This window comes from Mesocricetus auratus, unplaced genomic scaffold (assembly GCF_017639785.1).
Source record: "Mesocricetus auratus isolate SY011 unplaced genomic scaffold, BCM_Maur_2.0 Super-Scaffold_100015, whole genome shotgun sequence".
In the NCBI taxonomy this organism is placed as follows: domain Eukaryota; kingdom Metazoa; phylum Chordata; class Mammalia; order Rodentia; family Cricetidae; genus Mesocricetus; species Mesocricetus auratus.
In genome coordinates, this window is record NW_024429198.1 from 45,956,395 (window position 1) to 46,244,752 (window position 288,358).

The window sequence follows — 288,358 nt, forward strand, 5'->3', positions numbered from 1 at the left end:
GATCACCAAGCATGGCAGCAAATGCTTTTACCCACTCAGCCATCTCACCTGCTCTGTTTCCTTAATGATGCATATGCAAATGCCTTTGGCCTGTGTGGAAGTCAGAGGGAGATGCCCATTATTCAGCATTCCCACTCTCTGTTAGTCTCTCGAGACAGGGTCTCTCACGGAACCTGGAGCTCACCATTCTTCAGCATGGTCCCTCCCCACCCCATCCCAGGACTGACTGCAATTGCAGGCTCACACAGTAGTGCCCGGCTTTTCTAATGGGTGCTGGGGATCTGAGCACAACATTACACGCGCATCTCAAGTACCTTTACCTGTGGGCTGTCTCCCCAGCCCCCTCTTACATTTCCCTCACAAGTTTTTCATACAAATCAGACATTGTGAAAATAAAAGTAATTGTGATAGCAACACTAATAGTTATAATAATAACTAAAGATTTTACTTTCCAATGGACTTTTGGGAGAATTTATTAGCATGGCTTATGATTATGAAAAAAATGTTGCTATGTTCTTCTTCTTAAGAGATTTCTCCACTGAATTTTCCATTTGATTTGAAGTTGATCTAATCTTTAAAAACACTCTTCTTGTGTTCTGTGGTGGTCTTAGGCATTTATTATTTAGTCACAGAATTTTTAGGGCTTGAGGTGGTAGGATGTACACATCCAAAGGAGTTTTAGATCCTGATACAGGCAACTCATTTTATAGGTGAATAAATATATACCAGTGTTAGCCTTGAATAGAGTGCCTAAGGTAACTCATGAAGAGGAAGGTTTATATTAGTTCACACTTCAAGTTCCAGTCCTTGATTGGTTGCCCTGTTGCTTGGAACTGGTGCAAGGCAGGGCTCCATGCTAGAGCACATAATAGGAGCACTGCTCACATGGTGACAGCCAGGAATCGGTGAGTGAGGTTCCAGTATTCCCTTCAAGGGCAGATCCCATCTCCTAACTTCCTCCCAGAAAGCCCTGTCTCCTAAAGGCTGCATCAACTAATCTCATCCTGAAGTACATGGGACACTGAGGGCAATGATCCAAGTCAAAGCACTATTTATGATTACATCAAAGCAGAAACTCGCACAGAAAAGTCTGTGTCACCCCCTGTGCTCTTAGGACTAGGCCTGGAAGCTGCTTGAATCTGAGCATTTGTTTTAGCCACCTGGTAAAGCATTGATTCCCCATTCCCCAGCTACAGAGCACTCCACCCCCACTTGCAATCTATAGAGTTCCTGGTGGCAAGCTGGATCCATTTCACACCATTCTTCTACCCATCTTCTAAGTGTGGCACTGCCATTCTCATCTCACCAGTTCTCATGTCCTTTGTTTTTACATGCATGTAGGACACTGATGTGTACTGTGCCAGATGACAAAGAACAGATCTACATGCATGTAGGACACTGATGTGTACTGCGCCAGATGACAAAGAAGGACAGACCTTCCCCTAGGAGCTCCTCTCGCAGTGGATAAGGCCTCTGGGTGATGGTTAGAGTAGGGTGTGCCAGGAGTGAAGCAAGGCCATGCGTTTGCCTTGACTGCCATCCCTGTGACCATATGTTGATGGGAGATGCCATTCTGTAAATCTGTCTCTTATTGGTTGTTGAATAAAGCACTGTTGGCCAATAGGGAAGAAGGTAGGTGGGACTAGGTGTCAAGGAGGATTCTGAGAAAGAGAGGCAGAGTCAGACACAATGTAGCCGCCATAGGAATAAGAGGTCTGGACCTTTTTCTCCAGTAAGAGAAATACTTAGATTAACAATTATGGGTTAAATACTTAACCCATAGTTAGCCAGTAAGAAACTAAGCAAATGGCCAACAGCTTCATAATTATTATAGTGTCCTGTGTGTGATTTGGGGGACTGCAACGCGGCAGGGGCCAGGCAACTGGCAAGGAAAAAACTACATTCTACAGACTGTCTTCATTTTTAATTTCAGTTTATCTTATTCAGACAGACTTGGGCCTGTGCTCAGTGGGCAAGCATGCTGCCAAGACTGATGACCTGAGTGTGACCCCTGGAAGCATATGGTAGAAGAGGGTCAACTCCTCAAGTTCCCCTCTGACCACCACACACACACACACACACTGTGGCACATGCATTCTCTCTTCACGTGCACACTAAATCAATCAAAAATGTACTTTAAAAATAAATATCTTAGGCCTAGAACTCCTTTTTAAAATTAATGACATTCATACCACATTCTGAGGAGTACTCAGAGATGATTCATATCAGAAAGACACACACATTGCTGAATTGCTACATGAGATGTGCTACCTGTGTGACACCATGTGTCAGGAGACCTGCTCTTAAAAAGACAAGCTTTTGTACTGCAATTAGAGGTGCACACAGAAGTTACTTAGGCTGAGCCTGGTTTCCTAGGCAGGACAAAGGCACCATGGTATTTCTAATTTGGGGGCATTCTTAGTTTACTAAGACTCACCCATATCTGGTGCTGTATACAGTGACGGTTTTTGTAGGTCATGCTAAGGAATGCTGGTGTTAACTAGGTTGAGTTATTAGACACTCTAGTTATCATGCATAGAACACATATCTCAAATTCCCTTGATGCTAGACATTTTTACATCCCAGCATGTTGATTACAAGGAACAGAATCTAATGTCCTTTCTGTCCTAAGATTTCTCAGCAGTCATGCCGTGGTCACCCAGTAGATCTGGTCTTTGGTAGGTCTCAGTGATAATGGCAGGGCATTTCCCAGCAACCTTGCAACCTGCCAGAAAGCAACACATTTTGCTTATTCAGTGGCCTCAGAAGGAAAAAGAAAAGTAGAGCACTTGACTAAGGTTGAAATTCAGAGCTGTAATTTTCAGAGCCATTACAATGATGATGGAGGAAGGAGATGCAGGAAGGTTTTAACCAATTTTGAAAGAAATATCAGATAAGACAGCTGATGTGTTTTGAATTCTATGCTTGCATGTGAAGTTCGGATAAGACCATACTTGTGTTTAAGTGTTGCTGGAGAACACTGGTGCTTTATGACGCCTTTGAAGGTCTCGCTCCTCTTCCCCCTTTCCATTTCCGTCTCTCCCTCTGCCCTGTTCTAGTCTATTCCTAACAATCCCTTAATGCTAATTCTCTCAACTAGCATTGGAAGCATCTTCTCTTTCAGAAACATACTAGTATGTTGGTTCAAGACTAAGTCTTTATGTAACCTCCTTTTGCTCTCAGTAGCCTTCAAAATTTCATCCCCAAGTGAGTCAGGATTTGAGGGGATGCCCTGGGAACCATGGCATCATAGGACCCTTAGCCTCTTTCTGGGACCCTACTCCATCTTCTTCCAGGCCGTTTAGGGGTTCGGGTGTAGATACAGTCTGGTGACTGGTATTTGACAACATACAAATGATACCTTTTCACTGCAACCCCACAGAGGGACACACATGTCCCTTAAAGATCAGAAGACAGGGACTATGTCCACAGAGTTGGAGGTCTTAGCCACCTTAGGGTCCCTCCAGGAGCCCTCATCCTCTTAGCTGTCAGGAATGGAGGCTGATGTGGAGTCCACCAACAGGGTCCTCATTATTTCTTTGCAATAGAACTTCCTGAAGGCAGCAGAAGTCAAACCAGCGAGGGAAGGGACTGGCAGCTGTCCTTTGACTGTTGGTGGCAGCACAGGCTACCTTTTGAGTCACGTGCCTGTTCCCCAGGGTGCCTCCTCAGCATTACTGGTACAAACTCCAAATGCAAAACCACTTTTATTTGCTTTATGAACCTCGCAGCCAGAAAGATCCCTTGAGCCATTTAACCATGCTCCCTAGTAAAGCCTTTCTCAGTGAGTTCTGTAGTAACATTCCCCTAACTCCTAAGCCCCTGTCGGTCACAGCGGTACTGTGAACACCGACTCTTTGGTTCCCTGCTATAACTATTCTTCTCTTCTCCTTACACCCCCATGGCAATGTGTCACCCTGGTCCTCACCTCACACAAGACTGGATGTGTCCTCAGGGGAAGGACCACCAATGGTACACCCCTTGTTCTCCTTTGTACCCCAAGCAAAGCCACATGACCCATAATCAATACGGACAGACTTTTCCTTTAAATCCCCCTGCTCCATACTGCCAGACTCCTAGTTTGATCCCCCAGCACCAAAAATGGCAATTACCCAGTAGCTGGCTAACTGCTGTGTGGCCAGGGGACTAGCCTGTGGTCTAGAAGTGTCATCTGCCTTCTGCAGAAGTAGAGGTTGGGAGAAGGCATTTCTTCTGTCTCCAGAGACCCCTGGCTCAGTGATTGCCAAGGAGGTTATCTACTTGCTGGCTGTGCACTGCGGGTGTGGCAGCCAGTGTCCTTTCCCAGGCCTGCAGAGCAGTCACTGCACAAGTTGGTAGAAAGGCCTGAGTGATAGTCAGGCCGTAGGTAACTCTGTAGGGGTCAGAGGCTGCTGGAGAGCCGGCTTTTTGCCTCGGGGTCTCTTCTGAGGCGTGTCTGGACTTTCAGTGTGTGGCTAGACTCCCAGATGGGGTGTCAGCCGTCACTCATGGCTCAGCCCTTTGAAGCTGTAGCACCACAGGTAAATATGCTGCTCTGTACCACATCTTGGGGCAGGGCCCAAGTGGAAGCCGCCCTGGAGTGTGCCTCTGGGCTTTTTATCTTTCTTTATTCTGCTTGTCTTTCTTTCCCTCTTTCTCTGTGGCTAGGCGGTTGGCCCCTGGTGTCCTTCCCTCCTCCTTTTCTCCCTCCCCTTCCTCCTAGTCTTTCTTCTTTTTCTTCTCCTCACCCTTCTCCTTTCCTCCTCTCCTCTGTTTCTCCTCCCTCCTCTCACCTAGATTTCTCCCATTTATTCTCTCTGCGTGGCAGCCCTGCCTATACCTCTCCTGCCTAGCTATTTCCTGTTAAGCTTTTTATTAGAGCAATCAGTCATTTACACAGGCAAAACAACACATCTTTACAGAGTTAAACAAATGCAACATAAGAGAATGCAACACATCTTTGCATCATTAAACAAACGTTCCACAGCATAAACAAATGTAACTCATTTTAAGCTAGAATTCCATAACAGCAACTTTCACATGGGGGTCACAATTCCTGGACATTCTCACATCTCATGTTTCACTGACCTGATTGGTAAGGTCCCCATGGAGGAATCCAGAAAGAGTCATTTTGAGAAAGGTCACGGAGGAACAACAGTAGGCATCTTCTCAGGTCTGCACAGTCATGTTCTGGGCACCTGCTGTCTGTCCTCTACCATGAATCTGCATGGGCAAAGACCTAACCTGTTTGCACATTGAGATGATTTAATATGAAAAATCCCAGAGAGGCTGGGGCAGATGAGGTGCTCAGCAGACCCCAAAGCCTGTGAACAGTTAACTGTGCTAAGCCCAGCACCACACACCTGTTTGCTCTTCGTGGAAGACAAACTTGGCTTCAGGGATTGCAACCTTGGGGAGGGCTATGGGAAGGAAGGGGGTACCCTGCAATGCGGGACACACACAGCTGGGAACCTAGCTGAAGAGGCTGAAATGGGAGTCTACACAACAAAGAACAGAAACACGTGGCCTGCTGTGAATCACTTACAGGGCCAGTGCTGGACCTCTGAGGGTCTGAAGGAACAAGACTAGCCCAGGGTCTGAAGCAGAATCCAGAGTCTCTTCTTCATCTTCATTTTAACAACCTCAGCCTTCCATCTGATGTGTTCTTAGGAGAGGAAGATGGGGAACCTTATCCAGCAGACTTTAATGTCTTCTTTAGAGTCAAGGCCCCAAGTGGAGCCTGGGGTTCTGGAGTCGAAAATTTATTGTAAACATTAGGATCACCCAAACCCCCTAAGTTAGTAGGAAGTGTGAATGAGAATTTTTTTCTGTCTTTACTCCCTAGGGGCTTGGGATTTGCCCAACTGGTCACTGTCATAGGTGAATGGGTGCCCAGCTTCTAAAATAAAGGCCTCTCAAAGCCTAGAGAGTGAGCTTCATGCTTGCACTCCTTCCAGATTCCTGTGGAAACCAAAGCAGGTGTGTAACTTTGGTAGTCCTAAGAACTAACCCTACATTTGCCTGGAGATGTTTATAATAAAACATGTGGACACTGATTCTTGCTGATTCAAACTTTTTTTTCTTCAAAACACTAATGTAATAATAAAAACCTCAAAAAATAAAAAGCAAAGAATCTCAGCAGCTGCAACTCTAAGTCATGGTGGCTCCTGCACCTTTGATACTGATGCAAAGTGCGCACTGAGAAGCCAACCTGACTGGTTTCCCGGGGTGCTTCCCACACCACCTCCCTGCCCCTCTACCCTCGTGAGGAGTGAATGGCCTGGGAAGGGTGGGCTCGTCTTTCTGCCAAAACAGCAGATGCCAAGGTTTGCTTTCAGACAAATTAAGGCAAAGCAATGCCTGGCATTAGGTGAGGCAAACACCCTCCAGACAGGCCCAACAGGATGCGGCATTTGTAATTCACCCAAGAAACAGGCAAGAGTATGAGGTTGGCAGTGCCACAGAACCCCAGATCTTTCCTTCCCAGGTTCTTATCTAAGATGGTTCTGCTCCCTAGATGCTGGTGCAGTGAGAGAAGTCCTCATTTCTTGGGGTGCTATGGTGAGCTTTCTCATAACTTCACTCATACTGGGCCTGGTCTTTGGGACATTTGCCAATGTGACCACCCCATCATCCCTTTCTGTCTCTTTCTCCAACACTAAGCCCCTCACGCCAATACCACATACATTCAAACATAAATCATTCTTGAATAGTCAGTGGGAGTTTCCTAAATGTATTTAAGATGGAAAACTTTTTCAAGAAAGGAGAGACAGAGAAGAAAGAGAAAGAGCAAATGGGCTGTTCTCATTTCTGAGAGGCAAACAGAGAATGCTGTCTCCCAGTGCTGCCTGGCTCTCAAGACCACCTGGCAATGCTTGGACAAGAATGGGGAGAGGTGTCCTGTGGTGGCACTTCTGACCATGCCAGTTGCCAGTTCTGGGAGAACAGAAGAATTCTGACTCAGTACACACCGGAGTCATGGTGAGTATCAGAATCCACTGTAAACACATGACCATTGTTGAAACAAAGTCTTTGCTACGTAGTCTAGCTTGGTCTTGAACTTGTGGTTCTCTGCCTCAGCCTGCCAAGTACTGGCATTGCAGGTGTGCACAACTATGCCCAGAAAGATCATTTCTCTACCTTAACTTTGAGTACCATGAGTGCCCCCCACGTTTTTGTATAGAATATAAACTTATGTACCCCAAACAAACAAAAGAACACTAGCCATAGTGCCACATGAATTAGCCCCTGAACTAGGGAAGCTGAGGCAGGAGACAGTGAGTTTGAGTTTAGCTCCATAGTACCCACAATTGCCTAGAGATGACTAAGAGTCAGAAGGGAAGTGTGTGCAGGTTTGCAAATAGGTTTTTTTTTTTGAGATGGGTCTTGCTATATTACTTACGTTGGTCTTGAACTCCTGAACTCAAGCAATTTCCCTGCCTTAGCTGCCCAAATAGTTGGGTCTATAGATATGCATTACTGCTCCCAGTTGGCAAGCCAGTCTGTGTGAGGGTCTTGAGAACCCTTTGATTTTGATCCCTATTGGGTGGGAGCATCTTGGCACCCTTATGTATGGAGGAGTGACTGTGCTCTCAATCTGGCATATTGTTTCAGAAGTTAAATTTGACATTTAAAGTCTCCAATCTTCCCCTTTATAGTTTATGTGATTGTGTTTGGTTTCTGGGATCCTACTGCACACAAGTTCACACTGTCTCTGTTTTCTTTTTTCCTATAAATTTTTGTAGCTGGTGAAAATAATGTTCCATTATAATATTTTCATACATATACATCACTTTCCCCACAGCCCTCCCCTGACCCTCCTCTCTTCCACTGGTTCTTTTCCTCCTGGCAAGTGGTTCTCCTTGTGCATGTAAGATAACAATACGATGTTTTGTTTACCCTTCATTTCCTTCTCTTATTGCCTGTACCTCCTCCATTAAAAGGCTCCAACTTCCACATAGTCCCTCTTTTACTTTTATGTAATATATACATTCATGCATATTTTCTTAAATCTTCCCAATCTCTACAGACTTACAAGGCAAATGGTCTTTTTGTAGTCAAAATTCAATTAAACTTAAAGCTGGTTTTGGAGTTGGAGTGTGGCTCTCTTCTTGTCTAAACCTAAGCATGCTTTTTAAAGAAAAATCTAAAATCTCTGTCTCATGTCAGAAGAACCACCTGATATGGGATGGAAGAAAAACACAAATTAGGGTCTATTCTACTTCCATTAATCTCATAATCATTTGGTTTTATTTTGACTCTTTAAAACTTTCATATATATATACATATATATATATATATACCTTTTGTCACAATATTAATAGTCATATAGAGTACTAACTGATTCTAGAAATAGGCTTCACCTAGCTTCCTGTACATGATTTTGGGCTTGAGTCTGAAGCAGGTAGCTAGGAGTTAAGTTTGTGTACCCCTGATGTATTTAATAGATTATTGTCCTTTAACCTCTCCAAGATCTGCTCATATGACATTTAAAATGTCCATTATCTTAATTTCCTCAGGGTCCCCTAAAGATGTCATTCCCCCTCCCAAGCAGAAAGTAGTATTAAGAATACAACATCACATTCCCAAGAGGTGGATTGGTTGGTTTAGGTCAGTAGATGGGTTATGGATGTTTATCACCATTTAAGGCAGTTGGTTATAAGGTGTTACTGGTAATGGTCAGGGAGGAAACTAAGCAAAAGAGATTAGACTCTAGGGTCTTATTCTGGAAATAAAAAAGCAGGATATAGGAGTGATAGGACAAAAGCGTAGACTATTGAATCTACCTTTAAAAAAGTAAATATGAGTCTCAAACAGTTTATATTGGTATGGATTTTTTGTATAGTGATACAAATTTAAGGTCATTTTGCTATTCTGTACATATGTTTGTATTTCTTGCTTATGGTATTGTACTTATTCAGCTCATTTAAAGGAGTGAAGTAAAGTTCTAGTCCTTGAAAGCTATTTATAATAAAGAAATACAAGGTAATAGTTAGTCGTTTATAACAATCAACCTTCTAGTCCTGTTGGGCATATTTTCAAGGTCAATCAGAGACATAGCTTAAATAGGTAGGTGGTCTTCAAACATTTCAGACCTACAGCATATGGCATTTTAATGTTTTAATATCACATATCTTTTCATGACGGTGAAACATGTCTGCTCCTGACAGCAGCAGTATACTTCGTAAAAGGATGATGGGCATTGAAGAACAGTATATTGTACAAACTGGACAAGCAGGACTATCACTGCCTGGGTTGCCAGCCTGCAGACAGCACAGAGTTCCAGAGCCCTCTGCTCCCCCTTCTCATGAGGGAATCCTTCATTGTTATTGCACCCAAGACCTAAGAAGGAGACAGCAAAGTATTATAGTCCTGATTGTCCTCCCCTGCAATGGCCGATTGGAAATCATTCCACATGGCCCCCTGAGAACGTTAAAAAAAGATACCTCGATATCGTTGCACTGTATATAGTGTTGCATTAATTATACAAGAAACTTAAGAAAAAGCTGTCATTTGGCTCAGTGTTTGAGAGTAGTCTGTCATAGTGGGGAAGACACAGCGGCGAAGCATTTGGAAGCTGGTGGCACCGCGTCCACAGTTGGGGGGCAAAGAGTAATGGGTGCTGGTGCTCAGCTCTCTTCCTCCTATTGGTTCAGTCCAAGACCCTAGTCCACCGGATGACACTGTCCACATTTACCAAGTGTCCTTCCCCTGGGTTAACACCAGCAGACATGCTTGGAGATTTGTCTCTTACCTGACTCTACATCCTGTCAAGTTCACGATTGATATAAACCATACATGTTTGATGCATTAAAGAAACTATGTATGTAGATGAAGTTTTTATAAATGAATAAGCAGCTTTAGAGGAATTGAATAATTTTTCAGGATCATAACCCACAAAGCAAAGTGGGCTTTCCATACATTCCGTAGGGCAAGGCATCCCTAAGCTCTTGATGCATCTATATTAATTAGTGAAAATTAATGAATGGTCACAATCCGTTCTGGAATCGTCTGGTTCTTTCAGAATGACGAGAAGAAGGACACTGACGATGAGGGGGCACATATCTGGGATAAGCATAAGGCGAGGCATGGAGCGCTGCGGTGGACACTGGTGATGCCAAGGATGAAGGGGGGCAGAGAGGAGGGTGTGGTACATAGGCCCCTCCCTTCACAGTAAGACTGAGGAGAAGGCGGGCGTAGGGCTGGCATTCATGGTGTTGGGCAGATTTCATCCCTGCGTTTCCAGGGAAACTCACTTTTAATGAAGGTCTCCTAAAGTGGGGTAGCTAAGAGAATGTCTTTGGTGATGCCAAACCTCGTTATAACATAGTGGCAACTATAACTTTCAAACCACAAATCTTTGGGTTGGGATTTAGAAATTATTCAATTTCCCTAAAACCGCTTATTGGTTTATAAAAACTTTATATGTATATGTATGTTTTAACGTGTCAGAGAGTATGCCTAGCAATTGCATGGTCCTGGGTTCCATCCCCAGCACTGGGTTAAAAAGAAGAAAATCAAGTCATTAATCTCATCCCTTGGGACAAGGCTTTGAAAAACGCCACAGGACAGTGGTAAACGTTAGAGACTGAGGAGGTGGAAGACATCCAGTGCCTCCCACGGGACTGGTGTGATGAGGAGTAGGAGGGTGTGCAGCTGCACAGTTCTAGAAGGAGGTAGAGAGGAGGCAGGGGACGCACACCTGTGCATGACACTCGCTTGTCACCTTGCTGCTTCAGGCCATGTGTCCTGCTGTTGACTCTGGCAGCTCTGTGGCGTTAGTCTAATGGCCTTTGGGCTCCACGGGCCTGGGAGCTGTGCTCCCCCCTCTGCTTCACAGCCCCTGGATCTGTGGTTTAAGGGGGCTTCTTCTCCACTCTCTCAGAAGCCCCCAGGCAAAACACAAAGAAGTTGATGTGGGACCTTACCCTTTCTGGAGGCTCACAGAACGCACCAGCAGTAGAAACTGAGTCTGCTTCTTAGCCGATTACTGTCAGAACCAGGCTAGTCCTTCAGGCCCATATTGTCTCTGAAACAGTCAGGCTTAAGGGATGATAAACTCCTGTCTCTAGAGGGCTCCTCTTGTTGTTGTTGTTATTATTATTGTTGTATTATTTTGGAAGCTCACTAGAGAACAGCTGACATATCTGAAGAGAGAGGACTCTCCCTTCCAGACTGCTCAGGACCAGGGTGTCCCAGACATGCATATCTAAAATCTTGGTCTTTTTCTCCACTCATTCCTCTCTGTACAGTTGGGAGGTCTATTGTGATGTGTTGCTGGACATACCCCTGCCGTTTGACAGTAACATGAGGTCTAGTGGTGGCCAACCTGAAGCAGCCTGTTGAGCAGCTTCTGTCACTGTGCTCCTGAGTGCAGGGTGGATGACAGGTACACTCTGGAGACTCCAACGACACAGATACATGGCAATGTGTTCATAGGCAAACTGGATCTACTGGCAGGCATCTCCCAAAAGGGTTAGTGTGGGGGCAGGGGTGAGAAAGTAAATTGGCTTTTCTCATGCAACATTGTTAATTTCTTGTCTGATGTTATTTACCTCTTTAAAAAAAAAGGGGGGGAGACAGGGTCCTATGTAGTTCATAGTGACTTTGAACTTAACAGCATTTGAAGATGGCCCAGAATTCTCAATTCTCCTGCCTCAACCTTCTAAGTGCTGGGTTACACACATAAGCATGACATCTAGCTCTTGGTTTTAGTTGTAGAACAAGGTAGAAGTCTTAAGTTAGCCGTCTTAAGTTAGCCAACATTAGCTGTATTCTCGTGTGTGCTGGACATGAGGCTATAAGGGTTTTTTTTCTTAAAGTCTATGTGTGTGTGTTGCATACACGTGTGTGCGGGTGCATATGTGCATGAACATTGAGACCTGAGATTGATACCTGAAGTCTTCCTTGACTGTGTTCCAGTTTGTATATTGGGACAGGGTGTCTCTACTGAGCCCAGAGCCCACTGATACAGGTAAGTCTGGCCAGCTTGCTACAGGGGTCCTGTCCCCATGTTCTAAGCATTGGAGTTGTAGTTGGGCCACCATGCCACCCAGCGTTCAGCTGGCTTCTGACAACCTGAACTCTGGACCTCATGCATGCGTTGTAAGCTCTATCTACTTAGCCATCTCCCCATTATCCGGACACGAGCTTTAGAGATAGAATTTTCTTATTTTTTTTCCATTTCCCATACATGGCACAGCTTTGACTCATGGCAAGGGAGTGCTATTCCTATGTTACAGTGAGCAAGTCGAGGGTGAGTGAGGCTAAATCACACTTTCTGTGAGGCCTAGTAGGATCCCGGGCCTGCATGTTGGGCCATCGACCTTGCCCAAACGCTACTCTCTCCTAGGTAATTTAGGGAGTGAATCTCTCCATCAAGTTTTAAATAAAATTGGGTTACTTTGCTATAAAATATGCAGAAATCAGATTCTAAACTTCGGCTGCTACCACACTGCCTTAAAGGCGGCTTGGCCCCCATGGGGAGCTGTAGGTCTTGGCCCCCATGGGGAGCTGTGGGTCTTGGCCCCCATGGGGAGCTGTAGGTCTTGGCCCCCATGGGGAGCTGTGGGTCTTGGCCCCCATGGGGAGCTGTAGGTCTTGGCCCCTATGGGGAGCTGTAGGCTCTTTTCCCACAGCAGGAGGGCTGGCTCTGTGAGCCGGGGGTGGTGCTCATTGTCTGGGGCATGAACTCCGGAGAAATGGCCTGTGGAGCTTGTGTCTGTCAGCTGACTGATTTGTAGATGGAATGGCATGTAACATGCAGTAGAAATTTGACAATACCCCATTGATGCTTTTAAAATATATGTATTTAGTCTTATAATATATTTGAAGAAAAAGTAAAATAGTGGTCATATAACAATACAAGTAAGTGTAAGGTCTGTGCTAGTCTAGAAAGTAGTGATTGGTTGGACTAGATTATTCCCCTGCTACTCCCAAAGGTGGCTTCTTCAGCACTCAGTCATGCTGTGACTCAAGTCCCAGGGCGGGACCCTCGTGTTGCCTACCCTGTCAGGGCTAGACTTTTTGAACCAGGCCTTATAATTTGCTCTGGGGCCCGTGGATCATGTGGGTTATCCTTCGCTTCCAAGGCACACTGCAGTCCAGGGAGCCCATGTAGGCATGCTGTGAGGGTCAGCTGTCCTCACCCCATGTGACACACATGGCAAGAGTCATCCACATGTACAGGACCTAGGGAGAACTCCACACAGAGGCATGCTGTCTGTCCAGCTAAGCAGGAGGCTTACTCTTTCTTCTCACATGCCCTCCTTAAGCAAATTCTTGTCCTAGCCCAGAGCAGTCACCAAATACCAGGCTCTTGTGCCTGGGTGTACTTGCGTGTGTTCATAGGAACCAATAGGCTTCAAGCATTATATTTCAGCCCTGCCTCCTTCCTTCTTTCCTCTTGGTAGGGGAGCTTCTGTTGCTGTTAAAAGAGTTCATCTCTGATTATTATTTCAGCTCTAGCATACATACTCTTGCATAGAGGGTTTCTTTTGGTCGAACAACTGAGGCTGACTGGTTGTCTCAATCTCAGGACTGGCCTTGGACTGTGACTGTCCCTAGGCACTTTGGGTGGTCTGGTCCCAGTGCCAACTTCTTCAGCATCAGCGAGCATATGGGTGAGGGTCTATAATAGTCTTTTGTTTTAATTGCTTTCTATCAGGAAATAAAATGGATATAGTTCATATAGTCAACGTGTACCATGTCATAATCACATTCATTCATATTCAGCACATGCATGATCACATGTGTGCACACACATATATTTTTTTTAGTTGAGGAAGGGCAAATTAGTAAAGATAGCCTGAGCTCCCGGATGTCAGTGTGGCCCGTATGTGTAATATTACCTGTGGTATGAGGTGCCTCACAACTTCTGCCTCAGACTCACTAGCGCAGAGCTAAGCTCACCAGTGTTGAAGGCTTGGTAAGATGAGGTGGGAAAACGGTCCTCTGACTCCCACCCCACAGCAGCCCTCTGGAGACACTGCCTGTGCGGTGCAAACTCCTCACAGCGTGCGGCCGCAATGGGGTCTGCTACAGCAGACTGGGTCAGCGCTGGCTGTTGTCTTTCAGGTCTAGCACCCCTAGGAGATAATCCTTATGACCAGGTCTGTGAAGAAACATCTAGATTAGGAGGCATGGCCCTAAATGTACACTGCACCATTCAGGGACTTAGGTCCCGGACCGCAAAAAAACTAGATGTTAGCTTGGTGAGAGCATCCTCCTTCCTCGCTGCCTAACTGTTGACGGCGATGTGACCAGTCACCTCACGCTCCCCGAGCCGTGACAGGCTGTACCCTACAGCTCCGAGCCCCACGAAACCCTTCCCTTCCTTAAGTTGTTTTTGTCACATCTACAAGGAAACCAGCTGACGAGGTCCTCGTCCTTGAGCCACACGGGCCCGTGGGTGAGGCGCCATGCAAGCAAGCGTTTCTCCGCCACGGAACCAAAGATCTCCCAAGAACCTTTGCCGGAGTATGTGCAAGCCTCACGCTTCTTCTTCGCACATTTTTTAAAGGAAATTTCTTTCTAACCCCAGGGTTATTGAAATGAGAAGAAGGAGCTTGGTGGAGAAGGTTCTTCGTGCCTCATGGGTGAATCCCTTGGCTCTCCTGCACCCCACGGTGGCAGATGCCTTGGGGTGGATATCCACGAGTAAGGCAGAAAACTCGCCTGAGGTCCAGTGAGCAGAGCCAGCAGTGCGCTGGACACAGCACGGCAGCCTTGTGCCCCAAGGGGGCCTGGATGAGCCCCAAGCCGTGGCTGGAGGCCCAGGGTCCGCACATCGAGCCGTGGGTGGCTACACAGGACAGTCCATGTACTAGGACGACTGGGCAGACTCCCCATTGCCACCGCTACAGGTTTCCGAGGGAGGCACCCGTGCAGCCACTGACAAAGCAAACAGAAACTTAGATACGCTAAGCTAACCGCTCAGTGCATGGTCCTCAAGATGCCTGGGGCCGGAATACCTCCCTGAGAGACAGCCTATATCTGTACTCGAACTGGCCTGCAAGCGTTCTCTCTTGTCCTTGGTCCAGCTCGTTTTCATGCTCCATGAAGGGGGAAAGTGACGGGTGCTGGGATCTCTGTCTGGGATGTACTCATGGCACACTGCCAGGCAGTGTCTAAAGTAGGATGCCAGAGAGAAGGCAGACGGGCCCTGACATTCACTGACCATTCTCTTTGTGATGCTGACTGGTCGCTTGTGTCCCTTAGAATAACCAAGGTCAAGCCGTGTTGTCAAGGAGACAGCTGTAAGGAACCCAGCGTAGGTGGAAGCCTTGTACTCCACGCAAGGTTTTTTTTTTTCTTCTTTCTTTTTTAGCACAAAGCAGCCCAGAGCCTCATCTGGCCTCTAGAAAGGCCTAAGGAGAAAAGAGATGCAGAAGCCCTCTGTGGGTGGCAAGCACCCTGTGTCACGTTAGTAACTTGCCTCTCAACCTGCTTCCACCTCCGTTCTCAAGTCTGGGTTTTGTTGTCCTGTTTCGGGGCAGGGATGATTCATGAGAAAGCAAGTTCAGGGCTTGCGTTTCATCAAGAGACGGCATAGGAAGGTAGATGTCTAACCTCTCCTATCCCCCACTCCCTCCTCCCTTTCTCCCTCTTTCTCTCTCTGTCTCTGTTTTATCCTCTCTTGCCTTTCTCTTCTTCCAGAAAATACTCACTGAGCTGGCACTGCCCACACCGTGGCACTCCAAGGCACTGCTGCAGGTTGCGGTGAATGACAGATTAGGGAGCAGCCTGGAGGAAGAACAGACGTTCCCAGCACATCTGACCGTCTCCATCACATCCCCGTCTATGCGTATATTATTTCCTCCCACTGTACTCCAGAGAGATGTGCCAACATTGCACCTCAGCAAATAAGCAGGAAGCAGCCCCTCCCCGAGGCTGGGAGGATGGTGTGAGGTAAGCGAGAAACAGGCCCGCTTGGTTAGCCGCCTGCTAACACATAGGAATCTGAGACCCTGACGTGATACTATTTTCTCACTAAGGACAGACTCGGGGTGTGTAAGGAGTGAGGGAAGATGGTGAAAAGAGAAAGTCACGAATAGATTTTTCTAGAAGTGCTCTCTGAGCTTATCACGTTGGGCTCCGGGGTCTCCTAAGGTTGGAGCCAGAATGGGGGTATAAGGTCATTGAGACCCTTTCACTCACACAGCGGCCCTGGGGAGGGAAGGATGAATTGCTGTCCTGCAGGACTTAGCAAGAAGCTGCCAGATGCAAGGAGGATGGGATGCCTTTGAATAAATCTTTTGTGATTTAAAAATGGGTCTAGCCAGGCAGTGGTGGCGCACGCCTTTAATCCCAGCACTCGGGAGGCAGAGGCAGGCGGATCTCTGTGAGTTTGAGGCCGGGCTGGACCGACAGCCTCTGAAACAATACAGAGAAACCCTGTCTCGTAAAAACCAAAAATAAATAAATAAATAAAAATGGGTCTAATCTCCTGCCTGCTTCTCATAGCAGAACGATTTGTTTTAATGTCGAAATTATCCCTGCAAGACCACATATGTGTGATTCCATCTGTTTGAAATGTTCAGAAGAGACAAATCTACAGAGGCAGAAAGCAGATTACTGGTTGCTGAGGCAGGGAGGGCCGGAAGGCACGGGGAGGTGGTGATGAGGGGGTGCTCATGGTTCTTTCGAGGAGGACAGCTCTGATCTAGAACCCACGGCGGTGTGGTGGTGATGACCACGTCACGGGGAGAGCGCTCAAAACCATTCGATGGCCTGTTTTAAATGAGTGGATCATATGGGGTGGGAAGTAGAACTCATGAAACTGTTTAGAAAAATGAAAAACTGTTCCCAATCTCCTAACTCCCAAGTAAACTTAGCATCTGTGAGGATGAGTCATTTGCCGTTTGTCACCACTTTGGGAGCTGGGCTTCAATGTGCTCATTGAAGCAGCAGGGCTCGTCACCAACTCGGTCAATTCAGAGTTTTATAAAAGCCCCAGGAAGTGGTGTGACGTGGTCACTCAAGCTAGGAGAAACAGCTGGGTTTCTCAGCTCTGGTCCAGGACCACAGGACGGAGCTCTGGATGTGGCTGGTACTGGTCTCTCACTTGCCCTGGTCTTTCTTAAACTAGACTAACACGCCACCGCAGCCACACCCGTTCCCGGCAGGTGCCCGTTTGCCCTTCTTCTGGGGCTTTCTCCAGCATTCCACATTCTAGGTGTCCCCAGGTTCTACCTGCACACCCTCATCTTGCTATCCATGCGTAGGACTGGTGTCTGTGGCAGAAGCAGATTGCCCCACCCTTCCCTCACAGGGCCTCCCTCAAGCTAAAGGCCAGCTGTGCTGAGAAGCTGTGGGAATGAGATCTGCCGTCTGCTTCATCACGGAAAAACCTGTGGTATCTGGATGGAATCTCAGCCAGGATGCTTTCATCCCGGCCTGCCTGGTGTTGGGCAAGCTGTGAAAGTGAATGGCTAGGAGCAGATATGAGGATGTGTCATGTAGTAGCCTGCCAGCCCATGCCAGGAGCAGCATAGATGTGTACAGAGAATGGTAGCTCCCAGTCAGGCTAGGTCTTCTCAGTGTCCCCCCAGGCACAGAGGGTCTCTGGGTAGCCCCTTCAAGTGGGTCTATTCAGTTTTAACATCCCACTTTGCCTGTGGTCGTCACTAAGTAACTAAAGTTAAGGAATTTGGATGCCGACTGTCTTCAGTTTTCAATGGAAACCCAGGGTTAAGGATTTTCAGTTTATCTGCCAAGGGCTCTTAGCCAACCAATGAAAGAGCAGGTCTGCTCTCCACTTCTGGACCAGCCTATTTCTACCACGTACTGAGCTCTGTGGCCCATGAAGAGTGTTCTAGAAGGTTGCCTGTGGCCTATGATGACAGTATGAACATGGAGTGTCTTCTATTGAATCTTAGGGATAACGTCATTTTAAATCCACATTTAGGGTAGAATGTGGATGAAAAGTTGTGAGATCACAGCCTTGCTCACACAAAAGAGTTTCTTGATCACTGGTTCTCTTGAATCCTGCCCTTCTTAGAACCTGGAGGGATGATGTATCATAGAGGGCGAGGTCAGATACTTTGTTGGAGAGGGTGGTGTTTTGCCACCACCCATCTAGAAGGTGAGCACCAGCCCAAGAAGACTGTCAGAGCACTCTTCCTTATGAAGCCCAGAAGGAAGCCTGGGTGGTTTGGGCTCCAGAATTCTAGGACAGAGGGAATTCTACTTCCTGTGTTAAATGAGATTGCCTGATTCAAGGATAGGAGGCTTACTATCTTCTGTTAGGCTCATAGGCCTTAAGATTATCTATTTCAGCATTTTATGCACATATAAAATACACAGAAAGTCAACATATCAATGTGGATGGGGGAAACTTCATAAGGCCCAGTGCCTGATGGAGAGCTATGGCCAATTGATGGCTACTAAGAGAGGTAGAATCAGCTCTCCTCCCCAAGGATGAGCCCATGATAGGCTGTCCAATCCCAAGTGGTCAGCCCTCAACACGTGCACATTTGAGAAATACTAGGTGGGCTAGTAGGGTATGTGTGTGTGTGTGTTTATGTTTAAAATAATTAAAAGGCAAAGAGGTCATGAACTTGAGAGGACACAAGAGGAGTTGGAGCGGGGAAAAAGAGAAGGATAGAAACAATATAAACACAGTATTCATGTATGAAATTCTCAAGAAATAAAAATTTAAACGTAAAATTCTACACTATCCCTCATGGGAAGAAGAAGGGGGAGTGGCCAGCTGAAGGCAGAGGAAGCAGGACATGCAGATGAGGTAAAAGTCATGAGGCACACGACAGGGTATAGATTAATGGAAATGGGTTAATTAAGTTATAGGAGCTAGTTAGAAACAAGCCTAAGCTAAGGCCAAGCTTTTGTAATTAATAAGAAGTCTCCATACCATTATTTAGCTGGCTGAAGGGACAGAGAAAGATTTGTTACATATGGCACTCAACACAGGGCTCCAATATCTGAACATAGGGCCTGAGAGAGCTAAGAAAAGTTCTGGAGAAGGAGCTGATGTGACTTCCTGGTCCTACAGGTGGGCTGGTGCTTGGCAGCACAGAGGGGTGCAGCTGTCAGCTGTTGCCTGTGGGCAGGAGAGAGCCACCCGTGCCATGCGCTAAGCCGAGTAGCATGGCCGCTGACATGGCAGATCATGAGTCTTACGGCAGGTGCTTAATAAAGCCAGGTCCAGACACAGCCAACCTCTAAGAAGGTACAGTAGGTTTAAAAATGTGCTCAGATGCTGAAGAAAAAAAGACAATTTGTATAAACAGCCATAAAAACTAAATAGTTTAATAAAGTCTTTAAAGAGAGGCAAAAGTAATATAAAAATAAGCCACGTAAAGATGAAAAATACATGGGGTGTCTGGACCTTGTATGGTTGCTTTGCTGACTTTAAAATTTTTACATGCCAGTGTTAAAAAAAAACAATAGTTGCTGAGAGATACTGGATTATAGAAACTGCTAAATTAAACCAACCTATAAATTTTAAGAATGTCTTAACTTCAAAATAGGAGTCAGAAAGTATGTATGTTGGGGAGAGGTTATGCCTTTGTTTCCAGAGAAAACAAAAAGTTATGGTTCTCTTCAAAACTAATACAGATAATAAAGGTCAGATTTTATTGGGGGAGACCTGATCTTGACTACAGAAAGACTACAGGACAGGTGACATATATGCTGATCCCTCTACTACGGGAACAGCTCTGAGACTGATAAATCTTGTTGGCTACAGAGACCTTATGACTTATTATTACATGCCATCCTTTCATAGGGCATGGATGGAGGTTTGGTTATCCAGTCCAAAGAAATTTATAAAGTTAGCAGATGCCTTTTATCTGTTCGAACATAAAATAAAAATGATCTTTAGCTGACTTGTGCACACCGCACATTCCATACTTGTGCTGATGCAGATGTGTGTGTTACCTTTAAAAGTTTGTGTTTTCTGAACAAAAGATGCAGACACCAATGAAGACAAGTAGCCTAAGATCCAGCGTCTCAGTGCCTCTGTTGCAGTTTCCTCAAGATTCTGCACCCAGAACAACTTCAAAGTTGTATTTACCTTAACTGACTATTACCAGAAGACAACTCCAAAAGCCTGGGAACAATAGGGTATCACCATGAGCCTCAAAGGGACCAAGGACTCAAGGCTTGGGAGAGTCGCTCCAGGGTACGAGTGGAGAGGGAAGTAGGCTAGGCTGCTTGGGTAAAGCTCATGTAGTCCTTGTCCCGCTGTACTCCCCTTAGCCTACAACCTTAGGATAAAATTACACATTTCTGATTATGGGTCTGGTTAAAAACCAATACAAAGGGGGGGATAAAATCATTTTTCTTATGGCAATACCCATTTTCATTAATTTTTCATTAGCGCTGGCTTTGTTTTGCTATCCATCACTGGCAAGGTTACGAGGTGCATCCAGCATTGAGCGTGCTCATTGATCTGCTCTGTTTTTCTGCATCTGCTCGCACGGGTCTCCCCTCATCTGGAGCACCCTGAAACCAGGAACAGAGACTTCCTCTTTGGATCTATCAGTGCCTCAACACATTCAACAAATAGAAGATGATTAATTAATCTTTATTACATAAACAACAATGACAAACCTTGAAGTCCTCAAAATCACTCATCTGCTCTGTATATTGAGGATGAGAACCCTCATTAGTATAGGAAGGGGTGCAAAATGGCCATGTATCAGAGGAGCGCCCAGCACTAGTTGACTCTCCTGCTCGTGTAAAGACACATGCATTCCTCTGTGTTCATGGATTCTGTAGTCATGTTTTTTCCATTCATGGGCTCAGCTAATTACAGATCAAATATATTTGAAAAATAAATGTACTTTTCTTGTTGAGAAACTTAATGCAGGAAGGGTTCATTGTGGCACAGGGTTTTAGACAATAAGGCATAGTAGCAAGAGTGTGTAGCCAGTCACACTATACCCGTAGTCAGGAAGAGAGAGATAAATGATAGCCATCATCAGGCTCTCCTGCTCCTTTCACACTTTATTCGCTCTGGACACCAGGCCCACACTCAGGGTGGATCTTTTTTCCCTCAGCTGAACTTCTCTAGGAATGTTCTCACAGACACACGAGGTGTGTCTCCCAAGTGATTGCAAATCCAGTCAATATGGTAACTATCAATATGGAAACATCATGCAAGCTCCCTTATGATCCCAGAACTAAAATTTTTTACTATAAGAATACGAGACGGCATAGCTAGACATGGGTATTCTCAAATGGTCAAGGTAAAGCAGCATGGTCATCCTAGCATGCTAAGGCCATGTCTTCCACAAATACATGACTGGAAATTTTCGAAGTAGTAAGTATTTCCAATACTTTTTGACATACAACATATAGAAAATGATAACTATATTTAATAGCTCATGCTAAGGCCTGACATTTTTATAAAGTGAAACGTTGAGAGGGAAGAATGGACTCAACCCGTTTCCCTGCACTGCTTCCTCTGGCTACAGCTCTGGCTCCTTCCTCCCAAGTCACTAAAATCAATTGCAGTTTCTGCCTTGCCTTGATCTTGGCCTCTGATCCACTTCTGAACCCAGTGGGGTCTGGATCTAAGCAGTTCACGGTGTCTTCTTTACATTGACCATAGCCTTGAAACTGCCACATCTGATGAGTTTGTTTCAGTCCTCTCTCAATCTGACTATCTTTTTGTGTGTACCTGTTTGTCTAGGTACACATGTGTGAGTGGGTGCATATGCACATGTGAACATCAGAGGTCAAATTTGGCTATCTGTAATCTGTACTTTTTTTGAGACTGAACCAGGGCCTTACTGATTAGGCTAGACTGGCTGGTAAATGAACCCCAGGGATTCTGCACGCCTCTACCTTCCCAGTGCTGGGATTGCAAGAGTGCACTATCCCAAACAAATTTTTTAATTAGTCCTAGGGATTGAACTCTGATCATCACATTTATATCCCAAGTGCTTTCCTAACTCAACCATCTCCCTACCCCATCTCCTATGTGTTGGACATTGTCGTTCTATACTTGAAATTCTCTGCACCTGAAACCACCCTGTGGACAGACATTTCTGTCGCATCAGGGCCCGTAGCTGTCTAGTCCCAAATAAACACTCAGAGGCTTATATTAATTACTAACTGTTTGTCCGATGGCTCAGGCTTCTTATTGGCTAGCTCTCTCAATTATTAACCCATTTCTTTTTTTTATTTTATTTTATTTTTATTTATTTATTTATTTTTCAGTTTAAATTTAGATAAGAAACAAGGTTGCTTCACAAGTCAGTTCCAGGTCCCTCTCCCTTTCCCTCCCCTCCTCCCATGTCCTCCCCCCAACCCCCCCATTATCCCCTCATTTCCCCAGGGAGGGTGAGGCCCTCCATGGGGGTGTCCATAGTCTGTCATTTAATATAGGGCAGGGCCTAGACCCTTCCCCAAGAGTTCAGGGTGAGAGTGCACCTCACATTGTTGGATGGGAGTCCAAAGTCCGTGTGTATACTCGGGATGGGTACTGATCTACTGCCTAAGGCTCAATAGATTACCTAGGCCTCCTCACTGACACTCACATTCAGGGGGTCTTGATCAGTCCCATGCTGGATTCCCATGCTGATGCCTGGGATTCAAGAGTTAACCTTTGTCAGGTCAGCTGTTTCTGGGGGTTAAAGCAGCCCAGTCTTAATCCCTTTGATCATCAGTCCTCCCTCTCTGTTACTGGCTTTCTTGAGTTCAGCTCAGTACTTAACCGAGGGAGTCTGCCTCTTCTTCGATCAGCCACTAAATGAAGTTTCTGTTTCCCAGACCCTCTGGCCATAGGATTGTAGGCTGGCACTCCCCAGATCTATGTCTAAAATCCATATATGAGAGTACATGCCATGTTTCTCTTTTTGTGACTGGGTTACCTCACTCAGGATGGTTTCTTTTAGTGTCATCCATTTGCCTGTGAATCTCAGGATTCCATTGTTTTTTTCTGCTGAATAGTACTCCATTGTGTAAATGTACCACATTTTCTCTATCCACTCTTCGGTTGAGGGACATCTAGGTTGCTTCCAAGTTCTGGCTATTACAAATAATGCTGCTATGAATATAGTGGAACAGACATCTTTGTTGTATGAATGGGCATCTTTTGGATATATGCCTAAGAGTGGAGTTGCTGGGTCTTGTGGTAGGTTTATTCCCATTTTTCTGAGGAATCTCCATACTGATTTCCAAAGTGGCTGAACCAGTTGGCACTCCCACCAGCAATGGAGGAGTGTCCCCCTTTCACCACATCCTCTCCAGCATAAATTGTCCTTGGTGTTTTTTATTTTAGCCATTCTGACAGGAGTGAGATGGTATCTCAGAGTTGTTTTGATTTGCATTTCCCGGATGGCTAAGGATGTTGAGCACTTTCTCAAGTGCCTCTCAGCCATTTTAGACTCCTCTATTGAAAACTCTCTATTTAGTTCTGCAGCCCACTTTTTAATTGGGTCCTTTGATGTTTTGGAGACTTGCTTCTTGAGTTCTTTGTAAATTTTGGAGATCAACCCTCTGTCAAATGTGGGGTTAGTGAGTATTTTTTCCCATTCTGTGGGCTGCCTTTTTGTCTTGCTGACTGTGTCCTTTGCCTTACAGAAGCTTCTCAGTTTCAGGAGGTCCCATTTATTAATTGTTGATCTCACTGTCTGTGCTACTGGTGTTATGTTCAGGAAGCTGTCTCCTGTACCAATTCGTTCAAGGGTACCACCCACTTTCTCTTCTAAGAGGTTCAGTGTGGCTGGATTTATGTTGAGGTCTTTGATCCATTTGGACTTAAGTTTTGTGTATGGCGATAAACATGGATCGATCCACATTCTTCTACATGCCAGCCTCCAGTTATGCCAGCACCATTTGTTGAAGATGCTTTCTTTATTCCATTGTATATTTTTAGCTTCTTTGTCAAAGATCAGATGTTCCTACGTGTGTGGGTTAATATCCAGGTTTTCAATTCGATTCCATTGGTCTACCTGTCTATTTTTGTGCCAATACCAAGCTGTTTTCAGGACTATAGCTCTATAATAGAGCTTGAGGTCAGGGATGGTGATGCCTCCGGACGTTGTCTTGTTGAACAGGGTTGTTTTGGCTATCCTGGGTCTTTTGTTTTTCCATACAAAATTGATTATTGTTCTTTCAAGGTCTGTGAAGAATTGTGCTGGGATTTTGATTGGGATTGCATTGAATCTGTAGATTGCTTTTGGCAGGATTGCCATTTTTACTACATTGATCCTACCTATCCAAGAGCATGGGAGATCTTTCCATTTTCTGAGGGCTTCTTTAATTTCTTTCTTTAAAGATTCAAAGTTCTTGCGATACAGCTCTTTCACTTGTTTGGTTAGCGTTACCCCAAGGTATTTTATGTTGTTTGTGGCAATTGTAAAGGGTGATGTTTCTCTGATTTCTTTTTCAGCCCTCTTATCATCTGTATATAGTAGGGCTACTGATTTTCTTGAGTTGATCTTGTAGCCTGCCACTTTGCTGAAGGTATTAATAAGCTGTAAGAGTTCCCTGGTAGAGTTCTTTGGGTCATTGATGTAAACTATCATATCATCTGCAAACAGTGAACGTTTGACCTCTTCCTTCCCAATTTGTATCCCCTTGATCCCCCTTTGTTGTCGTATGGCTATAGCTAGAACTTCAAGTACCATGTTGAAAAGGTATGGAGAGAGTGAACAGCCTTGTTTTGTTCCTGATTTTAGAGGAATTGCATTGAGTTTCTGTCCATTTAGTTTGATGTTGGCTGTTGGTTTACTGTATATAGCTTTTATTATGTTTAAGTATGTCCCTGTTATCCCAGATCTCTCCAAGACCTTTATCATGAAGGGGTGTTGGATTTTGTCAAAGGCTTTTTCAGCATCTAGTGAGATGATCATGTGATTTTTGTTTTTCAGCTTGTTTATATGGTGGATTACGTTGATGGATTTTTGTATGTTGAACCATCCCTGCATCCCTGGGATGAAACCTACTTGATTGTGGTGAATGATTGTTTTGTTGTGTTCTTGGATCCGATTTGCCAGTATTGAGTATTTTTGCATCAATGTTCATGAGGGATACTGGTCTGAAGTTCTCTTTCTTAGTTGTATCTTTGTGTGGCTTGGGGATCAAGGTTATTGAAGCCTCATAGAAAGAGTTTGGCAAAGACCCTTCTGCTTCTATTGTGTGGAATACTTTGAGAAGAATTGGTATAAGCTGTTTTTTGAATTTCTGGTAGAATTCTGCACTGAGGCCATCTGGACCTGGACTTTTTTTGGTTGGGAGACTTTTGATGACTGCTTCTATTTCCATAGGGGTTATAGGTGTATTTAAATTGCTTGTCTGTTCTTGATTTAGTTTTGGCAAGTGATAGCTATCCAGGAAGTCATCCATTTCCTTTAAATTTTCGAATTTTGTGGAGTACAGGTTTTCAAAGTATGACCTAATGATTCTCTGGATTTCCTCAGAGTCTGTTGTTATGTCCCCCTTTTCATTTCTGATTTTGTTAATTTGCATGTTCACTCTCTGCTGTTCAGTATGTTTGGACAAAGGTTTGTCTGTCTTGTTGATTTTCTCAAAGAACCAACTCTTCGTTGCATTGAGTCTTTGTATTGTTTTCCTGGTTTCTACTTTATTGATTTCAGCCCTCAATTTGATTATTTCCTGGCGTCTACTCCTCCTGGGGCAGTTTGCTTTTTTGTGTTCTAGAGCTTTCAGCTGTGCTGTTAATTCTCTAGTGTAACTATTCTCCAGTTTCTTCATGTGGGCACTTAGTGCTATGAACTTCCCCCTATTAACCCATTTCTATTAATGTGTGTATCTTCACCTGGCCTTATCTTTCTGGAGAATGCCTGGGCATTGTACCTTCCTGGTAACTACATGGCATCTCCTTGAGACCCACTTTCTGACTTCCTCTACCCAGAATTCTCCTAGTATGGTAGCCCCACCTATACTTCCTGCCTGACTACATCCTACCTGTCCATTGGCCAAAAGAGCTTTGTTTATCCACCAATAAGAGAAACCTCTATTCACAGCATACAGAAGGACATCCCGCATCACCACCCCTGTTCCACACTGCTTTCCTCCCTAGTCTCTTTCTCAGATGCTCCTTCAGGGTCTCCATTTTTGGAGCTGGCAGCCTCCCCAGGCACAAACCACTCTTCTTCTGTACACCCATTACTTGTCAGTCACCCCTCCAAATTCTTGTAATTAACTACCACTCCCACACTCAGTGCCCAGATCCGACTCCCTAAATTTCTTCACATTTCATTGTCCACAGCCTCGTGTGCTATTCAGGCCACACCCAGCTGAGGGTTTTCTTTACCTGCCTGCAAGTGCCAGCTACTCCTTACATTCATTTCCTTTTTCCGACAAGCGGTCCCAGCCACATGAAAGCCCACAGCAGTAACTGTGGACGCCTTCTTTCTCTGTCACCACCCACATCAATTGCTCATCAACGTCTGCTCTTCCTACCTTGGAAATATCCCATGCATTCACCCATCTCCCTCCCAATTGCTTCCATTTATCATCTCTCTGTACGACAGTTCAAATAATCTCATTTACCTCTTCTTCCGTCTGTCTGCCTCATTTCCTTCCCCATTCTATCACAGAAATAGTGTTCCTTAAAAACAATTCTGCTTACATCACACTTCTACTTTCGAATGTCCAGGTTCCTTGTTGCCAGTTTCTGGTTTCCACGCTGGGCCTGCTGGCTCTCAGGGTTAAATGGGCGTAGCTTTCTAGGATGTACCACAGGATGTTAAGTTAGTGGGTAGGGTCTAGAAATCGACATTCAAAAGAGCTCCCCTCAGTTGGGCATGGTGACATAAACGTGCAACCCACACTTGGGAGGGTGAGGCAGGAGGGTCATGAGTTCAAGGCCAGTCTGGGCTCTCTTTCTAACTTCTCTCCATAGGTTTTCTGCTCCTGCCCCTCAAGGAACTTGCTGCTGGTGTATTCAACACCATGCTTGTTCAAGAATGAGCTTTTGTCTCTAAACCCTTTGTTTCCCTGTTATCTTTTTTTGTCTTCTTGATTGGATTATTCTAAGATTCAACTTTAGCCCCAGCTAGGCCTTCTCCCGCCTCTCCTCTGTGTCCCCAGAGCTGTCTGAACATGCTGCTGCTGAGGCATTGCTACTGTTTTTGTATGTTCTGTTGAGGGACTTTTCTTGGGGAGTTGTGAACGTCATCTCTTCACTCCAGGACTCCAGACAGGGTGCTGAAGATAGACGAAAGATGTGATTCCCCCAAATCTAGCATATGCCGGTAAATCTGATAGAGTCGCTTACAGGAGCATGGGTGAGGGTTATTTATGGAAACTTGCTGACTCAGGCAGCTGAATCACCAGGAAGCTCACCTGCATCACTAGAGTCCTCCACACTGCTTACAGGCAGCTCCACCAAAAGCCCCTCCCAGGCATTGTTTACTGTGTGGATGAGCTAGGGGTGGCCCTTGTGAACCCTGTAACTTTCTATTGAGTTTGGAATTCTGGACTAGGTGTCTATAAGTTGCTGTATAAAGAAAGTAGATGTTGCAGACCTGGATAAGAAGCCCTTTCCTTCCGGACAGACTTGCTAAGCAGAATGGCATGGGCATCTTAGTTTTTTTGTTTGTATGTGTTTTTGTTTTTGTTGAGGTGACCAAATATTTGATGAGAAACACCTTACAGGGAAGGCATTATGATGAGAGCAGTTGGCAGTTGTGGAAACAGTAATGCAATCTGATGCTTGCATCTCATAGAAGTGGTACGCTGAGAGAAAGGATTCTGGTACTCAGCTTGTATTCTCTTTTTTTTCCTGTATTCAGTCTGGGACTACCACCCATTGGCTGCTGCAGCCCATGTTCATGGAAAGTATTCCCATGTCACAGACATGTACAAAGGTATGCCTCACTCATGCCCTAGGGGTTTCTTCATTCAGTTGGGTCAGCAAAGTTAATCATCACAACATCTGGCAATGGAAACATAGTAAGGATATTGGATTCGTCTTAATTTTTGAGGGCCGGTGTTGTAGTCAGGTCCTGGTCACAATAGGTGCTCAGTAACTTAAATCAGTGAATGGGTGCATGGTTGTTGTACGGAGTGACAGCTAATTCCCAAGTCATAGGTTCTTGGAACACAGTGTACTCAGACTGATTAGCAGACAGAGATTTCACGATCCTCCACAATTAAGTCAATGACTAGGGTGAATCTGGACAGACCAAGGCCATGGAGTCCCCAGGGACTTAAATCTTGAAGGAGCTGATAGCCTCCTGGAATACAAATGTGAGCTTCCAAAGCACCCACTGGGCATCAAAGACAAATACTAGCCGTGTGAAATTTCACTGGGAACCTCAGCAAGATCCTTATTTTCTTACACACGGTCATGTTCTCAAGCTAGTCAAGGCATTGAAGTCAAGGCCAAGATGACGTCTGCTCCTTGGAGTGCACCAAGCGAGGCATAGTATCCACACTGAAGTAATTTTTTAAAAAAGCAAACGATTTGTATATCATAAGGATAAATGAGCACCCAGAGCAGTGGCAATCCCCAGGGGCAGAGTGAGGACTTCCTGGCTGGCCTATATGCTGCGCTTTCTTGTTTGTTTCCCAGAGCACCTGGAGCTTCGGAGAGCAAAGAGGTGTGAAAATCGACAATCAGTAATTGTTGCAACCATCTAGAAGCAGATCAGGAAGATGCTGTGGTCTCCTTAACTAAGTACAGCATAGTTGTGAGTGCTCTGCCAGTGTGGCTAAGCTTACCAGGAGCAAAGCCAAGACTGAAACCCTGCCGTTCTGGTTCTGAACAGATGGATCCTTGGGCTATGCACCGTCTTCTCATTAAAGGAGAGGCTGGAAGAAGGACTCCTTGCCTGGGAAGGGAAGGAGCCATCTTTATAGACACATGGCTCTGGGTGTCGGTGGTTTTGAGGATGCCAAGATGTTAATTTACAGCACACCATGGAAGGTGTTATGTCAGGAGAGGCTTCAAGGCTGTGACAACCAGAGCATGAGGCTGTGGGCTTATGCCTCAGCTGGTCAGTAGGTGGGGAGGTAGGAATGCTGGTGTTAAGCTTGCTTTTTCCCGGGAAGACCACCAAGGGTGTATCTTCCCCCGGATAATTTCCCCTGGAAACAATGCTGTCTGTGTCTATGTAAATGATGAGACATTGCAAGCAGCTCTCTGAAACTGACCTTATACTCAGCCACAAAGCAACGCAAAACAGATTAAAAACAATTGAATTACCCCTCTGTGTCTTATTAGACCACCATGGATTAAAGTTGGATATAAACAACAGCAAAAACAATAGAAAGCCTACAAACTCATGGAACTGAACAACTTTCTACTGAGTTACCACTAGGTCAAGAAAGAAAGAAAGTAAAGACTTCCTAGAATTCAATGAAAATTAATGCGAAACATACGCAAACTTAGGGGACACAATAAAAGTGGTACTAAGAGGAAAATTCATAGCACTAAATAAATGCCTTCATAAGAATTTGGAGAAATCTCATGCTAGGGATGTAATAGCACACTTGAAAGCTCTAGAACAAAAAGAAGTAGACACACCTAAGAGGAGCAGATGGCAGGAAATAATCAAACTGAGGGCTGAAATAAATTAGGAACAAAGAGAACAATACAAAGAATCAATGAAACAAAGAGCTGGCTCTTTGAGAAAAATCAACAAAATACCTAAACCCTTACTCAAACTAACTAAAAGGAAGGGAGAGATTATCCAAGTCAACAAAATCATAAGCAAGAAGGGGTAAATAACAATAGATTCTGAGGAAATCCAGAGAATCATTAGGTCATACTTCAAAAACCTGTGCTGCACACAATTGGAAAATCTAAAAGAAACGGACAATTTTCTTGATAGATACCACATGCCAAATTTAAATCAAGATCAGATAAACAATTTAAATAGACTGATAATCCCTAAAGAAACAGAAGCAGTCATTAAAAGTATCCCCCCCAAAAACCTAGGGCCAGATGTTTTTAATGCAGAATTCTACCAGACTTTCAAAGAAGAGCTGATACCAATATTCTTCAAATTATTGCACAAAATAGAAACAGAAGAAACACTGACAAATTCTTTCTATGAGACCATAGTCACTCTGGTACCCAAACCACATAAAGTTTCAACAAAGAAAGAGAATTACAGACCAGTTTCACTCATGAAGAACATTCATGCAAAAATACTCAGAAAAATACTGGCTAACTGAATCCAAGAACACATCAAAAAAAATCATCCACTATGACCAAGTGGGCTTCATCCCAGAGATGCAGAGATGGTTCAAAATACAAAAATCTGTCACTGTAATCCGTCATATAAACACATTGAACAATAAGGAACACATGATCATCTTGTTAGATGCTGAAAAAGCCTTCGGCAAAATCCAACACCCTTCATGATAAAAGCCTTGGAGCGATCAGGGATACAAGGAACATCCCTAAACATAATAAAAGCAATATGCAGCAAGGCAATCAAATTAAGTGGAGAGAAAGTCAAAGCAATTCCACTAAAATCAGGACCAAGACAAGGTTGCCCAATGTCTCCATGCCTACTTATTCAATATAGTACTTGAAATTCTAACTAGATCAATGAGACAACTAAAGGAGATCAAGGGGATACAAATTGGAAAGGAAGGAGTCAAAGTATCATTTGTAGATGATATAATTGTAGTTGGTTGTTTGGCTCTTTTGGTCTTCGGGCGCCTGCCACCCAGCTCTCAAATAAATTATACATGGAGTCTTAATTTTTCTAATGAATGCCTGATCTTAGCTTTACTTGTTTCTAGTCAGCTTTTCTTAACTTCAATTATCCCATCTACCTTTTTATCTCTGGATTTTACCTTTCCTTTTTTATGTATATCTTTCTTTCTTTCTTTCTTTTTTTTACTGCTTTAACATTTTATTTTATTTTTTAGTATAAGAGATTTTTTTCTTCCTTTTTAAAAATTTAAGTTAGAAACAAGCTTGTTTCACATGTCAATCCCAGCTCCCTCTCCTTCTCCTCCTCTCCATCCCTCCCCACCAGGCCCCCCTGTTTCCCATCCATCTCCACTCCGATCCCCAGGGAGGGTGAAGCCCTCCATGGTGGATCTCCAGAATCTGTCATTTCATCCAGGGCAGGGTCTAGGCCTTCCCACAAGAGTCCAGGCTAAGAGAGCATCCCTCATTGTAGGATGGGCACTCAAAGTCTATTTGTACGCCAGGGATAAATACTACCCAAGGCCCCATAAATTACCTAGGCCTCCTCACTGACACCCACATTCAGGGGGTCTGGGTCAGTCCCATGCTTTCCACACAGCCATCAATCTGGAGTCCAAGAGCTCCCCCTCGTTCAGGAAAACTGTTTCTGTGGGTTAAACCAGCCCAGTCTTAACTCGTTTGCCCATCAGTTCTCCCTTTCTGTCACTGGATTCCAAGAGTTCAGTTCAGTGTTGTCTGTGGGTATCTGCCTCTGCTTCCATGAGTCACTGGATGAAGGTTCTGTTTCCCAGACTCTCTGGCAGTGGGATTGTATGCTGGCACTCCCCTGATTCATGTCTAAATTGGCTGGGATCCACCGTGTGCAGTCCTCAGGTCTCTGGTGGTTTTGCTCAGGGCACTGGAAGTTAGGCTTGCCTGTCCTGTGGGTGGAGACTCCTGTATATCTTTCTTTACTTCTTACTCTGTGGTTTGCTATGTAGCTGGCCCCCGATGTCCTCCTCTTCTTTTTTTCTTGCTCCCTAATCTTCTCTTCCTAGATTTCTCCTTCTGTTTATTACCTTTGCCTGCCAGTCCTGCCTATCCTTGCTCCTGCCTAGCTATTGACTGTTCAGCTCTTTATTAGACCATCAGGTGTTTTAGACAAGCAAAGTAACACAGCTTCACAGAGTTAAACAAATGCGGCATAAAGATGCAACATATCTTTGCATTGTTAAACAACTATTCCACAGCATAAATGTAACACATCTTAAATTAATATCCTACAACATATGATAGCATACATAAGTGATCCCAAAAACTCTACCAGGGAACTCCTACAGCTGATAAACACTTTTAGTCAAGTTGCTGGATACAAGATTAACTAAAAAAAAAAGCAACGACAGTAACAACAAAACAGTAGCCCTCTTATATACAAATGATAAATGGGCTGAGAAAGAAATCACAGAATCAACACCCTTTAAAATAGCCTCAAATAATATAAAATATCTTGGGATAACTAACCAAACAAGTGAAGACCTGCATTACAAGAACTTCAAGTCTTTGAAGAAAGAAATTGAAGAAGATATCAGAGGTAAAAAAAAAAAAAAGACAATCCTACCAAAAGCAATCTATAGATTCAATTCAATCCCCATGAAAATTCCAGAAAAATTCTTCACATAACTCAAAAGAATAATATTCAGCTTCATATGGAAAAACAAAAAACCCAGGATATCCAAAACAACCTTGTACAATAAAGGAACTTCTGGAGGCATCACTATTCCTGACTTCAATATCTACTACAGAATTACAGTAATGAAAACAGCTTGTCATTGGCATAAAAACAGACAGGTGGGCCAATGGAATCCAATCTAAGACCCTGACATAAACTGGCATACCTATGACCACATGATTTTTTACAAAGAAGCTAAACTAACCACATTGAACCTCATGGAAGAGAAAGTGGGAAGCAGCCTTGAACACATTAGCACAGGAGACCACTTTGTAAATAAAGCACCAGTAACACAGACACTGAGAGCAACAATGAATAAATGGGACCTCCTGAAACTAAGAGACTTCTGTAAAGCAAAAGACATGGTCAACAAGACAGCCTATAGAATGGGAAAAGATCTGACATAAGACTGATCTCTAAAATATGCAAAGAACTCAAGAAACTAGACATCAAAAGACCAGGCAATCTAATAAAAAATGGGAGTACAGATCTAAACAGAGAACTCTCCACAGAGGAGTCTCAAATGGCCGAAAGACATTGAAGGAAATGCTTCACATCCTTAGTCATCAGAGAAAATGCAAATCAAAACAACTCTGAAATGTAGTGGCATCTTGCTCTGCCAGTGGATTTGGGGCTGAAGCTATGCCCCTAGGATGCAGTCACCACCCCAAGTCTACTGGTGGAACAAGATGCCACAACCCTGTGATACCATATTACACCTGTCAGAATGGCCAAGATCAAAAACACTGATGACAGCTTATGCTGTAGAGAATGTGGGTAAGAGGAATACTCCTCCATTGCTGGTGGGAGTGCAAACTTGTATAATCACTTTGGAAATAAGTATGGTGGTTTCTAAGAAAATGAGAATCTCTCTACCTCAAGACCCAGAAATACCTGAAGGATGCATACTCACACTCAAGGACATTTGCTCAACTATGTTCAATGTAGCATTATTCATAATAGTCAGAACCTGGAAGCAACCTAGATGCCCCCTGACCAAAGAATGGATAGAGAAAATGTGGTACATTTACACAATGGGGTACTACTCAGCAGTTAAAAAAAATGACATCTTGAATTTTTCAGGCAAATGGAACTAGAAAAAAAAAAACATCTTGAGTGAGGTAACCCAGGCCTAGAAAAAGAAATATAATATTTACTCACTTATAAGTAGATATTAGACATAAATCAAAGGATAACCAACCTACAGTCAACAACCCTAGAGAACCTGGGTAACAAAGAAGACCCTAAGGGAAACATACATGGATTTGCCTAGAAAGGAAAGAGAGCGTGGGGGGCAGGGTAGAGGGTGGAAGGGGTGGGGGAGGAGGGAAGAGGAGTGAGAAAAATGTGCATAGCTCCATTAAAAACAAGAAAAAAAAAAAAGACTATGAACAACCAAGCCAGGCTTAGTTGCTCATGACTCTAATCCTAGCACTCAGGAGGCAGAGAGGATCTCTGTGAGGTTGAGGCCAGCCTGGTCTACATAAGTGAGTTTCAGGATAGTCAGGACTACACAGAGAAATCCTGTCTTCAAACAAAAACAAACAAACAAACAAAAAGAGTATGAACAGCTCTCTATGTACTGGAGAGAGAAACGTGACTCCCACATCTACACAGTCCTAGAAATAATTCCCCAACAAAACCTTTGTAGGCCTTTCTTCTCAACTCAGCCCTCACTTCTTACATATCCATGCTCGCTGAACATCTTGTTTCTGCTCCTGACAATTGGGAGAAATCAAGGATTTTCTGTCCACAAGTAGGCAGCCTGATGCTGTGCCAGTCAAGAGCTGGGAACACACAGATAATGAGAAGGTTAACATTTGATGGAGTACACACCGATGTCCATTGGTATCACAGATGGGGAGAAGCAAGGGCAGCTGACAACAGTCCAGGGTTTGGACTCTATCAAAGAGAATTGTGAAGTAAAGACAAAAACAAGCAAACAAACCAAAACATATTTCTTTAACACCTGTTAGGTACTGACAGTCAGCCAGGTTTCTCCTACTGAAGATCTTAAAAGTGGCTGTTAAATTAGTAAGTATATAATACAAACAGATTGCTTTGGAGCAGATGAGAAGGGTCATTTTTCTAAAAGGAGGTGGAGATCTGGTGATAGGCGGATGAAGGATGGGTGGCAGGCGATTAAACAAATGAGAGGATAACTGTATTCCAGAACACTTAAGCACATGTGGGAGCATTGTGTGAAACACAAGTGTTTCTGCGGTCACCAGTGGTCAGAGAGGAGGGTGAGGGTCTGTAGAGTTAGTTAGGTTGGGTGTCATACTAAGGACGTGAGATGATTCTGAAAGCAAGGAAGAAACAACTTGACGTTTAAGGGGCTGGGCTGAAATGCAGGGCGAGACTTGGGAGGGCAGACTCTCACCCGCTAAGTGAATGGAGAATGTGCAGAAGGGCCTGTGGAGGAAAGTGGTATGGGTGTGACATGTCATTGAAAGTGGAAGGACAGAGAGAAGAAGACTAAGGTGTTTAGCAGCTGTTCCCTCCAGGAGCTGGTGCCTTGGTTAGGGCTACCATTGCTGTGAAGTGACACCATAACCAAGACAGCTTGTGACAGAAAGCATTTAATCAGGGGCTTGCTTACAGTTTCAGAGGATGACTCCATGACCGTCCTGGTGGGGAGCCTGGAAGCAGACAGGCATGGTGCTGGAACAGTAGTTTAGAGCTGGTATCTTATTCACAAGGCGGAGGCAGAGAGAGGTGTAACAGAAAAGCATGGGCTTTAAAAAAACCTTTTTATTTATTCTTTGTGTCTTTCATATTGCGCATCTCATTCCCATTCATTTCCCATCCCTGTGTATCCGCCCTCTGCCCTGCCAGCCCTCCCCTCCAAATAAAATTTAAGATGAAAGAGAAAACAGAAAAGAAAAATCTTGTCATGGAAGCTGTAGTGTGACACAATGAGTCATACAGAAACCCCTTCTGTGTGCTGTGAATATATGTTTTTCTTATTGGTTGGTAAATAAACACTGATTGGCCACTAGCCAGGCAGGAAGTGTAGGTGGGGCGACCAGAGTAGGAGAATTATGGGAAGAGGACACAGAGAAGGAGTGGGAAGAGAGACAGCATAGAGCTGCTGAAGGAGAAACATTCTAGAGCATTGTGGGTAAGCCACAGACTGATGGCAATACATGGTTTAATAGACATGGGTTAATAATCAAGAGAGGGCTAGCCAGTAAGAAGCCTGAGCCATCAGCCAAACAGTTTATAATTACTACAGGCCTCTGTGTGTTTATTTGGGACTAAGGTGCTGCGGGACCAGGTGGGACAGAAACTCTATCCACACACCCCTTTGTCCGTCTATCTTTCCTTGCAAAGAGTCATTGGTCTGGTTTGAGGCCTCTGGTTTCTGCTACACTATTCATCACTTGGCTGACTGTGTAGAAGCAAACTGAGGAACGGGTTGTAGAGACTGATTTATTGCAATCTGGACGGGGCAGACAGCTACCGGGAGGATTCAGGGTGTGTGCGTTCATGTGGGTGTGCATGTGTGTGTATTTGTGCACACATGTGTATGTGTGCACATGTGGGCGTGCATGTGCGAGTGTGTGTATATGTGCACATGTGGGCGTGCATGTGTGAGTGTGTGTATGTTCAGGTTTTCCCCCTCCACCTAGAACTATGAGAAAAATCACCCTGATTTTGGAATCTTAATGGCAGTAGAACAAGTTTAGCAGGTCAGCACTCTGTTATGGAAACACGAATACTCTGTGTAAAGTAAGAGCCGTAACTGAATTGTTTCCATGCATATGCAACTCACTTAGAATTTCCAATTCTCTGTATGTTTATACTAAAGAGGCCAAACATTTGAAGGTATGACTTACAAAGCTATGTCGTGTGTGTGTGTGTGTGTGTGTGTGTGTGTGTGTGTTGTGTATGATGGACATCACTATGTACACCAAGCTGTCCTCAAATTTACAGAGATCTGCCAGTCTCTGCCTTAAGAGTTCTGGAATTAAAGGTGTGTGCCACCATGCCAATCCAGAACACTATCTTAAATTTTGAAACATTTTAAAATAAAAAACAACAATAGGTAAAAAATAATAAAAAATTACATTTTGGTGTTCTTGATTCACGGCCTCCTACCACCCTCTCTTACCAGCTACTCATCCTGCTGACTAATCATGGCTCCTGCTGTGTCAGCCAAGTTTCAGAGCTTTGAAGAGGCTTTAAGTCCTCTTCACACTCGATGGAGTCAACTGTCCCTACTTGTCTTTCTTCTCGTCCAGCTAATTCAATTCTTCCATGACAAGGATTTGATCTTTGGCTTCTAGGACCTGCTTTCCCTGTTGAGTTCCCGAGTTTACAATGGAATGCAGTTTGGGTTTTCCTCTAGCCCTTTCAGTCCTATTAGTCAGCGGTATGATTTAGTGCCCGCACTCTCTGTTCTTTACCCTGACAAGTGGATTGGGAATCATGACAAACGGCTCTGTAAGTCACACTCAGGGTTATGGGGAGCGAGGAAGCTGAGACAGACGGAAGGTTTGAGCACCCTGACTCGTGTGTGCATGAAAGCAGAGCAGAGGAGTCTGCGGTGAAAGCGGAGCGTTGCAGATTTGCATGCCTGCCAACCCTGAAAGTTTGATACCGTGTTAAGTTTCAAAGAAACCCCAAAGACATGGCGCTAGGTGGATCCCTGCTTGCCTGTTGTCATGGGGTAGAGACATCTGGGAGTCTTTTCTGTGCTGGTTTCGAAGCAGGTGGAATAATCCTGTAGCAAGGCTATTATTGCTCACGAGCAGTCTGTTGTCTTCCTAGTTTGTAAAGGATGAAGGCTTTTGGGTTAAATTTTGGTTGAGCACTTCCCCAGATCATGCCTCCCTATCAAAACCCCCTTGGAAACACTCAGTGCAATATGGCCTTCAAAGTATGAAAGAGACCAGCTGACTTGAATGGCCCCCGCCACCCTGTGCTGCCGACTTGGTCACCATGCTGTGGTGCTGCTGGTTGATGGTGTGGCATTGAGAGTTAGGGCCTGGTGGGAAGAAGCTGGGTCAGCAGAGGAATACACTTGAGTGGGATGTTGGGACATTTTTTCCCCCTGGTTTTGGTCTTTGACAAAACTCCCTCTATGATGTCTAAAGCATCCGGGCCAAGTGTTATGGACTGCCATCTCTCAGCTGGGAACAAAGTTAGTCATTTCCCTCACTGAGCAGACTGTTTCAGGTATTTTGTTACAGGCAGGGAAAGCTAGAGCTCTGAGTATTGTCTAAAGAACATCAATGGCGTCAGAAAAAGTCACACCACAGAGTCACCCAGAAGTTCCTCACAGATTCCCCATGCTCTAAAGGGGCCCAGTGCTGCTCCCCAGTTCCCCCCATGCTTGCCTGATCTCTGTGCTTGGTGGCTAAGAGAACCTCTGTCTGCTTTGAGGCTAGGATTCAGGAACCCATGGGCTGTGGTGCTGGGTGCTGTGGTGCTGGGTGCTGGGTGCTGGGTACTGTGGTGCTGGGTGCTGGGTGCTGGGTGCTGTGGTGCTGGGTGCTGGGTGCTGTGGTGCTGTGGTGCTGGGTGCTGGGTACTGTGGTGCTGGGTGCTGTGGTGCTGGGTGCTGGGTGCTGTAGTGCTGGGTGCTGTGGTGCTGGGTACTGTAGTGCTTTGGTGCTGGGTGCTGGGTACTGTGGTACTGGGTACTGGGTACTGTAGTGCTGGGTGCTATGGTGCTGGGTACTGGGTGCTGTGGTGCTGGGTGCTGTGGTGCTGGGTGCTGTGGTGCTGTGGTGCTGGGTGCTGGGTCCTGGGTGCTGGGTGCTGTGGTGCTGGGTACTGTAGTGCTGGGTGCTGGGTGCTGGGTACTGTGGTACTGGGTACTGGGTGCTGTGATGCTGGGTCCTGGGTGCTGAGTGCTGTGGTGCTGGGTGCTGGGTTCTGTGGTGCTGGGTGCTGGGTACTGTAGTGCTGGGTGCTGGGTACTGTAGTGCTGGGTGCTATGGTGCTGGGTGCTGGGTGCTGTGGTGCTGGGTGCTGTGGTGCTGGGTGCTGGGTGCTATGGTACTGGGTGCTGGGTGCTGTGGTGCTGGGTGCTGTGGTGCTGGGTGCCGTGGTGCTGGGTGCTGGGTGCTGTGGTTCTGGGTAATGGGTACTGTGGTGCTGGGTGCTGGGTACTGTAGTGCTGGGTGCTGGGTGCTGGGTACTGTAGTGCTGGGTGCTGGGTGCTGGGTGCTGTGGTGCTGGGTCCTGGGTGCTGGGTGCTGTGGTACTGGGTGCTGTGGTTCTGGGTAATGGGTGCTGTGGTGCTGTGGTTCTGTGGTGCTGGGTGCTGGGTGCTGTGGTGCTGGGTGCTGGGTGCTGTGGTGCTGGGTGCTGTGGTGCTGGGTGCTGTGGTGCTGGGTGCTGGGTGCTGGGTGCTGGGTGCTGTGGTGCTGGGTGCTGGGTGCTGGGTGCTGTGGTGCTGTGGTGCTGGGTGCTGTGGTGCTGGGTGCCGTGGTGCTGGGTGCTGGGTGCTGTGGTGCTGGGTGCCGTGGTGCTGGGTGCTGGGTGCTGTGGTGCTGGGTGCCGTGGTGCTGGGTGCTGGGTGCTGGGTGCTGGGTGCTGGGTACTGTGGTGCTGTGGTGCTGGGTGCTGTGGTGCTGGGTGCTGGGTACTGTGGTGCTGGGTGCTGGGTACTGTGGTGCTGTGATTCTGGGTGCTGTGGTGCTGGGTGCTGGGTTCTGTGGTGCTGGGTGCTGGGTGCTGGGTACTGTGGTGCTGGGTGCTGGGTGCTGTGATGCTGGGTGCTGTGGTGCTGGGTGCTATGGTACTGGGTGCTGGGTGCTGGGTCCTGGGTGCTGTGGTGCTGTGGTGCTGGGTGCTGTGGTGCTGGATGCTGGGTGCTGTGGTGCTGTGGTGCTGGGTGCTGGGTGCTGGGTACTGTAGTGCTGGGTGCTGTGGTGCTGGGTACTGGGTGCTGGGTGCTGGGTGCTGTGGTTCTGGGTGCTGTGGTGCTGGGTACTGTGTGCTGGGTACTGTGGTTCTGGGTGCTGTGGTGCTGGGTACTGGGTGCTGGGTACTGTAGTGCTGGGTGCTGTGGTTCTGGGTGCTGGATGCTGTGGTTCTGGGTGCTGTGGTGCTGGGTGCTATGGTACTGGGTCCTGGGTGCTGTGGTGCTGGGTGCTATGGTACTGGGTCCTGGGTGCTGTGGTACTGTGGTGCTGGGTGCTGGGTGCTGTGGTGCTGTGGTGCTGGGTGCTGTGGTTCTGGGTGCTGTGGTGCTGTGGTGCTGGGTGCTGTGTTTCTGGGGAATGGGTGCTGTGGTGCTGTGGTGCTGGGTGCTGTGGTTCTGGGTAATGGGTGCTGGGGTGCTGGGTGCTGTGGTGCTGGGTAACGGGTGCTGGTCTGGAACCTAGAACTCTGTGTCTTAGACACGTCACACTGGGGACACTCATCTACCTCTTGTAAACCAAAGAAGATAGCTGCTCGACAGAGTCCACGCAGTCCTTTCCAGGTTTTCATCACAGCTCACACTTATTGGTCACGGATGTAATTCTTATGTGGACACTTTTGTCCAGTGTCATCATGCAGTGACAGACAACAGAGTTGCCAGAAAAATCACCTTTGCACAAGGTGGGAAACCAAAGGTGAGTCTAAGGCGTTACTCAAAAGATGCGCATGAATGAGTGTGTGTGTGTTCGTGTGTGTGTGTGTGTGTGTACATGTGTGTGTGTGTGTCTGGAGAAAAATCACCTTTGCATAAGGTGGGAAACCAAAGGTAAGTCTAAGGTGTTACTCAAAAGATGTGCATGAGTGTGTGTGTGTGTGTTCGTGTGTGTGTGTGTACATGTGTGTGTGTGTGTGTCTGAGTGAGAGACAGAGACAGAAAGAGACAATGCTTAAGCTTTGTTCCAAATCTCTTGTGAATGCTGGCAATTTTTTTACACACCGATGTTCTCCCATGTGAAATTGAAATAATAAAGCTAAAGTTCATGGGATTCCTGGGAGGACTAAAGGATCACAGATGTGTGGATCCCTTAGACAGGCCTTTTGTGGCGCACAGCATCTAATGGGGTGGCAGATTATTACTGCTGTCAGTAACAGGCCAGGTTCAAATCTTTATGGCATGATACAAAGTTAGCATCAATTTTTCAGCTTTTTATGAAACTTATGCCCTTAGACAAGTTAGTTCTTATGTTATCCCTACACAGTTCCACTCAAATGGAATTTTTATGGACTGTCTAAAATTGTTTTATTATCTCATAATTCTAAGTTACAAACTGGTAGTCTGCAGATGCTTTGCTTGGCCTGTATATGTGTATATATATATATATATATATATATACATATACATATATATATATATATATATTTTTGGTTTTTACGAGATAGGGTTTCTCTGTATTGTTTTGGAGGCTATTGGTCCAGCCCGGCCGGCCTCGAACTCACAGAGATCCGCCTGCCTCTGCCTCCCGAGTGCTGGGATTAAAGGTGTGCGCCACCACCGCCCGGCTACTTGGCCTGTATATTTTAAAGGAGAGTTTGTACCTATATTTGCTTATCTAGATATTTTACGCAAAAAATTGATTTTAAAAATAGGTTTTAAAAATGTTTTGGGTGACTGTGGACACCACCATGGAGGGCCTTACCCTCCTTGGGGAAATGAGGGGATATTGGGGGGGGGTTTGGTGGGAGGGCAAGGGAGGAGGTGGAGGGAAACGGAGAGGGACCTGGAATTGACATGTGAAGCAACCTTGTTTCTAATTTAAATTTAAAAATAAAAAAATATATAAATGTTTGGGGTGATTTTATTTTTTTTTTATTTTATAAGTTATGGGTGTTTTGCCTGCAGGTATGCCTGTGTCCCATGTGTGTGCAGTTCCCATGGAGGGCAGGGGAGGGTGTCGGGTCCTTTGGAACGGGAGTTACAAACTGTTGTGAGCCATCATGTGGGTGCTGGAAACCAAGCCTGGGTCCTGTGCAATAGCGGCCAGTGCTCTTAACTGCTGAGTGGTCTCTCCAGCCCTGAATTCTAGGTTATGCAGAAAAGAATTCTGAAGCGCACCCCTGTTGTGTCGCTGCAGCTTCCTGGAGTTGGGGAAGTTCTGACTCTGGATGGAGGGTGTATGCTGCAGGTCTCTGCCTCTGGCAAATAGTTGATGTGGTTTGCCTGGTTCTGCAGGCACCAGAGTGTTGCCCAGACGTTCAAGGTAATGGTTTCTTTCTCATATATCTTAGTAATTCCCAGCTCTTGGCTTGTTTTGTAGATTGTAGATGTAGGGATGGAGAGGCAGCCACATAATTGTCCCATCAACAGATTTCCTAGCCAGTTAGGCCTGCAAAGGCCCTAGAGGAATATCTGTAGCGCCACCTTCAGGGACTCTCCAGCAGGTGTGTTTGGAACTCAAGTTCATCTCCCCCTCTCTCAGTGGATTCAACTTACCTTTTCTAGCATGTGTGTCTGTCTCCAGTGCAGTCAAGCTGTACTCCACACAGTGTTTTATGCCAAGTTCAGAGGCAGCTTTCCTCTATGCCCATGGCAAACCCTGCTAGCACACACTTCCTGAATACCACCTCCCTGAGAATGTTTTCTCTGATTTTCCCCTGATAATTTGGCACTCTTCTAGCCCATGGTTCGTAAATAAGAAAATATGCACATCTCAGCGTGCTTTGGACTACAGTTAGATATGTAGATAGCCCCATTCTGCCACTGGATGTGTGAAGCCTGCTCACCACACCCCAGAAACCATGTCATAGTCATCAAAGTCTAACCCAAACCAAGGCACCAGTGTATTATATGGAATTCCTGAAGTATTCTGTCTCTAGCAATACATTTCCAATCTATGGAGAAGATGTATTGATAACCTACTTCAGGGGCTGGAGAGATGGGGGAGTGATTAAGGGTGCTTTCTACTTTTGCAAAAAAAAAAAAAAGTAGAGTTTGGTTTCCAGCACCCGTGTTATGTGGTTTACAACTGCCTAACTCCAGCTCTAAAGGATCTGAAACTCCACCTCCACACATGCACACACACACACACACACACACACACACACACACACACAGAGTAAATCTGAGAGACTCTATTTTAAGATCAGAGAGTTGAGTCAACAGATAAAGCCACTTGCCACCAAGCCTGACCACCCAGGTCCTATTTAGTCCCCAGGACCCTCATGGTATAAGGCAAGAACCGGCTGCCACAATTTATTCCTCAACCTCCACACAGCGTGGCACAGGTGTGCATTCAACAACAACAACATCCAAATAATTAAATGTAATGCCTTTTTAAAAGAATCTGTTTGTACTTCTTTGCTGTTATAACTTGAAACTTATTTTCCCTGAGTAGCATGGTTTTGTTTCTGCCCTCCTGTAAAAGCTTAAGGGAACATTAACATCCACTATGCTCTTTCCTTGATTTCTCAGAGTCTCGGTGACTTGAGAAACAATGTAACACCTGTGTGCTCATGCAGATGAGATGAAGGACTGGAATTAAAAGGCTCGGGTACACAGCCCCTGCCCCGTGCCTGGCTCTTATTCCTATGTGGAAAGTCACCCACGATTTGGAAACTGGTTTAGGCTTGCTCTATTTTTTTCCAAAGTTTTTCTGTTGTTGTTGTGGTTTTTTTTTTTTTATGAGACAGGGTTTCTCTGTATTGTTTTGGAGGCTGTCCGATCAGCCTGGCCTCGAATTCACAGAGATCCGCCTGCCTCTGCCTCCCGAGTGCTGGGATTAAAGGCGTGTGCCACCACCGCCCGGCCCAAAGTATTTCTTAAGAAAGAGCAGGTCAGAGAGTGTGGTTTGTCTGCCCCAGGCTAAACAACAAATGTATTTTTCTTAAAAAAAAAAAAAAGGTTACTTCAAGAATCAAAGGCCATTCAAAGAAGTACACATTTAAGATTTTATAACCAACAAGGTAAAAATTAATTGAGAAAAATACTGCCAATGAATGGCAAAACCATCAGACATGTATGAGGAGGAAAAGGAGATTCGTAGTCTTATATTATCACCCTATGGATTAATTAACAATTATAAGGAGAAAAATCAAATTTTACATTTCATGGAAGTCACTTTATGCAAGAGGCAAAAAGCTGGCCAGCCATGCTGGCCTGCCTTGATTCCTAGTACTCGAAATAGTGAGTTCCAGGCCAGCAAGGGCTACACAGTGAGGCCTTGTCTTAAACTATAACAGGAACAATGACAACAAAATTGTCATCATTAACATGGAGCAAGGCAACTCTTATGAAGTGAGGCAGTATGAACATGGCATCAGTGTTCCCGCAGACACAGAAAATCACCTCATGTGACTCTACCAACAAGGGACCAGTTAGGCAAATCCAAACCTTTGCTATAAAACAAGCAAGCTGGACTCTTTAGATGAGTTCTCCTCTCCAAGAAAAACATCTTGGAAGGACTCTAAAGAGATACATTAATAACTATCATATGCAATCCTTGATCAGCTTCACAGAGGGAAAGCACAGCTGTCTCAGGTTGCTATAAGCACAGCTGGCCACATCTGCATATGAACCATATATGGGATAGTGAACAATTAGTGAGAAGTTGAAGCTTTGGCCCACTTATGTTTCGACTGACCCAGTGTTTCTGAAGTACTTTAGTGTCTGAACGTGGAGGTTACAAAAGGAATCTTGGTTCCACTGAGCTGACCAAAATAGTCGCAGTCAGGGCACACAATTCTGTGAGCTATGCATACTTTTTCTTGGGGACAGTTCTAACTGCACAAAGGGGATGCTGGGTAACTATCAACTCTTGTGTTCATGTGTGTTCATGCGTGTGCCCTGTGTGTGAAGGCGGAGTGTGCCTTTTATTTAGAGTTGCTCCTTAGCCTGGAACTTCTCTGAGTAGACCAGACGAGCTGGCCAGCAAGCTCCAGGACTGCCTGTCTCCTCTTCCCATCCACCACTGAGGGGACCACAAGTGCACACTGTCCCAAGCCAGGCTTTTTGCATGGCTTCTGGGGCTCAGACACGCCGTCGTGTTTGCAAGGCACACTTCACTGACTGAGACACTTCCCTAGCACTAAATGTCAACTTAGTTGTCACGGGTGGAATCCTAGAGCGAGGTCCCTGTTTTAGTGATCTGGGGATATCTTGTCTAATGAAAACAGGCTGCTAGGAAAAAACCATGGTGGAATTCTCCTTCTAGTAGCACAGGGATGACATAGCAGCTCGCAGGAGCAGCCCTGGCTGTGTGCATTGGATTCTGCGGTTTATTAGCCTCATATAAGGGGGCAGGCACTATGGAAGGATGCGGAGGCCTGGTTGGCAGTCACTAAAGAAACTAAATGTTCAGGCTGCCTCTGCTTCAGAGAGGGGCAGCAGACATTAACGGCTTACTTTTCGTTCCAGTAGCGATGATATTTTCATTATTGGTGTCCTCAGGCACAGACTTTTTAATTTAAAACAGGAAGGTAAGTTCAGGATGGAAATAGCCCTTCACCACAGGGGCACCGCTGCACCAAAATCACATTATACCTTACCTGCCAATCTTAGCAGCACGCCCCGTGGTTTGGGGTGTCTGGAAGGAGGATATAAGAAAGGTATTGGGGAAGAGACCAGAGTCATCAGTGCCCAGAAAAAGCTGAGGGCACCTAGTTCTAAACTATGAGGGACACCCCAGTTTCTGTACCTTTGTGACTGGTAAGAAAGTGGTTGTTTTGCACCAACATTTCCCGTATTAGTTGTAAAGTTGTAACAGCCCTCTTCGAAGATCTTTTGCTGATACTCTGGTGGATTTACGTTGGCCACAAGTTTGTTGTCACTGTTCTCGTCAGGTGTGTTTTATGAACTTCTCCTCGGTCTGAACTGGTTATGTCTGTTCAGAAAACAACACAGCCACTGCACAGGTTGGGTGTGGCCTCGTATAGGACTGCACTTTCCATTGCTTGCTTCTCAGACAGAGCACTTGCAGTGGCACTTTGCCCGAGGGGTCTTAGCCACAGGGAGGCTAACAGCTGTGTGATTGGCAGCCACGTGGGTAAGCCGCTGTGGACATCATAGCCCTGCTGTCCCCCCCCCCCCCGCCCATGGCATCATGGGGCCGGAGCAGATCAGTCAAGGACAGTGTACACTTCAGGATCTCAGAGTCACAAGCAAGAACATAATATTCATCTGGTTCCCTCTGCAGCAAGATAACCCAAGTGTGACTGAAAAGTCTGTAGGACTAAAGACTACAGTCCAGGCATAGTGGTACAAATCTATAATCCCAGAATTTGAGGTGAAGGCAGAAGGGTGAGAAGTCAGGACCTTGATGGGTGACACAGGGATTCTGAGCCCTGCATGGGATAGCTGTGACTTGGGGAAGACCAGGACTGAGTGCTGTAGAGAGGAGGGCTGTAGGGAGGAGGGCTGTAGGGAGGGAGGGCTGTAGAGAGGGAGGGCTGTAGGGAGGGAGGATTGTAGGGAGGGAGGGCTGTAGAGAGGAGGGCTGTAGGGAGGAGGGCTGTAGGGAGGGAGGGAGGGCTGTAGGGAGGGAGGGCTGTAGGGAGGAGACACAGAGATTGGCCTGGGAAATATCACTTTTAGAATTCCTGCTTAGCTTGAAGGAGACCCTGGTTCCCATCCTCCTCCTCATCAGGAAGAAACAAGAGATTTCCCTTATTCAACAAGGAAGCACTGGCTGAGCTGGAGAACTGTGGGAACCCATCCACATCCGTATCTTTTCTGGCTTTACCTTTAAAGCTGGCTCCAGCTGTTAAGAACTCTTTCTGATAGCCAGAAAACAAAGCAAAAGGAAAACTCTCATTTTAATTCATCCTTATCCCAACACGTGTGTTCTACACAGAACTCATTTTTTAAACAGAGTTTATTGTATTTAATACATTATAAAATCTGAAAAAAACTGTAGGAAAGCAGCAGACTGAAACGGGAGATCTCTAGCAAGAAATAGCTCTGGCCCCTCTGCCAAACCATCAACGATCAGTGTAAAAACAAAGGGACAAAAAACTGCCACTCCCCAACAAACTACAGTTCAATCATCCTGGCTACGTGCCGCAGACGCAGTGTGCTCTTGAGTGATCCTCTGAATTCCCTCCTGGTCCCTACCTGATGAAACATGAAACCTCCACTTGCAAAGAAACACCAGTGGGGTGTTTTGTTTGTCTAAAAAAATTAAAGAAAAGGAAGAGATAAAGGAAAAAGAAACAATGGATGACTGTTGGCAATTGACAGTTTAAGGGGACTCTGTCCTCCCTGCTCATGGCTTATTTACTGGACAGAGACCCCAGAGGCCCAGGACACTCGTGGCTGGCCATTGCAGCACCCACCGTAGCTCTCTCTCTTTGCATTTCCTACCTTTTGACATATATATATATATATTTATATATATTTTTTTACATCTTGAGGATATCATGATTCCAATTGTTCCCATGTGAATACAGGTGTGATTTCTAGTGGATATAAATGTCTTTTATTCAATTTTAGCTTCAGAGCTTGGTTTACTGTCCCAGCTGCACACAAATGTTCCTTTTCGCATTTTCTTATTGGTTGAGTATGTTTTCTTTTTGCATAAGAAATATGTCTGTTCAGTCCAGTGGCTCCTGTTTTATCCGGATGACCGAGGGTACGCGGGGTGTCCGCCTCAGTTCCCGTCGGAGGACATATTCACTGAACTGGGACGAGTCCACCCCTCCCCCACAGGAACCCACAATTTCAAATCCTCTTTGCTGCAACCGCTCGAGGACCTGTGAAGAAAACAAGATAGGCATTTACTTAGGGGCAAGGCAAGTTCATTGGCCACATATACGCACCAAAGATGTGTTCCAAAGCTCCATTCACGGTACATTCAGGAATGAAGGCGACAGTTTTCATTTCTAGTATTCCCCAGATTAAGCTATTTCCAGCAGGGTCCGTCGCTCACTTGTAGAGTGTTTGGCCAGCATGAACAAAGCCTGACTTAGACCCCTAGTACCACAAACAAGAAGGTACGGTAGATGTCTGCTGTAGCCTAAATTAATTGAAATTAGTTATTCAGTGCCGAAGTCAGATGCTAGCCAGATCCTTGCATGTGCTATACTTCATCACAGGATGCCACCCCTGTGACCCCAAGACAGGGAGGAAGGCATCTAACTGAGCACTGTCTCTTTGGCAATCCCACAGGCAGTTCACTGGACAGAATCAAATCCTGCCGTCTCTAAAGGCAAGGGGCACTATAAACCAAAACTTTAGACACAAGCTTGCTTCAACTTCTTTTTTTTGAGTGGAGTGAAATGCTGCCAACTAACTCTCGAAATGTCAGTGATGTATGGTGGGCCATGTGTTTGTGACATTCACCACTGGGAAGGCAGAGGCAGGAGGAAGGCAGGAGGATCAAGTGTGTGGGACCAGCCTGGGCTACACATTTGCGAGTCTGGCTGAAAATAAGCAAGCAGACCCCTAAATATAACTCAGCAAGGCAATCCTAATTATAATGAATTGATTAATTAATTCATTAAATATAGTGCTGGGGACTGAACCCAAGATCTTGTGCATGCTAGGCATGAGCTCCATGACTGACCTACATGTCCTCTGGCCTCTTAATTATCGTTTCTTATCTCCAACTTTTATACAGAATATAGAAGCAAAATAATGCACGAGAGGAGACTGGAAAAACAAGAGTATGTGTTCCAGAAATACAAAGACAGAACAGTTGCAAGCCCTCTCCACAGGCAGCACTTGGTTGGTACAGGTGAATTCACTGTGCACATCCTTGCCCATCAGCCTAGTGACAGGGTGATGGGACCCTCCCCTAAGTTCTGCTGAATACAACGGGGGAGCCAGAACTGCCAGCAGAATTCTCTAGCAGAGGAGGGAATGGAACCTGTCAGTGAACATTGCCCCAGTGTGCCTTAAAAGGATCTTCGCCCATTAGGAGAGGACTTAAGAGCTTGAGAACCATCGGACAGCAACAAACCTTATTCTGATGCTTATTTCCCCCAGGGGTCTTACGGACACAGGTTGTCTTTCTCCCCAGAGGTTAGCATACACAGAATGTGAGTGGTGTGCGGTAAGACCCAGTGCTGGCTTGCATACAGCCAAGTGAATGTTCCAATGCTGTGTGAACAGCTTAGAAAGTCATTGAGTCATTGGTTTTTTCTACTTTTTGTGTGTTTGTTTATTTATGTATTATCTGCCTCCTCTCTCTCTCTTTGTGTGTGTGTGTGTGTGTGTGAGTGTGTCACCTCTTTTGTACCACATGGGTCTCAGCAACGGAACTCAAGTCACCAGTCTTGAAAGCAAGTACCTCTACCAGGTGAGCTAATGCACAGGCTGGTTAAACACCAAGTCCATAAGAGCAAAGTTCCTTGGGTTTAGAAACCTTTTAGGAGCATGTAAGTGGCAGGGTAGATCTGCATGTACCTGATGCCCTGTCCCTAAGTCTCTGTGAACTGACAGACAGGTGTCTGCCTTTTGGTGGCGGGTGGAGTGGGAAGCAAGAATGGGTTGGGGCCATGGGAGTGGTGAAGGTGACACACGTGGGGTTTCCACAGCTGATCTGTCAATGCATCAGGCATACGGAAGACAGAAGGTGCTTACTGGCCAGGGGAGGGACTGACACCGTCTCAGTCTGGCTTTGGATGCTGTGGTTGGTTCTATGGGCACCTGGCAGGCTGTGTGGGAGGACAAAGGCCTCGAGGCTTCACAAGCATTTGGCGTGTGTGTGTGTGTGTGTGTGTGTGTGTGTGTGTGTGTGTGTGTAGCCCTGTATGACCACCTCACACCACCAGGCGGTGCCATCCACACAGGTGAGAATGCAGCTATTGCCTGCCCTCTGGAACCCTAGTGAGACTGGGTGCCTTTCTCTGGATGCTGGCAGGTCTTATTTTTCCGAGTTTCCTGCTATTCTGCCCAGGGACACCTGCTTTGTAAAATTATAAACACCGTGTAACAATTTCCCTGAGGCAGCAGGATCCTGTGAGCATTTCTAGCTTTTAAACTCTTGGAGAGCACTTGGTGGTGCTGGGGGTGGAACACAGATACACCATGCATTTGCTAGGTAGGCGCTTTGCCACTGAGCTAGTCCCAGCCCAGTGTTGACTAAACAGTGAACAATGTCATGAGCCAGTTCCAACTCTCTCTAGTGGGGACATTTTCGGCTGACTGCCTCTAACAGAGTCCAATCGCAGGGCTCTGGGGGGAGACTCACGTGTGTCTCTGTCTTCTCACAGCAAGGCAGAGTTGCTGACAGAGGATAGTGACCCCCTGACCACAGCCCAGGAGAGAGCAGATTAGATGCTCACCACACTGAGTTTAGAAACAGCACTTATCAGCATCTAATTCCACCCAATGCTTTTTCTTCTCCCAAAGATGGCTCCACCTCAGAGCATAACAGTTCCATTCTACTTCCCTCAGAAACCTGTCAGGCTTCTTATAACCCCTAGCCACAGTCAGAAACGCTTGTGAGACCAGAAGTTAAGACACCCAGAGATCATCGCTTTGTAACTCACCTCCTTTCTCTATTACCATCTACTGTTTGGAATTTTCTTTTAAGACAGGGACTCGTGTAGACAAAGCTGGCCTTGGGCTTGTTAATCAGCTGAAGAAGGCCTTGAATTTCTTTATTTCAATTTATTTATATGTATATGTGTGTCTGCTTGTCAATATGCACATTGTTTGTGTATAGTTGCCCAAGGAGGACAGGAGGATCACCAGAACGGGAGTTGCAGGTTGTGAGCCAACCAATGTGGGGTGCTGGGTACTGAACCTAGGTGGTCTTAACTGCTGGGTCATCTCTTAGCCCTGACCTTGAGTTTCTGATCCTCTTGCCTATACCTGCCAAGTGCTAGAATTAGAGGGATGCACCACAACTCCTGGTTACTAAGAACAGACCAGTGCCCAATGCATGCTAGGTAAGCCTTCTACCGACTGATCTACATCCTTGGACCCTGGAGTATTTATTTTAGAACACAAGTTACAGCAGTTTCCTCTTCTGTTCAAAATCTCCACTGACTCTCCACCCATCTCACTGACTTTCTATTTGTCTCACACAAACAAATGAACCTAACACCAAACACAACAACACTTCTCCCCGCAAACCCTACTAACACAGAAAATCCCAAGTGCCGACAGCACTCTCTGAGGCTCACTCCCTCTGATCCCTTTTCAAGTGACATTCCTGATAGCACTCAACATGCCTAGGGCACTCCCACTGTGGGCCCTTTACAACCTGATCATCCTACCTGGAAGACCACTAGGGGTTCGGCATGAAGTGCACCCCACAGGGCTTGGGCATAGAAAGCCTGTTCTCCAGCTGGTACACTAACCTGATTCCTTGATTCACTGATGGTGTCCCAGTGAATGGGCTGTTATGGTGGCCAGGAAAAAAAAGAGGGCAGCAAAGAGGAAGATGTACCCCTCAAAAGTACCTTCAAGTGAGCGACTTTCTCCAACCAGGCCCCACCTCCTTAATAGCCAAAATAAATTACTCTGAAGTTGTTTCTCTTAGGTAATGGTTACAGTGACAAACACTAACACAAACACTGTGCCTGCGATGTCCTCTTACTACTATTTGGGCAGTATTTATGTTGGTTTATGTCTGCCCCCACCCCACTTCTGAGACAAAAACTCCACAAACAGAGTTGTTGTCTTGCTTTCTTCTGTATCACCTGTATTCATGATAGTTTCACTCAGTATTGAGCACATAATAGGTGCTCAATAAAGACGTGGATTTATGGGACGGATGCTGTGGAGACTGAAAAACCACCTACCCAATATAAGTACTGCACATGATAATCCCTCAGCTCCCTGGAAGAAAGGCACTATGGAAGAAAGGTTAAATGAGAGCTTTGAGAATGACATTGATGCCATACAGAATATGATGACATACCTGGACTGAGTTGAGGTGACAGTAGCCATTTAGTGGGAACCTGATGACATGTGTTGAGTCGTGATTCCAGCCTGCATTGACGGAGTTGCACATGACATCGCCAATCTCTGGAAATACTTCTTCTATTAAGGACTTGTCCCCACTAAGTGTGATCCTTTCTCCCAGGTCAGGAGCCACACGCACCACGAGGCACTCACAGGGCCGTGAAAAGCGGCCAGTTTCTCTGTCCTGTTTCCATCGCTCCATCTCCAACAACATTGGCTGAAGTTGAAAATATTTTGCTTCTTCATATAACAAAGTATAGTCCTGGGGGGAATAAAAAGGCATTTTACAGCGGGAGAAACATACATAGGGTGATGAAAACAGTTGTGCTTTCTGTTGCTTAGGATCTTGCTAGGTAGCCCAGGTTGCCCTTGAACTCATGATCCTCCACCCGCCACCACCCCACAAGTGTTGGAACTACAGATGTGTGTAATACTTGTGCACTGTAGTTGTGCACTCACAGCAGCTGTGGCTGTCTGCAGATTCTAGCAAGGAGGGAGAAGGGTTCACAAGCCCCCCTACCCCCCAGCTGAGGAGCTGTTGACAACTGATGGCCGCAAGGAGAGGGAGAGTGTTTTCTTTAAGGGAGTGGTCCTGGGTGGATTGACCATGCTCCAGTGGGTGGTCAGCTGGGCAGAATGTGAGGCTCCACATTCATGAGCAGATGGACAGTATAGACTGGACTTAATGGGTCGTTACAGAAAAGAGGACATCAAATTGGAGTCGGTGTAGACTTGTGAGGAGTTGGGGGAAGGAGTGGGAATCAAAATACAATCTTGCATGCACGTATGAAATTACCAAATAACTAATTTTAAATGTTAATGTTAAAAAAGAAATTGATGATCTCTGTGAGTTCGAGACCAGCCTGGTCTACAAGAGCTAGTTCCAGGACAGCCTCCAAAGCCACAGAGAAACCCTGTCTTGAAAACCAAAACCAAAACCAAACAAACAAAACACAAAGAAATTGATGTTTATTCACTTGGGTTGTATTTCAATAACCAAATCTAAATACAAACATTTCAGTTACAACACATTGGTAAAGACTCATTCACTCACTCATCATTCACTGTGCTGGCTAGATTTATGTCAGCTTATCACAAACTATATCATCTGAGAAGAGGGAAGCCCAAATGAGAGAATGCCTCCACAAGATTGGGCTGTGGGCCTGCCTGTAGAGCATTTTCTGAATTAGTGACCAATGGGGGAGGGTCCAGGCCACTGTGGGTGGTGCTATCCCTGGGCTTGTGCACCTGTGTTTATAAGAAAGCAGGCTGAGCAAGCCATGGAGAGCAAGTTGGTAAGCAGCACCCGCCATGGCCTCTGCATCAGCTCCTGCCTCCAGGTCCCTGCCCTGCTTGGGTTCCTGTCCTGACTTCCTTTGATGATCAACGATATGGAAGTGTAAGTCAAATGAACCATTTCCTCCTCACGTTGCTTTGGTCCTGGTGTTTCATTATAGCAATAGAAACCCTAACCAAGGCATTCATTCATTTTATTAATGATATAGGGGATTAAGAGTTAGCAGATGGGCCTGTTTAAGAGCTTTTCGTGAATGAAGTCCTCAAATCGCCTACAACATCAGGCACCATCCTTATTCCCATCACACAAATGAAAAACTGAAACATGAAAGGATTCACTTTCTTCTTTTAGTTCCAAAATGCACCTGGGCATTTCAAGCTGGATGGTGATGTAGTAATCTAAAATTAATCTGCACTCATGGAACATGCATGAAGTTGGGCTCAGCTGCAGATACTCGTGGGCCCCTGGTCCTTGCCACCTTCAGAACCCGTCGTGGGAAGCTGTAGAAAGAAGGCGGCACAGCCTGGGGACAGCCTTGAGTGGGTGTCCACAGGACGTGCATGCAGCTTTGACTTAAACTTGGGCGTTGGCATGTGATGGTTTAGGCGAGGCTGGTAGAGATCTGGAAGGTTCTTCCCCCGCCCCTGCCACCTGTCAGAGTTGTCTCAAAGCAGAGATGTCAACAACACACAACCCTGACTCCTGTGAACCGGATGAGAAAGGGTGACTCGGCCATTTCTGAAACACTTAGACGTGGGTTCTTTTCCTCAGGTCATGTACCCGAGGCCTGAATGAAAGCCCCGGATCTATGGGATAGGCACTGAAGTACACACAGGAGCCACTGAAAGAGAAGACAAAGGGAACGGGGCAAGGACTGGATGGAGAGGCAGCATGGGAAGCAATGTAGACAAGCAGGTCAATATTATGTCTCAGCGTAGCTATGGTCACAATCATCCCTGGGTGTGAGATAAGGGGATACTTGCCCAGACATGTCCACTGAGAATGCTTTAACCAGATGACAAAGTCATTGCTGCCTTCCTTCCATGAGCCCAAGATGACAGCTGGTGCTGGCTATACACACGAGAGTCAGCTCTGTAAATACATGGCCTTGTGCTTCTAAGAGCAATGAACAGCCCAGAAGCAGAGGATAGGCCAGAACTATATCTACAATTCTCTCTCTCTCTCTCTCTCTCTCTCTCTCTCTCTCTCTCTCTCTCTCTCTCTCTCTCTCTGTCTCTGTCTCTGTCTGTCTGTCTGTCTGTCTGTCTCTCTCTCTGTGTCTGTCTCTCTCTCTGTCTCTCTCTCTGTCTCTCTCTCTCTCTCTCTCCCTCCTCTCCTCTCCCAAAGAAGCAGTAACCATGGCAGTAGCTTCACTCATGTCTTCCTGAGCGACCAGGAGAATGGTACAATGGTATCGGAGGGGCTCTCATTGCACATCGAGAAATAAGGACAAGGTGTAAGATGCTGTCAGGGACACTCATCTCGAAGAATCTGATACATTTTTACTCTGCCTTTCACTTCCCAGTAAAGGGAGCTCTGTCAACCCTTCTGCTGCTGTTTCTATCTGCATGGCCTCCTGACTCCAGGGCACCATTTGGTTTTTAAGAAATTGAGAATTAGCTGAGATGCATCCACTCTCAAGATAGGGCAAAATCAAGCTGGATATGTTTACATACGTATAAATCACAGAATTTTTGAGCTGGAGGCAGGAGGATCAGGAGTTCAAAGCCAGTCTAGGCTATATGTTTCAAGACATAAGAGCAAAGGAACAGGGTGGGTGTGGGGTGCACACCTTTAATCCCAGCACTCGGGAGGCAAAGACAGGAGGATATGTGTGAGTTCAAGGCCAGTCTGGTCTACAAAGTGAGTTCCAGAACAGTCAAGGCTACAACAGAGAAATCCAACCAACCAGCCACCAAAAAGAGCAAAAGAACAATAATAACAAAACCTAGGGACCCCATGCCAAGCCTTAAGGACAGGAGACAGGAGACTTGGGTTTCTATGCTGCTGCCCAGGTCTCCACTCCAGACTTTGTTATTTTTAAATTATAGTGACTGCAAGATACTGACCTGGAATACTTATTAAGATGAGCATTCTCAAAGAGATTTAGAAACAGAGCGGAGGCCTTGGGAGGAACAGAGTGGTTGTGTAAGTGTGGGTACCCAAGGAAATAAGCCAGGCGGCATTGCCATTCCAGCTCTGGGCATGTGGAAACAAGTGGATCCCCGAGGCTCACTGGCCATCCAGCCCAGTGTCAGCACATTTCAGGAAGTAAGATCCCTGTCTCAACGACAAGTAAAGCGGATGAAGTCCTGAGGAACAGCACCTGAGGATGACCTCCGGCCTCCAAGTGGGTATACATGTATTCCTGTGCATGTACACACTCATGTACACGCCCCCAAAACAAAACCCAGAATCCACAATAGTAGATACTTTGGAGGTTGACAAGCTAGGATTGAAAGTTCTAGGCCAGCCCAGGCAACTTAAGTAGATCCTGCCTTTAAACAACAGGAAAACAGCTGGGCGGTGGTGGCGCACGCCTTTAATCCCAGCCCTCGGAAGGCAGAGGCAGGCAGATCTCTGTGAGTTCGAGGCCAGCCTGGTCTACAGAGCGAGTTCCAGGATAGCCTCCAAAGCCACAGAGAAACCCTGTCTCGAAAACAACAACAACAACAAAACAAAAAACAAAAACAAAACAGGAAAACCTAAAGAAAACTCAGGGATGTAACTAAGTAGCATAATACCTAACATAACATGAGTAAGGCTCAAACCCTAGCATTGCAACACATGCACACACACACACACACACACACACACCCCAAAAAGACCATAACTGAGGGTTGTACAATTAGAGGGGAATGCCGCTTATTTGCCCACATGGTATTTTACTAACCAGCATGAGTTCTATTAATGTACATAGGCTTCCTAAAGCCACCAGGCCTTCCAACCAAGTAAAGATGCCGAGAACGGCCTGTTTGCCCAACTTGACCCCAGGGAGAAATCTGTCCCACACCACTGAACAGTCATTGGGACTCTGGCTGAATCCTTCCAGCCACTGGAAGTTGGCTCTAATAAGTCACAGTACTTATAGGTTTTGGCAGCTTTGATTGTTATAAATGGTGGCAATAGAAAGACCTGAACTTTCCAATGCTACCAACCTGTTTGTTCTAATTCTCTCTGGAGTTATGGTGATCAAAAAAAATGTTTTAGTTTAAGAAGTAATGGGCTGGGCAGTGGCGGCAAATGCCTTTAATCCCAGCACTTGGGAAGCAGAAACAGGCAGATCTCTGTGAGTTCAAGTCCATCCTGGTCTACAAAGAGAGTTCCAAGACAGCCAGGACAGTTACACAGAAAAACCCTGTCTTGGAAAACAAAAACAAAAACAAAAAACCCTACCCCCCAATAATAAACACAATAATAGATAGATAGATACAGGTAGGTGGGAAAAAAAGGTAATGGGTTTCACTGTGACACTTCCACGAAGATGTCTCACTATGCTGGGCTTCTGCTTGTCCCTGCATCACCTTCTCCCCACTCCTGCCCCTTCTTGCTGGTCCCCTTCCTCCCTGACAAACAGGGTGGCCCCTCGGCTTCCATTTCCCTCACAGTCCCTCCATTCCATTCAGACCTCCTTCCTCTCCCAAAGTCCCTCTCTTATTTATCTCCCTCTCCCCGTCTCTGTCTCTGTCTCTGTCTCTCTCTCTCACACACACACACCCCTAGATCCTGTATACAAAAATAAATGTGACGCTAGTGCTTAATTTGATTAACACGCCCCCTAGTTTTATTCTTTCTCCTTACATGACTTTGGGCCTCTCTACCGCTGAATAAAATTCCACTGTGTGTGTACACTACACTTTCTTCTTAAAACTTTTATTTATCATTGTATGTGTGTCATGTACGTGTACGGGCCAATGTGTGCTGTGTTGTGTGTGTGGGGATCAGAGGACAATTGTGTACAGTCAGTGGGTTTGAGACTGGGGTTTTATCAGCTCTGCGATGGGCATCTGAGACTGGGGTTTTATCAGCTCTGCGATGGGCATCTGGGACTGGGGTTTTATCAGCTCTGCGATGGGCATCGGGCTGGCTGTGTGTCTTGGCAATGGTGACGTATTAAGCACGGATGAGCAAGCACCTGTGTCGAGCTGACTTCGGTTCCTTTGGCTGCTTGCGCAAGTCCATTACACGTAGTTTTGCTTTTGTTTTGGGCTCCTGCACAGTGATCTCCATAGTGGTTACACCGGCGAGTCTTCCCACCAGCAGTGTATAAGGGCTCCCCTCTCCCCACATTCTCACCAATACTTGTTGTCATTGGTTTCCTTTGCTGACGCTGGAAAGCAAATCTTAACTGTACTTCCTGACAGCTCAGGGTGTTGAACATGATTTCAAAAGAATTTCTTTTATCTTGTAGCTTGTAAATATCCTTGAGATTTGACTGCAAGACCCGAAACTCTAGCATTGCTAGACAAAACACTTTTAATATGCATAGAAAGGACTTTCTGAACTGACCAATAGGATTGCACGAAGCCAAAGTTCTATGCAGCCCAGAGGGCAGCGGGGCAGCCATGGAGTGGGAGCAAACCTCTACCAGCTACATCTGACAGGGGATTAATACCTAGGATAAGTAAAAACCTGCAAAAATTAAACACCCCAAAACAGAGTAGACAGTTCTCAAAGGTAGAGAAACAAATGGCCAGAAAAGTAGAGAAAGAGTCCCACACCCTTAGTGGTCAGAGCTGTTGTGATTTTACCTTTTGCTGCTGGCCTGCCTGCCCTTGGGACATTGCAGCCTGGCATCATACATGCTGAAGCTAACCTCCCAGGTGTCCTTCATTTGCTGTGGCTCTGGGGGCCTCATCGGCCACTTGGACTTGGCATTGTTGATATGCTCCCTGACACCCCAACAGCACACATCACTGAGGTGCACAGACAGCCTCTGCTCAGCTGTCGCTGCTAAGGACACCGATCGCTGACGGCCAGGATGGAAGAGGTAAAGGGGGGAGCCTTTGTCCCCGCTTCCCAGCTTGCATGGCGTGAAGTGGCCCATGCGTTCTCCACCACCTAGGATGTAGCTTTCCAAATCCATGAGCCAAAACAAACCGTTCCTTAACAAAAATAACAAACATTGTGATATCGGCAATTCTCATAGTCCTGGTCAAAGGCTACGCTGGAGTCTACAATGGCTTTTTAAGGATGAGTCCTTCCACGGCTCCGGCAGAAACCTACTCCCCCCACCCCACCCCTGCTTCCCAGTTTCCAGAGGTTGTCCACAGTCTGGTGGACTCAGCTTCTTCCCTCCCGCTGCCTTCTTGCCATATCTTTTCCCGACTCTGACCTTCCTGCCTCCTCTTGTACTTTTAAGAACCCTGGTGACACAGCATACCCAGGTAATATGGGGTCATCTCCCCAACTCGAGTGACTAGTTTGATCAAATTTTAAGCCCTTTACCATGTAGGGAGTTAGGGCTTGGCTGTCAATGCTGCTGCTCTGCCTGCCCTCCAGGGCAAAGGTCATCCTCTCTTGGCACCCCATCTCTGTTTCTAGAGGAATCTCTGAGCCTCCTTCACAAGGGCTGCTTTGGTCTAGATCCTCGTTTGAAGTCCGGGAGTGTTCTGAGAGCTTCCATAATTCCCCACTCTAACTTTGTGCTGTGGGGTTTGAACTTTTTCTAACTGAAGACATTGATTCCTTCATCCAACACCCTGTGCCACTCTGAGCTGGGCGGTCTGTTCCTATGTGGATCATGGCGCAAAGTAACAAGTCATCAGGGCTGGACACAAGGCTTTGTGGGGTTCAGGCTGTAAATCGAGACTGGACTTCACTGCTCAGCGGTTATGAAGCCGTCTTATAGCTGTGGCACTTGGTAGGGGTCTTGCTGGAATGCTACAGTTTAAAGTGGGGTTTTCTAGAATGGGGTCACATCTCCACCCTGCCCCAGGCTTCCCCTCCACTGTTTAGACATCAGCCTCAGTCTGAAAACTGAGGGGAACAAATTATATTACAGCCTTGTCCCACCCTAAAGTGCTTCATCTCCAGCAAGCCCTAACATGATGGAGATCTCATAACTCAAAAACGATACAGCTGATGGTGTTTGGCAAGATGTGGCCTTGGGTTCAACACCCAGCACTGTAAATAATCAGTAAATACATATATAAGTAAAAACAAAAGGCAATGAGGCTGGAGGACTAGGTTAGAGTCCCTCTTTGTTCTCTGAGCCCTTTCCTTTTTTTTTTTTAGTCTCTAAATACACAAATTACATATTTTATAAATGACTCTGAAGCCTGGCCATGGATGGACAGCGCATCTCCTGGTCTAATGCTTGAATTCATCGTTATCATCACCTTTTCTGGGAACGTTAGAGAAACAATGGCTGTTTGGAGACTCTGGCCTTTCGTGGTAACTTCTGTTGCCCATGAAGGTTTAGACGGCGCCCACCCTTCACTTTGAGGCCTAGTGTGGTATCCTATGGGCCTCCCATTGGACTGCGCCAAGCCAGTTGTATCTTTTCTCCCTGTTAACTATCCTGGCTGTGCTGTCCTTTGTTCCACTCCTCTGTCTGGCTCCCAGGGATGGCGAGCTGCCTGTGTTGCACAGAGATTAAGAGTACCCCCGGAGAAGCACTGAGCCAGTTAGACGGCTCATCGGGCCAGCACGACTCTCGGCATTGTCCGGCCTGATCATTGCGCGGGGCCCTCTCACTAATTTTCTCACTAATTCCACCATGTTCTGCACTTCTGTTTACTCTGGCATCCATTTTCTTGGCAGGCTCCTTATTGTTTGTCTCCTGTACTTCCTAGGACACAGCTCTGGTTTTGGCTCACCCGAGAACTCTCCTTCAACGTGGAATCAGACCTGTTGGCTTTTTCTTTAGAAACTTTGGTCCCACCCTTTAGCAGGCTCGTTTACTTCTATGATTTCAGCTTCCTGCTTTGAGAGTTTTGCATGGCTCTTTTGGGGTTGCCTGGTTCTGGGCTCACCCTCCACTGTTGCCTCTAAATCTTTGGAATCTTCCTTCTGCCCTCTTCTGATCTGACAGTGTCAGTGTCCTTTATCTGTACGGATTCTAAATGACTTCTCTCTCTCCATCTCAAGGCACTTGGGAGAAACAGGCTGTGCAGCAGCAGGCTGGGCTCCAGCCCCTCTGGGGAAGATGGGCTCCCAGCATCTGCTTTTCCTCACCTATGAGTGAGGAGCTTTAGGTACAGCAAGTAGAGAACAGTGAAGGCTGACACAGCTCTGACTGCTCAGCTCTGACTGCTCAGCTCTGACTGTTAAAGGGACCCCGTTTTTTTACAGACTTACCATGTTTCAGTGATTTTTAGCTTCTGAGAATATGCATTAATTTTTGAAATTTATAATAAGTTTTTGATAGAAAGAGGGAGACCCTACTTTACAGGTGATCTTCCCTAAGACCTGAGGACAAGCAAATGGGAGAACAAGTAAATGTGGATGGACTCCAAAATGCAAATAAATCAGGTTCTAAAAATGTATTACTTGGACTGGAGAGATGGCTCAGTGGTTAAGAGCATCTGCTGCTCTTCTAGAAGACTCGTTTAGTTCCTAGCACCCCTGTGGGTGGCTTACAACTGCCTGTAACTCCAGGAGATCCAACGCCCTCTTCTGGCCTCTCTAGGTACCTGTACATACACTGTGTGCTCATGTGCACATGCTTACACACACACACACACACACACACACACACACATGCTAACACACACACATACAGAGAAATAAAAATATTAGAAAAAATTTTTGTTTATTACACACGTTTTGGGGTAGGGGTAAATACGCAGTACATTAGTTTCTTATTGCTGCTGTAAGAGGTGACTGCAAACTTGGTGACCTAAATCAACATTCTCTCGGCATGGGAGGTCAGAAGTCAGAAATGGATGTCACTGGGCTGAAGCCAACAGGTCATCAGCAGGACTTCTCTCCTGCAGATGCTAGGGGGCAGCTGTTTCCTGGTGGCCAGTGATCGTAGATTTCGTTCAGTCACAATCCACCTTTGAGCCCTTGTCCCCTCTTACAAGAGCCCTAGGGCCCACCTAGTTCTCCGGGAAAATGTCTTCTAACCCCTGGAACTGAACCTCCTCGGCAGAGTCCTCACACAGGAAGCACGCTCACTGGACCTGTGCCTCTGGACTCGGCTTTCCACAGAGTTTCTATCTCTTCAGAAGCCTTCAAAGGCTTACGTGTCTCCTGACACATCCTCCTGCTTGCAGGGCGACTGTACCACTCACTCATTCACTTTAAAGCCATATCTGTACCAAACACCACACAGGGTATCTCCTACTGGGAATGCAGTCAGCACTCAGGACAGTGGGGTTGTGTTCCTGGGACCCTGGGGGAAATGCTGGCCCCAACAGCAGGGATGTCATAGATGGTGCCATTCTTCGTTTTAAAACAGTGCCCAGCCATCAGAAGTGACAGACCTGTGTCACCTTCATTTAGTTTTAAGGACTTTTTCCCTACCAGGGGTGGGGCATACACCATTGCTTTGCAGTGTTTGGACCTCAAAAGCTAATCATTATCCTCACTCTGCAATTCTTTCTTAGGCTGGCATTCTCGTGTTTTCTTCCTCTTCCTCTTCCTCTTCCTCCTCTTCCTCCTCCTCCTCTTCTTCTTCTTCTTGTGTGTGTGTGTGTGTGTGTGTGCACATGCATGCGCTCACATGCATGCACACAACAGACACCAACCACATCCGTAATTCCTCAGTTGCTCTACACCTTGTCTTTAAAGGCTCTCTCATTAACCTAAGCCAGGTAGGCTAGGCTGGCATGCCAGTGAGCCCTGGGATCTGTATGTCTCCCCTTCTGCAGTGCTGATATTGCGAGTGTGTGCTCAGCTTCCTCGTGTGGGTTCTGGGATGGAGCTCAGATCTTGGTGCCTATACTACCAACACTTTAGCATCTTATGGGGTCATCTCTCCAGGGGAGGGCTTGCTTTCTCTGTTCTCAGAGCCTGAGTAGTTGGCCCACCTGTTCCTGTTCCCCTGCTCTGACCCATGACCTCTTACAAGAAGACCTTCCCCTCACCAGTGGAAAGGGCCTCCCAGCCTCTCCTGATGACTCGGGTTTGGGGGGCAACGGTACCCAGCTTCGCATTTATCTTTGATGGGTGGTAAAGGAAGTGGGTGCAGCAATGTGTCTCTCCTGTGCTTTGCTGCTGTCTCCTCCCCGGCACACCCTGCAGAGAAAGGCCCGTCCAACACAGCTAACAGTGATGCCGGGTGACAGCCCCGAAGGCAGAGACACTGGAGCAGCAGTCCGGCTTGCAAGCCACATGAACGCTGCACTGCAGGAGTCAGGCCTGATTGAGGATTTGGTGAAGGGAGGGGCTCCATGGACTGTCCAGGAAGGACTGAGGCTGCCTGCCCCCCTTCCTTTTCCTCCTAGGTTGCTGCAACTAGTTTCCCGTCTCTTAAGGCAGCATCCTCTGAGGAAAGAAGCGGGCATGGGCAAAATGCAAGCTGGCAGCCGCTGAGTGGACGGGCACAGGCACCCTGAGTGGGAGTGAGGTCCCTCAGCCCCGAGAAGGTTCTAACAGCTGAAATAAGGAGAAGCTAGGCTTGTGTTCCAGAGTCGGCTAAAGAGTCTCTCAATGGAACCAGACTGGAGGACAGACTCCGGTCACCGCTGGATAAATCCGGGTTAGTGACAGCAATTTAGGAGTCAGACAATTCTAACAGCCGTGATTCTCAGAACTGACCTACTGTTTCTGCCCATGAAAGAAAGCTTCCATAATTCCATGAGATAAACTAGCAAAAGTCTCTACTGCACCCCATAAACACTCTTTGTCCACAAGCTAGACTGCTGGTTCTCAGCTGGGCTGACTATAATGCTGGAGGGCATTTAGAAAAGCTTAGAGACGTTCTTTGTTGCTGTAACTGAGGGTGGGGTACTGCTGGCTCTTGGTGGGGAGAGGCCAGGAAACCTGATCAAAGTCCTACATTGTACAGGACAGCCGAACCCTAGAGAATCACTTGGCCACAAATGTTGGCTATGCAGAGGTTGAAAAGTCGGCTTCACAGAGCTCATTTCTGCCACAGCCCAAGGGCATGTGCCCAGTATCTGGCGAAGTTCAACCCTAGCATCATAGGCTGACCACAAGCTCCCTCATGTGCTATACCATGAAGCACACAACCTCACAGGGCTTGTGTTCTTGACAAGTTGCTGAACCTACACGGCCTTCAGATATGACTTCCAGGTCAAATGAATCGGAAGACAGAATGGGCTAAACTGTAGGAATGGCAAACAGGCATGGCTAGATGACAAGCCATTCTGAGGGACGGCTGGCCCAGCCTCACTGCTAAGTGAGTAGGAACGTCACTGTACAGTTCAGAGAGTGATGAGCTGTAAATTCTCACTCAGTATGTCATCAGGCAGCACCCCAGAAAACCTCAGAAAAACTACTTGTACTGGGATCAACCAAGTAAGCTTCAGTGTTGTTACGATATTACATGAAATAAGATTTAGTACAAAGGGATGGCAGAAAATTGTTAAAATAAGTACAGAAAAAGAACCAGAAGACCGTGCAAGGTCTGTCATAGTTCCCTTCAGTTGTCCATGTGACATATGTGCAAAGAGGGGGAGTCACATGAGGAATTGCCTCCACCAGAAGACAGGTCTTTGGGCTGGGGGAGTTTTCTTAATTGCTTAATTGACGCAAGAGGGCCCACCCTACTCTGGGCAGTGCTATCCCTGGGTGGACGGTCCTGGGGATGTATAAACTGAGCAAGATACAGGAAGAAAACCTGTAAGCAGCACTCCTCCGTGGTCTCTGCTTTAGTCCCTACATCCAGGTTCCTGTCTTGGCTTGCCTTCACGATGGACCATAACTTTGAGCTAAGCAAACCCTTTTCTCTCCGACTTGCCTTTGGGTATGGTGTTTATCACAGCAACAGAGAAGCAAACCAGGGCCGATTTTAACACTGGCAAACTGAGCGGTGGGAATACAGTGCATGGATGTTTTGTATCTTCAGTTTTTCTACAGTAGATGCATACTTCTATAATATTAAAAAGTATTGAATACAGTATAGATCAATAAACTAGGCCTGCCTGGTAGTGGAGTTGTGAAAATCTAGCAAGGGTGGCTATTCATAAAGAGAAATCACAGGAGGGCTGTTATCAGTAAAAGTAACAAGCTGGAGAGACAGAATCGTACAGGTCCTTAAGAATAAGAGCAAAGCACCAGACTTCTGGGGTACTGGGAATTACAAACCCACATTTGTGCTCGGATGCGGGAACTGAAGTAGCAATAAGCAAATCATTATGCTTGAGGATGGGATCATGAGAGGAAGGGCAGTTAAATCCACAGAAAACCACTCAGAGACGCTCTGCAATAACCTATACTGATATCTCCCTTTCTGTGGAAGCCAGGACACAAGCTTCTGAAATATGTCTTTATCAGAATCACTAAGTGGGCTTTTAGCACAGACGGACACATTTGTGGAACTGGGTGTTAATGGGCGCAGGATGCTAACAGTGTAGGATTTCACACCCTTGTTTACCCAGCCTTAAATGGCTGGAGCCAGAAGGAAGCAGGCAGTTATCATTGTCCCTAGCAAACCTGTAAAGCAATTCGTCCCGCTGCCAGGGTCAGAAGGAAATTCTGGCATCCTGACAGCTCACATGGGCATGTGTGGTTCCCAGGAACTGAGCCGCTCTTTGTGGTTTAATTCTATCAAGGGCCACAGAGCTGAATGGCCATCTCAGCTCCCATCCTTTGAGCTGCTGCTCACCCTCAGCCCCAAACACTGTCATGTAGAGCCTATCTCCCAGCAACTCCAAACGATGCATTTTAAGACCCCCAGATATGTGAGTTGCTTTTGACAAGTTTTTTTTGGTCCCCCTCCAAGATTGGACTATGATCAACTAAAGGATGTGTTCTATATTTAGAGCTGGTGATCAGAAGATATTTGGGGTTCAGGAATCCTTAGGGGATACCCCAAAGGCATGGTAAAGCAAATGGCCCCGTCCTACATGACTGGGTGAGTCTCTAGGACATGGCCTCTAGAACTGGTTATATCAGCATGTAATCTGAAAATTCTTAGAGACAGAACAGCTTCTCCCATGGAAGTCAGTGACTAAGGGTTAAGCCAAAGTATGTGTTTAAAATACCGAGCTCCTTTCTTGAAATATGCTGCCATTAAAAATAAATGGCTATATTTATTTTCTAACAGTAATTCCCAATTTACCATTTTTCAGTTCCCCGGAGTCACATCCCTGCTAGAAATGAGAGTTATAAATGGTGATGTTATATAGATGTAAGCTTTCTGTTTGCAGGTTAGTCCTGTGTGGTTGTAAGAGATGTGTGTGTGTACTGACACTCAGCATCTGCCCTCCCGTGACTTCTGTAGCTAAATAACCCAAGTATCATGGTCACAGCACACAATAGCCTTCAGGAAACATGTATCTCTGTCTGCAAGAATATTGCCATGCAGCAAGTTATCAGGCCAGTACAGCATATTTAGCGCCAGACTCAGAAGGCTACATGGCTGGAGTTTATTATTTTATTTACTGCTTGTGTGGGAGTGTGCACACGTGGATGTACATGTGTAGGGCACATATGGAAGTCTGAGGGCAGCGCTAGTTGTCTTCTATCAGTCTCTACATTATTATTATTATTAGTCTTTGAGACAGGGTCTTTAAGCGAACCCGGAAGTACTCACCATTGTAGCTAGACCTCTGAGTTCCCACCATTCACCTCTCTTTGTGCCCCTCTGGGCCTGGCTTTTATGTGGAAACTGAGGATTTGAACTCAGGTCCTCATGCTTGCATATCAAGCCCTTAACCCACTGAGTCACCTCCCCACCCCTATGACCAGGTTTTAGGTAAACTGCTGTAAGTCAGCAGACCTCAAATTAACAAGGGGCTCAGGCGCCTCTCCATCATCCTCTTTTATCTGGATTTGAAACACTGTTCAAGGATTAGTCAAATGGACTAGAGTACAGAGGAGGTACATCGGGTGTGTGTGTGTGGGGGGGTTGTTTGATGTGAAAAACTATGCCCCTTTCAAAAGAAACTAAGGAGAGTAATGGCTGCTGTTGGGATGTGCAAGTCCCCTGCACGTCTTAATGAATGTGAGGATGAGTTCTGGGCCTGCTGCTCCTGGGCCAGCAGTAAGTGCTGAGGGTCTCTCAAGGGTGCACACCTCACTTACATGCCAGGCTCTGAAGACTTGGCTAATCCATCACAGCTCTGCAGGGTAAGTGATCTGCGTCTGTGTGTCGAGAGGATGCCATTTCAAATCTTCACAGCATACATGGTATTTTACATATTATTACTTGCTAGTGTTGCTAAATGGTTTTTGCCCCATATATCAACGGATGTAGATGAACCATACTCTTTAAAATTATCCCATTATATGGATATTCTATATTATTTCCTACCATTTGCTGATTTTGAACTCGTTAAGTTTTCCTATTATAAACATGACTATAAGCACATACATGCTGTTCTGGAACTCACTCTGTAGATCAGGCTGGCCTCCAACTCACAGAGGTCCGCCTGCCTCTGCCTCCTGAGTGCCGGGATTAAAGGCGTGTACTACAATCGCCTTGCTGCATGTTTGAAATTTTTATAGCTATTGCTGAATTGTCTGCCAAGAAGTTTTAGCCATTTTCCCTCCCAAGTACATTCCCCCAACATTGTGTCTATCAATCTTTAAAATTTTAGTTAAACTATATAAAAAGGATTAAATAATTTTATTTTTGTACCTTTGATACTAGAGAGAGATTGAATATCACTTTAAATATTTACTGACAAATCTTTTTCTTCCTTTGGGAAAATTTTGTTCATAGCTAAAATTTCCCCTAGATTGTTTATATGCTTTTATAGATTTGGAGGAAGTTTTTTATGATGGATATTAATCTTTTGTTGCAAATATTTTTCCTACAAAGACATCTTCTTTTGAGTATGATCTTTCTTGTTTCACAAGGATCTTTTTAAAAATTCCTCTGTGTATAAAAGTCTTAAAGATATCCTTTGTGCCTCAAAATAGAAATTCCTTTTTTAAATATGCTCTGTACATTTCTCATTATGTTTATTGCCACCTGGACATTACAATTTCTGTTGTGCGTTTTTCTGTTAGATTCTATGACTGATTCTTGCTATTCCGTGGGCAGTGGTTCTGAATTTAGATGTTTTAATTAGTTCTCTATTAGTTCTAATGGTATTCAGCACTAGCAGTTTTAAAGATCTCCTATTTAGAGAAACATTACCAGCCATAAAAATTCTATTTTCATGTATTCTAATACTACCACTTTCTATATGTCTCCCGTTCAAGTTCCATTGCCTACCAGGATTCCCTCATTCTGCTTGATGCCAATACTTACTACTCTGTTTAAAAGTAATAGTTCTAAAAGTATATTACTAATATTAACTTTAGATTCCTGGGAGACAATTTCTTTCTTTGAGTTAAGAGATTCCTTTCACTATCTAGAATGCTAAGACATAGCAGAAATTAAACTTGAATTTAACCAACTTTTTTTTTCAATTTCCTAAAATGAAATATAATTGAATTAAGTAAGAATCCAACAATTCCTGATCCTATAAAACTTAAATGCCCGTATACTCTGCTTCACAGAGACAGAATAGCCATGTTAAGGGGGTTGGGGATGCCATTTGAGTTGGTGTGCGTGGCAAGGGTGTAGGACTAGAAATAGTGTTTCGGAGCACATCAAAACAAATCACAAATTTACTGTTCACGTGGATTCCCTCACCTTGAAATCATCAGGAATGAGGAGTTTTGATGTTCGTAGAAAATTCAAGATATATCTGAACATCTGTCCATCTCTGTCAATGAAATAGTGCTGTTTGAGACTGTCCAAAACAATGGGTTCTGTACCATCAAACAGTCTTCCGATTCTGTGATGAAAAAAAAAAAAAGAGGGAACAGTGAAGACAATTAGATCAATTGTTCGGCCACTAAGACTCACAGCTTCAGGTCTGTGTCACTGTCAACGGCAGTGCTTCTGCAGATGGCTGACTGTGGAAGTCCTTACTTGGTAAATGTCTTAGGATGAGGAACTCGGGATCGTCTCAGGTTTGTTCAAACACGTGCCTGTGTCCCCTGTCTGTCACCTGTAAAGGAAATGCTCCTAACATGCCATGGTGGCAAAGGGCTGTCACTGTGACAGGAGGTTTTCCTGCCTTCCTCCCCCACCCCAGAGTTACTTGTCCTCTGCTACTTACAAAGTGTTACTTACTTCTCTCATGTGTCTTTTAAACCTATCCTACCGAAGAAAAGGGTGTTTTGTTTCTAAGAAACGTGTCATGAACCCTAGGCTTCTAAAACGACAGCAATAGAGAGTGCTAACACCTACACTAAGAGCAAGTGAGGGCTGGCTGGTTACCCTGAAGCATACCAGGAAACAGTGTTTCCTTTACCAGAGGCTCCTCTGGCTTTGCATTAATAATATGGGTGGGTGCATTGCCCCATCTTTTAAATACAGCTTATTTTTTAAACTGGTCTCATAACTTGCCCATCTTGGAATGTTATTTATTGCTCTAAAGATTACTTTGAAATAACGCTCTAATAATGTGTTGAGATGTGACCAAGGTCACAGAAAATCAAGCATTCTACCTTAAACATGATAAACCGTGTTTTCCTCTCCTCTGAAATCAGTTGTGTGAATTTTCACTTCCATACAGATCTTTTAAAGGTAAGTCTAAAATGCATACCCTACCCAAAGGGGGATCAAAGAAAGTCACGGTGGGGTTGCATTTCTCAAACTCGCTAAGTTTGTTTGTTGAACTTTCCATGAACTAAGTGTTGATTATTTAGGGTGCAGATTATAATCACGCTGGGATTCTTTCGCCGTGTGTTACTTTCACCGACACATCAATCAAACAGACTGTGTCACTTACAGGCGGTCTTTCCAGGGCAGCCTGCTGCAGGGTGGGAAGGAATGAGACTTGTTTGCTTCTTACCGAAACACTTTACTCTTCACCTAATAACATGACAAACACGTGGCTGACAGGGAAAGAAAGGAGGCTGGATTAATTAAGCACTTTCCAGACCGCTTTCACTGTCCTCATCACTTTCTACATGTAACAAATCCATTATCCTCGCCTTAATGATGAAGAAATCGGCTTGAAAATATGAGGAACCAGCCCGACTAGTTAAGCAGCAATTGGCTGCTGAGAGGAAAGGGGCCTCCTTACCCTCATGGCAATGTAAAGAATTGCCACTGTGCAATGAGGGCTTTTGGGTTTAGACTTGTTTGTATCTCTGTCTGTTAAACAAGAACTGTATTATGATTAATTTAGGGGCCTGAAATAAACCGGCATCAATGGTCTCATCACTTTATTACACAGAGATGAAAAGTATTTTATTTTAATACTCACACCCGAGCCTACACCTGGCAGTGCACGGGTACGGGGCGAACCACTAGTATACGCGTGCCTAGTGGGCACCTAAGGAACTGCTTGCCCCTGTATGAGCGGAGTGGCAGGGCAGTGTGGCCTGGCCAGGAACTAGCTGTAATCCCGACGCACGCCTTTCTTGTATCTCCATTTCTTTTTTATACAATTGTCTCATTTGCTTTCTAAAATAAGCTTTTTTCCGCTCACGGTTGATGAGCAAAAACCCCGTAAGTAATACAGGGCTCAAACGGTATGCAGGAACTGAAATATTCCAAGGGAGCCAGCGTACATTTCTATTAATTTATTAAGCTCGGTATAAGACATCATTGGCTTTTGAACTCTCCAAATCTGGAGATTTTTACGGTGTGAAAGCCAAAACAGTAAATGTGGCATGTATTCAACAAAAGGTATCCCAGGAACATGAGAAATTACAAAGAGAAGGAGAGAGGGGGGACTCCAGTCAGCCAGTGCAAGCTTGAAAGGCAGCTGGGCCTTAGGCAAGGCGTGGGCAGTGAGAGAGGGTCTCCAGGGAGAAACAGGAGGGACTGACCACCTGGGCAGAAGAGGAAACTCAGCCAGGGCTGCCAGGCCAAGGAGGAGACTCTGAAGCACTGAGATGCTCATCCTTAATGAAACCCCAGCAACGGTCAAGTCACCTGATGCTGGCCTTGGAACCTTTATCCAGACCTATGGCCATGCTGTATGGGGGGCACTGGGCAACCAGAGCCAGAAGGGTATAGGATCACCACGGGAGGGACCAGGTACAGCAGGGGTAACCCCACAGAATAGGAACTAGCAAAGGCGAGGCTGTCAGGCATGGTCCCAGAGTCCAGGGGCAAAGAAAGCCATGAGCTCTTAGGTGGAGAGAGGTCATGGGAAAGTCTGGGCTGCTTAGGGCAGAAAGGGCTGTGGAGAGAGGGTCAGGACTGTAGAGAGAATGTGAGAGGGCTCTGAAGGGCTCTGGGGCATCAGATTCACATTCCTGACCAAGGTGAAGGCCCTCAGGAGAGGCAGGAAGTTCCCTGTCTGAGCGGCAAATGTGAGAAGGGATTGCAATGCTCCACTTTCTGTCAGCATTAAAATGATGAGCCTGGTGAAAACCGGTAGGGGAGGGAAGGGGGGGAGGGGAGGGGAGGGGAGGGAAGGGAAGGGGCAGCCAGCAACTGAGATGGTGTCTCCTGGTGGGCTTTGATTGAGATGGCGTAGATTGCACTGTGAAAAAGTGTTGTTTGGCTAAGCAAATAAAGGGAGAGATCAACAGGCTGTATTTCTCGTGGACACATGAATGGGGTTACAAATCACACAGCAGCGGTGTGTAAACGCTGCTGCCTGGAAACTATGTGGACTGATTACAGTGTGCAGACCTTACAGAACATTCCTGGTTTCCAACTGACCAAAACCAAGCTGGCTCCAGATGATGTATGGCTGAGGCTTTCTTTCTCTCCCCACCCCCTACCCTGCCCGCCTTTTTGTTTTGTTTTGTTATTTTTTGAGACAGGGTTTCTCTGTATGACAGCCCTAGCTCTCCTGGAACTCGCTCTGTAGACCTGGCTGGCCTTGAATTTACAGAGATCCATCTGCCTCTGCCTCCTGAGTGCTGGGATTAAAGGCGTGAGACACCACTGCCCGGCCTTTTTCTCCCTTTTAAAAATATATCTTCCCCGAACCCAATGGTAATGCTGAGAAAGACTTCCATTGTGTTTTAAAGGCAAATAACTATCCTAACTAATACTCTACATCTTCCTTAAAAACAAATTTATTCTGGATAATTTCACTCTCGCACCAAAACTGACAGAATAATAAAATGAATCTCTTACGTGAACCACTGTTACCCCGGTTTCAAAATCTGTGAATTCTTAACTACTCTTGTTTAATGTGCACCTTCACGACTCGCTGGTCATTCCTGGGAGCTTTGAAGTAAAATCTCAAACATCACATCACTTTAGCTGAACATTTCCTTAATTGCTAGCACTATAAAGGCCACTAAAATCGGAAGTAAATAACATTGAGTATTATTCTTCCCTGGAGCTCTCACACATGAACATTGTGGCTTATTGCTCAGGGCGGAACCTGCTGTGCAGACCAGAGTCCTTTCTCTGGGTGAAAAGTTGGTCTGCTTTCCTGCTACAATGCGATTCCCCCTTTACTGGCATAGTTGTGGGTGACACAGTGCATATGAACATGAAAGGGCTAAAATCTGATTTACCTGACTCTGCATGAATCCGTCCTTAAAACTGTTTTCTTCTGTATTCATTCATATCTGAGTCGGTTTCTCAACAATCTCCCTTTCCTCCATGCTTGTGTAATCATTTAGCTATTCATTGAGTGTCCACTGAGCCTGACGGATGCCAGGAACGGGTGTGGGTGTGTAAAAGAGACACAGTCCTTGCTTTTGTGGAATTTTAGAGTCTATGTGGCCAACTCAGGCCAACCGCAGCACGGCCGAGTGAATCATTATCGCGGGGTGGAGAGCAGAGACAAGCACGGGGTCCACCTAGCTCATTAGACTCAACTGCGGCTGTCAGGGAAGAAAGAATGGCTCACTGGAGTGAAGAGGAGGAGTTCAGTTGAGTACAGGGCAAGACGGTCAGGTAGGAGAGGGCACAGGACACGCAGAGAGAGGGTGAGCTGGGAAAGCCTTCCCACGTGACCGCCATGTTGCGTCAGGCTGACAGAAAAGAGGGTTGAGGCAGCAGGAGGTGTAGTGTGAGTACAGTCAAGCCCAGCTGGTCCATCAGGCAATGGAACGGAGATGTGTTCTGAGGGTGATGGGAACTGAGCGCACATTGTTCTCTTGGGAGTCTTAAGAGAAAGAGCAAATTCAGAAACGAGACGGAAGAGAGACACCATATCTGAAGCCGCATCTCCTCACCCAAACCCTGTCTCCTGTGCTCCCTTTCCCTTACCATGTGCATGGTGATGTGGTTCTTGGCCCTGACTGATGATGCAAATCCATGGGGAGCCTTGGAAAAACACTCCTCTCAGTGTCCCCAGCTACTCTGAGGCAGATGGGAATAAGGCATAAATGGCTGTAGTTTTAAAACATCTTCCAAGTTTGTGTGTTCATTTGCTTGTGAGACAGGATCTCATTATGTAGCTCAGGCTGGCCTTGAACTCACAGAGATCTGCCTGCCTCCATCTCGACTCCCAAAGTGCTGGGAAACAGGTGTGTGCTTCCATCTCCTGAATGTAGGATTACAGGCGTGCACACCACAGCTGGTCTCACCTAGCTGAGAATTAGTACAAAGGAGGAGGGGCAAAGAGACTAGAGTGCAGTCACATCCGCCTGCAGTGTCCCCTTCGTCATCTGGGTCACCTTGAACTGTAACAGCACTCACTCAGACAGCCAAGCACACTTTTAAAAATGAGAGACGTGACACGGTTTAGCCTCTCCTTTTACAAAGGCAGCAATAATGATAAGTATACCCTCCCAGAGACACAGTTGGCTAGACAGAGTTTCTCTAAATCCCCTGTGTTGGCCGGCAGAGACAGGGACATTCTGGCTCCAGAAGGCAACCATTGTAAGGCTAGTTACTAGGAGTGGGTCCCTTGCTCAGTGACCTGGATGTCATAAGAGCCACACTGTGGTCCACCTTACAATGATCCCCACAGTGGCCTTGGCTTCTCATATTGCAGGTAAGGAAAGGAAGTCACTTGGCCAAAGGGACCATATTTAAGTGATGGAGCACAGATGGTCTGTCTTAAAAGCTTTTCTTGATCACTAGATAGACTGCCTCTTCATTTATGGCTTTAAAAAAAATCAAGCAGCCTCTTTTAGGAAATGTACAATTGTTACAGTTTGACAAAGCTTGATAATCCAAGATAATTTGTTATCTGGTAATTGTTGTGTAGGGGAAATAACTGGCTTGATAGCTGGGAAAGAAAAAAGCCTAGGATCTGGGGCTTCTAGCCAAGGTCCGTGAAAGAAATGGTGCGCAATGAAGCCGCCACAACCCAAGTCATAGCAAACCAAAACGAAACACACCCAGACTTCTGAGGTTACTGTCAATACAGCTGGTGGGCGTGAGGGAGGGCGTGTGCGTAGGGATGTGAACTGAGGATCTGCAGAGCAGTGAACTCTGGGGAGAGGAGCCCACAATCGACTCATGACCCCACCCACTCTGTCACTGCTATCCCTGGAGACACCGCGTGCTCACACTGAATCTGGAATACTCCTATGGGATTTATGGCCTCACAGCTGTGGAAACTCAAGCGGGGGAGGTTCCCTTGCCTTCTCGGCCACCTTCTGTCTCCTGCTCTTCACACCCTATGCTTCCCACAATGCCTGGTAGACACGTGGTCACATCCTGTTTCCAACCGTGGCATTGGACACTTGCTCTGTTTCCGTAGGGACAAATGGAATAACCTTCCCAGTTCTCCTAACCCCAACTGCCATAGTAACCAGAGGGAGTGATTATCTGCAGTTTCTGTAAGACGGACTTGAGCAGGGAAGATGAGAAAAAACCCGAGGACTGAAAGCTAAGACCGACCTAGAAGCAAAGGGGGAGAAAATGGGAGAAGAAACACCGGTGGGGCCTCTGTACCCACACAGGAACTTTTTGCCAATAAATGCCCCCACCTTTCTGCTCTAAGGTAAACATGGCTTGGACTTGGGAGATTTTTCTTTTCATCCTGGCTACCAAATTCAAAGGCAACTACCAAATGATCTCTTTAGCATTGGGAAATATTTTTAAGTTATAAGTTGTACTTATTAGTTGAAAATTGGGAAAGTGTAGAGGATAGAAATTCAGCTGAACAGAAAATCTGTCATGAGTCTACCACTTAATGGGACATTAAAAAGAAATCCCAGTTTGGATATGAAAAATGCCCCCCAACACACACACAGACCCCACCAAAGGTTGCCTGTTGGTCCCACAGGGGATGTGCCATTCAGAAGTAGCTGGATGTATGGGGTGCTAACTTCATCGGCATATTAGCAAGTTCACAGCCAAATGGGCTGTTAGAAGTGGGACCTGTTGGAGGAAACGGGTCACCGGGGGTGTGGCTTCGAACTGGTGCATTCTCCCCGGGCCTTTCCTTTTCCTTCTCTGACTCCTGGGTACCATGAGGGGACCAGCTTTGGTTCATCGTGTGACCCTCACTATGATTCTGTGTCTCTCCTCAGTCTAAAAGCAATGGAGTCAGCTACTGTAAGCACGTCTTTCATCCTGAGATGCTGTGCCGGGCACTCCTTGTCAGGAAAGAGAAGCTGGGGACACAAACTACATGAGCTTTACATATTTTTATGTCTTCTGTTTTGGCTTCCCCACCAAATTTCTTCCCTACTATTTGAAATCTAAGTTGGCTGGCAAACAGGGTAGAGGAATGGGTAAGGATACTCGTGTGTCCTTGCAGTTATGTGTGTTATAGGTATAGGGAGAACTGTCACCTCAGAACATCAGGGAGACACACACACATGGGCAGACATGACTTCTTCCTCTCTTTTCTGCTGAGATCATAGAGGAAGGACAGAGGGAGTAAATGAAGAGAAGCGATACATTAATAATTAAATTTAAAACATAGCATTAGACTGATTGAAGTACTCCATGATACCTTCTCTGTCATCATAGACTGTATTTCCTGAGACCGTGAACAGAAATAAGGAAGGAGAGAAAAAAAACCTGAATGATCATAACATCTAATTTTAAACACATGAGATGTAGTTTATGGCCATCCAGGGTTCTATAACAATTCTTTAATGTTTTCAGTCTAGGGAAATTTCATGTTTCATGACTGCAGATAACAACTGATTTAGATCTTGTTAGAAAAATGGATAGAAGTAATTCACAGGAAGAAAGAAAATAATCTCCGAAGTAAGAACCAAAGCAAATTGTATGTGCTTAGGGGAGACGGTGCCTCCAGCACCTGCTCCCTGGGGCAGCATCGTTGTCTGTGATATATGGAGCTGGAGACAGAAGAGGAGAAAGAGAGATGTGTTTCGAACGCAAACCAGAGTGTGTGCAGCGCCAACGCAGGAGCTCAGTTTGGGGAATCGGTTCTGCTACTGAAGGCTCACGGTAGGCCAAGGCCCCTGAGACACGATGACAGGAACCGTCTAATGCTTTTATCATTGTTGTTATGGTGTGTTCACACATACACACATGTGCCTAAGTGTCCTCATTTGCAAAGTGGGGGTAATAGTACAAAGCCAATGCCGGGAGTCTTCCTCCTTGCTCTCCACCTTACTTTTTGAGACAGGGTCTCTCTCACCTTTATTTCCCAGTGCTAGGACGACAGTGTGTGCCACCACCTGGCTTTGTATGCGGGTCAGGGTCTAAATTCAGGTCCTCATGTTTGCACAACAGGGACTTTATCCACTAAGCCATCTCCCCAGCCCTCCAGCTTGAGTTTTCACTAGAGAAATGCGTCCCATAAGACAGTGGATTCTCACAAGGAACACATGGACACTCAATCAAACATTCACTGTTCTCTTCGGGGCCCACGGCATCAAGTCTACCCAGCTTTGAGGCTCCCGACTTGGCAGGCGAGGACACTGCAGCAGGCTGATAAATAATGATGCCCGGGCTCCCCCGGGCAGCCGGACGACAGGACCTGGCAAAGACTTGCTCCTTTATGGCCCCTGGGTTGTTTCACCTCCCAATAAAGCACTGTGCCCTCCCGCCACAGACTCCGTAACTACGGGCAGATGCTTTTCTGGAGAAAGTGCTGTGCCCCCAATCTGAATTCTTCAAGTCTAAAGAAACAGGCTGAACGGGACAAAAAGAATTAAGATCACCTGTGTGTACTCCCGGTTCAAGACAAGGGTCTGTTTTACATGGTTTTAGAATGGATGGCCATTTTTCTGAGCTGAGCCCAGGACGGAATCATCATGCCTTTTCCTGGAGCCCAGCTAGGTATTTCCAGTGAACACAGGCTCTTTAGGGTTTTGTCTTGCTTTCCGTGTGAGCAGGCGAGCATGAACATGTGCACACGAGCCTGCCTCCGCAGCCACCCCTTCCTCCTCCAACAGTCAGTTCTATATTTAGAGGTATTTTTGACACACTCCTTAGGCTTTTCTCTTTTTTAAAAGAACTCTAGAATATGTTTTCCATTTTCCAGTAATAATCACTATTCAGAAGGGGAAATGCTATAATAGCTAACATTTATTGAGAGTGTGTTCAACACTCTGCTGGAAATTTTACAGATTATCTGCTTGAATTCTCACTGCAGTAATACTAAGTACAAAAATGCCTAGCACAGGGAACACTTTGATTGTAGTAGTGAAGAAACCGATCGTAGTGCCATAAAGTAGCCTGCTGAGGATGCAGAGCTAGTGGGGTTTGCTTTCCTAAGAGTGAGGGCCAGCCTATCTTTGAACTGTCCCGAGCCCCTCCACTGCCTAAGCCATTCAAGCACACAATAAAATCTCAAGTCAGGGATGCAGATCTGTGACTGAGTCCTTATTCAGTGAATGCAAGGGCCAGGGTTCGATTCCCATCACTGAAAAACACCCAAAAGACAAGAGCAGAGGCTTAGAGTAGTATCCCAAGTTTTCCCACAGTCCCAGAGCCCAGCTCCTTGACCTTCCCTCCTGCCACATTGTGGTTGTGGTCCTTCCTTCCTTCCTTCCCTCCTTCCTTCCCCTCTTCCCCCCTCCCTCCCTCCCTCCCTTCCTGTCTTCCTTTCTTAGATTCTTCCTCTCTTTCCCTTTCTTCCTCTGCTCTTTCTTCCGGTGTCAAATCCCCAGATCCAGCATGTACTGCTGCATGCTAGCCAAGCACTCTCCCTCCAAACCTCATCCCTAGGCCTTCACATTTCTTGTAACAGGAAACTCTTGAGTATGTTCTGGGTGAATCTGAGTTGTGCTTGAGTTCCACACTTATTCCTGGTCTCCTACATCATGAAAAACCTGATTGTCAGGTGACAGAACGTGATACATGTCTTCCCATATGTCTAGCAAATCCCCAGGTCTCTGCCCTGGGACTGCTGCTCACAGATGGCCCCGGGCTCCTCTCTCCTCATGCTCTGTGACCATCAGTGAGGATGCTCATGCTCTGTGACCATCAGTGAGGATGCTCATGCTCTGTGACCATCAGTGAGGATGCTCATGCTCTGTGACCATCAGTGAGGATGCTCATGCTCTGTGACCATCAGTGAGGATGCTCATGCTCTGTGACCATCAGTGAGGATGTTCATGCTCTGTGACCATCTGTGAAGATGTTCATGCTCTGTGACCATCAGTGAGGATGCGCTGGGCAGCGGAGTGTGTCCACACTTCCTTTGTTGTTTCCCTATTCCAGATTGCTGGAAATCACTGACAATATGCCGCAGTCATGGCTTCACATAAACGCGCATCGTATTGATCATACAAGAGGACGATGGCCAAGCCGGCACTGCTATTTTCAACTTCACAGTTTTCCCCACTTGTGATCATGCCAGCAAAACAGTGGCTCATAATGAAAGTATTTAAATCTTTTGCTTAGTATGTTTAAGTGAAAAACTAAAAGCTTAACAGAGTTTAATGAAAAGAACATGAAATTACCAAGAGACCAGGCCAATGCTTTTCTAACTTCTTCCGGAAGATGAACAGAATAACTGAATCCACCCTGACTCGTTTGTACCGCTTTCTTACTCCCCAAGTTCAGTGACACCAATGCACACACCTACCATATGCATGAATACCACACATGTACACAAATGCATACACATGCCTACATGTCACACGCACGCACAAACATACACAACACACATATATACAAATTTATACACATACCATATGCATAAATACTTCACACATACAAAAATGCACGCACATTCACGTGCATGCCACACACATATGCAAAAGTACACACCATATGCATAAATACTATACATATATAAATGCATGTATACAGACATACATACATGCCATATACAAATACACACATATATGTATACACAAATGTACACTTTACATGCATACATGCCACATACACACACAATTGCTCACATATGTATGCATACATGTATATATGTCACACACATACACTATTGCTCACATATAAATGAATACATGCCACACATATACAAATTCACTCATATAGAAAAATGCACACACACACACATACACACACTCACACACACAGGTACACTGTCTTGGTTAGGGCTAGTACTGCTGGGATGAAACACCAAAGCCAAAGCAACTTAGGGAGGAAAAGATTTATTTGGCTTATACTTCATCACCAGAGGAAGTCAGGACAGGAACTCAAGCAGGGCAGGAGCTAGGAGGCAGGAGCTAATGCAGAGGGCATAGAGGAATGCTGCTTACTGGCTTGCTCCCCATGGCTTGCTCAGTCAGGTTCTCTACAGAACCCAGAACCACCAGCCCAAGAATGGCATCACACACAATGGACTGAGTCCTCTCATAACAATTACTGAGTAAGAATATGCTTGCAGCTGGGTCTTTTGGAGGCATTTTCTCAATCGAGGTTCCCTAGCTTGTATCAAATGGACATAGTGGACATAAAGCTAGCCAGTACACACACACACACACACACACACACACACACACACATGCACGCACGCACCTTCATTACTACCATCATTCAAGAATTTATGCAAAAACAGTCTCGTTCAAATACTGAGAACATCCAAAGGTGGTTGAATGAATGGAATCCATCCTGTGTCTGTATGGCTTCAAAGTGATGGAGTGTAAAAACACATCCAGAAACCAGGCTTTCCAAGCCACCCCTCAGGATGGTGAGTTGTGCCTCCTTAAGAGAAGATAGAAAAGCTGCAAACTGAAATTCATTCCACAGCGTCAGTAGCACACAGGCATGTTAAAGGGCACACTGAACATCCTTGTCACCCAGCAGCCTTCTCAGGATGTCTAGTTGCTTCTCTGGATCACTGTGGGCTGCGTGTGTTTGGCTATACGCTCTCTGAAGCCTAGTATTTCTAAATTATGCCATGCATGTAACGTGGTGACATCCGGCTTGTACAAATAAGGTCTGTCTGAAGATCAGAGGATAGAGCTTGCTACTAGCTAACCATAGGGGTCTGAAGGTCTGTATGGACAGACAGGAAGTGAGAGGGCTGGATGGAGAGAAGATATAAGCAGGAAGAGACAGGAACTCACTCTCTTGTCTGCTGAGAAGCTAAGGAGGTAAGGGTGACTTTGGCTTGCTCCTTCTCTCTGCTCTCTCAGCATTTTCCTCTATATCTGACTCCAGGTCTTTATTATTTAGACCAATTAAGGATTCCTTTTCACAATGTACTTAGTCACCAACACAAAGTGTCACGTGAGCAACATGATCTGTAGAGCAAGGCAGGGTGCCTCATTCCTGTAGACTCATAGCTGTGAGGCTGGCCTTAGATACACTGCAAGTTCTACTGGTGTTGGCTACTGAGACCCTGTGTTAAGTGTCCACCTCACAAAAAAGTTCAGATCTGTTCATGATTTAAAGACAACTCTCCGTGTTGTGCACTTGGGGCACTCCCAAGAAGGCTGCTGACAGCTCTCTGCCCTTAGCAGCTGTGGGGCCAACAGTTCTTGCTCTGGGGGTGTCTGTGTCAGGCAACCACTTCCCTCCCTGCTGGACTTATGCTCGGCTTACATGGTTCAAGAACGCCCCTAGAGGACCATGCCAGTCTTCAGCACACTGAACAACAGATACGTCTCTAGACATTTCTCCCAAAGCTCTCCAGCAAAAAAAGCAGCACCAGGTCCCAACCTGCAGATCAGCTAAAGAAGTAAAGGTTTGCAGCCAGGAACAAGAGATTGTCATTATTTCGTCATTACTCCATTCCTGCTTTGGGTGGGCATAAGCAGAAGTGGACGGCGTTAGTCCATTGACATGACAGCATTCCCTGACTTGTTCTTCCTCCTCCCTAGGCAGAAGTCCTGAGGAGGAAGGGAGTGATTGCCAAGTTGGGAATCTTGGAGGCAGATAGTCCAGCCAGCACACCACGCTCTTGGAGAGAGAAGCCCTTGCTCTTCTGTCGAGTTTTCTGACCATCCCAGATACCTCATTCAAACAAAGTTTCATGAGATAGCTTGGATGTTATGGCCTTTAGTCCAATAATCTAGTGCATCTAACAATTCTCTTTCTGAATTCTCCCTCATGCCAGTTCATCCCTTACATGGTGCATTACCAAGATGCTGTGGTTTTGGTGAGGCCTCTTCCTTAAAGCACTTAGGATTATAGATTCAGGGGCCAGTCCTACGTAGTTCTTTAGATAGAACTAGATGAAAGGAAGGAGGGTCATCTAGGCAGATAACTCAGTTGGTAGAGTACTTGCCTAGCATCTCCAAGGGCTCAGGTTCAATCCCAGCCCCAAGCTGGGTGTGTGGTGCACACCTGTAATCCCAGCACTCAGGTAGAGGTGGGGAGACTGGGGAGGGATGTATCCTAGGCTACACAGTCTGGTTTGCCTGAGGCCCTGAAGAGAGAGGGGCTGGAGGAGCTTTTTTTTTTTTTCTTTTTCTATGGACTGAGCTGTTTTGGGGCCAGAGGAGTTTTCTTTTTCAGGTAATCTCAGAAGTCCTTCTAGGATAATTTTTTAAGATTAATTTTTAGATGGGGGGATGTCAAGCTTAATGGGGCTGGGGGTGGACCCTAGAACTCACTAAGTTCCAATCAAAGAAAGAAGATGGAGGGAGGTCAAGTTCACCTTTCTGTGATAAAGCTTGGCAGCCTCTAGACTTTGCCATTGTTAAAAAGTCATGGTTCCTCATGAGGCACTCAACTGAGCCTCTCAACGTAAAGAATCAAAGGATAAAGTGCAACGTCATTTCTAAGCCACCTGACATTATTAGCCAATGAGGTCATTGTTCAGAACCAGTGTCAATTCCAGGAACACGGTGTTGTTTTTGTTTTGTTTCAGTGTACACGTGCACACATTCCTGGATGGGTATGAGTGTGCACATGGAAGTCAGAAGACAGCCTTGGGTGTTAGTATTCCAGTCCACCTTGCCTGAGATGGGGTCTCCTTTTGTTATCTTCTGCCATGCACGCCAGACTAGCTGACTGGACAGCCTCCTGCATTCTCCAGTCTCTGCTCTGCATCTCCCAGGAGAAGCACTGAGATTAAAATACAAACCACCACACCTGATTTCTAGATGTGGCTTCTGGGGATGCGAATTCAGGTCTTCATGCTTGCACAGAGAACATTTTACCGATAGATCCCTCTCCCCAGTCCCTGATTATAGTCAACAACTCACAGATACGATTTTGGGTATGCACCTTGGGATGAAGATCCATGGAAAACATGTAGTGTGGAGGTTTGAATGTAATTGGCCCCCACAATCTCATAGGGAGTGGCACTATTAGGAGGTGTGGCTTTGTTGGGGTGGGTGTGGCCTTGTTGGAGGAAGTATGTTAACTGTGGGGGTGGGCTTTGAGGTTTCCTATGCTCAGGATACTTCCTGTTGCCTGAAAGATATAGGGCTCTTGGCTGTTCCTCCAGCAACTTGTCAGCCATGCTGCCCGCCGTGATAATGGACTGAACCTCTGAACTGAAAGCCAGCCCCAATTAAATGTTCTCCTCTATAAGAGTTGCCATGGTCATGGTGTCTCTTCACAGCAATAGAAACCCTAGCGGAGACACCTTGTACAAGCATGCCTGACTTCCCATTCTTTCAGAGCCCCCACCAGGGGCATAGAGGGCAGTATGCGCCCTGTAACTGTTGGCACAAAGTGCTGCCACTTTGCAAGCATCTTGCACTTAATCTCTCAAAAGCAGAGAACTGATAATTCAACCAAGGCAATGCATTCTAAATTCTTAATGGAATGTTTTCTAACAGGTGACATACATGTCAACAGACAACGATATGGTCAATGTAATGGGTGGGGTGTGTCTTTTTCACTAGTCTATCTTCAGCCTGGATATACCTGGTCTTGTCTTTTGCTTCAGTCCTTTATAAAAATTTCACTGTATACACCAATTGTGCATGGTTCAATATTACACGAGAATGCTGCCCACAAGGATATGCTGTGTGTTGAACGCAGTCTCCCACCCTGCCTTCCCCACACACCCTCCTGTGAGTACCCTCTGCTCCTCTAGACAGTTTGCCTTCCCTTACCCATCATATACACATACAAGATTTCATGTGCATAAGTCCAGAAAACACAATGATAGAAAACATATATTGTTCTGCAAGTGGACACTATTTACATCTTGCAGAGAACACCGACACACTCCGTGGGTCCCTGAGGTGCCTTTTGATGTGACTTTCTGCTACTACCTAGGGGAGATTTCCATTAGAAACTAATCTGATTAATTAGTTAGGATATTTTTTTTCACGAGACTACGTTCACTGTGCTGCAAGGCTGGTATGAATTCCTGGGCTGTCTCAGCCTCAAGAGAAGCTGGGACTCCAGGTGCCTACTCCATGGCTGGCTAAGAAACTCATTTTTAAATGAAGCTTAAGTTATGCTTGGATGTAAATAAATGCTTCTGTTAAGAAATATTTTTTTCTGCATGAATGTGAGACAAACTCGCCATGAAGGCAGATGACAGAGGTCCTGGTGACATGAATATGCTTGCTCTCCAACAGAGATTCCCCTCTGTGATGTTGACTGTGGTAGCCTGGGAGGGTGACATCAGAACTACCAGAAGACATGAAACTAAGACTTTCATTCAAGGTTTTCCCATATGACAAAGGGTTTTTGGAAATCAATATAAATAATAATGTATGTATGTGATAATGTGTGTGAGGAAGTGAAATATGTATGTTCAGGTCATAGCATGCATGAAGAGGCCAGAGGTCAGCTTAAAACAGTATCATATACTATCCTATATGCCATCCTAGAACCTTCATCCAGGGATTGATGGAATCAGAGACAGACACCCACAGCTAAACACTGAACTGAACTCCTGGAACCTAGTGACAGAGATGGAGGAGAGATGAGCAAAAGGGTCAAGACCATGATGGTGAAACCCACAAAGACAGCTGAATGGATAAGGGGGAGCTCTTGAATCCCAGACTGATGGCTGAGAGGCCAACAGGAGACTGATCCTGACTCCATGAATGTAGTGCCAAGGAGGAGGCCATAGAAATCACTGGGGCCTTGTGTAGTAGATCAGTGTTCACCATGGTTTATGAATGAGCTTTGGGAGCCCATTCCAAATAGAGGGATGCTCTCTCAGCCTGCACACATGGGGAAGGGCCTACCTAAGTCCTGCCCAGGATGAAATGACAGACTTTAGAGATCCCCCCACAAGGAGGGCCTCACCCTCCCTGGGGAATGATGTGGAGATGGGGTGGGGGTTGGGGGACTGGTAGAGGGATAAGGGAGGAGGGCTGGGAGAGGGAGCTGGGACTGACATGTGAAATATTCATGTTTCTAATTTAAATAAAAACATATATTGAGAAAAAAGAAAAAATAGTATAAGGAAATATATACCCCATTTCTCTCCTCCAATTCCCCCCATGCTCCCAACATAACCCCTCTCCAACTTTACCATATATATTATATAATAGGTATAGACTATGCATATGTAAAATATATAGAATATGTATATAAGTGTGCCTTACATATACACATATATGTATATACACATATGCACACATATTTAACACGCCAAGTCCAGTTAATGCTGACCATATACGCATGGGTATTGAACCACCCACTGGAGCATGGTAATCCTATCAGTAGCCACGTCCTCAGAAAGGAGTGCTTCTCCCTCAGGAGCTATCAGCTGCCCCAGCTAGAGAGGACACCTTTTGGGAGTCAGGTCTCTCCTTCATTGAGAAGAGACACTGAATTCAGGTCATCACACTGGGCATTGAAATCAGGTCATCATAGTTGTGTAGTTCTTATCCACTGATCTATGTCGCTGGTCCGAAATGCTTTCATTTGGACTTTAAAACAAACAAACAAACAAAAAACCCACAAGCCTTCCTCAAATCCACATGTGTGGCTGGTAGAAATGACCGGGTTTGTACAAACCCCAGTCAAAGCAATGTCCAAAATCTGTGGGCTGAGCTGCATGAAGGAAGCTCCTTTAGTGGCATTGCTCTCAAGAACACAGTGAGATGGAACACACTTTTCACATAGTAACCTTGTAAGCAACTGCCCAAGTGAAGTAATTTTTCATACAGATGACTAGATCAAGCATTTGTTATAAGTTTTCTTCTTGTCCGATGAGAAGAAACATGTAAATACTGAAAACAGTAAAAATAACCTTGGCATTCTCAGTGACACGACAAACAAAAACTGAAAACTGTGTTTTGTCCCGACCTGTATGAATCATGGCATAATCAATAAGAAAAGCCTGGCTTTACTAGACTGTATGTGGTCATACCAGAGTATGCTCAGAACAACCTATGGGCACTTGTACCTGTCACTGTACATCATGTGCCCAAACTTTGAGATACACGGGGATTCTGGGGCCATTTATTATGACTGGAGAGTTTGGGTGCTCAGGAGATGGCTCAGCTACTAGACCTACAAACAGGAGAACCTAGGTTTCAGCTCCAGAGTCCACGTCAAAGGTTGGCACTGTGACACACGTCTGCAGTCCAGCCCCGGGATCTGAAGAGACACGGATATAAGGGGCTTGCTGGCTGCTGCTCAGCCAGTTGAGCCACCGTAGTGAGTTCCGGCTTCAGTGAGAGACCCTGTCTCAAAGAATCTGAGGCTAGACAGGTCATGGGCCCTCTGGGAAGACCTACTACAATTACTCTGCTAGATTATAGAGCAACAAAATGACTCCTAATGGCATTTCTATACCCACAGATCAGGGTACCGCTTTACCTTACCAGAGATGTCTCTTCTAGCAGTAAATGGTAGTCAACACAGAAGCCCACATGGTCCATGTACAGAGAGGAAGCTAACTTTAGAATGCTGAGCCCTACCTGGGATGTCTACATCATGGCTGTCCTGGAAAGGCTCAGGCATCTGTATGGAAGAGGGGATAGAGGACTGTAAGAGCCAGGGGTGGTGGGTGACTGACGCCGCTGGCAGATGGAGAGACTGTGGCAGGACAGGGGAGAGCTGCGCAAGCTCCGCCCAGAAGGAGAAGGGGAAGTGCGCATGAAGTCCTGCCCCTGACCAAGCCACATTTCACTGCTGCTGGATAAGGGAAAGTCAGTTCGGTGAAGTAAGTTAATGCACTCCCCATGCTCCAGAGTGGGCACCAGACCCAGGAGTAACCAGCCAGCAAAAACTGGACTCCATGGTTTTTTGCTTCGTTTCTTGAGAGACAAAACATGAAGTTGGATAGGTAGTGGGTTGGAGGAGGGCCTGAGGATTTGGGGGAGGAGAAAGAATATGATCAAATACATGCTATGAAATTATAAATAGAAACAGTATTTAAGAATGTAGAAAACAATAAAAGAAGACATCCAGCGGACACACACACACACACAGACCTACACATACTGACTTACACACACACACACACACACACACACACACAAACACACACTAAGTTGAGGATTTTCTATTCCCTGAGAACTACACACTAAATGAGTAGCAGCGCATACCCAGGAATCTGTATTCCCTGAGATGGAGGATTAGGGAGAAGGTATCAATTAGAGAAAGTCAGGGGTCACTCTTCTATTACTCTGGTTCCTTGCAAACTTGATAAATAAACAAAAAACAAAACAAAAACACCAAAACAAGCAAACAAAAAATCCCTCCTTTCCAGTCAGTGCCTTGAAGGAAGACAGCTGTCAGTCCCCTCTGAAGCTCTTTGGGCCCAAGGACCCCGGGTGGAATGTAGGGAGGAAGAGCTTCATAGCTGACAGGAAGATGTCCAACAGGAAGTTGGGTTCTTGACAACTTAGGTCATAATTGACATACACAACATGATCACGTTCTGCCTGGAACCATTTTTCTCTGTTATCCCCAAGTGACTGTAACGCCAGGGTGCCAGCAGGTGCCTTCTCCTGGGTCTAACATGGGAGAATGAGGAGAACCTAAAGCATTATTTGGTCCCACAAAGCTTCTACACACATCTATATCAACAGCTCTTAACTCACCACTCCAGTCAAAACCCAACGTAGCTTCACATGCAAAAAGCTGGTCAGCGCTGGTCACAAATGGCATTGTGGGTGACTGATCAAGCAGTGAGGGCAGCTGCCCCACACCCAGGGCCTGCAGTGCAGACATCCTGTGGGTTCCTGACCACTGGGACAAAGGGACAATGTAGAGATTCCCCAAGCATCCCCTGCCAGATGCCTCTCAGGACACAGGGGACAAAGAGACCAGGTAAGAAAGATTCGGTATGCCACAGTACCACAATTCCGCTTCCAAGTGTAAATTAAAATGCAAACTGTACTTTTGGCTTAATTTTATTTTAAGATAACTAAAGATGTTTCTTGTGGGGAGAAATAACTATGTGAAAAATTATCTTTAGATTTAATACATGGGGCAAGCTAATTCTCCAGAGGGCCTATTTATCTTGTGCAGTACTCTTTTCTTAAGACAGAGTCTCGTATAGCCCAGGCTAGCTCAAAGGCATAGTGTAATAGATGTAGCCACAAACTCCTAATCCTCCCTCCTCCACCTCCCAAGTGCTGAGATTAAGGTGTGCTCCACCATGCCCAGCTATTACCTTTCTTAGCAGTAATGAACTACCTAGTGAGACATTACTTATGACTGCGGTTTTTCCTCTGCCGCCTCTGTCTGGTAAGCTATAGAGCCCACTGTAAGAGAATGAGGACTTTTGTAGGCCACTGTATGCTCTGGTGGAAGGGAAAATAATTCCTCAGTGAACATCAGAGCGTGCGGGGGAGAAGTATAGACACTGCAGTGGTCTTTTCTCTAAAATATACCTTACGGTAAGACTCTCCAAGGCCAAGCTTGTGGCCGAGGAATCCATCACTGTACAGTACATGTTACTAAAGGATACACCCCCAGCACTAGACAGAGCAGCAGGTCCCTTGTTTACCCACAGGGATGTTCACCTGCATCCCAGGGGAGCAACTGTGGAAAAGCAAGACTGTAAAATGAAGAGAGATAACAGAGAAGGAAGAGCCCTCCCCGTTATCACTGGGAAACGCCACGCTTTCCATTTCGGCGACCTTGCCTCTACCAAAGTCTAAGGCTCTACCAGCCGTCACTCCTTAAGCACTGGGTGCTTGTCCCTTCACAGAAAGAGCAGTGCCATCTCCCTCCCTTGCTGCTGACACTCCATGGCTGACTTACCCTGTGACACTTTAACACAGACATGGAATTATCAAAACTCAGGGCATAACAAAACGGCTTAGTCACTGGTGCTCAGTAACTTTATGCCTTTTGGTTTTGTTTGTCTGTTTGCTTTTGAGATAGACTCTCTCTATGTAGCCCAGGGCCAGCCTCCTCTGGGATTCTCCTGTTTCTTCCTCCTGAGACCTGAGATTAGAGATAGACACCACTGAGCCTGGCACCATGCAGCAACCCTGAAGAAAAAGTCAGTGAACCATCTGGAAATAAGATACATTCATTTTAGCAGCACTTATTTCTTGGGCTTCTATGATAACATAGTGGGATCCATGTCTAGCAGTGACATCATTAAAACTGGAAGCATGAAGTCAGGAAAGGTGACACCAATAGAGTCCCCAGACCTAACACAAGTGTCCAGAAAGGTCCTAGGCTAGTATACAAGTACACAGAAATGCAAACGTGGGATTTTATTGTCTTCAGAACATGGGCTTCACTGATCCTTTTACTTTAGGGTTTTAAAAAGGGTTTATTGTGGGCTGGAGAGGTGGCTCAGAGGTTAAGAGCACTGGTTGCTCTTCCAGAGGACCTGGGTTCAATTCCCAGCACCCACATGGCAGCTCACAACTGTCTGTAATTCCAGTTCTGGAGGATCTGACATCTTCATAGAGACATTCATGCAGGCAAAACACTAATGCACACAAAAATAAATAAACTTAAAAAAGTGTTTATGGTATTTAAAATTGTGTGTGTGTGTGTGCATATGTGAGTTCAGGTGCTGGAGGGATAGAGAAGAGGGTGTTGGATCCTCTGGTTATGAACCACCCAACGTGGGCATGGGCGCTGGGAACCAAACTCAGGTCCTCTGGAAGAGCTGCTCTTAACCACTGAGCGATCTGTCCAGCTCCGTATTTATGTCGTTTTGTTCTGTGACAGGCCACACACATATGTAAGTAACGTAGAGTGGCCTGGAACTCACAGTCCTGGCCTCCCTAGCCATCTCACACGACGCTCCTCTGCCTTCCCTCTCGGGGCAGCTCTACTGAGGAGATCCCGTAATGTCTGCCATGTGTGAGGGAAGCACGCCAGATGGCATGTCTGCTGGTGAGGCATACATGCTTGGCTTCCCCATCCTGAGCTCTGAAGGCGTGGCCACGGGTGTCAATTCCATGGCTCCAAAGGGAGTCTCTTGAGTTCTGCAGTTACCTGCATATCCCTGTATGCTGACGAACTTCACAGCTATTTTGGAGACATCCATTTAGCATAATCTGCTTATGTGGGAGTAAACTCATGTATGGAGTTTAAAATATACACAAAAGTTCCATCGAGCTGTCAGCTCAGGGAACTGAAACCTGAGAGCTCCCTGGCTGACAGTGAGCTCTTTCCATTGAGACCCTCGCTTTATTACCACCCCACAGGTCCTTTTGATTAGTGTTATCGGCCCCTGTGTCCCTTTGGTAGCTCAGCTGGTAGAGCGGAGGACTGCAGCAATGTCGGTCCACTTCCCCGAGTGAAGGAGTTCAAATCTGAATAAACTTCAACATAGCGCTACTAAAATTGCCTTTTCTAGAAGGGGCAGTGATGGATGCGAAAGACCCAACTTTGAACTCAGAGAAGCCTTTCTTAAAATGATTACAGAGTGCGTGCTCATCATACGCACATGCCAAGAGCAGATCTTCAGGGTAACCTGGAATTTGGCGAAGAGCTCAATAAACAAATTATTGCAATATTTAGGTCTTTCATTATCAATGGTGTTAATAAAGTGTCATCAATGTTTTTGAGCCAGTCATAATCAGGTCTGCCATTCAAATCTTCACAGGCCAGAGAATGAGTACAGCATCTACAACTCAGTCCCCTCAGATGCTCGCACAATAGATCAAGTGAGCAGATCTGCATACATCCATCCATTGTCTTCCCTTTTCTTTCAAAGTGGTGCTGGGTTTCATCAGGCATGTTGGCCAAGTGTCCAACCACTAAGCCACATTCTCAGAGCCCCGCTCCACCCTCTTAAAAAGCCTTTTTTGAGACACAGTCTTGTAAGTTTCCCGAGCTGGGTTTGAACTCACTTCCTCCTGCCCCTATTTCCTGAGCAGTTTAGATTACAGGTCTGTAACGCCAGGTCCAGTTGAAGATGTCTGATGGCGGACTTTTTTCTTTGCTGTGGTTTCTGGTAAAGCTTTATTTGTAAAAACCGGCAGCAGATCCTCATTTTCTGTCCTCTGACTGCCGATCTATACATGCCCATGGTTGTCCCTTAACCCACACAGGCTTGGTTTGGCGTTTCTCACAGTGCCTCCTCTAGTAGGCCCGCTTAGCCTTCAACTCAGTAGACTTCTACTTCAGCCTCCCAGGTGCTAAGACACAGTGTGCACTGCTGTCCTTGCTCTGTTTGGGGTTTTTATTTGTTTTGTTTTGTTTTTTCCAGACACAATTTCTCTGTGTAGCTTTGGAGCCTGTCCTGGGACTTGCTTTGGAGACCAGGCTGGCCTTGAACTCAGAGATCTGCTTGCTTTTGCCTCCCAAGCATGTGTTGTTTGTTTGTGGGGTTTGCTTCCCCTTTAAACTTGGTTGATGTAAAGAAGTTATGGATCCACACCAGGTGGACCTGTGGACTGCTACCCTAAGCTGTAATCTCAGCTGGAGATTTACAGCATTTCCCACTCCTTTCCTGGTCAGTGCTTAGGCTCAAACTCAGATGCTTGCACACTGCGGTACCACCAAACTACACACCCACCGCACGCTGTACACCTCCCGTCCTACACCCCATGCCCTACACCTCCCATCCTATACCTCACACCCTATACCTCTCGTCCTACACCTCACGCACTACACCCCACGCCCTACACCCTACACCCTACACTTCACACCCTACACCTCCCATCCTATACCTCATGCCCTACACCCCACGCCCTACACCCCACGCCCTATACCCCACACCCTACACCTCCCGTCCTACACCCCACACCCTATACTCTACACCCCACACCCTATACTTCACACCCTATACCTCCCGTCCTACACCCCATGCCCTATACCCTACACCCCACACCCTACACCTCCCGTCCTACACCCCATACCCTATACTATACACCCCACACCCCACACCCTACACCCCATACCCTATACCCCACACCCTATACCCCACACCCTACACCTCACACCCTACACCCCATACCCTATACCCTACACCCCACACCCTACACCTCACGCCCTACACCCTACACCTCACACCCTACACCTCCCGTCCTATACCCCACACCCTATACCCTACACCCCACACCCTACACCTCACGCCCTACACCCTACACCCCACACCCTACACCCTACACCCCACACCCTACACCCCACGCCCTATACCCCACACCCTACACCTCACACCCTACACCTCCCGTCCTACACCCCACACCCTACACCTCACACCCTACACCTCACACCCTACACCCCACACCCTACACCTCACACCCTACACCTCCCGTCCTACACCCCACACCCTACACCTCCCATCCTACACCCCACACCCTACACCCCACACCCTACACCCCACACCCCACACCCTACACCTGCTGATGAGAACAAATTCAAGTTTTGATGTATGCAAGTGTCAGGATGGGGAAAGGACAGGCTAATTCTTTTCATAAAAACATATATTCCTAGTTTGGCGCTGCCATAAGGAAAAGAAGACACATAAGCAACTTTACGTTCTCCAGCAGCCACATGGTAAAAGTGACAATGTCTGAGACACATTTCTACTTAACTCAAAATATTACCATTCCTACATGGAAAGGGAGCACTATAAAAATCATTGAGATATTTTAGACTTTTTTTTTTTGGTTCTATGCTTCAAACTTCAGTGTGTGATACATATCAAGGAGATTTTATTTTGGCCTGTCTGCTCGTTCAGTGACTAACCCTGCATGTGGTAGCTGGGTGCTATATGAGACCAAACAGCCAGAGAGAGTGATGGGCTCTGATGGACGTTTCAGGCTATGAACAATGACAGTCAGAAACATGGACCCGAGGAAAACTCATCGAAAGACAGACAAGAAAGTCTCCAAACCAGACATTAATTGAGGACTGTCCCTAGAATATGCAGCACCAACAGGAGGGGATCGGAAAATTATGTGAGACAGCAACAGAAAGAAAAGAGTGATAACCTTTTATCTTCCACCACTGCCCAAAGTCCAAGCAAATTCAGATCTCTACAAAGGGCTGAACCTCAGAGAGCATTACACTATGGAAAAGACCCATGCAGCTGCACCGAGCAACCAGACCAAAACCAGATGCCTAAGGCATAAGCCAGTGGTCCAAACACCCACAGCCCAAATGGTCCAAAGTTCAGAACCTTGATGTGGGCATTTTTGGAGTGTGTGTACGTGTGTGTTTCATGCGTGTTTGTGGGGCTTGGAGGGATGCATGAATGTATGGAGGCCAAAAGTCAACCATGGGTGTCATCCCTTAGGAGCAATCCATCATGTTTTGGAGACAGGTTTCCTCACTGGCCCAGAGCTTGCATAATTAGTTTGTTGTCCAGTGAGACCCAAGGATCCACCCATCTCTGCTTCCCTAGTATTGGTGTTCCAATACATTCTATCACTCTGGTAAAATATCCTGACCAAAAGAGGAAGAAAGGGTTTAATTTGTATTTCTAGGTCACAATCCAGCACTGAGGGAAGTCAAGACAGGAACTTAATGGCTCAGTGGTTAAGAGCACTGGCTTCTCTTCCATAGGATCTGGGTTCAATTCCTAGCACCCATATGGCAGCTCACAACTGTCTGTAGCTCCAGTTCCAGGGTATCCAAGGCAGAAACTTAAGCATGAACCTTTAATAGATACCATAGAAGAATGCTGTCTGCCAATTGGCTTGCTTGAACGCTCATGCTTAGCATGCTTTCTCATACAACTCAGGACACCTGCCTAGGGAATGGTGCTACCTACAGTGGACTGGACTTTACTGTATGCATTAGCAACTAAGGCAGTAACTCCACAGGCATGCCAATCTGATCCTCAACTGAAGTTTCTTCTTGCCAGGTGACTAGGCTACGTCAAGTTCACAATAAACAATAAACAGGATATCTGGAATCATAGGGGCATACCAGCTTTTTTATGTGAGTTCTGGGGACTGACCCATGCTTTTATGGCAAGCACCTTACCCATTTAGCTATCTTCCCAGTCCCCAGGAATTTTGAGTAACAACATAACACCCTACACGGAAAATTCCAGGTCATCAAACTTTGTTATTATTAAAGAGAATTATTAACAATATGATACAGAATGATCCTCAGGATAGTGTGTGTGTGTGTTTGTGTGTATGCACATGTACACACGTGCGTGCGTACATGTATGTGTGTATGTATGAACATAAATGAATTTCATGTTCAGAGTTGGGTCCCCTTTCCCAGATAGCTCATTATATACACATAAATATTCTAAAATTTGAAAACATGCCAAAGCAGAAATACTTCTGTTCCCATGAAGTTCAGAAGGGAGTCCCTCAAGCTGCATTAACTTCCCCCTACGTCAGAAGTTTAGAAGCAAACGAAAACGGCCACCAGACTAGACCACTAACTTGCCCTACATTTAAGGACAGAATTTGGACCTTTGTATATATATTTTGTACTTGACCCTAGATTTAGCCCCTCATCTGAAGGGCCAACAGCAATTTTCTATAGTTGATGTTAGTATCAACAGAAGGTTGGAAGGAATACAAATAGGTACTCCTTAAAAAGAATAATATTTATAGAGCCATAGTCTTGAAACTACAGCCATTGTGACCATGTGGTTTTGAATTGCCTTCTTAGTATTTTTGAGTCACACCTGCCCTAACAGATAAGAGACAGGATCATAAAATGCAAAGCTTGGTGAATACAATATAAACCTATATATTTTTTAATAATTTCATTGTTGTTGTGGAATGTAAATCTGGAAATCAAGAGAAAAAGCTTTTCTATCCTTTTCAGCCCGATTTTCAAATCCTTTATAAGGTACTATGTAGTCAAGAGAGATCTGAAAAATTAAAACACTGGTCTTCATAACATTTTTATAATTGTGATTTTTATTCAATCTTGTCTATTTAGGTTATAAACACTACTCTTTCTGTGTGTCTCTCTGTGTGTCTGCCTGTCTGCCTGTCTCTCTCTCTCTGTGGCTATATGCACGGGTGTGTGCTCATGCACACCTCTGGCACATGTGGAGGCCAGAGGACAACCCTCTGGATTCTCTCCTTCCACCTTGACATGGATTTGAAGGGAGGCCTTTAGGCCTGCCCCATTTCTATTTTGCAATAGGGTCTCACTCTATAGTCCTGGCTGGCCTTGAACTCACTGTTTAGCATCAGCTTGTCTTGAATTTATGATCCTTCTCCCTAGGGTTCCTAAATGCATATACCATGGCATTCTGAAAGTGACATCTGGACATGTACTCCATGTCCCAACTTGTGGAAGCCATACAACCATGGCCTTGAGTAGCCTCAGCAGGTCCTATCCTACCCTTGGCATTGGCGAGGCCACACTGTTCTTCTGATCAAAGGAAAACAGCCAAGAGCACCACATGCAGGCATTTCTGAGAGTAACATCCCCACGTTTGCATTACCTTGACTCGGGGTATTTGGTGAGGGTGGCCAGGCTGCTGGTGTACATGTGGCCACCCACATCAATGTGGACGGGTGCATTGGACTTGGTGAGCTGAGCTGGAGTTGGAATGCCTTGGTTGTTCAGTGGCGATGCAGGGGATCTAGTGATCAGGGGTCTTGACATATTGGGCCGACTGTCCTACAGAGAGAGAAGCACATTTAGATATGGTTTCTGCTGTTAATGCAAACAGAAAACACAGATCATAAGAAATGAGCGAGTGAGCACCAGTGATAACCACTTGGTAATACAATCTGGAAATCAGCAGGTTCTCTCACTTTTGTTTTAATGATTATCAGCAAAGTAAGCCCTGCAACACGGAGAAAGAAAACTTCATGTGCCCAGGATCCCATTCTGATGACTCCGAGGGCTTATTATACAAATGAATTTTCACATTATGCAAATAACAAGTGGCTTGTGGAGAAATTCCATTCGTTTTCAAATGAAAAGATAATAAATGCCTAAAACAATACACACCCAAATAAAGCATGTGTGGTTTATTTTTCTCTTTGAAAACTTCCTCATTGTTATGCACAAGGAACTAAAGCAGTTCTTAGCCATGTGTATTCTAGAAGACAGTTTCCTAAAGTTCTATTTTTTGAATCACAAAAGAGTGTTGCACAGTTCTAGCCATCAGCTGTTCAAAGAGACACCATGGGTTTATCAATCAATAGATTTTTTTTAAAAAATCAAAAACCAATTACTTGCTTCCTAGTTCTCTCCCTGCGAGTCTGTGGCTCTGGGATGCTTCAAAACCAACGGAACCCTCCAGCGGTAAATACGTGCTTGCGGATCACAGACAAGATCCTCTGCTGTGTCCTGACTTCTGAAGAGAACACGTTTCCAAGGTGAAGAAGATGAGGCAGATACTGCTGTCACCATTTGTGGTCACAGCAGCCAACGGCGTCAGGTGAGCTAGCAGACTAGGGTGAGGGCAGCAGCAGGAGTGTGTTCAAGGGACCACACTCCTAAGAACGGAAAGGATGCCAGCTGTCCCAGGATACGGCATAAATGCTCAAACACAGTGGGTGATTCCGAACTACAGGCAAGCCACATCAAGTTTCTGGCTCTCCACAATGGTCAGCTGTTTGATGACTCAACTAATGATCAATTGAGGAATAAACCGAAAGAGCATTATGAAATACTGAATACAGAAAACACACACACACACACACACACACACACACACACACACTCCATTCTCAGATTTGTTATTTAGTCAAAGACTGTTTCCAAACACACTCGCCATGTATGCCAAAAACGGTGGGTTACATGAAAAATGTCTCTGAAGTTGCTTAGTCTTGTACATAAAGTGCGAGTGATAACATAAATTTGCAAAGCATCATGGGTCTCTTGATCCTGGAACAGCTTGAGGAGTTACCTGGAGCTCAACTGTTAGACCACTTAGGGTTAAGCCCAAGTCCAGGCTGGGCAAGCTTTCCCAGACAGTCACTAGAACAGTGAGGTGACGGGGCCTTGCACCAAATGTTTACCATCTGTGTGGCGCTCTTCTGCATGGCACATGAAACAGAGCCCAGAAACTGTCACTTGAAAAGAGTTCATTTTTCAGTTCCTAAATTGGGTGGCAAATCCGTGGGTATTCACTAGCGTGTTCTTTACTGTATTTTTCAATAATGCAAAAGAGAAATTAAGAACACAAAAGGGTACTTGGAACACATAAAGAAAAGGAACTGAAAGGGTTATTGGGGGGGTGGTAGGGGTAGGGGATAGGATTGCTCAAAGCCACAGATGGTAGAGCATAGCACGGTTAAGTGGTATGGTAGCATTTTCAATTCTGGATGACAGAAAACATACCTTACCCCTAAAAAGTGACTAAGGGCTGAGGAGATGGTACAGTAAACAAAATGCTATCTGTGTAAGTATGAGGGATGGAGTTAGAATTTATATACACCCTGGCCCATGAGTCTATAAATCTGTGTTCCTACTGCCCAAGGAGTAGTAGAGGCAGGAGACTGCCTGGGAGCTTTTGAGTCACTATCCTGGTGCAATCAACAAAGGGATCGTCCTAGTTGTGTGTGGGGGGGGGGGGGTTGGGGTTATTTGGCTCACATTTCCACACTGTAGGCCATCACTGAAGGAAGTCAGGGTGGGAACTCACGCAGGGCAGGAAGCTGGAGGCAAGAGCTGATGCAGAGGCCATGCTTACTGGCTTGCTCCCCAAGGCCTTCTCTGCCTGCTTTCTTATAGAACCCGGGACCAGCAGCCCAGTGGTGCCCACCCACAATGTTCAGAACACCCTCCCCAAATCAATCACTAAGAAAATGCTCTACAGGCTTGCCTGCAGCCCAGTCTTATAGAGGCATTTTCTCAGTCGAGGTTTCCTCCTCTCAGATGACTATAGATTGTATCAAGTTGACATAAAATTAGCCAGCACAACTGACCCTTGTCAACTTGACACACAAAACATCACAATTAAGCCACAACCTTTCCTTTCCCGTTCATCCCCAAGATCATGCATTAATAATGACATCACAATGTAAACCTTCGCATTTTAGAAGGCTGAATTTTTAAAGATGTTTGAATTTGTATGACTTGTGGGACTTTTTAAGTTTGAAAATGGTTTACATTGTGATGTCATTATTAATGTATGATCTTGGGGATCAACAGGAAAGGATAGGTTGTGGCTTAACTGATGACTATAGCCTGTGCCAAGCTTACACAAAACTGTCCAGCACAGGACCAATTCCCTAGGTTGCCCTCTCATCCACATGTATGCTGGGACTTGTGTGTGCATACATTCACAGACTCACACACCCACACATGCATGTGTCATACACATCACACCCACAAACCTCACAAAGCCCTAAGAAACCACTTTTTAGCAAATACCTATCGGGCCTGAGCTGCTGCAAGGGCCACGTCTGGGCCTGTGATCCTGCTGCAGCTGGGGTCTATGCTGATGTCCATGGCCTGTGTTACCTCAGGGGGCCATTGGAACCAGGCAGGAGGGAATGAGAGGGCCATGCTGAGTCATTTCCGCCCCGGTCATGTCCCCCCCCCACTGGCACTGAGAGGGCTGGAACCCACACTCCAGAGAGATGGTTCCACCCCTCACCACACTGAGGAACTGACATTGATGGCATGAGCTTAGGGGAGCTGGCTCCACCCACTCACCTGAGGTGGGGGCCCCAGTAGCCGGGACTGACCATCTTAGCTACCACCCAGGCCCACAACTAGGCCTGGGGTTGGCTCACCCTAATATCTACCCCATCTACGGCCTGCTGGAGATCAGGAAGACACTGGTCCCGTGGAGCGATACCCGCAGGATCTCCATGACTTGGGGCAGCCATCGGGTCTCTGAGAGGAGGTGCGGTGAGGATCCTGTGATGGTGGGTACCAGAAAGCAGAGGCTTTGAACCAGTGGCTCATGCAATGAACATGTGAAGTATAGTAAGTCTCACTGGACAAGTGGTGCAGTGTGTGACACACTGTGGCTCCCAGTGCCACCAGGATGACCGAGAAGTGATGGCGAGGAGGGAAAGATTACAGAGATTTTTTTGTTTGATTGCTTGTTTTGTTTTTTAAAATTTTCTTTTGTTGGGGTCCTGAAGGGGCGAGGGGAGGATATGGGGGGACTGGGAGGTGAGCAGAATTAGGGTGCATGGTGTGAAGTTCACAAAGAATCAATAAAGAAATTATGTTTAAAAAAAAAGGAAAAGAAATCCTACTATGTGGCCTCCGGGATTGTTTCCTGGCTCTATTCACACACACACACACACACACACACACACACACACACACACACACACACACACACTCACACACTCACGCATGCACGCACGCACGCACCCCTGTTGCAATTCAGCCCACCACAGCAGTGCAGTCTGTAATAGCTTTTCAATTGGACACATTCTATACCCTGCCTGAGGGTGCTCACAGGAAATGAACAGATTTGCAGGGTTAATACTGCAGTTAGACTGTGACCTCATTCAGCACAGCTCCAACACGGCCAGGTCTACATGGAAAGAGCAAAAATCCAAAGCATAACTGATTGGTTAAGGGTTCCAGATCTCTACCATTTACATCATAAGTCATACATGGATGGCTACTGCTGAATTTAAAATGAAGCCAGAATTTCTTCAGCTAGACATGGGGAGGGGACAGGGCTTAGCTCTTAAGGGTAAAGGTTAGAATTGAACTCTTGAACCTTCTGGAGTTTTCTCCTAGACTCTGCCCCATCCTAGTACATCCTCCAGTACATACCCCACAGAGAAGATCTTGTAAATTTTGTTTCTTTTTGTATCTGTGTGCATGCACATGTGTAAGGGTACACATAACACGTGCAGAAGCCAGAGGTGCCATTCCTAGGACATCTCCCACTTTGATTTTTGAGACAAGATTTCTCACACCTAGGGGACTTGCCAGGTAGGCTGTGCTGTCGAGGCACTGAGCCCTGGGACTTCCCCTGCCTCAGCTCCTCCAGGGCTGGATTTATGAATCTGTGCTACCACCACAGCGGGCTTTTTTCTCATGTGTAATCTGGGGACTGAAACTCAGGTCCTCAGGCTTGCAAGCTAAGTACTGGAGTCACCTCCCCAGCCCCCAATAAGATCCAGGACAGAGGTGGCCAGTGACAGAGTGGACGATTACTTTTCCTCATGCATACACTGGGTACTTAGGCAGAACTACTGTTACCTGCCATGTGACAGCTGTCTCCCTCAAAGCCTAAAGATGAAGCCAGGGTCCAGGGTATAAACTGAGGCCTGGAATCTGCCACCCTGAGCCTCTTTTGTCTCTGGATGGCATGTTGCTTGGGTAAACGAATGTTTGTGTGGGTTGGAATTTCTGTCACCTGTTCTGGTAGAACACCTCCCTTTGAGGCAGGTTGGCCTTGGGAGACTTGGCCTGTCATGCTAAGAACAGCTTCTGGCACGGATACAGCAGGGTTCGCTAGCGCCTTCCTGACATGGATGCAGCAGGGTTCGCTAGCGCCTTCCTGACATGGATGCAGCAGGGTTCGCTAGCGCCTTCTTGACATGGATGCAGCAGGGTTCGCTAGCGCCTTCTTGACATGGATGAAGCAGGGTTCGCTAGCGCCTTCTTCGGTGCTGTTTTCCAGCTGTTTCTGTGCGATCATTCACCTGCCAGCACCGTGGTCTGCACATATCTGTCGGCGTTACTTCTGCAGACAGGAAAACCACAAACTCGAACCAGGACGAGTACAGAGGACTTGGATGCATAGCTGAAGAATTGGCTCGGGGCACGGAAGCGTGTTCTGAAAGCTGCTCACACGGGAAACGGTGTCCAATAGCAGCTCTCTTGGAACTGCCTCCGCCCCCAGATAAGAAGCTGTGCCCTGGCTCTACACTATGTACTTCTGTCCTCCTGTGGCCTACGGCCCTTTCCTTCCTTGGTATTAATTAACATCACCCAAGTACCAGGAATGGTACCAGGCGCTGGGCACACAGTGAAGGAGAAAGGCTAGCCCCAGGTGTGGGTACCCGGGAGATCAGCAAATGGTTGTGATTAGGGGACGAGAAGGCCAGGTGACATGGCAGCTTCATAGAGGATCACTTAACACTAGTGGAGCTTGGGAGAGACGATGGAAGGTCCAGGAGACAGTCTAAGCCCCTGGCATGGGTTTGGGAGGGACACTGTACGTTGAGACCCAGACTGACAAGCAGGAGAGCAAGAGTGTTCCAAAGAGCTCACTAAGGTCCCAAAGGGGAAAGGTGCACCCTAGAAGTTAAAGTTTCAGCACAGCAGAGGTTTCAACCATTCACTTGTTACAGCCCTCAAGAAACATCCTTACGCCTGTAAATGAGGAAGAAGAGGCAATGAACTAATGTTTGCTACAGTGGGAATGTTGCTCACTGAGCTGCCTGGTGGCCACAGCCGGCATCTGAAGTGTATCCAGTGCCATGGATGCTTATTTACTGGTTTTTGCAGAGACTGGATCTCATGTAGCCCAGGCTAGCCTTAAATTCACAATAAAGCCACATCTGGCCTTGAACTCCCGATCTTCCAGTTCCCGAGTGCTGGGATTGCAGGTGTGTATCACCATGCCCAGCTCCCAAGCTTTTAATTATCATGAATCTGAATCCATTTGAATCTTAACCTAAATCACCCTTGTGGACTGGCTATCATCTTGGACAACAGAATAAAGTATGCTTGACTTTTTCCTGTTTTGGGAAGGCAGCTCATATCTAATGTTATCGTCCTTGGGATAGGGAAGCAAGGGTAGTTTGTGGCTTGTTGTTGCTGTTTGTTGTGTTTTGGCTTGGCATTTGCTTGGCTGGCTTTTGCTTTTGAGACAAGGAGCTAATGTGTAGCTCAGCATGGAACTCAAGGTCCTCCATCCCAGGAGTAGGGGCCCTACCATACACTCACTCCCCTCATTCTTTCGAGCAGCGTTTCTGCCGTCTACATTGGCATTATGACAAAAAGAAGAATGAAAAGAAAATCCACATTATGAGGGAAGAATGGGGCCGAGATCGGACAGATGGTCATCGGACACACAAGAGCACATGCTGTGTGTCTGTCCACGGGAAGTGGCAGGCAGGACACATCTGTAATGACAGAGGTCAGAATACTGTCCATTCTCTGGGGATGGAGGGGCAAGCCTCCGGAGAGCTGGAGAGAAGTCTGTCCTCACTGGGTGTTGCACAGGCACACCTGAGGCCTATGCATACTCAAGATGTCTCTCTCTCTCTTCTAAACGCTAGGTAAAAGTAAAAGTAATCTGTAAAGAAACACACTCTTGTCAAATCACTCTCTTGATCAAATACTTAAATTTCAGTGAAATACTGCCTAAAAACAAAACAAACAAACAAACAAAAACGACCATCAAGGGCTGGAGATACGGCCCAGGGGTAGAGCACTAGTCTACCATGTGAGAGGCCCTGGGGTCCATTCCTAACAGTGGGGGCAGGGTGGGTGGGGAGTGGTAAAAAGGTGCTTATTATTTCCTTTCACAGAACTTGCTAAATCTAACTGAACTACTCTGGCACGAAGCAGCCCTCTGGGACTTTGATTTCTAATTCCTCCCTTGCCCATATCTGGCCGGCGCAGATTTCCCAGGCATGTCAATCGGTTTATCTCTACATTAACGTCTCCCAGCTGCTTCTGTTTGCTGCCTCTCTGTACCTTGATCATCCATCTCACCTACCCAGCAATGGTTTGGGGAAGAAGAACCCCTCAAGGGATTTCACTTCAGGCATCTTCCCACAGAAGCTAATGAAAATTTGTCTCTTCAGCCTAACCTGGCTGTGTGCGGTTCAAACAGGAGCCCTGGGGCACCGCCTCAAATAAAGGAACTGAAGTTTACACCCAAAGTTTTAATGACTTTATCTGTTACGAATGCATGGCCCTGTCTTATGTCACTCTTACTTTCAAGTTGGACTCAGGTCTTTCACTGGGGAAAGAAACCGGCTTCCTAGTGACACCTCCAGAGAGGCACGTGCAGGGGAAAGTTCTTGCATTATTTTATATTTTAATTTATAGTGTACAATATAGTAGGAAAGGAGTGTGGTACAGATTACAATCATTCCTTAGTTTCAACTAAGATGAACCAGTCTGTCTCTTTCTCTCCCTCCCTCCCTCCCTCTTACACACACACACACACACACACACACACACACACACACACACACACACACACACACATTGCTAGCATCTGTACACTATCTATGGCATGCCCAGGGAAAGCAGCACTCTGACTCACCCTCTTTCAGACACCCTGACAGCCATTCCTAGCAAGCAAACTATAATCAAAGTCTCATGGGCCAGGACCTGCTCCCTGTGACAGAAATCTGTGGTTGACTTGGGCATGTTAGTTCAGGAATGACACAACTCTATTGGACTCTCAGTGATTCTTGTAAAAATCGCCCCTTTGCCCGCCATTGTCCCTTAAGCCTACCACAAGCTTCTCCGTGTCTGAGCACTGAAGGAAGCTGCTGTTTCTCGTTCACTCCAGCACTGTTCACTGGGCGTTCCTCATTGCTAAGCTTTGCTTTCTATTGACTGTAAATAAACAACAGAATGAATTTGAGCCCAGGGAGAGAAACAAAAAAATTCTTTTCTGGTCATTACATAGTTTTTTAAAGACCAACACGCACCAGCGTGCTTCAAATCTTATGATTCCTGTATTCATATCTCCTTAGAAGGAGAGGGAGAGGGAGAGGGAGAGGGAGAGGGAGAGGGAGAGGGAGAGGGAGAGGGAGAGAGAAATAAGGGAGGAAGGGAAACAGAACCTCAGTATTGCCTTTGTAGCTCATTTCCAGAACCACCCCACATTCACACTTGAAAACAAACCCCAAACTGGTGTAGGCCTATAGTACAGTTTAGTCATGTTTCCATCCCCAAATTGTACTGACTCACTTTCTTTGTAAGTAAAGGCCATCTTCAAAACTTTCTAAGTCTGGCAAAGTTCTGTGCATAGGTCATATCTAGCGTGAAGAGAAAGGACCTGTGTGTGTGGAGTCTGAGGACCTGGGTTCTGCTCAGTCCTGTGCTCTGTATGACCCTGGAGAAATCCAAACCACACACTTCTAGCTTTCTCTCTGAGCTCATACAGGGATGAGCCTTCCAATCTTCCAACAGGTAAAGATGGCAGGAGAAGCTGGGCATAGTAGCCCATGCCTGTCATTCCAGCACTGGGAAGACTGAAGCAGGAGGATTGCCTTAAGTTCAAGACCTGTTTAGGGTACATAGTGAGCTTTAGGCCAGGCTTGAATGAACCCCCTGTGTGTGTGTGTGTGTGTGTGTGTGTGTGTGTGTGAGACAGAGAGAGAGAGAGAGAGAGAGAGAGAGACAGAGAGAGAGACAGAGAGAGAGAGAGAGAGAGCTGGGGGTATAGCTCAGGGCTTGCCCAACACCTCTAAAGCCCCATGCCACTCCCTATCACTGTAGAAGCTGGGTGTGGTGGTGCACACCTGTAACCCAGCACTCAAAAGCTGGAGGCAGAAGGATCTGGAGTTCACATCATCAGTCACAAAGTGAGTTAGAGACCAGACTGGGCTGCATGAGATCATGTCTCAAAAAACTGAAAAGTACAATGGAAGATGAGATAGCGCTTCTGCAGAGGGTGCTCTGCATAGAGAAGGGACAAAAGGCTGTTACAGCACTGTTACAATAACTGGGATGACACACCCAAAGAGACAAGGGAAGGTGAAAAGTATTGGTTAAAATCCATCCTGGACAGACACAGATGTTTCCTCTTATCACCATCTCTTACAATACTGTAGAACACTATTTACATAGTGTTTACATTGTATTAGGGATAAAAAGTAACTTAAAGTCTGTAAGATGTGCACAGGTTCCATGAAGAAAATGTATCATTTTACATGAGGGGAATCATCTCAAGACACCTGGAGCCTTCTGCCCACCTAGAGAAAAGTATAGGGAACTTGTTACTATCTTTGAGGCAGAGTCCAGGGACAGGACTCCCTGGATGTGATGCTTCTGGCTGTAGAGGAAGAAGAGACAGGATAGAGCATACCAAGACGCTAACCACTCTGAACAAACTGCAGCTAGTGGGCAGAGAAGGAGGCCAGCACGGTGGGCTCCTGGAGGGAGACAGTCTTGCTGCTGCATCTTAATTTCATGGAAAGAAATAAATGAAAAGTATGGTATGCTTCCAAGTTGGTTTGAAATGACCTCTAACTTGTTACACAAATGTGCAGTTCTTTCTGAAGCTGAAGTCATGCATATCGCTATTGTATAGTGGTCAGGGCGTGGTCACTGCTGTTTGTGTATTGCAACGCACAGGGTGTCTAGCACATGGGTAAGTGTCCTCAGTGTGCCTCTCTTTTTTTCTTTGGAAGGGTGAAATATGTATCTGAAAGCTCTGTCATTAGATTACCACACTGGAGCCATGAGAAGAATACCCAGTTGTCAATATTTCTCTTTCTCTTTTTTTTTTTACCAAAAGGAAAATGAACTTGAGAAAAACAACATATTGATGGAATTTTGTTGTGTTTTGAAAATTATATTAGACATTTCTAACAAACTTAATTTTATAGTAATCAAATACATATTACTTAACATTATATATTAATTGTATTAATTAATATTAATTTCCACAAGTACAAATGTAGCACTAAAGTGGCAGAGGAAAAGAATATTTGCTTTAAAAGTATATCAACAGCAAGACCCTGGAAATTACTGTGTCAAAACATTAGGAATTTGGAAGTTTTAAAAAAGTGTTTATATATGTGTGAATATGGACTCATATGCACATGTATGGAGGTCAGGGACAACCTCAGGCATGCTGACTTTCACATGCTTTTTCAGACAGTTTCTCCCAGGCCTAAAACCCAAGCAGACTAGACCAGCTGGCCAGTGAACCCACCTGGTTCCACCTCTCTAACACTGAGGTTACCAATGAATGTTCCTACATTTTTAAACAAGGGCTCTAGGGGTTGAATTCAGACCTCATCCTTGGAGGGCACTCATTATATTGACTGAGCTATCTGCTGGTCTCTTAAAGAATCAATCCTACAAGAAATGAACAGCAAACCCTATTTTGAAAGAGGGAAAAGCTAGGGTGCCATTGCTCCAGGACATCAGTTGGGAAGGCTGTCAGTACAGGCTACCTCCATAATACTCCATAATAGAGATTTTTAACAACAGAGAAGGACCTGGAAGATGGAATTCAGAAATGGAACTAGGAGAAACTGCTTCCTCCTCTTCATTCTCTCCCAGAGAGAATGCAGAAGAGAAAATCAAACAGGCCTCAGGTCACGGTACGCTCATGCCTAGCAAACACAGGGCCTCTTTAGCTTGTTCCTGAAGGCCAGAGGCAGAAACCCGTGGCGCCCACACTCTTGAGGCCAAGCTGGCTTTCTGTTACCTCTTCCCAGAAGCCTGCCTTCCAGTCGCTAAGACCCAAGAAGGGCAGAATGAATCAGATCCAGGGTCAGACAAAATCTCCCGTGATCCTGGAGGTCAGGGCTCTGCAAGTCTCGTGGGGAAGATGTGAGTAGCAACAAGGGTTTGGCTATGACACAATGTCTAGCTCAGAGAGCCTTCTAGGCTGAAACCAGAAACCTCTGTGAGATGTTAAGCATTATCGCCTTTTTTACAGAGAAGGAAGTTGACTCTGAGGTCAAGTGGCTTAGCCTATAATTACCTAGTAATGAATTTACTGTGATATTTTACACGCTGGCCTTTGTGTTGTGAGATAAGGCTGCCGCTCTCCTATTACCCATGTGTCTGCCTTTCCCAGAAGGGGTGGATTTGACATTTGTACCATCCACATTCTTTCTGTCAGTCTGTCTAGGGAGGGCTATAGCAAGTGCAAGGGTCATTACTGGTCACAGAGGAGGCAGAAGGCAGCTGTCCAAGCAGTGGACACCCCCTTCCTCCATGGACTCTGCATTCCTCACCTCAGGAAAGTGGCATTCGATTTACCCCCAATTCCTACTTCTATGGACCACATCTACCTCTAAGTAGGCACTGTTATGACTGCCTACTGACTGCTTAGATGTACCCATGAATGCTCCTTGTCCTGGGATGGGAAAATGGCTCAGTTGACACAGTGCTTGTCTTGAAAGCATGGGACCCATGAATTAGCCCCTAGAATCCACATAACAGTTTGGGATCCCAGTGAGTGCTTACAATGCCAGCACAGACAAGAGGCAGGCAGGGAGATCCTCACCTTAGCTACCTGGTGAATTCCAAGCCAGTGAGAGGTCCTGTCTCAAACAAGTAAGCACATAACCTCTGAGGCACCCAAATATGTCTTCTCTGGTACACACATCTCAAAGGGGGTGGATGGCATTTTTGAGAATGATACCCACAATTGCTGACTTACACACACACACACACACACACACACACGTATCACCACCACCATCATCCCTTGCCTAGTAGATTATCAAAAGCTAATTGTGTCTCCTCAAACCTTAACTGAGTCTCTAGGAACCCTATCCCTGCTAGATTTTTAATGCTCAGTTGCTTGCCCTATCTGTATTAAACAAATAAAAATTAAGCTGTGCAAATTTATGTATTCATTGAAAGCTCACTGACTCATTTATTTAGGAAATGCTCACTGGCTACTGTATTTGGAACCAGGCTAAGGCACTGTGGCCATCAACTCCTCAGGGAGTTGAGAGTTTACTTACCAATGGCTACATGCTCAGAACTTCTTGGTGACAAGAGATGCTTATGAATATAAACCCCTTTTTAAGTTGTCATGTTTTATATCGGGGGTGTACAGTCATCACCAAATGTCTGGCCATATTCATAGCTGTGCTGGGATGCATGTGGCCTGTGGCCCACAGCTGGACATGCCTGCTATGAGGACTACTTCTAGGTGCCCCTACCTGAGTCCCTTTGAAGGCAAATAATACTTTGGTACAGAGAAGAAGATACTTCTCTTGGTCTCACAAATCTAGGGCATATCATTTTAAAATACAGTATACCTATATTTGGTATTTCCACATCACAAGAGTCTTCTAACTTTGACCCAATTACTTTTTTGGTTGTTGTGTTTTATGTATGTGTGTTTGAGTATGAAGGTGTGTGTGTGTATGAAGGTATGTATGTGTGTGTGCATGAGTATGCAGGTGTGTGTGTTTATGAAAGTATGTATGTGTGTGCATGAGTATGCAGGTGTGTGTGTTTATGAAGGTATGTATGTGTGTGCATGAGTATGCAGGTGTGTGTGTTTATGAAGGTATGTATGTGTGTGCATGAGTATGCAGGTGTGTGTGTGTGTGTATGTGTGTGTGTCTGTGTGTGTAGGTCAGAAGGTAACTTTGAGTGTCACCACTAAAAGGAATGCCACCCACCTCCTTTGAGACAAGGTCTCTCATGGGTTCTCCAGTTGTTGGATGACAAACATGTGCCACCATGCCCAAACCTTTTCATGTGTGTTCTGGAGATAGAACTCAGGCTCTCATGCTTGTAAGACAAGCACTTGACCAACTGAACCATTTCCCCAGCCCCCAGTTACCCTAGAAAGAGGAAGTCCAGTTAGTGCCTCTAATGGTGCATATGTCAGTAAAGATTCCTAAACTCAGAACTGTCTTTCCAAGGACACGGTGAAGAAGCAACTAAGTTTCCCCCTAAGCCACGTCAGCAATGCTCACATTGCCCGTCTCTTACTTTAGTTTCCCCTTTATAACACGTACATGTGGTGGAGCAGATGGTCCAGGATGCTCTTTCTAGCTCTGAATTTTCATGATCTATGGTCTTAAAAAGTACAACACTCTGAGACTCAAACATCTTAAGAAAGCTTGTGTTTCGGGAGGTCAGAATGAGAGTTCTGAATCCCTCCGCAAGAATGAAGAATTGGCAATCAGAAGAAAGGCACTCCTAAAATAGCACAGGCAGAAAAGGAAGCCAGCTCAGAAAGAGTTTTCAACAGCCATACTATTTTCTCCGGCTGATGGGGAAGATTAAATTTTAATCACTGTGTTACATTGTATTTTCTTTCACTTACAGGGAGGAAACAGCCACCAAAGCATGGTGTTTGACTGCAATATGCCTACTTTGCAAAGCCTTTCCTGAGTAGCCTTGAATAGGAGTGTTGAATACATGTTTATATCATGTATTGCTCCGAAATCTCAGACTGTGTATGAGATTCCAGCACTTGGGAAGTTGAGGCAGGAGGATTGTGACCTGAGAGACTAAGCTGGGCTATACAGTGAAAATCTGTCTCAAATACATAAAACATGGGGCAATCTGTATGCTTCTGTGTGGAGTGTATGTCTATGTGCACACGTGTGTGTGCATGTGTGTGTGTGCATGTGTCGAAGCCAGAGCGATACCGGGCGTTTCCATCCCATTGCTCTCTGCCTTAGACTTTGAAACAGTCTTTCACTGAACCTTTGGCTAACCTTGTGGTCAGTGTGTCCCATGCAGGAATCCTCCTGTCTGTAACTCTCTAGTGCTGGGGTTAGAGATGCGTGCCACCATGCCCAGCTTTTACATGGAGCCCGGGGACTAGATTTTGGGTCTTCATGCTTGTGTGGCAAGCATTCTAATGAGTGCCATCTCCCCAGCACCAGGGCATTCTGAAGGAGTTTTTCTGAAATTCTTCAACAGAATGCAAGAAATCTGCTTTAGTAACATGAAGTATATTCTGTAAAATAAAGTGAGCATCCCTTATAAGCCCAGTCAGTGTTTATCTTTCCAAGTGACCTAGCAGGTGATAAACACAGGGAAAGCAGGCATTTGAGGGATGTGTTGATGGGTACGCACTGGATCCAATGGGCCATGCGTCCCTGTGGGTAGGCACGCCTGAACTCTAGTGCTTTGCCAAAATCCTCCTCACAGAAGACACCTGTTGTTCCCTGGGGTCCTTGCTCTCAGAGGCATGGGCTTAATTTCTCCTGCTTGCTTGGGTCATCCTAATTCTTAGTGTCGCATCCCCAGAAGGGACTTGGTATGGAGACAATAAATGTGGAGGTGAAGAGATGGGCTCCTCTGGCTATCTTCTTATGACGTGGAGGGAACAGGTCTGCAAGCAGCCAAATGTAACTGTGAGACCGGCGCTCACAACAGGACTGCTGGCCCTAGTGTCAACAGTGTGCAAACATTTCCAGGGATCATCTGGAGAGGGCAGTGGTCTCTGGGACGTCTGGCTTAGCAGACGGTGTTGACTGCCAGGTGAGGTTAGGAAAGGGGGCACAATCACGTCATCTTGGCCCTCAGCACTTGATGGAGCTATTCTTTACAAGCTCCACACTGAACAGGAGACATCTGTGTTCTAGAAGACATTGCTTAAAATAAACACCCAAAGGATTAAAAAAATGAACCGACTTAAACTTTTCTGAGACAGGGTCTCCTGGAGCCCAGGCTGTCCTCACTTACTATGCAAGTGATTATGACCTTAAACTCTAGACTTTCCTCACCATTACCCACTAAGCACTGGGTCTACAGGCATGTGGCAACACTCCTGCAAAAATGTTTCTAAAGATCAACCTGACTGGGAAGAAAAATTGCTATGAAAATGAAAATACCATGCCTTCTATTTACACACTGACTTACCAGATAGAGGTGTTGTTTATGAGATCCAAGAACCCCAAAGACTATGAATAGCCATGACCTTTGTGTTGTTAGAGGGTAGAGAGGGGGGAAGGCAAGAGCGGTTATTGTCTTTTACAGAAAAGGAATAGCAACGCAGTCATCTGTAGATCAGGGGCTGGAGGCCAGCAGTGGTGAGGACTCTGGGATCGAAGCTCATATCCTCCATCTCAGACACGCTGTCTCTGTCGGGTCGGTGTGGTAGTATCTGGCCCGCCAGGACCTGGGCTGTACTTCTATTTGTGCACACCAGGGAGCCTCGCAATTCAAGATAACAGAATGCGAAGTCTCTTGTGGTTGCTTGTAAAAGCTCCAGCTATGGTTTATGACATGGTTATTTAATCACAAGCCAGTAAAAAATGTCAGGATGGTGGGACAGTGTGTCGGTTAAATGTGATTTGTTTGAGGATAAAAAGAACCACGCCTGGATAAACGGGAAAGGCCAGAACAGCCCAAGAGAAGAGAGCAAGGAGAACTCAGATGCAAAGGGAGACAGGCAGGAAGTGAGCAAAGAGCTGACAGGGTGGCAGATGGGAAGAGAAAGTGCAGGAAGGAAAAGAAGAGATGGACAGGAGGATCACTGTGTGTTGGGCTTGACTAGTTTTATATGTTGTTTGGGTTTCTTTGAGACAAGCTCTCACATACACTACGCTGACCTTGAACTTGCTTGTAGCTGAAGATGACTTGAACTTCATGGTGTATACATATAGTTGTGCTGGTCTGAATAAAAATGGCACCCATAGGTCCATAGGGACTGGCACTATTAGGAGGTGTGGCCTTGTTGGAGGAAGTGTGTCACTGTGGCCTTTGAGGTTTCAGAAGCTCAAGCCAGGCCTAGTGGCTCATTGTCTCTTCCTGCTGCCTGGGGATCCAGATGTAGAACTCTTAGCTCCTTCTCCAGCACCATGTCTGCCAGCATGAAACCACGCCTCCCGCCATGATGATAATTGTGGTCATGGTGCCTCTAAACAATACAGGACCCTAAGACAGCAATGTATGTGTTTATGAATGTAGCCATGTGTGCACATGCTGAGGCTGGAGGTCACCATCGGCATGTTCCTCTGTTGACCCTCACTTTTTTTTTAGTGAGAAAGGTCCCTTAGTGAATCTAGGGCTCACAGGTTTGTCTGGACTGGGTGGCCAGCAAGCCCCCAGGGTGCTCCTGTCTGTTCCCTCCTGCACTGGGGTAGCTTTCATGTAGGTGGTAGGATCTGAACTCAGGTCTCCATGCTCACACAGTAAACATGTGACCGACTGAGAAGTCTCCCTAGCCCTGTGACCTTAAACTTCTGATTCCCCTGCCTACACCTCCAAAATTCTGGGATTATAGGCACGCATCACCATGCCCAGTTTATGTGGTATGCGATCAAAGTTGGGGCTTCATGCTAGGCAGGTACCGCATCAGCTAAGCTGCCTTCCTGACCACTGAACTCACCAGCGATTCTGGAAGGCAGTGTCTGCGGCCCTTTTGTTTGTGGGCAGTTCCCCTGTTTGTCCCAAAGCAGTCCTACTTTGTCACCAGCTTTTGTGATGAGCAGTCTAGAGAGGTTTGGGTCCTCCAGTTCTTGCAATCTGCTCCTGTCACCTGCTAATCAATCTGAATGACCCTTCTCAAGACCAGGAGGTAGAGGCCTAAGTATTTGGAAAACCAAGTAGACGTATTTTTGGCCTTAGTGGGAAGTTTTCCAGTGCAGAGGCTCACGGATAAATGCTGATAAATAGAAGCTGGAAGCCCAGCTACAGTTGTAGTGAAACCATGGAGTGAATGGCCCTCGCTTCCACACAGAACTTCATGAAATGCTTGGTCCCCTTTTGTGCACAGTAGATGAACAAAGTGACCATGATGGGACCAGGCCAGGGTCTCTGTGATGGAGTGATCTGATCTTTTCCCAAATCATGACCACAGAGTTCTTGTCCTTTAGGGTAGTGGCCCTCAGATGCCTCTGGTTTGCTCCACCCCTATCTCACCCATCAAAACAAAAAGACTAGCTTCACAATCTCACAGTGTTCCATGTCACGTGGTGTGCAGGTCAGTTAGAGAAAATGTCAACAGTAATGAGAATTCAGATTCTGTGGAAATGAAGTTAGGATATTAATACCTCCTTGGACAAAAAACAATGTTGTCACAAGGCCCTAACCCAGGAATCACCCAGGGTGATGTGGTGACAGGTCAGAATATTAGGACACAGAGTACTGTATTGGTTTAAAACACGACAAGGAAGTTGCCAAACAGGGATGACTCTGCACCCCTGCAGCACAGACAGACAGATAGACCAAGACAGCCAAACTTCACCCTAGTTCTCATCCAGGATTTTCACCAATGAAATACACTATCCAAAATCAGACTTGGAAATCAACCAGATGGAGGTTCGTCCAGGAGGGGAGCTGTAGGCTTGCTTGCTGGACCATCTTTACCACAAAGCTGGGTTTGGTAGGCACCAAATAAGCATTTGTGGAATGCAACAACACAATGTGGAATTTCAGGAGGGAATTAGAAGGCACCCCATTAAACGGCACCCTATCATTCACCTTTCTTCATCTCTCCCAGAACCACGTGAGTACAGAGAGCAGAGGCAGAGAAGGAAACCACAAAATTAACCCCGGGATGGGAGAGAAGCAAAACTTCAAGAAACAGAATGCAACAATATAGGCTTGTGACATTAAACACCCAGACCATGAGGAAGGCTACAAGGAACCGTAAACTATTTTCAGGTATAATACTGTGAGCTGACAGCCATGCTTCAAAATTTTCTGTTTGGGAAAAAGTTGTCAACACTTGAGCAGCATGGGATGGAGGCAGAGTGGACCAGTGCTCGCACTGAAGGCCTGCTGCTGCTCATCCACCCTGGGGGAAGCACACAGTTTCCCAGCCATGGCAATAGCAATCGTCATGTCTCTTACAACTACAACTTAAAAAAAAAAACACCTCATGGGCAATAGTAACAAGTCATGGAAAATATTTGTTTAGTGCCTAGAATATAACTCAAAAAACAAAACAAAATTTGTCACTTTCAATACCAGTTTTCAAAATTTTGCAAATGAGCATTAATTTTTTAGTTAATGACAACTTTTGAGAGGCATAAAATGTCAATCTCACACATGTTGCTTACTCCCATCCTCATTCCCTTGTTCTTTTTGTTTTTCTGGGTGCTAAGCTATGCAATCCTATCACTTCCTATTCTGCATAAAATGCAGTTGTGACGCAAACACCTAGAAAGGTAACCTCTTTGTAGCTGATGTGGAGTGTGGACCAGTGAGTTTCTGGTAGTATTAATCACCAAGAATGACAAGCAGAGCCAGATATGGGGAACACCCCTGTTATCCCAGAACTTCGGAAGCAGAGGCAGGAGGAGTGATGAGTTTCAGGCGAGTTCCTGGTTATCCAGTGCTACACAGTGAGACCCTGTCTCAAAAATCAAATAAATATATGTATAGTGAAGTAATTCTTTTTATGGCTTTTACTTCATTCTCAAAGTTGTTTAATTACAATTTCTATACCAATTAGCAGTTATCCTAAGGGCAGCAGAGATGGTGTCTTAGCATTACTATTGCTATGAAGAAACACCAAGACCAAAAGCAATTTGGGGAGGAAAGGATTTATTTGGCATAAAAATCCAGAATCACATTCCACTGAGAAAAGCCAAGGCATGAACTCAAGCCAGGCAGGAACCTGGAGGCAGGAACTGATGCAGAGGCCATGGAGGAGTGCTGCATACTGGCTTTTTCCTTGTGGCTTGCTCAGCCTGCTTTCTTATAGAACCCTGGATCAGGAGTAGTGCTACCCACAATAGGCTGGACCCTCCCACATCATTACTTAAGAAAATGCCCTACAGACTTGCCCACAGCAGATCTCATGGAGTCATTTTCTCAACTGAGGTTTTCTCCCCTTGAATGACTATAGCTTGTGTCAAGTTGACATAAACTGTCCAGCTTAGGTTACTTGGTAGGTAAGACCACACAGTGTTCTTTCACAGGACTCAAGTTCATAACCACTTGTATCTCTAGCTCCAGATAATCTGATGCCTTCTTCTGGCCTCCACAGGCACTGGGGGCTCATGTACACACACACACACACACACACACACACACACACACACACACACACACACACACCTCTAAACACCAGAACTATGCTTAAATCTGAAGTACTGTTTTTAGTTTGTATTCAGAAAACTCTTACGATAGCCTTAGACAACCTCTATGTAAAGAATTCTCACTTAAATAGAAGTGGTATCAGAAATAGAGAACATAAGTTCTTATTATGTTTAATTTTTTGATATTAGGCACTTTCCATACAGCCCGGGGCTAGCCTCAAAGTCACAACCCTCCAGGCTCCTGCTCCCAACAGCTGTGCTTATTGGTATAAACTAGAATGCTTGTCTCCTTCCTATGCATTATATACCCAGATAAGCAAAACTGAGGCCCCAGTGATGCTAAAACAGTAACTGCTTGCTTACACACCACTCCACTACTTTTGGAAAAGGGGTTTATTGAAACCAATTTTTAAATATTCTCAAATCTTTATATTTGAAAATGCAACGCCTTCTAATTATCTTAAGCTAAAAGGTAATCTACTCAAGTTAATAATAGTGGCTGTAATTTTCTGCTCCACTCTTCACCATTTGGAGGAGATGGCCCAAAATTTAATATATTCAGTCTACCACTTATATAAACTAAGACTCAAATTCCATCGCTGGAATAATTTTAATAATGTCCTTGCTATCCTGATCCACGTACTTGATGTACAGCTATTAAAATGTTAAACAGATTAAGCAGTGATGGCCGCGTCTCTTTGTGAAGCTATATTCAGTTGCTCTAATATAACTTGGCTGTGTGATAATAAAGAGCAAGATAGGAGGAGGTAAGCCATTAGCATACTCAAAATGTAAAAAGTAACTGTGGAAAGGGCTGTGGCTGCCCTAGGTAAAGGCCATGTATTCAGCACCAATTGCTCCCATTTGTTACTCTTAATTTAAAACTCTGTAAGAAAGCATCAAAATCAATTCTGCTCAGTCTTAATGAGACAGCTCGAGCAGGAGTCTATTCACTGGACCTGTTCTAATTAGCATGAGTATGTCCTCAATGTCAAATCTGACAACACACTTAACGAAATTAATGTTCAGCTCCTAACACGGAACCATACCTGAGTTGGGAGCTCTGACACAGAATTTGCATATTAACATTTTGATAATGAATAGCTAGCGAGGGTGAGGCTGGAAAAGAGATGTTTGAGATCTTAAAAAAAAAGAGGGAAACTGAGGTTCAAGGAAGTTCGGCTGAGATGTGCCTGGCAAGCGGGGTGCTGGGTGTCTGCCCGATGCTTCCTTTCCGCCATTGCTCAGTGCAGAGAAGCCCCTGTAACCTTGTCAACCAGCGCAGGAGGGAGATGGTACCCACCCACATCGCTGATGCCTGAGAGGATTTGCTAAAGGCTCTATAGCAGAGGACCTCAGATGCCCCCGTGGAGGTTATTAAGTTTAAGTCTTACTTTTTAATTGCCACTTACGGTGAAATTGCTACCTCTTCACGATTGATAGGAAGATAATTTAGAGATTTAGTCTGAGGTGGGTGTCGACACACATGCTAATTGACCTTAATTCACACGTACTTCTACAATGGTATGAAGGGAAGAAGATGGAAAACTGTAACAAATAAGAATTTTAAAAATCATCCTAAAAATAACTACCAAAAAAAATGGTGCCGGGCAATTTCACACATTTGTTCTAAATTGTTTAATATGTGCCGAACACAGAACTAAAATGGCCAGCTTTAGTTTGCCTTCTAGAAAGTTTACTCTAGCTTGGCAGGTTTTGGGGATTCTGAGCTTATAAGAGCAGCCCCTGTTTTAATGAGCATGGCATGGACTACGTCAGTGTTGGGCTGGCGTCTTCCATTTTAACTTCCAAAGGCTGGAGTCTGGGAGCCCGATTCAAGGTTTCTGAAAACACCTGCTGCCCAGCCCACCGCTCTGCCCATTAGAACAGGGAGCCTGGTGCTACACTGACTGCATGGACACACTGTGAAACTTTATTGGTTTTCGCTTGTTCCTTAGCTTCTTCTCTGAGACAGTAACTCCTATATCCTAAACTGTCCTCAAACTAAGTCTTGAACCCTTGGTCTCCACCTCCTGAGTGCTGCGATTGTAGACAGGTGCCATCATACCAATTTATGTGGTTCTGGGATTCAAAGTCAGATTTCATGAATGTTAGGCAAGCATTCTACCTGCTGAGCCATGTGCCCAGCTCCTGGGACTTTCTTTGTAAGGGAAAGGTACTATTTTAATAGCCAATGAAGTTAGGACAGTACCATCTCTCCCTGGAGCTGGATAGAATGTTAGAATTCTAACAGCTGAATCACTCTGGCAGAGTGTCACCAGGGTTTACACAGTGGCATGGGTGAGTCCACTGGTGGCAGTTGTGACAGGTAGTGTTTGGGAGGTACCATGAACCATGTTCAATCCTTACCATGCCATATCTCATTTAAGCACTACAATGACCTTGTGACACCACACCAAAAATACTACCTCGGACATACTCTAATATCTCAAGAGGCTAATATCAGCAAAGAGCTGAATTTCCCTCAATTTAACTCATTTTCCAGATACAAGTGACCAAAGTTCTTATTGTTAACTGTTTTAAGAAGTTAATTGTTGAGCCGGGCGGCGGTGGCACACGCCTTTAATCCCAGTACTCGGAAGGCAGAGGCAGGCGGATCTCTGTGAGGCTGGGCTGGACCGACAGCCTCCAAAACAATAAATACAGAGAATCCCTGTCTCGTAAAACCAAAAAAAAAAAACAAAAAAAAAAAAAGAAGTTAATTGTTAGCCAACTGTAAGGTTCACGTCTATAACACTACATGTGGGAGCCGAGGCAGGGGGATCACAAATTCAAGGCCAGACTGGGGGTCCAGACTGTCTCAAAAACAAACAAGTGAGCAAACAATGATGTCCTTTCGTGAATGGGGAGAATACTTTCCTCAAGGCAGCCCTGGCTCATGTGTAGTGAACCCAGAACCATGGCACAGTGAAGCTGTTTTAAAGGAACACCTGTCAACATTGTGTCTCGTGGTCAAAGAGTTCTAAGGGCTGGTCATGGAGACTAGAAACTTAGGGACTGGACTCTTGTAGTTTCACCCACACAGCTCACTTTAAAACTGTGTTGGGGAAACAGTTGAGTCAGGAAGGTGTGCTTTGTAAGCACTCGGACTGGAGCTTGATCTCTGAGAACCCATGCTTAAAACAAAGTAATATAAATAAATGAGTAAGCGAATGAATAAATAAATAGTAGTTCTTACTTGCAATTCCAGATCTGGGAAGGGAGAGACAGCTGGGTTCCTGAGACCCCCCCCCCAGTCAGCCAGCCAGGCATACTCACTCAGTGAGCTACAGGCAAGTTAAAAAACAACCTAAACAGCATCCATGGAACAACGATGGTGTCCTCTGGCCTCCACACGCATGTGACGGGCATATATGTGCACTTATACACAGGAAATCTCACACACAGCAGACACAAACAAAAAAAGCCAGAACAATAAATACATGTAGTATAATTTTGTCTATATGAAACCTGGGGGAAGGGACAGCTTCCGTTAATCTAAGCAGGACACAGTTCAGCAATGGGTGTTGGGTTGGTCCTTGGGTGAGAGAGGGAACAGGCAGTAGAGAGACAGGAGGAAGCTTCTAAGATGGTTAGAAATAGAGAGGGAACAGGCAGTAGAGAGACAGGAGGAAGCTTCTAAGATGGTTAGAAATAGAGAGGGAACAGGCAGTAGAGAGACAGGAGGAAGCTTCTAAGATGGTTAGAAACAGAGAGGGAACAGGCAGTAGAGAGACAGGAGGAAGCTTCTAAGATGGTTAGAAATAGTGAATTACTTGACTTGGCCATATATTTTTTAAAAATCCACTTTACTGCTTACTTGGTGCATTAACCTAAAATTGGTGCATTTTTAATTATCATATACCATAATAAGAGGATTGAAAGAGCTGAATTCTAAGAGGAAAAGAAATAAAGAAATACAACTCTGGTTGATCGAAACCCCTCTTATCTTACAAAAAAAGACAGGGGAGAGCCATTCTCCCTCACTCCCCTAGGAAGAAGCCACCTGCCAACACCTCAGTCTCCTCTTCAGCCTCCAGACCTGTGAGACAAGAAATTCTGGCTATAGGTGCCACTCAGAAACGAATATAGTCAGGTAGATTATTTTTTCTCCTGCTGCAAAGGAGAAGACACTCTTAACCTACTTTCTCAAACTTAATCAGAGCTTGAAGGATCTCTTTCTAGGCCTTTCTATTGCTGTCTTCAAGACAGAGTCTAAGACCAGAGTCTTCTGCAGAGCTGGGTCTGCTCAAGGTTCATGGATTACATCATCATGCTGGCGTTTTCTGATCACTTCCTGTGTTAGACTTGGGGTCAAGGGCTATGTGCAATTGGCCCAGCTAACCTAGTCAATGAGCATGATGCGTGAATTATCACTGTCATTTCCTAAATTTAACAATAATTTGTGTGTGTGTGTGTGTGTGTGTGTGTGTGTGTGTGTGTGTGTTGGCTGTGCGCCGTGTACATGCAGTGCTGATGGAGGCCAGACAGGGTGACAGAACCCCGGGGAGTGGAGTCACAGAGGTTATGAGTCCTTGTGTGGAGGCTGGGAATTGAACTTAGTCCTCTGAAAGAACAGTCAGTGTTTTTAGCCTGTGGCTGTCTTTCTAGTATCATGAATCAATACTGTAGAAACCATTTTCAAAAGAAGTTTACATATACTAACTAATTCAGCCAACTTAGAGACTCATAAGCAGCTCTATGAACTTTTGGAATTTCTGTATTATTACTGCAATTATTTTAGACACTACAAAGTTACGGAAATCTCTGAAAGTTAGTGAAAGTTACATGTTCCCTGTGGTGATGTGTTTCTCACCATGTTAGAAGTCATACTACAAATCGCCAAGTGGGAGTGAGGGAGGGTTAAAATTCGTGTAAATCTGAGAAACGCTGAGTTAAACATGTGTCTCTCTTTCTTGCTGCCAAGGATCAAGCCCAGGGTTGTATATGCTGGGCACACACTGTACCACCTGACTATACCCCATTACCAACAAGTCAAATGGTTACCTCTTTTTTGTTGATCATATTTTTTTAGTTGTTTTGTTTGTTTGTTCCCAGACAGGGTCTCATTAAGTCCAGGCTAGCCCTGATCTCATTATGCAATAGAGGATGACCTTAAACTCCTGGTCATCCTGCCCCTACCTAACAAGCTCTGAGATTAAAAGTGTACAACATGACATGTAGCAATAGATATTACACATCAAAGAGGATGACACCACTCCCCAAATCTACCTGGCCTTGAAATCCTACTTAACTGAATAATTAATTTTTACGTACAGTAGAGCTAGTGTCTTTTCTAACTCAGGGTGAACTATCACAGACAATGACTTATTCTCTGAAACTGTCACAGGACTTGACTATTTTCTCTCAAATTTTTTTGCATCAATATAATGAATCCCCTCCTCCATCTTCCAGGGTTGGTGTGTAAAAACATGAAAATCTGAAAAATTGTACTTAAGGAAAGCCATGTGTGTAGTGTGAGGGAAAAAAAATCCATCAGTTTGTGGGGAGCCTTATATGACCTATTCCTGTTTCCTCTCCTGTAAAGTCAGAAAATCTGCTAGCAGTATCACACAATATGTGGGACACCACTAAGGCATAAACCATCAAACTCCTCTGGGTACTATTCCAAGAGATCCCTGGGCTCCAGTCTGAGCTTGCTCACTGTGGCCAATGCAGCTTTAACAGGAACCAAACTACAGACTAGAACTTACAGTTCTGTGAAACCCTTTCACCCGAGCAGGACTTGGGAACTCTATAGCGGTGACCCTGGAGAAAACTCGACAGGTAAAGGGACACTTTGGCTGCTACTTGGTGACTTCAAATGCAAATATCCCCCAATCACCACGAGGGCATCCCATGGAGGGTTGAGGAGGTACCTGGAACATCTCTGAAGTGTTCACTGTAACAGCCAGATTAGGGTCTAGCCTGGGACAGAGACCTTGCCTTCCTTCCTGGCAATGGGGACAGCTCTTGCCTGGGCTTTTATTTCTCTGCGGTGTGTATACATGCCTGAGTGAAGGGGCCCCACAGGGAGGTGTCATGGGCTCTCCTCACTTTCCAGTCTGCAGGAAAAGGAAGAAAGGACTCTATAAGATTCCTCTCATGCGTATGAGATGGGAAAATTCAAGGTCTCATTTTATTTCCAAACATTCTGTCTCTGCAGACAGAATTAGCTCAATTTCACAGTACATTTATCCCATTTTATCCCATAACATGCTTTGTTTGTGGCTCTGGGTTACATGAACCGCCAAATTCACTTGCTGTAGACAACATTCTAGAGTGTTCTGTACAGTTCTCTTCGGTCTGAACCTGTAAGCAGGGGCCTCCCACCCCAGCTTGCTCATCTCTAGGAAAGAAAACAGGGACTGCAGAACCCAGAGGCAGGTTCATTTGCTGTGGTCTATTTTGCGATCTTAACATATGTGTTAAAGTTAAGACTCTTTCCATTTTTGAACAAGATACAAAACTCCTATGCTGTTAAGAGCTGCAAAGGCCATTTTTCTTCTGAAAACAAAAACAAAAAACCCAACTTGTTCTCATTGTATGTATGGCCTGCCCGAGTGAGCTGCACTCAAAAAGGCCAGGGGGCTCCACAAAGAGACCGACTATCAAAGGTCATTTCCTCAAAAAAACAACAACCCCCCTGTCTTCTAGACACCAAGCCAATCCCAGCTGCCAGTCTCCAAAGACCTCCTTTGACAGGAGTTGAACTACCCCAGCATTGAAAACCTTTCTTCTCAAGTGTAGCTTTCTTTCTCCTGCCCTTCCTAGCCTTTGGAAAAAGGGTCCAGGCTAGCCTCCACCAGCTGTATCCTCTGGCTGGACCATTGTCAAGTCACTACACCATACTGGAACTCCTCACCTAACAGCCCATCTACGCAGCCCTCTCCTCTGCTGGCCACCTGTCATGGTCCCTTGTCTTCAGTTTCTATAAAAATCTTACTGCCCTGTAATATTTCCTTAAGGTTGCCTAGTTCTCCCTGTTTCCATCTAAGCTCTAAGACTTTGGCTGCCAGCTACCATTTCCAGCCCCCATAGTGGGTTTTCAATAAGGAACAGAGAGCAATGTGCCAATCATTGATCTGCGTTATCAAACCTCTGGGCTCTTGCTTCCCTGGAATACATGCCCTAAGCTGCTGAGGCAGGAGGCCAGCTAAAGACAGAAAAGACAATCTGCATGAAATGTGACAGCTACACATGAAAAAAGAGACCGGCTAGAAACCAGCTCTGTCTTGACAAACACACTTGTCATTTATTCCTGGGGACCCTGGAGCAACTGGAGGAGGAGCCCACATCACCCTACATGAGGAACTTCCCCAGCTCCTAACAAATTCATGAAGTTAAGATCTTCCGTGTCCTTTCCACCTCTGAGGTGGTGATGTAGGTGAGTGGTTCCAGGTAGAACTCACACCCTAGTAGAGCTGCAGGGAGGACAGATGTGGACAGCTGTCTGATTGTTTCTAAATAGTTGTGCATGGTTCCCATGGGCATGGGAAAAATCTAAATATCATACCAAACTGCTGATTTTGTTCCCCAGAAAAGAGATATTAGAAAGGGAAGCGGTAAAAGGCAAAGTCAGGCCAGAGGTGCTCCTGGACTTCCAGAACCGGTTTCCCTGTTCTTCATCTTCGCTTCAAGGCATGGAGAAGGTCACTGGGAACCTAGCGGAGGTTCCATCTCATAGCTGCATGGCCGAAGCAGCTTAAGACAGGGGGCCTTTCCCTGATGAACTGTTCCTGCACATTTTGAACTTCCTCCGCCAAGAACGTCCCAAGCACCCAATCACACAAAGACCATGTCCCCTGGACTTTGAAGCAAGGGTAGTGACGAACACTGGCCCTTTAACTCCCTTATCCCCACACTGCCTTTCTGCTAACCCTTTAATGTTGCTGCCTCCTGTCTCCTGTGTTACTGTAGATCTTCAAAAGCCACAGGGCTCTAACTAGACAGGGAGTTGGTGGGGGTGGGGTGAGGGGGGTACGCCAGTCTACAACCATTAGGGAGGGGCAGGCCAAGGGCAGGCTTTTTCCTTCACGGCCAAAGAAGGAAAAAGAAGCTTCTGCTGAAATTGTTAACTACAGAGAGCTTTAAAGAGGGAGTGGGAATAATGACAGAGAAGAGAACAAAGCCGGCATTAGATAAGGACAATTACACAAATTAAGGGACTTGCTGCTTTAAAGTCATTAATTCCAGGTCAGTGACTAAATTTCTCTTTTGTGTACTCAAACCAAAACAAACCTATTAATAAGGTTGCACCACAGGATCTTCCGGAACAGTGAGATGGGAAAACAAATTGGTATGTTTACATGGAAGAGGACTACAGCAGATGATGAATGAAGTAATGAATGGGGGGGTGCACAGGAGGAACCTTCAAACAGTGCCGCTATTCAGTGGGACCCTCTACTGGTGGACACGTTTGTCCAAAGTTACGGGATGTACAAGAGTGAACCCTCGTGGACACTGTGGACACTCACGGTTGTGTTGGTATCTCAACTGAAACCAGTGTGCAACTCCAGTAATGGAGATCGGTAGGTTTTCTTGTTGTTCTCTCTTTCATTTCTTATTTTACTTTTGGAGACGGGATGCCCCTACGTAGCTCTAGCCAGCCTGGACTGTCTGTATGTGACCTAACCTAGCCTTGAATCCTCAAGCTTCAAGCTTCTGCCTCCATAAGAGGGGACATGAGCCTCCAAGCCAACTGGGGGGCTTCTTCTTACATCAGGACAGATCCATGGAAGCTCTAAGTTTCTATATGTTTTCTGTGAACCCTAACTGCTCTTAAAATGGTTTATTAAGAAAACAAAAAATCGCCGGGCCGTGGTGGCGCATGCCTTTAGTCCCAGCACTCGGGAAGCAGAGGCAGGCGGATCTCTGTGTGTTCGAGGCTGGGCTGGACCAACAGCCTCAAAAACAATACAGAGAAACCCTGTCTCGTAAAAACCAAAAAAAACAAAAAAACAAAAAAACAAAAAACAAAAAACAACAACAACAAAAAAAAACCCAAATAATCCAGGTGGTGATGGTACACGTCTTAATCCCAACAAGCAAGACAGGTGGATCTCTGAGTTCAAGGTCAGCCTGGTCTATACAGAGTAAGTTCCAGGAAACCGTGTCTTGAAAAGCCAATAAAACAAATAAATGGCCGGGCGGTGGTGGCGCTCGCCTTTAATCCCAGCACTCGGGAGGCAGAGGCAGGTGGATCTCTGTGAGTTCGAGGCTGGGCTGGACCGATAGCCTCCAAAACAATACAGAGAAACCCTGTCTCATAAAAACCAAAAACCAAAAACAAATAAATGATAAATAAATAGACAAACAAATGAAAAACTGAAGTTGTTGCAAGTCACAGTAATTTTTTTCTAGAAAAAAGGTTGGGGAGCAACCAGAGGCCTATCTTTTTCCCTTTACATGTCAAGTTCACACATGCCCAGCTCATCCTGAAACCTAGGCAGTGACGCCATTGGCACACAGACATCCTCCTTAAAGTCAGTTAATGTGACCAAAACGCCGATTTTAATTCCAAGGAACCCCAGGCTCAGTGTGCTGCACAGAATGCAATTATGGATTTCTCTATTTCAGTAATGTTTTCCAACAAATTATGTGTGTGTGTGTGTGTATGTATGTATGTATGTATGTGTTTACATATTTGGGTCAGCAACAGGGTCTCACTGGGTAGCCCAGGCTGGCCTTGAACTCTCAACCCTCTCCCTGCCTCAGCTTCAGTGTTTTATTGCATTGAGCTTTATTTTCAACGGAGAACTGATCTTCAGCTTTGGCCCTGGTTCATATCAAACTCCAGGTGGACTCAAGATGATGGGAACTTTAACAAATAGGAGCTGGGCTACTTTACTAACGGAACTCCGATGTTCCCCTGCCTCCCCCACCTACCTCTAGAACACAGTTCCTGCTGGGCAGGGCCCCCTCTGGCCTAGTGGAGAGGCTGCAGTACTAGTCTAGCCTGGGCTAATCTTTTCTGCCTGTAACTTTTGAAGAGTACATTGAAGAGTTAATAAGACAATCTAAAGCCGGTCAATCTACCCACTGTCAGACTCCTGCTGTGTCCTGACTCTAGATTTCTCATTCAGATTATATCAATTTTTCTGTCCCTCTTCTTAAAGGTACAGAACCCTTCCTATTCCTTCACCTCCCTGGGCCACACTATGGCTCTCCCTGCCACAGCCCCATTTCAATACATCAATCCCTCCTCAAACCTCCCTTGCCAAAATGACTGACTTCAGGCCTCCCTAAGAGACTCCAAAAGACACACCGTGTGCCTCATCTTCCTAGAACTCTCGGCTGCACTTAGCAAAGGTTCCCCTTGCTGTGCTTCTGAAACTGCCTTGCTGCAGCTTTGTGTCAAGCTCCCTCTCCCCTAGGCTCCGGAATGTCCAGCTGCTCCACAGTCTCTTCCCCTCCTACATTTCTTATCAAGCAGGACAAGCCTCAGGAATGGCTTCAGTAATCCTCATGACTGAGCGACTGCAGATCTGGTCACCTAGCCCAGCCTCCCCAGACCCTGATGCCACACACTTAGCAATGTGCCCTCATGGATACCCCAGATGTGTCACAGCTCCTAGAAGTGACTCCTGTTCTGTCTGCCTTGTCGTGCCAGAAACCGCGACTGTACTCCTTCATCCCTCGCCATCAGCCTCAAGTTCCACTGACTTCTCACCCCACCTTCTCTACCATCCTAACCCTGGGTCCTTTGACCTGACCTCTCTGCTACCCAGAGACAGAATTTGTAAAACAAAACAAACCAGAACAGAACAACAAACACCAGAAGAGGAGGAAGTGGCTCTCCTTTGCCCCCTGCCTTCTGTGCTGCTTTCGACCTGAAGTCTTCATCACGGTCTTGACATAAGGATGGGTCCCTTCTCCAACCCCCTTGGCTTTCTCTCTCATGGCTTCCTAGTCAGTCTCTATGCTCCAAGATCAGAGCTGGAGTATTCTGGAGTGTCCATGCCCTTCCCTTCGTGATCCCTTTGTTCTCTCTGTCTACCATGTCTCGTGGTTCAAAATCCCTTTTCCTGCCTTTTCTCTCTCTGCACATTCAGAAGTGAAAACCAAGAGCACGTCATAAAGGAAAACCAAGTGTAATATGTTAGCAATACAATAAATGGTGAATATATTTCAATGACATTAAACACTCTATTAATATCAAACACTAGATATTACATATGCAGAATTGTAACACACCCCATGCATCCCAAGTTTGTCACAAAAATCACTATGTAGCTGAGGATCCTGTCTCTACCACCCTAGTGGCTGGAATTTATGAAAATGCTAATACTCTTACAAACATTCAGCCTTTGTGTGGTGCTTGGGATTGAACCCAGAGCTTCATGCGTGCCTGGCAAGCACTTTACTACTAAGCTATATCTCCAGCACTCACTGTACTTTTCATTTTGAGATGGGGTTTCACTGAATTGACCAGGTGATCTTGAGCTACATCTGCACCCTAGTAGAACTTAAAGTTATGACCCTCCTGTCTCAGCCTCCTAAGCAGTGGGGATGACAGGCTTATACCACCAAACTAGTTCGCTGCCCACTATTCCTTTTTTTTTTTTTTTTTTTTTGGTTTTTATGAGACAGGGTTTCTCTGTATTGTTTTGGAGGCTATCGGTCCAGCCCGGCCTCGAACTCACAGAGATCCGCCTGCCTCTGCCTCCCGAGTGCTGGGATTAAAGGTGTGCGCCACCACCGCCCGGCGCCCACTATTCTTTTAAAGACTATTCTGCTTACATAAAATTAAAAATAATTTAATTTAATAATTAGAAATTTTCAACCATAGGTTAAAATACATTAAGATCAATGCACACAAAGTATATTTTAAAAAGAGCCCCTCCCATCTCTCTCAACATATAAATGGCAACTAGAAATAGCAATAGATAATATGTTATAGAGCACACACAAATATGTTTGGATTAAAGAGCCTGACCTAATACTGAAATCCATACCAGGGACAGACAAATCAGAGCTTTAGTATAAGAGCTGCCAAAGCAAGTACCAAATCAGAGCTTTACAAAATAATTCTCCCCCCATGTATTTGTTTTGACCTAATTTGCAAACATTTTATCTGCAGCTCTTTTGCCAAGACAGCATCACAGGCTCTCAGGTAAAGGATTGATTCTATGTGTATGGCACAGACAGCATTTCTAGATCCTTATGGGGCTGGTCAGCGCCTCCTGCCTGTTGGTGGTAATCTGATGGCCAGGCAGGGCAGGATGGAGCTTGGTCACACCCCTGAGATTCCCTACCAGCCAATCTCTTCTTCTCAAAAGCTAACCCATGACTCAGCCAAGAGTCAGCATTTAGTAAGAGTATAGACCAATGCTGACATCCAGCTACTGATCAGGCAGGTACACCTCAGATGCTCTCCTTCACTGGAGTCGGAGGGAAAGAAGCAGCATTTGGGGTTGAAGCACCTGGGAGCAGAAAGATGTCCCCTCCACGCAGTGACTCATTTAGCTTTTTGGATGGCATGATAGGCTTCTCTAGGATGAGAGCGGCCCAAATGAGGCACAGCGCCATGGCATCCTGGAGGTCAAGCAGAACCTTGCACAGGAGAGAGACTTTGTCATCAGGGAGAAGGCTGGCTCCACGGGCTGGGACCAATTCTTGACCCTGGACAGTCTCCTCGCCCCAGCAGGACTGTGAAGTTCTTACGGAACTTGGCTAACATGTTCCAGAGTTCAGCTTCCCTTTATTTAAAACCAGCAATGACTAGAAAGTGCAGGCTGCAGAGATTGCTCAGGGGATAAAGCATTTGCTGAGTCAGATCTCCAGAGTCCAGAGAAAGTCCAGTGCCTTAGCTCACATCTGTAACTCCACAGCTCCTAAAGGGAGAGAGGGGGCGGAGACAGGAGCACTTCCTAAGCCCACAGACTAGCCAGTCTTGTTTACTGGGTGCTGAAAACATGAGACCCTGTCTCAAACTAGGTGGACAGTAAGGAATTGCGCCCAAGCTTGTCCTCTGACCTCCACACATGTACCATGTCATGCATGCACCTGTACCCCCCAACACACACATTTTTTTTAATTTAGGAAACTCCACATCTTACAAATCTCATGCAACAGTGACCACCTGTATCTGGAAGAATAGATGAAGTCAGTCACAGCTTCACCTGCCCAGTGGCACATGGAACCTTCCGGTGACAGTGTCAGCATGCGTGGTCAGTATGAAAGTCTGCTTCTGTGGGGTGGGACCCAAGTGACAGAGGAGACTGCACAGCAAAAGGCAGGTTTGGTGGCTCCAGTCTATTTTAATGAGCAGTCTTGTCAGTTTCAAGGTCTGCCTTGCCCACTGGAATACAGTCCAAGGAAAATAAGCCTTTCTCCATGATTGGGTCTCCCTTGATGGGCACACAGTAGGGACCCAATGAATAACTGTCAAACGAATGAACAAGTGAGAAACCTAGTCCTACGTTTGGCATTCACTAACTACCTACTGGAACATGTCTTTTAGCATCCTTAAACTACAAGCTTTTTGTGAGGATTACACATAATGCATACTGAGTCCTTATGGCTATAATCTTCAGGACTATAAATATAGTCAGCTATTGTATAGTCAATTACGAGGACAGACTGCTCAGGGAGGAGGTATACATCTATAAACCAGAAATGCATGGGAGTCTAATACTTAACTGCATCATACTTCATGGTATAGACAGTGCTGGTATCAACTCTAAACAAGTTACTATAAACAAAACCAAGACCTAGATGTATATTTCCATTCTGCCATTCATGCTTATAAATTCTTATTTTCGTGGATGCTCTGTCTTACTATTAAAAGAATATTGAAAATCAGGAATAAATGGTCCATAATCTTTCTATCCTGCCCCCCCCCACTTGTCAACTATTAAATAACGGCATTTTCCAGCTTTAATCTATTAAGGACATACTCCAAGATTTATATTTTCGGTACTGGGGATTGTACTCTGAGAATCACCCTCACTAGACAAACACTCTACACAGACCCACATCACCAGCTTCACTATAGACTTAGAACAAGTTACTAGATTCACACCCGGAACACCTGTGATTGGGTTTTCAAAGACTTCAGTTACCATGCTCAACTGTGGTCTGAAAACATTCAACAGAAAATTCTAGAAGTAAACAATTTGTAACTTCCAAATTACACATTGTACTGAGGATGTTGAGAACTTGTAGCAACCCTACTGTTCCCACCTGGGGTGTGGATCATCCCTCCCCAGCACCTAGACTTCTAGAACCTTCCCATTAGATGCTTTTTATCAACCCATTAGGCCTACTGTACTGGCCTGTAACTCATGGAGTAAATCCTGAGCTCTTGTCATTCACAATCCACCACCTGGAAGCACAAAAGCCCAGATGCATGCTGAGAATTCCAATAAGCCAAAGAGAGGCTGTAAATGTGTCTTCAAAAGGGTGAAGCTCTTCAGTTGCCTAGACTTTGGGTTTGGCTAATTCTTGGGTGTGATGTTTCTATTTGCAAGATTTAAAAGTGGAACTGTTTTATTTAATAAAGGGAAAGGAATCCACTGAGGCTGCTGAGCTTGACATGAAGAGGCTTCTGGGAAATTGTGTAGAAGGGAAAAGAAACAAAAACTGCTGGTGCTGTTGCATCTCACATGGAAAGGGAATGGCTACAGTGCCGGAGTGTGCTTCCTTCTGTGGAGACTGCATTCAACATGCACCAGTGTGTAGGAAGAAGCAGCACATCATGAGCTTGTGGCTCCCAAGCCTCAGAATATACGGGGAAGCTGCTACATCCCCAGTATCCGCTGTTAACAGATGAGAAGTGCCCTGCCCTAAGTCACCTAGCTTAGTTATTTCCGTAACTTGAATTCGTGCTGCCCCTAAGTCACTCTATCAGACTCGATAGGGAATCCCAAACAAGCATAGCTTCTTCCTGCAAGGCTGAAGGTGGCTTCCGCCTGCCTGCCTTGTGCTTTCTTCTTATTGTGTCTTTCTTTGGGGCTCCTGGATCACTTTCTTCCTTGTGCACTATAGTCACCAATGAAAGATGTAAATGTCCATGGTTGTCACTTCCCAGAGGCGTTCTAAGTGAGGTGACTCCAAGAGCGCTGGATCCATTCACCAGCCTGTTCCTGCTGGGCAAGTACTGCCTGCCAAGAGCCAGCAAAAGGAAGGCCTTGGTGGGGAGGGCCTGTCACCCCATGCCAGGAGGCAAATCCTTGCCATAAAGTGCTGTGGTGTTATTAAACATTTTCTATTTGTCAGCTCTTTATGGTCATTTTTATTAGTGCTTTTACTAGTAACAAGTCTACATCAGAACTCTCTCTCTCTCTCTCTCTCTCTCTCTGTGTGTGTGTGTGTGTGTGTTTCTTTTAATTAAATGCTCTGAGTGAAGTGGAAAATACCGAAGGCTTTGGAGAGTGAGTCCTGGCCTGTTCACCATGAGTGTCCGACTCCTAGAGAATACCCAGTGAGAACCCCACCACTGCAGAAAAGGTGGGGTTGGGAGAGGCGTGTGTGCTCATCTTTGTATAAAAACAAACACCCCCAATCCACCTAAGATGGTAGCTTCAGGTCATTGACAGTTGCAGTGTGCCTGGGACCATTTCTTCCTAATCCACAATGCTTGGGTTTTTTGACACTCTCCAAAATCTAACTGTTTTCCAAAGACATGCCCAGAACTGCTGATGTCCATCCTTTTGCTCCTGCACACACCGTCCCTCTTCCTTTCTTCCCTCCCTCCCTCCCTCCCTCCCTTTTGCCATTATTTTTGACACTAGAAAGTGAACTCATTTCTCAACCATGTGAGGCAAGTACTCTACCACTGAGCTGTGGGCAGCCTTTACTTTCCTTTACCAAACTTTAGTTTTGAAACAGGGTCTAACTAACTTGCCCAGGCTAAACTTGAGCTCTGTGACTCTCCTGCCTCAGCCTCTAGAGTAGCTGGGATCACAGGCCTGCATCACCAGGCCTGAATGTCTATTTGCACCATGTTTATAATGTTAGTCATCAAGTTTTTTTAAAAGTGCCACTGTATAAGAGGCCTAGACCTCAACCAGGAACTAGAACTTTCCCCTTGCTTCTTGTTAGGTGGGAGAAGTTGAGAAGCTGAACTTCCCTGGGTTGGTGGTCCTGGGTTCTATCAGAAGAGCAGGCTAAACAGGCCATATAGAGCAAGCCAGTAATCAGCGCCCTCCATGGCCTCTGTATCAGCTCCTGCCTCCAGGTTCCTGGGCTGTTTGAATGCCTGTCCTGACTTCCTTTGATGATAACAGCAATATAGAAGTGTAGACCAAGTAAACCTTTGCCTCCTCAACTTGCTTTTCAGCCACAGTACTCCACCACAGCAACTAAGACGGTAAATGTTCAACAAACACATCTGTAAACTAATCCAGGTGTTGAGGATGTAGTTTAGTTGGTAGGGCACTTGCATATTGGCACATATGCATGTGTACACACACACACACACACACACACACACACACACACACACGTAAAAATCAAAATTACAGACACCTAAGAAAAATTCCTGAAATGTCACCACCAGTCTGAATATGGGTCCAAGAGAGAAATCACCAATTCTGTGCATGACCTGCTATTAATTTTCAAGATGTGAACAGACACTGGGTTGTGGGGAAGAGAAAATGACACGATCATAATCAGTTTTCTGAAGTTCTTGCTAGACTTTTATTTTGGTCTGTTGCCACAGCAACATGTTTTTTAATTGCTATCTCGATCCACTGAAAAATAAATATTCTGCCCCCCTCTTCCTTTCTCCCTTCTCTCCACCTCTCTTCTTCCTTCTATCCCTCTGTCTCTCCCTATCTCTCTCTGCTAGAGGAAAAAAACCCACAATAAGATCTTTGTTCAAGATGGAAGAAAACGCCTAAAATATCTAGAAGCGAATATTCTAGATGAGCTATCTTACTAATAAAACTAAAAGCCCACAGACTTATCCTACAATGACTGTACTAGCTGAGTATCATGGACTTTTGAAGGGCAAACTGAAGGCAATAAATCTGTCACATCAATCATTTCTATTTTATAAGTACACTTGGTCACTTGACAATAAGTCACGAGAGGTCACGAATTGGTTGGCAGTGTTCCATTAAAACTCCAATCGCCTGATCCTGGAGTCTATTCACAACACTACTTGGATACCACAACATCAAATGCAACTTCTTTTCAGTTATATTATACCCGGTGCAGAATGTGGTTCCAATTCTAATTTTCAATTAGAAGACTGTAGTTCATTTACACACTTGAGAAATGCAAACAATAGAACATCAGATTTAGACCAATAGAAATCCTAATTCAGAGTACTGAAATGAGAAGACTTATAAAAGTGACTGCTATAACCATTTCCATGTTTTAAGATCACCAGTGTGGGGCTCAGTGGGTAAAGATGCTTGTTGCCCAGCCCAAAGACTACAGTTCGGACCTCAGAACCCACAGGGTAGATGGAAAGAACAGATAACTGCAAGTTATCTTCTGACTTACACACACACACACACACACACACAAATTAAAGACTCCCAGTATGATGAACTCTATCCCCAAAGTCATCCCAGATAAAATTTTATCTCCCATAAAAAGCTGTTGATTTTGTCTAAGCCAATATTGCCAATAGCTCTGGCAGCAGTTATATCCATACATGGTTCCCTTCAGCCTTAAAAATCCCCATGTCGCTGGCCAGTGGTGGTGCACGCCTTTAATCCCAGCACTCGGGAGGCAGAGGCAGGCAGATCTCTGTGAGTTCGAGGCTAGGCTGGACCGACAGCCTCCAAAACAATACAGAGAAACCCTGTCTCGTAAAAACCAAAAAAAAAAAAATCCCCATGTCCCTACAAAGAGAAACAGAAAAGGCCAGCAAAGCAAGCCCAGACAGTGCAGAGTGAATCTCTACTTACGCCGCCCAGGCAAATCTTAGAGAAACAAAGATAAAAAAGGAGATTTATTTTGGGAATGAAGCTGGCTCAAAGATGGGCCCTATGAGGTATTTGAGAGCAGAGGTCAGAGAGGACCAGAGAGTCACAGGCTACTACAAAATTTCACCATTTATCAGGATGCCCATGGCCTCCAGTGATCCTGTGCTGTCTACAGAGAAGAAACTGCATAGGTCCCTACCCAGCCCCTGGAACAGCGAAGACTGACATGGGGCTTGTCTCAAAAACAGCTTTTTCCTCACACGTAATACTTAGCGCTTACAAAATGACAGCAACATTTCCAGAATGGCTGTCTTGAGAATCAATCTTCAATTCTTTCTCCTTTTTTTTCCTCCTTTTTTCTTTTGGTGTTTTGCTTTGTTTTTGAAAAAGAATCAAGTCCAGACTGGCCTTAAACTCCCTACATGACTGAGGGTGACTTTGAACCTCTAATCTTCTTGCCTCCATCTCTCAAGGGCTGGGTTTATAAGGCATGTGCCATCACACCTGATTAATTCCTTGCTAGGAACTGAACCCGGGGCTTCCTACATGCTAAGCAAGCATTCCCCCTATGGAGCCACATCCCTAACCTAACTGAGGACTTTATAAACAGTGACTAACTTAATTCTGATGGATATCCCATTTTATGGGGGGGATTCCCCAGGGAGTTCGAGGCAGAGCTGAGAGCTGGTCTGGGGTCTAACTGTGGTTGACTGTTCCCAACTATTCTGTGATTCGGTCTCTGAAGGGTTTGTTCCAGTCCCCAGACCCAGCCAAGGATGAAATCCCACATTAGGGCTACGTGGAACCCTACATACATTTGTATGTGGTTATTTTTTAGTGTTACATAAAAACAAGCTGTTGAGGGAAAACCCTAAGCCTGAACTGTGATTTGATGCACCACTGACTTTTCTTTCAGGTTATTTTATTTCAACAGCTGACATGAAATTTGGTACCAATAGACCATACATTTAAATCTATGAGTTCAACTCCCAGCTTAGTTACCTGACAGTCATCAAGCAAGTTAGCCAATGTCTACTAGCCTTATCTCCACAGTGAATTGTAAAGAAGGGCCATGGCTCTGTGAGTCGCTTAGAGATACGCTCAGGACTCAGCGAAGCCATTTAGGGCTCCTGTCAAATGAAGATGCTGAGCAGACCAGCACGGAGACATTCCACATTGTGTGGTTTGGATATGAAATGTCTGCCTCCCTCCCAAGTTCATCAGCTGAAGGCTTTAGCTTCAGATGCTTAGCATGGTTTGGGGAGGTGCTGGGACTTCAGGAGGTACGGCTTATGCTGGCAAGTCACTGGGGAAATGGCCTTGGGGCTCTATGTTACCCCCCCTCTGTCCGTTTTCTCTGCTCCCAGCTGCCATGGGGTGAGCTTCTCACTATGGTGCTCTGCATACAATGGACACCATGGAAGAAACCACTGGCTGAGTAAGTCCTTCTCCCCTTATTTCCTCAAGTATTTTGTCTCATACACACACCTCCCCCCCCCCCCCCTGTAAAGTACCAATACACTGCATTTCTCACAAGGTCCCGAATGATGTGTGTGTGCTGGCTGATGGTGGGGTGAAAGCCTCCAGCGCGGGTCATTACTGACTACTCAGTGAGAGGCTGTGAGTACCACAGTGAATGAGCCCTGCTCCTCTCTGAAGCCTGCAGCCCAGCGAAACAAGAACCCAGCACTTGTATTTTCCCTCCTGCTGCGATCTGGTTGGCTAGTCTACTCTGTGATCCACGACAGCTGGAAATGTGGAAACAGGCCACATGCCTACATTACAGCTCTTAAAGCTGTATGTTGGAAACAGGGGCAAGCAAGGGTATCAGGATCAATCACGTTCAGGAAGCTTGCCCTACTTAATTACTTCCCAGACTATAACACAATGAAGGATTGTTCTCTTAAAGCAACAAATGCAAGCTGGGTGGGGTGATGTACACCTGCAACCAGGACTCAGGAACCTGAGGCAGGAGGATAGCCACAATTCGAGGCGACTCTGGGCTACATAGCAGGGAGTTCCAGGCCAGCTTGTGATTATACATCGTGAAACTCCATCACAAACACACTCACAATCAAGTATATTTGTGTGTATGTGTGTAAAGATTATGATCTTTTTTTTATATAAAGTAAGGCAGACAAATCTACAGATAATGTAAGATTTTAAATGCTGGTTACATTTAGCTTGTTAAATATATAAATATATTATGCACATTTTAATGTAGCCTCTGAGCTCAGTACAGAGTACAAAGGCTCCCACGGGGAAATGCGCTATCAATAGTGACACCCTTTCCCTGTGACCAGAAAGAGCCAAATTGGGAGACACTGAACTAGCTACATTAACTTCGACTACAGGCATGACATAAAACTAAAACTGATAATTACAAGCTTCCCAAACTGTCCTGACATTTTAATTTGGTAACTGAACACCTCATAAAGGAAGCAACATCCTGGGTCAGACCACTGCATCCTTTCTGAGCCCCTCTTCTCTGGGGGGGCTGCCCCCATATGCCATCTTAAATCTGTCAGTCCCTTCCTGTGGCACATTCTTGCCCCCCTCCTCTCAGACCCAATCACAGCAAGCCTTGTAGAGGTCACTGCCAGGCAGCAGAAAGCAGCAGTTCCAGGTGTGTGTGCGCGTGAGGGCTGGTGCTCTCAGACAAGGTCTGCCCTGCAAAGCCGGGTTTCTGACAGCACTGGCCCTGCTCAGTGTCCAAGGAGAGAGGGGCTGGGGGCTGGAGGTGGGGGCGGGGAGGGCTGGGGGAGTGGGAATGGAACGGCCCTTCTAGCCTGTGCTGCTTCCTCCCTTTCAAGGTCACTTGGGTTCTCCAGTTCTTGAGGTGTCTAAAGGGCTCCCCAAGAGAGACTGACACCATCCTCACTGCGTCCTAAAGGGCTCCCCAAGAGAGACTGACACCATCCTCACTGCGTCCTAAAGGGTTAGCCACAAGAGACTGACACCATCTTCACTGTGTCCTAAAGGGCTCCCCATGAGAGACTGACACCATCCTCACTGTCCTAAAGGGCTCCCCATGAAAGACTGACACCATCCTGACTGTGTCCTGTGTCTTGCAGGACTAAAAACAACCAGAGTCTCACAGCCTCGCACACACCTCAGAATGTAGAGGGACTAGCAATGTGGAAAGCCCTGTCAAACAGAGAGGAGCACCGACAAGTAGTTCATGGGTTAATCAGTGCGGCCATCCTCTACTCCTACTTTATAGTTACAAAAAGAAAGTTGCCCGGCAGTAGTGGCGCACGCCTTTAATCCCAGCACTTGGGAGGCAGAGGCAGGCGGATCTCTGTGACTTCAAGGCCAGCCTGGTCTACAGAGCAAGTGCCAGGATCCAAAGCTTCACAGAGAAACCCCACACCACCCAGTCTGTCCTCTCTGGAAAGTGGGAAGGAACAGGCCAAGAGAAGGCTGCCTATTCATGAAAGTCCAAAAGAGGTTTCCAGAGGCCAGGCTACCAGTCTGGAAACCAGTTGGACTGTGTTTGCGACCAGGCAGAGAACTGCCTCCTGAGGGTCTGGTTCTCTTTGTAGAACACAGCAAGACACTCAATTAACAATGAATGAACTGAATTCAGTATCATAGAACATAAAAATGTTACAGAAAACTGGGGCACTTCAGCTGCCGGGATGGCTCGGTGAAATGTTTGCCATGAGCATGAAGATCAGAGCCCACAGAAAAGCCAGGCACAGGACAGGTGTGTCCACACATCAGCACTGCAGGGGAGGACATAGCCTCAAGAGGATCCCTACATACTACTGGCTGGCCAGCTAGCCAGATCAATCAACAGCAGGTTCAGTGAGAGACCTGATTTCAAAAGTTAAGGTGAAGAGCAAGGAAGGAAGAGAAAGTCAACCTCTGACCTAACACACAAACACACACACCACAGGCAAACATACACATACTCTCTCACACAAACATACAACACACATACACACACACACCACACAGACACAGACAACACACATACCACTTACATAGATACACACCACAGACACACATACACATACTCTCTCAAACATACAACACACACACATACATACACAACTTATATAGACACACACACCACGCAGACACATACACACAGACAACACACATACCACTTACATAGATACACACACACCACAGACACACATACACATACTCTCTCACACAAACATACAACACACACACATACATACACAACTTATATAGACACACACAGACCACACACAGACCACTTACATAGATACACACACACCACAGAAACACATACTCATACACACACACACACACACACACACACACACACACACAGTGGGCCACTTCAAAGACCTAAAACTACATTTTGTTTTGTTCTGCTTTTCACTTTAGTTTATTAAGATCAATCAATATTCCTTCTGGAACAATGAGTTCAATTACACCATTCCTTATGTATTGTCTCAAAAAAAGTCCTTAAACCATATCTCACCAATCAGTATAATGCAGCGAACTATAAGAGGAGTGAGGTCGCACAGCTTACAGAACAAGAAGCCCAGCTCAGACCCAAAGTGCTGGCTTACATACTTGCTCTAGCTCCAGGGAGCTGTAGTGTAGACGGTCATCCAGGACCTCTAACATCTGTCAGCTTTTGAAATGGCAGGTACGCCTACGGCCATACCCCCCTGAACGTGCCCGATCTCGTCTGAAATGGCAGGTACAATACCAAAAGATAAGCTGAAACCCAGAACTTCAGAGCAGAACCCAAGAGACCTCCAGTCCAACTAGCAGTTTTGAAAAGAGTTTCTCAGGCTGGAGATGCAGCTCCACTGGTAGACTGCTTGCCTCAAATGCACGAAGCTGTGGGTTCCATCCCCAGCACCACATAAACTCGGTATAGCAGTGTATACCTGTAATCCCAGCTCAGGAGGATCAAGCTTACTCTTGGCTTCAGAACGAGTTCTAGGCCATCTTGGGCTACATGAGGCCCGTTTCAGAAAATCAAAAGGGATGTGGGGCTTCTCTCTGCTCAAAATCTACTTTGATAATAACAAGTGGATGTCTTTAGGGGCATCTGGTTTCATAGTAGAGTGATAAAAAATGCTTATATTTCCCATCAGGAGTATCCAGCCTGTGGCCTAGCAAGCACTTACTTAAAATGCTAATGAGATTTAGGGTTAACCATGATTTGGCAGGTGACAATAAGGCTCAGATTGGACACTCTGGTTTGACACACATGACATCTAAGCTTTTGTGTCTTGGCATGTATGTCTTTTCCTGTTTCACACATCTGCTTTAATGCACAGTGAACTGACCCCTGGTATTGATTTATAGACGTGTGAAATGATAAACTTCTCGGTGTGGTGGTGTGCCCCATAATTTTAGCTGCTCAAATGGTTGAGACAGGAAAATAGAGACCAGCCTGGGAAACTCAGGGAGATCCTATTTCACCAATAGTGATGAAAACAAAATAACTATAATAGTATTCCCCAGTGCTGATAGTAATATTAATATGTAAGAGTGCATAAAGGAGAATTAAAAACTAGATTACTTTCCTCCAATAACAGCTTCAAAACACTGAGTGTACCAGCCGCCAGGCATGATGGTTCATACCTGCAACCTCAGTGGTCAGGAAATAGAAACAGAAGCACTCGGTCAAAAGCTAGCCTGGGCTACATGAGGCCTTATAGCCTCCCCTTAACCTTTGAACTTTTTAAATTTTGATCTGTTTTTAATATGAAATGAGACTGAAACCTTGCCAATGAGACTACTTGCCAAGTAGAAAACCGATCAATTCATAAATTCCCCGCACAAAGCTGAAATACTCAACACTCAGTAACTTCTTCCTAAATGAAAAGGAAAAAGCTACGTACTTATGCACAAGACATGCATTTCCTCTGCCAGTTTGCAGTCTCCCTAAAAGAGCAAGCATCTTACTGTAGAAAAAGGAATGTAGCCACAAACCATACTAAGAAACAGGAAAACACCCATTTTTAACGAGACAATTAAGCCTATACTGCCAAGCAGTCGGTTCAAGAAGCCTTGTTCCCCTCACTGTCTTTCCTGCCTGCACAAACTCTCACCTCTAGAAACAGCATTTCTCTTGCCTAGTCTTCCAATCCATAATACAACCTCAGATGGTTTCGGTACTTCAAATGCACACTTCTTCCCATCAAATACACACGCAGCACACTGCAGCTCCCGAGTGAGAGAATGGCCCCTGGAGCCGGGTGTCTGTGGCAGGGCACACCTGCAATCCCGGCACGTAGGACCCAAAGGCTTGCTGGGGATTCTGGGCCAGTTTGGGCTATGTGGTACAACCTTCTCTCATCATCACTGCCCGCCCCCAAAACAACAGCAATATTAGCCTCTGGCTTCTTCCAGAAGGTGAATTGAAGAGCTGTGTGTGTGTCAGCTAGGTGGCTGCTCCTGTGTCTAATTTGTATAATGTAAGGACCAACTCAAGAACACCGTGAGACAGGTCACACAGAAAGAGGGGACTCACCCCACCGGAACATTTATGCTATGACTTCTGCTTGTGGAATTCCTTAAAAGTGTTTCCAGAAAGAATGTGGGCTAGGACCCAGCACGAGTAACCAGACACCTTGATCACAAGTTGCAAGTATTCCGGATGTTGGGGGGAGGGGGACACACATACACATATGACAGAGAGAGAGAGAGAGAGAGAGAGAGAGAGAGAGAGAGAGAGAGAGAGAGAGAGAGAGAGAGAGAGAGAGAGAGAGAGAAGTATAAGCTGTGACACACACGGAGCTGTATCTCTAGCCCCGAGCATGTTTTACAGTGAACTAACTTGCCCACTTTTATTTCACGCTAGAGGCACAAATCATCTACAAACAAACGATGGCAAGTAGACTATAAAAGTATCACTACTTCTTCCTTTGAGTGATGAAGATTAAGAGTGCACGTGCAGTTCAGCATCAGGGCCTGCTGAGCCTATGGGAGACCCTGGATTCAGTGACAGCACAGCAGACAAACGAATGACAAAGCTCTACCATCTGCTCAAACAGGCAAAACGCTGCATTTTCATGCAGAGAGACTAGTGGCAAAGATGTAGGATACAGTATTAGGCCTTCTATTCTTCCAATTTAATATGTTTTAAAATTCATTTTTGAGGTAGGATTGCAAGATCGAGCCTAGGCTAGCCTCAAATACAAGACCCTCCTGCCTCAACCTTCCCAGTGATGGGATTACAGTGTGTGCCGCCATGCTTGATGGTGTTACTTTTTTTTTAATGGTTCACAGCAAGTATGTCTTCAACGTATGCAAGGCCCTGGGTTCAGTTCCCAGACACTGAAATGAATAGGCAAAATGGAAAGAGCAATTACTACCAAAACCTCGATCATCACGACGCTGCGTAGGGGAAGGTACAAAAAGCACTTTTAGATGCTAGCACCACTAGTGCGACTCAGAGTTGTTAGTTAGAACGCCACCACCCTCCCAAAGCAGACACACGACAGTGAAAATCACAGACTCCGTACACCTATGCATTCTTGGCTGTATTCATTTTTCTACCTTTTCCATAGATGAAGGCACTTGCTAACACCCTCCAGAAGAGATTATTCATCCTTTACCCACAGCTCGCCTTTCCAAGGTCAACTATTGTCTAAAAATATTAAATGGAAAGTTCCAGAAATAAAATGTCATAAGCATTAGGTAAATTTTTTGTAGGATATTGTACTTGTTCTATTTTTTATCAAAAGATACTACTGTCCATCTCTTATTGTGCCTGATATTTATATCAAACTGTGTGACAGGTGTGTATATCTAGGGACAACATGGGACATATCACAGGCTAGTGCTATGTGTGGGGGTGGTCTTAGCATGTGTCTCCCAGGGATAAGAAGGGATGCTCTGACTTTATCTCAACTAGCAGGCTCTTCCTCTCCTGGTAACTTGCCACGTTAGAAGAGACATAAGCACTGGCTCAGCCTGGCCTCTGCTTACCAAGTTTGTACTAACATGGCTAACAGTGGCCAATATTAAGATTGGGGTACCATGTTTATAATTAAGAAAAACACAGCTGGGGTTCAAAGTCCACCAGGCATATGTTGCCATTGACCACTGATCTGACAGCCATTAATCTGCAGAGATAGGGATTTTTTTAAAAGATTTATTTATTTATTAATACAACATCCTGCTTCCATGTATGTCTGCATGCCAGAAGAGGGAACCAGGTCTCATTACAGATGGTTGTGAGCCACCATGTGGTTGCTGGGAATTGAACTCAGGACCTCTGGAAGAGCAGTCAGCGCTGTTAACCTCTGAGCCATCTCTCCAGCCCGAGATAGGGATTTTAATATATACCAAAGTAAAAGTTTAGTGGATCTTTCTACTTAAGCAAACATGTGTTTGGTGATGAGAATGCCCAGGGTCCTTAGAGTGAGTGCTTCAGAAGGCAACAGTCAAAACTGCTGGTTTCTTAATAATAAAAAAATTCTACTGTATTCCAACTGAGGTAACTATTACATACATTCAAACAGGGTTGGGGATGGAATTCAACAGTACAGCACCTGCCTATCATGCACAGGGCCCTGGGCTTGATCTTTAGGACTCCCCACCCAAAAAAAGAACTGCAAATAGAATGCCCTTTTCTTTAGTTGTGGCTAAAAGAGTCTAGCAGCTAAGACCTTCTTGGCAAGTCTCGCTTCGTAATCATCTAAGCAAAATATACCGAAATCTACATTTAACTTGGGAGTTGCCTGACGGTGACATGAGAATAATAAATGTGTCGGTGTAAAGTTTTACAGGCTCGTGGGGGCGGGGTGGGTGGGGGGGAGCACTCATAGAGGACAGAAGCCAGGAAAGAAGAAAAGCAAACACATCTGTAAGACACCGACATCCAGAACTGACCATCTCATTATTACTCAGTGTACACCTATTTAATATACATTCCTAGGCATTAAAACCTAATCAGGTGTGACTCCAACCCAGGGCACTTTAAGGGTACTTATTAGAAGAGTGTGAACATTTTTCTTTGCTTTCAAAGACAAGGTAAACCCCAACTTGACTCTCCATCCTTAAAATTCTTTTAAACAACCCCTGACCAAAGGAGCCTCACACAGAGAGAGGCACAGGACACAGCCTTCAGGCTCTGTGGGTTTAGCAGCCAGCGGGGTTTATACTGCCATTCACAGCCCTTCCTGGCAGCCTTGGGGCATGCCCATTAGCTGCTGAGCCTCTGAAAGGGTCAGCTTGTCCAGAACTGGAATTTCCACTTTGGAGAACGAGCGCAGAGGCAGTGATGAGCCCTCACTATTTCTCCAGACTTGGGGCAGAGTTCCTATTTCCGCTGATATTAGTGTGTGTGGGGGGGGGTATCAAGACAGTAAAAACTTCCTGTGGCTCCTGTCAGCAAACGGGGTCACAAGAGACCTGTGTCCTATGGTTGCCTTCTGGATAGGCATCCAAGACAGCAACATAACCTTAACAGTGCTGGTGAATGTGTTCCTCCAGGCAAAGCAGCAGGAGACAGACTCTGTCCTGTGCGGTCACCACTGTGACTTAAGTAATTTTGTGTAGGGTTTCTTTCACACTTAATGACAATACCTAAAGCCCAGACAGGTGAACTGATTTGCCCAAGTTTTATCCACGTCGGTCGGATGTTTACTTACTCTGGGTGACCCTCCCCCACCCTTCTCTCTCTTCCTTGTTTGGGCTCCAGAGCGTGAGCCTCCATTGGGCTTGGGATGAATAAAGCTGTTTCCGTGCCCACAGCCAGCTTGGCGCGTCACAGCTGCACATCTTTGTATCGTGTCCGCAGCTCAGACATCACTTCCCATCGGAGTAATGTTAAAAAAACACTAACGGGAATGACACCCCACAAAGGTCTGCATTTTAAAACAATAATCTGGACTCCACTGCCTGCAGAGGTAGTCTCCGCCTCTTTTCTTTAACAACAACAAAAAAAGCAATCTACAGGAAGTGGAATTGGCATGTTTTCTTTTTAATAATTTAGAAGCATAGTTTTCTACCTTCAGAAGTTTGACGAGTATGTAATGCAACGTTTTAAAAGTACCTTCATTCTAATTTATTAAAGATAACTACCTTTACTTAGCGCTCCGGCAATCCTTACCTTACAAAACTCAGGCATCATGGAGAGCGGGCTTAAACCTTTTGTTCTAAGAACTTTGAGGTTTCTAGCGTTACTTCCTTACTTCGCAGCAGCGCCTTGGAAGCTAAGGATCCCTGGCATCTTTTAAGGGTAGAGTTTCCCCCAAAGCACGAAGAGTTACAGTTCTAGGGACTGTATCAAATCCGGTGCAGTATCACAACTACTTTAAAAAAATCCTCTCCCACCCCAGCCCCGACCAATGGGAGCACAGAAGTTGAGGGTACCAAACAAATATTTCATGCATAGACGTTGGTTTTGGTTACCTGGGTGGGGGAAACAATAGCAGGTGAAACTATTGTGGGAGAATTGGTGCTTCGGTGCCCATTGACTTCTGGAAGAAGAGGCAGGGGGTCATGTTTCACGGAAACCACCACCACCGCATCCACAGGTTCCGAGGAAGGACGGATACAAAGTCTTTTGGGGGAAGAAGGGCCGCAGATGTCCCCGGACCCGAACACTGACTCGTACAGTGCGCGCTTGGGCGCAGCCTCGGATTTCACGTCGGGCCCGACCTGGCTGTCTTTGGGGAGGATATAAGTGTTCCCCAGCGAGGGTGGCTGGGGGCGGTGGTGGTGGGAAGGATGGGTGGGGGGATGGTGGGAGTGGTGACGAGCTGACCCGTTCAGAGCTTCGGTATAGCAGCCCTGCGGGGTCGGGGAGCCTAGTTTGGTCCCGATGCCCGCGATGCTGTTGAGCGTGGCGATGGACACCGCGCCGATGCAATGGTTAGTGTAAGTCTTGGACAGCTTGGCTGCCTTGGAGAGCATCTGCATCCTGGTGCCCAGCAAGTTCTTGCCTATGGCTTTGTTCTCGTACCAGGTCACATCGCCCTCGCTGCAGTGGTCCCGGGGCCGCTGGAAGAACGCCTTACAGAGGGGATTGCGCTTCGACAGGTACTTGACAAAGCTGGCATAGGGACAGAACTCGGTGCCCGTCTCGTACATGCGCGGCAAGTTCTCTTCGTCGCTGCTTTCGGCACGCTTCTTACTCCAGGACGAGGAGCGCGACTTGTGGTAAGGCCCGAGCGACTTGAAGTAGACGAACTTGCGACCGTCCTCGTCCATGGCCAGCCCGAAGGAGTCCTCCTCCAGCTCGCGCTGGTTCTCGCGGCCGCGCGTGCAGAAGTACATGCAGGTCTCGAACCAGACCTTGTTGAGCAGCCCAAAGGGCGTGTTGGTGCTGAAGACGCTGGAGGTGTAGAGCTTGCGCAGGTCGGCGCGCGTGATGGCTTGCTTCTGCACCACGGGGCCCGCGCCCTGCTCTTCGAGCTTGCGGATGACTGCGGCTAGCGTCAGGTTGGCGCTGCGCAGCTCGGGGTCCTTGGTGAGGTCGAGCGTGCGACAGTACGGGGGCTCGTTGAGGTAGCGGTTGAGGGAGCTGCGGATGCTGATGAGCGAGGACTTGCTGTAGAGCTGGCCGCTCTTAGAACGGGCCTCGGCGTAGAAGGAGCGCAGCACGCGGCACAGCGCCCCCTTGTCCATGGTCTCGAAGTCCGGGCTCTGAGCCTTTTCGCTCAGGTACTCCCGGAAGATGCGCACGGCGTAGCGGGTAGCCAGCCGGGTGTTCTCGCTCAGCCGGGCCCGCTCGGGGCGCTGCAGCACGTCGGGGTCCAGCTCCGCGCTGTCCCCCGGCGGCCCCGCGCGGGCCCGGGGAGCCAGCAGACGCGGTGGCGCCTCGGGCTCCAGCGCGGCGCTCTGGTCCATATGGATCATATGGACCGGCTCGGGCTCCAGCTCCTCCCCGGCCGAGTCCTCGGGCTCCAGGGGCTCTTCCCAGTCCATCCCCATCTCCTCCTCTTCCTCCTCCTCCTCCTCGTCTTCCTCCAGCCCCCCACCTCCGTCCTCCTCCTCCTCCTCGTCCCCCGTTATCTGCACCTCCTGGATCTCGTCCTCCTCCTCCTCTTCCTCCTCCTCCTCGCCCGCGCTGCAGTAGTGCGGGCGGCCGTGGCGGCGTCCGCGGCCCCCGGCCCCGCGCTCGCCCTCGCCCCGCTCCCCATTGTTCTCTGCCGCTGCGGCGGCGCTGCCGCCCGCGCTGGTGTTACAGTCCCCGCTGCCAGGCATTCTCGCCATATTGCCGTCTCCCTGCCAGTCCTCGGGCAGGGCGCATGCGCTATATTGGACCGCAGCGCTGAGAGCTTTTGTGTTTAATGACCTTCAGCTACCGGGAGGCAAAGCCGGGCTCTTAAAGGAGCCGCGCTCCAATTGTCATTCCGGAGCGCCGCTCGGGAGGGGCGAGGCGATGCCAGGGAGGGGAAGCGGGGAGTAATTGTGGCTAGGAGAGGGTAAAAGAGGGGGGCCGGCGGGACCTTCGTCCTCCCCCAGCCCGATCCCCACTTCTAGGAAAACTTTGGGGGGAAAAATAGGAAGGGGAGGGAGAGCTGTCGGTGGGGGCGAAACACTCCCAACTTACCCTCTAGCGGAGCCGGCGCGCGGGCCCGGGCGGGCGCGAGGGAGGGCCGGCGGGAGGGCGGGGCGGTGTCGCTTCTCTAGGTAATGCCGGAGGAGCAGTGCCCCCTCCGCCGCCCCCTCATTGCCCCCCGGAGTCGGGGGATCCGGGCGACTGCTGCAGCGTGAGGGCCGCGGGTGCTGCTGCGAGGAGCCGGTGTCCGGGACCGCCCGGAGCAGGCAGGTTAATGAGCTGGGTGGAGGAGGCTCCGCGAGGCCCTGCACCCTCTCTGCGCCCGCGGCCAGGGCGCAGCGGGCGAGGCTTGGGAGCGGGATGGGGCTGGCGGCAGCGGCGGCTCCCCCACCTACTTGCTGGCGGCGAGGCGCGGGGGCCTGGGGCCAGCAGCGCGACTCCCAGCTCCCATCCCGACTCTCGCTGAGGAGCGGAACACGCCCCACGTCAGCCTCATCTGTTTAGACTTTTCCAACTGCCACTTTTAAGCTGTCATTAAAGACCTGGGGCGCTCCCCAAAGGTCTGGGGCAAGTCCGCGCCGGTCTAGCCAGCCCCGGGAAAGTGCAAGAAAGAGACGCTGGGAGGGGTTGGTGGGAGGGGAGACGTGGGAAGAAGGACTTTCCGGGACCCCAGGGACCCACTCGTCACCCACCCGGGCTGCCGCGCTCCCTGCCCCAGAGCAAAAAGACACAACACCCCGGGGCAAGGAGTGTCCAGGTTGGCACTAAAGCAGCGTGGATCCCTAAAGGACAAGTCGGAGAGCGGGCTGTTGGAAAAAGTGAACTTGGGTTTAGGTCGCCTCCGCTCTCGCCCAATTCCGGTAATTCGGATCTCGAGCGCTGTCTCTGAAGTTTGCCAGCTGCCCGGCATTCGCCCTCGGGGCTGCGCTGCCTCCGGCGCGTGGGGGCGGGCACTTCGGAAACTGGAAAGACGGCCAAAGAGCTCGTCGCGTCCCGCTTTCCCATAGGAGACACTGTCCCATTTCCAGCCAAACTCCCGCCCCTGGCGCGCCCAGGCTCTGGGCGGTCACCACCTCCCGATCTCTCCGGACCCCGGAGGGCAGCGCTCTAGTGCCACCCGGACCTTGACTGTTCTTTGGTGGCAATAGCCTGGGCGGTCTCCAGTGATGAGCTGCATCCTAACTCTTCTCCAACTCCTTGGGAAGCCCAAGTGTCTCCAGGCTCTCCAGGGAGATCTGAGACTCAAGGCCATGGAGAACCAATGAAGCCAGATCCCAGTTAGGCACCCATGTGCCAGTCCGGGTCTCCCTGGAGGCCACCTCACTGGGTCCTTGCGTGCTTCATTGGAATTTGCCTCTAAGCCTCAATTCGGCTGTGAGGAATCCTGTCTCAACTATTTGTTCCTTCTTTCCATGTTGCCTGTTGTTTTAAGGGCGTTTATCATTTTGTGCCTCAATAGAAACCATCCATCAGATTGTAATTTACAAGGAATGTTAAGTAAGAAAGTGAGGCTAAAGTCCGGGCCACGTGGGCATCCAAGAGGGAGATGACGGTGGCTTTTCTGTAGCCATCTTTCGTCGCCCTCTGAGAGCCTCCTCAGCCCTGGACACCACAGAGCGTCGGGAAGCCGTGCCAGGTGTGAAACAAGTTGTAACAAGTCCCTGTCTCTCAGGTTTCCTCCAGCTCCTTGGGGAAACACACACACACACACACACACACACACACACACACACGCACACACACGCACGCACACACCCGCCTGCCTTCCCGCCCGCCCGCAAGCAAGCCCTCTTATCACAGACAACTAACTGTCCGAGGAGGGTTGGACTTGGGGTTGGACTTCTGGGGAGTCCTTCCCCGGGTACTACTAGAGAGGTAGTCGGATTTGTCACAGCGTTCTGTTCTCTGTCTTAGGCCCTGGAAATATGTAGAGAGATGTCCTAGAGCTCGGAGCAGTGGGCAGCTAAATGGACACACATGACCCGGAGCTCAGCCAAAGAGCCTGCACATGCTAGTTGTACACAGCCACTTCCAGGATGCTGCCAGTTTTGGGAACCTCTGAGGGTAGCTGCAGTGCTGAGGACTCAGTTGGGCCTCGGGCAAGTCTCCTTAACTGTCAGTGGCCTTGACCTCTAGAAGCGCCGTGAACCGAGGGTCCACCTTAGCTACAGGCTGCGCTTGCTCCGGACTTTGGGGATCCAACTCCTGGCTTGGGCCCACCAGGGAATAGCTCTGCAGGTCTCTTCCTTTTGCAGCAGATCGGGCTACAACTAACCACTCCCCAACCCTCTCCCACGCAGACACGGGCTCCGCGGCTCCCCTCTGGGGGAGCGGCTTCCAATTGCTTGCATTTTGCTGGAGGCAATATGCTGGATTGGACGCTCCGGGAAACAAAGCAACCAAAAACAGCCTCCAGTTGACGTCAACCTATTTCCAGAAAAGAAAATAGTTTTGTGTTCCCAGGACAAAATACCCCCCAGGGCAAGTCCCTACTGGCAAAAGCCCCGGGATGGAGGTGGGGACTGGCAGGGCTGATGAGGGGGGAAATGCCACCCAGGCACGAGTCACTTTTTAACGGACTTGGAGAAACAGCAGTTCCAGGAGCTGCCACAACATTTGCCAAGAATGGGCAGGACCCGAACTTAAACTAGGGATGAAAAAACACCTTGGAAAGTATGCTTTGGCCAGATTGTCGGGACTGTTCGTCCACTTCCTCGCATGAGCTTGTGCCCTGTTACCAAAATTTTATGCCTATAAGAATACTTCATCAAAACCGAAAAGACCTCGCCAGGTTAGTAACTAACAGTTACCAGGCAGAACTGCCAAACAAAACAAAACAAACACGAGGAGAAATATGTGCTCTTTCCCCACTGCTCCCATCAAAGGAAAGAAAGATAAGGGGCAAGGTTGTTTAACTTAAAACCCAATAACATAAAGTTACAGTTAAACTCAGAAAAGAGTTCAATCCCAGACTTACTAGATGATCTTTTATGCAGGTGGTTCCATATACTCAATTTGAAATCGAAAAAATAACTAATGCTCTCTTATTATTTTTGTATGAATTGTTTGACCTATCTGTTTTCTAAGCCCTCCCCAGTTTCACGTCACCAAGTCTATTCTGCTCACTGCTTAGAACTGTGCAAGAGATGTGGTTTGTTACACAAAACAATCCCGTTCAATGTGGAACTTGGGCTGCAACCCTCCAACTGTTATAGATGCTTCACCATAAGCAACCTGAAGATCTGAGCAGCTCCCACAAGATGCTTTGTCCACAGAAACTGGCTCTGCCAGCATCATCAGAAAGTACCACTTAATGTCTTTGTTTCCCATCTCAGAACGTAGAGAAGGCTATTTGGGGGAGGAAATCCTCCAGACACCCCACACACACCTGCTTTATAAGCCATGGATTCCCATTTCAGATTCTTATATTTTTGTTGTCAATATCAATTAGGATAGCCTTTTAAGAAAACAACTAAGCACCCTCTTCCAAAGGCCACCAAAATGTTCACACTCAGGCTCCGATATCACTTCCAGTCTTGAGGCTCATCTGTTAGGAACTTCGATAAGTGCGTTTGAGCTGCTTTGCTTCCTCTACTAACCCAAGACACTTAAGAGTCTCAGTGTGCTGCCCAGGGCAAGGTGAGCTCTCCGGCATATATTACAAGCCAATGAACAAATCCTACATGGAACAGAATTTTTTCATCAGAAAAATCTAAAATGACATGAATGATAATCTACTATTCAAAAGCAGCACAAAAAAGAATGACTAGACAACACCAGCCCCTGGGTGTTACAGAGAATTCAGTGACTGCTTTGGGTTAATATGCCCACCATCAAAATTTTTCTCTGGTGGAACATTTTGTAGAAAGTTATTACAGTACTAGAAAAGGGGACCATCTACCCGACCCAGCAGAGTTACTTACTGTGGACTCTCCAGAGAGAGGTCTTGGGGATGGAGGTGTCTGTGTATTAGAAGAGGTGAGTTGGAGAGGATTTACACTGGTAAACCCACAGGATTTTGTGGGCTCTTGGGCAGAAGCCAGAAAAAGCATTTAGTTAATCACTTTAAAGAAACAAATCAAAAGAGAAAACCATGCTCTCTTGATTTGATTACTTAAAGATTCATAAAGTACTTTTGAGGCTAAATAGGAATTCAAATCGAAGCTATTTTGGCATGATTTTTTTCAATTTTACTATTAATTCTGTTGCATTCATTGAAGATCATCTTGAGTTAAGCTTTTTGAACTCAGATGAAATTTGAACTCACATAATCTAACTCTACAAAGTGGAAGAGAAATAATTCTGAAAGGACAAGAGTGTATCTTATGATTATAACCCCATTTATCTTCCCCAAATGTTTTAGCCAGGCAGAGGGCATATAGTAAACACAGTAAATGTACATGTGTTCCCCTATAGGCAGAGAACAATCGCTCACTGCAGCTGTGGAGCAGACTAACCCAGGCTGTTAGTAAACCTTTAACATTGGCTCATTTTGCCTTGTTTTATTTTTTGTTGTGGTGGTTTTGAGTTTTGAGACAGGGACTCACTCAGGTTAATTCCAAACTGAAGATCCTCCTGCCTCAGCCTCCCAAATGCTGGAATGACAGACATGCTGTACCACACAAGGATCTTAGCTATCAAAACTCCAATATTTTCAACATTTTCTTTATACACAAGAAAAACAAGGCCAAAGCATTTTTTAGAGCTTATACTGTACTCTGTGATGTGTAGTTAGGGAAAGAACACTGGCTTGGCAGGCAAGAGACCCTCAGTTTGATTCCCAGCACTGCAGAGACATTTAAAATAAAAGTTCAAAAGTTAAACCTGGTGGCCCAGGTCTTCCAGCCCTCACTAGGGTAGGCAAACAGTTCCATGGCCAAAATTCTTGACCACATTCAGCCTCTAACAGTCCCCCCCCTCTCACTCACACACACACACACACACACACACACACACACACACACACACACACCACTCACTCTTAAGGAAATGATTCCCTGCCACCCAAATTAGTGTCCCGGTGACTTGGGGATTTTGGAAGGCAGAATGCTTCCGGGCTGAGGTCCTGAACTTTGAGTATTATAGAAACAGGCTAAGACACAGCATAATCTTTGTCACACAGTGGTTCTATTTTACCAGTTTATTGGAAGTAATGACACCTTAGTGTTTTAGAGGAATTTGCAGACAAAGGGAATGCTCACTCACCCAACCAGATTAGCCTGCAAAACATTTTACTCAAGTCCTGGACTCTTCTGTGTGCATCTTTGTGGGGCAAGGTAGAATATTGCATTTTTTTTTCTTTGATTCTGTGCCAGAAAGGCAAGTCACAGTAAACTTACCATAGTGATTGACAAGAGTAGAATGCTTAGATTCTGATTACTGCCAGGTGACTGTAATTCTGGACCTTTGTGGCTCTAGGTTCTCTACCAGTTTCCTAGCTATTTTTTTAAACGGATAACATTCAAGAGGGATGTGGTTTTCCACAAGCAAATTGTGTGTTTGTGGAATCTGAAAATGTGCCATCTCCCTTTATTATAACATCATGACAATAGAATGTCACTTGACCAATAAAGAATTCAAATGCAAAGATAGTCAAGCCTACTATTAGCAAGAAGAGTCATTTCCTTATCTTGTAGCCATGTATCTTTAGAGTCCACGGAAGCATTCATCATTACTGTTATTAAGTAATACATGTTTTCATTTCATCACAATACTAATTAAAGTGGAAGAAGAGGTAATGATCATCATTAATATCCTATAATAAATGTTTTTTGAGTAACAGGCTATTTACAGTGGTTCAGTGTATCAAATATTTCTGAAGCTATTTGCTATATTCATATAGCTTATTGAATTAGTGAGATCAAAACAAAATTAAAAACAACACTGTATCTCCAAATGTTGATACACATTTTTCATGACTTTTTGTCATTGTCAAGGTAGGACAGCCTCTTAAGAAAGGTGACCACAAGTCATGAAAATGTTTATAGAAATCACTTCCAGAAGGCCATTTTCTTAAGAAATACCTTGTTTTGTTCCTATTTAGTTTCATTTGGTTTATTGTGTCTATCCATTTGGACTGATGAGTTCTGAAGTTTATGTTAAAAGTGTGTTCAGCAGTGACATTCTGTAATGTCTCAAAGTTCTGACAGAGCTTCCAAGGCATACCTAAATGAAGAAGGAAATACCATTGCCAGGCACCTGGTGACTATTGATAAGGAAACTAAAGCTAAAGGCTAGTAAATAAAAGTGCTTAATACCAGTGATACATTCAAAACTGTGGGGTAGTTTGCGGTCCAGCATTCGAAGCTCCAGATATCAGCAACTGGAATCAAGGTGTTTGGTGGCACCTTACAGGTCTTGAGGAGGAGTTGGGATGTACCTGCCCTGTGGCTATGTTTCAAATGAACTAAAAAAGAAAAAAATTCCCCCTTTAAATACCCAGAAGCACTAACCCACATTTTGAACTAATTGACTTACTTTTTCTTAGAAAAGCTTAATTTAACTGATGGGGCACATGGGTTTATCTGAATATTTAAAGAAGCCCTGGGATAAGTTTGTTCCATTTCTTCAACTTGATGCTGGGGATGCTTCATACCTGCCAGAGAGGACTGCATAGAGAGAACCAGGGAACCCAGAAACACAGTATCCAGCCTCACACGTGCAGTCATGGGCAGCATTACTCCTGGGAGATGTCTCAGCTCTCCATGGTTACTCTTCTACAGTCTGTCCTCTGACTGACACATCCCAGGATCAATGTGACTCTGCACATAAAGCCAGACTCCTCTAACACAGATGGCATCCACTTTGCTATCATTTTTCTCTTCGGCTCCTTCCCTGAAGTTAAAATGCACAAAACAAGACTAGGGTTTATCATTCTTTTCTGGCTATAAGAGAAAAAGAAATCTAACCTCGGTAGGAGTGTGTGTGTGTGTGTGTGTGTGTGTGTGTGTGTGTGTGTGTGTGTATTTCTGGTTCTCACTTAGGTGGTGTCTGCTGAGGATCTGGGCTTGAAACACTGATTTCTTTCTTACAAGTATATGTGCAGCTGGTTCCTGTGTTGTACATGAGTAGAAACCTTAAGAAACTCCTCCCATCTCTCCAGAGTACACACTTTCTGAACAGTTTTCCAGACCAGTTTCCTTGGATTCCTTTTCTGCTTTTCTGGGGGAAAAATATCTGAAGTCCAGTATATTCTCTCAGATTCAACTGCATAAAGTTTACTGTTTAAGTTCTAAGTTTAAATATATAAACATTCTGAAGTCAAAATATGTCATCATCGGATGCAGCAGTTTGGTGTATCTTCCGCATTTTATGTGTTAGAGACTTAATCCCTAAAGTGATATGTTAATGACACTTGAGAGGTGAGACCTTTGGGAGAGGACAGGGTCACGTGGGCTTGGCCCTCATGGGCTGATTAATCCACTCAGGGATTAATGGTTTACTGGGTGATGGAGGGAGTGGCTTTGCCATAAAAACCAGCTCTCTCTGGCACAGTTGCTCTGTGTTGCATCAGACACCCCGAGCTGCTCCAGGCTCTGCCTCATCCTTACCAGCAGAAAGGTTCTCACTCGATTTTGTCCTTTTCATTAATCTTAGACTCTCCAGTTCCCGGAACTGAAAGAAATAAAACTCTTTCCTTCATAAATGGCCTGTTCTGTGAGATTCCAGAAGAGAAGATGAGCTAAGATGATGGATTTTTGGCACCATCTGTTAAACACAGGGTAGCGCAGGTAGAAGGGGACATGTTCCAGGCAACACACATCACCTGGCTCCAGAGAAGATGGGGCTGAGGTAGGCTGGTGTGCTCATTCATAGTTTTTTCTTGTGTCTGTCTTCTGGCTATCCTGTTTCAGCATGCCTTAGAAGATCTCCCGTCCTGGGAAGATGTTTGGAGCTACTGGGATTTGAAGACAATATCCAAGCCAGGCCTCTTTTGCAGCCTTATGGTGACATACAGAAGACAACATTTAAGGGGATGACCACAGAGAGAGAGAGTTAAGGAGTTGCCTGGTGTCACTCCCAGTTTAGTGGCATTTAGGGGATTGATAACGAGGTCTTTTCAGACCTAAGCACCATGTATTTGGTGGCTAATATGTATTCTAAATTCATAGTTAATATAGCTTTCCTTGGAGAAAGAGAGGAAGACACACACACACAGAGAGAGAGAGAAAGAGAGAGAGAGAGCGAGAGAGAGAGAGAGAGAGAGAGAGAGAGAGAGAGAGAGAGAGAGAGAGAGAGAGAGTTCAGGCTAGAGGTCAGATGTGGGTGTCAGTCATCGGGTCCTGTCCACTTTGGTTTTTTGAAAAGTGGGAAGTGGTGTACGCAGGGCAGGAATTCACAGAGTAGGCTAGGTTAACGCCAGGGCATCCCAGGAATCCATGGGTTTCTGCTGCCTCCCTGCTAGAATTAGCTAGGAGTAGGTTGCACCTCATCAGTCCTTTTCCCTTGAGTTCTGGGAATTGAACTTGCAAGGCAAGCACTCTACCAACGGAACTACCTTCCAGCCCTGGCATTGCTGGCTTTTAGATTTGGAGCCCAAGGCTGCATCACAGTCTCCGGTTCACCTGGACAACTTGTTTAAAAATGCAGACTCACAGGTGTCAGCTCCAGAGGTCAGGGATGTGTCTCAGGGATGTGCATGCCACCCTCCACAGACAATTGTAATACCAGTCTGACCCCCACCACAAGAAACACTGCTTCCAAAGCTACTATAATTTATCAATCCAGAAAGCAGTTTCCTTTCCAACAATGGTAACTAACAATATTGGTAATGTGAATCCCCAGGAAAATCGGATGAAAATTATGAAACCTCTTCCTTAGAAGATCCACATGCTGAACCCAATGACCTGTCAATAAAATGAGGGAATCGGGAAGGGCTGGGATCAAGGCTGTCTAAGCCCTGATTTTCAACAACACTGCAGTAGATGTCTTCCCTTGGCCAAAACATTGCCCTGTCTCTTTTCTTTAGCTCCAAGCCTAACTTCTCCAGGATTAGACCCCAGTCTAATCACTCAGCATCCTCTGTAGGATTTCCCCAACACTAGTCTCCCCTGTGTAAGAGGACTCCAAAGAAAACATTCTAGGAAGTCCACACACTTGGCCAATGCCTGGCTGGCAGTCCCTGCTGATCCTCACGCTTGACTGGGCCTCCAAATGGAAACTGGTAGTGCTGGGCCTTCCCCCCTCCGGTGTTTGAGGGAGCCAGTCCCAGGTGGGGCAAGGGGCTCACACTCCCAGGGACCACCACCGCTGCTGGTTGCCCACTTTGTTCTTGAGAACCACAGGCCAAGGAGAAAGTGAATACACACGCTGCCCTGCTGTGATTATTGTGCTGCCCTCCAAAGCACCAGTGGATGTTTGATGGTTATTGCAATGGTATCAAAAGGTGCAGCCTTGATGATTTGATCCTCCAGCAGAATTAATATAAGGTCTGGGGATGTAACTTGGCAGTACGTGCTTACCTTACAAGAGGCCATGCTTGCTCTCCAGCACTGCAAAACAGTGACAGTCATGCCTTTCTCAAGGGACTAGATTAGTTACCCCAAGATTGGGTTGTTGCAAAGTAAGACCACCGTGTGTGTGTATGATTCAGCTCCTTTCTGTACCGACCTGTTTGCCTTTCTGCTCCCTGTCATGAATTGAATTAGGCCCTTGCCGTCACCATGTTCATGAGTTTCCCAGCCTGCAGAATCATCAGCCAAGATAAACTTCTTTCCTTCTAAGTTGTCTTCTCTCTGGTATTTTTTTGTTTTTTTTTTTTTATTTAAGTTAGAAACAAGCCTACTTCACATGTCAATCCCTGCTCCCCCTCCTCCCCTCCTCCCCCGCCACCCACCAGTCCCCCATTCCATCTTCCCTCTGCTCCCCAGGGAGGGTGAGGCCCTCCATGGGGGATCCCCAAAGTCTGTCATATCATCCGGGGCAAGGCTCAGGCCCAGGCCCTCGCTCATGTGTCCAGGCGGAGAGAGCATCCCTTCATGTGGGATGGGCACCCAAAGTCCATTCATGCGCCAGGGATAAATGCTGATCAACTACCCAAGGCCCCATAGATTGTCAAGGCTTCCTTACTGACACCCACGTTCATCGAGTCTGGATCAGTCCCATGCTGGCCTCTCAGCCATCAGTCTGGGGTCCACGAGCTCCCCCTTGTTCAAGTCAGCTGCTTCTGTGGGTTTCACCAGCCCAGTCTTGACCCCCTTGCCCATTGCTCCTCCCTCTCAGGTATTTTGTAATAGCAGCAGATAACACCAAGACAACACCCAAAAGGATGAATAAGCAAAGGAGGGACAATGGGGTAAGGGTCAAGGGCACAAAGCAGGACTACGGTAAGGTCTTCCATGGCACGCCCATGCCTTAGTCGGTGTGGGAGACGCTGGTAGGATGCCTAAATCTGAGTTTTCATTCTCATTTCTCCTCTGCTGATCCACAATGTCTTTGTTCTCTTATTGGTTTATTTTAAATGTTTTTATTATATTTTTAGGTGTATGGGTGTATGTCTTATATGTATATCTGTGTACCGTGTGAGTGCCTAGTGTTCACTGAGGCCAGAAGAGGGTGGTGGATCCCCTGGAACTGGAGTTGCAGAGTGTGAGCTGCCGTGTGTGTGCTGAGAACTGAACCCGGGTCCTCTGGAAGAGCAGCCAGTGCTCCTAGCCTGCTGCGCCATCTCTCCAGCCCCGTCTTGATTCTTTAAAAAGAACAGCATGTTTTAATTGCATTTATTTAGTGCTGGGGGGTGGGTCGTGTGAAGGCGTGCCAGGGTATGGAAGAGGAACTTGTAGGGCCAGTTCTCTGTCTACCGTGCAGGTCTCAAGGACAGAACACCGGTTGTCAGGTTCGGCAGCAGGCGCGTGTACCTGCTGAGCCTTGCCACTGCACTGGGCCCTGCTGCATTCTGCAGCTCCCTCTGGCTGCTCCTCTACCACAGTAGCTTTTGAGCCTAGCTGTGAATTAAAATCACACGCAGAGATTGCAGAATCTGCTGACCGAGAGAGAGCTCTTTCCCAGAAGCCTGATGGGCTTGCTCTGGACAGTGGTCTGGCCTGGGAGCTTGTCCAAGCTCTGCAGGCCATTCTTGTGAACAGTTAAGATGGAGACCCATTCACACGTGTATATTCAGAGTTGCTTGACATAAAGGGGCAAGCTTCCAGGCGGTTAAAACCCCAGAAACTATTTGCAGCACCTCTGTGATATATCCGCATGTTTTTCTAGAACAGAAATCCACAGTTTGTAGCAAAATCTCAAAGGAGTCCATGACTCAAACCAGCCTAAGCAGTCTAGATGTGAGGCAATAATGATACAGCCATCCATTATTGCTAGCAGTGTATACTGGTACCACCTTATCCAGCAGTGGTTCTCAACCTGTGGGGCACGACCCCTTTTGGGAATCAAATGACCCTTTCACAGGGGTCACATTTACGTTATTATTCATAACACTGGCAAAACTACAGTTATGAAGTAGCAACGAAAATAATTTTATGACTGGGGGGGGGGTCACCACAACCTGAGGGACTGAAACGTGAAGAAGGTTGACAACCATTGTTACAGAGAATGGGTGGCAGGTGAGACCAGTGGGCAAAATGTGTAGCCCTTTCAACCCAGCAACTCATTTCTAAGAATCTGGGCTGTATTCAGACTCGTTCCAGAATACTGGTGAAGCACCGCTTCCTTCAGAATCGCTGGCCTGAATCTAATTTTGGAAGTGGACAGTAAATTAATAATGTCTGATCCGTTCAACAGAACGCCAACTGATCGAATAGCATAGATCTGTAGGTACAGAGTGGACCTGCCTCTAAGACTTTTAGCGACAAAACTGAACTAAAAGAATATGGGCAAGTTTTGCAGATGTAAATGTGTGTGTGGGAGGGTGGGTATGTGTGACCATTTATAGCGGTGATGTTGGGAGAAGGCAGGGGAAAGGACTCTTAGAGGCCCGAGCACAGTAAACATTGCAGACAGGTTTTCCCTTTTCCTCTCCCTTGCTAAAAACCCTTGCATTACTAAAGCTAGAGCCCAAGGTCTATTCCCTTATTTGGTCACTGACTCATTCCTGAGACAAAACACCAAAGTCTAACAATCAAAATTCATTATTTGGTCAATATGCTCAATCAGGATTTACCAACTCCCCTAGCACAGACTCCCCTTCCTCTCCTTCAAAACCCACCCCTGCAGAGACGCCTGTCTCCCCTCCCTCTCTCCCCCTCCCTCTCCTCGCTCTCTCCCTCTCTCCCCTCCCTCTCTCGCTCCCTCTCTCCCTCCCTCTCCCTCTCTCCTCTCCCTCTCTCCTCTCCCTCTCTCTTCTCCCTCTCTTCTCTCCCTCTCTCGCTCTTCCTCTCTCCCCCTCCCTCTCCCTCTCTCCTCTCCCTCTCTCCCTCTCTCCTCTCCCTCTCTCCTCTCCCTCTCCCTCTCCCTCTCTCCTCTCCCTCTCTCTTCTCCCTCTCTCCTCTCCCTCTCTCCCTCTCTCGCTCTCCCTCTCTCCTCTCCCTCTCCCTCTCCCTCTCTCCTCTCCCTCTCTCTTTTCCCTCTCTTCTCTCCCTCTCTCGCCTCTCTTGCTTGCAGCTGCACCTCTCCCCCACCCCCTGCTTGCCCCTAAGGGGTAATACATCTCCTTTATGCTGAGAATTTGGTGTGGGTATGCCCTGTACCAATTTGGGGATGGAGGGGGCCAGCCCCCCTTTTTCAGCAACTATTTGTAATTTTCCTCTTCATATGGTTATGTTCCTGAGGGGATCTCCACGAAAGGGCTTGGACAGAGTCAGCCATCAAATTGTCTCGTTGTCTTTATCATGCTGTGGAGATGAGGTCTTGATTTTCCCTTCTGGTGCGTGCGTGCATGCGTGCGTGCGTGTGTCTGTGTGTCTGTGTGTGTGTGTGTGTGATGGGAGGCGTGTGTGGATGGAGATGCTCTTGCCTGTCCATATGTGTTTGGAGGCCAGGTTGTTTCTCATCTGAGTTTTTGAGAAAGTGACCTGCATGGAGATCGAGTTTCAGTGGGACAGGCTGGCTAGTGAACTTCTGCTGTCTGTCTGTCTCCGCACTCTGCTGGGGTTGCAGACACAGGTTACCATGCCTGGCTTTTATATTGGTGCTGAGGTTCCAAATTTAGGTCTTCATAGTTGTACGGCAAACACTCTATCCAGAGAGGTAAATTCCCAGCCCATTTCTTTCTGAAAACAAGCCTTCTCGGAATGTGCCTGGGACTTCAAGTGTCTGAGACATACAGAAAGCCCAGAAAGAAGGACTGAAGGTGCTGAGGATACAGCTTAGTGGCAGAGCGTTTGACTAGCATGTGGGAGGCCCTGAGTTCAAGGCCTAGAACTGAAGAAAAAAACAATAGAACGCATTACAAATACCTCCCCCTCCCTTATGAGTAGCTTGCACTTTGTGGGCATTGGTTTGATCCCCCACATCCCCTAGTCCCATCTTGCTTTTCTGGATGAATTATTGGACCCTTAACTTTGTGCTGGCTGCGTCTCACGTAGGGTGGGCATTCATTGTGTCCAGAATCTTCCTCCCTGTGGGATGTGGTTGTGCCCATGCCAATTCTCCTTTTTTTCCTTTAGAGAAGTGTGGAGGAGTCAGCTTTAGTTGCAGAGGATTAACACAGCAGTGTCTGCTAAAGTCTTTGAAAGCATTAGATGGAAGGGGGAAAGGAGATCTGTGCCAAGTACATGGATCGGTACTGGGGTTTTTTGTTGTTGTTATTATTGTGGGGAACTACCCATTCAGAGACTTTCTTATGCATGGTTCATTTTCTCTCTGGACTTTATGATGTTAAGTTTCAATTAAGGAAAAAAATCATCTCCTTACAAGTTTTCTTTACATTTCTCATCCAAGACAATGCCTGTGTCTGGTTCAGTGTGAGGCCTATGGTTTGTTCTGATGTCTCATTTTAAACCAGTGTTTAACACAGATCCAACTACATAATGACCAAGAATCATTTTGGGACCTAAACTAAATCCAATGGCTTACCATTTCATTGCTGTAATTAAACATTGTTTTCTTCTACACTAGTTCAAGCAAGATTTGGACATTTTAATTATTATTATTTATTACTACTACTACTACCATTTCTTCTCTTCCTTTCTCTTCTCTTCCCCTACTCCTCCCTCCCTTCTTCTGGGTAGTAAACATGCCAGGCATGTGTCCTATTATTGAATTGCTTCTGGGCCCAGGGATCTGACTTTTCAAAGTTTCATGATGTGCCTAAGGCCCCTGGGTTCTTTGTCTGTCCCCAGCGTGGAGGGAGCAGGGGGCTGGATTCCACAAGGACAGTGATTTTTGCTGAGCTCTGACCATCTGCCTGGTGTTTTCCCTGCCTGCGCCTCCTACACTGCTGGCTTCACACCTGCACCTCACAGGCACCAGGCCAGTTTCATTGGGCTCTCTCGGTCCCCAAACAAACTGATACAACTTGCCCCTCCCACCACACCACCAGGATCTCTGAGCTAGTTAACAATTCGGAAGAATGTGTTTCTGCCCACCAAGGGTGACGATGGGGCTCTGTGAGTCTTTTCCAACATGACAGGGCTTCTGAACTTGCAGCCTGGGAGGGTGGTTGTTCACGGAGCATCTGCTGGAACACTGTGTGGAGCAGCCTGTGTGCCACAAGATCCCAGCGTCTGGCACTGGAAGCTCAACTTGACTCTACAGGCCCTGTGGTCTCATTGCGAAGTCACAGCCCACACAACAGGCATTTTTTTTCTCTCCTGACTCCTAGAATTTTAGGCTATGGTCCCTAAGTCTCTGTCTGGGGAGTGGGATATTGATGGAGAAAGAGAAGGAGTTATCTAACTATTAATTTTTACTCTGGAATTGCCCCTGGTGTCCCCAGGCTGTGGGGGTACAGCAGGGAAGGCTGCTCACTGAGACAAGAATGGGGACACATTTTCCCTGACTTCAGGGGACTCTGGTAGGGAAGGAATGAGAGGGAACAATTTAAAGGGTCAAGCTCATCTCCTGGAATCCACATCCTCATTACCTTTCCTTTGATTCTAGTTACCTAATCTGCCATAAATGATATTCCCAACAGATCCAGGCGTATGACACTTAAGTCTATCTTTTAGTATTTTCCCCAGAACAGGGGATCGCAAGGCTTCTGCTAATCCTTATGTTGGGATAAGAAACCCCAGGCATGTCTCAGAGCATCAGGCAATGTGCTAGCAATTCAGCGGAAAGCTACTTACATAAAAATTATGTAACAATGGCTGTGGCATCTACTTGTGACTTCTTGAGAGCAAGGATACACGAATCTCCGTAGTTCCAAAGGACAACCCTGTCTGAGAGGAGCCTGAATCGAGGGCCTGGGACTTGGTGATCAAAACAAGAAATAAACATACACTGTGAAGCTGGGGACTGAGATGTCCCTTCAACTCCATCAAAAGTCTCTCTAGCCCACATAGAACCTCCTCTCCTGCTTCTGTCAGAAGGAAACAGCAGTGAAATGATACATTTTCAGAGGAATGTTGTCTAGGCAATCCAAACCAAGATGATCAAATCCCTGTTTTCTTAAACTTTTGCAGGATTTTAAGTTAGAATGTTTCAGGACTTTTTCTTCTACAGTCAATAGAGAATTTGTTTCCTGTAAGCACGATGGTAACACTGCGGAAGGGGAGGTTAAAGACAGCCCAAATACGGCAAAAAGAAGAAGTAGAGCTAGCCAAATGAAAGATGGACTAGTTCATGGAGAATGGAGGGCGGTGGACCAACCGGCTCAGGCTTCATTCTGCTGTCCCTTTGTGTGGCTTTGAGCATGCTAAGCAAGCACCCCACCGGTTAGCTGCCGGTCCAGTCATCATGCTCAATCATTTTACTTTTGACAATTCAGCAATAACAAACAACCTGTGACATGGTGTGAAGACAGTCTTTTATGTCCCCTTGCAGCTCATGATTACACCCCAGAATAATACAAATTTTAAAAAAATCAAGTAAGCACGATCCAGTTCGAGCTCTGTCCCTAGCTAATTTGGAGCTGGTCTCCTGCTACTTGTAGACTTGATACCCAGCTCTGAAGACTGGAAGTAAACACTGCTGGTTCCTTTCTGCAACCATGCTGTCTTATGGTAAAGTGACCTTTGTAGGTCAGTCCATTTAAAGACTGAGAGGCCGAGGAGATGGCTCTGTGGCTAAGGGCAATTGTAGCCCTTCCAGAGGACCCAGGTTTGACTCCCAGATCCCATATGGCAGCTCACAACCAGAGGGGCCTGATGCCCTCCCTCTTCTGGCCTCTGAGGGAATCAGGCAGGAAACTAGTGCCTAGATAGACATGCAGGCAAAACACCCATAAATATTATAAGAAAAAGAGATGTAGCTTAGCTGCTAGAATGCTGACTTAGCATCCCTGAAGCCCTGGACTCTGTGTCAGCTCTGGGAAAAAAACACCAGGACACCAGGCAGAGGTGAGTGACTACAACCCCAGCCCTTAGAAAGCAGAGGAAGGGTTCATCCTTGGATACAGAAACATAATGAGCTTGAGGTCAACATGGACTCTATGAGACCCCGTTTTAAAGTAAACTATTCTAACCCTGCATTCACATGTATTTTCCTTTCTAAAAGGAAACCATTCACACACACACACACACACACACACACACACACACACAAGTGGCCAACTTTTTCTCCTTCCTTCCTTCCTTTCTGTTTTTGTTTTCGAGACAGGGTTTCCCTGTAGCTTTGAACCCCATCCTGGAACTCACTCTGTAGACCAGGATGGCGTGGAGCTCACAGAGATTCACCTGCCTCTGCCTCATGAGTGCTGAGATTAAAAATGTGCACCACCACCTCCGGGCCTCATTTTGAATTTTGTGTGTAGACACTTGATTTGACTTGGAGGGCACAGATAGGAATTATTGCTGAGTATTTTTATAGATGCTTGGACTGTTAACAAACCCATCTCCATCGCCAAAGTCGTATTTAGCACAGGATTGCGGGAAAACACCTAGAATACTAACGTGGAACTGAGTTTTGGGGGGGGGTTACAGTTCACCAAGCACTTTCCACGTATTAGTTAACTACACGTCACAACACAGTGAGACACTCCATGAGGAAGTACTTCCATTATCAGTCACTTGATGAAAACTGAGGGCATGCTAACAACCCAGGTCTTACTCAGGGGGAGGAAGCTGGCTCAGTGGGTAAAGGTGCTTGCCTTCAGGCCTCATCGCCAGAGACTATCCCCAGAACAGACATGGTGGAGAGGAGAACCGATTTGCAACGCTGTCCTCAGACCTCTCTACATGCATCGTGGTATGTGCACACAGTTTTGTACATGATTACATAAATGTAATATGAAGATGGTTGTTAGCTTTTAGTATGCAGGGTGAAGGACTTAACCCCGGCCTTAGATTTCAAATGCCATGCCCTACCACTGTGCTGTGGCAGCTGCCAAGCATCGCAGAAATGCTCCTGTATCTGGATCAGCTCTGTTTCACTTCTCTCTGAGCCTCACTAAGTATGGAATGAAAGCCCACTCAGAGCCCTGCCTCCCTGACAACTCCCAGCTCAAATGTCATGGAAAAGAAACACTTCCTCCATCTCCCCTGCCTCCCTCCCACCCCAGTAACACTCTTCTGTTCAGGCTGTCAGAGTTTTCTTGCAAAAAGCATTTGGGACTCACGTGGGGAGGAGGGAGGCACACATTGCCTGGATTTTTATGACAGTGACAAAGAGCTGTGAGGATTAATTGTTGAGGGGGAAGCAGAGTGAGGGTTATTCTTGAAGAACAGGTAGCTTCAAGTTTACCTAGGGTCAGAAAGATGTTTTTAAAACTCGCTCTTCACCCTCTCCCTTCAAACAGAGCACCATCAACTGGAAAGTTATTTTACATAGACACACAGCACATAATGGTAATGCACGTATGGTCCAAGAGCCTGAGGAAATTCCATAGCAACAGGCTGGTAATTAAAAGTACACCTAGAGGTGGCCCCGAGGCTCCTCTACGCCATCTGCAGGTCAAGGTTGCATGGCAAGTAGAGGGCAAGTTGGCCAGTCCAGCAACCGATTGGTCCAGAGCTTGGCTCACTGAAGAGCCTTGGCTTCAATACTGAGCTTAAAAGCAGAGCATTCACACTGCCAACTACATTCTTGGTGGTAAAAACAGCCAAGTTCCAAACAGCAAGAGTAGAATAAACTGGAGTAACGTGCAGGGCCTTCATGATACAGGAGGGTCTTCTATAACACTGGTTAGGCCACTGGCAGTATCAAAGCAAAGAAGACACAGAGAGAGCTGTGTTCTGAGACTGTTCATGTCGTGACACGCAGCAAAATCCAGAGAAGGATGCCTGGGAAGAGTGGAGTTGAAGTGTGGCTGACCTAAGGGCTGCTGTAACAAGCCTCTTCTAGAATACCTGGTTGGCCTGGAATCTAGTGCAGGAATCCTCACAAGGGTCATGGGCTCTGCTTGGGCTTTTTCCTGATGAGGCCTCTGATTTCAAGCTAATCGAACTTTCTAGATTTTCAGCCTCATCATCTGGAGACAGTCAAGTTGCCTTCTTTCTCTAACATTAGAGACTTCTATGAATACCATGACTCAAAACTTAGGGACAAGAAAATCATGCTTCAATGGCCTGAAATAAAGACATTTAATATGAAGAGAATCTTCAGAGATTTGTGATTCCACAATGTCCAAGGATGGTCCCTTCATACACTAACCACAGCTCAATATCTGTCCTGGAATGATCCAGTTTTTCTAACGTTCTAATTCTTTTGCTGAGCATACACCTCAGGTACTCTGAAGAGAACTCCATAGCTCCCCAGGAAAGCCCAGGTCATAGATGTTGCCATCTCTCTGAGAAGACGTTTGGGCCTAATTCTGGGTATAACTCAGTCACTCTATGGGTTTGTTGTATGTATTCCAAGGACATATTCGCATGCACCATTACCAAACCCTTCACTTCTATTGCTATTACTAATTATAAAATAGTTTTGCTGGTGCATAGCCATTACATCTAAAATCCCTCTGCTTTTGTTTAGAGAATCTAAGGGCTTAGTAATACATTTCCAGGTATTATGGAGTGTGGAAGTGTTCTCACTAACTGGAGGTCCGGAACCAAATCTCTGTCATTATTGCATTAGCAGGAGTCAGAGTCGTTTCTTACTCGACCTGTACAGTCCATGCCAGTGAATGGATGGATGGGTCAATAAGTAGAGGGAAAGTGGCGCAATCCTGAGAATAATAAAGAAAAGATGAGAAGTGATCAAGAACACTGCACAACTGCAGTTTTAAAACATGCCCACATGTGACTATTTATAGGCATTTTTGACTCATGTTTGACAACTGTGCATATTGCTCAAAAGAAGCTGCAGAGGAGCACATGTAACCTTAGAGAACGTGTACTCATTTGGACGAACCAAGTGAATTGTGTTGCTGGAGATTTCTTGTTCTGCCAGGTCCCGCCCTCAAATAAACACACGGATGCTATGTTAATTATAAAACTGTTGGCCGATGGCCTGGGCTTCTTATTGGCTAACTCTCTTTTAATTATCAAACCGTAACTACTATACTATGTATTTCTACATGGCCTTATCTTACCAGAGAACTCCTGTCCTCTCATCTTTTAAATGCTAGACTGGGGGTTTTGTTTGTATAAGACAAACACTCTACCAACCGACCTATACATTCCCTCTCCCAGTTCTTTTTGTTGTCTTTAGAAGGGTTCTGCAGGGGCCAGAGGATCAGCAGTGCTGATGTAATGAACTTTGTGATGGCTGTCAGCAATATAACAAACCCACCAGAACTAACCATTGCGGGGTACTCTGACTGTGGCTAGGAAACTTGGTTCCTTCCAGATGCAGAAACCGTCACATGGAAGGTTGACAACCCTCAGAGCTTGGTTCCCAACCACACCAGGATCCGTTTCGTTAATGTATCTATCTTCTAACCAAACAACCATTTTTTTTTAAATCCAAGAATGGAATCATGGTGGTATACTCCCAAGTTATTAAATAAATTAGACCAGTTTCTTATTTTGGTGGAGGACTTCATATGCAATCATGTTGCCGAAGGAAGGCATATCAATAGTAAAAGGTTTGTGAATGTACGAAAACCAAAAAGTAACTCAAAAGTCAAATGCATGTGACTCCTGTTTCTGGCTGCACTCACCTGTGTTGCGCCACACAGCGTCAGTACAGCCTTGGTTCTGCACACACAACATGTACACTTTTCATTGTTCATGCCATGATACCAGACCACACCAATAAGCTACCCCAGACTCCTTAACTAGGAATTGACACTACTATAAAATACAGTAAATTACAGAAATCAAAGACTTTAATTTTTTTCTCTCATTCCTCAGCATGTAACTATCACAACAGTGTATCTTCAGATTATATTGTGTTAGAATGTTTGTTTTAAAAACTCTTATTGGTGTTGCTCATTTTAAATGAAAATCATTAAATGAATTTTGGCTGGGGATTAGGACAGAATTTCTAGCATGGGTCTAACAAGTTCTGAAACAGCACTAGACATACTTCTACCATTTTATGCTATGGATTTATGTGAAGCAGAATTACCGGCATTGATGATTATAGTAGCAAAAATATCATTCAACTCTAAAGGACACTGAAGATGCATCATGACTTCCAGTATCAAATGTTCAGCCAAAGTTTACTTCTCTGTGTAATCTCATTAGTACAAAAATTTGCTTTCTTCTTTAGTAAATGGGTAAGGTCATATATGCCAGAGATTTGTTTTAAAATAAATTTCTAAATGATTCATCATCATTAAACATTTGATTTCTATGCCAGTCTCAAAGACCTGTTTATCCCAAGATCATGTAAAAAATTGTTATGAGACAAAGGGTTGTAAATATAAAAGAGTTTAAGAAGTCTGATGTATGAGAAAAGTTTCTGTTTTTGTTGACCAGAGTAAACTTCAAGATGGCCAAACTAGTGTGAAATCCAGATTATCCATGGGATGCTCAATCAGTCAGAAGCCCAGCCCAATATGACTTACGTTTGAAGGGAAACATTATGTATGTATGTAAGTGTTTCTGGTTGGGAGAGCAGGAAAAAGGCTGTGACTAGATGGACAGACAACACAAGAGAGTGTAATACCACTGCTGAAAATGGCTGGGATGGCAAATATTATATGTTATAAAACATGTTTAAGTGCTGCTACCTTCATAGAAGGTCGAGATCTAAGGCTGGCATGATGGTTCAGCAGTAAAAGAGCCTGGTTCCCTGAGTTCAATCTCTGAGACATGGCAGAAGGGGAGAAGAGATTCCCATCAGGCATCTTCTGACCTCCACTTGTTCACTGTGGAACACGGAGACACACAGACGGCCCTCCCCGCAGCATACAGACAAAAACACATTATATAAGATGCAATGGTCTTCCACTATTCGTAACATAAATGAGAAATAGAGGGAAATCAAGTTATTTTGAAACAAACAAACACAAATAATAATGTTTGGGCACAACAATGCTAAATGAGCTAGCCGGGTGGCAAGAAGCTGTTGGATCAGCATGGATATAAGTACTACAAGCACAGTGTGCCAAAGTGCATCTCTAGGGTTATCATAGACCCAGGTGCCCAACGATTCATGGGAAGGTTGCATAAAACAGGTGATGTTTTCTCTGGATGTATACAGTTGTTTGGTTTTTGGAAAAGTTGGTGCTGTTTAAAAATCTTACAGAAGGAATGTTTTATGTACAAAACAAGTGGATTCATTGGCAATAAGATTTTCCTTCCACCCGCATTTTGGGTTGCATTTGAAAGTCTCAAAAGATACAGGAATAAGCCTTTGACATTTGGGATTATTCTCAGCATATGGCCACGTATCCTACTGGAGCTCCTTCCCCCTGCACACCGGTAGCACTCCACAGTGTGGCATTCATGGTGACTGCCAAAAGCCATCACGGCTCCTCTTGACAGCCATTGACACAGGCTCACTGCAGTCTGCCCAGACCCTTTCACTGGTGCTGGTCAGAGTTCTCGACCTACCAAATTTCCTCTGTCTTAGTGATCTTAATTCTATCCTCTTTTATTGATCATAATTAATACATAATTAAGTGATTAAAACAAGCTCTCATGATTCGCAGAAAACCAAACAATAGAGAATCTAAAACAAACACCCACATCTCCTTTGATAATAGATGACCAGCAAGTGAACCGATGTTGGAAAAAATGAGTCCTCGGTAGTCAGTGCGATTGGAATCCACGCTGACAGCCTTCAGGCATTGTAGCGCCTGCCATAGAGACTAACGAACATTCAAAACAGTCCCAGGGAACACACCCAGCACTGCTGTTTATACAGGCACATGAACATTCTCCAGAGTGCTGTGGGCATGGGCTCTCCTTATCTTAGAACTTCTCACAGCACATAAAGGGCGCTCTTTTCAATGTATCTGTTGAAGTGAATTCAATTTGTCCATGTGATCTACTTATGGTGACTACCTATATTAAATTAATCAAGGGCGCCGGGCGGTGGTGGCACATGCCTGTAATCCCAGCACTTGGGAGGCAGAGACAGGCGGATCTATGTGAGTTTGAGGCCGGGCTGGACCGACAGCCTCCAAAACAATGCAGAGAAACCCTGTCCCATAAAACCAGAAAAAAAAATTAATCAAGGGCTGGAGAAATGGTCTAGCATTTAAGAGCACTTGCTGCTCTTGCAGAGGACCCAAGTTGGGTTTCCAGGATCCACATGGGGCTTACAATTTCCTGTCACTCAAGTTAGTTCCAGGGAATTGCACATGCTCTTTCTGTCCTCTGCGAATACCAAGCACCCCGGTGGTACACATACATGCATGCAAGAAAAACATATATTAAGGAAAAAAATCTTTAACCAAAACATCCAAGTGCCAATGCTTCCAGACACACAGCTTCTATGGTCACATTAGAGTATGTCGTCTGCTCAGTGGGACACAGCTGAGTGGCATGGAACATCAAAACTCTTGATGTGGCTGAACCAGAGATTTCACTGGTGATAAACTGAAGTCACCTGGATTCTGCAACATAATTACACTAGGGAGTCCCGCGTCATCAATATCCAACCCCAGGAAAGAACTGCTTCTCCTAGGCTTCCCCAAGAAACAAGCCCAGCTAATACAAGCAACCTCCAATTACTGTGATATCTTGGCGGCAGAGAAAAAAAAAACAAAGGTATAATTAAAATTTGCAGGTGCAACAAGCCTGCTACTGCGAACCAGGGAGGAAATCTATGAAATTATCCGGAGCAGTTTTCTCCAGTGCAATTTGGAAATTAGCCCACCTGGAGACATAAACCCACAGTTTCCTCTGCTATTGTCCCATCACGTTTATCTTGTCTTAAACACTAAGATTCCTGCTGCAAAAAGAAACAGGTTGGGCCATTCCAGTCCCGCAGATGGAGGGGAAAGATATCAGGAGTTTGAATTCCAAGCCCACTGACTTTCACGGTGGCTTTAAAAGACCATAAAATCCAACCGAAAGAACTGCAGGGCATAACGAACCTGCCAGGAAAGCTCTGCTGGGCTGCGGTGACTCGGATACACGTGTAGACTTGAACTGGTCCAGCCGGTGCCAAGGCCTGAGTCCCCCGAGGCCATGTGCAGCGTGGTGTGCATGGGGACCTGGTTGGGATGCAGGGCTGGCTCCCACCCACAGCGGCCTCCTGGGCGGAGCCTTGTTAGACTTTCCTCTGGGTCCCTTTGGTCAGACACCGAATGCTGTGTTTGTGGGAATTTTCACTGTCCCTGTGACCTGGGAGAAGGCTTGTTCAACCTTGTATTAACTAGGTAGACCTCATGGAATACTTAAAGGAAGGATGCTTCATTATTATCTGGATGTTTGATCACCCCTTAGGAGCTCAGCTTTAATATGCTCCCCAAACTTCCCAGGAAGCTTGCACACCCAGGAACTCTATAAGATTTTGCTTTCTCCTTAGGCTCTCAGAACAATCTCTTGGTTTATTAGGGAGTTTCTGAACCAGAGCCAAAGTTAGTGACTCTGCCGTGACAACGTTTGGCATTCCCTTGCTATTGTTTAGCACACATTTGTGTCATCTAAATATTTGCACATCCTAGACACACGGACATATTCAGTTACACCCCTACAGAACAACATGCCCTATATATCCCTCCACGTGGGTGTCTCTGAACCCCTTTCCACAACATGACTGTTAAGAAATCCTCATAACCGCCCAACCTCCTCCCCAGGGGCAGCTTTCACGCTGGCCTTGAACTAATCCCCTGACCCCACCTCCCATGTGCTGGGTTTACAGGTATGCACTACCACATTTAACTTCTTATTTATTTGTCAACATTCTGGAAAGTGCCTACACCTATCAGATCATTTATCGCAATATTTGAACTCCTCAAAGACATGGGATGCATTATTTATGGCCGTTTTTCTTGGATTGAGTACAAAGCATCATGGGAGAGGTAGAGGAGCCCAATATGGTGTCTATGTATATTGGTATTTTCATGTGTTTTTGACAATCTCTTCATTTCTTCATCTTAACTAGAAAGAACTTTCTACATGTTTACTTGGGATCACACACATGCCATAGCACTTGTGCAGGGGACACTGTCAGGGGTCCTTTCTCTCCTCTTCTAGGCTGGATCTCAGATCACCAGGCTTGGTGGCAGGCTGTTACCCGCTAAGTCATCTCACCACTGACTTATTAGTTGTTATGAACTGTGTTCAAACCTTCAAAAGTTATAGGTGCTCCTGGCAACTATCTTGAATAATGAGAAGAACTTCTAGCGGAAAACAGTTTCTCCACATCTCTCCCCACCAGTCCTGTGATCTTTCTTTACAGAAAAAACTACCATAAAGCCTTTTCTTTACCTTTATAAGCTTGTATTTACTGTATCAGTCAAATATTTTTAAGATAGTTATTACTATGTTTGAGGTATATTCCATCCTTTTTCAAACAACATATAAGCTATTCTTCATATGTACAAGTCCAGAATACTATTTATTCTGATATTTATTTACTTACTTATTTATTCTAATGTCAGTATTATGAAATAGAGTATAAAATTGACCTTGTCACTGCTCTTTGTAAGCCTCGTGGAAACACATAGATTAGTAGTAATGGGTTAATATTTAAGACACAGCTAGCAAATAGAAGCCCTAGTCTTTGAGTGTTCATTTGGGGCTGATGCGGTTGTGGGACCAGGCTGGAGGAAAGAGTGCTCGTACTTTGCTTGTTTGAGAGAGTCTTACACTATGGTCCAGACTGGCCTGCGACTCAGGTAGCTGGGGCTGTCCTTGACCCTCGTCTTAAGGAAATCTTCCTGCTTCAGTCTCCCAAGTGCTGGGGTTATCGGCATGAGCCGATCTATCTACCGGTCATGCCTACTTCTAGTATGCTGAGTAGTTATTGCCACAAGTTCAAACTATTTCTTTTTTTGAAGAAAAAGAGATATGTGTATGCGTCTGTGTGAGTGCATGGCACATGCCAGTTGGTGAGAAAAACTAGAAGAGGTCAGAGAGGGTGTCAGATTGCCTGGAGCTATAGTGGCAAGGCAGCTGTGAGCCACCTTACATGGGTGCTGGGAAAACCAGTGAGCCGTCTCCCCAGCCTTACATTGCTTCTTAATGTGTCACCATTAGATAGGCTCTGTTAGGTCCTTGAAGAGTTGAGAATTTGGTGTTTTTAATCCCATTTTCTTTCTACCCGTCTCCCTCCTGACTTTCCGTTGTGCTGTTGAGCTATTTTGGTGGTTACATTGGCAACATTATGCAAAGCACCTAACAATCTATGTGGTTCCATCGACCTTAGCAGCCACTGGTACCCTGCTGGGTGCCTTGCAGATGTTAGAGCAGCTAAACTCCCTCCAGCCTCCCAACTTCTCTCAGTCACACCATTCATCATTGTCACGGTTTATGATGCTTACATCCGGTCCTTAGCAGTTTCCATTTCTTCTGTGCAGTGCCTCTGCTTATAGGTTTCAGAACTCTTCCTTCCTTCCCTCCCTCCCTCCCTTTCTCCCTTCCTCCCTCCCTCCTTCCCTTCCTCCCTTCCTCTCTTCCTCCCTCTCTCCTTCCCTCCCTTCATCCTGCTGTTTGTTTCTGAGCTAAGGTCTTACCAGCTGGCCTCAAACTCATGGGAATGCTCCTGCCTCAGCTAGGATTACAAGCATGAGCTACCATGCCTGGCTCTTTTGAGATTTGTCTGCAAATAGCATCTGTCCTGGAGTTTATTCGTTCTAGGATGTCCTTGTTATTATGTTTATATATGTCACGTTATATTGTATTATATTATGTTATATAAACACATCCTAGGTTGTATTTGTCATACAGGCTTTGGGAAGTCACGGGTAAATTCTCAAGCTTAGCCTGCCATCTTAAGTCAGGCCCCCGGTTTCTCTTGAATGTGATCCTTTCAGTTAACAAGCATTTTTTTTTTATTTTTAGAATATCTGATTTCCCATAAAATCAACGGTGTCTGACTTGAATTGGTTTGGGAACATGTTAAAGATCTGGGAAGAAGCCAGTGCAGCCATCCTCAGGATGCTTCCTTATGAACAATGACTTCCCAGTTCTATAAACAAGCACAGGCAGTATATTGTTGTTTGTAGAAGACCCAAACTTGCTTTAGCAGAAACACTTTTATAGTTGAAGTTGGAGTTAAAATTCTATGAAGGGGCTGCCAATGGCCAAGCTGGTAAAGGCACAGCCCAAGCCCCAAGCTAAGTTTAGTCCTTGGGACCCATAGGGGAGGAGGAGAGAGCCAGTTTTGGTGCTTTGGCAAGTTGTCCTATGACTCTCTCTCTCTGTCTCTCTGTCTCTCTCTCTGTCTCTGTCTCCGTCTCTCTCTCTGTCTCTCTGTCTCTCTCTCTGTCTCTGTCTCCGTCTCCGTCTCTCTCTCTCTCTCACTCTCCAAATAAATAAACAATTGTAATAAACATAAAAAAGCAGCCTACAAAGGGGTTCCCAATCCTACTGAGGCTACAGGCTGGTTCCACCAGGTGTGGTGTCTGTCAAGCAACTGAGCCTATCAGTCACTTTCTACCCCAACTGTAGCGGGCTGTGCAAAGGTCTTCACGGAACTCCTGTGGCTGTTTCTCTGTTTCTGTCGTCCCTTTCACACCGCATGTTGGGGTTAGGCTGGGTTAGCTGGCCTCCCCTGAACCCACCTTGACAATTCCTGTTGGTTCTGCAATGCTGACTTCTGGGCTTTAGGCCATGAGAGTGTCATGGTTTTCCCCCTTTTGTCTATAGGTAACTATATGAAGTAGCCTTCGAGATGCCCAGAAACTCCCCTTTAATCACAATTTTATGACTTCCTTTCTCTTTCTTGGTATGCCAATATTAAATGTACCAAGGAAACTGATTTCAATTATAATGGGTGCTTCCCCTTCCCATTCCCCAAATCACACACACACACACACACACACACACACACACACACACACTTCCGTGGAAATGATCCAGTGTAATTCTCTGTGCAAAGGACACGGACAGGGTGCCAATTACTTAAGAGGTGCTCATTAGGAATGAAAAAGAAAATATAATTACCACATGCCAATTGCATAGGAAATAAGAATGCTTTTCAACAAAGCCAGGCTTATTTTCTGTGGCCATATAGCTCCCACAGGATGTGTTCTTGCCTGTTTCTCCCCCACTCTCCCAGATTCTGAATACACATAGAAGAAACAGTCTTGTGAAGGAGGACACACACTAGACTGCACACTCAGCATGTATGTCTCTCTGTTGTCCCTCTGGCACTAAGGTGGCTTGCTGCGGATGCCCTGGTCACACCTGTGAGATCCTTCCAATTCTTACAGTAAACAGGAAGCTAATTTTGTATAACTTTGTATAATTTTGTGTAACAGCACAGAGGCTAAGGATGTAGCTCCGTTGGTCTCTACGTGCTTGCTGTGTTGTTTAGCACTCATGAAGCCCTGGTCAGGCCTCAACACTGCATAAACCGGGCGTGCAGGCAGACGCCCAGAATCTCTCAGCACTTGGAGATGGAAGCAGGAGGATCGGATGTTCAAAGTCATCTTCAGCTATGCAACAAGTCGGAGGCTAACCCAGGCGACACAAGGTGTTATGTCAGAGAGAAAACGTATTTCCAATCAAGGTGATTAGGCCAACTCAACAGGTTAGCTTGGGCTTTGTACTGTTTCCTCTTAAGATGCCTGGCTGCCTTTTGAGAACCTTTCCCAAAAAAACCAGTGACAGAGCAGGACAAACAATATCCTTCTCTGGCATATTTATGAATGTGCACACACACATGCTCACACTCCACACATACATTCACACGTGGAAAGAATAAATATTGGGGGGGAGTTCAGCTCTACATAAATCCTGTGGAAAATACTGATTTTCCCATTTCTTTCCTGTTAGCATGAAGAAACATGAGCAATAATGAAATAGTTAGGATTGACTGGCCAAGGATAATTTGAGGAACAGGTTATGTTTTGTTTGGTTTTGCTTTTCCCCTGTTGGGCAATTTCCTTTGCTAATGGGTCTCCATGCTCCAGCAGGGATCTGTTTACCTCTCGACTCAGAGTGGGGCAATGAAGAATGAGTGTTTACATCTTCACACGTACCTGTCTACCCAGCCGTGTGGACAAGTGGCTAACAGGAACTTGGTCTTCCTGTAGTTTTTTAGAGTCCCTTGTTTGAAATATTATTTATTGCCAGGTGTGGTGATGAAACACTTTTAGTCCCAGTGCTCAGGAGGCAGAGGTAGGTGGATCTCTGAGTTTGAGGCCAGCTTGGTTTACAGAGTGAGTTCCAGGACAGCCAGGGCTACACAAACACTGTCTTGAATATTCAATCAATCAATGAAATGTTATTTATTAATTTGTCTTTTTTTATTTGTGCCTGTGTGTGTGTGTGTGTGTGTGTGTGTGTTTCACAGAAGCCAGAGAACCAAAGTATCCTTCTTCAAGTGCTGTCTGCCATTTTATTAGTTTTTAACTGATTCTTTAGTAAAGATTGGATGGCACCCAATCCCACTCATTTCCCAGTCCTTCCATGTCTGACCTCCACCATTGTAGCCTTCCCCGAAAATTAAAATTATAATTTAGAGAAGAAAAAAGAAAAGCAACAAAACACTTTGCTCCTCCTCTTCTGCCTCTCCATCACATATTTTTTGCCTCGAGCAGATGTGGCAGCTTTGGTGTATCGGGCAGTGATGCCCTTTTGCTCAGACAGCTTTATTTGCTAATGTTCATTGCAATGAACTGTTGGCCTGGTTCAAGGCCTCTGGCTTCCGCTACATCATCAATACTGGTCCCTCACTGAAACTTCTCTCAGATATCCTGCTGTTGCCTCAGTCATGGAGATTCTGCAGCTACGGTTCCTCAGGACCAGTCCCTTCACACACCAGCAGGGGTAGACATTGGGGTGGGTCAATTCTCAAAGCGCTGGATGCGTGTCTGGGTAGTAGCTGAGTTGAACAGTCCAGGCCTCCACTATGACCCTCTCTCTGGTGAGAGTCAGGGCCACCAACTCTCCTGGTAGGCATAGTAAGGGGTGGGGTCTGCTGGAACTAACTCTCCTACTGCAGCCACTGGTGAGGGAGGTGGCCGGTTCTCCTGCACTATGCCACTGAGCCATTTTTTCAAACAAAAACAAAAACAAACAAACAAACAGGATTTCTCACTGGCCTGGAACTCACCACATAGACCATCTGGTTGGCCAGGTACCCTAGGGGTTCACCTGTCTCTGCTTTGCCTCCCAGCTCTGGAATTGCAGGTGGGTCCCAGGGATCAAATTTAGGTCCTCACACTTGCAAAGCAAGGGTTTGATGGCCTGGGCTATCTCCCCAGCCCTATTGTGTTCCAGTTTTGTTGTCGATTTCCAGTGCTGGAGATGGAGATGGTTCAGGCCCCCCAAACTCTACTGCTGAGTTTCTATGTGCCCTGCCCCAGCTGCCTCCACTTTTTAAACTTGTTTGTTCCTTTGTGTTGAGATACGGTCCCACCATGCAGCTCTAGCTCTCCTGGAACTTAATATGTACACCAGGCTGGCTTCAAACTCACAAGAGATCCACTTGCCTCTGCTTCCCAAGTGCTGGGATTGAAAGTGTGTGCCTCCATTCCCGGCTTTTTAACTTTTAAACGTTTTAAGAATTTGGGAGAGGGTTTTGTAAGTTGCCCCTGTCGGCCTTGAATTCAGCATGTTGTCCTGGACAACTTGATTTTTGGTGAGGCTTTCCACATTCATGAGTGTTCAGGCCCCACCAGCCTGAGGACAGGTCATTGATGTGGGGAGACATGGTGCACACTGCCAAGCCACCTGATGCCCAGCCAAGTTCCCGGCTGCGGGAGTGAGTAAAGCATACCTAGTTCTCATATCAAATCCAGAGGAACAACCAGAAATTCATTAATTTGCGGTGTGGTGTCAGATGTCCTGAACACCTCTGCAAAGGACAGCAGAGGTTAGGTAAAGTCTGTGAATGCAGACAGGGTTTAGGTGGGCAGGCTTGCAGCCAATAGGAGAGAGGCCAGGTCTGCACAGGGTCTGCAAGGCTACCAGGATTCCCTGAAGCACCTCAGGTCTTAGTTACCCAGAGTGGTCTACGCTCTGCTAAAGGCAGGCACACTGAGACCACTCAACTGGTGGCATTTTGGAGAGGGCCTGGTTTCAGGCATCAACCGCACAAGGGCATGGTTGATTACTTGTGTTATTACTGTTACTGATACTTTGATCTCTGCCGACCTTGGCAATGACCTTCCTCTTGTTTCTAGACCTGGTTCTACAACAGGCTACAGACAAAGCTTGGTGGGTATCCAGGAGGCAGTGTGGCAGAAACGCTTAGGGTTCAGGTCAGCATCCTGTGGCCTATGGGCCAATCCAGTCCACTTCTGTTTTGTAGGAACCATGGGTTCAGAGCCATTTGTTTTTTTTAATGTTTGTTTTGTCATTATTTTCCTCCCATTAGAAAAAAACTAAAATGAAGACTATTTGATACATGAAAATTCTATGGAATTCCACTTCCAGTGCTCATAAGTTTATGGATACCTCATCCCCCTCATTGTCCACATGCTGGGCCTGGGGGCTTTTTGCTGCACCAGCAGAGCTGACATCTGGGATGGACCATGTGTTCCACGAGTTCTCAGAGAGTTGTGATTTCATCCTATAAGGAAAAGTGTGCTGATATTTTGCTAAGAATATTGTGCTGGAGAAAGAGTGCTGTACTGTCGTGAAAAATGGCTATGTCTATGTTGGGGGAAGTCCTGTGCATTTGTCAATAAAGTACTGTTGAGCCTATAGGGAACCAAGATAGGAGAGACTAGGAGTCCAGGAGAACTCTGGGAAGGAGAAACACAAGAGAGTCAGCATGTAACACCATGGGGTAGGAGCCCGGAACTTTTCTCCGGTAAGAAACATACTTAGATTAACAATTATGGGGTAATTACTTAAGTCAGAGCTAGCCAGGAAGAAACAAGCAAGGCCAACAGCTTCATAATTAATATAGCCTCCTGTGTGTTTATTTGGGGACTACAAAGTGGCAGAGCCCAGGCAACTGGCGGGGATAAACCAAAGCGGCTAGCAAAAAAAAAAAATCTTCTCTTAACGTTATGCGTTGGTAAGAGCAAAACCAATCTGGATGCAATGCATTTGGCTTCTGTACCAGCAGGATCCCATCATCCGGAGTGTGTCCTGTGTCTGCTTAGTCACTTTTGGGTCCTCACTCCCTAGAACTTCGCCACCCATGGTACATGCTCAATGAATGCTTAGTGGATGAATGAATAATCATGACACAAACATCCAGGGAACAACAAAAGAAAACGTGTATAGATTTGGTTGTGTAAAACACATGATTTTCACCACAAACCACCATGAGTAAAGTCAGCAGATAAATATAGTAATAGACCTCCTTTAAAAATTGCTATTTTGTTAGAGACAAGATTTACTGTTATTGAGGTTGGCATTGAAGTGCGATCCTGTCTTCCTGAGTACAGGGATTCTAGGCACGTGCTGCCATGCTTGGCTTCCTTAAGAGCCTCTATCTCCTTCTCTCTCCCTTCCTCCCTCCCTCCCTTTTTCCTTTCTTCCTTCCTCCCTCCCTCCTTTCCACTCTTTATTCTCTCCCTCCTTCCCCTCCTCCCTTCCTCCTTCCTTGCCTTCTTTCCTTCTTTCCCTCCCTCCCTTCCTTTCTTCCTTCTTTCCCTCCCTCCCTTCCTTTCTTCCTCTTCTTCCCTCCCTTCCTTACGTCTTTCCTTTCTTCTTGTAACAGAGTCTCATGTAGCCTAGGCTAGCCTCAGATTTTCTTTGTAGCCGTGGATGACCTGAATTCCTGATCTTCCCACCTCCACTTCCCAGTTGCAAACGTGGTGATAGAACCCAGGGCTTTATGCAGGATAGGCCAGCAATCCACCAGCAGTGGTCCATCCCCATCCCCAAGAACCTGCCTCTGAATGAGTTCCTACAAACAGTATGGTCATGAACTTTATAGACATGTGTGCTAATGATATTGACAGATAAACAACTGCAGAGGCTCCATGAGGGTACGGCAACAATGGCCCTGCGCACTCACGGAGAAACCAAACTTGCCACATAAGATGCCACATTCCCTCACCTCTTTGCTAATGAGCAAACACTGTTCTATCAGAAACTGTAACTTGGCCAAACTTTCTGGGGAGCACAATTTGGCCACATTGCCCAAGACAGCAGTGCTGTGCTTTGAAATGTGCCTGGCACAGACTGAGATGTGCTATAACTACTTCAGTGTCCTGCAAGCTGCTATGCAGGAATACACCACCATGCTAAGCCTTTCTCTCCCAGCTGTGATCCTGTTACAAGGTGCCTCTGAGAGCAGAGAAAAGAGGTGACAGCTAAAGCCCCATTGCCCCATGTGTCAAGCCTGGCCAGAATTGAGGTCTGTTGGGAAGAGGCATTCCTTGTTCATTAGGATCACTAGAGAATGACTTTGCACTTATGGTAAGGCCACTGTCTGTGTTCATAGTTTATTTCAAGCCTGACACCTGTATTCAAATGGAATTCTTTTGGAATAAATGACAGACGTTCAGTGTGCATTCATGCATGAGCACACTGAGCACTTGCGTGAGGTCAGAGGGGAGCAGTGGATGCTAGTGCTCTCCTTTCCGGTGTGTCCCGGGTGGGTCTTGCATCACCAGGTTTGGCACCAGAGCCTTTACCAGCTCAGCTGTCTTGTTGGCCCTAAATGGAATCCTCTATCCACACCAAGAACTGACTGTTTGACCAAGACATTGCGCTAAATCCTGGTGTCAGAAGCTCTTCCTCACCCACTTAATGAGTGACCTTCAGCAACATAATTAGCATGCTGGCCTCTTTTTGTTTTGTAATGAGGGCTTTCACTCAGTGATCTGTAGTCTTCTTTGGGTTTTAACTTTCATGGAGTCTGGGAAATGGTATACATCCAGCAATGAATTATCTAACTGGGAAATGGCCAGGTACAATGGCAAGAAGGCAAAAAAAAAAAAATGAGACTTTACTTAGCTCAGTGGTCCAAGTCAGAGGAGTAATTACATATTTGCAACTATTCTTCAAAGTGTCATATTTTATTGAATTATGCTGTGTTGGTGCATCTGATATTTTTAAGCAAAACTGGCAAAAGTGAGAATACCAGCAATCCTTGGACAGAACGTTCCTGACACTGGTTTTTAAATCTATCACAAAAGATGCACCGCAGTTGGAAATATGAAAGTGTTGCATTTCAGTAGCAGTGTTTTAATTAAAATATTAACTAAGCAAACATGACTGGGAGAACGGTCCTTCTCATGGCACTGGGGCTGAACCAGGGCCTCATACACACCTGGAAAGCATTCAGCCGCTCGGCCACACCCTCTGCCCAATGCTGGGAGACCTTTGACAGACCTTCCATTCACTTTGGAGCCTTTTCAAAGGACCCAAGTCAATATTTGGTCCCTGTTGTGGAACTTATTTTTGTGTGGAAAATTCTAGAACTCATTAGGGACTAAAAAGGCACTGTGCCGGGACTTGTAGAACATAGTGTCAAATAGCAGCCCTTGGACCACTTAGCCTTGCAGTGACTTTACATTAGCAAAAGTCATCAAGAGCTGGTGAGATGGTTCAGAGGGTAATGGGAAGATGGTTCAGATGGGTAACAGGGATTACTGTGGAAGCTTGATTTCGATCCCCTGGACCTATGTCAAGGTGGAAGGAAGGAGTCCTCTGACCTCCATGCACTATAGTAGTGTGTGCACTCCCGACACACACACACACACACACACACATATATATACACAATGTACACACACCTACACTCCCACATACATACATACATGCACAGGATGCACACACATATCACACCTCTACCCCCACACCCCCAAACACACATGCGTACACACTGTGTACATAGGCATACACACACATCACACCCCACACACATACATACATACACACCATGTGTGCACACATTACACCCACACACACAATAAAGTAATTTAAAAAATTTAAGGCCATTGATTTAATTGAGGTTTTATACTTTCATGTGTGGATTATATCTATCAATATTATCTAAAAGATGAATGCTGAAAAATATTAAAAGAAATATTTTTAAAGCATCACATGCATGCATATGTGTTTTAATGAAATTGGCTTTTGGTTATACTTTATTATTTTTGAAACAAATTCTGGGTAGCTAGCCCAGGCTGGCCTTGACCTCACAATCCTCCTGCCTCAGACTACTGAGTACAGGGATTTATAGGTATACACCATGCGTATCTCAACTGTGACTTTTATTTTTCAAAGCAAAATGCACAGTGTGTTATGTTTGCCTAAGTCTCTGCAGGGTCTGATGTGATCACGGCAGAGAGGCCCTCATCTCTCTTTCTGCATTGATTCTGTTCTGGTGTCACACATGATGTGAATTCTAGAAAACTAACCGTACATTGGAGGACAACAGAGTGAAAGCAACACTGACTTAGAACCACCAGGAAAATAATTTGATTCATGTAATCCATGAATTGTGTTCCCCAGAGGTTGCTTCTGTCACTGCTGTAGGAAGGCGCCAGAAAATAGAAGGTGGACATAGACTTCGTATGTCAGAGTGCATGGGGATCTGGAGTAATGAAGAGTGACTGAATCGTACGTCAGAGTGCATGGGGATTTGGAGTAATGAAGAGTGACTGAAAGACTGTCCCAGGAGCCAAGAACAGGTGAGCTGGGTATAGTGCTGGTGGTGACAACTGCACAGGTAGCAGTTGACCTTGGAAACAAGGCAGACAGTAAGCACCAAACACATCAAAGCGTGGTCCCTGGAGACTCCACAACCACTTCCTGGGAGGCAGGGTTGCTCAAGAGACAGGCAACCACAAGGAGTCCATAGGGTGGGCTCCTAATGCCTAATGGTGAGGCATTTGGACTTTGCTTGAGCTAGGAGACAAAGCACAGAACTAATCAAGGTTCTATAAGTTCTGGAAACTGCAGCAATCATGTGCCCTTGCCAGGAGCAAGCTACCTTTTCCTTTGAGCCAGACTCAAGCAGAAGCTACTGAGAGCCATTGCGAGAGTGGGCTGCCTTGGCTCACAGGGAAGTGACCCATGGAGCTTGGTTTACTGATGCTAGCCAACCCTGAGGCTTGGCCTCAGGTCCTAGACTTCGGGTAAGGTGGAAAGAAAACCATTAACTGCAAACCATTGCCAGAGCTTTGGAAACTAGCCCAGTTTCTGTCTCCTGGGCCCACTGGTGGAAGTGCCTCCAGGAGTCAGCTGGGAAAAGCGTCTCACTCCATCCATGGATGGCATCTGGGAAAATCGTCTCACTCCATCCATGGATGGCATCTGGGAAAAGCCTCTCACCCCATCCATAGATGGCATCTGGGATGGAAGTAAGAGAATGAAGTCAGGAGAGTGAGACTCCACTTAGGGCTTGAACTTTGAATCTTAGATCCTAGGTTAGCCATTGGCCTCATGGGAACATTAGTCAAGAGTGAAGGATTATAATAATTAGCATTAATTGAGCACTTATTATACGCTAGGCATCCTGTGATGAAATTTCCAAGTAAGACCTTGCTTCACCCTCACAAAAATTTTATGTGGTTTTATTCCTCATCCCTTTCCCCACTCTACAGAAACAGAGAAATAAGTAACTAGAGCAAAGGGTACATGGAGGAGCAGGTTCCAGAAATGTTTTCTGTAAAAGTCTCTATGGGGCTCATAAGATGGCTTACTGGGTAAAGGGGCTTGCTGCCAAGCCTAACTTTGTTCCCCGGGATCCAGATAGTGGAAACAGAGCATCAACTCCTGAAAGCTGTCTTCTGACTCCTCCCGTGTGTCTCACACACACACACACACACACACGCACGCACGCACGCACGCACGCACGCATGCACGCATTCACACCAAACACAGAAATAAACGTATTTTAATATTTTTTTGGTTTTTCGAGACAGGGTTCTTCTGTATTGTTTTGGAGGCTCTCCTGTAACTCGCTTTGTAGACCAGGATGGCCTCAAACTCACAGAGATCCGCCTGCCTCTGCCTCCTGAGTGCTGGGATTAAAGGCGTGTGTCACCACCGCCTGGCTCTCCAGCTCTAAGATCTTAAGTGAAGCTTTGCTAGAATTAAAACTAGCTTTAAAAACTTGGTTCGGATTAAGCAAACTTGAGAAAGACATGCTAAAGATATATTCCACATGCTTTAGCTGCTATGGTAGTTACTGTCAATGGCCTACCTCCTGCTGGCCACCCTCCCTTCTCCCGTTAGCCGAGCCCCACCTGCACACATGTACCTAATGCCAAGTTATATCAGACACGGTTCTCTTCTGTAGACACAGTGGATAGAGCTGAGCTAACAGAAGCCTAACAGGATGGCTCCACCTCCTTGCCAGAGACGGACACACAAGGTAATTCCAGCTTTTGAGGAGACCTGAGAATGAGCTACATACTGTTAATAAATAGACTCGTGGGAGGGAACACCACCTCCTCTGATGTCATGGAACCAATTACATGTGATACCTGGATCTACCTCAGCCTCATGAGCTTTCAGAGAGTTGATGTGAGAGGGTGATTGGGACGGAGGCAAAGACGTTGTGGCTGAGCTGCTGGCACTATTTATTTATTTATTTGCTTTCTTTTGAGACAAAAATTTTTCTGTGCAGACAGGCAGGCCTGAAAGTCACTATGTAGCCCAGGGTGGCCTCAAACACATGCCCACAGATTCCACAAGGCATAGCTCTGAGCTACAACTACCAAACCCTGGAGTGTGTGTGTGTGTGTGTGTGTTTATGTATAAGTGTATGTGTGTGTGTGTGTATGTATGTGCATGAGTTTTTATGTGTATATATGTGTGTATGTGTATGTATGTATGTATCTGTGTATGTGTGTATATGTATGTGTGTGTGTGCATGCACACACAATGCCGGGTGTCTTCCTCAAGAGCTCTCTACATTATTTTTTGAGACAGGGTCTCTCACTGAACTGGGAGATTACTGGTTGGACTAGATTATCTGGCCAGCAAGCTCCAGGGATCCTCCTGTCCTGCTGTCTCCTCTTCTTGCTCAGAGCCCAGATTTTATGGGGACCTGGGAATCTGAACTCAGGCCCTCATGCTTGCTTATTAGACACTACCAATTGAGACAAGTCCTCAGCTGCTCTATAGCTCTTAAGTAACAACACAATTTTTTCTTGTTAGGAACATTTTAGACAATTTCTAGTATTCCACTATGTTCTGGCTCAAATGATACCTTACGACAGAGGTCTGTGTGTGTTCAGTCGGGTCTCCTGTCCATGCATCAGGGAATTTCTCATGTTGAGGTTTGCAGAGCCATGCTAAAGGCTGCATAGTGTGTTATGGGTAGAGACTGTCTGCATGTGCTCTGAGTGTTCCGAACTCCAGAACTCTGGATATGACACACATCAAAGGTATGACATTAATCACGTCTTCAACAAATGTTGGCCAAGACACACTGTATCTCTTCCAGGGACTTGTTTAAAAAAGAAATCCACTTAATGATTTTAAAAAAGCAAGTTTCTACCTAATGGCCATAATGGTACACTCTAGTTAACTGCTGGATTATGCCATTTATTTTCTATGCTAGAGAGAAAAGAAAGTGTTTCAGATGAGATCATGTATTGGAAAATACCTTGAGAACCTATTTCAATCTTTTTTGTACCTCTTTTAGGGACCACCTAATCATCTTTCATATGGTTCAAGGTCTCCTGGCTCATGCTAAGAGGTCCTGAGCTGGATGTCAAGTCTACCTGACTTTGGAACACAGTCATGTGACACACTCTGTCCCAGCTTCTAGAAATACCCACCTCCAGTCATCACGTAAGCTGCCCACGTGACACACATAAGGCGTGGGCAGGAAAAGACACCAGAGTCAGCACAGGCAGCTGGGCAGATCTCTAGACACTTTAGCACCCTGTCTAAAGCGATAAAAAGAAAACCCTGGGTCCCGAATTGTTTCTCCCGACAGATATAACACCACAAAACGTTCAGTTACCATGACTACTCATTCTTTTACTTGAGAAGCAACTTTTGGCACCTGTGCATATTCATGATGCCTTTGTCATGTCCGCTAGAGCCATGTGCCACCTGTCAGCCACAGATACGATGGTGGTTTCATAAGAACAGAGCTAAATGACTTTTATCACCTAGGAACAAGTAGCTTCTAGGGAGTGCAATTCTCAGGTCACGTGGCTGCGGTGGTGCTGCACAAAGCCTTCTGTGCTGCTGGGCATAAAAGAGTACAGTAGACAACTTTTGGGCCAGAGATGCAGCCTAGTGGGCAAGTGTTTGCCTAGCGTGTGCAGGGATCTGGGGTCAACCCCCAGCACTGAAAATACTACAGAAACAGTGCCAACTTTGTGTGTGTGTGTGTGTGTGTGTGTGTGTGTGTGTGTGTGTGTGTGTGTGTGTGTGTGTTTTTTAAGACAGGGTCTCTAGTGCAGGCCAGCCTTAAAATCTGTGTGTAGCTGAGAGTAATCTTAAACTTCTGGTCCTGCTGCCAGGGTCCCAGCACTGGGATTACAGGTGTGTGCCATTATTCTCAGGCAATGCAGTGCTGGGGATGGAACCCACAGCTTCATGCACACTAGGGCAAAATGTATTCTTTTTAAAAGGGCAGCGCAGGAATTGTGCACAGTACACGATACTTGGTGATGACAGTAACAATGTGACTGCTCTCTGTGTTTGTTATGCTATGCTTTCTAATGATTATGTTAAGAGCATACTCATCAAGAAAGCCTAGTGTCTAACAGAGCACCAGTGTGATGCTTGCATCAAGCAGCCCCGAGGTCAGGTTGAATGACCTAACCGCGTAGGCCTGTGCATGCTCTCTGGTGTTGCTCCAGCAATGACACTTCCTAACGACGAGTTTCTCAGTCTCTCCCCGTTACTAAGTGGTGAACACCTGCCCTGCCTTGAATAGTCTGTCTGCACAGGAGTGCAAATTAAAGGGACTGGGTTCTCAATTCGAATCTCTTGATTGGTTGATTGACTGATTAGTTTGAGACAGGGTCTCACTATGTAGCCCTGGCTAGCCCAGAACTCTTTATGTAGATAAGGCTGGCTTTGAACTCACAGACATCTGCTTTCCTCTGCCTCCCAAATGCTAAGGGCAAGGACCACAACACCTGGCTGACTTAAGTGATTCTTAAAACCCATCCTTTAAAATAAACTTTTACAGTACAAAACTGTTCCATTTATTTTCATTTGACAGAAAAGATAATTCAAACAACTTTTGAAACCGTTCGGTTTTTTGCCAGTGAAGGCTATGAAGAAGTCATGGTCCTAGGATGGCTCATTTGCAGTGACCTGTGATGCTTTTGTGCCCAGCATCTCGTTAATACCGACCTCTTTTCCCAGCATCTGCTCTTGGCTTTCTTCCCCCAAACTGCTGTCACCGAAATTCCACCAGCCTCCAACGGGTCCATCCAGCCAGCGTGAGACCCGCCTTTCCCCACGCCAGCTCCGGCTCCGGGAGCTTATGCATTTTAATCCCCTTTCTATGCATTATCCTATTTCCTTCTCGGCTCATGACCCTGGAGGCCGCAGAATAATGAAAATAAATGGAAAGAAAGGACAGTTTCAGCAGTAGGGAGATCATCTAGCTGGCCACATACATGACTGCAGGCACATTCTTCATGTGTTTGAACCGTCTATGGGACAGGGGACTTGTCGGGACCCTGCTGTGGGCTTCATGGGACCGGAAGCGTCCCGTCCCGCGGCACAGCTGGTGCTCAGAGTTGGTGTCCCACCCTTTGCTCTGCCTCACGGCCACTCAGCTCTCTGGTCTCCAAGTCGAGGCTGGCGCTCCTCTGCTTGGCTTGGGTCAGCCCTAAGCCCAGGACAACACAATTCTCCCACAGTTCACTCCTGCGCCCAGCTGCGGGAAGCGGGAAGCGTTTCGCTTGGCCAGGAAAGCCCTGAGTGTTTGGTTTCAGAATATATCAGGTAGAAGAGGAGGAGGAGGCTGGGAGGAGGGACAGGGAGAGGAAGGGGCAAAGGAGGAGGAGGAAGGGAAACGAGAGAGTATGCCCGATGGGGTCCACTGTGATTTTTATGTGTCTGTCACAGGGATAGACAGTCATCATAAATCATTTTTCTCACCTTTAAGAGATTTTGTTACATTGAAACCGTATGATTTTTAAGAGATCCTAATAACAAAGTCGCTTCTTGGCTAGGTATGGTGGTACCCAGATGTAGTCAGGAAATAGGAGCCTGAGGCAGGGTAGTGAGTACAGGCCAGCCTGAACCACACAGTAGGCCCTTTCTCAAAACAACACAGCAGCAAAGTCTGACAAAACAAAATGCCCAGACCAGAAACATCTCCACCTGACTTACAAACAGCAGGACTGGGTCTGAGCATGCGTGCCAACATTTTGCCCTCATTATGAAACAGATCTGTGTTAGGAAGCGGTATGCGTAGTCAGCTAAGCAATCGCCCTTACTCAGTTTATACGAAGCTCTCAACTCTGACTAAGGCCGCACTTGACCTGGTACCTTCTAGGACAGAAGAGACTAACGAACAACTTGGCAAGCTAGTGAAACATCTTCCTGCAGTGAAAACACCAGAGCTGGGGTTTCTCATAAAGTAAACATTTCAATTCTGGTGAACTCTCGTATGTTTTAAAGTTTTTTTTTATTGTTGAGTTATAAGAGCTCTCCATGTATTAAGGATTAAAAGTCTCCTATGAGATCATGATTTATAAATATTTTCTTCTACTTTAGGCTATCTGGTCAGTTCTTGATGGCGTCTTGTTTGTGAGTGTGTGGGGGGCGGGTGAGGGTCTTCTGGTGCTATATAGATGAGAATGAATTTCTAATCCCTCTGTCTCTACCGTCTAAGTGCTGAGATTACAGGCAGTTAGTGCTGGGGAATCTAGCTCAGAAATTCATGAGTGCTAGGCAATTAACGAAGCTACATCCTCAGCCCATGAGAATATCTTTTGAAACAAAAATGTTTTTAATTTTTGGGAAAGTCTAATGAAGCTACTTTCCTTTTGTATTTGTGGTTTTGGTGTCAACAACAATAAAAAATATTACCAAATCCAAGAGTGTGAAGATTTTATTTCTCCATCTTCCATGACTTTTGCCGCTTAATTAGCCATTGAATTCACTGTTGTGTGCGATGATTTTGCATGCTATGATGCATAATGCCTTTTCATTCATTCTTGTCATTTTCCCTTCCTCACAGGTACATAGTTGTCCCATTTGCTGAAGATAGTACCCTGTCCTCATTAAACTGTTCTGGCATTCATACACATGCAGCTGATAATAAAGCTCAGAGCTCTGGGCTCTTGAGTCTATTCCATTCATCTCCAAGTGAAATTGTATTCGTCATTTTCTGTTGCTGGGACAAAATAGCTGAGAGACAACGGGAAGAGAAAGTACTTATTTGGCTCATGGTTTCTGTCTGTGGTCACTTGTCTCCACTGCTTCTGCAAACAGGCTTATGTAGCCCAGGCTGCCTCGGACTTGCTAATTGGCTCGGTGTGAGCTTGAATTTCTAGGTGTCCTCATGCTGGGAGTACAGGTGTGCAGCCCTAGGAATCTAGCTCAGATCTTCATGAATGCCAGTAAGAATTCTGTCACCTGACTTACATCCATAGTCCAGCGTAGCACCTTGTGTGTGGTGGGGGCGGGGTTAAGGCAGAAAAGGCACAGGGCACGTTTGATAAAGCGGAGAGGCTCACCACGTGGGAGACGACGCCAGATTGGCTCGCCCTAATAGCCTACTTCCTCTTGCAGGCCCCACCCCCTGAGGGAGCATTTGGTCATTGGGATGCAAGACCCTAAGGTCAGTTTTTACAGCAAGGCAGCGGGGATTGTGGCAGAGAGTGCACTGAGTCTGCCCGGCACTCTGTGCCTCCATCTTAAAGTCTTCCAAACTGTGAACATGGGATATTGTCCCTGCTTACTCTGTCTTCTTTCGTCTCCTTCCATGTCATTTGTAGTTTTCAACTTATAAGTCTGACATTTCCTTCATTCGAATTATTCCTAGATGTTTTCTTGTTTTGGATAGTACATGAAACTGTTTGGAGTCTTTTGTTTCTTTTCTTTGTCCGTTTTCTAGCCCAGGCTACCTTGAATTTTCGTGTATCCCAAACTGGCGGTGATCTTCCTGAGTATAAAAGTAGCAAGTGTGTCTGTGCCACCACTCCTGACATGAGACGGCTTATTGTTTCCATTCCACTGTTTCATTGAACTGCTCGGTGTTAACATACAGAGTTGTTTTAAATATGAAAAATTGTACTTTACAGCCTTCCAGAACTTGTATTTTGATAACTTTTAGTGATTCGTTGGTGTTTTACACAGACACACAAACACACAGTCATCTGCAGTTAGCTACATACATCTTTTTCTAATCAGGTGCTTTCATTTTGTTTTCTTTCTTAACTAAAAAGTTAAAAATAAAAAACCTTTAAATCATGTATACATGTTTGGGTGGGGTGGGGTAGGGTGGGAGGGCTCTTATCCCTGAATGTAGGCACCTGCAGAGGTCAGAGATGTTGAGTCCTCCTGGATCTGGAGTTACCAGTGGCTGTAAGCGATCTGACGTGGGTGCTAGGAAATGAACCTTGGTCCTCTGCCAGAAGCAGCAAGGGCTGTTAACTCTCCATCTTCTAGCTACTTTTTAAAATGCATTGTGGGTACTGGAGAATTTACTCAGTGGTTAAGAGCACTTATTGCTGTCATAGATGACCTGGGTTTAATTCCCAGTACTTACATAGTGGCTTGCAACCATCTATAACTCCAGCTCCAGAGGATCTGACACCCTCTTTTGAACCCCTTGGGCACCAGACATGCATGTGGGACACATGCATACATGCAGGCAAAACATTTATAATACACATAAAGTAAATAAATTTAAAAACTATAAAAACACCAGAAATTGGAGTCAGAAAAATTTATCTATTTTTAAAAAGTGTGTAAGTGTGTGTGTGTGCGTGTGTGTGTAGGTCATCAGTGCATTTGTATTTGTAAGGAAAGTCAATTTCATTTTCCTACCTTGTCTTTATCTGAGTAATACCAGAGTGACGTTGTTTATAGACTAAGCCGGGATGCACTTTCTTCTCTCTATTTCCAGAAGTGTTTGTGAAGCATTGACATTTAGTTATTTATGCTTAAGTAAAATAAGCAGACAGGGATGTAGAGCACAGCAGGGATGTATACAGTGTTTTTGTATCAGGTTAAGTGGCCTTAGTCCTCCTTCCAGGATCTCTTCATACAACTCCAAACCTTAGGGTTAAAACTCTTTCCATCCCCATGATGTGATAAACCTTCCAGCTTGGGTTGTCATTAAAAAAAAAAACCAACAACAAAAAACTCATGAAAACCGTCTTGGGTTGTCCTAACAGTTCAGAGAAGGCTCACACATGAGCAGTGATCCCACATTCCAGACAGCCTGTGCCGTGAGGGTGAGCTTCTCCTTTATCTGAGTCAGGAAGCAGGTGGGCCTTCCAGGGTTGGCATGGTGGCTTTTTGAAACCTGGACCCCCTCCAGCTCACATGCTATTTCAGGTATTGAGTTTATTCTCCTGCCCCCAAAATGGAAGTTCATGTTCCAGGAAATAAGACAGAGAGTAGAGAACATAGCCAAACAGTATGCTCAGCTCTGCTTTAACAAAAATTCAGGAAACAACCGCATGACACTTGGCGTCAGCCCCAGTGATCAGAGTGTACCTGCACTGTGTGCTGGCTACTTCTCAGTTGTAACCAAATCCATGACAGAAAGAACTTTAAGGAGGTGAAGGTTTATTTTGGCTCATAGTTTGGAGACTGATTCCATCCCATGACAGTGGGGAAGACCAAAGTGTGTGACAGAAGCTTGTCACATGTTGCAGACCAGAAAGCAGAGTACTCTGATCAGAACCACAAGCAAGAACATTCGAAGGTCTGTCCTTAGTGACCTGTTTCCACCAGCCACGCCTGCTAAAAGTTCTGTGGCCTTCTAAAGCTGGGGACAGAATGTTCAAAACACAAGCCCGTTTAGGATACTTGAAGTTCAAGCCATAATACATGACCTTGCTTAGCTGCAAGAGAAGCTGCAAGGGAAACATGGCCTCTGTCCTCAGTCAACAAGGCCTATTAAAATGGGAGGCATTATGATGGGAAAAGAGGAACAGCAACAAAGGGCACTCCTGCACATTCTTTCCCTACATTCCCAAATTTAATCAACCATCCCCTGTCCACTTCTGATTCCCTGGTGCTATCCCTTATCATTCCTTACCAAAATTAGCCAATTTCGCCCTTCCCCAGGGCTAGAATGGAAACCAGAGCCCCATACTCTAAGCCAGTGTTCTATCACTGAGCTATCCCAAGTAATTTCTCAACTGGTTTTTAAACTCCAGGCTACTCCTCTAATATACTGATGTAACCATCCAATCCTATGATGACCTTGCCCCCACCGACTACACTCCTAAACTTGTTCAAGTCTCACCTAGACCCCGTTTCTGTTTCCTTAAATCAATTTCTTTGACATCTTTGTAACTGCTGCAGACAGATCACCCCTCCCTGCTTACAATGACGTACTTAACTGCTGTTGAGTGATAAGGTCATTTTTTTACGGCTGTGCTGTGACTTGCTTGAGTATAGAGCTGATGGAGTGTAGGTTTTGAGTCTAGGTCTAAAGAGGCCTACTGTGGCCCTGCTGGCTCATAGACCACTGTCTCTGTCATTAGTACAAGCCAGCGCTAGCTTTCTGGACTACAAGAAAGCAAGGGCTATGGCTGAGTCAGCCCAGCTAAAACCAGCTCTGATCATCCAGTTCCCAGTTGGCTCTCCTGTTGACCCCAGGTCTGTGAGTAAGTCTGTGTGAGATCGGCCTGGCCAAGCACAGATCAGGGGTGGCCGGCCTGGCTGACACACAGACCCTTCACATGTAATAAATGGTTGCTGAGTTAAGCAGCAAAACCTGCCAAGGCTTGCTAGGCAGCGTCATGGTCTATGTGCGTTCCACCTTTGCCCTGAAGGAACCGCCCCTTTCTTCCATCTTAGTACATCCTTAGCTTATCTACGAATCAAGACCCAGATCTCGACAGGAACTGGGCAGGTTGCTTGTCCAGGTCCATTTGCTTCCTTTGGTGAGTTCCAGGTAGCGCATAATGAACACAAATGTATTTGGTTCATGGTCCTGGAAGCTGAGTTGTCCTAGCTCAAAGGGCTGTACCCTGTGCAGGCCTTCTGGATGCATCAGGAGAAAATGGAAGGCTTGGGAAAGAAAGATCAAGATGGGTCAGTGCGTGTTTTTGTAACACATATTTCATGTAGAGAGAAAGAACATATCACCACAGTAATGACAACAATCTACCCATGACGGCAGAACACTGGTCACCTCTTAGCAGGCAGCAGCACTGGGTCAGAGTTCCAAGACACACTTTAGGGACCACTCAAGGCATCTTCTTGAGTTTCATGAGGCTACACAATGGCACATTGTTTTTGATTGGCAACTTCATGTATTTGGTAGTCATGTGACTATGAGATTTTTTTTTCGGGTTCTTTAACATTTCTCAGTTGTCCCCCTTACTTTTCAGATCTACTTCCTATGGCACTCGAAAGTCCCATATTCAACATGTGAGCCTCTGCTTCTGAGAGAGCCAATGGCGGCCGTTCTGTTTGATCTTTCAGCTTAGTCAGCTCACTAAGTTTGTTCTTCCTAAGGAAGGACGCTGTTCTCACCTAGGCCTTTTGGAAGTCAGGTGGAATTCTGTGTCATGTGGCTTTCAGTTCTTTAGAGTTGTCCCAATCAATTGTCAGTTCATAGTGAAAAATGACAAATTTGTGACCAAGGACCTGAAGAGAGATCCAGTATGATCTTTTGGCTAGTCATTGAGGCATTCTGGAAGGAGTCCGGGAGAAGACAGAAGCCCTCACTCCAGTGGCCAACTGTCCCATCTTCTACATTGTAACCCCCAGCCCGCTGCCCCACAATTCCCTCTGCGCTATTTTATGAGTCCCAGAATGTCCGAATGATGATTCCGGCTGTTCTGCGGTGTCTACGGAGGGTGGGCTCTGCTCCTCTGAGAATGCTAAAGTCCAAGTGCTTGTGATGTATGTATGGACATCTACCTGTATCTCACATAAACTCCAGATGGGTATGATACCTAAAATAGTGAAAATGCTGGGGAAGTAGTCATTACTGTTTGGAGAATAATGACAAGAACAATAAACTGTATTTACATGCTTAGTGCATATGGATTAGGGGATATTGCCCATTTACGAATGGTTCTATCAGTGGCCATGGCACCCTAGGCTGACTGAAACCATGTCCCACTGTGCCAGGCGATGTTTCAGTGGCTTCACAATGAATGCAAGTTTTTAATCATCCTGGAGAAAGAGCTGTAGGAACAAGGTGTGTGATGCGAACTTGCATTTCGTGAAAAAGCTTTTCTGTCTTCCAGGCTGGCTGTACCTGGCCTAAGCTAGTCATCATTTTCCAGAATAATACAACCAAAACATTTACAGTGCAGACACTAGTCAGTCACACTTCATGGTACCCTGGTGAGGCTCCAGCAGTTGTGATGCCTGCTTTATAGATACGGAAGCAGAGACTAGTGGCACTTGCCTATGGGTCCAAAGGAAGATGTCACAATTGGGGTCATGAATCTGGTGTCCTGTCCACTAGTCTCTCTGGATAGACTTTTAAAACAGTAGCGACAGTTCGTCCAATGCAACAAAGAAGTCCTGCCGTATCAGCCATTGCATTCTGTATACTCCATGGAAATAAAAATCCCTAAGCATTAATTATTTAAGAAAAACATTTAATGAAAAGAGTAAACATCTCAAGTGCCTGGCCACCACACACCATGGCCTCATTCTCTCTGACAGGCTATGAATTTAATATGAATTCAGCTCTGGCCTCTCATACAGCATTCCGCGTGCTGGGCAAACAAAGCTGAATTCCAGAAGACTTTTCTCTTGAGCACCAAATCTGGCCCTCTTACGCGGTTAATGAAGCAATGCCAGGTGTCTAAAAGCCGTGTCTTAACCACTGGTCAGGGGACAGGCAAGCCTTTCTGTAAAGTTCTTTGATGGTAATAATTTTGGATTCAATTCATGTTTAAACAATCGATTTTTCCTGCCCCCTCTTTGAACTCTGAAGAAGATTGTTCGGATTGACCAACCCTCAGACTTACCACTCTTGCTGTCCTCACCCCCAATGCTATTTCCTGCTGTCTCAGTGATATTCCATGCTTCAGTTCAGAAAGGGATCTTCAAGACATAAGTTTTACAAGTACAAGTACAAGGGAAATTTGTTAAAATTTCACTGATAAACTTCCAATGATGTGAATGGAACGTTTGCCTTGGCATACACAGCGTCCCATTATTATTTGGTCTGTGAGGTGCAAAATGGGAGTGTTCACACTTATGCTGATTAGTTTCTGTCAACTTGTGTCACCTGCGAAGAGGGACACTTTAACTGAGAAACTGGCTCTACAGGATTAGCCTGTGGGCATGCCTCTTGGGGCACCTTCGTAATTAGTTATCAATGTGGGAGGGCTCAGCCCACTGTGGATGGGGCCACCCCTGGGCAGGTGGTCCCGGGTGGTGTGAGAAAACAAGCTGAGCTCCTCTGTGGTCTCCGCTCCAGTTCCTGCCTCCAGGCTCCTGATTGAGCTCCTGCCTCGGCTTCCATCAATGTCCATGTGACCTGTAAGTCAACGGAACCATTTCTCCCCAAGCTGGCTGTTGTCAGGGTGTTAATCACAGCAACAGAGAAGCAGACTGAACCACACTACATCTCTCTTGTGAGGAAGTTATCTACTAACCATCCAACCATTCATTCAAAACTGCTTCATCCCCAAATTTCCTTTGAGAAGCAAGAGTGAGGCCCTAATATTCGTGAGAATAATGCAGGATATTGTGTGTCTGTGTTAACCTTGTAACCACATCTCTAAGCAAATAGATTCACATTGGCACATGCCAGGGAAGGCAGTGCAGTAGATCAGATACATCACAGCTTCCTGTGTGCATGCATGTGTGTATATGTGTGATGTATGTGTACATGTGACAGTACACATCAAGTATCCGGCTCTCTCACTCTGCCTTAGCCCCTTGAGACAGGGTCTCTTACTGAAACTGAAGCTAGGCTGGCAAACTCCAGCAATCCTCCTGTCTCTGCTCTCCATGATGCTGGGGTTACAGATGCAGCCTGTTTGAGCATGGCTTTCCATGGGGGTGCTAGGGATTCGAACTCAGGTCCTCATGCTTATGCAGCATCTGCTCTTATCCAGTGAGCCGTCTCTCCAGTCCCAGTCACTATCTTTTATTCTTCCTCTCAATAAAAAGGTAACACTGACCTCCTCTGACCTTGAGTTTGATCCAAGTCTCTGACTTTACTTTGACTGAAAGAATGCTGCAGAACCTGTGTCCTGTCTGAAATGAGTCATCAAAAGTCTGGCCTTGTCATTGGGTTGATGTCCTTATTCACAGGATGCTCACACATGGACTCCAGCTGCCATGTTCGCACCGTAGGAGACTAATCAGGGTGCAGCTGGTGGTCAGGCCTCAGGAAGCTCCCTGCATGCACGGGTACCATCTTGAATGCGTCTGCCCAGGGGTTGCCTTCCCAATGTCTAAGTCAGCATGGCACAGGGCAAAAGCAGCCACAAACTCCCAGAATCCTGAGTTACAATATGATGTTTAAGGGTGTTAAGTATGGGGGCAGTTCTTTACATAGGCCCAGACTGACAAGATAGAAGGGGAAAGAGGACTGCTTAAAAATAGGTATGAACCACAACAAAATGTGAATTATAATGCTATCCTTAGGTAGGCACATATATTATACCACCTGATTCCTATGTAGATAATGAGAAACGTCTACTCATTCCTGCAACAGATTGAATACCGGTAGACCCCCCAAGTTCTCCATATTGAAATCTATTCTCCAAAGTGAATCTGGATATGGGGCTTTGGGAAGTGGTTAGTCATGAGGGTAGCATCTTCACCAAATAGATTCTAGGGGAGTGGCTCCCTTGTCTCTTCTGCCACGTGAACACAGTGAAGAGAAGGTGGTCTACAAACTTGGAAGCAAGCCCTCACCAGACACTGAATCAGTAGGCACCTTGATCTTGAACTTCCCAACTTCCTGTTGTGTAGGTGCCACCTGGTCTGTGACTGTCAGATGTAGCGGCCCTCATGGACTGTGGCTGGTCTCTTCTCTGATATTTACTTATGCCATGCTTCCATATGGAATCTCTCTCTCTTCCAAAGCCTACTCTCCAGCAATAAGTCAGTTCCGTCTGTAAGAAGGCCCCTCCCATTCGCTCTAGTCTGCAAGCTCTTGTCCTTTTTCTAGCCCACTCAGATGGTCATCATGAAGACTAGCTTTAAACACAACGCAAAACAACCATTTCACTGAGGCTGGATAGGTATTTGCTAAGCTGTGCGTATGTGAGACAGGCAGTTTGCGGCCTTGTCCTTCCCTCCTTTCAGCAAGCTTTCATACGCCCCTTTGTAATCTCAACCTTACAACCTCTTCCCACTTTGTAAGCACTGATCTGTTCCAGGTCACTACAAACTAGTCCCCATTCTCCCAAGATTCACATAAACAGCATCACACAGTATGACTCTGCCTGGCTCTTGTCGCCTCGATTAACTATTCTGAAGTCTACTCATGACGCTTTATCAATCATTCATCACTGTACACACACATTTTTCTCTGGGCAGTGTTCTATTGTATAGAATATCAATTTTTAAAAATGTTTTCATCTATTGGTGGTCATTTGGGTTGTTCTTGGTATGGGCTTTAATAATAAATAAATAAAGTTGCTGTACACAGTATGCCACAGTCTTTGGATAAGTAGAATCTTGCTCTCTTCTGTGGAGAGATAAAATGGTTGGGTCCTACTGGGTGAGACACATTCCTTATCATTTTCCAAAGTGGTTTCACAGTTTCCACTTCCCTGGCACTGAGGTATGTCTCCACCTCTGCATTCTTGCCTGATCTTGGTATCACCAGTCTTTTACTTGTTGCAATATAAAGTGCTATCCGTGTGACTTCACAATGGATCCCTAATGCTATGACAGGCAGCTTGTCATGTCCTTTTGTCATCAGATCTTTGTGTCCTCTTTGCTAAAGTATTTGTTCAGATCAGATCTCTAATGCATTTTAAAGGGATTTTGACTTCCCTATTACTAATGGTGTTTCATCTTTCTTTTTTGTTTTATAGAAACCAGTAGTGCTGACTGGCCTCAAATTCACTATGTAGCTTAGATCAACCTTGAACTCTTGGTCCTCTTGCCTCTGCCTCTGAAGTGCTTGAATTATAGGTGTTTACCACTTTCGTTTCTCTTTGACAGCACACATGTTGCAGCAGCAGAGTAGGGTGCCCGTCAAGACAGAAAGGGCTAACTTACGGGCGCCATGCTACCTGCATCTTCAGGCATCCATTAAGGACCTCCTGGGATAAGGGGACTATACAAGGTCAGCCTTGAGTGTTACTCCTCAGGATGCTGTCCATCTTGTTTCTTAAGACAGGGTCTCACATCAACCTGGAACTCACCAACTCCACTAGGCTATCTGACTGATCAGTCCCAGAAATCTTCCTATGTCTGTGTCCCCAGGAGTGGTATTACAGGAGTGTGTCCCCAGGAGTGGCATTACAGGGGTGTGTCCCCAGGAGTGGTATTACAGGGGTGTGTCCCCAGGAGTGGTATTACAGGAGTGTGTCCCACACTTAGGTCCTCATGCCTATGTCACATGGGCTTTACTGACCGAACTATCCTGCCCACTCATTTGATTCTTAATTGGATGACACTGAGTGTTGATCAAGGTTGCCATCCTGGAGCCTTCTTTTGGCTTGTGTGTCAATCGCTCTTTTTGTCATATGACATATACCTGACAAAAGCAACTTCATGGAGAATAGTTTGGTTTTGGCTCATGGCTTGCATCAGTTCTCAACCTGTGGGGAGGGGGTCAAATGACCCTTTGAGAGGGATTTCATATCCGATATCTGCAGATCAGGTATTTATATTATGATTCACTATATATAGAAGAACAATTACAGTTATGAAGTAGCAATGAAATCATTTATGGGTGTGTGGGGGTAGGTCACCACAACACGAGGAACTATGTTAAAGGTCACAGCGTTAGGAAGGTTGAGAGCCACTAGAGGGGATGCAGCCTATCGTCAAGGGAAGCCTGGCAGTGGGAACAGCTTGGTCTGTGGTAGCTTGTGGACTGGCTTGCGCACATCACAGTGGACAGGATTCAGAGAGCACTTGGCCTGGAAACGGAAGTGGGTATTACTTTCAATCCACCTCTGCCAGCTAGACCCTACATCCCAAAGATTCCACAAACTTCCAAAGTAGCAGCAAGAGCTGGCATAAGTATTCACATCCATCAGCCTGTGAGGGATATGTCACATTTAATACAAATCATCCAGCCAATGGGATTATAAACTTTGAATCAGAGGCCCATCTAAATAAAATTCCACGTACCAGTCACCATGTCTGAGCTAGTACCCTGCCCACAGTCAGGGTGCAGGGCAATTCTCAGCTGAACATGTGCTTTTCGCTTCTTTAGACTCAGCACACTAAAGTCTGGCTCATGGAGAAAAATCAATGGATGGGAAATTTTTCATTACACTTGATATTTGTAGAGTGTGAAAAATAGCTCAAGGGCAGGTTGATGGTGCCTTTCATCCAGCTCTCAGGAGGCAGAGGCATGTATGTCTCTATGAGTTCCAGGACAGCCAGAGCTACAAAGTCAGACCCTGTCTCAACAATAAAAAGTAAAGAAAGAGGAAGAAAGAAAGCATGGAGGTTAAGAAGAATTCCAACTGAAAATACTTTTGTTCCTCTCTTGTTTTCAAAGAAGAGGCACTTTATTTCCCTTTAAAATTTACAGGCACGTGTGTTGCAGCATAAAGCCCTGGAAGAAACTTTTGGGTTTCAAACCACCCAGACTGCCAAGCAAAATGAACAACCTGCTGGTGTTATCTAGATTTCCAGTCCTCATTGTTTGCTCCCTTAAAAGAAGCCTGCAGCCCTGTTGGAGCCTGCCTTCCACAATAGAGGTACCGAGGGCACTGGAGACATCTCCTTTTTTCAGTTTTATTCGGAAGTTTCAGACTCACTCAGGTTTTTGTATTATTGCAAAAGGAAAGCTCTCCCTCCCAAGACCAAAGACTTGCCAAGCACAAGCTCTTAAGATTCACAAGTGGGGCTTGAGAGCAGCTCAGTGTTAATGGCACTTGCTGCTTTTGCAAAGGACCCAAGTTCTTAGCATCCATATGGCAGTTTGTAGCTCCATGGTAACTCCAGCTCTAGGGAATCAAATGCCCTCCTCTGTTCTCTGGGGGGTACCAGGCACAAGCATAGTGCACTGCATAATACGGGCTAAAACTTATACACATTATAAAAAGGTAAAGATTGTTATGTGGTGGGATCATAATGTTAACACATTATTGACAAGGTGCTAATTTTTGTCCTACTTTTATCAAAGAGGGGAGATTTTCTCTCATAGAAGCAAACTGCTGACAGACCATGTTAACAGAGGTGGGGACGTAGCTGCATATGGAGAGGGTCAGCCCAGCACACCAGACTCCCTCGGCACCACCCAAGTGGAGTGATGGCAACAACATACGGGGCTGTCATCACAGACACTGATGGCGGAAGCTGAGAGGGCTTCCGGCCCACCTTGGGATTGGCAGCTCAAGGCTCATCTGGGCTCCATTGTTCCCCAAGTCAAACAGCAGCAGAATGTGCTAATACCATTTTACATGTTTAACCGACAATTATTAAGCATGCTCCTATCCCAAAGCTTCGCACATCGCTTCCCTTGTCTGAAGTTCTCTTCCTCCAGACATCCACAGGGTTCTCAGATTCACTTTCTTCGGGTCTAGGCTTCCAGGCCACCTTCCTGGCGTGGTCTTTCCCAACCCTTCCCTTGAGAGCCTGGCAGCCACCACTCACACCCGCAAGACATTTCTTTCATTCAGCCTGATGTCTTTTCTTTATTTTTATCATTTGCTCCCTTTGCCTTAGCAGTCAAAATTCCGTATGCATATAGCCACCTATTTACTTAATGCATTTGTTGTTTGCCTTCTTTGGGGTGTAGCTCACGAAAACGGAAACCGGTTATGCTGTACTCTTTGTGCCTAGAATGGCACCATGATACACTCAACAGATGCCTGGGAACTAATGAAGATGCGCTGACTCTCTCCCAGGGAGAAGCTGTGGTGTGGATGGCTCCCAGTCCTTTCTCACGGAGTGCTCCCTTACTCATGAGTGGTGCTCCAACACAGAAGACTTCGTCAAGTACCATACTTTGAAAGCACAAAGGAGGAAGAGATGAGGAGATATGGAGTGGGTGGTCTGGCCCCAGAAAGTAATGGGCAGAAAAGAGAGGAACGAGCATAGCCTGAAGGTACAAAGTGAGCAGATATTTGGAGCTCTAAGAGGTGGAAGAATGCTTTAGACGTGGGGCTGGGGGGGTCTGTATGGCTGGGTTCATGAAGAGAGAGCAGGAGATGCTGTTGCATTGGAAGCTGAGGGCACGATCATGGCCATGGTGGCCGGTGTTTAGAATTTATCTTAAAGGAGTTGAGCAAGGTAGTATTTTAAAACCACCCCTACCTCTCTAGTCTCTGACCTGGGATTTTGGAATGTCTATCCATGTGTCATCGACTGTAAGTTCATTAACCGTGGTGACCAGGATTGTCTTGATACTTTAAGTTATTTATAGATGCTGTGTCTCTAGCAGGTTACTCTAATGCTGCCATGACCAAATACCTGAGGGAACAAGTTAAAGGGGAGGACAATTTAACGTGTCTTATGGGTTTAGAAGGTTTGCTCTGTGGTTGCTTGGCCCGATGCTTTTGCTCAAATTGCAGAGGCAGTCGTGTGTGGCAGAGGCTGGCCTTCCCTTCTTGGTAGACGAGAAACAGAGAGGGGCCAAGGCCTTCCCTCGGCTGGGTTTTCTCCTCTTCTGCTTTCATTCTGCTTGGACCATGGGATGGAGACATCCACATTCATGGTGAGTCGCCTCTGCCTGTTACCGGTGGAGTCTTGGGGGTTGCTATCAACCTTGTAGGCCATTCTAAATCCAGTTAAGCTGAGCACAAAGACTGACTGTCCCAGCAGGCACACCCATTGAGAGTACAGCATTGTAAGAACAACAGGTTTTGCTGACAGCATGCTCATGCAATAATTTTTTTATTGGTTTTTACAAGACAGGGTTTCTCTGTATTGTTTTGGAGGCTATTGTTCCAGTCCAGCCTTGAACTCACAGAGATCCGCCTGCCTCTGCCTCCTGAGTGCTGGGATTAAAGGCGTGCGCCATCACCGTCTGGCTTCATGCAATAATTTTTTTAAAAGACATAAAATTTCATTTATGTTTCTGTTTAAAAATGAACCCAGCACCTACTTAAGAAAGCTTTAGATGTAGTTATGTGACCAGATAAATCACAAGTGACCTATGGAAAGGCAGAATAGTGACATGGGCCATAAGTGGCAATATTCTCCCTGTCTGAGCAGGACTTACAGAAGCCTTGTTGACCAACAGCATAAAACCTTACCAACAACTTCCCTTAAGAGCCCATCTCTTTATCCCACCCATCTCTACCCAGTCCCTGACTTCACACTGGAGAAGCAGGGTTCAGTCAGTCCAGTGATGCCCAGCTGCCTAGAGACTGGACAAAGCCTATCTATCAGGCGGTATCTCTCTTCACCCCTCATGGTGTAGAGGGCGCAAGACTCTCGTGCTCACCAGTAAGCACTAGAAAACCAGGAATGACAAGCATGCATGCCTGTCTCTTCAAGGAAACGATGCAGACAACGGTTCCCACCCAGAAGAGGGGTGGATGTCAGCCTGATGTCCTTTGCTTACTCTGCAGAGCCAGGTTTCTCTGGGATCCCCTAGACTTCTGCGCATTGCTTCGCCTTCAATAGAATCCACTCTGATGGAAGAGATCCCATGTGCACTGAAAGGATTTACTATTATGCTTATCACAAGCCCTCCCTGCCTAGAGCTTCATCCCAAACATTCTTCTCAGACATCAGAACCCATCTTATGGAAGAGGTCACAGGTACTTTGCAGAACACAAGTTGTTTGCAAAGGTGTTTTGATGTAGTTGCGTCTTAAGCTTTGTCTTAATAATTGTCAGAGGAACTTTCTTCCAAAGTTGTACTGTGCTTAAATATGTCAAAAATAAGCCCCTTGGGATCAGACTCTAGATGTTTGAACCAGCACCAGCTAACTAAGTCATACTGAACCGAATTTCCACCTTGTCTCTCAAGGACCATCCCTCTGCTGGCCACAGCATTTGCAGGAACCTGCTCATCATGACTGTGCTGAACAGGGCCATGTCAGGGCTACTGGCCATGGCATCATGGTCAACGCTTTGCTGGTTTGACTTGAGCAGAGTTTGGGGGGAGAGCAGTTAGTAGAGTTAAGTGACTGAAGAAGTAAGCAGCAGAGTTGAGTAGTGCCGTGTCCCAATGAGCACTATAATGAATTGAGTATGAAATCAAGCTTGGACGTAAAGACGGAGCTGGCAAGGAAATGCTTGCTTTGGGTAAGTTCCCTGTTCTCAGTACTATCCTCTTCAAGTACTTCAAGTGCTGGACACTTGCAAAGCCTGAGGCACACAGCATGCCGTCCCATTGGGAGTGTGGATGTGCACCTGCTGCTTGAAAGTGGCAGTGTTTGCGCTGGAGATAAAAGCGAATTCTAGGCAGGGAACCTGGACTTTGGGCATCCATCAGATGAATGTATATGTGCATGGCATATGCACCCCACAGTCCAGTCCAGAAGCAGGAACTGGGGATCCTGGTGCTTTTCATCAACATGGGGGACAACAGTTGCGTAGTAGTTGTGTTTGTTTCTATTTCCTCCTAGTGGGCCTCAGATAGTGAGTGGAGACAGTCACCTCTGCCATGCATGGCTCACTGTCTTGGGTTTGTGTTGCAGGGATTGGAGACTGAGTGTCTTTTTTCCTTACTCTCCCTCACTACCCCATCACAGACAAGCTTGCTTTGGAGTTATGAGAGGGTGGATAAGTTCCATGTTCTCTGTGCCTCCTTTTCCCATTTTCTATCGTTCCTATTAAGACATTATCTTGATGTTTTCTTGCTATTTGGTTTTTGAGACAGGATGTCATGTATCCCAGGTTGACATTGAACTCATTATTTGGCCAAGCATGATCTTGAATTTCTAATCTTTCTACCTTCACCTCAAGACACTGGGATTGTAGGCATGTGATTCCGTGCTTGACTTCTAATAGGTACTGGGGATTGAACCCAGAGCTTTGTACAAGCACTCTCCCAACTACATCCCTATTTCCTAATGCATCACTTCTTGTTTTAGTTGATTATAACATTTTGATTGATTTTTCTTGATTAATTGATTGTATCTATGCCCAGGTGTACCACGCAGGTTCCAGACATTGAACTAAGATTATCAGGCTTTTTTGGCAATTGTCTTTGCCCACTGAACCATCCAGCCCTCCTCTTCAAAGCATCACACCTAACATAGCCTAGAGCCGAGATGATCGGAGAGATTGGCTTGCTTTGGTGAGAATATCACGAAGGGACGGATTTTGATATGTAAGTTCAATATTCTGTATTTTGCTAATGTGGGCAATAAGCAAAAGCTGCCATTATTTTGATGGTTACTGGAATGTGCATTTTCTCTGACCTTGACCAAGCACAGTCAGAAAGGAAAGGGGGCCAGGACTTGCTGGGCTTGTCATGATCTACTCACTTGACACCTAAAAGTGGTGGACACGAGCATTTTAAACAAATTGGCTGTTCCAGAACAGCCCCCAAGGTCACCTCTCTAGCGAAGCCCCTCCAAGCACTCAGCACATAGATTATGTCTGGGTATTGCTAGACTCAGTGTCAGTGAACAGGCATTGCTGTAATCCACCAAGCTAGTTATGTCAACCAGGAGGAATGTACTGTCAGTCGCTGTGCACAGATGTGGGTCATCCATGGGCTTCTCAACGTATTTCTTTCCCACGTTTCCTTGAGAAGACACAGCTTTCTAGAAGTGAGGGAACTGATGACTTAGCTTCTGAAATATGAGACAGGAAAATTAAGATAAGCAGGATTCTTTTGCCCTGCTAGCTACTTTTATTATTGAGCTAAAAATAGGAGAAAGGCAGAGGGGATGATGTTTTATAAATGAATGAGAGGTATTTTCAGTTAACCAACGGTTTCAGTTTAATGCTTTTAATTTTTCAAACTGTGTCACAGCCGCTGCTGCCGATACAGCGCAAGATGGTTTGGCACTTAGAATGTGGTGTGCAGATCTCCTGAGTGTTATAATTGAAATGAAAGGTGCACACGCGCACAGGTGCACACGCAAGTATGCATGCATTCTCACACACATGATGTATGTATGTATGTGTGTATATATGTATGTGGTGTTCTATGGGAGAGAGAACTTAGCTTAATGTATTTGTTTTGATCTCTAAACCACAGCCCTGAGCAATAAGCAACAGGAATGGAATAAAAAGAAAGGGAAAGAAGAAAGGAAAGGAAAGAGAAGGAGGGGTGGGAGGCAGGGGGCGGGAGAAAAGATAGAATAAAAAGAGACAAGAAAGACAGCTGGGCCATGTGCACTTTTAGAGCAAAACCCTCAACACAGCTCAGAAAATAACCCATCCTTTGTTGTCTGCTCTTCCTGTGCCAGGCATCAAGACTGCAGCCATGAGTTAAAACACCCACTAGAGTTGAATGAGTAAGAAGTTAAAAGGTTAGAGAGACTCTGCCACTGACAGCCACATGACCGCAAGCAATCCGTTTTATCTTTTTAAATCTTATTTTTCTCGTCTGCAAGAGAGGTGGCACAAGCCTCTTCAAAGCGGCTGTGCAGATGGGTGGTGGTGGCGCCCTTGGGTGTGGCCCAAGTGGAAAGGCCCTGGGGCTTCAGCTTCCTGGATGCTAACAGACTGCTCTAGGGAGGGTTAGCTCACTGTGCATCATCAGAGCTCAGCGAGCCCCATCAAACCCCACCTCCGTCGCCAGGAATCACAAGTCAAGGACTGAAGGAAACTAGAATAGGGCACCTCTACCTCCATCTTCCTCAGACAAGGTCCCCTGACAAGGAAACATGCCAACAGGAAAGGACAGAAAGGCAAGAATCATCTCAGCGTTGGTCAGTTTTGTGTGGATCTGTGTCGAATGTGGTGTGCCGCGGATCCAGGTAACGTCCGCTTCCAGGTGCTTTTCTGTGTTGCAAATCAGGGCTCGTATTACCCAGCTAGAACTGAAGCAACTGTGTTGCTCTCCGAGAAGTTATAGGGGATGAGTGGCATTATGGATTGGATGTGTGCAGTCCTGGGCATTAAATGCAGAGTCTTGTCGGGACTCTAGTAAGCACTCTGCTGGAGGGCATAGCCCAGCTCAGTCCTCTAATTTCCAATATGAGAGGCCAGTGTTCAGTCTGGACATAAATTGCACGCATGTCTCTGCTATTTCCAAACCCTCAGAGCGTCTTGCTGTGCTAAGTAGGTTAACCAGCTCCTTCTGCTTAGAAACTAGAGTTGATTATGTCGGGATGCCCATTATAAGCTTCTTGTGTGAGTGTATCCCTAACAATCCCCTAGGTACTAACAACCCCCCTCATGCTTACAATCCCCCAGGAACTACAATCCCCCAGTACTAACAATTCCCCCAAGTACTAACAATCCCCTCAGAACTAACAATCTCCTCAACACTAACAATCCCCTCAGTACTAAAAGTCCCCTCAAACACCAACAGTCCCCCAAACACTAGCAATCCCTCCAAGCACTAACAATCCGCCCAGCACACCCATTACTTGACTTTGAGTGTAGATTTTGCCTCTGATTGTATAAAAAAGACGATGTGCTCAGTTTTTGAAACTGATAAGTAAAATAAAAAAAGTGAGAAATGTTCAGCACACGTCTGTCCCGTGACACTCCCAGTTCCATTTGGGTGCATGCTGCTTGTTTAAGGGATGAGGTGGCTGTGTTGTAATCGACACTGCAGGCTTCTGAGAACAGCAATCGCCCCATTTTCATTGTCCCTAGAGTATAGGTTTGGGGGGGTCGTGATTGGAAGACCCACCACAGGATCCTGTGTTTGAGCATTTGGTGACCTGCTGGTGGCAGTTTGAGAAGTTTTTGGAACATGTCAGGCTAGGAGGAGATTTGGCACAGGGTTAGGGTTTGGTGCAGGATGGCCGTTCAGGGTTATATTATGATCTACCTCTGGCCGTAGCTCTGTTTCTCAGTCACCAATTGAGTATAAGGCATTTTACAAGCTCCTGTGGTCACGGACCAACCTGTGTTGGCCCCCATGCCTTCTCTACCATGAAACTGAGCTAACTGAACATACAGTTAAAGCCACTTCTGTCCAGTATCTGGTCACATCAATGACACCCATGTCAAAGCCACCATATTTTCCTAAAGCCATTTCTCTAGACAAAACTTCCAGGGACACACTATTTCCTCCTAGTCATCTGGACACAAGGCCTGGAGTCCTTTCACTATGATCTGGGGTGATTGCCAAAAGGGGAAAGAGATATTCGTACTGGAAACAATGGGTGTATGATACTTTGGGAGTGTGGCAGATTCTCAAAAGAAGGTGACATTTAAGTATGACCTGAGGCAGGTACAGGAGGCCACCAGCTGTGAGGTGACAGGTGGTGTGGCATTTCGGGATACACCTGCAGGATCTTGGGTTTGTCGTGACCCAAGCTGAGTCGATCAGGAATGAAAAGCAGGAGGGCATTACCTAGGAAGAGAGGGGACACAGGGAGGAAGGCAGGCAGGCAGGTCTTCCAGGCCCTTAGCAGGTGGCTTATTCTAGATGTGTGCAGTTTCTCCATCTCGTTCTGTTAGTCATCACGCTGGTCCATACTGGTTTTGAACACATCTCTGGGCTGTTTTGAAGACAAGGTCTCATGCGGCCCAGGGTTCTTTTGAATTCACTATGTAGCTTAAGGTGACTTCAACCCCTGCCTGGACCTCTCAAGGGCTGGGATTACAGGTAGGTGCCATGCCTGGTTTCTGGGGTGCTTAGGAGGAGCCCCCAGGCCTGGTGCATGCTAGGCAAGCATTGTACCACATGACTACATACTCAGTCCCAGCTATACCTTCTAATTATCTTACCCTTGTGCTTGCTTAAAAGGCTTCCTTGGCTCCATACTTTCTCTGTCCGCAGCAATCCACCCTGCCCCTCCCTACACTGACGTCTCTTCTCGATGAGTCTGCAAATGTCTACCAATGTTCCCCTCGGCACTTCATGAAGTTATGAAGAAATCAAGCCTTCCCCGAAGCACTCCATCACCCACCAAGTGATGGCTAGACACTCCGTCTAAGATTTACAGCAGTACCTGGGTGTGAAGCCTCACCTGAGATCCTTGCAGTTAGGAGGTTAAGGCATGATTCCCATGAGTTTGAAGTCAGCCTGAGCTACACGGTAAGGTCCTTTTGGCAAAAACCAAACAGCATCTTGTGGTGATATTTTGTTTCTGATCTAACAAATAAAGCTTGCCTGAATATCAGAGTGCAGAGATAGCCACACTAGTTAGCCATACAGGCTAGTCAGTGGTGGCGCACACCTTTAATCCCAGCAGCCACACCAGTTAGCCATAGAGGCTAGGCAGTGGTGGTACATACCTTTAAGCTCAGCACTCGGGAGACAGAGTCAGACAGATCTCTGTTAATTCAAGGCCACCTGAGCTACAGGAAACTGATCCAGTCTAAAAGAGAAACAGACTCACACAAAGGTGATCTCAGCACTTTAATCCCAGCACTACAGAGGAATGTAAGACAGGAGGAGACAGGAGCTCCGTGCAGTCTGAGGTTTGGTGGAGAGCGGTGCAGTCTGAGGACAGGATCGCCCTTCGGTCTGAGCATTGGTAGAGGTGAGAACTCTCTAGCGGTCGGTCACTTTGCTTCTCTGATCTTCAGCCCCAATGTCTGCCTCTGAGTTTTTATTAAGAACAATTATTATTTATGCTACAGCATCTCCTAGCCAAGACCCCACACGTCATCCTGCAGTCTGGATTCCGTCATGGTCAGCAGGTACTTTCCCTGCAGTTCACCTACCTACCCGGCCCAGCATTTCCTTCTTGCTTTACATCTTGACATCTTCCTCCCTGGCTCAGGCAACTCAGCATCCTCTCTCTGGACCTACTACTCAGACTTTGAAGAGAGCACGTGGAGTGACTCCAGCCAGCCAATCAGAGGCATTCAAGACTCCTCTTGAATCCCTGGAAAGAGTTGCCCTCTACCCTGGCGGATGTTACATTAGTGAGAAGCATGGAGCTGCTGCAGTCATTTTGCCCCCAAGCTGAAACTGACACTGCAGAAAGAAACTGGATCCCAGTAATGGGTACTGGGACTTATGGTATCAGCCACCAAGAAAATACCTTCCTTGTTGGAGCTAATTCAAGTGGGGTTTCTGTTGCTTGCAACCTAACTGTCTAAGTCTGTGCTGGGCATACCCTCTTTCGTGAAGCTGTGTTTTCATCACAGGGCTGGGAGGAAGGAGACAGTTTGTATATTGGTGACGTCCAGGAGGGAAAGGAAACAGAATGAGGGAAAGGGCTTGAGTGGGGAGGGCTGCTTGGCTGGGCAGGCCAGGGCTTCTTGACGGGTGCCGCTCACTGACAAACAGGAGCTGAGGCTGATGGGAAAGAACATTCTAACAAAGGGTGCCGCCATCACAGGGCCCAGGTTAGGTCGCTTGATAGATCCCAGAAACAGAAAGGAAGCATCATGGCAGCCACACATCTTCTGAAGATCTCAAGGCCTAATTCATGTCCCACCTCCTTCTGGGATGTTCCATGACTGGTCTCAGGTCCCTCCTTTGGGCTCCAGTGCTCCCAAGCTCTACCTGCTTTGCACTTCAAACTTCACATGCAAAATAGCGTACTATGTATCATCTTCATGTGTCTCTCATGGCTTAAATTTTAAAATTCATTTACGTGTGTGTGTGTGTGTGTGTGTGTGTGTGTGTGTGTGTGTGTGTGTGTAAGCTTGCCATGTCAAAGGAGTAGCGTTAGAGAACAACTTTCAGGAACAACTTTCTCCATCTATCAAGTGGGTCCTGAGGGTTGAGCTCAGGTTGTCAGATTTGGTGGCAAGCACGCTACCAACTGAATCGTTTTGCTTCCCCCTTGTCTTATGGTTGTATTACTTTTGGGTCTTGGAGAGCATCTCATATTTTGGGTTTGTTCATGCCAAAATCTTAGTGTGTGTAGTCTGAATTGCTCTGAGGACACCAGGTTTGCAGGTTGGCAGGTTGCCTCTCAGATGCACACGACACATTTGAGTGAAGCAAATAGACCTGGAGTATGCTTTGTGGTCAGACCTACTGCACGCTCACAATAGCCAAGTTATGGCGCCAACCTTGCTGCTAGAGTGGGTAAAGAACATGCTGTACGTCATACACACAGTTGCAGAAGGATGCAATTATATCCTCTTCAGGGAAATGGAGGTAACCAAGGTCATCACAGTAAGTGGGCCGGGTCCATCTGAGAAGGACCAACATGGCATTCTTCCTCTCACTGTGGGCCCTGGACATTACAGATGCATAATGCCATGTACACAGATATGCCATGAAATGGAAACTGTTTAGAGAACCAAAGAGTAGAAAAAGAGTAGCAGAAGTGGATACCAGCATCAATGGACATTGCTCATTTGTGTGAAAATGGCCTTATGCTAACCTCATATAATACAATTGGAAAATATGAAAGAAAATTGCACACCCACAAATTCATATGGTTTGACCCATGCTGTAACATCATTTTAAATGGCACCATAATCCAAAGCTACCACTCTCTCAGCTTCAGAAAAACTCTCTGTGGAATTGCTGCCCTGTGACCAAGCTGTATATCCTTAGTCACATGACTGCCCCTTAATTGGTGTGACCAGGAAATAAAAGAACCACAAGACACTCCAATGCACACAATTTAACATTCATCTTAATTTAGGTTTATGTCTGCATTCAGTTTTTAGTGGCATAGTAGGAAAAAGGGAGGGTTACTCAACCTGAGTGACCTGGTCTAGAAACTCCCGGCCACACCCTTGCTTCTTCTTTAATGAATAGGAATTGAACCCAGAGCTGGAACAAGTGTTCTGTCATTGAGCTTTGGCCTTAGATCTATTTATTTATTTTGAGAAAGAGTCCACTAAATTGCTCAGACTGGCCTTGAACTTGCGCTGTAGCTTAGGCAGGCTTTGAATTTGGACTCTTCCCGCCTCAACTTCTTGTGCCACTAGACCTAGCTCTTGGACATTTTCATTTCATTTTCTTTCTTTTTTGAAACAAGTTCCATGTAGCCCAGGCTGGCCCCAAACTCACTGTGTAGCTAAGCTTGGTCTTGGACTTCCAGTCTTCCTGCCTCTATCCCCCAAGAGCTGGGATGACAGGGACAAGCCACTTTGAGGGAAGTCATACTGCAATTCCTCACCCCGGAAGAAGCACCTGCCCTGCACAGAGGCTGGGAACTTGGTGGCAGAACTGTGCTCCAACCATGTCTGGAAGAAGGCTGCCTCAAATGATCTGCCAGGGCTAGTGCATCCCCACATGTGACTGCCAGGGTCTGTGTGATTACAGTCTTGCCCTGGGCAGGGGCTGTCTGTGTGAAGCACACATTTCATCATCACTGATATTTTCATTCAGGCCAAGACACTCGTGCAACTCTTTGACATGAGTTTTTTTCCACCTATAAAACAAGGACCTGACCCTCAAAGACTTCTGAGGTCATTCTAAAAAAAAAAGCCAAGTAGCTGACCAATATACACACATATGCACACACATGTACACACACAGGCGCACACACACATACAAACACACAAGCATGCACACACACACACACACACACACACAGTCCTTTTATCATGGATTTGATTTTATCATAATTCCCCATGGACCATTTCTATGCTAGTTGCTTTTAAAAAATGGAAATGAATCTCCATCCAAACAACATACATTTGGGAAACAACTTCATTACAGTTCAACGAAATTTCTTCATACATGCCAAAGGCACCGAGAACGGCAACTTGAAAGTTCTTAAGAAATCACTTTGCATTGAGTTTTTTTTAAGTAAAAAAAAAGTATCAGAGTGATTTCTTAAGTGGTGAAATTCCCCCTTTTGCCCTTTTACTAGAATTTCTAAAATAGCCTAAATGAAATCTTACTCAATGCTCTACAGGAAAATATACCTTTAGGCTGAGAGGCAGCATGAATTTCATCCTAAAGAATTATTTTTGGGGGGATGGGGCAGGGTGGAGTTACAAGTGCCTAGAGACAGAGGCTTCTAATTAAATTGCCCTCTCAGCCAGAACTGCAGAATATACACTACAATCACCACAACTGGCTTTAAATCTGGGACGGAATGATAATTTTGTGAGTTCAGAGTGGATTTTTTTCAAGTGTGGCTCGTAGTGGCTGGAGAGTTTCTGATGACTTTTCAAGGTTTTCAAGTGTGTGTATTTGCTGAGGGACCAGGGGACTTTCAGTGAGTGCATAAATAAGAAAGATTTTACTGTCTCAGGAAGTCTGAGGCTGTCCCAGATGAACCAGAAGACCTAGGGTTGTCTTTCTGGCTCACAGATGATGAGAAGCCCAAGGCAAAGCGTGAAGCAGGAAGTTTGGAACAACTGCCCATCAGTAGATGGGTTTGCCCTTCGTCACCTCCACACTGGCGACAAAAGCTGGGGAGTGAACATGGAGAGAAAGGGGGAAGTGGTCATGGTTGATGTTTAAACACTCTTTAGTATGTTTATGTACACCCGTGGTGCACATGGGGGTCATGATGGATGTGGAAGTCAGGGGACAGTGTTCTCAGTAGTCCATTCTCTCTGCTCCATAATATGGATCCCAGGGAGTAAACTCATGTCATCAAGTTTGGCAGCAAGTGCCTTGTGCCTTTACCTGAACCATCTCACCAGCCTGTATTATTTTGGGTGGGGTCTGATGTAGTCCAGGCCGGTCTGGAAGTCACTACATGGCCAAGAAAGGCACTGAAGTCCTGCTCCTGTTTCCTGATCCTTCCATGGCCCAGAACACAGGTGTGTACCACCATAACTGGTGTGGCGGTGACCCTTGGCAGGCAACAGGATTGGATGGAAAATGGCGCACCTCTCTCGTATCTGTGAGGGACTGACTGACTATTCTAGAGACAGCTGGCTCTGGAAGACTTTGACCCAAGAATGACGGGTGATGTGGAACTGTGGAAGGTGGGTTTGGGATGGAGGAGGTATTTCTCTTGGGGTGTGCCCTGGGGCCTCTGTCCGTCCTCTTCCTGTTCCTTCTTTACGGTGCCTCCTGTCTGGCACAATGGTGAACATCTCTGCCAGCCTGCCACCCCTGCCCCCTATCACTGATGGAAACCCCCGAAACTGAGGGAAGTAAGATTTCCTCCCTTAAGTTTTTCTTGTCAGATGTTTTGTCATAACAACAGGAAAAGTACCCAGGGTGCAGTGCAACCCACGATACTGCCTCAGCTACTGCTAAGGTGGAGCTAAGTCCCAGGCACAGAGACCGTCTACTTATTGGTTAGTTCCCTAGCTTCCACTGAGGTCTCTATCTTCAGTCATGTGATGATTGAGGGAGTATGAGGCAGGAGAGGTGGGTGGTGTCAGTTTACATTTTTTCCAGGAGCAAATAGCAATGGATAGACACACAGGTGCTATGTAATTTAAGTTTCAGTGAAAGCTGTGTTGGAGATTTATTTTGATGTTTACTGGGATCCAGGACACAGTGGCCACTGAGACTTTGGGCACCGACCCTTGAAAGAGATGTTTGAACTGGAACCTTAAGGATGAAGGGGAACTTGCCAGGAAAAGACAGCACTGTAGGAGAGGTGCAGATGAGGGACCAGTCTGTGTTGGTCCCAAGGTCAAAATGACATTGGCTTTTTCAAAGGGCAAAACAGGAAACCGTTTGTCTAGAACAATGGTTGCCAAAGTGTAACCCACAGGGTGACAGGAACCTCTACAAAGTGACTTCAAGTTTTCACGAGAGTAGATGTTTAAAAACACAAAAATAGTGGAAAGAAATGACAAAAAAGCCAATTGCCTCCTCAGACCTCAGAGTACATTGTAAAGCTGATGTGAAATAAGGGCTGTGTAGATGGAACTGATCCACACAAGGATATTGGCAAAGGGTGTCTAAGATATTTACTTAGAGAGTGCAATCACTTACATCAGACTGGGTCAGTGTCCTAAGCTCTCCGAGCCTCAGCCAGGATCCCAGAGAGAGCTGTTACTTTCTTTCTCCCCTCTCTTGCCTTTCTCACATCCCTCTGTCCACGCCCCAAATGGGTGTGGCCAGTACCTCAGGTTCCTGAGATCTCCCCCACAGGGTTATATGGGCATGAGAAGGCGCATGCCTTTAATCCTAGCACTCGGGAGGCAGAGGCAGGCGGATCTCTGTAAGTTCGAGACCAGCCTGGTCTACAGAGGGTGTTCCAGGACAGCCTCCAAAGCCACAGAGAAACCCTGTCTCGAAAAACCAAAAAAAAAAAAAAAAGAAAAAAAAAAGAATGGTCAATGGAAAAGAAAAGGGAGTGTAGGAACCGTCTTCCATGTGAGAATTTAATATACTTTCATATCAAATGAGCAGTTCTGTTAGTTGGGAAGGCAAATTATGAGAGAACAACAGCAATGTAACTGGCTACCTCTCTGAAATCAAATACCCTTCTGCAAGAACACATCCCCAGAACCTGCAGCATTAAGTGTGAACAGCAGTTATTACAGCAATATCTAGGAGAGCTCACAGACAATGTAGAGACCAAGGAAACTGTTTAAGACTGAAAAACACAGAGGCCATTAAAAGAACATATTAAAAGTTTATATGTTCCCATAATACATGCAATTATTATTTGAAAATCAAGATAAAAAATTTAAAATCTACACACCATCGGCATGATAAATGGTATTATAAACAAATTCAAGCCACAGATGACAGATTTGGGGTAAAAAAAAAAGCCTTACAATTAGATAACAAATAACTTACATGGCTTTAGAAACTGGTGATGCAACAGAAAAATAAAGAAGAATGAGAGCTTGCAGAGCCATAAATCCAGACAAATGTACAAACAAGGCTATAATTTGCCATAGTCATGCAAAGTAATGACACGTGACACCAGGTCCATCAAGCCCGCCAATATAAAAACTTTCTACAATGTATGTTGTGGTCAGAAAGGTGATGTTTTTAGCGCTTGGGTTAAGATCCAGGCAGTATCTGTTAAAATGGATATATTTATGTTGAGCAGACACAAAAGATGAGCTGTGACGTGTTGTGCAATGGAAGACCACTCGGCAATGAGCAGAACTATTTACCAGCAACCCTGTGACTGTCCGTCTTAACGGCTGGCTTGAACAGGTTGACAGTCAACCAGGAAAGTGTTCTGCAGCATCAATGAGGGATTATCTTTAGCAGGTGAATGAGGTGAGAAATCAGGCCTGCAGTGGGCAGCACTGTTCCCTGGGCTCAGAACCTGGACCATATAATAAGAAGAAAATGAGCTGAGCACACACCACTGTCTGCTTCCTGACCGAGGACGCCTTGTGGTCAGTTGCCTGAAGTTCCTGCCTTGATGCATGGTCACCTCAAACGATGAGCCAAAAGAAACTCTTTCTCCTGTACTGTGCCCCGTTCGTCAGGGTATTTGATCCCAGAGACAGAAAAAGGAACCAAGGCAAACATAGTGGTTCAATCTAAAAAAATGTTACACTGACAAAATAATTCAGCCATAGCTCTGTGGGATTCCATTTACGTCGTGTTCTAGACATGGGAAAAGGAGTCTACAGCATTGGAGCCTCCGATCAGTATCGGTAACTGTAACATTATTTTCAAAAGTGGGATCAAGTACAGCCTCTTCCACAGAGGACCAGAGGTTGAATCTGTGTTGAGGACCGGTGTACTGCCAGGGAAACACAGAGTTATGCTGCATGTGACAGGCAGGGATAGAGCTGCCAGGATTTCCAGGTTATTATCCACCAGGAGAATTCAGAAAAGTCTTGATGACATCCTGTTCTGTGGGACAAGAGTCTCAACTTTCATATCCCAGTGTGTGCATGTTTATACACATTAGTATGCCATGTCTATATCTTGTTATGGAAGCACAGAAAGACATATAATAACATACGCATTAGATTTTTCTTTCCATTTTTTTCTTGATGCAGAATTTTGTCATGTAGCCCAGATTAGCCTTCAGCTCCAGAGACTTTTGCTTCCGCACACCATCAGCTGAATTACAGGCATGTGCCATGTCCAGCTCAGGCATGTCAACACGGGTTACGGGACATGGGGATGACAACAGAGGAGGAGGAATGGGGATCATGCTAAGAGGAAAGGCTGAACTAAAATCAACAGACTGATTCGACGTGTTTGTGATTAAAATTTATAGATGATTTCTAAAATACAAAACAGCAAAAACTTGCTGTCCATCTTGAACTGTTTTAGACGTGGTCCTAGGAGTAGCAAGAATGACAGAGATCCACATGACAACTGCAATGTTGTGTCCTTTTGTGGCTTCCCAAGGTAACACTCGCTACACAGGAGCAGGAACTGTGGACTGTGGCTTGCCCAGGAGAACGCGATGGGGAAGTGTGGACCTCAGAATTTAAAATCAGACACAACTCCTCAAGCCACACACTCAACATCTCTGAGGGCTGTAGCAGAGATGATAGTAGTAATACTTAAGAGGGTTTCAAAACACTCATAAAAGTGAGAGACTCCACTCTACCAACTGAGCTATCGAAGGCAACCCTGAGATACCATCTTACTCCTGTCAGAATGGCTAAAATCAAAAACCACCAATGACAGCTTATGCTGGAGAGGATGTGGAGAAAGGGGAACACTTGCCCATTGCTGGTGGGAGTGCAAACTTGTACAGACACTTTGGAAATCAGTATGGAAATCCTCAGGAAAATGGGAATCAGTCTATCACAAGACCCAGCAATTCCACTCTTAGGCATATACCCAAAAGATGCACATTCATACAACAAGGATGTCTGTTCCACTATGTTCATAGCAGCACTATTTGTAATGGTTAGATCCTGGAAGCAACCTAGATGCCCCACAACTGAAGAGTGGATAGAGAAAATGTGGTACATTTACACAATGGAGTACTACTCAGCAGAAAAAAACAATGGAATTTTGAAATTTGCAGGCAAATGGACAGCAGTAGAAGAACCCATCCTGGGTGAAGTAACCCAGTCACAAAAAGACAAACATGGTATGTATTCACTCACATATGGATTTTAGACATGGATCAGGGGAGTATCAGCCTACAATCCCAGGGTCAGTGAGTCTGGGAAACAGGGAGGTTCCCAAACGGTATGCATTATATCCCAGAGAAGTGGAATGAGGCAAGATCTCCTGAGAAGATTGGAAACATGGGGGGAGGGGAGAGGAAACCAGGAAAAAGAGAGGGGATAAGAGGAGGGGAGAAGAAGGCGTGGGGGAGCAGGAAGGCTGAGTTGGCGTAAGAATAGAGGAGAGCAGGATGAGAGATACCATAATATATGGAGTCATTATATCTTTGAGGAGAGAGCTGAAACTAGTGAGATTTCCAGAGATCTACAAGGACAACACCAACTGGAAAACTAAGCAATAGTGGGGAGACTACATTAATAGCCCCTCCTTGATGATAAGGTTGATGACTACCATATGTGACATCCTAGAACCTTCATCCAGTAACTGATGGAAGCAGAGACAGATACCCACAGCTAAACACTGAACTGACCCCCTGGAACCCAGTGACAGAGAGGGAGGAGTGATGAGCAAAGGGGTCAAGACTGTGCTGGTGAAACCCACAAAGACAGCTGACTGGACAATGGGGAGCTCTTGAACCCCAGACTGATGGCTGAGAGGCCAATAGGGGACTGCTCCAGACTCCATGAATGTAGTGTTGGTGAGGAGGCCTCAGAAATCTTTGGCGCCTTGGGTAGTAGATTAGTGTTCACCACGGCATGCAAATGAACTTTGGGAGCCCATTCCACATGGATGGATGCTCTATCAGCCTGGGCACGGGGATGGGGGGGGGCTAGGTCCTGCCCTGGATGAAATGACAGACTCTGGAGATCCCCCCCAAGGAGGGCCTCACCCTCCCTGGGGAATGATGTGGGGGATTGAGCTGGGGTGGGGGGGAGTTGGTGGAGGGACAAGGGAGGAGGGGTGGGAGAGGGAGCTGGGATTGACATTTGAAGCATTCATGTTTCTAGTTTAAATAAAAACATAAAAAAACACTCAGGACGCAAGAGGGAGAATTTGAAAACTACAATTGTTATTATGTTTTGTATCTGTGCTGAACCTGAGAGATGGCTCAGCAGTTAAGAGCACTGGCTGTTCTTACAGAGGTTCAGGGTTTGGTTCCCAGTACCCATACAGTGGCTCACAATGGTAACTCTAGTTCAAGGGAATCTGACATGTTTCTGGCCTCCAAGCACACTGAATGAATGTGGTGTGTATACATATATTCAGGAACTCACACATATGCATACAGATAAAGTAATCTTTTTAAAGAAAAATATCTGCGTTAAACAGAAACTCTATCATTAGAGAAAGAATCATAGGAATTAGGGGCATGGCTCACTTGGTAGATGTCTTGCCTACTGTGCCTGAGGCCCTGGGTTCCATCCCCAGCATTTCAGAAAAAATGGCTGGGGGGCAGTGGTGCACACCTATAAGTCCAGCACTCTGGAGGTGGAGGGAGGGGGATCAGAAATCCAAAATCATCTTTGGCTATAAGCGAGTTGGAGCCAGCCTGAACTACATGCGACTCTATCTCAAAACAGCATAAAGGAGACTATACTTCCCTGGTCTCTCTCCTCTCCGTTCCAGCTGCCTCAGACTCTATCTTTATCGACACATTTTGCTCCCCAGAGCTTCTGTGCATTAATTTTGATTCCCAAGAACATTGCATTAAACCATTACTCATTTTCATCAGGATACGGCAGTACATTCCTGTAGTCCCAGCTACCAGAGAGACAGGGCAGAGGTGGGTTGGATGCCTCCTCCACACGACCTTGTCTCCAAGTTAAACTAGGAAAGGACTGGGGATGTAGCTCAGCAGGAGTGTTCTTACCTACCCTGGGCGAGACTCTGGGTTCAAATCCCCCAGTACTGAAAAAAACATTTTGTTACTTACCTCAGTTTCTGAGGGTTTTGTGTTTTCAGACTTTAAACTTTGCCCCTGGTGGTTAGTATGCATCATGTGTTTCATCCTGTTCTATGCCCCATTTATTTCCGCACAGTGATGCCCCGGGGGAGCTGAATACAACCCGAGACATCTCAGAGGCTCAGTTTTCTCGTCTACAAAGTAACAACAACAAGGAACTCTGTGCTGCTTCACAGGGCTGGGGCGAGAAACTACAAAGATGTCGATGTGAAACTGTTTCTGCCAGTTCTTTGGTCTTGGTGCTGGGGCTGCTCACGAATGGCAACCTCACTTGTGCATGCATGTAAGGTCATCTAGCCTTGGCCACAGTCCCTGAGTGAGCTTGTCTTGCCTACACCAACTTCTGGGAAATCCCCAAGAATCTGGTCTTTGTTTAGAGGGCAGCAATTTCTGTAACCATGCCTCCACCTCAGCCCGAGCTGTGGCAGAAGGCGAGGTCTCTTACGCCATAGCAGTGCCTCTCTTGAATGTAAGAGAGGTTCTCTCCGACAAACATGCACCCACAATCTTGTTAAAAACCTACTCTTGGGGCTTGTAAAGTGGCTAGATGGCTAAGAGCACTGGCTGTTCTCGATCAAGACATGGGTTTGGTTCCCAGCACCGACATGGAAGCTCGCAACTTTTTGTAACTCCAGATTCAGTGCAACTGGCATCCTCTTCTTATGGAGGGCACCAAGAATGCACATGGTTTGCATTCATGCAGGCAAAACAGTCACACACATAATATAAAACTTAAAAAGTCATTCCGAATTTAAAAACAAAACAAAACCATCCTGGGAACGGAGACTGCAGATAGGCTGATAAAACACTTGTCCCCTATGCAAGAAGCCTTGGGTCCAACTCCCAGCACTGCACAAACTGGGCGTGGCAGCCCAAACCTATAACTCCAACATCGGCAGGAAGTTCACAAGTTTAAGGTCATGCTTGCTACATAGTATTTCAGGCCAGTTTGGGATACATCAGAACCTGTTTCAAAAAACAAAACAAAACAAAAAACCCACACAAAACCAATGGTGTGAGCATGAGTCTGGGATGGGACAAAAAAGTCTGCATTCCCAACAAACTCCAAGTGATGTCCTGGCTATTTGTCCCCAGGCCTCACTTGCTTTGAATAGTGAAGAGTTACTTGGGTGGCACATGACAAGTAGATTAGAAAGACCCCAGCATGTCCCCACCCTACACACGAGGCAGAGCTACGAGCTATGCGTCTTTCAGCAGCCCTGCTGATGTCCACCAGCGACAGACTACCAAGAGTACCTCTTACAAACAGCCTGTAATAGCAGGCAAGGATGCAGGCGAGGGAAGTTTGGGGGCAGGCATTGGGAGGATTTATGGGGTGGGGCTGCGGGGGGCGTCTCAGTGGGGTGAAGGGAAAGAGACGCTAGTATGGGGCTGGTGAAATGCAAAACCAGTGTCAACTGGGTGGCACAGAGCATCTTTTTAAAATGTGTGTATGTGCCTATATGCGTGTGTGTTCCTGTGTGTGCAGGTACGTATGCGCATGTGTCCTCAGGAATATGGAAGATAGAGGACAGACTCGGTTGTCGTTCTCTGTGCCCGAGCCATCGGACACATCACAGGATAGGCTGGCAAGCTCACTGCTCCTACCAGCAGTATTTCTTTTGCAGGACAGCGGAGGATAGAGTTGGCAGAATGGTTCCAGAATGACAATTTTGAGTGACTCAAATTACTGATAATGGGGGCTGGGAGGGTTACTGGTTTGGGTAAAATGCTTGCCACGAGGTGGTGGCATCTTGACTGTGAGAGTTTCCCACGTGCTTGGGACTTGTGAGGAAGGCTAGACTGACTGGCCAGTGAACCCTGGAGATGAGTGTTTGTCTGGGAGGGGGGAAATGACACTGACTTGTCACTGAATGTGGTTGGCCACAATCTTTGTTCATGGTTACAGAATTCTCCTCTCCTGAACTATCCTTGTCAGACAATGGAGTTTCTTCTCACACAGTCATGAAGTGATCTGATGGCTGTTTCCATTCTGCAAAGGAAACCTGTGCTCTTTCAGGAAGGCTACAGCTGGTATTACCCTTTGACCTGGGTAAGTCAGGCCCCTCACACTGGAACAACTTCCTTAGAATTTTCTTAGTCCTTTCCCAGTGCCAGGCTGGGTTAGTGATTCAAAATATCCACATGTCCCGGACCCCAGATGGAACTAACAAAGAGTTCCAGGCCTGTTCTCCCTTCAGAGACTGAGCCCATGGCTGCTCAAAGCCCTGTGGAGGACCCAAGCTCGAAAGACTGTTCTGAGGCCCTGTATCTGGACACTTGTGGGACAGCCTAGCATCAAACTGTTTCCACTATTCACCAATACAGGATTGTGGGAAACTGAGTGAGTGGGATGGTCCCAGCTTGACAATTTGGAGTGACTCACGTTGCTTATAGAAGCTATGGAGAGGACTCCTTTGGTGAGGTGCTCACTGCATGAACACGGGCACCTGAGTTCACCGCCAAGAATGCACATTGCAAAGCCAGCGTGGTGGCACCTGCTTGTAATTTCAGTACTGGGGCGAGCCATAGGACTTGCTGGCCACTCAGCCTAGATGACATGACAAGTCCCAGGCCAGTGAGGGACCCTACTTCACAAAACAAGGTGGACAGTGCCTGAGAAATGATACCTGAGGTTGTTCTCTGGCCTCCAGATGCATGCGACTTTGTATCCACAAGCTCACACGCATGCGCACACACCCATGCTTTATAATAGATGGGGGTGCCACCAAAATTCTTTGCTTGAGACACCACACCCAGAATTGGAACCCATCGCCCCGCCCCAGCACGTGCCGCTTTCCATGTTCATTATTACCTCTCCAATGACCAAGAAGAAGAAACCCAGGTTCACAGAGGTTGAGAGAGTCCCGCCTGATTCCACCGCAAGTGGTAAACCAGGCTTCTCAACTGTGGAACCTGCCCTGGGCTCCGGAACTGACCACTGCTTTCCTGTCTCTTTCTCTGACTGCACAGGTCCCCTGTGTGCCTCCAGACCTCTCCACAACAGCTGACATGCCCGCAGTACTCCACTCTGAGTTTATAAACTGCTGAGCTGGTCGTTCTTTTCCTGTACAGCATTTGGAGATCTGCACCCATATTTCTCTACTGCTCTTCTCCTGTTCCGAGCCCTGCTTCCGGCTGGGGCTTGGGGTCCCGCATGCCCCATTAGAGCTCCCACCTCCTGCCAGTCCCCATTTGTCCCAGGATGATAGCAACACTTCAGATGCCACCTTGGCTGTCTGGCCACCGAAGCCTCGGAACATGGAGGCAGTTCTCTCGCTCGCATGCATGCATGCACGGCAGGCAGCCGGTCCAGATTGCTGGGGGTGGTGCTGAGGTTAGCCGTGAGGAGGAGGTGGAAAGCATGTGGGCAGGGCTGTGAAATGTGCTAAGTCTTCTATTATGGGGTCAGCCCACCTAATGTGGCCATCCTCCACTCTACCGGTTTCAGAAACCGGAGACACAAGCTGAGCTCTGATGAATTCCATTCATTCTCTCAACAGACAAGGACAACAGTCATTTCTGAGAGGTGAGACCGACCTGTTTAGCTCGCTGGAGAGGATTCTAGAACACAAAAGCATTTGGAAGCTGTTGTGGAATATTATTGAACTAGGCAAAGATTGCTGCATTTGTTTCTGCTGCCTTTGCCGACAATATAAAGATGTGTTACATTTGTTTGTGCGGTGGAATATCACTCTAAGCGTGTGAAGGTGTGTCACATTTGTTTCTGCTACCTTTGTTAATGATGTAAAGATGCGGTGCTGTTTCACCTTGCCTAACTAAGGCTCCTGATTGGTCTAATAAAGAGCCGAATGATCAATAGCTAGTCAGGAGAGGGCCAGGCGGGGCTGGAGGGCAGAGAGGATGGGGAGGAGGAGAAATCTAGGCATGGGAGAGAAGAAGAGGGCAGGGAGAGGATGAGGGAGGAAGAAAGGGAGACACCTGGGGCCAGCCAGGCGGATGCCAGACAGCAGACACAGAATAGGCCATATGGAAAGAAAAGTAAAAAGCCACAAGGCAAAACAGATGAAGAGAAACAGGTTAAGTTAAAGGATAAAACAAAAACAAAACCTAGCCAGGAAGGAGCGAAAGCGAAGGCTGAGCATTTATAACTAATGATGTCTCTGTGTCATGATTTGAGAGCGGGGTGGTGGCCCGAAAAGAAGGTCTGGCACAGGAGACCAAGAAAAGAAAGCCTGCTGTGTGAGACCAGTGGCCAGCACCCTAGATGCAATAGCCGTGTGTCAGTTAGCCCTGATTATCAAGAGACAAGGCCCGGGGGCATTGCTGAGGAAGTGTCCAGGTGAGGTAAATGGAGTTGGGAAGGCACACCTGAAATGTGGGCAGCGCCAGTGTGAGGGCCGGGGTCCCAAACCGAATAAAAACGAGGAAATGAGCCGGGGCCAGCATTCACCTCGTGTAGATGCAAGGTGACCAGTTGTCTCACACGCCTCCATGTCCTCCCTGTCATGGTGCACTGTACCCTCAAATGAAGCCCAGATAAACCGTTCATCCCTTGCTTTTGTTGGGCGTTTTGTTACAGCAATGGGGAACTAATCCAGTCACCAGCCCAGCTGTGAAGTCCACTGATCTGGACTCTCAGCTCCACTGTGGTCTAAGCTTAGTGAGCCTGTGAGAACGACATATGGTATATCTCTCTGTGCCTGTTTCCTTGTCCGAAGGATGGGATAACAGGACATCAGTAGCTGCTACGGACAGTGAATAACACAATGCTAATACCAGGCCGAGTACGAGGCCTTGAAGGCGGCTGCCATCTTAGAAAGTCTAACTCAGGACAGCTTGAGTTAATGGGCCTCAGGTCCCCCGTGTCATTTCAGAAGTTGGAGAAGTCTCTCTCACACATATAATGTTTTGAAATACTGTTTGTAGATCATTTCACCCTCTAATACGCCCGAAATTTCTGTATCCCCCATATACCTTCATCAAAATCATCCCACAGTGAGTGGTGAAGGTCAAAGGCTTTCCATCTCTTAAGTAACAGAAGCCTTGTTGATTAATCCTAAACCTCTAGTTTCCACAGGTAATAGGGAACCATTCCAAATTCACTCCAATTACACTTTCACAAGGTCCCGCTGTGTTAATTACTTTTCCATTGCTATGATAAAATGCCACGGCCAAGGCAACTTACAGAAGAAACTGTTTATCTGGATTATGGTTCCAGAGGGTCAGAGAAGAGAGGCAGCAGGGAGCAGAGGGCTCACATCTTGAACCCCGTCTTAGTTAAGGTTTCTATTGCTGTAAAGAGACACCATGACCACGGCAACTCTCATAAAGGAAACCATTTAATTGGGGTGGCTTCCGGTTTCAGAGGTTTAGTTCATTAACATCATGGTGGGACATGGTGGCATGCAGGCAGACATGGTGCTGGAGAAAGAGCTGAGAGTTCTCGTCTTGCAGGCAACAGGAAGTGAACTGAGATCCTGGGCATACAGCCTAGGCCTCACACTCCTGTCCCCACTCCCCATGCCCGGAGCAGAGTGGCTTAGGTGACTCAGAGCCATAGTGTGGATTTGGCTGGCCACATTTCAGGTCACACCTTGTGGCTGTGGGATGATGTTAGTGTCTACTTGAAGACCCCCCGGCTGCAGAAGAGACGAGAAGGGATGGAGACTCGGCAGTTGCTTCCCTTCCTCTTAGGCTCTTTCTCCACCCCAGAGGCAATGATAGAGCAGGTAGAAGCTCCTAGCCAGACTCTTCATGCTTACTATAACAGTACTCATCCCTAAGCCGGGCGGTGGTGGCGCACGCCTTTAAAATCCCAGCACTCGGGAGGCAGAGGCAGGCAGATCTCTGTGAGTTCGAGGCCAGGCTGGAACGACAGCCTCCAAAACAATACAGAGAAACCCTGTCTTGTAAAACCAAAAAAAAAAAAAAAAAGTATTCATGCCTGCTGTAACAGTCTTCATGCCTGCTGTAACATATTCATGCCTGTTGTAACAGTCTTCATGCCTGCTGTAACAGTATCAGCCCTGATTTTGATGCCTATTACTACAGAGCCACCTTTGGTCCTGCCCCATAGCCCACCACCTGTGATCACGGTTGTTACCCCTGCCCTAGTCCCATCTTAGGGCGACCAGCCCCACAATGGATCTTCTGGAGTCCCAGGGACTAGACTGAGCCCCTGAAGGGGAGGTGACCAGAGCAGAGAGGACCCGGGGCTTGGAACCTCTGAGCTTGGCTCCCGAGGCCTCTCTGGGCTGAGTGTGTCAGGGACCAAGTCACGATACCTGGTACCTCTTCTCTTTAGTCCTATTCACAGTGGACAGACCCCCTTTCTGATGCTCAACTACAGCTTCCGAACTGAGAATTTGGGACTTATTTTTCTGATTCTAAAAATAAAAAGTGCCATGCCTTTTTCCCCTAACAGTTAAAAAAAAGATACTTGGCATATCTTGAACATATATGAGACCTCAAAGCCCACCTCCACAGTGACATACTTCCTCCAACAAAGCCAAACTTCCTAATAGTGCCACACCCTTGAGGGCCATTTTCTTCCCAATGACCACAAACTCCAAGCACAAAGCAGAGAGAGCAAACCAAAATGCTACAAGTCTTTAATCTCTCCACGGCACACTTCCTGTAACAAGGCCATGCCTCCTAACAGTGCCACCAACTGGAAACCAAGTATTCCAATGTCTGAGACTGTGGATTATATTTCTCATTTAAATCACCACACTTGGTGGTGAAAGATCTTTTTTGTTTTTAAGATTTATTTATTACGTGTACAGTTTTCTGTCTGCATGTATGCTTGCAGGTCAGGAGAGGGCACCAGATCTCATTATGGATGGTTGTGAGCCATCATGTGGTTGCTGGGAATTGAACTCATGACCCGTGGAAGAGCAGCCAGTGCTCTTAACCACGGAGCCATCTCTCAGTTAATGATCTTGTAGTCTTATAAATACTTTCTCTGTCTCCAAGGACTCTCTGGGAACTCTGAGAGAGATTCCCTTTTTGTGATTTGAGCGTGTGACTCTGGAGCTTCAGAACATGGACGTGGAGGGTGACAGCAGCGTGCCACCACAGCAAATGGCTGCATCTGCAGAAAGCTCCATGTGTGGCACCATCGCCACTGCCGGGTACCTCCATCGCCACTGCCAGGTACCTGTCAACTGACTTCCTAACCCCCTCACATTATCTGCTCTTGTTAAAGTCAGCCCTCGGTACATGAAGGTTCCCCAACCGGCATGGACAGAAAGCCAGGGAACATTGTACGGTAACAAACATGCACAGACATTCCCCCATAATACCTTCCCCTAAAGGACACAGCATGACCACTGACACCATACTAAGTACTATAAGAAATCTACATGGGAAGACTGTGAAGGCCACAGCAAGATGCTATGTCATTTCCTCTGCTGGACTTGGGTGCACGTAGACTTTGGTCTCAGCAGACATCCTGGCGCCTGAATACAAGGGGCTACTATACGACCAACCCATACTTCTAGACAGCCCCCTTTGTCAGGATGCCCTTCTACTCAAAAACATCCTCCCAACTTTGTCAGGATGCCCTTCTACTCAAAAACATCCTCCCAAGCTCTCTCTTTGTTGCTCAGCCCTGCTCTTAGGGAACCCATGTCCTCTCCCTTTGCCTCTACTCCCCATCTCTGGTATTCTTCAGATACCCGAGAGACTGACAGAAAAGGGGAGATGCTGCCACACTTGCAACCCAGGCTCTCCTCCAAGGTCAGCGCGTGAGACCTGGGCTTGGATCTCTCCGAGCTTGAGGAAGAGAGCAGCTGGTATCTGTCCTGAGTCTCTGAGTGTACTCAAGGATGTGCCTTACAGTTGAAGGAGATAAGGGTCCCTGAGGACAAAGGATACTATAAAAAGAGAAGATGACAGCTGAACACAACAGTTTGGGACAAGGAAGTCTGGAGAGGCCTTATTAACCTGGGATATAAGTGGGGTGGTGGGAGGGATCCCCCAGTAAATCTGACCAAGGCCAGTAGATGTAGGGATTCTAGGTCAGGCCCAGGTTTTTCTGACATGTCCAGTAGGGAGTTTCTTAAATACTTTAAAGGAAGGATAGAATGTCGAAGAAAAGAGCAGTTTGACCACTGGGGAAGGATCTCACAGTCATCATTAGGCAAGGTGGTACAGGCCTGGGCTCCCAGCACCAGGGAGCTGAAGTGGCCTTTCAATGTGTGTGTGTGTGTGTGTGTGTGTGTGTGTGTGTGTGTTGTGTGTGTGTGTGTGTGTGTTGTGTGTGTGTGTGCATATACCACATGAATAGCTGCATCGTACATCTGCCCCATGTGCAACTGTGTGTCTAGTAGGTAACAGAGGGAAGAAAGTAAGTCACAAGGATTCTACACTGGGCACGTGGCTGGGCGGTAAGGCCATTGCAGGAGAAGCACAGACGGCAGGAGGCAGTGGCCTCACCTGCAGACAGAAGTGTCCGTTTGCCAAGTGAAGGTGCACCCTAGCGGGTGGAGACACACAGGCAGAAAAGAGTTCTTACGCAAAGGGTCACGACACTCCCTGGAATGGACAGACGACATCAAAGGGGGACATGTCAGAAGAGGCTCAGGGAAACAAACCAGGCATGGCAATAACCGTGAGTTGGACAAACTGGGGGCTCTAGATCCTAGGGAGGAGCCAGATGCATCTGAGAATCCACATTTTTTGTGTGTGTCTCCCACAGCCACACTCATCTTTCGTCTGCCTCACTGGCCCAGCTGTGTGCATCTCTAAGCCCTCAGAGGTCCTTGCTCCCTCCAGGAAGCGGCGGACATTGCCGGGCTTCTGCCGCAGCGTGGGCGGTCATCGCCTGCTCTCGTTGTCGTTCGCACTCTTCCGCCAAGATCCTAAGCCTGGAGAATGGGGACCGTTCTCACAGCCCAGCAGTGCCAGGTAACGAGATGCCGGGGAAGCAGTTGCTTGTAACTGACAGCATATGCAATACCCACTCGTACAGTTTGCGTTTTTAAAAATACACCCGCACTCTGCACCAGAAGCTCCTCTGCCCTTTTTAGCTTAGTCACAGCTTTGAGAATTCTTCCCACGACAGACCCTTTCTCTGTCGGGCTGGCATTTGGTAACTTGGGCAGCCGGAGCTGAACCTCATTTTGTGCTCACTTGGCTTTTTGAAAACTTCCCCAACTGGTCTCTGTCATAGCTGGTGTCCCCAAGTCTGTGTACCCCTAAGTTATGAGAATCCATCTCCCTAGAGATCAAGGTGCATTCCTGCTGGCATGCCATGTCTAAGCGCTGGACTCTGTAGGAGCTCATCATTCTGACGGCCAGGGTTGTTTCTTCCGCTCAGTGCCTCAACTTGGCACAAAATGCAGGGGCTTTGTACCAGCTTTTCCAGCAACTCTAATAGGAGGCATCAGTTCATGATGCAGTTATCACAACTCCGTTTTGTGTTCCTGCAGTGACGGGGCTGTTGGTACGGCTCAGTTGATAGAGTGCTTGCATAGCATGTATGAAGTCCTGAGTCTGATCCACAGTGCCACATAAACTGGGTGTGGTGGCTCACACTTGTAACCCTAGCCAAGAGGATCACAAGTTCAAGGTTACCCTCAGCTACAGAGACTGGCATACACCAAGGCAAGCCAAAGCAAACACATAAAACCAGACCAGAAGGTTGCATTTGGAAGCAGAAAGGCCAGACTGATGATGGTGCACACCTGTGATCTCAACCCTTGGAAGGCAGAGGCAGGAGGATTACCACAACTTTGAGGCTAGCTTGGGCTATATAGATAGACAGAAACACTTCACTCATGCATACATGCATGTATGTACCTGAGTGTGTATGCAGAGTGACAAGTGCCTCACAGAGGTTGGGGTGACATCACTGCAGTTGTCTGAGCACTTGCCACACGCAAGGCACAGAGAGCTCTCTGGTTGTAGCATCCTTACTTCTGTCCTGCAGCTGATTTTCCTGCTTGCGGAATCTGGGCCTTGCCTTTGACTGACTGTGGGTGATGCTAAAAGGGTGTTTCCTGTGGGAGTCCTAGAGGCAGATGACCCGCATGGAAGCTATATGCCACCCATGGCAGTAGAAGTCAATGTTCTACTCTCTCATCTCTGTCTATTGTCACTTCTCCCATAAACAGAGTCCAGAATTGGGCTGCCACAGATTGACTTGCGGAAGTGATGACATTTATCCTAGAGATAAACAGGGCCTTGCAGGCATGTGGTGTCACAATATTCCACTAAATAGACAATGGTTGGGATTCTAATTTCATATGTAAATCTTGAGGTTTGATACACACACACACATACACACACACGAGAGAGAGAGAGAGAGAGAGAGAGAGAGAGAGAGAGAGAGAGAGAGAGAGAGAGAGAGAGAGAGAGAGAGAGAGAACAGCAGAGTCTAGGAGGGAACATGGGGAATATTTCCGTCTTCCCACGTTGATTCCAAACTTGAATTTCTGCTCCAATTGGAAAGAGGCAGACAACCAATGGTACCTATGTGGAATATTAAGAAATTCATCTATAGCTCCCCATTTTTCTAAATTGCTTGGGAAAAATACATTCAGTTAAAGAAAAAGACAGCACTCCATCAGGAAACAGACTGAGATTTGATGACAAGCAGAGACAAAAGTGGTCTTCAAGGTCAATTAAGTAGCATGAAATTCTGGAAGGTAGCAGAAGTTTCCACTGGAAGAAAAGTGAGAGAGCCCTGTGGAAGATGCTGCACCCGTGTCTGTGATCCTGTCCTCCTCAGCCATGCTACTGTTCTCCTCAGCCACGCTACTGTTCTCCTCAGCCACGCTACTGGAACCCACGAGAAAACAAGCTCATCTGAAAAGGGCAGTCTGTGGGAAAGAGGAGTCAGGAGGGGGGGTGCTGGTGTACGTGCGTGCGTGCGTGCGCGCGTGTGTGTGTGTGTGTGTGTGTGTGTGTGTGAGAGAGAGAGAGAGAGAGAGAGAGAGAGACATGCCTGTCTTGTTTTTAAGAGTGTGCATTATTCACTTTATGTTCTATAACAAAACACTTTCAGACAGGTTAGCTTTAAACAACAAATTTATTTCTCATGATCCTGGATGATCCTGGAGGCCGGGGACTCCAATATCAAGGTGCTGGGCACTAGAAGTCTGCGCAGACAGCCACCTGCCCGCTGTGAGCTCAGCAGCTCTGGTGGGTAATCAATACTGACTGGAGACTGGTGGCTGTGTCTGTGAGGGTGCTTCTGGGGGCGTTAACTGGGATGGGAAGTCCCACCCTGAGTGTGGGTATGATGCATCTGAGGGCTGAGGTCTCAGACTGAGAGGGGGAAGTCAGAAGGGCATCCGCATTCAGTGTGCTGAGCTCCGTGACAGCAAGTGAAGCATGATCAGCTGCTCACACTCCAGCCTTAAAGGCCAGGCTACTCCTGCTGTCACACCTGCTCTGCCATGAGGAACTCTGTCTCCTTGAGCTGCCATAACCCTTTCTTACCTTAAGTTGCTTTCCTCTGGTATTTGTAACAGCAATACCTAAAATAACTAACGCTGTCTCTTGATGCAAAAGCAGAGGAAACAGGTCTCTGCTGCTAACCAGACCAGATAACGACTCTAGGCCCTTATGACTCTATTTTGCCTTAATTGTACTCCCAAAGGCCAGATCGTCAAGTATGGCCACCCTAGACATCACCCTTTATAATAGCCACAAACAACATAAAATACCTTGAGGTAATGCTAACCAAACAAGTAAAGGATCTGTATAGCAAGAACTTTGAGTCTTCAAAGAAAGAAATTAGCCTGTACTCTTGGGGGAAGGCCTAGCCCCTGCCCTGGATGAAATGACAGACTCTGGAGATCCTCCATGGAGGGCCTCACCCTCCCTGGGGATCAGAGTGGGCATTGGGTGGGGGACTGGGGGGCCTGGTGGGAGGAGGTTGGGGGAAGAGGGGAGGGAGAGGGAACTGGGATTGATATGTGAAGAAAGCTTGTTTCTAACTTAAATTTTTAAAAAGGAGGGAAAAAAGAAAAAAGACTTCTTGAATTTTTGAACACACACACACACACACAAAACAAGAAATTAAAGAAGATACCAGAAAGTGGAAAGATCTCCAATGCTCTTGGATAGGTAGGATCAATGTAGCAAAAATGGCAATCTTGCAAAAAAAAAAAAGTCTGCAGATTCAATGGGATCCCCATCAAAATCCCAGCACAATTCAGACCTTGAAAGGACAATTCTCAACTTTATATGGAAAAACAAAAGGCCCAGGATAGCCAAAACCACCCTGTACAATAAAGGAACCTCCGGAGGCATCACCATCCCTGACTTCAAGCTCTATTATAGAGCTATAGTCCTGAAAACAGCTTGGTATTGGCACAAAAATGGACAGGTAGACCAATGGAATCAATTGAAAACCCTGATATGGACCCACACATCTATGAACACCTGATTTTTGACAAAGAAGCTAAAGTTATACAATTGATTAACTTCTTATCCTGTCACCCCCAGAATGAAAAGGAGACCCTGGAACACTGCTTTGTAAGATTGAGGGCTGTGCCTGGCACAGACAAGACAAAAAAGAAGCCACACAAACAGAAAGCAAAGCACATATAAATCATGTCTAAATGAAGAGATGATTTTAAAACTACATTTGTTTGTCTATTGTGAGGATCTGGGCGCATGTGCTCTAGAACACACGTAGAGGTCTTGCAGGAGTGGATTCCTTCGTCTTACGAGGAATTGTCCGAGGATTGAACTCAGATCCTTGGGCTTGGTGGCTGCGAGTTCCTGTATCCATGGACCCATTTTGTCAGGAACAGATTTTTTTTAAATGGCACCAATTGGCAGAATTATGTGATAAACTGGCATCATCACTCACGTCCTTAGGATGGAATGGGAGCCTCAGCCAGGAAGGACCAGGGGGTCCAGGAAAAGGAAGGAATGGCGGCGGTGCTGTAGAACTGGGCTGAGTCCTTACTCTGGGAGGAGCAGCAAGGAGCAGGGGGAGGCGACAAGAGGGAGTAGAGGAGGGACTACGGGTAGCGAGTAGGTCCAGTGGAAACTGGTGGGAGACTCACGCGCTCTGGTCAAAAGAGGAAGGCTGTAGTGGCAGACAGCCCAGGTGGAGCAGCGGCAAACGGTAGGCACCTCCCACCCTCGCGCTCGTGTCACCGGCTGCGGGTGGCCACCTCAAGAGGAAGTCGGAGGTACTGGACTCTAGCTCACAGAGGCACCGCGACATGAGTCGGCTTTAGCTGGTGTGTTCCACAAACAAGGATTCTGAATGGATGGGTAGCGAGATACAATAAAGCGCTCCACAGTCCGCTGAGTTTGAAAAACACCAAGGTCGAACATGACCCCTGCATAGTACAAGCCTTCCAGAGACTTTAAAACATGTGGAAAAGAGAAAGCGTACAGTGTGCTCCCTGAGTGTGCCTGGCTGACAAATCCTGTTTTGCTTTGTTCCTGAAGCATCTCTAGGGTTTAGTTTCCTTGAGAATAGACATTTTCTTTTTAGAATTATTTTACGTGTGTGTCTGGTGTGCCTGTATGTGTGTGTGCGCACCACATGTGGCTAGTGCCTGCAGAGGCCTAAAAGGTGTCAGATCCTCAGTGCTGGAGTTACTCAAGGCCGTGTGCCATCGTGTAGGGGCCGGGAATTGAACCCATCCTCCGGAAGAGCTGCCAGTGCTCTTTACCACTGAACATCCTAGAACGTGTGTTCTGAGAGTGGGGTTCTGGGAGCAGTGGTGGCCGGTGTTCGCCAAGGCCTGTCTGAGATGCAGATTCTCAGGCCCCCTCTTCTGCCACTCTGGGAGTGGAACCAGGAAGCAGCTTTAGGGGCCCCCCAGGCATTCTGGTGCATGCTGGAGTTTGGGAGCCACCAGTTACAGGATGCTGATTGGTACTCACATCCAGCAAAGACTTTGTTAAGGGCTTGGCTGGGTCGAGATGAGGTCAGACATTATAGCCGCTAGGGTGAAACTGAGAGGAAAACCGTGAGTCCCATGGCAACGTGCAAATGACCGGATTGCGAATTTTAACGCTAACCTAGGCGATGCCACCTTGTCATGCTGACAAACGCTTTTGGATGAATGGCTGTTCTGGAATCATTCACACTGTTTGTCCCTTTGTTAGCATGAGCCAAGAGAGGATTCCTTCCTCCATACTTCTTAGGTTGGTGGGGGCACAGACAGAGGTGAAAGCAGACTTGACGTTTTTCTTTTCCTTTCTCCATCAGCCTTTGTCAGAGGCATCAAAAAAGGGAGAAAGATTTGTTTTCTTTGTTTTGTTTTGAAACAGTGTCTCATGCTAACTAATCTTGAGACCACCATGTAGCCCAGGATGACCCTGAACTCTTCTACCACCAAAGCAGTGGGGATTGCAGGCAGTCTGGACACAGTAGTTCATGCATTTCTATAGTTCGAATCCAGGGCTTCCCAAATATTAGGCAAGCATTCTACCACCTGAGCTATATGCCAGCCCTGGGAGAAAGAACATTTGTAAACTCCATTATTAGCTCTTGAATAACCACAAACAGATCCTACGTGTGGCTACACAAATTCATAATCTCGGCTTAAAAACAATTATATGCTAAGAGCTTTGTACATCCATCGGTTTGGAGATACTGTACCATCTTCATAAGGGTACCAAGTTAACACAGAAACTTAGCAGAAAATATCTTTTTTTTTCAGCTGTTAAAAAAAATGTATCTGTCCTACTCCTAGTGGGGGTAATTTAGAATGTTCTCCCAGGCATTTATAGTTTGCAGAAGAGCTGTCAAAAATAACTGAAGCACATGAATATTGCAATTGTACAATGAAAGGAAAAGAAGAAGAAAAAAGAAATCTAGGGGCACATTTTCAAAAGCAAAATCTGAATCTATGTCTGAAGTCTGAAATGCATTTAAATTGCATTACATTTTATGTGCTTTTGCATTTAGGTGTGTGTATGCTCATTCACATGTGGGCAGTTTCTAAAGTTCAGAAATAGCAACTTGAGAGAATTGATTCTTTCTACTCACCAAGTGGGTCCTGGTGACTCACACATTCTTTAAGGTGAAGGGATGACCACGGAAGACCCTTATGTAGAATGAATCAGTTCAGCTTTCCTTCCTTCCTTTCTTCCTTCCTCCCTCACTTCCTCCCTTCCTTTGTCAAATCAGACAGGGTTTCCCTGCATGGCCCTGGTTATTCTGGACCTTGCTCTGTAGACCAGGCTAGCCTCAAACTCAGAGAAGATCCCACCTCTGCCTTCTGAGTACTAGGATTAAAGGAGTGTGCCACCACCTCCTGGCCTTGGTTGCACTTTTTAAGTGATTTGAGCTTCAGCTATAAATATTCATAGTTTCTCATGTGTTTCTACACAAAGACGCATCCGAAGCAAAAGAATAGCATTGTGCAATGATCTGCATAAACACAAAAGTCTGATTGCAAGGGACAAAATGATAAGAACCAGCCCTGATTGCTTAAGGTGCAAGTTTGCAGAACTTCGATTCCACCTCACGTTCTCAGTTCTGACTCACGCACCAACACACACGACCTGACCGGCAGGGTACCCATGAGTCTACCGGTTGTGAACTCTCATGGTTTTTCCTGCTTAACAGTGATAGATGAACTGGTTCAAGGTCAGATCAAGATCTGGTTTCCTTCAGAAAACCACCTGCTTTTTATACAGCGAGTGTGACTTACGAAACCTTGGAATGATTCATCGCTTCTTCCCCTCAGATCTATGACACATTCCAGCCACCCATAAAGAAGACTTAATTCCGAAACTCTGGCTCTCCTCTGGAGACTGAAGTGTCTAACCACTTCATTTGATGATAGCACAGGCTGCAGAGTCCAAACCCACGAAAGCTCAGCTCCTAAAGCCAGCCTTGCCTCCCAGACTTCAAAGGCGATTTGCATTGTCAGTCAGTTTATTTTTGAGAGGGGTCTTGATAAAGGTAGCACCAGACTGGCCTTGGACTCAGAATTCTCCTGCCTCCGTGTCCCAAGGCCAGTGCCCCATATCCTCCATGTCCCAAGGCCAGTGTTCCATGTCCCACGCCCACCCCCAGGTCGAGGAAGGATTAAGTTATTGTGTACTGCATGTGACTTCCTTTTGTCATTGTGTGTTGCCAGAGCTCATGTGTAAGAGTTGTTTTACTAGCTGTCCCTGTGAATGACAGGAAGAACTTGTGGCAGAGTGTTCCAGCAGTGCTGAAATTTGGAAGGAGGAGGCAGGAGGATCAGAAGTTCCATCATCTCCACCTATGTAGTGAAGAAGACTTAGCAGTCACCTGACTTCTCCTAACTCCTTAGCAGTGGCGAGTCTAGGAGAGAAGGACCCTCTCAGGGTGTGGGCCATCCAGGGCCTCTGCTAACAGCTCAGGTTTCTGGAAATGGCTAACAGGCTATAAATGTCTAAAGACCCCTCATTAAAAATGTAGAGAGTATTTTCTAACGTTGATGATTAATCACATACAACTAGAACATAATGCCCATACACCCTCACTGCTGATTTCCCGTATCTGCAAATCAAGGCCAGGTTCTCAAAGCACCGCAGCTTAGAGGTTGACTCACAGTAGGATCGCCACCCATTTGTTTACCCATGTCTGAATATGAATTATAGCCAATGTAATGGTGCTTCTTTTGGAATCTTCTCTCACCCCCACACCCTACGAAGTCTGTTGCCTCTCAGGCTGGCTCTAACTCCCTATGTAACCAAGGATGACACTGAGGTTCTCATTTTCCTGCCTCCACCTCCTGAGTACTGGGATTACAAAGCTGTGTCACCATCTCTGGTTTATGATGACCAGGGGGACCGAATCCATGGGTTCCTGAGCGCAAGGCAAGCACTCTCCCAACTAGGCACACTCTCAGCCCTTGGGCTGTCTTCCTGTGGTTTTTATAGGTCAAGACTTAAATATCTCCCCATTTTACAGAGTGGCTGGGATGAATTAATACGTGGGAAGTACTTAATGAAGCCAGATTTATGGTCATAGAGTTAACAGTAGACTCAGGGTTCCAAGCAACTGGAAGACCAGGTTTCCAGTACCCCACAAGGCAGAACTACAAATAACTATTCAGGACCGGGTAGCGCTTTTCCCTTCATGCTGGCCCATGAATACTTAAAGCTGAGTTATATCTTTATTAAATTCTAGATTTCTGGTGATAGCTGGTCTCAAGTCTTTCCAGTGGAGCATGTGATAATATTGCCAATGCTGGTGGATAATAGCATTTTTGTTGAATGCATTAGGCATTCAGGATACACACACACACACACCTCGTCCCAGATAATTCCCATAGTCAATGGATGCTAACAATTGCATACACTTTATCTCTCTTCCCTGGCCCACTGCCCAGGAGGAAATGGGCTACTTGGAGGTGCTGATGTTTCGAGTTTCGAGATGAGCCTCAGTTGTTCCCATGGAGGAGCCAAAGCAGGTTTTAAAAGTTGGCAGATTTTAAAAGTTAGCTTTTCTCAGAGAGTGGGGCAATGCCAGAGAGAAAAAAACCGGAGGCTTAGCAAGATCAGTAGTGTGCGTCACTGCCATCTGCTGGGTGGAATGGGCATCGCACCAGCTTCGGAGCCGCTCTGCTGAGTAAGAATCCTGATTCCCAGGCTGTGTTCAAAACAGGGTGGGGTCAGAACAGAGTGGCATATCTGCGGGTCTTCGAACACCAGTTCTAGCTGTGTGCAGGGTTTGGTAACGTCACGAATTTGCACAGGATGAATATCCTGTGAGCAATCAAGAAGGAGAAGGGGACCCGGTACGTAGTCTAGCATGCATGAAGCTGCGAGTTCAATCTCCCAGCGTGGTTTATGCTAGTTGTGGTGACACACACCAGTAAACCCAGCACCCAGCACCCAGCACCCAGCAGGAGCCTAAGAAGCTCAAGGTTCTCTTTAGCTACCTGAGACCCTGCCTTTAAAAATCGAAACAAAACAAAAAGTAAAAGAAGCAAAGTTCCCTGATCAAAGTTTGTCCCAAATGATTGATCTAGTTAATCAGAAAAGGCCGACAGCCATCAGGCCAGGGCATCTGGCGGAACATGGATCCTCTTGTCAGTAGCAGAAAGGGCTTACAGGAAGGCAGAACAGCATCTGGCTTCCGATTCTGTGTCCATGTACTCAGAAACGCTGTGTGCCTCAAAGAACTGGGTCTGGTAGTAAGCACTGACAACCTCAGTACCTGAAGGCAGAAGCAGGATGGTCAGGAGTACAAGGCCAGCCTTGAGTAGAAGCAAACTGGAAACCAGCCTGGGCTACGTGAGACTCAGACTCAAGAAAACGATGTAAAACACACAAACAAAACATGGCTGCAGAGATGGCTAGGCATTCAAGAGCATGTGCTGTCCTCTTGAAAACCTAGACTTTGGTTCCCAGCACCCACATGAAAGTTCATAACCACCTGGAACTCCAGTTCCAGGGGCTTTGACACCCTCTTTGGGCCTCAGAGTAACAGATACCCACATACTGCACATTCATTTATTTAGGCACATGGGCATACATAAAAATAAAACTCTGAAGAAAAAATAGCAAATGGGAGCTCAAAGGTTAGGAGCACCTGCTGCTCTTCCAGAGGATCAGGGTTTGGTTCCCACCCCAGGGTGAACAGCTCACAACTGCCTGCAACACCAGCTCCAGGGAATTGGAACCTGCTTCTGGCCTCTGTGGGTATACACATACATAGATACGCATAAACAAAAAATGAAAATAAATGTTCAAAGCAAAACCCGACCTAACAAAAAGAACTGAAGAGACGAGGAAAACAAATACAGCCTCTGGTCCTCATAGAATATGCCATCTTCTGATGCCATCTTCTGCACGATAGGCACATGTGCCTCACTTAGTTCTCAGAGTAATCCTCAGGCCACTACATCTTCTTCATAATCATCGCATACTGCTGCTGCACCTCCTTTACAGTTCTAAACACCAAAGCTTAGAAAAATGGAGTCAGCGAGGACCACAGAGTTAGAAACTGATGGAGGCAGGCGTGAACACGGTATCATGGAGCAGGAAGGGGGGGAATTGTTAATACCCTGAACTAACACGGTGTTTGATTTCTTTCACACGTAGATTCTTGGCTTTATGTGCATTTTCTGTTCCGTTAGCTACAGGTTTCCAGCAAAGTGAAACTGGTACCCAAATAGTGATGATGACAGTACATGCTCAGGAGGGAGGGGCCCATCAGGAAGAACCTCCCTGACTCTAGCGAGCGTTTGGAACCCATCTAGCTAATGTTCTCTCCAGTCCAGAAGGCTTTTCCCTGGTGGCAGCCTGTGGCAGCTTGCTCTGAGTAGAAAGCAAACCCTCATTTTGACTGACTTCAGAGCTTTACAAGTGGGATGTTCTGATGGCAACGGTCCCAAGCCACTTTGTTTGTATTGTGCTTGTATGTGAGGGTTGCATACATAGGTGTGTACGTGTGTGGGGGCATGTGTGAAGGCCGCAGTTGGTTATCTGGTATCTACCTCAATGGTTCTCCGTCTTATTTTTTGAGAGTCTCTCCCACTGAATCTGTTTTGGCTAGATTGGCTGACCAGTGAGCTCCTGGCATCGGCCTCCACCCCCGCCCCCATGGCTGGAGTTATGGGTGAGAATCATCACACTAGTCTTTTATGTGGGTGGGTGTTGGGGACCCAAACTCAGGTCCTCATGCTTGTGTGGAAAGCACCTTCACCCACTGAGTCGTCTCTCCATCCCCTCAAACCATTTTGATTTTTTTCCTTTTCTCTTATGAATGGGATAGCAGAGGAAGGAGTCGGGGAAGAGAACGAACAGGAATTGGTGGCAGAGCAGGGATACTCTGCAGAGTGCCTCTCAAATATGCTCAGAACCAGGTGTGCTGGGAGACAGAAGGAGTTCTCTGAGATTAAGGCTAACCAGATCTGCATAGTGAATTCTAGACCACTTAAGAATTTCACATAGCAAAACCATAGCTTTCACATAAACCCTCCATCTCAAAACAACCACAATAACAAAACCTCGTATTAGCCCGGTGGAGAGTGAGCTAGGAATGTTCATGGAACAGTGAAGACATTAACATTGAGGTTGATTGTGGTGATGCATTACCATGAAAATCCCTGTCACATCCAAAGGGACTGAAACTTTTGCTGGACCCAATAGCCAAAGTTAATAACATACCTTAAAGTCACTTAAGACAAGACTATTATCCTAATGCCTACTAACTTGTTTATTTAACCTACCTTTAAGAGAACAATGTAAAAACCAACCATGGATTTCCCATATAATCAACTTTTATAACCTAAGCTAATGCATAGCCGTAATCTTAAGTTATGTATCTTCCATGCCCCAGACCCAAGAGTAGTGTGCGTGTGTGTGTGTGTGTGTGTGTGTGTGTGTGTGTGCACGCGCGTGCGCGCGCACGCGCTATGGTAATGAATGCTGGAAACAGAAAACAGGCTAAAAGCAGCCTTAGAAAATGAACACTTACCACAAAGGCTGGAAAGTGCTGGACAGTATTTGCTTGTTAGTGAGATCAGCTAGGGCCAGTGACTTGTGAAACTCTGTTAAAGATTTCTGTGTTGTACCCTTCCCTTGCCCATGTAGTGCTTACTGTCCTGTTGAGTAAATACACAGCACAGCCCTTTCTTAGGGAAGAACAGACACAGACGTGAAAGGACAGACACACATGCACACACACACAGAGGGGGAGGGAGGAAGGGACGGACAGACAGGCAAGAAGGCAGACAGACAGACAGATGAGGAACAGACAAGGCAGCATTCAAGCAGGTTCAGATTCAGACCCATGCAACAGACAGAAATGACAGAAGACACAGGGAGAGAAAGAATTCAAATCTAGCCTCACTCTTGATTAAATCACACCAACGGGAAGCTTAATAATTTATTTTCCTTAATTCAATACCAGCGCATTATTGGTGACTCTGAGTTTATCATTAACACTCTCCACCTGACACATCTGATAGTTGGTCTACTGGGTTAGAATCCCTGCTCTGTCACTCCCCAACTTACACGACCTCATATAACCTTTGTAAATAGTATTATTTGAGGGCTTCAGCGAGGTATGGTGGATTTGCTCCTCTTACCCATGGACATTCGCAGTGTCTGGGCACTCATAAAGCCAGGACACAGGGGAGTAAGCAGTCAGAATTGGGAGGCTCCTCCAGTAGGGTGTGCCTTGGGGTACTTGATGTTGATATGGCTGAAGGGTGGATATTTATCTAATTAGATTCCGTGCCCCAAGGCTACCTGCATGAGAACCATCAGGAAAAATGTCTTAGGGAATCTATCTGTCTATGAAACCCCCATGAAAAGAATGGTATTCACATTGTTTCCTGGAAATACCTGAAGCCTGAATTTTCGGAAAGGAACCCCAGCGTGGAAGTTTCTGGAAGAAGTACAACCAGAAAAGGGACATAATATTTTAAAAGATTTGTGATAGACTTCTTTAGTGGAAATTCCCTTCCACAGCAGCACATTTTGATGCTGAAAGCAAAGCCACTTAATGCCCAATTCTAGATTATTTTTTTAAAAACTAGCGAGCAGTCAGTAAGTTGGGTGCTGCTTTGGTGGTGAATAAGACACGGGATGAAACGATTCCCCAGCTGGTCCACATTTTTTGGGAATCTAGACATGAAGCAGTAAGTTTTGGAGAAATAAGAACAGATTAAAAGAAGGAACAAGATATCAGAAGTACCAAAATGTTCTCTCATATAGAAATATGAAAAGGTTGCATGGAGATCAGGCTAGTCAAAGGTCAGTAGAGGAAGCCCAGATGCCTTAGGGATTATTATAGCTTGAATTTAAAATGTCCCCCAGCTGGCTCATGGTCTGGGTTTCGGTCTCCCGTGGATGAAGGTGTTTTAGGGGATTGCTTAGAATGTGGGTCTAGGTAGTAGACTGGTTAAGTAGGACCTTTGTAAGTTGTACCTGCTCTCTGGCCCCAGTCCTGATTTCTGTAGTTCCAGGTTAGCTACTAAATAAATAGTTCCCACAGGAGCCTGCAGCCTCAAACTCTCTACCATCTCTCTCTTGTTATAAGTTGAAACCCTCTGAAACCAAGAACCAAGACGCATGTTTCTTCTCCTAAATTGCTTCTGGCAGGGATTTTTGCCCCAGCAACATAAAAGTCACTGCAGTGGTAGGAATGGCCCCATAGGCTCATAGCTTTGAGTGCTAGGTCATGAGAGAGCTGCTATTTGACAGGGACTAGGAGGTGTGGCCTTGTTGGAGGAAGTGTGTCACTGGGGGTGGGCTTTGGACTTTCAGAGGCCCGAGACATACCCAGTGTCTCTCTCTTCCTGTTGCCTCTGGATCCAGATGTAGAAGTCTCAGCTAACCCTGCAGCACCGTATCTGCCTGTCGCCTCTGGATCCAGATGTAGAAGTCTCAGCTGACCCTGCAGCACCATATCTGCCTGTCGCCTCTGGATCCAGATGTAGAAGTCTCAGCTGACCCTGCAGCACCATATCTGCCTCCATGCTTCCTTACCACCATGCCGACAATGGACTAAACTTCTGAAGCTGTGAGCATGCCCCAGGTAAAGATTTTCCTCTGTGAGAATTGCCATGGTCATGGTGTCTCTTCACAGCAACGTTCTCTTAGAACGCTGTTGACTAAGACAGTCACCTATACAAAGGACAGAGGCACACAAATCTATCTAAGCAGGTGACAATCTGAGGGTTATTTGTGCCATTACAAGTCTTTCTTTCTCCGAGTGACATGCAATGATTTTGTTATTTGTATGTGAATGACTTTAAAAGCCAGAGCTGAGCAGTTAATTTTTTAAGAAATATTCATTCAGTCACTTTACTTATGTGTGTGAGTACTTTGCTTGCTGCAGTTTAAAGTTCGCCACGCGCAATGCAGGAGCTCACAGAAGCCAGACAGTATGCGACATTGTGAGCCAACTTGTGGGTGCCGGCAACCAAACCCAAGTCATCCGCAAGAGCAGTAGGCGGTCTTAACCACTGAGCCATCTCTCTAGGCGGTCTTAACCATTGAGCCATCTCTCCAGTCACTGAGCAAATGATTTTTCTAGTAGTTTAATACCTTACTATTTAAAAATTACTAACATAAATTTATCATGAACATTACCAGACTTCATACATGTACACAATACATTCCATTCACCCCATTTCCTTGCCTTGTCCCCCAATTCCTGACATCCCCCCTTCCCACCCAGTCCTGCTACATTCATGTCGTTTTAAATGACCCAGTGAATGGGATTAGACTTACAGGGTCACGGGTGTGGGGTATTTATAGAAGCACGGGCAGCTTGCCAGTCGCTACACCACTGGTTTTATGAGATACTTGACACAATGTGCGTTACATGACACAGACCTGATTTTGTTCCAGTAGGTTAAACACAAGCCTCTCTCAGTGATGATCCCGGCTTATCAGAAGCTAGTTAAGCAGACCTCACAGGGTGGTTCACAAAGAAAAAGAAAAGGGGGCTTGGAGGACGTGAAGGGCAGGCAGAGGAGGGCCTGACGGACTGCAGACACCGCACAGGACTGTGGGGCAAATGGAGCAATTGAAGAATGACCGGACCAGATGCCTGGGCTGCCTTTGTGAATTCAGATCCACTAGGTGTGAATGAGGCTTCTCATTACCAAGCCCTGTGTGCCAAACGCCATCCTGCATTTGATCAACACGCCCTGCATCCGTTTCTTTTCTTGCTGTGACCAAATACACAGGAGAGTATTACTAAAGGGAGTGAAGGTTTGTTTGGGCTTACAGTTTGCGGGGTACAGTCCATCTCTGAGGGAAAGACATGATAGCAATGGCTTTATGGTGGCAGGGGTATGCCCATGGGCTCCCCACACCCTTACATCTTGCTTGAGCTGCTTGCAGGGAGCGGACGAGAAGCAGGGTCAGGATATGAAGCTGGGAGTCCATGCTCAGTGACCTAATTCCTTAAGCAATGCTCTGCCTCCTAAAGGTTCCAGAGCCATCCAAGTTTGCAGCACCAGCTGCCATGTACTTGGAGGACATTTCACAGTCAAGCCACAACACGCCTCGAACTTTCTGCACGCTCAACACTTCTCCCTTCTTAGTGACCTATGACCAACTCTCCCCTAGGCTCTGCAATACTTGCCTTCCAAGTGAATCTCAGCTTTCTTCTGTGTCTGCTTCTCCTGCCACTAGCTACATCTACTCTCGCCTAACCCACCATGATAGCCAAAGCAAGGGTGGCACATGACCCACTGAGGACTGTCTGATCATCTGCCTGCGTGCTTCCAGATTGTTCTTCCAGTGCACACACTTCGCCATGCCTCTCCCCATCTTTCTGGCCCGCCCACCCCTTGGTATTACTCTGAGGGTTAAAACCAGGTCTCCATCCTGCAGCCCAGATCTTCCACCTGCCCCTCCAACAACCAAGTCTCAGTTTCTAGAACCCTCTCTGGAAATCTGACCCCAGCCTTTGCCACTTGCCCGTCTTTGCTTCATCCACGAAAGTCTTTCTATTCTTTGAAAGCATTGATCTCTATCAGCTGTTCAGAATTCACTTAATGTCTGTCTCTGAAATCATGGCTCTGCTCTGGGCAATCGGGGCTCTGGACGCCTTTCCTCACCACGGTGTCCCCAGCATCTAACAGAGTTTCCTGTACAGCCAGGCAAATAAACATTGGTTGAATAAATGGATGAGCTTAATGGCAACAGGCTTCAAAAAATGACTCTTGCCAGGCATGGTGGCACACACCTTTAATCCCAGCAGGTGGATCACTGTGAATGAGTTCCAGGACAGCCATGGCTACACAGAGAAACCCTGTCTTAAGAAATAAATAAATAAATAAATGGCTCTTAAAAAGTAATCTCATCTTACTCTTTGCAGAGCTCTCAAGCCAAACTCTTCAAACGCAAAGCATTAGTTACCTCTAGTACATTTTTTATGAATGAGAAGTCAGGGAGCTATTACTGTTTCCAGGGAAGTCCAGTTGTTTCTCAAGCCTGATCATGAGGAAACGCTAAAATAAGTGTACACACTCACATGCAAACGCTCTTATTCCCAAGATGCTCCATCTTGAGGATGGATAAATGTTTTGTCTATTGGGAAACGTCAAATCATAATGGGGAAAGTTCAGGAAATGCAGTTTGAAAAGCAACTTTAAGAACCTCGGTTGAGTGACGTGACAGGGATAAGAAGGGAGAGCTGAGCACATTTCAGGATGCCACAGTACTCTGTTGAGGTTAGAAATATCAAGACCAGAAAGCGTTATTTCCTAAATGCAGAGTCAAATGGAAGTTTAATTTCAGAACACTCTCCAATGAACACAACTTTCACGTTTTATGCTTGCATTTTAAAAGAAATTGCTTTGGGTAAGTAATTTGGTTTTGGCAAGCCTAAAATGCAGGATTCAATGCAAACTGACCAGTACATTTTCACCAGTCAAAAGACGTTACAGTAGCTGCTTTCCAAATGCTTGGGTAGCAGAAAATGGACAGTAATTACTGACTACTCTCCTCCCAAATAAAAGCCTCACATCCGATATGGAGAATATGGGAAGGCATAATTACTTATGAACTAGGCCTTTACTGGGCATCCTTACTATACAAGGTCTGGCGAAGAATTACATACCCACCAGTTGTAATGCTGGAAGAGAGACCTCTAGTGTGTGCTCCGGGACTTTATATTGCACTTCGGGCATAATTAATAGAGTAAAAACCACTGCAGTCATTTTGCATGCTGTGGTGGAAGATTCCCCCCCCCCCAACTATCATTCATACTTAATGCATCTAGAGAGTTCTTCACAGCAAACTTTTTGCCTCTTCAGTTACATTCTCCTTATACACAACAGCCCCATTCCATGAAGTTTCTCTGTGATTCGAAGTTTTAAAGTTCCAGGGTCGCCTTTGTCACCTCATTAGTAAACACTTAACCTACTGCCATCCTTAAGTCACCAAAGGCATCAGCAGGACTCCTACCCAGCTATCCCCTTCCCTGAAGCCATGCCTCCAAAATGTAAACAGGAGGAATATATTGGCTTCTTGCCCACTATCCGCGAGACAAATGGACTCACTGCTATTTAAAATTCACCAAGTCTGCTGGCTATTAGTTCCCACAGCCTCCCATACAAGCAGGTGAATTCCTTGATGTGGGCTCAGATTTAATGAATCATTCCATGGCATCAGCCTCAGCCTTTAAAAATCCTTTATTTTCTTCTTTTCCACATTAAAAACATTTGAGATACACACAGAAAACGCTTCCCCCGGAACGCACACACATAACATACGAAACAGGAGGTCTCTTAAGGAGTCTACTGCTGAGAAGGTAAAAGCATTTTGCTCATTTTTAATTTGCTAAAACAATCCAAGCATGCTTGGTACCCAGAGGGTATTCTCAAATAAACTTGTATCTCTGGCTGCCAGCTTAGTTGATTGAAAACAGAAGGCAAACGTTTCTTAAAGAATGAGTATGTTAAACTGTTGTGTCTCCCTGAGTGCCACCAAGGATGCGCGTGCACACACACACACACACACACACACACACACACACGGCGTTGAGGGGGTTGTTGCAAAGATTTGCTTGAAAGCAGTCAATCCTAGGGTCTAAACGGTAGTGTAATATTTGTACCAAATTATTTCTGTCTACTGCGTTGTCCCTCTTAGCCAGGAAGCCAGAACCAGGAAGGTCCTGGACAGTTCCTGCGTGCTATTCCTCCACGTACAAAGCCGACTGCCCCACTGCAACTTTGCTAACTTAGTCCGCTCCGGCCCAGCCTGCCCCGAAGCACAGTGACGGTGAAAACGTGTTGACAGTGGAAAATCATTTCCACGACAGCCTAAGTGCTGGAAAGCACAAAGGAGATCCCCGTCGGCCCGCGATCGCTAGGAAGTTGCTGTGTGCAGGACGCCTGTGCCAGGTCCAGGTGAGGAGTCCCCGCACCACGGGTTCGCCCTCCCCTTCTTGGACGTTCAGGGGCTCCACCTCACTTTGGAAGCAATTCACCACAACGCACAACCCGCCCCGTTCTTTTTTTCCAGGAGGTGGGGACTCTTTTATTTTCCAGCCAGGTCCCTCTTGGGGGCAGGAGAGGAAGCGCACTCCACATTTCCAGCAAGAGGGGAGGCAGGCTGGGGGGTGGGGAGGAAAGAGGTCAGAAAGGAACCAAACTGCCTCCCTTCCTCCCACCTCTGCGCCCCGGAGCGCCAGTTCCGACCACGCACACCGGTGGCAACCAGGAAACTCGGTCCCTTTAAGGGAACGGTGGCCGCCAGAAGAGGAGGAGGGAAGGACCGGGGCTCCGGACTCCGCGCGGCTGGCTCCCCGAGAGGGGGCGAACGCCGAAAAGCCACCATCGTTACCTGCGGCGACCACAGCCTTCCCCCACCCCAGCGTCCCCAGCCCGCGCTCGCCTCCCAAGGAGACTTCTTAATCCCAGCTCTCTAACAGGGGAGGAGGTGGGGAGGAAGAGGAACCGGCTCTTTTTAAAAATAAATGAAACATTTGCACCCAGGGAGGGAGGAGGGGAAATGGGAGGGGATGGGAAAGGGCTTTAAAGGCGCCCGAGTGGGCGGAGGCGACGAATCTGGATCAGCCCGGGTTGCACGCGGGATGGCTCTCGGAACCAGCCGCCGTTCACAAAAGGGTTCGGCTCAGGAGAAAGGGGAAGGGAAAATAAATAAAATAAATAAATAAAGCGCCCCGGGGCCTGATTCGCTCAGCAGCCACAATGGCGTCTTTGAGCGGTTGTCCCGGGGGGGCGCCGCCAAGGCTGGCTGTGAGCAGGGCGACGGTCCCAACCCCCATGCGATCGGCGCCGAGCCCGGGGCGCCCCGGGAAGAAAGGACGCGCGCGGCTGGCGGGAGCAGGGTCTGGACGCGGGGTCCGAGAGCCGCGGGGCTGCGCTCCGAGACGCAGGATCCGGCCGCGGGGGCACTCCCCACCCTACCCAAGCCCGGTTCGCGCGCCGGCTACGGATCCCCTCGGAGCCCCGGCCTGGGCTCCTGCCGCCTCTGCCCGCGCCCGCTCGGCTCCCTCTGCCAGGAAGAAAACCCGAGGAGCCGCAGCCGCAGCCGCAGCCGGTGCGAGCGGATCCCCCAGCCTCCGTCCGCGCCCGGCTGCGTGTGTGCGAGTGTGCCGCGCTCTCGCCCCATGCCTGGCACATGCGTAAAAGCGAGTTGCGCCCAAAGTCCCAGCCATACCCTCCTTAGCAAATAATAACAAACCCAAACCGTCAGATCTTACCTGAAACATTGAAGCACAAAGTCTCTCTCCAAGTCCCCTTTTCCTTTTCCTCTCCCCCCTTTTCCGATTTCTCTCCCAGCGATCTGCTCGCCTCGCCACACCAGAGAGAAATGCAATAGCTTGGCTAAGGTAGACAGAACAAAATACAGAGGAGAGTTGCTCCAGGGCTTTGAAACCCCTCAAGGCAAGGATCAGGATACAATTAGCTCGCGCCTCTACCTCTAGTCCAAATCTCCAAAATAAAACTTAAATCAAATTAACCGATCTCAGGGTGCACAGTTGATCTTCAAAAATAAAGCTTTACATAGACTATAGAGAAATATACATATAGGAATTTTCCCCAGATTTTTTTTGTTGGAAAAACAGTCTCATTCCAGCCTCCAACTTGCTTTTTACTCTCCTCTTGCACAGAAAAGCTGATTTTAATCGTTGTGATTAGTTTTGATGTAACGTGTCCGCGGGCGATTTCTACAAATGGATGGAGTGTTTCTTTGCCAAAAGAGGGAAACGCAGCAGATGATGACAATTATAAGGATTGTTGGTCGTTTCTTTTTATTTGTGTTTAGGGCTCTCGCTTCACTTTCTCGAGTTGACCTGACGTTGCTGTGACAGGAAGGTCGCACAACTTGTTGATGAGGCTCGCCGCCCTGTCTGATCAAAGGCTAGGTGATAATTTGGCAATAGAACAGCATGATTTTGGTTCCTTTGGCGACATAAATGTCCCAAATGACGTGGATAAAAATAAGCACATGCAGTCTGCTTTGCCCCAATCAAGTCTGAATCAGTGCCTGAGGGTGATACACAAACTCATTTCGAATGTTCAACCATGCAGAATTGTAAAAAGATTGAAGGAGTTACACTACCTTTTTTTAGTGACAAAATTAAAAGAAAACAAAACCTAGCATCCCTACCATTTAGGTTTATTTGATCGACCTTCTGAACATACCTGCTGTATTCTCCCTGCTTGCCTCCCCCTGGTACCTTTATAGGGGTTTTGTATGAGTCCATTATTTGCTGGAAGGGCTCCATGGAGGCAAAAGACTAACACAAACACTCCCCAGATTGCAGCTCTGGGTTCTGACCCGTCTTCCACCCCCATCACTTCTTCCTCTCCGGGTCTTTGTTGAAAGAGTTTTGCTGAAGACTGCCCTTTATCTTAACTCTTTTCAGTTAGAGTGGGATATTTGATTGCAAACTCAAGGGTCACCTCCCATTAGTGTTAAATCCTTGCAGGATGCTTTTTGAAACGGTATGGTTTCCAGAACTTCACAGTTCATTAATTCAAAGACTTTGCTGACATTTCATATATATGCATGTATATACACATGTACATGTGTATACACTTGCACACCAGAGAGAATACACACACACACAGAGACAGAGAGAGAGAGAGTGTGTGTGTGTGTGTGCAGGTTGTATGCTCAAGGATACAGAAACAGGAAAGCCTCACAGAACTAGATAATACTTGCAAATACTTGTAGCTGGCAGCATTTTACAGGAAGTGATTTTTACCCATCATTTTATACCTTTAAGGTGAGGAAGTGCTACAAATGTCCATAGAAAAAGGAAGGATTAAGCTTTTTGTTGTTGTTGTTGTTGTTTTTAATAGGGTTCCACAAACCAGTGCTGTCATGAGACTGATGCCATAACAAGTATCAGAGGTAGCAATAGGTTTTTATTTTTAGTGTGGAAAGTGTGTTAGGGCATGGGCATTTGCTTTGAGAACAAACATCATTTCCCTAGAAGAAGAAAGCAGAAATATCTTTAAAAGCAACATAAAGAGACTCATAATTTCTTTGCATACTCTCCTTGGTAGATATATTCTATGGCCTGCAATAAAATGTTTAAAGCGACTACAAAAGCCTAAATTCAACAGAATGAATGGTCCATTTTCCAAATGACATTCTCGTAGAGAAACGAGGGCCAAGGGCCTCAGCAGAAACAAGCCCAGTCATTTGACATGGTAACTTAAGCATCTCTTACTGGAAATGCTTAGAATTGGGTGAGTTCAGACTTTCAAATAAAGCATATCCATAGATGAGCGCATGGGCCCCAACCCTGAACATGACATTCATTTATATCTTACGTAATACCTTCCATGTACGGGCTGAAGGTAAGCACACATTTGTGTGGGGTGTCTATGTATGTTCATGTGTTTGTGCTCGTGTATGTGCGTGTGCACGCGCGCACGCGCGTGCGTGTGTGTGTGTGTGTGTGTGTGTGTGTGTGTGTGTGTAGGCCAGAGGTCATCATCTAGTGTTTTCTTTTTGAGACAGGATCTTTTGCTGAAGTTCACTGATCCAGCTAAACTAGCCAGCCAGCAAGACCTAAGAAAGCCCCTATCTCGTCCTCCTCAGCTCTGGGACCACACCTGCACGCTGTCACTCTGGGACCACACGTGCATGCTGCTGCTCTGAGATCACACCTGCACGCTGCTTCTCTGGGATCACACAGGCATGCTGCCGCTCTGCGATCACACATGCATGCTGCTGCTCTGGGATCACACCTGCATGCTGCTGCTCTGGGATCACACATGCATGCTGCTGCTGGGATCACATGTGCACACTGCTGCTCTGGGATCACATGTGCACGCTGCTGCTCTGGGATCACACCTGCATGCTGCTGCTCTGGGACCACACCTGCACGCTGCTGCTCTGGGATCACACGTGCACGCTGCTGCTCTGGGATCACACCTGCACGCTGCTGCTCTGGGATCACACATGCATGCTGCCGCTCTGCGATCACACAGGCATGCTGCTGCTCTGAGATCACACCTGCACGCTGCTTCTCTGGGATCACACATGCATGCTGCCGCTCTGGGATCACACATGCATGCTGCTGCTGGGATCACATGTGCACACTGCTGCTCTGGGATCACATGTGCACGCTGCTGCTCTGGGATCACACATGCACGCTGCTGCTCTGGGATCACATGTGCACACTGCTGCTCTGGGATCACACATGCACGCTGCTGCTCTGGGATCACACCTGCAGACTGCTGCTCTGGGATCACACATGCACACTGCTGCTCTGGGATCATACATGCACGCTGCTGCTCTGCGATCACACAGGCATGCTGCTGCTCTGGGATCACACATGCACACTGCTGCTCTGGGATCACACATGCACGCTGCTGCTCTGGGACCACACGTGCATGCTGCTGCTCTGGGATCACACATGCACGCTGCTGCTCTGGGATCACACATGCACGCTGCTGCTCTGGGATCACACCTGCACGCTGCTGCTCTGCGATCACACATGCATGCTGCCGCTCTGCGATCACACATGCACACTGCTGCTCTGCGATCACACAGGCATGCTGCTGCTCTGGGATCACACGTGCACGCTGCTGCTCTGGGATCACACATGCATGCTGCCGCTCTGGGATCACACCTGCATGCTGCCGCTCTGGGATCACATGTGCATGCTGCCGCTCTGGGGTCACACATGCATGCTGCTGCGCTCATTCTTGCAAAGCAAGAGTGTTGACTGAACCACCCTCCCTGCCATTGTGCAATGTATTTGAGACTCTTGTGCATCAAACACAGTCTCACAGCGTGCAGTTTTCCACTTGCGTAGTCAGTCACTGTACTACTCAACAAGTTTCAACTTTTGATTTGTGGTAGTTTTAATTGTCAGTTTTTGTAACACAGATTCTCCTAGGAAGAGTCTCAATGGCAGATTGTCTAGATCAGGCTGCACATGTCCATGGGTGATTATTATGATTGCATTAATTGAAGTGGGAAGAACGACATACTGTGTGTAGCAACATCTCCCAGGCAAGGGATCCTTAACTGTGCAGAGTAGAGAAAGCAAGCCAAGCACAGGCACCCTTGCATTCATTCATTCATTCATTCATTCATTCATTTGTTGATTCGTAATTTCTGTGATTTTGACTGTGGATGGCCTAATGCGTCAGGTTCCCGATGCTGTGACTCCCCCCACACCCATGATGGACCGTACCTGGAACTGTGAGCAAACCCTTCCTTCTCCTGCTTTTACCTGGCATTTTATCACAACAACAAAAAAAGAAACTAAGGCACAGCATTTCAGAGTTTTGGAATTAGGGATGATCAACCTGCTTGTTAAAGCCATGGCCTAAAGGGACTATTAATAAGAAACAGAAACATCCCCCCCCCAATCTCCAACCCACAGTCTGTGGAGAACAATGCACTGCTGTCCTGGAATGCTTGAGCTGGAAGCTTCTTGACAGACTAGTTTGTCATCGCCATTTCAGAGGTGAAGGCAGAGGTAAAGCAGCTTGCCTACTTGTTTTTAAAGGTTTCCTTTCTATTGGTTCTTAGTGCGTGTGTGTGTGTGTGCGTGTGTGTGAGTGCGTGTGTGTGAGTGCGTGTGTGTAAGAGTGTGTGTGTGTGTGCTGAGTGAATGGGGGAAGTGCTTGTGTGGAAATCAGGACAACTGGGTGGAGTTGGTTCACTGCTACATTTACATGGGTTCTGGGAATTGAACTCAGGTCATCAGGCTCAGGCAGCAAGAACCTTTTACTACTGAGTTATCCTGCTGAGCCAAGATACTCTTTTTTAAAAATTGCGTCATCCATATGTTGAGGTGGCCCATCCGTTGAACAGATCTCCATCGTTTGGTAGTTCCAGTGGCAGGCAGTCTTCAGAAACTTTTTGTTTTCACTATCTTGAAAACGTTTTTTGTTTTATGCCATACAAAGAGATGAATGAACTTCAGGCCTTCTAAATAGTGAAGGTAATAATAAGCTTTAAATTTTAAAATAGGGTCTGATGGTCTGAGAGTGCACCTGTAATCATCACTTGGGAGGTGGAGGCAGGAGGATTACCAGTTTAAGTCATCCTAGGATACCCAAGGAATGCTAGCCTAGCCTGGGCTATAGAGATTATCTCCTAAAACAAGCAGGCTATTAATGAAACAGCATGAGGAGAACCAAGCCCTGTCTTACCTCAAGGCCAACTTACACTATATTTGCAATCACAAAATGACTTGAGAATACTTTTTTCAGCCAGGTGTGGTGGTGCACACCTTTAATCACAGCACTCCAGAACCAGAGGCAGATGGATCTCTGTGAGTTCTAGACCAGACTGCTCCACACAGGGAACTCCAGGAGAGCCAGGACTACATAAAGAGGCCCTGCCTCAAAAAGAAAAAGAAAAAGAAAAGGAAAGGACCCAGAAAAGAAAGAAAGAAAAAAGAAAAGGAGAAAAGAAAGGGAAATACTTTCCCCCTAATCGATAACATGTATGAACTTCAGTCACTTTGGAGTTTGTGCAATGTGTGTATGAACATGTGTCATGCAATTACAAGATCAGGGGAAGAGTACATTCACACTCTCTCTAAGTTCTTACTATCCACAAATAATTAAAGACCAGCAGTCTAACAAACATCAGCAGCAGCTAATGTTTATCGTTTTTTGTCAGCAAGAAAACAGCCTGGGTGGTGGTGCACATCTGTAACAGTCAGGGTGGTGGTGCACATCTGTAACAGCCTGGGTGGTGGTGCACATTTGTAACAGGCAGGGAGGTGGTGCACATCTGTAACAGGCAGGGTGGTGGTGGTGGTGTACATCTGTAACAGCCTGGGTGGTGGTGCACATCTGTAACAGCCTGGGTGGTGGTGCACATCTGTAACAGTCAGGGTGGTGGTGCACATCTGTAACAGGCAGGGTGGTGGTGCACATCTGTAACAGTCAGGGTGGTGGTGCACATCTGTAACAGCCTGGGTGGTGGTGCACATCTGTAACAGGCAGGGGGTGGTGCACATCTGTAACAGGCAGGGTGGTGGTGCACATCTGTAACAGCCTGGGTGGTGATGCACATCTGTAACAGGCAGGGAGGTGGTGCACATCTGTAACAGGCAAGGAGGTGGTGCACATCTGTAACAGGCAGGGAGGTGGTGCACATCTGTAACAGGCAGGGTGGTGGTGGTGCACATCTGTAACAGTCAGGGTGGTGGTGCACATCTGTAACAGGCAGGGTGGTGGTGCACATCTGTAACAGGCAGGGTGGTGGTGCACATCTGTAACAGTCAGGGTGGTGGTGGTGGTGCACATTTGTAACAGGCAGGGGGTGGTGCACATCTGTAACAGGCAGGGTGGTGGTGCACATCTGTAACAGCCTGGGTGGTGGTGCACATCTGTAATGCCAATGCCCAGGAAGTCAAGGTCAGAAGACTAGAGAACTGCTGTGAGTCTGAGATCAGCATGGGCTGCCAAAACAAAATAAAAAAAATACAAAGGAAAAAAATAAGGACACAACTCAGCCCTTTCCATGAACATTCCAAGATTTCGGCATCAAAATGAGTTCTACTAGTGTTGAAAGAAATAAAAAGGCGGGAAGGTGTATTTTGAATCGCAGGCAGGAGCTTGGCTGGAGAAGTTGAGCATGATGATGGCTGTGGAAGAGAAAATAAGATGTCCTTTCAGGAGTGTGTGCCTCCCTCTCTCCAGTGTCACTGTGGGGCAGGAAGATCATTTGGTTGCATCGTAGTCACTGAACCCTCAAATCGCAAGTTCCCACAGAACATAGAAGTTTTGTCCAGGGCAGCCCTGAGGTGCCTTCTTGGTGATGATTTGACAAGATGTAGACATTAGTTGCTGAGATGAAATGTGAAATTGAAGAGCCCTCCAATGAAGCAGCCCGATGCCCAGATGAAATTGGACAGTTCAGCTGCACTTCGTATTAGGAGATGCAAACAGACCTCGGAATTTGGGTTCAGCCTGGGTGTGCTGAGACCTCATGGCCAGCCTTTCTCACTAGCATGGGCTCTGGGTGAAGATCTTGCCAGTACGGCTCCAGCAGCCTCCGCCTGTGACTCCACGAGGGGTCCTGCCACACGGGAAGGACAATTACCCTGTTTTATTTTATCCTCGAGTCAGTTAGGGGGTGGGGGTGGGAAATCACCTGTTTTTTATCAGCCAACCTGGAACTCCCTGTAATGCTGTGGAATGTGCATTTTCCTGGAGTTGAATAGAAGCATTAATGAACTCAACAGAATGCGTTAGTGATTCCTGGAGTTCGGCCCCAGCCACCACCTGTTTATAATTAGCCTTCTGCAAGGCATCATAGCTCTGTGCTTCGCTGTGGACGCCATGCGCCGGTTGGTGACAGCTTCTCTCTGACAAGGCGGATCTTCTGTCACTTGCAAATCCACTGATGGGTGTCGTTCTCCACTGGTGTGTGATTCTGACACATACCAAGGTCTCCTACAGTGGCCCTTAAACCAGCGTAGGATTTTGTCAGAGTTTCTTCTCTGGCTGCCCAATGTGAACACTCATGATAAAGCAATGTAGATAATGCAAGAAGAAATCACATTCCACTATGGTCAAATTGCCCATTGCAGTAACTGTGTCTCATAGGAAAGTGTAACTGATCACAATGGAGATGCATTGTCGGGAAAGGTGTCATATCCCTGCGATCCCAGCACTTGGCTGAGGCTGAGGCAGGAGGCTTGCCCAGAGTTTGAGGCCAGTCAGACTATATTGCAAGTCTTGTCTGATAAACAAAGCTTTTAAAAGAGGAGGCTGGGTGGAGCAGGGGTGGGGTGGGGGAAGGGGGGCTCAGTTGCAGAGTGCTTACCTAACATGTACTTGGGTTTCATTCCCAGCACTGCAGAAAATAATAAAATATTTACTTACTTATTTTTGAGACAGACTTTCACCATGACTGCTGTGTTCATCTTTTTTTTTTTTTTTTTGAAAGGAAAGAGAGGCTGGGCATAGTGATGCATGTCTTTAATCGCAGCAGAGGCAGGTGTGGCTCTGTGATAACCTGATCTACATAGTGAGTTCTAGGACAGCCAGGGCTGTATAGAGAGACCCTGTCTTTAGATGATAAATAGATAGATGATAGATAGATAGATAGATAGATAGATAGATAGACAGACAGACAGACAGACAGACAGACAGACAGGAAGGAAGGAGGTTATGGATGTGCATTGTGATGAATGTGTGTCTTTCACCAGCTTTAAAAGCTCTTTGCCAGTTTAGCAGGTAAAGGATATTTTGATTTCCACGTTTGATCCCCAGGTCTTACATGCTTGAGGAAGAGAACTCACAATCCATGTTGTCCTTTGATCTCCACAGCACGGCACGCATGTGTTCACAGGTAAAGATGAAAACAAATTAGTAGTAAAAGTCTTTGCCCAAGAATCACCTATGCTTAATAAATACTTGCAGTTCCAGAGCGGAGAGAGGAGGAGGCTGCGTCTGGCTCCCACTCTCTCAGCCATTGCAATACATTGAGCTCCATAGAGACAGCGCCGGGGCAGGCAGGAGCCAGACAGGCCGTGGGTGACTCTGTGCCTCGTGGACGAAAATCAGCTAAACATGGGCAAAGGCGATCCTAAGAAGCCGAGAGGCAAAATATCCTCACATGCATTCTCTGTGCAAACTTGCCGGGAGGAACACAAGAAGAAGGACCCGGATGCTTCTCTCAACTTCTCAGAGTTCTCCAAGAAGTGCTCAGAAAGGAGGGAGGCCATGTTTGCTAAAGAAAAGGGGACATTTGAAGACATGGCAAAGGCAGACAGGGATAGTTATGAAAGAGAAATGAAAACCTACACTCCCCCAAAGGGGAGACCAAGAAGAAGTTCAAGGACCCCAATGCACTCAAGAGGCCTCCTTCTGCCTTCTTGTTCTGTTCTGACTGTCGCCCAAAAATCAAAGAGAACACCCTGGCTTGTCCATTGGTGCTGTTGCAAAGCAACTGGGAGAGAGTGGAACAGCTCTGCCGCAGAGGACAAGCAGCCCTACGGGAAGAAGTAAGGGAAAAATATCACTGCTTACAGAGCTAAAGGACAACCCGATGCCGCGAAAACCGGGATGGTCAAGGCAGAAGAGAGCAAGAAAAAGAAGGAAGAGGAAGATGAGGAGGAGGATGAAGAGGATGGGGAAGAGGAGGAAGAAGAGGGAGATGAAGAAGAAGATGATGATGAATAAATTGGTTCTAGCATAGTTTTGTTTTCTATAAAGCATTTAACTCCCCTGTACACAGCTCACTCCTTTTAAAGAAAAGCAATTGAAATGTAAGGCTGTGTAATATTTGTTTTTAAACTGTACAGTGTCTTTTTTTTATAGTTAGCACACTACTGAATGTGTCTTTAGATACCCTGTCCCGGCAGCATTTTCAATAACCACCGACCTTGCCTGGTAGAGTCTGGGGTTGTAAAGTGGCATGGAAATTTAAAGCAGGTCCTTGTTATTGCAAAGCACAAATTAGTTATATATGGGGATGGTAGGTTTTTTTGGTTTTGTTTTGTTTTCATGTTCAGTTGTCTCTGATGCACAGCTTATACAAAGAAAATTGTTCTGTTAAATGGATACTACTCTGTAATTGCAAAAAAATGCACCTGTTTTGTTGACATTCTGAATGCTTCTAACTAAATACAACTTTTTATTAAAAATAAGTGCTTGCAAATAAGTTTCATAACTCTAAATTATAATCATAACCTTGCCACCTCAACTTGTGAAGAGAGCCTTTGTTTCTTTAGCCGTAAAATATAAATAAATATGATATATGTATAAATATAAAACTTAGAAACATAATGAAAAATTCTATTTGAAGGGTTAAGTTTAAGCGGGATTAACATGGAGAAATGATTCAGAACTGTAATCAGCTTGGTGTACTCCCTCAATCAAGGAGAGCAATCATTATGGTAGCTTCTAGAAGTTGTTCAGTAATTAACACTCTCCCCAGCCAAGTGGCACTGTTTAAATTGAAAGCACAGAAGAAGAAATGTCTTTGTACAGTTATTATGACATCCCAAGGTCATGATGATCTTTTATTTTTTTTCACGTGAAAAATAATGAGGAATGAATGAGATCCCCTCACCTTCTTGAGGGAAATCCTAGCCATGAGAAAATACACATGACACTCGTGGCGGTGGTGGTACACGCTTGTAATTGTAGCACCTGGGAAGCTGAGATGGGGGACTGAGATCATAGTCGATGGTGCACCAAGACCTAGTCAGCAAACCAAGAGTAGGGATGGGGGGATGAAGGGTGGGGTGGGGGGTGAGCGTGGGGGTGAGAGGGCCCTATTTTTACGATGCTGCCTCCTAGCGAGCACACTTCCTGTCTGTGCCTTTGAGCATGCATCATTCTGACAAGACTGCCTCACGCACATAAAACAATTAATTAAGAATTTTGTATAACTGAGTAAGAAGCCAGACTTGACTAGAATTCTTTCACAACTTCTTTCTTCATAATTATTTGCTTTTGCCTTTCAGGAATTACAAAGCCCCTGAAAAAAAAGGAAGAAAGAAAAGAAAAGACTGTACAATTTTGAAAATGGGAAAACATGAACTTTGGGGCTGATTCCAGTGTCTGAGGTGTCCCATCAATCAGTTGCTGCACCTGTGTTTCACCGCCGGGTTTATGGATATTTCCTTTCCTAGCCTCTAGACCCTACCGTGTTGTGATTGTGCCGGGTAATCTGTTAGGGTATCCATTTCCAAGTTATGCAGCAGCTGTTTTAAAAGAAACATTTTTAATAAGATAAGCATTTCATTAGATGCACACACTTTCCTATTTCAGCGCCTCACAGGCTACTTCCATTTGCCCGTAATTCGGCTCACGGACAGCTCATCCGGTTCAGAACCACTTAGCTTTGCTTGGCTGTTCCACTGAAGCTAGGCTGTTCATGAGAAACCCCGCAATACAATTGTGGCCCCTCGGGGGACCATATACATTTATGTAAGTTATCTCCGCCTGCGCCCTGTGGTGTCAGAACCTCTCAGATTTGCTAACCATAAAAAATCTGCCTTAAGCATATTACTAACTTTAAAACCCTAATGATATGGATGTCATATTTCAATTTTTAAAAAACCTCTCCATGCTCCACCCCTGGAAAAAGACCCTGTAAAAACTTATCCAATGGAATCATGCTGAGGTTAAAAGCACAATTTATTTAAAAGAATGGCAAATGTACTCTAGTTTAACACACACACACACACTTATGTGCTTATGTGTGCACAAACTATTTGGACAAAATGTAATAACTAAATAAAAAATAAACAGATTACTCTCCAAGCTTCAGTAAGAACTTTAATAATAGTAATAATAATAATAATAAATCATTAATGGAAGCAAGAATCTATGTAGTTCCTTTGAAGTTAAGAGAAAACAATTTTTGTGGGAGCTGAGTCTAACCCTGATTAAAATGAGCTTGGGCCAGCAGATCCACGGGACTTTTAAATGGCTCTAGCACAGCTGTTAATAAGATCACCCACAGCATCCACTAGAAACAATCGTGAGTGATGGCAGGAACATCTATTGCATATAGACCATCTGGTTGTGAAAGGCAGGTAGGAAATTCTGAAGCACAGACCTCAGCCTGTCCCTCCAAGGTTACTCTGTAGATAATGGGTTTCTTAATTTTTAAAAATGGGGAAAAATCCGTTGTGCCAAGCATGCTGCATTTCCTTGAAAAAACACAAGTCTGCCTATATATTTCTGAAGCCTTCCTGAATGGCTGGTAAGATAATGATAGTAAATCACTAGCCTTTTATTTCATTTTGTTTTGTTTCTGAAAAATGTTGATAGACTATTGTTATAATCCTGTTACTTGCTGGACATAATAGAACATTTCTAGAGTCCCAACTTTGAATGTAGAGGCCAGAAGTCAGGCGTTCAAGGTTATCCTTGACTACATAGTGGGTTCAAGGCCAGGCTGAGAGTCTATCTCAAAAACAGGGCTATGAAGATGGTTTGGTGGTTAAGAGCACCCTCTGCGCCAGGCGTTGGTGGCGCACGCCTTTAATCCCAGCACTCGGGAGGCAGAGGCAGGCGGATCTCTGTGAGTTCGAGGCCAGCCCGGTCTACAGAGCGAGTACCAGGACAGCCTCCAAAACTACACAGAGAAACCCTGTCTCGAAAAACCAAAAAAAAAAGAGCACCCTCTGCTCTTCTAGAAATCCTCAGCTGGTTCCCAGTACCCATGTCTGTGGCTCATATGTCTGTAATCCAGCTCCAGGGAATGAGACACCCCCTCTAGCCTCCAAAGGTAACCATGAACATGCAGCATACATTCACATAGACACATAATAAATCTTAAAAAAAAAAGTTCTCCAGCCCAGTGTACTTGTAATCCCAGTACTCAGCAGATAGAAGGAGGGGGTCAGGAATTCATGATCATTCTTGGTTACATAGCAAGTTCTAAGCCAGCCTGGGCTACTGGAGGCCCTGTCTTTCTCACCTATGCCTCCTTCCCCCAAAAGTACAGAAAAGGAAGGGAGGGAGGGAGGGAGGATATAAGAAATGAAGGAAGGGCAAAGCAAAGAAGGAAATAAACACTAAAAGGACTGAGGAGGCTTCTAGGAAGAATCAAGCCTACAGTAGAAACTTATGAAAAAAAGATTTAAGAGATACTTGTCAACTTAAGGGACAGCACTCATTCAGCCAGCTGGCTTCTCTTCAGGGTTAGGGGGACCAGAACCAGGGCTGAGTGGTAGCGGCCATAAGACACCACTGCTCTTTTCCCTGGGATCTTGGACGTAGATGAAGATGGCAGCATCAAGCATGGATTTAGAAGCCATCTTTACTCACAAGAGCCTCAACCCAGATGCCTTTGAACCGGTTTGTGTTTCACCTCAGCTGGCTCTGACACTCAGTTCTGCTTCTTTTGTTAGCTCCACTCTTTGTTTCTGACTTTAGTAGAGGGAGACAATGAGAAGTCATTGTCACTTAGCAGCTAATCTCACCCATGCGTTTTCCTCTGGGTCCTGATCCCCATTGTGTGGAAAATGAGGGAGGAGAAAAAGTGACTTTCACTAAGTCCTACAGCTTGAGGAAGAGGCATCCAACTCCAGGACAAGGGCTGCCCACACAGACATCTGGTCAGCCCTTACCCGGTCACCTGACTTTGGTTTCTCTTCTGTAACTATTTTGGGCTTTCCAGAGAGCAAAGACTTAAGTTAAATCAGTCAACACAAGTTTTCCAATAATTAACTCTAACCACACTATCCATCAAGTAAGAGAGGGAAATCAAGTCAGGGAACTGTAGCGAGGTGAGTGAGGTTCATTTTTGTCTCGTTTCCATTCTGAGGAGACTTTGCCTTATTGAGCTGCTTTGCACCGATTTCTCTCTCTGGACAGAGTCTTTCCCTGGAACTGCAAACTTGCTCTTCATGCAGCAAGAAACAGCTGTCCTTGGGAACCCAGGACGACCTTTGTCTGTTCATGAGCAGGATGATAATGAGCTATTCATGGTGGGGTTGAGTTATTTGATCTCTGGAAGGGGGCAGGAAGGCAGGCAGGTGGGAGAGGAGCAGGAACACTCAGAGAGTAACCATACTAACAAATTCCTGGGCAATGCTGTGCTGGATCCCAAACCCCATGGATGGAATCGCAGACTCCGACCAGGATGCCTGGAAGCTGAATGAACGGAGTTAGGACTTGGAAACACCAGGTCACATTCACTGGACAGCCCATTCATCTTTATCCCTTCTTCCCTCTCTTTTTATTTATTTTTTCTTTCCTTCCCTTCCTCTTCCTTCCTTCCCTCCCTCCCTCTTTTCCTTCCTTCCTTCCTCCCTCCCTCCCCCTTCACCTTTCCCTCTCTCACTTCCTTCCTCTCTTTACCCAACTCTTCTCCTCTTTGTCCCTTCTCTCATCGCCTCTTCATAACAAAGCCAAGGTGTTTCCCAACCAAAGCAAATTCTAGAGGAAGAGCTTCACAGCCTAATTAGCTGGCTCTAAATTTGTGAGAAGCTTGGCTGTGTATGTTTCCTAATTAGAGTAGGAAATCCTAATGGGACTACAGCTACTGCTCCCCTCCCCACCCCAGGCAAGCTGTGTTCACAAGACAGTGCCCGGTCCCAAGGAAAGTGAAGGCACTTTCCCTTTGTAATGACTCTTCCCACCCCCAGCTTCAGTTCAACCTGCAGCTGTGTAAGAGGAAGGCTTTTCATTCTCTGCCTAGTTACAGTTGAGATGGAGAAAGCACTTGGAAGTCCGGGGAGGAGGGTGTCCAAGTTCATCCCTGTAAAGCCGGGAGATTGTTGCAGCTTCCTCTTTGTCTCTGTGTAATTCCGTCCGAGTTCCACACACAGCTACGCATTTCTTTCTGAAGAAGAAGAAGGAAATTGCTCCCACAAATGAAAACAAACCCCATTATTTCTTAATGAATCTAAGATTCCCAAAGCTGAATTGGACCCTGCTCTGGGGAGTCAGGTAACTTGCCTCCAGCAGAGGCCACAATGCCATCCGTCAGGGCAGAGGCGGGAGAAGTCCCAGCGGCACACAAAGCCAATTGTATATTTTATATACAACAGGAAATATCTCTCTGAGGCCCCACGGGTGGTCTCATAGCCTACAGCATCCGAATTGATTACCCGTGGCTTGTTTAATTCCAAACGTCCTTGATGGTCGACAAAGGACCGTGCTGACATAGGATTCTCGGTGCTCATCTGCGGGAAGGCAGGCTAACAGTGAGACATCGAAGGGAAGTCTAAGAAGAATCAGCATCCACGCCACGGACTTCCAGTATAGAAAGTGAGCCTGTCACACATTAGACCCACACTTCATTTGTGTTCTGTAGAGGAGTCAAGTTTCCCTTCCCACACAGGGGAGATGTCACCACACCGCAGGGGCAGTGACTGTAGTTCCTGGGCTTGCCGAGGACTTAGACTCCTAGTGTTCATGGATGGGACCTGGACCTTAGTAACCTGATGTTAAATAACAGGTCTCCAAAGACTCAAGAGTTTGCCTCATCCTGCCCATCTCTTTGAGGTTGGTCTCCCGGCTTTGGTGCCCCTTCTACTCTATAGCTCTTCCGACTTAACTTACTGCCCCAGGGCCTTTGCACAAGAGGCATTGCCTGAGTGTGAAGTGGCCTTTGCCTTCCCTTATCTAATTGCTCTTCATCTTTCAGCTCAAACCCCTATTCCCTCCCCCCTTGGGACCAGTTCAGAGCTCTCTATTACAATCGGCTGTCATCGTTGGCTCATCTTTTCCTTTAAACTAGAAACCAGCTAATGCCTATGCATTGATGGGATTTGGCCATCCTCTGCTTCTATAGGGTAGTAACAATGTTGTCTGCCTTGTCTCAGAAGCATCGCCAATATCTACCATAAAGCTCAACAAAGAGCTGCTGCCCAGTGTGTGACTTGAAGGATTGCACCGACTGAGCAGATGAGAGAACGGATGGCAGAGGGAAAGGAATCATCTAGAAAGCAACTGGGCAGGGCGGAAAACACCAGGGCTGCTAAGGGTGTGAGGAGGAAGACTGTACACCGTTGTCATTTGGTGATGTCACGATCTGGCATGATGGGGCTCTGCTCTAGGTTTCCCAAGCCCTGAGAATGAATCTTAAAACCTAAGGCCCCACACAGAAGAGTTGGAGGCAGGGACTCTGTTGTATTTTGTACACTGTGTTCACAGAAGTACTATAGATAGGAAGAGTGTCACGGGTGGATGGATGGGTATTAAGGTGTAGAGTTGGTTGGTGCCACATACCTGGAAACCCAGTACCCAGGAGGAAGGCTAGCGGGGCCATCCTGGGCTACATAGTGTAGCCTAAATAATAAAAACCCAGAGACAGATATTGGCGTTCAAGCTGAAGATCAGAGAATCAATGTAGCCAAGTCAGAGAGCTCTTAGCTCTACCAGTGCTGGGGAGATCCTGTCCTCAGCGTCGCTGGAGACTAATTGCCCCCTCTGAGACCCTGCTCCTGTCTTATAGTTCTCTCTGGAGCTGGGATTAAAGGCGTGCACCACCACTGCCTGGCTTCTATGGCTAACTAGTATGGCTGCTGGGAAATGCGTGTACTACCACTGTCTGGCTTCTGGGGCTGCGTCTAGTTTTGCATCCTGATCTCCAGGCAAGCTTTAACAGATCATAAACAATACATCACCCCAACATGGTGAGGTTTTTGTCTTTGAAAGTACTCCGTGTAAGGGCTGGAGAGACTTCAGTGGGTAAGAGTGCTTGCTGTGCAAGCCCAGGTGTGAACACCAGAGTGTGGATCCCAACACCTGTATTAAGAGCTGGAATAGTCATTTATGTTCCTGTAACCCCAACGCAGACATGAACTGGGGCTGAGGAGGGACAGAGGCAGGAAAATCACTCGTGCTTCTTAAGACCCAACACAGCTCCCGGTTCAGTGAGAGACCCTTCTCAAAGGAATAAAGTAGAGACTGAGAGAGGAGGGCACCTGGGATCCTCCTCTGCCACCACATGTGCAGATGAGCACACTCACCCCAGAGCCACACCCCTGCCTGTACATGTGCACAGATGAGCACACTCACCCCAGAGCTGCACCCCTGCCTCATGTGCACAGATGAGCACACTCACCCAGAGCCGCACCCCTGCCTCATGTGCACAGATGAGCACACTCACCCAGAGCCGCACCCCTGCCTCATGTGCACAGATGAGCACACTCACCCCAGATCTGCACTCCTGCCTGTACACATGCACAGATGAGCACACTCACCCCAGAGCTGCACCCCTGCCTCATGTGCACAGATGAGCACACTCACCCCAGAGCTGCACCCCTGCCTCCCACGAAAACACATGGTCATTCTCTCACACAGGAAATAGTGTCATTCAACTTTAAAAAGGAAAAGAATTCTGACACATGATATAACACTTTTGCTTGCAAAGGCATTGTGGGAGCACCTGGGTGGTACCTGAACCTGGGCTTTGGAGGAAGACAGGGATGAGCGATTGCCCTAAGACTGCTTTTTGTTTGTTTGTTTATTTATTGTGCATCTGATAATCTCCAGTCCTTAGTCACTTCATTTGTGAAATAAGGAAAACGATGTTTGCTTCTCAAGGTATTATAAAGATTAAACAAGATATAATACATGTGTATATATTATAAAGATAAAATAAAATAAATATGCAGAGATAGGGAGAGAGAGAGAGAGAGAGAGAGAGAGAGAGAGAGAGAGAGAGAGAGAGAGAGAGAGAGAGAGAGAGAGAGAGAGAGAAGTGGTAGGTGTTGACCCAGGGCGAAAGATTGGCAAAATGACATTTTTGCAAAAAGTGGCAAAACGTAGGAAAGCTCTGACCCCTGCATATACTTCTTGGGGGATGTGAAAAGATGCAGCCACTCTGGGGAAATATAGGGGTAGTTCTTCAGTGTGTTGAGGCGGGAATTAGTACTGGAGAGATGGCTCAGTGGTTAAGAGCACTTGTTCTTGCAGAGGACCCAGGCTCAGTTCCCACCACCCAAGTGGTGGCTCACGACCGTCTGTAGTCCCAGTTCCAAGGGATTTCTGATTCTTACCTCTGTGGGCACCAGAAGTTAAGAATCACAAAATGCCAAATTATTATCTGATTCAACAACTGTGCATGAGAGAAATAACATTATGGAACATATGAAACATGAACATGAATACTTAAGCAGCAATATTACTAGCAGCCAAAAGGTGGTAATCACCAGGAAGCCCAACAGCTGACAAATGGAGGAACCAAATGTGACATATCCACAGAGGGGAATATTATTTAGCAATAACACTGAAGGTAGTATCGATCCAGACTATAATGGTTTTTAGATTGTTGATCTGGCTGGATTTAGAATCACCTAGGAGACACACCTCTGGTAATGTTTGTGAGAGTGTTTCCAGAGAGGTTTAACAGAGAGGAAGATTCACTCACAGACAGAAAAGCAAACTGAGCTCCAGCATTCCTGCCTGGCTCTCTGCTTCCTGACTGCAGGTATGGTATGATAGGTGCCACCTCTCCTGCTACCGCACCATCCCAGCCATGATGAGCTACACCCTCAAACCAAAATACTTCCTTCTTTCCCGGGTTGCTTTTGTCAGTCATTCTGTCACAACAGCTGGAAAATATCAAACCCACATGCTAAAACATGAGTGAACTTTGAAAACTAAATGAACGAAAACAGCCAGCCAGTGTGAAAGATCCCGGACAGGTCTGTGGTGGCTTCAATAGGAATGGCCCCCATTGGCTCACATATTTGAATGCCTGGTCTTTAGAGGGAGAGATTAGGAGGTGTGGCTTGTTGGAGTGGGTGTGGCCTCATAGGAGGAAGTGTGTCACTTGATGTGGGCTTGGGGTTTCAGAAGCCTAAGCTAGGCCCCCCCCATCTCTCTCTCTGTTGCCTGTGGATCTTTATGTAGAACTCTCAGTTACCATGTCTGCCTGTATGCTACCATGTTTCTCCACCTTGAGGATAATAGACTAAACCGCTGAAACTGTAAGCAAGCCCTAAGTAAATGCTTTCTTTTTTGAAAGTTGCCATGATCATGGTGTCTCTTCACAGCAACAGAACCTGAGTAAGACAAGATGAATTGACCAGAGACCAGAAAGGCATGGCTACAGCTGACGGAGTGGGTAAGAAGAGGGAGGCGTGGGTAAGAGGGTAGAGGAATGCTACCTGAATTAAGGGTTCTTTGGGGGGTGATGGACATGTTCAGGGATTAACAATGGTGCTTGTTCAATATTGTTCATGTACCAACTGTCACTCAGTTCAACATCTAAATGGGCAATATAATCTGAAATATTTAATCCTAGTTGCCAATTCTATTAAAGTGAGGAGCATCGGGGAGACTAGGAAAGTTTGCCTTTGCACACTTCTGGTGTGTTTTGTAAGCATGTTTCCAGAGAGGATCAACTGAGGAAAGGCCAACCTTCAGTGTGCATGGAATCACCTCAAATTCTGGTGGCCCAAACAGAACAAAAGAGGGCTAAGAATGCACGGAGTGTAGGCTTTCTCTACCCCACCCTCTCTCTGCTCCTCTGTCTCTTCTGACCACCATGATTTGAGCATTCTGCTGTACCTTGCCAAGATGAACTTGTGGATCTTTGAGCCAAATCTTCCCTTGTTAGCTGTCTTGTTGAGTACTTTGTCACAGCAAAGAGAAAGTGAAGTAACACACAGTACAGAAAATACTACACAAGAAAGAAGCGAATTTTCCAAAACTGTGGGGCCCAGAGAGATGGCTCCACAGCTAAGAGTGTACACTGCCCTTGCAGAGGACTCAAGTTTGGTTCCTAAATCCTCACTTGGCATCTAACAACTACTTGCTACACTGGTTTTAGGGGATCCAACTTCTGCCTTCCCTGGGCATCTGCACACATGCCACAGATACACAGAGACACATAAATAAAAAGAAAAATTAGAGAGAATGTGCTGTTTAGATGGGCAGAGAGGGGCAAGAAGTTGGAGTAGAGAAAACAGGAGATTCCGAAATCCAGTTATGCGGTCTTAGATTTGAGTGATGAATATTTGAGAGAATATATGTACGTGGTTATTTACATGACGGGATGGAGAGCAACGGTCAGTCATTGAAGAAGAAACAGCAGCATGTCAGTTCAAAGATAACCTAGAGGCAGCCCAAGGCCTGCCCGGGGTAGCAGGAAGCACGGAGGAAATACATGAACTGGGGTGAAGGAGGTGGAGGACCTGTATGGGTTTATGATATGAGACTACAGCATTGGGGATGCAGCTCAGAGGTATGGTGCTTTGCCAAATCTCCGTGTTTGGGGGTCTGATCTAGCTGGAGTCTACTTTAAGTGGGTGTACAGTGACAGTCACAGTCTGGAGTGAAGTAGTCTCAGGGAGCCTTCCTGGCCTTGTGTCTGGTAGGTCCGGGATTATATGAGGGCTGTTGTGTTAGCGCACCCCTGTTTGAGTTGCTGCAAGAATCTGGAGGGAGACACTATCGTCCTCACAGTGTGTTTTGCTCTCTGTCCTTGGGGTAGGAAGAGCCTCGGTTTTGGTAGAGAACAAACACAAATATGATATTTCATATCTTCTCTGCCATTCTCACATTCCCCTGTAATTGGAAACGCTCGCCGCCAGTCTCACCTGTAGGATTCTGTCTTCAAATGCAGAAACCCGTCTCTTCATCAACCCCTCTCTTTCCGTTTCCCCTCTCCTCCACCCTTCAACTTCTTAGGATCCTGTCTTTTCTTTTGACTAAGGATGGGATAGGGAAGATGAGGGAAAGAGCACTTCTCTTTGATCAGTTACCAATAAAGTGTACAAACGTCCAACACTGCTCTGACACACCACCAGCACACTTCTGCCTCCAATTCACTCCCTGGCTGTGTGCTCAGAGGCAGGCGGTCCCTCCTCCCCAGCCACGGCTCTTCTGAGGACCCATTTGTCCCTTAGCTTGCTGGAACCCTTCTCTTGGAGCTTGTGCCTTATTCTCCAGCTCACAATGCTGGCATTTCTCTTGAGAGTCATCTTCTAGGATAACGTCGAGCTTTGCTGCAGGGGATGAGGGTGGGGCAGTGTAGTAGTTCTCTCGGTGTTGTGTCCAGATACCTGGCAAGCAGTAACTTGAGAGAACCATGTTCTTGGCTCATCATTTAAAGAAGGGTATATATAGTCCATCAAGGCAGGAAAGACCCGGCAGCAAGAATGCAGAGACTAGGTAGGAATTGGGCAAACTACAGGGATTCACCAGCCAGCCTCCTGGAGTCTCCACTGCTTAAAAGGTCTACATCCTTCCAAACAGGGCCATCATCTGGGCACAGAGTGTTCAGACACACGAGCCTGTGTGGTACTTATTCAACCCTAGTAAGGATCCAGTTGCCCTCTGCAGTCTCACACACCGACTCCAACTGCTCTACAAGACTCCCCAGATTCCTCCCTCCATTGGTAGCACCCACACAGATTGTGTTAGTGAGAGCCTTTACGTGGCATCCATCCCTGGGGCTGGAGACAGGGCTCAGTGATTAAGTGCGCTTGCTGCTCTTGTGGAGGACTCAAGTGTGGTTCCTGGTGCCCACATCAGGCAGGTCACAACTACCTGTAATTCCAGAAAAAAAAAACCTCAGTTATTACTAAATAAAGAGACATTTTCTCTTTATGACTTCAAATCAGAGTCTTTGGGCATTTGGTTGAAACCCAGTGACTTAAATAAAGTTCTTTTGGAGTTGTTTTCACCTTTGAGATGTATTCAGCTTGGACTGGTTCGACCAGGGCACTCGCCCTTTGGTAACAAGTCACAGGTTGCCCTCTTGGACTTGTAGGGATTTTCTCTCCTTCCCTTGTGCATCCTGCCTTCGTCCCCTCCCTTCTCTCCTTGGCAGGGGCTGTTGACTCTAACACTCCCAGACTTTCTTTCCTCCTTCTTTGCTGGCTCTTCCCAACTCAGCATCCAGACCGTGTTTAGTTCTTCTCAAAAGTTCTCATCATCATCTGTGGATTATATCATGGGTTTCACGGTGACATCTCATTCACGATGAGCACAGTGCATTTTGGTCACGTTCCCCCCATTACCCACTCTTGTTCTCCTCTCCCTCCAGATGACCCCCTTCCCTTCCCCTCTAGTTACCCTTCTACAGCTGCATCTTCTTATGCCACTGGCTACCCCACGGAAGAAAATGTCTCCTCCTCTCCCAGCAACTATCGACTGTCTCTAAGTCCTCAGGGAAGGGCGGGGACTTAGAGCCCTTCTCCCAGTCCATGATGAAATGCCGAGGGGCTTCATCTTCTGTAGCTCCTAAGCAGGTGATTACATCGGCTGAGCATTCCAGAGGGCAGTAGTCAGGATGTACCCTGAGGGCAGCGCTCCACAGCCCTCCACCCCATCTTCCTGCTCTCACATTCTTTCCACCACCTCCTCCAGCGCTTTGTGAGCTAGTGTTGGATGGTGGCGGTACCCAGGGTTCCTTTAGGACTGAGTATTTAACTGTTACTTATTGTCGTGTAAGGCCACCCTAAACTCCTTTCTCCTCTCTTGACTCTGATCCATTTCACATCAGAGAAAGAACCATTTCTTCTTTTCAGGTGTGTTCCCCGCCCTTTTCCATTCTGGAAGACACCCAACAGCAAAGCAGTTTGAAGGTTTATTTCCATCTTAGTGTATACTAAAACACCACACACACAAACACCACACACACACACACACACACACACACACACACACACACACACACACACGCTCTTCAAGATTTCTCTGGAATTCTTAGGACCAGAGAATGTTCTGGAAATTTCGAGCTTGCTTGCTATTTGAGCTATAGTAGTTGTGAACAGGACCTTGTATCTACAGTCTAAAGTTGACCAGATACTGTTGCTTATTCCCAGAACACTGAACATTCTCCTTCAGAGGGATCCCTGCCCTAGACTTCAGAGATTTCAGAATATGGTTTCCATCTCATTTATTTATTCACCACTCATTCTTGTAGTTGGTCTGCACCTATCTGGAAAAGGCCCAGGAAAAACAGTGCTTTGTTCTAATACAAGAATTAGAAGAGGGCTGGCAGTGTGGCTCAGTGATAGAACACTTGATTAGCATGTGTGAGCCTTCAGTTTCATCCTCAAGAGTTAAAATTGAAAACTGAATAATAATAGCTGGTTTCAAGTTGTAGCACAGGGGCACCAGGACTCTTGGGAAAGGTTTGGGGTTGTGTCTACTTCTCTATCATAACATAATACCAGTTCTGTTTACTTATCTCTTGGTAAGCTTAACCTGGGTTCAAGCGTGATCAGAGATATCAGAAGAGGGAACCATCAGTTAGGGCTGGCCCTTGTGTGTGAAATGGTCTCTAAAGAGAAGTTTCCCTACGTGATACGCCCAGAGCCTCACTCTATTAGTTTGCTCATGTGCCACTATGGCAGAGAATTTGGGCCAGCCTTTTGTCCTATCTGTGACAGCAGGTTCTGAGAGTCTGCACATTAATTTTTGGGGTGAAGAGGGGGACAACTTGTTGTGGAGCTGCCTTTCCCCTTCAGAATGCACCCAAACCAACTCATGCCTCATGACCCTGCCCACTCCGTGGGTGTACGGTGGAATAAGTCTCTTAGCCCTACGTTCCTCCTAACAGCAAAAGCTGCAGTCTCTGGAGAGCCCTCTACTCTGGTCTCTCTGGAAGTATTCTTCTCTATCGTAAGTGAGCAGGTGTGTCTGGGAACGCTTTCAGAAACCAGAGGTTCTCCACATGGACCTGGTAACTGTAGCATGATAAATAAAAGGCCCATAGACTGATCCTGGGGTTCAAACTTCAAGCTGAATATCAGAAAAACAAAGCAGCTGGCCACTAGCTTCTTACCTCTACCCCATGAATGGGCTGGTCCTGTCTCCATGAGCTCTCCTCAGCAAGGATGGAAAATGAATGCCTCCTACTGACTCCTGTCCCAATGAGGTGACAGCAGAGGTGCCCACCTGGAAGCCTTCTCTTACTTGCACACTCACACACGCACACACTTACATCGTACACACACACACACACAATTGTTTAGAAAAAAATCCTAAACAACAAAAAAACCTCTCTCTCTCTCTCTCTCTCTCTCTCTCTCTCTCTCTCTCTCTGTGTGTGTGTGTGTGTGTATGTATGTTGGCACTTGTTCACATGTGGGCAGGTGCATGTTTGTGTATGTAGGTACAAATATACCTGCCTATGCATACATGTGGTTGCCATCCTCTTCCTCGTCTGCCTGCCTGGAGGTTACTTTGGCTGTCCAGCAAGCCCAGAAATCCACCTGTCTCTGCATCCCCTGCAGCAGAATTACAGGCATTTGCCCCCATGCTCAGCTTTTTCACTCGGGTCCTGGTGTAGAACTCATCACACTTGTAAGGCAAGCATTTTACAGAGAGAGCTCCTCCCAGTGCTCACACCTTAATTTCTGAGTTCCAGCGGACAGACGGGTGCTCCTTTCATAGTACACGGGACAAGGGCCGCACCTGAAAACAGGGCTGCGTGTTTTCCACTCCCCGTGTTTGGTTCTTTGAGCAGAGGGGTTTGTTTATTTGTTTTTTGTTTGTTTGTTTTATTTTGGCAGCTAGGGACCAAGCTATTTGTCTTCTGTTTGTTTCTCTAACTCTTTTTAACAGTTTAACAAGTCAAATACAAAACTCAAGGGAGTTGATGAACCTCGCGCTGGTCTTGTGCATAGCATCATATTTATTGATTGGGTATACTGCAATGGAGTGCTGTGGAAAAGCCCCCAAACCAAAACTCTCAGATGCCTGAAGCTTTGAGCTTTCCAATTAGAATGGAAGGTTCCCCTGATATCCAGTAACGCTGGAGCTCTTAATATTGTTTAGCTCTGCTGGCTAACAGCATCGCTTTCTGGTTATGAAGGTCAGCGGATCACTCGTTGCCAGCCAGGTGGTACATGGGGCGCACTTACACACTTCCTGAGAAAATATTCTACCTAAAAAGCAAACAAACAAACAAACAACAGAAAGGGGTCATAATTGGGAACAAATGTTTCTTGCCCTGTCTTCTCCTGGGCAGCCTATTTTGCATCCAAAGATACATTTGAAAGTCAAAATCCCTTGGAGCGAAATATTCTAAGCTGGCAGGAGAACTTCGAGCCCCATGCGCCTGGAGCGCTGTTTTTATGAGGACGTCACTTTCTATTTCGAAGCTTCAGCATGCACACTTGCTTTCTTATTGCTGGGAGCCATGCCACATCAACTTGCCTCCCTCTCAGCTTTTAATGTTTTTTTAATGGAGTCCAGTTTTCCGCCTAAGTTATGGTTAGCTTTCTGACAAACCATCAGACACCTAAGTAACCATAATGGAGGAATCCAGATGCAACAAGGGAAGTCATGGTCGACTGTTACGCCTTTTAAGACAGCCAAGCGTGCCTCTCTCTCTCTCTCTCTCTCTCTCTCTCTCTCTCTCTCTCTCTCTCTCTCTCTCTCTCTCTGTGTGTGTGTGTGTGCATGCTCGTGTGTGTGTCTCTCTCTGTTTCTCCCTCCCTCCCTCCCTCCCTCCCTCCCTCCCTCCCTCCCTCCCTCCCTCCCTCCCTCTCTCTCTCTCTCTCTCTCTCTCTCTCTCTTTCTTTCTTTCTTTCTTTCTTTCTTTCTTTCTTTCTGGCCTTTGTGTTTGCCACAAAGGTGAAAGAGGCCTTAAGAAAACATTTTAAAAATGAGTAAGTGACACACAGGCTTTTCTTGTAAGCCATGAACTAAACCAATCGTTTCTGTGCCTGGGAAACTTTGCATTTGGCAGCAGAGATCACATGTTTTGGTCAAGCATAGAGTTGCTCACACGGCAGTAGTATTGGGTATCTAATGAAAAAGCTGAACACACTTTGGCAGGTAACTGGTTGTTAAGCAGAATTTAAGAAAACAACTGTAAATTAAAACAAATGGCGAGCTGTTGAAGATTCAAACTCAGCAGGGACTTCCTTCTGATAAACGAAGGGCTATGTGCTCCTGAAGGTCAGTGCTTTATACAGCTTTATCTCTACAATTTGGAAGAACATCCCATAATTAAATAAAGTCCTCAGCTGAGCTGTGATGCCTGGGGTGGTCCTGTTGGTACGTGAAAGGGGAATGCTATGTGGAGATTAATATTTCTGCTTGGAGTGTGTTCTTGTGTGTGTGTGTGGGAGAGAGAGAGAGAGACAGAGAGAGAGAGAGAGAGAGAGAGAGAGAGAGAGAGAGAGAGAGAGAGAGAGAGAGATTGTGAGGTTCAATAATCTATGCAGTGATTTGAGTAAATCAACATTAAGAAATGATTAGAATTCAGAGTCACCATCTCCACCTCTCCAGTGAGACCTTTCCACCCCCCACTATCCCTTTCCCCTCTTCATCCCTCTCCATCCTTCCACTATCCTTTTTCACCCCCCACTATCCCTTCCCATTCCCCACTACCCCTTCCCTTCCCCTGCTGTCTTCTCTGGGCCCTTCACTAACCACTGCTGAGATGATTGTCTTCATTTGTTGGCTGGCTTATCAACTGTCTGCCTAACAGAAAACGAGTTGAGGACTGGCTGAGGCTCAGTTGGGAGAGTGCTGGCCTAGCCTGGATGGAGCACCAGCAGGTTCAGTCTAGAGAGGATGTGAAGCTGGCTTGGTGGTGCCTGCCTTTCATCTCAGACCTTGGGAGTGAGACAGGAGGACGGGCTGACAGGATACCTTGACTACACAGGGAGTTGGAAGCCAGCCTGGACTACATGAAATGAATGTTTCAAAATTTTAAAAAACTAGAAGAAATAAGTTTGAGAGTAGGATGTTTTTACACTTTCAGCTTTTAGGTCCAGTGCTACTCGACTTTAGCAAGTGCAGTGGGTGAATGAATGGCTACATGTTGTTGATGACTATTTGTGCTTCAGACGCTCATAGAATGTTGGGTTACAGGCTTTGAGTGAGATACAGACAGACACACAGCATCAGGGAGCAGCCATTATCTTACACTTGGAAGAAGTCCCCACAACATCCTGGACAGAGTCTTATCTTTGACTTTGAACATGTGGAGAGGATTTTGAGGATGAGTCTTTGTAGCCCATGTCAGCCAGGAGTTGGGAAAGGGAGCAAAAGGGTGTGCCTCTTAGAGTCTCAGGGACTCTGCTCACACTACAGGGTTGATGGGGCCGCCCTCTAGGAGCAGACAATCCTCCTATTCAAAATGCCTTAAAGAAAGTTGTTTATCCTAGGGGGAGAAAAAACACACAAAAGTATTTTTTATTAATTATTATTTTGATTAACATTTTGGCTACTTTCTGTCAAACCAACCTTGCCATCTTGTATGTGGTAAATTTGTTCTTACCAAACAAAAAGCTTGACTGAAGGTACTAGATTCATTACCAAGATTACTGCCTTAACAGAAAAAGAGACTTCTCCGAGTTCATGTACTTTTAGGGACAGGCCTGGTTTGCTGATCCCAGCTTAGTGCTTCATCCAAACTGTACTGAAGGGACATTTTTAAATCAGATGCAATTTTATCCCTATCTTCTGAAGTGAAATTTTCTTTCCTTTTTCTCCCTCCCTCCTTCCTTGGAAGAGTAGATGTCATGGAAAGTAGTTTTATTCACTCACAGGACAGTTTACTTAAACAAAGTCAAGGGCACAGTTGGTCTCTGAATACACATGTTGGCCTGAGGCATGTGTTTTACTTGGGAACTTGTGATTCCGGTCTCATGTAGACAATGTTTTCATCTATGAAGTCTCAGGTTTTTATTTCACTTCACTGCACACTAGCCTGAAGAATCCCTCTGCAAATGCAGATTTTCTGATAAAATAATTTCTCTTTGTATTATAATTCCAGGCCAATCAAATTTAAGATTTATGTTTTATGTATATTCTGTAGTATAAAGAGAGAAGAAGGAATCAGCATGTTCCCATAGCTTCTAAGGGTTCTGTCAAATGTGGTTACCCAGGGAAATCCATCTGAAGGGAAGGTTTACAAGAATGCACACACCATATAGCATACACACACATGGACACACAGATACACAGCACACACACACACACACAGCATAAAACACACACACATTTTTTTCTGATGTTAGGCACAGAATTCGGGGCTTTATGTATGTTACATGTTAGGCTGATTGCCCTACTGAAACACACTCCAGACTACTACTGTACATTTAACTAAATGTGGGACTGAAAAGGACACACTAATGTAGTGTTCTCTTCAGGTGCAGCTCATTAATATGCTGGAATCTGGTCATGTTAAGGAAAAGCTCTTAAACAATGAGTTTAGGGATCAGGCACCTTGGCATACTTCTGTAGTCGAAGTCAGCCCAGGGTTTATAGCAAGGCCCTGCTTATAACAAAAGGGAATGCTATCGTGTCCAGTCTGTAAACACTGACCATGTCGTGCTTCTTATGTGCTTCAGCGAGTGTAAGGGGTTATAATGTGCGCACAACTGCATCATGAACTACGTATGAAAAGCCACAGCCGAGTACTTAAATGTAATAAAGTCACGGTCCACTCCTGTGATGTCAGTGCGGTGGATTAGAGCTTGCCAGGCCTCAGTTACTGTCAGAAAATAAAATAGAATAACAACAGTAATGTAAGTCAGCTTTTAGGAAGGGTCATAGACTGATCAATTATTTTGGGGGGGAGGGACCCCTTCAAATTCCCCATTGTTGGATTCAAGGAGTCTGAAAACTTTAAAAAATGTGTAGAAAAGGAAGCTGTTGTATAGAGGTTGATTGAGCCCATGGCCGAGGGCTCCTGAGAGACAGTCTTTTGGAACTTGTGCATCTCTCAGTTCTTACAGAAGGGGTGGGGTGGGGATTCGGAAAGGACGGGAATCCATAGGGGCAGGGTAGGGGGGGGGGAAGGGTGGTAACCGGAACTCCCACACCAGAGTCTCCTCTGTAAACTCAGAAGTCCCCCGAAGAGTTTGCATGTGATATTTCACTGATGCATTCATATAACATCTTGACTCAATAAAGACACCAGCTAAAGGAAAGAAAAGAAACCCGCAGCAAGACAATAAAACGCTTCCTCTTCTCCCTCCAATGCCTCTGGGCTTTTTCCTTTAGTTTCATAGCTTGTCCCACTGAAACTCATCAATTTTTGCTTTTATGCTGGAAATGCCTGAAAACATTTGAAGCGCCACAGCTGCCCCTTGGGGTAGAAGATTTCCCAATGCTGCCATGCCTCAGAGCATGTCCCCAGAGACAGCCAGGGGCCACAAGGCCAGGAGCGAAGGACTTTCTCCATTCTGGGGTTAGGACCAAGGGCCCTTTTCTTGGCCGACCTGGAAACAAAGGACAAAACCTCATAGCCTGGTCCCAACTCCCGACCTCAGGCCAAAGGCAAAACATTTCATCTCTGGGCCCTAGTGCGAGTAGCTCCTCCCGCCCCAGGACCGTGGGTTCCGACATTACCAGAAACCTTTGACAGCTCCTCCTGCCCTCCACTTCTCTGCCCCGCCATTTATTATTCTGTATCTTTTTGAGAGCTGTGGGAAACTTTCATAGCCAGAGCCTAAGCCAGGCGAAAACTTGTTCTATTTGGAATTCGTAATGAAGGCAAAACAGGGCCTGGATTCTCTGAAAGCCTCCTTTGCTGCCTGTGGAGCCCCGGGGCACAATCAAGCCGGGTGGAGGAGGCCTGCGAGCAGATTGGTTACCAAGAATAGGAGGGAACAATATTTGCCTCCCAAACACTAGGCTGTTGTTTACCTTCCCAGCTGCAAGGAGGAGAGATAAATGCATAGTTCACATAGACCGTAAATGCCAATTTTTTTTTCATTTCTAATTTTCAGATTTTTTTTTCCTTTTGTTAAACTCCCCCTACACAAAAGGTTAGAGAGAACGGTTAGCATATTTGATTTCCTGCCCCGAGGGGAAAAATTCTTTATTTTGAACTTTTGACCCCAAATAGTGCTGTTACTTTTCCAGAGATGAAAGTGTTATGGGTGGTGTGGGAGGAGGGCGGGGGCGTAGAAGTTGTAGGTACATTTTAAGGTTATTAGGTTATGAAAAACCTATTGGTGGACATGAATGGAAGGATGGCTGCAGAAAACTAACGTTCGCTAAGTTGCGACGGAGACCTTTACATCTTTTGAGAAGTTCTCACCAATTATTGACTGGCTCCATCCAACGGGCTGGCTTAAAAGGGAGACAACCCCCACCTCCCCATCCCCCACCCCAACCCCCGCCGCAGTAGCAAGCCTATATGATATAGTTCTTAATTTTTATTTAAGTCAAAGGTTAATGGTGGGAGGGGAGCTGATCCCTTACTCTTTCAAGTTAATGTTTATTTTCCCCCTCCATCATTTAAGGAATTTCCTAAGGCCCTCATTTCACTGCTGACAAGAAAGTAGGAGAACTCAGACTTCATGCCCCAGGGCTTGAATAAAGAAAAAAAAAATTACAACAACACTCACATCTATTTAAGCAGCTCAGTTCTCAGAGTCTTCTCACAGTCAGATGGAAAAACTATATCTTTGGGTTAAATGAAGCTATTCTAGGAGATATTTGCCAAAAACACAATTCAGAGAAAGGTAATTATTGTCCGAAATGACCTAGGAATCTAAGACCTGCGTGATTAAAAACAAAACTTAGAGAGGGGCTTTGAGCTGCTTCCGTCCCTGCCCGGATATCAACGAACAGCTAAAGGTGGCTGAAGAGCCAATTTCATGCGTCTACTGTACAAGGAAATGAACTGAGCCAAGGGCAAAAATAAAATTATACAAATGTTATTATAGACTAGCCTGCTTCTGTCCTAGTTTAATTCAGATTTTAGTGCCACAGGCCTTGCTCTGGGCAGTAGCCTTCCTGAATAAATCAACATTTGCTTACATCTAAATTATTAGGGGAGCATGTGACTTTGTTTATTGTATAAATTATACGCAAGGTTAAAGCATTAACTGCACAACTTGCTTTGTTCAACCACCTCCCCGGCTCTCCCCCAGATCACCTCTCCCCCAACTAGGAAATAAAGCAATCTCAAACAACTAATTTTGTTTTTCCAGACAAACCAAAGAACAAAAGCTGGGAAGCATTAGGATCGGAGGTTGTTTGAGGGAGGATGGGAAATGATCTGGATAGTCAGAAAGAAAACAAAACACAAAATCCAGCAGGAGCTAGGGCCCCAGAAGTCACTTCTGTGCACTGGAATATGTCGTCTGCACAGAGGGAAAGGGTGAGCTGGTAAATAATCAGTTAAGTTGATTAAGGCAGCCAACCAAATGAGATAATTTAATACAAAACCAAAGAAAGCCTTTTGGCTAGGATTTCAGTAGGTAAGGAATTCAAACAATAGTGCAATGTTGAGACTCAAACTTCTTAGTGCCATTATCTGTCAGAATGTTAGAGGTGGAGTCCTGAAAATATACCTGGGGAATGAGTGATCTAGTGTGTGTGTGTGTGTGTGTGTGTGTGTGTGTGTGTGTGTGTGTGCATATATATGTCTCTGTATGTCACTGTGAATCACATCCCAGAGCCTATCCATCTACATGCTTGGGAAATAAAGGGGGGATTTGGTAACCAACTAGACAATGGACCTTCCTAGTATTGAGGAGACCAACTAGGTATCAGGTATGTATAGGTATCACTATGAGAAAAATCTAATTTAAGTAAACATCAGTGTTGAAAATAGATCAGAAAGTTATTGTCATCATCATCATTACTACCATCACCACCAGCACTACCACCAGAACCACCATTTTCATCACCATCACTACCACCACCATCATCATCATCCTCATCACCACCATCATCGTTATCATCCTCATCACCACCACCACCACCACCATCTTTATCTGCCATGCTGGGGATGGAGCCTAGGACTTCATAGTACCCAGGTTTCATGCTAGGCAAGCATTGGGCTAAGTCTCCAGTCCAGAAGCTAATTATTAGTTTTATAAAAGATCTTTTTAAAAGTTTGCATATAAGATCATCCATTTTGACCTTTTCCACATTGTTTTAGTTGATTGTTAGCATTGATTTTAAATTCTGTTAACAAATATACAAATGAAACACTTGTGGGAGTCACCCAGAGAAGGGGAGCCTGGTAATCAGCCTTGTTTGTAGAGTGCTGGGGATGGGACCCAGGGCTTTGTGCATGCTAGGCAAGCACTCTGGGAACTCCACTACGTCCTCAGCCCTAATTTATCAAATGTGGAAGCAAAATGTGTTCCATCATCCTGTAAGAAACAGTCTGCATTTATTTTTATTTTTTATTGTGTGTATGTATGTGTGCATATGAGTGTAGGTGCCCCAGGAGGCCAGAGCTGTAGGGTCCTTTGGAGCTAAAATTTTAGACAGTTGTGAAACTCCTTATGGGGACACTGGGAACCCAAGTTGGGTCCTCCACAAGAACAGTATGTAAGAGCAACGTGTCAAACAGAGTTTGGAGACAGCAATCAGTTTCACAATTCACCCTCCTGTGATGCTTGGCAGGATATTGGAATCTGTCTGAGCTCGGATTTCTTGTCTGTGACAGGAGAATGGTAACACATCACCATGCCAGATGTGGGAGAATAAACTAACAAGCATGGAATCTGGAGAGATGCTTGCTACAAAGCAGACAGTGGTGGTTATTCACAAGTGGCTATGAAGTTTTGATTCCATAACTAGAAGATAGAAAATGCTAAGCATTAGAGGCCAGGCTTCTGCTGCTGTTGACAAAATATTAGGGAGTTTTAGGGTATGTAGTTAGGTTGCTCTTTCAGCCTGAAAACTTTCCCAACCCCGGAGGCTACAAACTTCTTCCAGGGTTTCCCTTGGAAGTAGAGCGAAAGAGTCACTCAGTGTAGGACCGGCAGGGGGAAGCGGCTTGCAGAGTTGTCATCTGTAGAGGCTCTATGCTGCTACACACTTGTGAGCTGAAGATCTAAAGCTTGAAATGGAACTTGAGGCTGCTGAAGACAGACAGCTGAAGCCTACTAATTCTATAGGACTAATAATAGTTACTACAAGGTGCAGAATAAAGGAAGACACAGGGGATAGGGCAGCATAGGGAGAGCAGACCATGGGGGAAAGCAAAGCAGACTTGAGACCTGTAAGTTCTCCAACTAGACTCCTTCAAATACCAGCAGAGGCACTGATTATAGCAACAATTTTGTTTTTTCAAACACTTTAATTAGCAGACTATACAAAATAATGGTGCCATTCATTGTGATATTTGCATAATGCAAATAATATGCTTTTAATTGTATTTATTCCCCATTACCCTCTCACGTTTTCACTTTCACTAACATCCTCCTAGCCCTGAATTGGTAGTATCTGCCTTTAATCCCAGCATTTGGGAGGCAGAGGCAGTAGATCTCTGTGAGTTCGAGGCCAGCCTGGTCTCCAGAGAGAGTTCTAGAACAGCCAGAGCTACATAGAGAGAAACCCTGTCTAGGAAAAAAATAAACAAACAAGAAACCTACCCCCTTCTACCTTTGTATCTTTTTCTTCCCCGCATGTGAGGGACACAGGCTTCTTTCTGAGCCTGACGTTTTTCGTATGTACCCATGCATCCATTGATGAGTACCTATGCTGATTCCATAGCTTGGCTCCTGTGAACCTTGTGGCACTAAACACTGGAGTGTGGGTATCCAATCTGAATTCCTTTGTTTATACACCAAGCAGTGGATTGCATAGTCATTCTAGATTTGTTTTTGAGCAACCTCTATAGTGGTTTCTGTATGGCTGTGCTAATTTCCGCTCCCACTGACAGCATTTGTTTTCTTGATGGAAGGCATTCTAACAGGACTGGAGTGGTGTTTACTTTTAGTGTGGAGATGAACTCCCCCACGAGATGGAGAGCCGCAAAGATTTCCTCACATTCTGTATGCCGTCTCTGTCCTTCACAGAGTTTTCTATGCTGTGTGTGGAAGTTTTGCAATGTAATGAAACCCCATTTGTCTATTTCATCATTTACTAAGCTGTGAGACTTTCCCTTAAGTTTCTTTCCTGTACCCGTCTCTTGAGGCGTTTCCCTCATTTCAGTGCTTTCAGACTTCATTATGAAGTCTGTGATCCACTTTGTGTTGCTTTTGTTACTAGGAAAGAGAAGGATGGAGTTGTATTGTTCTACTTGTGGATAACCAGTTTCTCCTGTACCATTTGCTCAGTGTGTGCTTAAGCACTTTGTGTGTGTACACATCCATGTGCAAAGACATGTACATGCATACGTGTGTGAAGGCTACAGGTCTATGCAGGTGTTTTTCCCAGTTTGTCTCCACCATGCATTTTGAGGCAGGACGTCTCACTGAACATGGAACTCACTGATTTAGCCAGACAAGATGGTAGGGAGATCCAACCAGGGTTCCTCCCATCCCCTCTCCCAAGCTTGGTTCTTTCCACCGAGTCTTACTTTGGCTACTCAGTCTCTTGTGTTTCTGTATGAACTTTGGAATTGCTTTTACTCTTTCTATGAAGAATCCCATGAAAGCATTTGCAAGATCTAATTTGACAGAGTAGATGATAACCTTCACAAAACAGGTTTTTTTTCAAGCTTATCCCTACTTAGAGTATATTATATAACTCAATATTCATATCAAGCCTGTGAGAGTGGTTTTAGTCTCAGCTCCACTCCCAGGCATAAAGTTGTATGTTACAAAGCACTTGAATTTTGAATCTTGGAAAATCAAATAAAACTTCATGTTGTGTCAAATGTCTACATATGAGACACATGTCTCTAATATTCATTAAAGTTAGATATGACCCCAAATTCTTCTTGAGAAACTACCCTCTCTCATTCTGAGAGTCAGTGGGACTTAAACAGCTTCTCTCGTTAATTACCTTAAACCATTAATAACAAACCCGTTCCCCATACCTTTTCATAGTTTTCTTTCCTCAATGTGCAGTCAAACTGTAGTGTGACTGTTGGAATTCTGTCATTTTATATCATGAGATAAGGGCTCATCTTTAGAATTGTTAGTGTTATTATTAGACTAGGGTCAAGAGGCTGGGCTATGGCAGTCCCAATAAGCTAGGGCTGGCTTACCCCAGTGGCTTATGCCCACCCAAAGTGGCAATCAAAGGGACAAAGAATATTGAAAAGCACAGAATGGTTTGGTCACACAGGGGTGACAGAGAACAGATAAGAGATCCAGTTGGGGATACTGACACAAGGTTTGGGTTTCCATAGAGGGCAAAGGACATGCATAACTAAGTGGGCGTGGTCAAGTTGTGGGACATTACTGACCCATCATCATCTCAGCTCCTCTCTCCTGCAAGGTGGTCTGATAAGAAGTAAGAACTGTGTGAAATCTCTGCCTGGGGACAAGATCCTTTTCTGCCTGGCATCAAGCCTTTCACTTCTTCCAAAAGAAGATTTCTGGAGAAATTCTAATTCATTGCAGTTTATTATTTTAATTGTTTGATCATCTAAGGGAGGGACATGGATGTTTCTCGAATATCTCTTTTCCTGCCAGTCCTGTGTTCCCAGGCCTTCAGAGAGCAAGCTTTCTCACAACGATAGTTTGATACATCTGGTTCACACGTGTCTGCATTCATGCCTTAGGAACAGACTTCTCTCTTATTGGAATCACTGCTGTGTGTTTGTTAGCAGTAAACCTAGTTCTCCCAATAACTTCTGATCCATGGGAATGATTTTCTAAGAGATATTTGATTTTTCCTCAAGCACTTGCTATTGTGAAACAGAAATCGAGGATTGTCAATGTATGCAAAATCCATAAAATGTTGATCTACTCTTTGATACGTATGACTTAAAGCATTGTATCAATGTTCACCATAAATTCTATACAAGGAGAAAAGACTGACTTCGTCATGTCTATCAAGTGTTGGGTCTTGTCATAATCAAGGTATAAATTCACTTTATTTGCTTGTCTTAAAAATGTATTACTAAAGTTGACTGGCTTTATGTGTTGCATGTGTGTGCATATGGGTGGGTGGTGAGTACACATGCCATGGTTTGTGTATGGAGGTCAGATCTTAATCTTTTATCAGATATTTGAGTTGCAAATATTCTCTCCCATTCCTTACTGCCTTTTCATTTTGTTGACTTTTTCTTTTGCTGTACAGGAGCTTTTTAAAAATGTAATTTCACTCCATTCTTTTATTGTTCGTGTTTAACTTCATATCCAAGAAATTGTCACTGGAGTCCATGCAAAGATATCACCCTCTATTTTCTTCTTGAACTTTTATAATTTCCATCTTGTGTTTAAGCTATTAATTTCTCTTGGTCTGATTGTTGGTTTTGGTGTAAGGTAAGGCTGTCCAATTCAATTTTTTTAGGTGGATACTTAAAATTTCCTAATAGTATCTACTGAAAAAAATTGTTTCTCCCCACTGCTTATTCTTGGCACCCGTGGCTCCAAAGGACGCTGTAACGATAAGCCACACACAATTACTGAAAGTAAAACTAAGTATTTATTGTAGAAATTACTCACCAGATACCAAACAAGTAACCCAGATGAGCCAAGCAGTTTTCCGCTGCCGAACCGGAAGCCGAACTCCGGGAAAAGAGAGCGAGACTTCCTGTGTGCTGTCTTTTATGCCTTCCCCCGTAACGCCCCCAGCCATGCCCAAAAGTGGGCCTGGCTAGTGATGTAGTTCTGCCTACATACGTATACGTCTTTATGTCCAGCCATATACGTCTTTAGTCCTGCCTAAAGTGGGTGTGGTTAGCGGTATGGTAAACCGCCCTTTTATTACCTCATCTGTATGCGCCTCTAGTAAGTCACATGTTTAATGGTGGCATACAGACTTCCTCCTACAGACACCCTTGTAAAAGATCACTTGGTCATCCACGCATTGTCTGACACTGGTCTATCTGTCTGCTTTATTGTCAATACCATATCATGCTGTTTTGATGACAGTAGCTATATGATAATTATCAAACCAGGAAGTGTGGTGCCTAGGTTTATTCTTTTGTATCATTGGTTTTAAAAAGAGTGTTGTTTTCAAACAGGGTCACATGTAGCTCAGATCAGCCCTGAACTCTTGGTGTTCTTGCTACTACCTCCTGAGATCTGTGATTCTAGATTTTTGCCTGGCTTCAGTGACCATGTATTAGACAGATTAAGTTTTTGTCACAAGTCAACTAAATAATGCATGGAAAGAGAAGATTTTGGGGTATTTTCTAGAGGGATAAGAATCAAGGGACCATGTGCATTGTTGCAGTAGATGGTGTTCATGGTGACATGGACTTTACCTAAGAATGGTGCCCTCACAGTAGCTGTGGTGCATACTCTATAAGTGCATTGTTGCAGTAGGTGTTGTTCATGGAGACATGGACTTTACCTAAGGACGGTCCCCTCACAGGAGCTGCGGTACACACTCCACAAGTGCTGATGTAGTATGCCACGTGGAAAACCCAATGGATTCAACTTTGCTCATCCTGCAGAAGAATTGCATATTGCGGGAATTTGAAAGAAAGGAAGTTCATTTCAGCTTTAAGATCGAGGCATTGAGTTCTGATGTGGTGGAGGATAGCTTTCATTCCAGTATTAGAGAAATAAAGGCAGGTTGATCTCTGTAAGTTTAAGGCAAGACACAAACAGAAGACTACAGACTGGAAGTTAAGGAGCTGGAGAGATGACTCGGGTTTATTTAAGAGAGGACCCGAGTTCAGGTCCAACGTCTACAGTGACTCCAGCTCCTGGGGGCCCTGTACCTGTGACCTCCATAGGCACCTGTGCTCATATGTACACACCTACACACATATACAAATAATTAAAAATGAAATAAATCCTAAAAGAAGGTAAAACTGGAAAGGCAAAAATAAACAAGGATAAACTGAGGGAGCATTATGTAATTTATGAGCAATTTTGAAACAACTGTGAATTAGTAATTTCCTAGCAGTAATCTGTGTGGTGATGGTAGAAACTGGGATTAGGGACCAGCAAAACGGATGAGCAGGTAAAAGAGCTTGCAACCATATCCTGAATTCAATTCCCAGGACCCACAGATTAGAAGGAGACCCCTGTAGACTGTCCTCTGAATATACACCACACATACACACACACACACACACACACACACACACACACACACACACTCTGCAAGTTAGACAGAAGCATAATTTCTTTGGTTGGCAAATGTCCTTTTCCAACACGTGCTAAAATTCCTGGGAAGAAATATGTGTTCTGTCAAGTGTGATGAATGCAGAGAAAGGGAAAACAAGATAAGATGAATGTATCATTTTGCTTTTGCTGTGTAATACATCACCCTGAAACTTAGTGTCTTAAAACCACATACATCCTTAGTGGCTTCAAATAGTGTAATTGCCAGTGTAGTCTGGCAATTTAGGCTAAGCTCAGCTGGACAGTTTTGGATTCATCTTTCCACCATTTGTTGTAAACACTGGGTTGACTAGGTGGGTTGACCTCTTCTCTACAAAACTAACTCAAGGATGGAAGTTTTAAGAATTGCAAGCACATGGCTGGGTGGGGTGGTAGCACACACCTTTAATTCCAGCACTTGGGAGGAAGAGACAGGTGGATCTCTCTGAGTTCAAGGGCAGCCTTGTCTACAGAATGAGTTCTAGGACAGGCTCCAAAGCTACAAAGAGACTCTGTCTTGAAAAACAAACAAACAAACAAACGAATGCAAACACACAAGGCAACTGTGATAGTCACCGTTTTCTGTGGGAGCAGAAGCAATAGAGAGAACACATACTACAAACAGGGACTGGCTAAACTGGCTTACATGATATGAGGGTTTCTAGCAAAGACTGTCAGCACTGTGGGGAGGCTGAGAATCCGTCAGCAGCTCAGTCCACAGGGCTGGTGTCTCAGCAGCCTCGGCCTGCTGCTGGAGGTCTACAGGATGCCTGAGAACCACTGGTCTTTAACCCACATTGGAAGGTGCCCAAGAAGCTGGGATCTGATGGCAGCAGCAACACAGGGTAGACATACTCACCAGCAAGAAAGGAAGGCAGGTGGGCAAACAGCACTGCTTTCCGGGACCTCTATCTGGGCTGCCTCTAGTGAGTGCTGCCTACTCTTGGGGAAGGGATCATCCTTTCAATTAATTCATCCTGAAATACCCTCAAAGACTCACTCAGAGTTGTGTGTCTTTGTTGACTCCAGACCCAGTCTAGTTGACAATCAACCTTAACCCTCAAACATCCTAGGAATTAACCCTAGTCTAAGACTATTTAGTCTTAGATCGTTGGTGCAAGAAAGCTGCAGGGCTAACCCTTTGGATGGGATGAACTGAAACTATCAAAAGATACAGATGCAGGAAGGAGCGAAGTGAGGTCATGTTTCATTTAACCTACCATCATGTATAGAAGTTGAGGGAGGAAGTGCTGGATTTGTTGCTGAGCTAAGGGAAAAAGGAGGAGGAATAAAGTGAAAGGATACAGGCAAGGGAGAAAAGAGGGCATCACAGAGCAACGAGTGGTTAGAACGTGATACAAATAGCAATAGGGAAGCCCAGAAGACCCTTAAGCGAGGCAGAAATGTGGAGGAAGCAGAGGGTATGTATAAGCATCCATAGAGTTATGGGAGACTTGTAGCTGAGGGCCTGCAAGATAAGTAGAGCGTTTGTGTCTCCGGGTTTCTGAGTTAATGATGCCAGCAATCTCTGGACCAGCCAAATTGTGGTGGATTTATTATTTACATTACAATTCCATTTAAAAATGAAAACACAGGCCCACATCTTCAGTGCTTCAAAAATACCATTGAACATGCTGTAGAATTTTATATCCAGTAGCAGGATGCAATCTCCCTATCAAATACAATTGCTGTTTGTTTGCTGAACTCCTGTATTACTATGGAAATTTCAGTTTGTCAGCTACAGTGGAGTCCAATGAACTGAGCAGACTGGGAGTGAATAGCTTTCTGCCGTCTACCCAGAATTCTGCTTCCCTTTCTTGTTTTTTTTTTTCTTTTTTTTAATGCTGATACTGCTTTCTGCTAATGATGCACTTTTTAAATGCCACATAACTGGATTCATAGAAGGAAAATTAAAGTTCCTTAGTGGGAATGTGAGTGGACAGAGAGAACTCAGGCAAGAGAGTGTCTTGGTGGGATTCGGTCACATTGCTTTCTTCTCCTGCCTGGATGACAATACATTGCTGAAGGCCCGGTTCATTTTGCCTTTCTCCTTAGAGTATGTGTGACTTGTTCCAAGTGGCTGTAAGATACTGCACCTGATACTGCAACTGCGTAATGCTGGCAGCAAGCCCACTTTCCAGGGGCAATTTAGAGATGTCTTTTGACGTTCCCCCTCCCCCCTTTTCTTTAAAAAAAGGTATTGCTGTGTGACAACAGCAAGTACCCAAATCCTGTTAGGAAATAATGCAATTTCTGAGCTTGGGTTCTGCCTTAACAAAGTTACAGGGTGTATGTCACTGGGCTTGGAGATGATGAACTTAACAGTTGCATGCTTGGAAAAAGATGCAATGCTGCAATTTGGTGTTCTTATTTTCTCTTAAAGTGGTCTTCCAGGCTCCTCCCCCTTTCTTATTTTAACTTGTTGTCATGGGCTTGGTGGGTTATGGACTCTGAGCAAGGGAGCACGCTAGATTAAGAAAGCTAGGAAAATACAGTAGGAGAATCTCTCCTTATAGGCTCAGAAAAGAGTTATTTAACCCGAAAACCACAGAGAAGTGTTCATTTTTGTCAATAATATTTAAAGAGTGTACACATGTCTTTATTATAAAGCCACAGCAGTGATGTCAGAGCCCAATATCATGACCCTAGTTTTTAACTTAGTCCCAGCTACATGACTCACTGTAAACGTCTTAAACCAATCAGCCTCAGTTTAGGAGTATCTCATAAGTTCATGGCAAAAATCAAACTCATAATTTACCCATTGGGTAGTGCTTGGCACACAGTGATTTTTCAGTGTTGATGTCGGTCACTGTCACCATCAACATCGTTGCTATCAGTTAGCCTCTTTATACCCATTTTCTTAGCCTGATATTCAAGGCCAGGTCCAGAAAGCTGGCTTCACTCTGCATATATTGACAAGTAGATGCTAAACATGCAGTAGAGCCTCGGTATGTTCTGTAGAAATATGGAAGTAAGTGAACTAATTTGTCAATTATTCTGTAGTTGTGGTGACATCTGTGTGTGTGTGTGTGTGTGTGTGTGTGTGTGTCTGTATGTTTGTATATATGGAAGTCTCCTTTAAAGAAAGATTTAACCTATGAAAGCTGATAACTGCTCTTCATAACACATAAATGCCTGACCAGCCACCAAGAGCTCCTTTGTACCAAGGATTTATTTATGTGCTCCTTTGAAAATCCTAAGTGGACACCCAATAACAAGTCAAATTGCTTTAAGGCACGCTGGCCCTCATTGCATTATCTGTCTTATCTCTCAAGGCTGCCTTGAGGCCCCCTTTGGAATCCGAGGGCTCAGAGGAGCTCAAGGCAAAAACAACTGCCCTCAAGAATCATTAAAATGGATGCCTTTCTCGTTTGGCTGTTTTAATAGTGCTTAAAAATAAAAAAGGGCAACATTCAAGGTCCAAACTAGATTTTCAGCAGAGGATGCATCCAGTCACTTCATACATAGCAACCTGACTGATAATATGTCCTGTTTTGCAGGGAAACCTAACATTATAAAGCAGGGCGAGCTTGTGTTGAAATTCATTGACTTCTCTGCATTTGCACACTGTGGTCTCTAATCACCCCGCTTCCTAAGGGTGTTATCTTCTTGCTAATGATGATCTTCTTAGTGCCCTTAATTACACCATCTCCTCTTGCTTTTAGTGACCCCTCTCCTCTTCTTGTTCGAATCCTGCATGTCTTTCAAGTCCTAAGACAAATTCTCCCTCTTCTACCATTCACTTTCCTACAAGTCTCTGCCTTATTTAGATCCACAGGAACAGCATTTAATTGTTCTGTGTTTGCTTTGTCTTCCTAAATAGGTCACAGTCTCCTGGAGGGCAAAGACTGTGACATGGTCCCCCTTCTTCCTTACTCAGAGAGGCTCCAAGTGATAGATACATAGTAGATGTTGATTAAATATGTGTTGATTGATTTCCTGCAAAGAGCAAACACAGTTGCTGTGTGAAGCAAATCAGGCCAGTGTGCGTGCGTGTGTGCGCGCGCGTGTGTGTGTGTGTGTGTGTGTGTGTGTGTGTGTGTGTGTACTTGAATCCAGCGTGTGTGGTGGTGTAGGGTGTGTGTGGCGGGAGACCTGAATCTCCCTTTGGGAACATCTCTAGTGTAGATGCAGAACATCCTTCAAAGAGCCTGGTCAGTTGAAGTTCCAAGAACGCCCGCTGGTGAGCGGTCATGTGGCAGTGGTGCCAGGTGTTTTCCTGGATGCTTGTGCTTGGCATGGACCTTCCAGTGTCCAGGGCGCAGGACCTGTGGGGCATTGGGGTGGGTGATCAGTTGAAGAATGTGACATTTGTGCACTCAAGGAACTTGGGGGAAGTTCTGAGGACTGACCCTTTCTGCACACTGGGCAAGGGCTGTTCCACTGACTCCACGCAGCCCCTGTGTACACTCATATCACACCCCATAATTAATGACAGTAGTCACCCACAGGGCAGGGTGAAGAGATATTTAACAGAGAGAGGCTCTTTGGGGGCAACAGTTAGATGGGGCGCTGCTAAGCAGAGGTGATGGATGACTTGAGAATTAGCCTGAGCCCCCACCTCACCTTTTCACAGCCTACTAAATGTTGAAGGTCCTTCCCAGGGCAGAGACTGGGCAGTGTTCCCCTAAGCAATCTTCGTGAGATTAAAGCTTCAGGGCTCCAAGAACAAGCGAAGGCATGCAAGGCACCCCAGCATGGCTAGAGCAAGTGCTGCAGGAGGAGAAGGCTACTTCTCCCATCTTTCCAGAGCCAAGGATGAGTAGGTGGAAGTCTGTGCATGCACAGCCGTCTCTCTCTCTCTCTCTCTCTCTCTCTCTCTCTCTCTCTCTCTCTCTCTCTCTCTCTCTCTCTCTCTCTCTCTCTCTCTCTCTCTCACACACACACACACACACACACACACGATGATGGCATAGCCCAGGCTGTGGCTGCAAGCCTTAGGATCACTGCAAGGATGCACATGTATCTGACGGCTCAGCACCCATCCTGTCATTAGGGAGCAGTGCATGCTGTCATTCAAGAATCTGAGGCAGGGGCCAGCTGCCTTGCTTGAATTATTTGAACAAGGATAGTCATTCAGCTAAGTACTGAGAAGAGGGGGAAGGCAGCGGTTCTTCCATCTAGGAAATCAGTAGTTCCCACCCTCACCCCTGCGTAAATAGACTCAGTTCTAGTCTTAGAAGGTGTTGGTGAAAGAGTTGTGTAACTTGGCTGCCCACTGACCAACTTTGGCATAGGCTACCTTGGAAGTAAAGATCCCTTGATTATTTATAAGAAGGGATGTTTCCTGATGTTAGATTTGTAATGTATACATGATGTTTTCATCTCTATTCTGATTCCAAAGTATTTCCTTTTGTAAAATTGTTCTTTATAAAGTAACTTCTTTAAAAAATTAAAAATTAGATGTGTGTGTGTGCAGGTGTGTGTGTGCAGGTGTGTGCAGGTGTGTGTGTGTGCAGGTGTGTGTGTGCAGGTGTGTGCGCGCAGGTGTGTGTGCTTTTCTCCTGTGTCTGGGTGCACATGCGTGAATGCACATGCGTGTCAAAGCACAGAGATTTGGATATATGTCCTCAGATGTCACCTCCTTGCTTTTTGAGAGTTCTCTCACTCCGACCCAAGGCTTGCCTTTTAGGTAGGCCTGCTGGCCACTGAGCTCCTGGCATCTGCCTGCTTTGTTTCTTGGGAATTCCAAGCATGTCACTCCTTGGGCTTTTCCTCATGGGTTCTGGGACTGAATTCAGGTCCTCATGCGTGCACAGCTAACACTTTACTGGTGGAATTATCTCTCTAGCCAGTGAGACATTTTAAAAAGATGCTTTAATCTTTAGTGGATGTGGGGGGGGGCCATGCATATCAGCGTAGGTGTGGACAGCCCAGAGGTATTAGATCCCCTGGAACTGGGGTTACAGGCAGTTGTGAGCCATCCAACATGGATGCTGGGTGTTGAACTTGGGTCCTCTAGTGCAGCAAGCACTCGTTTTTTTTTTGTTGTTTTGTTTTTTTTTTTGTTTTGTTTTGTTTTGTTTTTTCCAAGACAGGCTTTGGAGCCTGTCCTGGAGCTTGCTCTGTAGACCAGGCTTGAATTCACAGAGATCCACCTATCTCTTCCTCCTGAGTGCTGGGATTAAAGGCATGTGCCATCACCACCTGGAGAGCACTTTTAACATTAACCTCTGAGTTACCGGACCAGATGTCCCTGCCCTTCACAACACTTTGCCCAAGACATTTCGATGCTGCTTGCCGGCTATCGCCCTGGGTTCCCGGAAGATATTCGTAGCAGAGAATAAATATGCCAGCAAAGTGCAAGGTTTGTTTTACTCATGTTTGGCAGCTCAGCTACAGGTGGGGCAGCTCTCAATGACAGAAACTCTCTGACACACGACTTCTCACATTACCTGAGAAGAAAGAGGGCTGAGAAGAGTGGGGTGAAGCCCAGTGTGTGGTGAACGGATGGACGGTGGGGGAGAGAGCCCTGCCTCAGCCACTCCCCTGCCTCAGCCACTCCCCTGTACGATTTGGAACATTGCAGACACTGCAGTGTGGTTTGTGACCTCAAGATATTCTTGGAGGGTTGTGAGGCTTCAAGCACTTAATTCTGTGAGACTGAGTTTTCTTCAGACACAACAACTAAAACAGCATAGTGCAGCAAATGGGATAGAGAAGCTGATATGAGAAAGTAACTACCTTTTATTATGACAAACGTTAGAGAGTCTAAAAAACGTGAGGCAGGGCTCTTTCTGCATCTACTTTTCAACCGTTTTGGAAGAAGTTTTTTTTTGTCATTATAAAATAAAAATGTCATTATGTTACTTAAAAATTTTATGGTAGCATGCAGCAAATTCATATTTTGATTAAAAGAGATGGCTGCATGAATACTTTAAAAATATTTTTGTTGTTGTTGTTATTGTTTTTCAAGACAGGGTCTCTTTGTGTATCTCTGACTATCCTGGAACTCACCCTGTAGATCAGGCTGGCCTTGAACTCACAGAAATCTACCACCCTCTGCCTGCTGAGTGCTGGGGTTAAAGATGTGAGCCACCACCACTACCTAGTTACTTTAAAATATTTTGTTTTGGGGAGGGAGGCATGGGGGGCAGGAGGAGGGGTGGGGGAGAACTATGGTTGGAATATAAAATGAAATTTAAAGCAATAAATAAATTATAAAAACAATTTTAATTTCTAAATATGGTCCTTGGAACAGGTAGGTATAAGCAACATACACGTGGACTCTGGAGAGTTTTTGCCAATTCATTAATGGAAAAGAGTGCCTAGGTGAAGGGTTTGGGATTCTCTGCCTGAGAGGACAGAAAAGTCATGAAATATACCAGAAACTGTGATGCTCGGGGAAGGGCAGCCCCACCTCATGCTCAGGGTGAGTCTAGAAGGATCGTCTGCTCTGAACCAACCGCTCGACTCTTCCTCTAGTGCCAGCACCGGGGAGGCGAGGCTGCAGGCTTACCTGGCAATCTGCCTTCTCCAGTGCCAGCGCGGGGGGGGGGGGCGGGGGGGGGAGGCTGCAGGCTTACCCGGTAATCCACCGCCTCCGTCTCACAGTGTCCTTTGATTGAGTCTTTCTCTTCCTTATTGACTTGCATGCAGTGGCATGGACTCCTTCATGTCTTCCTTCTTCCTGTGGAAGTCTAGGTGAAGGACTTTATAGTTCCTGTGCAATGTGAGCAGGGGCAAGGTGCTTGGTGCAGAGCTACAGTCCAGGAAAGAAAAACGAAGACCATGGTTTGCTCTTGGTCCTTTGACTGTCTCCAGAATGAATGGAACAGTCAGAGTGGCCTGGGGATATGACTCAATTGTGCTACATTTACCTAGGGTGCACACAACCCCCTTCTATCCTCAGCACTGCATAAAACCTAGTGGTATGTTCCTGTAATTCTAGCACTGGAATGGGGGGTGGTGGGAAACAGTAGGATCAGGAGTTCAAGGTCCTCCTTGACCATGTAACAAGTTCAAGGCCAGACTGAGTTTCAAGGGACCCTTCCTTGAGAAACAAAACAAAACAGTACAAAACAAAACCCAAACAGTTAACGGATTATTGACTCATGTCTTCAAATGAGCAATTGCAGACAGTATTGTAATAAAAAATGTGAAGGAAAAGAATCCTCTTTAGAAGTGTCTGTTTCCACTGAGATGGACAATTAATAAATGGGACCTCCTGAAACTGAAAAGCTTCTGTAGGCAAGGACACAGTCAACAAGACAAAAAGGCAGCCCACAGAATGGGAAAAGATATTCACCAACCCCACATCTGACAGAGGGCTGATTTCCAAAATACACAAAGAACTCAAGAAGCTAGTCACTAAAACACCAAAGGACCTAATTAAAAAGTGGGGTACAGAACTAAATAGAGAATTCTCAATAGAGGAATCCAAAATGGCTGAAAGATACTTAAGAAAGTGCTCAACATCCTTAGCCATCAGGGAAATGCAAATCAAAACAACTCTGAGATACCATCTCACTCCTGTCAGAATGGCTAAATCAAAACACCAAAGACAGTTTATGCTGGAGAGGATATGGAGAAAGGTGAACACTCCTCCACTGCTGGTGGGAGTACAAATTTGTAAAGCCACTTTGGAAATCAGTACGGTGATACCTCAGAAAATTGGCAATCAGTCTACCTCAAGATCCAGCAATTCCACTCTTAGGCATATACCCAAAGGATGCACATTCATACAATAAGGACATCTGTTCTACTATGTTAATAGCAGCATTATTTGTTATTGCTAGAACCTGGAAACAACCTAGATGCCCCTCAGCTGAAGAGTGGATAGAGAAAGTGGGGAACATTTGCACAATACTCAGTGGAAAAAAAATCAATGGAATCTTGAAATTTGCAGGCAAATGGATGGAACTAGAAGA

The 288,358-nt window shown here is 46.0% G+C and overlaps 1 protein-coding gene, 2 long non-coding RNA genes and 1 pseudogene across 6 annotated transcripts; 3 read left to right on the plus strand and 1 right to left on the minus strand.

Annotated features, from left to right (window-relative positions):
- Positions 1-46,027: 46,027 nt before the first annotated feature.
- On the minus strand, positions 46,028-242,520 carry Kctd1 (potassium channel tetramerization domain containing 1). Of its 3 annotated transcripts, none has more exons than XM_021234967.2 (5): positions 242,421-242,520; positions 93,412-93,590; positions 67,107-67,251; positions 51,044-51,349; positions 46,028-46,922 (listed from the first exon to the last, which is right to left on the minus strand). In XM_021234967.2, exons 1-5 carry the CDS (start codon positions 242,427-242,429, stop codon positions 46,764-46,766), a joined length of 798 nt encoding a protein of 265 aa, XP_021090626.1. In that variant the 5' UTR covers positions 242,430-242,520; the 3' UTR covers positions 46,028-46,763. The 3 variants fall into 3 exon arrangements, with proteins under 3 accessions (XP_021090626.1, XP_005065418.1, XP_005065417.1); XM_005065361.4 differs by lacking the exon at positions 242,421-242,520 and adding an exon at positions 142,934-143,741; XM_005065360.4 differs by lacking the exon at positions 242,421-242,520 and adding an exon at positions 140,788-142,904.
- On the plus strand, positions 204,022-205,098 carry LOC110343444. Its single transcript, XR_002385715.2, has 3 exons — positions 204,022-204,070; positions 204,171-204,230; positions 204,314-205,098. It is a non-coding gene; the product is annotated as an uncharacterized LOC110343444 (long non-coding RNA).
- Positions 222,929-241,685, plus strand: LOC106022262. 2 transcript variants are annotated; one of them, XR_005881681.1, is made up of 3 exons: positions 222,929-223,219; positions 236,549-236,768; positions 240,842-241,685. It is a non-coding gene; the product is annotated as an uncharacterized LOC106022262 (long non-coding RNA). The 2 variants fall into 2 exon arrangements; XR_005881682.1 differs by lacking the exon at positions 222,929-223,219 and adding an exon at positions 227,236-227,399.
- An 8,211-nt stretch (positions 242,521-250,731) lies between the features above and the next one.
- Positions 250,732-251,343, plus strand: LOC101833898 (annotated as a pseudogene).
- Positions 251,344-288,358: the final 37,015 nt, after the last annotated feature.

What these genes read in the sequence shown, in the direction of transcription:
- Kctd1 (XM_005065360.4), bottom strand. Translation starts at nt 142,593, where the DNA reads ATGGCGAGAATGCCTGGCAGCGGGGACTGTAACACCAGCGCGGGCGGC. An exon ending in TCATTCCTGATGATTTCAAG is followed by an intron (nt 51,350 to 67,106) that starts GTGAGGGAATCC and finishes TATTCCCCCCAG; the next exon opens with GACTATACTTTGTTATATGA. An exon ending in GTCACCTCAACTCAGTCCAG is followed by an intron (nt 46,923 to 51,043) that starts GTATGTCATCAT and finishes TTTTCTTCACAG; the next exon opens with GTCCTCGAGCGGTTGCAGCA.